We start from the raw sequence: 218,643 nt of genomic DNA on the forward strand, positions 1-218,643 counted from the left end.
TAAATTGCCCTTGTAAGGTATTATCATCTCTAACTGACAAACGAGGCACAGGAAGTCCAGTGACTTGCTCAAGGTCACTTTTGAACCCAGGTAGACTGGATTCTATTCCTTTGCTTTTTTTAATTTGCTATTTAAGTATATAACACACCATTAAAATTCACCCATTTTTAAGTTCGATGGATTTTTTTTTTTTTTTTTTTTGGTGAGGAAGATGGTCCCTGAGCTAACACCTGTTGCCAACCTTCCTTGCCTCTGCCAATAATCTTCCTTTACTTTATACATGGGATGCCGCTGCAGCATGGCTTGATGAGCGGTGCGTTGGTCTGCACCCGGAATCCGAACCTGTGAACTCCAGGCCGCTGAAGTGGAGCGCATGAACTTAACCACTACGCCACCGGGCCAGGCACTAAGCTCGAGGGATTCTAATAAATATACACAGCAGTGCAGTCATCACCTCTTCAGGTTTTTGGACACTTCCATTGCTCCCAAAAATTCCCTCTTGCCCCTCTGCAGCCAATTCCCACTAGGACTCGTGGTCCCAGGCCACTCACTGATCTGCTTTCTGTCGTAGTTTTGCCTTTTCTAGAATTCTACTAAAATGAAATCATACAGAACATAGCCTTTTGTGTCTGGCTTCCTAGCAGGATGCTTTTTGAGGAGAATCCATGATTGAGTCTTTCAACACAGTGAACAGTGTCTCTCTCCTTTACCGACGTCTCTAATTTCTCTGAGCAGTTTTTTAGTTCTCAGTGTACAGGTCTTGCAAAACCTTTTGTAAGACATTTCTATTTAGTATGCTATTGTGAATGAAATTTTTTTTTTGTGAGGAAGATCAGCCCTGAGCTAACATCCACGCTAATCCTCCTCTTTTTGCTGAGGAAGACCGGCTCTGAGCTAACATCTATTGCCAATCCTCCTCCTTTTATTCCCCCAAAGCCCCAGTAGACAGCTGTACGTCATAGTTGCACATCCTTCTAGTTGCTGTATGTGGGATGCGGACTCAGCATGGCCGGAGAAGCGGTGCGTCAGTGCACGCCCGGATATGAACCTGGGCCACCAGCAGCAGAGCACGCGCACTTAACCGCTAAGCCACGGGGCTGGTCCGTGAATGAATTTTTAAAGATTTAATTAAAGATGAATGTTGCTAACATAAACCCAATTGGTTTTTTATACTTATCTCCTATCCTAGGACTGCGAATAAAGTCTTCATCTTTTCTTGTCTGTACAGGTCTTTGCACTTATTAGCCTCCTAGGCAGGATGGGGTTCAATTACGGAAGGTGTAAAGCAACACTGGATTGTGAAGCAGGCTAGGGACCCCCAGAGGACGTCTGAGCAGTGGAAGGACACTGCTGGCACGCTGTTCACACAGTCTAGCTCAACTTCTCACCCCCTGGGCTGGGCATGTCTTCTTGGTGGTCCAGTCTGTACCATAAGGGCTATGGGTGACAGTTCCAAATACACAGTAAGGACCCTCCTGTTTGCCATAAACACTTTCCCAACGACTTGGGGAAGACGTGTTGTCAGATCATTTATACAGAGATCCTCAGTCCGTTGTCTCCCTCAAACACCTGCTGTTGATTTGAACAGAATCTTTAATATTCTTATTAGACACGGGAAACATAGAAAATTCCCCTTTATCTTTTTTGCCATTCAATTCCTACTTCTACCAGGTAATCTCACACTTCCTCCTAGCTGGGAACATCTTTCAGTAAGCAGCAAAAGAGCACAAAAGACAATCAACTTTGGAGTTAAACCTGAACTCAAACATGGACACCTCAATTTAAGTAATTCCTCTCATTCGTCCAAGGGAAGTAAGAACTTTGCCTCAGAAGATTTTAGGGGTTAAATGTGATGGCCTTTTACCAGCACTTCACACCTACTGAGCAGTAGGGGACCCACCTTTCACAGTATATAGAATGCTGAGGCCTCTCCCTGCCCTCCCATTAATCCCTGTCATGTTTCACATGTGGTCTCAGGCTCAGGATCTAAGTCCTTTAAAAATGACTTCATTTTAGGATTAGAAGACTGAAATAGCCATTACTGCCCCCAGCGGGGACCTTACCTATTCAACTGTTTATCTTGTAAGACCCATGCCCACCCTCTGCCACCAACTGTTATCTCCTGCTCACAGCTACCACCAACCACTGCTACGTCATCTTGCCTGAGGGTCAACGAAGAACCAAAATGAATAAGGCAAAATGATTTCAGGTAAGATAGCATAAAGTAGACTTGGTAAAGAATTGAGAGACATAAAGCCAAAGTATTAAGGGGCTATGTTTAGAGCATAAACTGTTTTACAAATACCATGGAAAAGCAGTTTGCACATGAAAACCCTAAAGTGAGAATGGTTGTCTATTAGAATACAAAACATGGATACAGGGAATGCATGTTGTCTGACATATCCACTCTCTTCTCATCTCCTAGAACATGCTCATGACTCCACACTTGCCACCTGTGTGTACTGTGGGAAAGGCACATTAAGACTTAGGGCAGTCAGTGTTAACATCTCCTGATGTTTTTACATTCTGGGGCCACCCTGCCATCTGTAATACCCCCTTCCCCAAAGAAGACGTTTTAACACAATTTTTTTTTTTTAAATTTCTATTTGTTACAACATTTTAAAGCAAAATGTGACTTGGGCACCACATTGCCATTCACAAAACTTGCTGAGTCATTTTCCAACAGCTTCACACACGCACAGGGCAGCTTATACTTGTGCTACTCTACACAATACTTTTCTTTGGAAAACAAGCCCTGTGGACAGTTACTCCCATCAAGTTCGTTCAGCTTAACATACTAATTTCTAGAGGACTGGTACATGCAATTGATAACTACTGGGGATGGAAGGTTTAAAAACTAGATCCTAGAAGATGCAAGTTGTTTTAACAAATGTTTTTCTTTTAAACATCAAAGTCTATCTCAGAACACTTCAGCGACAAAAGATTTGGTCTACTAAGGAAACTGCTTGATGAAGCTAAACACTTCAGACCACAAAGTTAACATTAGGTTACATATGTCTTACAACGAACATCACCTCAATGTGTTAAAATAAGCCAACGTGAAACTAGAAAAGAAAAACTAGCTCTGCTTTAGCGCCTAAAGTATCACAGTATCACACTCAGAAGTTGAAAGAAATCTTATCCCCTTAAGTAGTTACTGTCATGCCATAACACATTTTTTAAATGTTAACAAAAATAAAGAAAAAATCCTTGAAAATATATTATCAGAGAGAATGAAGACAAAGTACTGAACATGTGTACAAGTGATTCCTCAGGCAGAGCTTAGTCTACTTCCTCCATGCGTGACGTGTCATCATCTCCTTCCAGGGGCGGCATCTCTTCAGTTACAGCAGCAGCGCTGTCATCAGCAGTGGGGTCATCTTCATCAATACCTTTCAAGAAATAAAACCTTTGTTACTAGATTTCTTCAAAGCCAGCTAATTAGCCTAATACTGCTGGTTTATATTCACTTTCAAAGCTGAGCAATTACAGGGAAAGCAGATCTCAATTCCTTACTTTTTATGATGAGAAGGCCTATTTACCCCTTTAACACGTTTCCTAAATGACATAACCGAATCTTGTTCAAATAGCTGAGCACCCGTTTCAACAACCACGTTTAGGGTTCTTTTCCTGATAACATAGTATTATACAAGGCTTACCAAGACCCAGTTTGATCATCCTGTAGATCCTGTTAGCATGTGTCTGGGGATCCTCCAGGCTGAAGCCGGAAGACAGGAGTGCAGTTTCATAGAGCAGGATGACCAGATCCTTCACAGACTTGTCGTTCTTGTCAGCCTCTGCCTTCTGCCTTAAGGTCTCGATGATGGAATGGTCAGGGTTGATCTCCAGGTGTTTCTTCGCAGCCATGTAACCCATTGTCGAGTTGTCTCTTAGGGCTTGAGCCTTCATGATTCTTTCCATGTTTGCTGTCCAGCCATATGTACTTGTGACAATGCAGCATGGAGATGTCACCAGCCGGTTTGACACAACCACCTATAATCAAAGAATTAAGTGATAACTAGGCCTAAGAAGTTTCTAACTTTTCAGTTCCACCTAATCAACTTTATTATGAAATAAATCTAAAGAACCCAAGTATTCATGGATCAAAAATACTACTTGCAAATTTACGTATTCACAGTTTTCTTCCTGTACATTCTCCTACACTTTTCAGGTCTTTAACCATCTTACAAGCTATAGCCATTACTAAATGGAAAGGCTCAAGTTTTCTATTCCAGACCTTATGAGGAGAAAGGGACTGTGTATGATACATTTGGAAAAACATCTAACAGCTTCTAAGAAGAGTCAATCAGGAAATGTAGGTGAAAACATTGTTATTTACACACCTTTTCTACTTTTTTCTCCAAGATGTCCTTCATGATTTTGCAGAGGTTTTCAAACTTTGTTTTTTTCTCTTCCTGTTTCTTTTTCTCTTCTTCATCTTCTGGAAGTTCCAAGCCCTCTTTGGTGACTGACACTAAAGTCTTGCCCTCAAACTCCTTCAGCTGTTGCACGCAGTACTCATCAATAGGCTCGATCATATAGATCACCTCTAAGCCGTGCTTCCGAAGACGTTCCACGAAGGCCGAGTTAGCTACCTGGTCCTTGGTCTCACCTGAGAAAGTGGAAAATTACTTTTAGACCTTGGACAGAAATGGTTTCATTTCCTTTTATCTTTTCCTGTCTAGTCAGATCTAACCATAGAGATGGGCTAGCTCATGTTAACTATCTTGCCTTCATCAATACCTAACTTATATAGGTAGAATACACCCCCAAAGTTCCTACGAGGTTATAAAAAACCAAGATGTGATTGTACCATTTATTGTCCGTTACCTGTGATGTAATAGATGTGTTTCTGGTTTTCCTTCATTCTTGTGCAGTAGTCCTTGAGAGAAACCATCTCATCACCAGAAGCAGATGTGTAATACCTCAACAGCTCTGAAAGCTTTTTCCGGTTTTGAGAGTCTTCATGAATTCCAAGCTGAAAAATAAATTTTAGGAAGACATTTTCTGCGTTAAAAATCATTTGAAATTTGAGAAGCCTATCTGACTACAGCTACTAATGATCGAATGTGTTTATACCAACCTTAATATTTTTAGAGAACTGCTCGTAAAACTTTTTGTAGTTCTCTTTATCTTCTGCCAGTTCAGTGAAGAGTTCTAAGCATTTTTTGACCAAATTCTTTCTGATAACTTTCAAAATCTTGCTTTGTTGCAACATCTCACGGGAAATATTTAGAGGAAGATCCTCCGAGTCCACCACACCTCTAATGAAATCTGAAAAAATAAGGACCAAATGCACTCAATCATTCTAAGGACAAAAATTCACAAAGAAATACACCCCCAAAACCAAAGATAAGCCACTTTTCGTCCCACATGCTTATTATACTGAAGATCTGGAGTTGACAGAATAAAATTCTTTAACCAGTGACAGTGATCATTCCTTATACCCAACCATACTCACTCAGATATTCAGGGATTAGCTCCTCACAGTTGTCCATGATGAAGACTCTGCGAACATACAACTTAATGTTGTTCTTTTTCTTTCTGTTTTCAAACAGGTCAAAAGGAGCACGTCTTGGGACAAAAAGAAGGGCTCTGAATTCCAATTGTCCTTCAACTGAAAAATGCTGTAATAAAATACACACTAAATCAGCACACAGTGCAAGCAACTTTCACTCAAAGCTGCTTAACCTGACACACACACACCTTAATTACACAACATAAAGCACTTTCGGGGAGGGAATAGGGGCTGGGATGGAAAAGCTGCCAGCAACAGCCCTTAACGATTTCAGAGAAACAACTTGCAGAGGTAGACTAGCTTTGAAGCACTCAGCAGTGACTCACCTTCACTGCCAAGTGATCTTCCCAGTCATTGGTCAGGCTCTTATAGAATTCTCCATACTCTTCGTTAGTAATATCATCAGGATTTCTGGTCCAAATAGGTTTTGTTTTGTTCAGCTCTTCCTGATCAATGTACTTCTCCTTGATCTTCTTCTTCTTCTTCTTGTCACCATCTTTCTTTTCTTCTTCTTCTTCATCAGAGCCAACATCTTCTATTTCAGGCTTGTCTTCTGATTCCTTTTCTTCTTTTTCTTTTTCCTCCTCTTTGTCTTCCTTTTCTTCAGCCTCATCATCACTGACTTCTTTGTCTCGTTCCTTCTCCACCTTCAAAAAACACAAAATCACATCACCTCTGCATTCCAGAACTAAAAAAAGCGAAATGGAGTGGGCACGCTTATACCAAAGCCTAAATTAGTGAGCCAAGCTAGGAAACATTAAGAAGCCAAGAAACTCCTCATTAGTATCTGATGGATCTAACTTAACACCTCTGGGTACCTGGTACCTTGTGAGACTAAAAAGAATTCAGACTAATCCAGTAAACACACGTTTGGGTCTTTTCCTTATCAGCAAATCTAAGGAGTAAGGATTTCAGTTAAATCACTTATAGTTTTCTACATACAGGATACACACAAACTCACAAACAGTGTAATGGGGTAGCCAATAAACTGAGAATGCTTCTTCACAATCTCCTTTATTCTTCTTTCCTCTAAGTACTCTGTTTGGTCTTCTTTCAGATGCAGGATAACCTTTGTGCCACGACCCATTGGTTCGCCTGAAAAGGAGATAGAGAAATTGACTCAATTCCAATCTTAACAGCCAAACCAAGGAAACAAAGAGTACATACAATCAATTCAGCTCTGGACACCATACCTAACAATTTGTGAACAAGTCCAGGAGACGTGGTTTACCGTTACTATAGATAGGAAGAGTCCCAGACTAGTTAACTGCTTTGCCCACCATACAGAACCACAAGCTCACGCTACTACACCACCACATGCTCACCAGCTTGCCTCCTATTATACCAAGCAGATACAAGTTTTCACAAATTTCTCTGCATCCTCAGGGGTCCCACGCCTACAGCACCCCACCCTCCACGTGACTGGCTCACCCAGGAAATGCTTTATCAGGTGCCTACCTGTATCAGTCCTGACTGTGAACGATCCTCCCGCAGAAGACTCCCAGGCATACTGCTCATCATCGTTATGTTTGGTGATCACGGTCACCTTCTCAGCAACCAAATAGGCAGAATAAAACCCAACACCAAACTGGCCAATCATAGAGATGTCTGCACCAGCCTGCAAAGCTTCCATGAACGCTTTGGTCCCAGACTTGGCGATAGTACCAAGGTTATTGATCAAATCGGCCTTGGTCATTCCGATTCCGGTATCCACAATGGTGAGGGTTCGATCTTGCTTGTTCGGAATGAGATTTATGTGCAGCTCTTTCCCCGAGTCTAGTTTACTGGGATCCGTCAAGCTTTCATACCTGATTTTGTCCAAAGCCTATTACAAAACAGATCATTAAACACCGAGCCCCTAAATGGTGAAGTTAATACCGAAACCTCAAAACCCAGTTCTACGGTAATGAGACTTACATCTGATGAATTTGAAATAAGCTCCCTCAAAAATATCTCTTTATTCGAGTAGAAAGTGTTGATGATCAATGACATCAACTGGGCAATTTCCGCCTGAAAGGCGAACGTCTCCACCTCCTCCTCCTCCATCGGCTGGTCTTGGGTCTGGGTTTCCTCGGGCATCTGGAAAGGACACCGTGCCACGTTACACGCCGCAGGACGGCGACAGCGGCGCAAGCCTCACCCGCCTTCAGGTATTTTTAGAGCGCAATTGAGGAAAACTGAAAGCAGGAGGCCGGCCGACAAAGGATGACCTCATTTCGCGCTGCGATCACAGGAGCGTGCGCGCGCCTCGAGGCGGCCCGAGGCCGGGCGACTGGGCCGCAGCCGGGGGTCCCGGCCCCACCGCGAAGCCCCCGGTCCGCGGGCCGGCCGGAGGCGGCCTGGGCGAGCCGCCTTCCCGGGCGGGGAGGACGGCCCTCCGCCGCGGGAGGCGCCGCCCCCGGCAGCCCCTTCGCTCCTGCAGCGCGTCCGGGCGACCCGCGCCCGCTCCCGAGGCGGGAGGGTCGGGGCCGCCGCAGGCCTGAGGCCTCGGAAAGGAAACCACGGCCGCCCCCACGCCCGCGGGCCGGGGGGCTCCCAGGGCTGGAGCGAACCCCGCCACCCGCAGACTGCGCCCGCCTGCCCGTCCCCTGAACCCCATTTCCTCCCCGGAGACCCCCCAACCACCCCCTCACCTCGGCTAAAGGACCGTACGGGTTCCGCGACAACGCAGCACCAGGACGCAAGAGCAACTGGCGCGCCGCCCCCGCGCCTCCCTTATATAGAGGCGGGCCCGCCCAGCGCGCGGCGCCTTTTCCAGAAGCCTCCCGAACCTTCCGGAAGCACCCTCCCCAACCGCCGCCGCGGCCGCGCGCCTGCGCCTGCGCCCTGGCCGCCGCCCGCCCCTCTCCCGGGCGCGCGCGGACCCGCGCAGCAACGGCCTGAGCGCCCCTCCCCCAACGGCCGCCGCGCGCCGCCGCGCCCGCCTCAGTGCGCCTGCGCGGTCCGGAATTCTCGGGAAGGTCTCGCGCTTTCGGGGACCAGCCCTGTCCCCGTGCCGACAGCTCAATCCTGAGCCCGCGCTCCCAGCCCTGCGCGCTCCCGGACGTGCTGAACGGCACCCCTAGCGGTCCCTCGCCGTCGGCGCCGTGCAGGCCCGGGGAGTGTGGTCAGGGGCTGAGTGCCCCTGCTCGTGTTTTTATGAAATCCGCGCAAGTCAACTTTTAATTTTTAAAGAGTGTCCTGGTGCTGTGAAAGCTTCGGGTCCCCCAGCACGAGGGCCCGCCAGCGCAGTGTCAGGGGTCCAGTGCCAGCGACCAGGGCCCCGGGGCCAGGTTTAGGGCTTTGTGGCCCTGTTTAGGGGCTCGAGGCAGAGGTGAGGGGTCAGGTGCCGCATTAATACGTCTAGGGCAGTGATTAGAGAGGCTCAGGGCTACGTTTAGGAGTTGAGGGCCCGGGGTAGCGATTGGGGGGTCCAGAGCCGGGTTTAGGGGTACGGGTCCGCATCTGTTCGCCCTAGGCAGCGATTATGGGTTCCGAGGCCTGGAATTCGGGCAACAGGCCCCTGCGAGAGCCTCGATGTGCGGAGGCCCGGGACGCTTGGCCTGGTTAGCGGGTGCAGCGGTGCCCGTCCATGATGGGCTGTGAGAGGTGACCAGGGCATGCGCTTGGGGAGGCAAGGCCGATCCTTGGTTTCTGCCTTTATGAGATGGGAGCCCCCCCCCCCCCAACGGAAGTGGAAGTCACGTTTGGACAAGGGGAGCCGCCGGGACCTCGTGGGGCTCCAGGCAGCTGGTTCTGAGGCCGAGTGGGACAGGGAGCGAGGAGCGCCAGCTGGTACTTCTGAGGGTCCGCCCCCCGCCCCAAACACTGGCCACTGCCCAAATTGCGGGGCTGGTGCCGTCCTTACGCCTACACAGGAGGAAATGCTGAAATGGACACTTACACAATCGCAAATTCTCCAAACCCGTGCGCAGTCTGTTCAGTCTCTTGGGGATTTCTATCTACCTTCGGTTTGCCATAAAACTACATCCTTCACGTTTTGAGGGTCCCTTAGTCTGGAGTTCGGAGATTTGGTGAACAAATGCGTGTTCACCTAGCTACACCCGTCATGATTTTGTAAAGCCCATCTTTTTTACTTATTTTACGTAATATGAGATCTGTATATGAAGTATCTAATTCATGGGTTGGGTGATTAACTTGCCCCCAAAGCCACCTTCTAAATGGGAATTCTAAGTGTTTTGAACAATGCCAGACCAAGCTGTAAAAGTCTCAGAGGGACAGGGGTCCTTAGTCATCGCCCAGCTCAAGATCCAGGGTGTTTCCCGTTTGGAGAAACTAAGGCCCAGCGCGCAGAGCACCCCTGCCCCGCCCACGGCCTTTCCCTCGGAAACCCTCCGCCCTCCTCTGGCTCCTTTGTCTCTAGCTCCTCCCACCATTGGTCCTCCTCCTCCTCCTCCTCCTCCCCCTCCCCCCCGCTACACACCGAGCCTTCGGGAACAATCTGGAAGCTCCTTACGATGTAAACAGACTTGACTGAACGCTGCCTCCACTTCCTTGTCCCTGGGGAAACCCAGCTTTTCCAGGAACGGGGTTTTCAAACTGGGGCCTGAGACCCACTGGGAGTGTGTGAAATAACGTAGGGCGTCCTGACTACCGTTAAAATGGGAAAAATTGAATGGGAACTAGAAGCCACATGGTAAGGGTAGGTGAGGGTTGTTATGCATTTGTTGGGGCACGTAAAATGTGTTTCTGACTCCAGCTGTGTCCGGACGCCTCGGCGCGGGGGTTGGGAGGGGTTGGGGGGGTTGGGGGGCGGGCGGAGGAGGGGGAGGGGCAGTAGTGCTGTGGGTTCCTTGTGGCCACCATCAGCTGTTTAAGGTCTCCACCGCTGCGGGCGCCTCCACCCGTAGCCCACCAGCCACCCTCCTCTTTTCTAGACTTGGAGGCCTGACCCACTTTTTCCTTTCTATCCCACTTACGCCATTGCCCAGGAGGTTTAAGATTTCTTGTAGATGAGCCATTCAAAGCCCCAGCTGTGAAATTCTCGGTTTCTAAGGCCTTCACCTCCCCCCTCCTCCAGAGAACTTGCCCCAAGGCTACTCCTGGAACCTTTGTTTTCCAGGAAGCTCCGCCTACAATATCCCTCCCTTATTCCAAATCTTGTCCTCCCGCTCTCCCCTGCCCTGCCCGCCTCAGTTACTAAGTACAAGGACGTTTTTGGTCCCCCGTGACCTCTGGGTAACATTCCACACTAACCACCACTGCCCTCCTTGAGACCTCTGCCTTGGTTCCACCTCTGCCTTGGTTCCACCATCAGCATGCTGTGGTTTCCCTCCGGGCGCTGGCTGCTCCTCTCTCTCCTCCAGACTCGCCCCCTCTCCCTGGCCTGTTGCTGGAGCTCCTGGGAGAGTACCTATGTGCGGATGATGCACAGAAAAGCCCCAGCCAGGACTCTTCTAGCTCCAGACCTGGTTGCTGAGCTCACTTCCCCCACCTCTCTGGCCTTCTAGGGCTCACTAGCCAGGTGACTATCCCACGACCTTCTAGAACCCCAAACACCCCGTAGGGAATCTGACGTGAGCCCTGCCACTTCTGCTTCCTAAATACTTTATGAATCCATCCACTTCTCTCCATCCTCATATCCCCCCCCCCCCCCCCCGGGCCTTCACCCCTGCCCACACAACCATCAGCTCACCTGGAAGACCTCCATAGCCAGCTGACTGCTTCCTGAGTCTGCTCTGGTCTGCCTCCCGCCTGTTGCCAAGGGGCGCTGTGAGAACACAGATCTGACCCTGTCAGTCCCCTCCTCCACACACTCCTCAAACACTTGCTAACACCCCATCACTCCTAGGAGAAAAAGAGCTTCTTAACCAGGCCTGCCAGGCCCTGCAGGGTGCCCCTACCTACCCGTTCATCCTCGGGTCCCACCGTGCTCCCTGTCACTCTTCTTTGTACACCTCACACCGTGATCTACCGCCACAGGGCTGTGCAAATGCTGTTCCTTCGGCCTGGAACAGCATTCTCTCTCTTTTTCTCCTATTTAATGTCCTAGTGGACCCTCAGCTCACACATTTCCTCAGGGACCTCTTCCCACCTCCATTTCCCTTCCCACTTGGCCCGAGTGGATCCCTTGATATGAACAGGCTCTCAGGATGTGGGCATCTCTTCCTCTTGGCATGAACCACACCTGCTCATCCACATCATCGAGCCTTCCAAACCCTGCTCTCCTACCCCCAACTCTCTTCCTTTTCTACCCTGCCTCCTCAACTCTGTATTTCTAATATATCTCTAAGTCCTACAGATTTAGCTCCTAAATATTTGTTGAACTTGTCCCAAAGTGATCTTGCTGTCAGGGGAATCTGACAGTTTTCCTCCTGCATTTGAAATCTTTCAGTGTCCTCCCAGTAAGCTAGGATACAAGGCCCAGACTCTGGATCCAGGGCCTGGATTCAAATCCCAGCTCTGCCACTGCCTACCTGTGTGACCAGGCAAGTCACTTCTTCTCTCTGTGCCTCTGCTTCAGCATCTGTAAAATGGGTATGAAAATGTCTTCCTCATATGGTTATGAGGCTTAACTGAGCTCATTCTGTGTTTGGAACTGTCCCAGGTAACTGCTATATACATGTTTATTAAAGTAAACAGAAAACTTCCTCATTTGCCTTTTGATTTCTTCTTTGACCCATGGGTAATTTATAAGTGTGTTAGTTTCTAAATATTTGGAGGCCCTCCAGATATCTTTTTGTTATTGATTTCTAATATTTAATTGCATTGTGGTTAGAAAACATACTTTGCATGATTTTAGTCTTTTCATTTTTATTTTGTTTTATGGTTCAGAATATGGTCTATCTTGGTACATGTTCTGTATGCAAAATAATTATGCTGAGGGAAAGATGCCAGTAATTTATATAAAATTTTACAAAATGCAAACTAATTAATAGTGACAGAAGGCGATCAGGGGTTGCCTGTGGGAGGCAGGGCTGACAGGAGCGGGAGGAAGGGATTTCGAGGGGCACGAGGACACTGGGTGATGAGTGTGTTCGCTATCTCGAGTGCAGTGATGGTCTCACAGGTGTAAGTGTATGTTGAAACATAGCAAGTTGTACTTTAAACGTGTGCAGTTTATTGCATGTCAATTATACCTCGTAAAGCTGTTTTTAAAACAATTGATGTTTAGCAAAGACCTTGGAGAAATATTCAGAATCCAGTTATAACTATATAGGAAAATTAAGTGGTACATACTTTGGAAAGAGGCACAGTTGACTCGGAGGAGGATGGTGTGGGTTAAAGTAGAGATCTTCAGCTGGATTGTGAGTGTCAACCCTGCCACTCACTGGCTGTGTGACTTTGAGCAAGCTACTCAACCTCTCTGTGCTTCAGTCTTCTCATCTTCACAGTAGGGATGATCATAGTAAGGATGTGGGAGGATGCCGTGAACTAATCCCAGGGAAGCCTGTTGTGCCTGGCACACAGTGAGCTCTCAGTGGATGGACTCGCTGTTGTTCTCTTGATGGAGGATGGGAGATAGGGTGACCTGCGCTGGCAGCCATTGAACCACCGTGATGCTGTCCTGCACTTGTGCCCATCTGCTGGTCTTAGGCTCCCTGCTTGAGGGGGAAGGGGACGGCTGAGGGCAGGGCCCCAAAGGAAATGATGAACTCTGTGAGCGAGGGAAGGGGGAGTGACGTGTCCAGCCCTGCGTTTCTGGCCATGTGTGTGTTAGAGTTGGCCCGAAAGTGGATTTCCGCAGAGCAAACCAGTCTTCCCATTGACTAACTACAAAATTGGGGGTACTTAGATACCAAAATTGTTCTTCACCTGACAAATTTTAACCCATCCTTCGAGGCCCAGCTTGGGCAGTCACTCCTGGAAGTGCAGGATGGGGTTGGTCCCTTCCTCATCAGCTTGCCACACGCTATCACCAGAAGGGAGCACGATGAGCACTCCCTCCCCATCCTCTCCCACTGTTGTCAGCACTGAGTATGGCTGAAAAAAAGTTTGGCCATTTTGATAGGGGAAATGGTCTCTCATTGTTTAACGAGCACCATTCATTTAATGCTTATTGACTGAAAGCCCGTGTCCAGGCCCCAGGACCAGTGGGCACATAATCCAGCCACTGCCCTCATGGTGGAGACAGAGGTGAAGCCAATACCACACAAATACATGCATTTATAAACTGATGAGTGCTGGGAAGGTGTGGGGCACTACTTGAGTTAGGTCTCCTGGAGGCTTCTCTGAGAGCTGAGGTGGGTAGGTGTTGGCCGCTGGTGCCAGGGTGTGTGTGTGGGGAAGGGCATCTGGGAGAAGGAACAGTGTTTGCAAAGGTGAAATCTAGGAGGAAGACTAGGAGTCACTAGAGAAGAGTGAGCAGGTGGGGTAGGAGAAGAAGTGGAGGCTGGAAGACCCCTTCCGTGTGGTGGGGCACACAGAGCCCGCATGGTGGCCAGCAGAGCTGAAGCAAGCGGTAGGCAGATGCCAGACTGTGCAGTGCACTGGGCCAGGGGACTTGAAATGTGGCCCGAGGATCATAGGAGGCATTGGAAGCCTTCCCAGGAGCCAGGTCAGACCTGCATCCCCTCTGGCTGTGGAGTGGATGAAGGTCGGGGCCAGTGAGACCCGAGGAGTGCCTGCACCTGCAGAGCTGGTGGGTGGAGAGGGGGCAGGCTTGGGAGACACCAAGGAGAGCGAGATAACAGGCTGGGTGAGGTGAAGGAGCCCCACAGATCCTCTGTGGGTGGGGCTGTGGTCACCATGGGGCAGCAGGTGACTGGTTCAGTGTCACCTGTGTTGGGCCTAAACATCTGTGGGGCATCCAAGTAGATGGACGTCCAGTAAACAAGGTGCTGGGGATGTGGGCAAGGACGCAGCAGAGGGATGGATGGCGAGTAAGGGATAGATGGCACTTAGGCACAGGATGTCCCAAGGACAACAGCAGTCTCAGTACAGCCCAAGAGCTGGGAACTGACAGGGAACTGTGGACAGGAGGCTGTGCCTGCGAGGGGTGTCCAGTGTGGGGTGCCCGGGTCCAGTGTGCCATGGGGTGGGGGATGAGGGACTCGCTCACTGCCCCCTCCAGCCCTCCTTAGTCTCTCTTTTGTAGAAGCCCTGGTCTGTGTCTCCTGCACCTGCTCTGAGTCGGCGGTCAGTCATTTTCCCTTGAACTCACCTTCAAACCTTGTGAGTCATCTTTGACTCATCCCTCAGCCCCCACATTCTGACAGCTGCCAAGTCTGGTGAATTTTTCTTTTCAAATGTGCTCTCTCTCCGTGCTCAGGATCCCACCCTGATCCAGGCCTTTGCCCCCCAGGTCCTGGCCACCTTTAGCTGGCTCTCACTGGCTTTATCTGTCCTACGTTCTTGTTTCCATCTGCCCATCTCCCAGTGCAGAAACGCCCCGGATACCAGGCCAGCAGTCCCTCTCTAGTCATTCAAACCCCAGGGCCCAGCTGCCCAGCTCATTTCATCTCTGGGCCCCTCACTCCTCCGACCACTCACTCTGTGACGTCGACCCACATCCTCCCCATCTCCACGCCTGACCTCGGTGCTCTCAGACCTAGAATGCTAGCTGCAGACACCCACGCGTCACCCAGGCCTCGCTGGCCCTGCCCACAACGCCGCTGACTGTCTGAGGAGGAGGCACCATTGTCGGCCCTGACCATGTGACCTCTGCTATAGCAGAGAGATACATATGGAGGGAGGAAGAACAGATCATGAAAATGTGGTGGGGGTGGGGGGTGGTTGCACCGAGAATATGCTGCTGCATTGTTTTCTGGTTTTGTTCCAGCCTCCCTCCCCTATTCTCTCTGCCCCCTCCCCACCTCCTTGGGCAGCGGCAATGATCCCACTAAATGCACCTCAGGGCCCATCACCCTCAGATGAAACATCTTCACGGCACCCTTTCATCCATTCGCTGACCAAAGATTATTGAAGCAACTCAGGAACTTTACCATCTGGCCCTGATCTTCTCTCTCAGACCCTTCTCTGTCCACTCTCAGTTGTTCCCCAAACGCACCTGGAACCTCAGGGCAGTTCCTCCTCCTGGAACACCCTTCTCCTCTTCTCTAGGCTGACACTTGTCTACCAAGCTCAGCTCAGCTTGGAAATCACCTCTGGCCAAATTCTCTCTAGGTGCCTCCTTCACAGCTCTTAGCCCATGGGGCTGAATTGAAATTAGACTTTGTCTTTTTCATCTCTATCCCCTAAACCCAGCTCAAGACCAGGCACGTGGCAGGCGGCCACCTAGGAGCAGAATGAAGAACTGAGCAGTGTTTGAAGGCACCGGACGGGACCCTTCGGCCCAAAGGCAGTGAGTAACCTTTGGTGCCATCTACTGGCCAGTGGGTGGGTTGTGTTTGGGGCCTCCAACTGGAAATAGCTTTGATTAGGAATTTCATTTTTTCTTTATTTCTCATGAACTGGAGAATTAGGAAAGAGAGCATTATGTGAGATCCAGTGTAGATCACCATCATTAACATCTCACCCTGAAAATTTAGTGGCAAAGCTTCCAGCCTTTCATTGAGTAGGAATGAAACTGTAAGAGAACAGGAGGCAATTTTTTTAAATTAAAAAAATATATATATACATATATTTATATAATATACATTATATGTATAAAATTATATATAATAAATATATATACGTATTTCCCTGCTAAAACCTCACACACATGAAGAAAGATGGGAGGGTAAAAAAAGTGCAAAACTCGAATTGTCTGAGTCTTAAGAAGGAGAGTTAGGGGTGTGTCCAGCCCTTCCTGTTTCTCTCCTAAACTTCGCTGGGATCTTGTGGGACCTCAGGGTGGTGGCCATAAGCCGGGGCCGGTGGAGCCGGCTCTGCCCTCCCCACTCCCTTCTTTGTCTCTGCCAGCACAAGGGCAGAGGCCTTCAGGCTGAGACCCACCCAAATGTAGCCTCTTGTTCAGCCAGTGGAAGAACAGGCCCAGCTGGCCCCGACAGGTGCCCAGAGGAGCTTCGGTGCTCAGAAGCCCCGGAGATGGGGTGAGGGGGTCAGAAACTGAAACTGGAGGCAGGGTGATGAGCAGGAGCGATGTCCCTGGCCAGCCTAGGAGCGGACAGTTCCTTTCCATCTGCACTGAGCCAGGGATCACTTGTCTGTGTTAGGACTCTGCCCATGTGGCCAGGTGACCATGTGATGGACACCTTGGTCTGGCCACCTTGCCACAAATGGGGTTGTCATTTTGGCACTGACTCCGTGATAGGCTCTTGAGCTGGGCCCCCCAGGCCCTCACCCCTCTCCACCTCACCTCGAAACTCTGCAATAAAATCCTGCTAGTTCTCACCTCTGCGCCCATGCGACTGCTCCTGCCTTTCCCTTCTAGTCCCGCCTGGAAAACACCCACTCCTCTTTAAGAGCCAGATCAACATTACCCACTCCCTGCCATCCCAGGGAGAGGCGGTGTCTGCTTCTTTGTCCCTCTTTTGTTTCCTCTGTTGACTTTGGGGCTCGTCTCATCTCTTTAAGCCTCAGTTTCCTCATTTGGAAAATAGGGGTAAGGATAGTTGGACGAGGTTCCATTTGTCTTGATGTGGCTCTAAATTCTTGTACTCAAAGACAGATCAACTAGGGTAGAAGTGCATTATTAAATGGAACTGAGCAATAAGTGAGCTACTGGAAACTTCCACACTTTGCCAATACCCTGTACCTTCTCTGAAGTTGGGGCCAACAAGCATTGTGTAAATGTTTTACTTAAATGACTGTGTACCAATGAATATGTTGTGGCAAATCATAATGCTAAATTCGTAGTTCAAGTTGCTAATGGAAATAGAAAAAGCAATTTCAATTTCTAAGCTACTTCACAGTGTAGTATTCTGAGCAGCACTACAGCAGCAGACAACACGCTGCCTATAAATTCAGAACCCTTTCAACAATTTTGCATTTCATTTAAAAATACAGGATAAGTAAATCCGCCCAACGCTGCATTTCAGTCAACATTCAGTGTTGTTAAATCTTGCTAAAATCCAAATTAAAACAACTAGGGAATTAAACCCGACAAGTGTATGAAGGGGCTGGTGAGGAATAACGTTCTGTACAAATCTTGGGGTTTTTCTTACAGGTGAGGAGCTGGGCACTTCATGATGGCTGCTGTGCCCACCACCCAGCCATGGATCCCCAGCCTGTGCCTCAGTTCTCACCGGGGCCTTGGTGTTCCTGTTGTTCATGGTACCTCTTCTAATTTCTATTTTTTAAAAATCTATAAATAAAATGATTATTTTAAAATTCCCCCTTTAAAACAGAAGAGTTAGCGAGCTTCCCAACGTTTTTCTTTTTTGATGGAGGATTGCAGCAGGGAGGGGAGCAGGCTCACGGTGAATTCTCTCAGGATTCGGATCTATCATATATCGTATCACTATAAAGAGAGATGATAATGTTAGCAGCTGTGTACTGCCACCCTGCTTAATGTGAGTCAACACTACAAATAATGTTCAGGTGCTCTGTTTTACCACATATATGTGTGTGTGTGTGTGTGTGTGTGTCCTTAAATGATGGATGTGATTGAACTTAAATGGTTATCACACATATTCTGTGACATTTTTTTCTCAACACTATGTTTGTGAAATTTATTCTTAATTGACTTGTATAGCTGCAGTTTATTCCTCTTTCCCACTGTATTCTACTATATGACTGGACTATAATTTGCACATCTGTTCTGTTGGTAAACATTTGGGTTATTTCCACATTTTTGCTATTATAAACAATGCTACTGTGGATATTCTAGTAATGTTTCCTAGTTTCATTGGGTATTAAACTCTTCAATTTTAGCAGATATAGCCAAATTGTTTTTAAAATGATGTTATCAATCGATACTCCCAGCAGAGAATGAGTCTGTCTTGCTCCATGTTGTCACTAACACTTGGTATGACATATTAAATTTTTTTTCCAATCTGGTGGGTGTGCAGTATCTCATTGTAACTTTAATTTGCATTTCCTTGATTAGTAATCATATCTTCTCATGTTTTTACTGGCCACGGGTTGGAATCCCTGCTCCATGATTAGGCTCTGTGGCCTGGGGGAGGTTATTTAACTTCTGTGTGCCTCAGTTTCCTCACCTGTAAAGTTCCTCACTATAGAAGCTGACCAGACTCGGACACTGGGGGGGAGTGGGAATCCTCCAAGAAACTGCTGCGTCTTTCCTGCAAATCAGAAAAGTTCTGGGCTGGCTCCGTGGCTTAGGGGTTAAGTGTGTGCACTCCACTGCTGGCCGCCCGGGTTTGGATCCCGGGCGCGCACCGACACACCGCTTCTCCGGCCATGCTGAGGCCGCATCCCACATACAGCAACTAGAAGGATGTGCAGCTATGACATACAACTATCTACTGGGGCTTTGGGGGAAAAGATAAATAAATAAAATTATAAAAAAAAAAAGAAAGAAAAGTTCTGATCAGTATATTAGCACCTCCCTTTCTCATTCAGACTACCATGTGCTGGATGCTGCACTGGCTGGGGGCTGTGCATAGAGATGAGTAAGGAGAGGCCAGCTACTGCCTGTCCATCTGCTTCCCAGCATGCAAAATGAGGTGCCCTTGTCTCTCCTGGTGCTTTCTCCTCCCTCAGTTTTGTTCTGTGGCTGCATGAGATACACATGTATAATCTTTACTGCCATATGTGGGGCCCTGGAGGGAGTAGAGGTGAATACAAATGTCCCACCCACCGTGTCGAACCAGAGGCCAGGGGGACATTCCCAAGGCACCAAGTGTGATTGTCTCTCCACGGCTCACCCCTTTCCGTGGTTCATTTGACCTCAGGGTCAAGTCCAAACTCAGCACAGCCTGCCCGGGCCCTGCTTACATCACCTGCCCACCCCGCTCCTGCCACCACCACTGTTGCAAGATCCAGTCACTCCAAACTCCTCCCCCCACTCCCATCTGTGCTCTTTCTCGCTGTTGCTTACATTCTCCCCTGTGAGCAGGTGCTCAAGGTGAAGCTTGGGAGCCACCTCTTCTGGGAGCCCAGGGAGTTGACGTCTTTCTCCCACAGCACTTTTCATGCCTGCACTATAGCCCTGTATTGCAATTATGTCAGGTGCACTCCAGGCAGGGACCTGGTACCCTCTTGGGCATGGCTTGGCCCCATAGTGGGCCCTCAGGAGATGCTGGTGCAATGAAAGAACAGGCAGACAAGGGAGTGAACAGTAAAGATGACGACGTTGTTTGCCATTTTGTGACCCTCACCGAAGCTGGTTTGGATGGCTGGTTAACTTTAACTAGAAACATTTGGGATGGTGATTTTAAACCTTGGTCCACTTACCATTAGCAATAGAAACAATATAAACAATACTGATGGTTGCTGATCCTCGTAGAGCACTTCCCTGTGCTTAGCTCCAGCTGAAGCCCAATGACGCATTGACGCAGAATGCAGAAACCTGGAAGGGCTGTTTCCAGAGACAGACTGAAGCGGAGGATCCAGACACACGTCTGACACCCGGGGAACACTTGGGCCTTTTTTGGGTACGAGTGAACAAGTGCCCTACTGGCAACACACACACAATCTTCTGGACTCCCAGACCAAACACAATAGAGCCATGAAATCATCCGTCAGTAAAGGTGAGGCAGATCCCAGTGAGGGTGGTGCTAGGACTTCTCCAAGTGTTAGTAAGAAAAGTGTTCGAGCCCAAACAACAGCAACACCTGGAAGCCTACCTTGGGATTGTGGCCAGCAATCCCCCAGACACAAGCTGGCAGTAGAAAAAACGATACTGGCTTGAAGGAAAAGGGTGAGAGAAGCTTTGTGGGAGGGAACCCTCCTGTATTAGGTAGAAATACATTTAACACACAAGTACTGAGCACCTGCCATGTGCCAGACCCTGGATGCCATGTGCAGGACAGGATGAAGACGGACCTGCCCCAGAAGGACATGCCTGGCTTCCTTAGACTTTCCTGGTAACTGTCAAGTGGATTAAAATACGTGCTATCTTCTCTTCCTGCTTGGAGAGCCACCTCGGGAATCTGAATGAGGATCTGAAAGATGGACAGAGGCAGAGTAAAGGCAGCCGGGTGACTTCGAGGACGTTGTCGGCTCATCCTGGACCCCCATGTGACTAAGGAAGGTGGCACTTATGTTGCCCTGGGGCGCTCTCTCCTGGACTGCCCTAGAGGACCCACAGCAAAACCCAGAACTAGTGCTTATTCTTCCAGGCTCCGTGCAGAACTCGCTTCTGATGATGCAGGCGAGCTGAACTGAAGGGTCTAAAGTTCTGGTTGGGGCCGGCCCCGTGGCTTAGCGGTTAAGTGCGCGCGCTCCGATGCTGGTGGCCCGGGTTCAGATCTGGGCGCGCACCGACACACCGCTTCTCCGGCCATGCTGAGGCCGCGTCTCACATGCAGCAACTAGAAGGATGTGCAGCTATGACATACAACTATCTACTGGAGCTTTGGGGGGAAAAAATAAATAAATATTTAATAAATAAATAAATAAATAAAGTTCTGGTTGGGTTCCAGAGGGAGTGGCTCAGGGACAATCCCCCTTGAAGCCCCTTCGGAAGGCATCTCGCTGGAGCCTGGCAGGTTGGCTCTTTGTAGATGTGTGCAACGGATTTTCCTCCAGCCTGGAACTGGTGTTGGTTCTTCTCTGAGCACTGGATGGCATGGATAACTTGATTTTAGGAGCCAACTTGTAAGAAAAACAAGGCTGTTCGCTCACTGGAATCACATGAGGGCATGGCTGCTGAGGACCAGGGCATATGGGCACAGCAGTGGGCATGATTCCTGCACAGTTAGACAGCTGTGTGTGCGTGCGTGGACTTCAGTAAGGGAAATGCATCAATGATGTGAGTGCCCTGTGAATCACAAACTAATATACTCTGTTGAAGGGCCCTGGAACCAAAATACCTGGGCTCACATTGAGACTCTGTCACATACTAACCTTGTGAGAGTTTCTCCTCATCAGTCAAATGGGAATAATGATACTTCCTGCAATTATTTGGGGGATTAAATTAGATGAGGTATGGGAAAAAGCCTATACATAATAAGAGCTCAAGAAGTGGGAGTTGATTTTGAGTTGTTAATGTGCTGCATTTGGTTTGGTCTGAGATTCATCGTAGGCTCCGAAGCAGCACAATTACAAACAACCTCTTAGGAGGGACTATTGCTTCTCATCATGAAGGAAGTTGTTCCTGTGAACAAGCCTCTGTAACAAGGTGGGGTTTTCCTGAAAGGAACGAAAAGCCACCTGGATTAGGAAATGGAGCCGGGGGACGGCCCTGTGGTTTAGCGGTTAAGTACACGCGCTCTGCTGCTGGCGGCCCAGGTTCGGATCCTGGGCATACACCGACACACCCCTTGTCAGGCCATGCTGTGGCGGCGTCCCACATAAAGTGGAGGAAGATGGGAACAGATGTTAGCCCAGGGCGAGTCTTCTCAGCAAAAAAAAAAAGAGGAGGATTGGCATGGATGTTAGCTCAGGGCTGATCTTCCTCACACACACACACACACACACACACACACACACACACACACACAAACAAAACGGAAATAGAGCTGAGCACAGGGCTAGGAGAGGAAGGGATGGCCTCTGCTCTGGGGATCCGAGGAGGGAATCCTGGGCAAGGGCTGGCTCTTGGCACAGCAAGTGGCTGTGGGACACACCTTGGGGGAAAGGATGGCATGTGCCTGGGCCGAACGAGCTGTTCGTTGGGGCCCCAGGGAGATTATGTGGGGTGTGATTGGGCCCCAGACTGAGCATGGCCTGGTGGGGGTGTGGCCCTGCTGGAGTGGTGCTTTTGCCACCTCCTGAGGAATCACTGCTCACACAGAGCTGTGAGGACAGAGCCCTGCTTAGCAGCCCTAAACTGTTCTAGAGTCTGCAGCATGCTGTGTCCCACTTCTGCAACAGCTTTGGCAAATGGGCCCTCCCGCCCTCCACAGGCTGTGAGGGTTACAGCGATGGTGAGGCAGCGGAGGAAATGAGACCAGCAGGACAGCAGCCTGGAGGACAGTCACCCACCAGCGTGGTGGATGCTGCTGTTTCTGTCCTCCCAGCGTTCCTTCCTCCCTTGTTCTTCTTGGTGTCAGTACCTTTGTTCTTTTGCGTGCTCCTTATCCATCCTAACCTGTGACTCTGGCCATGGTGATTGGTTCAGGATAGGATCAGTCTGAAATCAGACCAATCAGAGTCCTTCCCTGGGCTTTTTCTTTTTCTTTTTGCAGGGGAAGATTTGCCTTAAGCTAACATTGTTGCCAATCTTCCTCCCTTTTTTTCCCCTTCCTTCCCCCCAACAAAACCCCAGTACATGGTTGTGTATAGTTGTAAGTTCTTCTGGTTCTTCTATGTGAGCCACCGCCACAGCATGGCTACTGACAGACGAGCGGTGTGGTTCCACACCCAGGAACTGAACCTGTGCCGGTGAAGCAGAGCGTGCTGAACTTTAACCACTAGGCCATCAGGGCTGGCTTGGGGTTTTTCTAACTAGAGTTGGTGGGAACTAGCTTACTTTCCTTTTCAGACTCAAGGTTATAAGGATATGAGCCTGGAGCTGTCGAGGCCGTAAGTCTGATGTCATGGGGACTGAAGCCATCAGGGAGAATCAGAAATGAGAGATGGACTGTGAGAAGCTTTCAAGATCCAGGCATGGAAGCCAAGCTCCTCCCCCTGTGCCTCCCATGGTTTGGCTCTGAGAGCCAATAATCCTTTCTTCATTTAGGCTACTGAGAGTTGGGTTCCTGTTACTTGTAACCAAAGGAGTTCTGACTGGCACACCATGTGAGTATCCTTCAGCATTCCCAGAAATTTGTTGTTGGGTAGGTGGGGGGAAGACTTCAAAAGAAAAATGAATTTCCTTTCTTAGGTAGAGTTCAGAGTGTCTTACAAATTGAAGAGATGGAGACTTATTTGCTAGTGAGGCAGGACTCCTGGGTCATATAAGAAAAGAACCTAATTAATGACTGTTAAATGCTATTTACATTCAGTGACAGACACTCCTAGTCGTCTGTTCAGTCATTTCCAACAGCCTCTCCCTTGACAGCTCCCACGATGAAGGCTGGAAAGCTGAACCAACACTATACTTGCTTTCCAGCCTCTAGGCAGTCAGAGGGGACCATGTGACCCAGTCCTGGCCAATAAGACATAAGCAGAAGTCTTACTGGGGTGGAGGGGTGTGGTTTCATGGTTTGATATTTTTTCTTTTATTATAAGTTGCCTCAAATAATTTTTGCAAGTTGGTGGAGATTAAAAATAATGAAAAAGCTAAATGGATTTTTTATCATAAAAACGTCTAGTTTCTTTTCTTTCTGGATAAAAATAAATATAAGAAAATATTTCAAACATTCTAAAATAATTTAGAAGGTAGATGAAAGAATAGAGAATGGGCATTGCTAAATGCCTGAAGTTCCTTCTAAGAGGTAAGAGATTTCATTCAACACACACTGATCTAGGTCTGGAGATTCAAGGATCCATACAACCCAGTTCCTGGTCTTGGGAGCTCACTACTGGGGAGACAGACACAAGAATAGGTAATTGTATACCATGACATAAGTGTAATGATAAAAATAGGCTCAGGGTGTTATGGGAACACAGTGACGGGCCAGAGAAGGCTTCCTGATGGCAAATGACACATGAGCTGCGTCTAAGGAAGAGCTGGGTCAGGGCGGAGGAAGGGCATGCCGGATGGAGGGGATGGCATGTGCAAAGGTGTAAAGGTTAGAAGCAGTGTGTCCAGAGCACAGCTAGGAGGTGTGGAGCTGTGCAGCAAGAGGACCTGTGGAAGAGGCAGGGCCAGATCTAGAAGGCCTGGGACTGCACATGGGAGCGTGGTCTCTATCCCACAGCAGACAGCAGGGAGCAGGGAAGGCCATTCGGAGATTTGTGCCCTAGGTAGGTCTTGGTGGCTTGGTGGAATTGGGATTTGACAGTAACAGCCTGGGCACAGGGAGATGATGAGAAAGCTGTTGCAAGGGTCCAGGTGGAGAAGGGGAGAGTTCTGTGAACTAGGTGCCTGGCATGTGAGTCATTTACATCACATCCCTGCACTGGTGTGGGCAGAGTCTGGCTTCTCCAGTTCCTTGTTCAGAAACAGACCTCCTGATCAATAGTAGTGTGACTGCCCACACTACTATTCAATTGCTCCTAGAAGTTTTCTGCTATTTTCATAGCAATGGATATAAAAATTAATGTTGGGGCCGGCACCGCGGCTTAGCGGTTAAGTGCACACGCTCTGCTGCTAGCAGCCTGGGTTTGGATCCCAGGTGTGCACTGATGCACTGCTTGTCTGGCCATGCTGAGGCGGCGTCCCACATACAGCAACTAGAAGGATGCGTAACTATGACACACAACTATCTACTGGGGCTTTGGAGAGAAAAGGGGAAAAAAAAGGAGGAGGATTGGCAATAGATGTTAGCTCAGGGCCGATCTTCCTCAGCAAAAAGAGGAGGATTGGCATGGATGCTAGTTCAGGGCTGACAAAAAAAAAAAAAAAATTAACGTTGATCAAAGTATTTCATCAGCTTTTGACTTTCAGGGAGCAGAAAAGAGCCACCACTTAAGCAAGAACCTTTTGTTCTGTCAGCTAATATCAAGTAGGGAGCTTCTTTAAAAAGAAATCCTGATTATACAATCATGAATAATCACGATGAAGATGAAAAGAGGGAAGCAGTAGTGGAGACCAACGTGTCAGTGTGAGCTCCCTGTCGAGCTAATTTTTTGAGAGACTGGACAAAATATAGACAAAGGAAAGCATAATCCGAGATGGCTCCTAGAAAATGACACAATCCTGAAAAACACTGTCAGGAAGACTGTGCTGTGGTTTGCCAAAAATCCTAAGGAAAACAAAAAAAAAAGGTCTTTAAAGTTATTCTTTGAGCAAGAACAAAGAAGGGATAGATCTGCTGCTCAGGGGACAGTACAAAGTAGAGAGATACTGAGAGAAGGCAGAAATACTCACCTTCACAGACAGAAGAGCTGCTGCCACATACAGTTGTTTAAGCACAGTACAGGCTGTTTCTCTGGATAAGCTCAGCCCTTAGGAGGGCCTGGGGTGGGGACTCTGGAAACTACAGTGATGCAGATGGGGCAGGGGAACAATCAGTCATGGTACACTCTCATATTTCCATGTGGAAGGACTTCAGCTTCAAAAACTATAAGGAATTCTTAACCTTTTGGAAGTATTAGTTTCCTGTGGCTGCTGTAACAAACGATCACAAACTGGGTGGCTTAAAACAAGAGCAATTTATTCTCTCACGGTTCTGGAGGCCAGGAGTCCAAGAACAAAGTGTTGGCAGGACCCTGCTCCCTCCAAAGACTCTAGAGGAGGCGTTGGCCTCTTCCAGCTTTTGGTGGCTCCAGGTGTTCCATGGCTTGTGGCTGCATCACCCCAATCTCTGCCTCCACCTTTACATGGCCGCCTCCTCTGTATCTGTGTATCTCTCCTCTGTGTGTCTCTTTAAGGAGAGTTGTCATTAGATTTAGGGTCCACCTGGCTAATCCAGGATGATCTCATCTTGAGATCTTTAATTATATTTGCAAAGATCCTTTTTCCATATAAGGTCACATTCACAGGTTTCAGGGATTAAGATGTGGCCATATTTTTGGGGGGCGACCATTCAACCCACTACAGGATCCTAAACCACTTTCAGAATAGGGTGAGAGCTAATGAATCCTGAATTGGGTTAAGTTCCTGGAAGCAGAGCCTGAGACAGGGGTTCTTGTACAAGTGACCTATGGAGGGAGTGCTCCAAGGAGAAAGGGAGTGAGGGAAGTGGGCCAGGGCAGGAGAGAAAAGCTAAGCAAGAAGTGGTCTCCACAGGAGATGAGCTCAGCCTGATCTTGTGAGATGCCCCGGAGCGTGAATTGCCCTAGAGAGTTGTTCCCACCTTGAGGCAAGGGGACAGCGATAGCTCCTCTGGCTAGGGGCTTCCTTTTGGCAAAGGAAAATTCATCCAAGAAGGGGGCAACTGTGAGTTATCAGCCAATACTCACAGCAGCCCTGGGGGCTGGGTTAAAGGGATCTGGTCAAGGTACCCACAATATCTATTGCAGACTCTCTAGAAAAATCACACACACACCTACACACACACACACACCATTCAATTTCAGGGACTTCACAGACCCTCAGAAGCCATGGAGTGCAGGTTAAGGACCCATGACTGCTAACCTAACACTTCTAGTCTCTCATCTCACTTTGCACCTTTTCCTCCTTTCTTAGAAGAAATGATTGGTGATGTTTGAGAGGACTGAGTACCCTCAAATGAATCCTCTTCTGATTGCCTACCTGCAGAGAGCATGCATCCTGGCCTGTTCTCTGCCCTAAGCAGGGGCCGCCATTGTCCCACCAGACAGGGTGGATGAAATAAATGAATTTAAAGAGAATCTGAATTCAAAGGGAAGTCCCTTTGGCCCCAGATGTATAACCCTTCTTTCTAATCAGCTTTTCAGTAGTAAAGCTAATAGCTTAATCTCCACCTATCCAAGTCTTGTGTCTCTCAAGTAGTTCTGAACTCAGGCAGGGAAGCAAGAGGATATTTACAAACCTCCTAAGACCCCAAAATCATCTCACAAAAGACAGTGCTGTTCAATGTATGATCTGTGAACTGGCTATCAATTCACAACCTCTTACCTAACTGCTTGCCCCAGGATATGACCAACACACTACTTCCTTCCTTGGTAAACTTGGTATAAAAAAAGAAGTCAGCTGAACTCAACAGCATGTGCAGTGATGGAGATGATATGCATTCAGGTGCAAGCTCACCTCCTTGCAGATCAGCACTTTGAGCAGCTGTTGACATAAGCTGGTTGACATAAGCAACTGTTGACAAACCTGGATGGTTGAACCCAGAGAGACTAATGAGATGTGTGGGAGCTATTTGAAGGGCTCTCATCTGGGAGGAGGAGGACAGGACAACGAGCATAAGTTAAAAAGAGGCAACATTTGACTCAAAATAACATAATAGGAACACAAATTATTAATGGGTAGGGGTTCAGAGCCTTCACCACTGCTGCTGTTAACCAGCTTGGATCCTGGAGGCCGGATCAGGGCAATGGAGAGGTATGTCTTGTGGAAGCAAGGGCTGCATTGGGAGGGACCTACAGCTGCTTGTGGGGAAGAAGAACAAACAGAGCAGAAAGAAGGGAAGCCGGTTGAAAGAGAGGTCTTGTGGGCTAGATCTGGGGGTGTGTTCTTGATTGGGAGTTGAGCAGGGGATTGGTGTGTTTTGGAGAGCAGCTGCCATCCATGGGGGAAGATATTAAGCTGAGGTGGATATACCATGAAGGGTCCATCACTTGCACCGGCTGCTTGGAGGGTCCTAGCAATGTGCTCAAGTTTTTGTAAATTTTGAAAAATTAAGATATTTCACCACTTAAATAGTTAAAAGACCGCTGTCTCTTTCTGCTCCATTTCCACTGTCACCCTTCTCTCCCTGTCAGATGGCTACATTTAGTTTGGGTTTAGTGAGCTGCATTGACGTGGTTCAGTTGCTTCTCTGTGTAGTTAAGGTGTTGCCAGTTTGCCCAGCAAGTCAAGGGTGCAGGGCCAGAGGTTTCAAGGAGATGTGAATGTGTCCTACTGTGCCTGGCGACAGAAGTATGTGAGAAGTGGGGGAGAAGCAAGGTTTGAAATACACGAAGCCAGGAATTAGCCAGTGGGAAATTCTTCCAGTTACCAGAGGTGTGAGATGTAAATGGGGATTCAGTTCTCATCAATGCCTAATCAAAACACAGGTCTTTTCTGTTAGGAATATACTCAATAATGCAGTGAACACAATTATAAACACATCCCATATTCTTTTCTTTCTTGCTAGGAATTACATGAAATAGACTTGATCAGATTCCTGTGTCCTATGCAAGAACTGGTAGCAATACTGCAAATAGCCAAGTACATCTGTGTGTGAAGTCATACATTTTCTATATCCCAGTCTACTGGAGTGCAAAGTTGTGTATCTGATGCATCTTATCCTGATGAAGTCTGGCATGCAGCACTGTCCCAGAAGCAGCAAAATAGCCTCAGAAACAAGTGTTCCTGTGACAAAGCTCCCACACATTTTCATCAGTAAGTTGACATATGAAGTATAAGAACAATTAGATTACAACAGTGTGGTGCAAACAACATAGCAGCTGAAACACATTCGAATTGTTATTTATGTCTTAATTTCAGATTAATTTTGTATATTCTTTCCAAATTATTGATCACACCAAAATTCAGTTATGATAAGGAGGTAACGTAGTGGAAGCAAAACACATAACGTGAAAGAAAGAAGATGGACAGAAAGTTTAAAACATTAAAAATTATCATTATATCATAATGGACACTAAAAATTCTTATTGTCAAAATCATGAAGGAAAAGAATCATAATAGCCAAGAAAAATAGATAATGAAACTTAGCACAGTAGATAAAGAAGTCTGTGGACTCAGGACACCTCCAGACAGGAAACCAAAAGCAGAAGAAAGATGAAATAAGAAAAGGCTGCATGTTCCACAGATGTACATGAAGGCCAGCTTCCTTTTGATGAATTTGATTTCAATAAATATCCTCATTTTTCATTATGGCCTGGTACAACGAGCAATCATATTTTTAAATTTGGCAATTATACTTTTTAATTTCCAAAAGCTCTTTCTTTATATCTAGGCTTTTGACCTAAGCAATTATGTGGTTGATGGTGCTGTCATTTATGGAGATGCAAAGGACTGGGGAAGAATAAGTTTAGGGGTAAAAATCAAGAGTTCTGTATTGTTTTACACCTGGAAAAGGAACTGGTAGCACTATTGAATTGTCCGATATTTATACACTTCTAGGTTCTCAAATAGTGCACTAGCTTTCCATGCCGTTCATTATCTTTTATACTTCTATTGTCTTAAAGCTATCTCTGGAGGACATGAGATGTGCTGCTTAGATCCTCTGTCAAGAAAGGACTAGCTGCCCAGATGCACGGAGTGTAGTGAGCTGGCAGGCTCCAGCTGTTATCTCCTTCAGGGTCCATCTCACCTTTCAAACTGACGTCATGCTCTTTTCAGGGCAGCTCCCAGCCAATGACTGACAGGGCATGGCAGCCAAGGGCACTGTATTTCCTCCTCAGTCCCTAGTCGTTGACTGAGCCAGATAGCAGTACCAGGGTCTAGCCATCTCCCCCTGATGCAAGACTCCTCTATCAAGCAATCTTCACTGTGGAGCTCCGTGTTGGGCTGGCAGAGACTCTGCCAGGTCTGCACTATCTTCTGATGGCGCCCTCTTTCCTTCACAGGTGTTATTTTTCAATAAACCTTTTGTACTCATAACTCCATCTCAGCATCTGCTTCCTGGAGAACCAACCTGTGACACTGTCTATTAAAGACCAAAATACGATCTCAGTTTTCAGCTCTGTGCCATGTATTAGTAAGATCAAAAGAAAGATTAACTTGGAGTAATTATTAGTCAGATATTGAGGCAATCATGCTGGGTAACAAACAATCACAGAAGCTCAGACGTATACAACAATAAGCATTTATTTCTTGCCCACATATATGAGAGTTAGCGGGGGCAGCTCTGCTTCAGGCTGCAGGTTGATGGAGGCAGCTCTGTTCCACACATCTTATCTGGGACCTGGGCTGAAGTTATCAGAGGGAAGCTCTTTTCATGGCAGATTACTGGAGTGTAAGAGAGCAAGCTTGTGCCCATGCACAAGCACATTTCGAGCCTCTGCTCACATCATGTTCGCCAGCACTGACCAAAGCAAGTCACATGGCCAAATCTGAAACAAAGGGGTAAAGAAAAACCTGACCAGCTTGAGGCCAGGGCAGAAGGTTTGGATGTATACAACTACAAGAGGCACCAATAATTCACCTACTGCCAATAATGGTTCTATCGAGTTGGTATAAGATGTGACATAACCATACATAGTCAGCTCATACTTCCAGGTTATAGATCCATTTTGTAAGACTGCTAATGCTTACTTGCAGGGTTTTCTCTGGGTTTAAGGCACATACAGGGATATCTGGATAACTGAAGATTTCTGGGGGAGTCCTGAAGATTATTCAGATTAAAACATTTTTGGGGGGCTGGCCCAGTGGCATAGTGGTTAAGTTCGTGCACTCTGCTTTGGCAGCCCAGGATTCGTAGGTTTGGATCCCAGGCACAGACCTACACACTCCTCATCAAGCCATGCTGTGGCAGTGTCCCACATACAAAATAGAGGAAGATTGGCACAGATGTTAGCTCAGGGACAATTTTCCTCATCCAAAAAAAAAAAAAAAAAGTTTTCTGGATGTGCAAAGGCAAAAATTTAATGCTCCTCTATTACCAATGTCATAAAAAGATTGAGAATGCTTCCTAGTTCACTGAAATCTGATTGACATTTTTGGTGGAATATATACTGTAAATCTGTATTGCTGTTGAGTAGCTGCTTCAGAATCTATATATTTAAACCACTTTATTGAGGTATGTTTGACACACAGAACACTGTACTTATTTAATGTATACAACTTGATGAGTTTGTTTCAGGATATTGATGAACATTTTTCTAACGGTAGGCTTGATCTACTGTCACTGTGAATGCAGACCTCTAAGCTCTCGTCTTCTAATGTTCCTGAATCTATATCTCCTGCACAGATTGTAAACTCCTTTCCTGAATCCTTGTTTTCCAAATTTATAGATTAGGATTATTAGCATATAGCAGAATCTTCAGAACTTGTTATTGCTTTCATAGTTCTTATCACAACCTAAAATTATTTTTAAATTAATTTTTTCAAAGTAATATATACATAGTTTAAAAATAATATTGTTCTAAAAAGCTTATAATGAAAAAGAGCAGTCCCCTACCTTACCTCCCCTTTCCTCTGCTCTGCTAAACACAAGCAACTACTTTCAACTCTTTTAGCAGGTTCCAAATAATAGGCCTATATAGCTATTTTAAAAATTACCAATAGAGGGGCCGGCCCTGTGGCTTAGCGGTTAAGTGTGCGCGCTCCGCTGCTGGCGGCCCGGGTTCGGATCCCGGGCGCGCACCGATGCACCACTTGTCCGGCCATGCTGAGGCCGCGTCCCACATACAGCAACTAGAAGGATGTGCAACTGTGACATACAACTATCTACTGGGGCTTTGGGGAAAAAAAGGAGGAGGATTGGCAATAGACGTTAGCTCAGAGCCAGTCTTCCTCAGCAAAAAGAGGAGGATTAGCATGGATGTTAGCTCAGGGCTGATCTTCCTCACACACACACAAAAAATTACCAATAGAGGGCCGGCCCCGTGGCTTAGCAGTTAAGTGCATGCGCTCTGCTATTGGCGGCCAGGGTTCAGATCCCAGGTGCGCGCTGACGCACCGCTTGTCCGGCCATGCTGAGGCGGCGTCCCATATACAGCAACTAGAAGGATGTGCAACTATGACATACAACTATCTACTGGGGCTTTCGGGAGAAAAAGAGGAAAAAAAAAGGAAGAAGATTGGCAATAGATATTAGCTCAGGGTCGGTCTTTCTCAGCAAAAGAGGAGGATTAGCATGGCAGTTAGCTCAGGGCTGATCTTCCTCACACACACACACAAAAATTACCAATAGATACTACTGACTTCCTGTTATGATAGATGAAGACTTAGCTCTTTTACCACCAACAATCCCTGCTTCTGCTTCCCATCCTCTCATTATAGTTTACAATAAATTTTTGTTAAATCAATAATCAGTGTTTACATTATTAAGGATATGTAAGAATTACTCAATGACAAGTCAAGAAGTGTACCATTACACGCTCCTCCCTTTTTAAAAATTTATTCTGTTAATAACTGCCTTGTATTTACATTTGCATAGTTTTTGTTTTATAAAAAATTTTCCTCAAGTCTCCAACAGATCCTTCAAATACCTATCAATATAATATTTTCAAAACACTTAAATGCAGTGGATCACCTGTTAAATTCCTGGAATCCTCCTTCCTGCAGCCCTGCATCCTTCTGCTCCAACCTAGGCCTGCTGCACATCCTGGGGATTCCTTTCACCAACTTTCCTCAGTTAGAATCCTTGTTTTCTAGATCCCATGTCTTCTTTCTTGGTTTAGCCCCTAGTTTTGAGAAGCACATTCTCTAGGGGGGACATGGCAAATACTGGCACAGGCAGGTGTGTCAGCTGGTACAGCTGCTCTGGAAAGTCATCTGGCAGTTCAGTCAAGTCAAGAATACATGAACCCTCTGACCCAGCAACCCTGCTCCTGAGCACATACCCCAGGGAAATGCTCACAGGGATCCATGAGAGGACACGTATGTGGATGTTCACTGTAATGCTGTTTGTGTATTTGTGTGCATAAAGCCTTCTGATTCCTGTAGATAATTTTATACCCTATCACTTCACTGAATTCTCTTAACAGCAGCTTTTCTGGTTGATTCTCTTGGGTTTTCTAAGTATTTGATCATATCATTAACAAATAGTAAGAGTTTTACTTCCTCTTTTCTAATATTTATACATCTAATTTCTTCCTCTTATCTGATTGCTTTGGTTAATACCTTCAGTACAATGTTAAACAGCAGTAGAGACAACTGATATTCTTGTTTGTCTTGACTTTAGTAGGGCTATGGGTATTACATTTCATTTATTTTGATTTTTATGACAACTGGATTTTTTACTTTTTTATTGAGGTATAACTTACATAAAGTATGAAAATCCTAAGTGTAGAGCTTGATAAAATTTACATATGTACACACCCAGATCAGAATACAGAATTTCCAGCACCCCAGAAAACTCTGTGTCTCCTCTCAATCAATCATTAACTCCCTCAAAGATAACTACTAGTCTGACGCCACTGATTAGTTTTGTCTGCTTTTGAATCTCATATAAATGGAATTATACAATATATACTTTTGTGTCTGGCTACTTCCACTTCACATTATGTCTGTGGGATTCATCCATGTTGTTGTGTGTAGCAATAGTTATTTTTCATTGCTATGCAGTATTCCAGAGAAATGTATGAATATACCACAATCTATTTAACTGTTCTACTGCTGATAGACATTTGTTTCCAGTTTTTGGCTATTATAAATGAAGCTATTAAGAACATTTTTGTATACATTTTTTTGATGAACATAGTATGCATTTCAGATATATACCTAGGAGTGGAATTGCTAGGTCATAGGGTTTATGTGTTTTAGTTCATATTTGTGCTTAGTTTTAGATATTGCAAAACCATTTTCCAAAGTGGTTGTACCAATTTACACTTTCAGTTGCTCCATTTTCTCACCAACACTCGGTTTTTCAGCACTTTTAATTTCAGCCATGCTGGTGGGAGTGCAAGAGTATTACTGTGCTTTTATTTTGTATTTCTCTGGTGACTGATGACATTGAGCACCTTTCCATATGATTATTGGCCATTTGAATGTTATCTTTTGTGAACTGTCTGTTCAAGTCTTTTGCCCATTTTAAAAACTGGGTTGTCTTTTTCTTGTTGATTTGCTCTGTGCATTTAAATTTTTCATAGATAATATAAAATTATACTTCAAAAAGTTTACATCAATTCACATTCCTTTCAAAACTTAGGAAGATGCTAGTTTTGCCACACACTCCCCAGTGTTGGATATTATCAACCTTTTTAATATTTGCCAATATGGCAAGGGTCAAATGCTATTTCATTATTACTGTATTTTTAACTTTCTTTTTAAAATTGTGGAATGATTCATACACACATATATACATACAAAAGAGTGTGTGTAAAATATATAGGTATGATTAAAAGAATAAAACCAGTACCAGTGTACCCATCACTCAGGTTAAGAAACAAAACATTACCAGATCTTAGAAGCTCCCTGTGTGCCTCTCCCTGAGGTAGCTACCTCTGTTCTTTGTGTTATCACTTTGTATTAGTTGCGGGGGAAGATGAAGTGCTGTAACAAAGATATTCGATTTTGCATTAAGAAATGAAGACGTTTTTCCTAGTCTGATACGAATAGTCCAGGTTGGTGGGGCAATTTCTTGCTCTACCTGGTCCTTTAGGGAAGCTTTTTCTTTCTATCTTTTTTGCTGAGGAAGATTCGCTCTGAGCTAACATCTGTTGCCAATCCTCCTCTTTCTTTGCTTGAGGAAGCTTAGCCCTGAGCGAGTATCTGTGCCAGTCTTCCTCTATTTTGTATGTGGGTCACCACCACAGCACAGCTGATGAGTGGTATAGGTCCGTGCCTGGGATCCGAACTTGCGAACCCGGGCCGCCAAAGCAGAGCACGCTGAACTTAACCACTAGGCCATGACGCTGGCCTCCGGGAACCTGATTTTTTACATCTGTTTTCCACTGTCACTAGGGCATTTCACTATCTGTGTGGCTGAAGCTGTGTCACTGGCACTTCTGGGTGCCAGCCAGCAGGAATGGGAAAGAAATGATGGAAAGGCACCCTACAGTCTTAGACCCAGACCCAGAAGAGGCACGTCACTTCTACTTAGGCCCCAAAGGTAAGACTTTAGTCACATGGCCATACTTCTCCTCAGGCGAAGGTGAGAAATGCAGTCCATCTGGACAGCCATGTGCCCAATTACAACTTGGTTACCACAGGAGAAGGGGAGAATGGGCTTTGGTAGACAAAACCCACCACACATTCCCTCGCTTTCCTTTGTGGTTTAACCATCTTGGTTTGTACCTCTCAATATCTTTTAGTAAGTAAAACAAAATAAAACAAAAACTAAATGACAAGCACATACCTAGCTGTGTAAGCAAAGGGCAATATTACCACTATCCGACTAAAGGTTTCCAGGAAAATATAAACTAAATAGAGGTTCTACATCATAGTCTGGCTTTAGCCTCCCCAGTTGTTTATAGGAGCCCCTTCCAGGTGAGATCAGTGGGCAACTGTGCAGAAAAGAGTTCACACAGCAGGCCCAAGACTGCTCTCCTTAGAAAGGCCTGCTTGCAAGGCTGGACCTTGGCTGCTTGGATTTCAGGAGGGCTCCCGCCATTTCCTAAATGATAAGAGTGGCCCTTTGTGCATAAACTGTGCAAACAATATGGTTTATGTTGAAACCTGCTTTCCTTCTGGGACTCTGGAAGTTTGATACATGCTAGGCAGAGGTGCCTACATGACCAGCCTAATAAAAACCCTGGGTGCTAAGTCTCTAAGGAGCTTTCTTGGTTGACACACTTCAGGTGTCGTCACAAATCCGATGCTGGAGGAATTAAGCATGTCCTGAGTGACTCCACTGGGAGAGGACTCCTGGCTCATGCCTGGTTTCCTCTAGACTTTGCCCAACGCCTTTTTCCTTTGCTGATTTTGCTTTGTGTCCTTTCACTGTAATAAAGCGAAGCCGTGAGTCCTCCCAGCAGATCACTGAACCTGGGGGTGGTCTTGGCAAACCTTACACAGCAAGGTTATGCAAGTAAGCTGGGAAACATACGAGTCAGCACTGGTGGAGCATCTGGCGGGACGACAGTGTGGCTCAGGTTCAGCATGTCTCTCAGGAATGGTGTCAAGATGAGGAGGATTTGCTGTATTTCCTGCTTCTTAGTGCATCTTGCCCTACCTCTGCTCTCAGGAGTAGGTCAGAGCAGAATGTTTTTATGGAGTGAAATGAACGCTCTCAGTTAATTCAGCTGGCAGGGGATGGAAGGGAGAGCAGGAAATTCATTAGTATGCGGTCCAGGCCAACTAACTGAAGATAAGAATCCGAGCAGGGATAACCAGGGCACTCTGCTCTGAGGCAAAATGGTATTACAGTGGCAGTGGGCATTAGTGACTGCTCCAATCTGAACTGGCTGCCCTTTACATCTGACGCAGAGCTATTATCCTGGGATCTCTTTTCACCATATTCCTAGGTGAATATTCCTAGGAGTTCCCTATGTCTCTGCCCCAGCATTAGATCCCCCATTTCCTGTATTGCTTGCCTTTTTTGGTTACTCTCTTATTTTGCTGGAGCACATCCTCTCATAGCTTCCTGAGAAACGATACATGGAGCATAAATTGTTTGAGACTTTACATGTCCAAAAATGTCTTTATTCTACCCCCATACTTGATTGATATTTTGCATGAGTTTACTTGTAGGCTGGAAGAAACTTTTCCTCAGAATTCTGAAAGTATTTCTTCGTTGTTCTCTTTCATTCAACAAATATTTATTGAGAACCAAATACATGCCTGGTACTCCCTCTAAACACTTGGGATACAGTGAACAACACAGACTAAGATACAGAGACAAAGTCAAAGAGTTTATATTCCAGCTTGTGTTCTGGCTTTTGGTGTAGGTGCTGACAGGTCTGAAGCCCTTCTGACTTCTGATCCTTTCTATGTGACATCTTCTCTCTCTGCAAGCTTGTAGGATCTTTTCATTTTTCCAAGCGTTCTAAAATTTCACAACGTTGTGCCTCGTATGGATTTATTTTTATCCATTTTGCTGGGTACTTAGTGGGCTCATTTCCCTTGTAAACTCATGTCCTTTAGTTCTGGACATTTTTCTTGACTATTTGTGGATGATTTCCTCCAGTGTTTGGATGTTGGAACTCTTAGAGTGGCCCTTTTTCTTATCTCTTTTTCTCCTATGATTCCTCTTTGTTTTGTTGCTCTTTCTGCGAGATTTTCTCGACTTTCTTTTCCAAACCTTCCAGTGTTTTTATTCCTGCTATCATGTTTTTAATATCCAAGAGATCTTTTTTTTTCCTAAGGTTTCTTACAAAAATGTCATCCTGTTTTTGTTTCATGGATGCAATATCTACTTATCTGAGAATATTGGCTTTTGTTTTAAAATTTTCATCTCTTTGCATAGCCTGTTTTCTCCAACATTGCTTTTTTTTCTGTTCATTTGTTTTGATCTCTAAAATTCACATTTAGCGGCTTTGCTCAGATGTGTGGATAAGCCTTTGTTGTCTGCTTATGATTAAGAGCCGGGAAGTAAAAACTGTTTGGAAGATCTGAGCACATGGTTTTTAGGACTTTTAGACTTTCGGGTTCCCTGTAGGGTAATCTGTATGGGCCATTTGTTGAGGAAATTCTTATGCCTATATCTTGGGAATTGTCAGATTCTCCAGAAAAGAATCTTCTAAAATTTCTGCAGGGAGAGTAAAGGTTGGTTGTCAGTATTCTGGGAGCCTAGTGGGGAGAAAAGGATGAGGATCCAAGCATTCAGGAATCACATGCTCACTTAATCCCCATTTTCAATATACTACTTGTGACCTTAATATGGCTTAGTGTCTCCTGTACTGAAACTCTGTTTTGCCTTTTCCAGAGAATAAACTTTCAGACTGCTGCTAGGATGAGGAATCTAGATTTGCAAGGATACACGTAGGATAAACTCCAAGAAGTGGGATTGCTAAAGATAAGAGTTTTAGATTTGTGTTAGTTATTGCCATATTATTCTCTATTGAACTTGTTACCAATTTGCACCACCATCAGCAATATATGAGAGTATCTGTTTCTTCAAATCTTGTAAGCAGTTAGCAAACTTTTTGACTTTGAAAAAAAGGCGGAAAATATTTTATCTATGCTATTTTAATTTACACTTTTCTTAAGTTTGAGATGGAGCATCTTTTCATGGTTGAAAGACATGTTTCCATTTTTTCCCTCTTAAGTGTTTGCTCACATCCTTGGCCCACTGGACTGCTAGTCTTTTTTTTAATTGATTTCAAGGAGATCTTTACTTTTTCCAGTTTCTTGATTTTGCTTATAGTGAGTAGTATATCAGAAAGGAAAACATTTTTTTTTAACCAAAGCAAACACTTGTATTTTCTATGCTGCAAAGGTGATTCAGAGACTTTATATAAAGGCAGGAGAGGGGCAGCTGGGCAGGGTGCATTCAGTGAGGCTTGGATGACACAGCGGCGGGAGCAGGGCCGGGGCCCCTCACCTCACAGGCAACCTGTTGGGACTTCTGCTTTCCCGACTGGACATGGCTGAAAGCTCGGGAGGGAGAACAAACAAGGCAACCACACCCTCCACTGTGTCCCCCCCTTCCCTAGGTGCTCAGTTAGTGGGGCTTTGGGCCTAGGCTGAGCTCTACCACATCTGAGTTTGGGGGTGTTAGAAACAGGGGAAGCAGAAGTAGAAGAAGATTGTCTGTGCTGAAATATATATTTTCTTGTTTATATTTTTCTTTTTTGTTTTGTTTTGGAGGGAGGGTTCCCTGCAAGGCCCCTTCTCAGGCTGGGGAGGGACCACAATGCCATCATAGTGGTTGGGACTACAGTGTCTACGGGTAGTGGGGGGAAAACATTTTTTAATGTGGTCAGATTTCTTCTATGGCTTCTGGGTCTTGTGTTGTATTGAGAAAGACCTTCTACATTCTGAGATTATTAAAAATGTCTCCCCTCATTGCTTCTATTATTTTTTCTTGTTTATACTTTCATTTTTCATCCATTTGGAATTTTTTTCCCCCAGATAGCTACCCAGGTGTCCAAATCCTATTTACTGAACATTCATCTTTTACTTACAGATTTTAAATAACATTTTTAAAAGCACATACAAAATTCTTATGTGTATTTGGGTTTACTTCTGGAATTCTTGTTCTGTTGATCTGTCTATTCATGTGCCTATGCTACACTGTTTTATTATAGTTTTGTCATATCTTTTAATATTTGATAGAGGTGATTCCCCATTTATTCTTTATTTTAGAATTTTCATGGCTCTTCTTGTTTTTTACTTTTTCCACTTAAAACTCTGAAATCATCTTGTCTAGCTTCTAAACATGGTTTGGAATTTAATGGAATCATATTAAATTTATAGATTAATTTAGGAAGAACTAATACCTTTACGATGTTGAGTCTTTCTAGTAAAGAACATGGTACACCTTTCTACTTGTGTAGTTGTTCTTCTGAACCCTTCTGTAGCATTTTAAAGTTTTTACCATAAAGATCTTGCAGTTATTATTAAGTATATTCCTACGTATTCTATCTTATTCATAGCTATTATAAATGGAGACTTCCACATATCTGCTAACTAGTTATGACTTGTCTACATAAAATACATTGATTTCTGCAGAGTAATTTTGTACCTAGTTATCTTTCTGAATTCTTATTGTCTGTAATAGTTTCTCTGTTCATTCTGTTGCATTTTCCACAATACCATTTGTAAATAATGACAATTTTACCTTTTTTTCCCAATCTGCATGTTTTTCATATCTAAAATTCACTTTTCTTAAGATATCCTGATTACGTATACCATCTGTATTGGTTTTGTAGGGCTGCTATAACAAGTACCACAAATTGGGTATCTTAAAACAACAGACATTTACTGTCTCACAGTTCTAAAAGCTAGAAGTCTGAATTCACGGTACAGGCAAGGCCATGTTCTCTCTGAAACCTGTAGGGGAGAATCCTTCCTTGCCTCTTCCTAGCTTCTGGCAGTGCGCTGCCTGGCAATCTGGGTGTTCTTGGCTCACAGCTGCAGCTCTTCAATCGCTGCCTTTACCTCACCTGGTGTTCTCCCCTCAGGGGTCTCTGTGTGTCCTTTTCTTCTTATAAGGACATCAGTCATACAGGATTAGGGCCCACCCTAATGATGTCATCTTAATTTGAGTACATTTGCAAAGATCATATTTTCAAACAGCATCAAATTCACAGGTAGTGGGGGTCAGAACTGTAATATATCTTTGGGGGAGGGGGGACACAAGTCAATCTATAATAGCATCGAAATGTTTTCCTCTTCTTTATGCATCTTGAAGACTAGAATTGATAGCAGGAATCCATGGAATTATTTTTTTGTTTTGAGGAAGTATCTATGAAACCCTTAAAGTTGTATGTAAAATTTGGTATGTGTATGCATTTGGGTTGGGGGCAGGGTTCAAAGCTTCCATGGGGTCTTCAAAGGGGTCTGTTAGCTCCTAAAAACTTAAGACTTGCTTATGCAGACCAAAAAGATAATAAGCATTACAGTGTTAAATCAAGTTCAAAAATAATTATAGGTCTATTAGCTTTATTAGACTATAGATGATAATGGAAATCATCTACATTAATGACTTTTGTTTGATTGCCATATATTTATATAGTGTATTACCATTTACAAAGAGCTTTTATATACATTTTGTCTCTTGAGGTGTTCACATACATAAGAGGTATATAATACTCTAATTTTAGGCACAAGAAAATAGATTCAGCGAGGTTACTTGCTAAGTGAAAAAGCAAGTAATGAAGTCAGTTCTCAAATTCAGGGATTAAAAAAACTCTATATGTATATATAAGTTTTACCTTTTCAGAAATGGGATCATATTATACATACTCATCTGCAACTTGTTGTTTTTCGCTTAATATATTTTGGACACCTTTCCATGTTAGTACTTATGGGTTTATGTATGTATTTCTTAAACAGCTGCAGTATATGGCATTTCCATAATTTATTTATCTAATTCCTTACTGATAGGTATGTATGTAACTTCCAATTTTTCACTATTAAGAACAATGCTTCAGTGAAAATTCTTATATAAACTTTGTACATTTGTGAGGGTAAATTCCTAGAATTGGAGTTATTGAGTCAAATCACATAGTTACAATAAATATTTTGACAGTGATTATCAAATTGCCCTCTAAATAATAGCAATTTACATTCCTACCAATGGGGAGTAAAAGTGCCTGTTTCTTAATACTTTTGCCAACACAAAACTCTATGGCAACATTATTACCAATTTTATATTGATAACTGATACTTTCCAATGTAATAGTAAAAAAATTTTGTTTTAATTTGCATTTCTTTCATTATTAGAAAAGTTGAGCATTGTGGAGTGGGGAAGTTCTTACTAGGCATAACAGGAAACTCAGAAGTCATAAACAAAAAATCTGATAAATGCAGCTTTTGTGAATTGCTTATGTCCTTTGCCTATTTTTTTCTACTGGGTTACTTTTCCTTTCTATTTGATTTCAAGTGTTTGAGGCTGGCCCGGTGGCATAGCAGTTAAGTCTGCGCGTTCTGCTTTGGCAGCCAGGTTTCACTGGTTCAGATCCTGGGCACGGACCTACTCACCCTGCATCAGGCCATGCAGAGGCAGCATCCCATACAGAAGAGCTACAACTCTACAACTATGATACACAACTATGCAGTGGGGCTTTGGGGAGAAAAAAGAAAAAAAAAAAGAGGACGATTGGCAACAGATGTTAGCACAGGGCCAATCTTCCTCAAAAAAAAAAAAAGTGTTTTTATTTTTAGGGATGTTATCCCCATGCCATATGTGTTACAAATATTTTTTCCAAGTTTATTGTCTTTTTAAATGGTGTTTTGTGCCATGCAAGATACAGAATAAAAATATCATATGGCTTCTTTGTTTTGAGCTATGTTTAGAAAAGCCTTCCCCATTTCAAGATTACAAATATATTTATTCAAATAGTTTCTGTCTGGACTCTCAGAGTTAATTTTTATATTTAAATCTTTATCCATCTGGAGTTTATTTTGGAATGAGGAGGGAAGTAGGAATTCATATTGACTTTATTACAAATGGCTAGGTAGTTGTTCCAATACCTATTATTAAATTAACCCTGCCATCTTTATCATATGCCCATTTTTATCGGGGTCTAATTCTGTACTCTACTGTATTCCACTGATGTTTTAATTAAAGAGTTTTTTTTTTTTTTTGTGAGGAAGATCAGCCCTGAGCTAATATCCATGCTAATACTCCTCTTTTTGCTGAGGGAGACCGGCTCTGAGCTAATATCTATTGCCAATCTTCCTCCTTTTTTTCCCCAAAAGCCCCAGTAGATAGTTGTATGTCATAGTTGCACATCCTTCTAGTTGCTGTATGTGGGACGCAGCCTCAGCATGGCCGGAGAATCGGTGCGTCGGTGCGCGCCCGGGATCCGAACCCGGGCTGCCAGTAGCAGAGAGCGTGCACTTAACCGCTAAGCCACGGGGCCGGCCCTAAAGAGGTTTTATAATACATATTAATATTTGGGAGGCAAGTACTCTCCCAACGTTACTCTTCTTTTTCAGAATTTTCCATAGTGATTCTTAAATATTTTTCTTCCAAATGAAATTTAGAATAATTTTGACAAATTCTAAAGAAAATTCTGTTGATTTAGATTTGGATTGCATTCAATTTATACATTGATTTAGAAAGAACTGGCATTTTTACAATGTTGGTTCTTCTTACCCAAGAACAAGGTGTTTTAATTATTTTAGTTTCTTCATAGTTTTATAGTATTCTTCAAGTAGTTTCTGCAAACCTTCTAAGTATATTCAGAGATACTGCGCAGCTCAACCCCAAGGGGCGCCATTTACACTGCAGTCAATGAGATTAAAGGCCCCTACTTCCCTGTGTGATGGGTACTAGCAACCATGAGTTTATTCCTACATCTTATTTGGTTATTGTGAGTGTGATATTTTCTTTTGTTATATTTAAATTAGTTACTATTTTGACACGAGAAAGTTACTGATGCTTGAATATTAATTTTATAACCTGCTACCCTATTATACTGTCTTATTGTTTCTTAAAGAGTTTTTCAGTTGATCCTCTTAGGTTTTCCAACTTATAGTCATAGATAAATAATGGTAATTTAATTTTGAACACTTACCTACTGCACTGGCTAGCACTTCCAACACAACATTAAACAATGAGATCATGAGTATAATTCATGTCATGTCTTTTGACTTTAAGTCTAGTGCTCTTTTTTTTGGGTACATATTCAATCCACTAAACAGTTACTAAGCACCAATTACCTATAAAGCATTGTTCTATATGAGAAAGGGTAATAAGAAAAATAACTTGTTCAATGTTCAAGTTCATAATCTTTTCTTATCCAAAAAACAGATCTAGAGCCACAATAAATATTCAGTTGAGAATTCTTATGCTGTTAAAACTTCTCCAGCAAATTCAATATTCTATCCTACTATATTGAAATGTGACCCTGAAGAAAGATTATTCTCCAAGGACAGGACAGTGTTTTGTTTTGTTTTTGTTTTTTGGGAAGAGGGGCGTGGACCGAGCTGCTAAGGCAGTGACTGAACAATGGGCATGCTAAATAGATATTTACCTGAAAGACAAATACATAAAATAAACAAGGGGCTGAACCCCCTTCCTCCCCCCAAAAAAAGCTAGAAGCAGAGCTATCTGAAAGCACAAGCGATGTGACCTACAGCAGAGTTTAACCTCAGGGGTGAGGTAGGAGAAAAAAAAGCATGAATGAGCATGTTCTCAAGCATGTGAACTGCAATCATGTGTAGCTAACAATCTAGTGAGATGAGACAGCAGTGGAATAAATGTCATAATAAAGTTAAGTATTAACACAAAGTGCGAAAAGTTAGAGAATGTTTCTTAAGGGAGGTGAGTCATTCATTTGGCAACTATATCCTGAGGGCCTATTGCATGTCAGGCCCCAATCTAGATACAAATGCTGAACAAAGGAGACCGGGTCCCTGTTCTCAAAAAGCTTCTCGTCTACTGGGGGAGGCGGATGCTATTCACATCAACATAAATATGTGTGGATATATATTATTAGAAACTGTGGTAAGTGCTATAGAAGAAATACCAATGCTGAGAAAATAATGAGGTGACGTAATGTAGATGTGGGGTGTCAGGGAAAGGCTCTCTGAGGAAGCAGAGGGATGAAGAGGCAGAGGGATGAAGAGGCAGAGTAAAGAGCATAGCAGGCTGAGACGATTTTCAGGTTAGGGTTAGAGGACGAGGCAGCCTTCGCTCCCTTCTGATGAACACAGGGGAAAGGGAGTCCAGCTCATGCAAAGGCATGGACCCGAGGGGTGACAGGTGTGAGGAACTACAAGCACTGTAGCTCAGTAAGGGAGCAGAAACGGAAACACCAGGGAGAAAAAGAAAAAAAAGACACAGATAAGAGGAAGATGGAAAAGGAGAAAACTAGAAATTGGGTATGTGTTGAGCATTCACTACGGGCTTCCCGATATACTGAGGATTCTTCTAATTCTGAAGAGTAACAAGGATGGTTCCTCCTCTCAGTAAACTCAGAGTCTAACTGGGTTGATAACAGCAACATTCTCCTTTTAAGATCATCTTTTAGAGAATCCTTCCTACCCTGTCTTAGACTAGATCTTCTTAATATTACAAACTGTACTTTTACTTTCCCAAACAGTAACTCCCAAAATGGATTTTTAAATTAACAAATGTATCTTATCTCCTGTCACAGCCTCCAACCACTACTTTACAGAAGCCTAGAGCTAGAAATCACTTGGCTTTACTGGCTGCTTCTCAACAGCCCAATAATGTTGATGAGGCTCTCTAGAGAGTAACTGAGAAGTACTTTTCGTTATGCATAAGCAGCACGTTAATTTCTTCTTTACATATAGCATACCAACTCTTTTTTTCAATCTCCTTTTCTCTCTTTCCTGTTTCAGGTTCTCAGATAGAAAAAGTTAGAAATTGTTATTGATGCTATTAAGCTTGAATGCCTTTGCTCTAGTCTCTAAGGAGATAAAACCCACGATGTTCACTGGGCTGCTTGGACAGGCTGTCATTGAACCTCTAACTGGAGGAGCTTAACAATGAAAAACAAAGCCAGCACAAGTCCTATCTACAAAAAGTGATGTCCTAATTTGGGTGCAGCTCTAAGAATACTCTAAGTAATAATTCAACTGGTTCTGTGTGAGTGACAGAATGTCACAGCCTTGTGATAATGGATTTTCTCATTTTCTTCTCATATTTTTTCCTTCATTACTATGGTTTGGAACCCACGTAGAGTCTAAGACAACTAAGACAGCACACATGGAGTTGTATTTATATGAGGAGGTAGCATATAGCTGTGAATCTTTTAAGGCTGAGAGCAGAGAGATGGGGCAGTAGGTAGAGGTTTTTTTTTTTTGTTTTTTTTTTTTTGCTGAGGAAGCTTTGCCCTGACCTAACATCTGTTGCCAATCTTCCTGTTTTTGCTTGAGGAAGATTGTTCGTGAGCTAACATCTGTGCCAATCATCCTCTATTTTGTGGGATGCTGCCACAGCATGGCTTGATGAGCACTGTGTAGGTCCGAGCCAGGGATCTGGGCCTGAGAACCCCAGGCCACGGAAGCGGAGCATGCGAACTTAACCACTACGCCACCAGGGTGGCCCGAGGTGTTTTGTTTTTAAGTGGAGAAAAGAGAGCAATTTTGTTGACACCAGTGCCTACTGTCAAACTCTCAGGCAGAACTGATCACTGTTTCTTGTCTACTGCTACTATTCCTTGCTCAGCATGTTTATACTGCATGGAAGGAGGCAGTGGAGGCCGTGCGGTGTGAGACTGTGCGCAGGAGACAGGGTAAATCGCTGCTGGAGCATGGCGTCCTAGACAAGACAGGAGGGACTTACTACAAGAGCATGGTGGAGAAATGAGTTTTGAAAAGAAGAGATACCTCTTCCTTTGATTCTAGAAGAAAAGAGTAATAATGGGTTCAGAGATAAAAATGCAGGTATAACTTGGAAATTGAGGGAGGTTCACGGCTTATGGCAGAGATTCCCAAACTTCTCAAGAGTCCTTAGCGTCTCAGTAGTAGGTCCAAACAACCTAATAAGTATTTATTCCTAATAATTTAGTAGCTGTTTGAAAAATAAATTGGGCACTGTATAGAGTTTGCTCTAGTTTTAACAATTGGATGAATTGAACAATGGATGAATACAATTCATCCATTTATAGCATGTAACTCAGTAGTTTTTAGTATATTCAGAACTGTGCAACTATCGCCACAATCAATATTAGAACACTTTCGTCACCCCAAAAAGAAATCCCATACCTATTAGCAGTCACTCCTCCTCTCCCATCTCTAGGCAACCACTAACCTACTTTCTGTCTCTATAGATCTGCCTGTTCTTGACATTTCACATACAATCACGCACTGCTTACCGACGGGGACACATTCTGAGAAATGCATCATTAGGCCATTTTGTCGTTGTATGAACATCTTATAGTGAACTTAAACTTCAGACCTGTGGGGTGACAGGTATGAGGAAATGCAAGCACTGTATCTCAGTGAAAAATAAACTGGGCACTGTATAGAGTTTGCCCAATTCTATAGCCTACTATAGAGGATATATAGGCTATAGAATGGTATAGCCTACTATACACCTAGGCTATATGGTAGTAATCTTACGAGACCACTGTCATATGTGGTTCGTCATTGACCAAAGCATGTTATTCAGCACATGAACGTAAATGGAATCATACAATATGCGGCCTTTTGTATCTGCCTTCTTTCACTTGGGATAATGTTTTCAAGGTTTATCCATGTTGTAGCATGCAACAGTACTTCATTCCTTTTTATGGAAGAATAATATTTGATCGTGTGGCTATACCACATTTTGTTTATCCATTCATCAGTTAATGGACATTTGGGTTGTTTCTACTTTTTGGCTATTATGAGTAATACTGCTATGAACATTTGTCTACAAGTTTTTGTGTGGACATGTTTTCACTTCTCTTGGGTATATACCTAAGAGTGGAATTGCTGAGTCATATGGCAGCCGTTTAAACTTTTGAGAAATGCCAGACTATTTTCCAAAGTGGCTACACGGTTTTACATTCCTACCAGCTGTATACGAGGGTTTGAATTTCTCCACATACACGCCACTTGTTATCATCTGTCTTTTTGATTATAGCCATCCTAGTGAGTGTGAAGTAGAATCTCATTGCGGTTTTGATTTGCATTTCTTTGATGACAATGATGTTGAGCATCTTTTCATGTGCTTATTGACTACTGGTATATCTTCTTTGGAGAAATGTCTATTCAGATCCTTTGCCCATTTCACAATTAGGTTGTTTCCTGAGTTGTAGGAGTTCTTTACATATTCCACATACAAGTACCTTATCAGATATATGATTTGCAAATATTTTCTCCCATTCTGTGGGTTGTCTTTTCTAGTTTTGAGTTTTAAAAAACTTTTCAATTTTAAAAAATACATGTTTTCTTTACTTGAATTGCTCTTCTTCCCCTTTTAGTAATATATAGTTTAAAAATGAGTATATTTTGTCATTTTACTCCAAGATGTTTCGGCAGATGAATGTAAATGGAATCATACAATAATGTGGCCTTTCATATCTGCCTTCTTTCACTTGGGATAATGTTTTCAAGGTTTATCCATGTTGTAGCATGCAATAGTACTTCATTCCTTTTTATGGATGAATAATATTCGATTGTGTGGCTATACCACATTTTGTTTATCCATTCATAGTTAGAAACCTGAATTTAAATTTTGTTTCTGCTAATTCCTAGCTCTAGGGTAGTAACTTGGACAAGTCATTCCATTACTCTGACTCTTAGTTTTCCATTTGTAAAAAGGGAATAATGGTACCTACTTTACAAGATTGTGCATGAAAATGAGAGCATGTATAAGCACTTAACATAATGCCCACATAGTAGGCTCTCACAAAATGTGCTGTATTTGAAGACCTTAAAAGATCTTTAAAAAGCACTTATATTTCAGGATACATGTGAAATATTAAGTATTGCATCCACTTAATAATGGTTATTTAAGAAAGAATAGGATGTTTTGTACAAGATCAATTTGTATCTAAAAACATCAAATTTAGCAATCCCGATGGTGCATCAGTTTTACCATTCTGCAAATTTGAGGCAGAAAGTTTAGGAATGCTGTATTAAGAATGCCATGTTATATGACATTTTCTGTCTTAAAAGGAAGCACTGAGTCATAATGTAATAGAATAAGCTCATCCAACAAGATAAATCTGAGAGATTGGTTACTTTACATAGTGAGTCAGTAAAGATTTCAAATGTGGTTCCTAAAGACACCTGTCTAGGCCTATTTCTCTTTACAGGGTCACTGCGGCAAACACTCATTCTCCTCAAAAGTTTTTTTAAAAAAACATGCTTTTCAGCCTCTTAATGGATTAATTTCTGAATGTGAAAAACAGTAAGTTTGGCCTAAAGTGAATACTCTAGATGTATTCAGTTGCAAAAAAATGGTAAGCTTTAAGTCATCCACAAATATTCCTCTCCTCTCCAATCTCCTAGATTGTCCCACTGTTCACACTCACTCCCTTGGTGTGGGTATACAGGCTTTAAATACCATCTATCAGCTAATCACTGCCAAATACACGTTAGCAGCTCAGATTTTTCTCCAGACTTGATTATTCAACTGCCTCCTGGACATTTCCTCTAAATGCCTAATAGACATCTCACATGTTCAAAACTGAACTGCTGATCTTCCTTTCAAAACCTGCTCCTCCCCAGCCTTCTCATCTCAGTTAATAGCATTTCCATCCTCCAGTTGCTTATGCCTACTTTGGAATCCTTTTTGACTCCTCCATTTCTCCCCCAAGTCACATCTGATCTGCTGGGAAATCCTATTGGCTTTACCTTCAGAATATATCTAGGATTCTCTCACCCCTCTCAGTCTCAACCACTACCACCCCTAGCCCCAGCCTCCATCGCCTCTGGCCTGGATTACCACACTTAGCCTCCAAAGTGGCCTCTCCCTGCCACTCTTGCTTCCCTTAGTCTACTCTCAAACTAGCAAACAAATGGACCCTGACACGGCTTCCCTGGTCACTCTGCTCCAGCCACACTGGCCATCTTGCTATTTCGTGAACACGCTAGGCACACTCCTGCCTTGAGGGCTCTGCCTTGGCTTTTTCCTCTGCTTGGTCAGCTCTTTCCCCACATCTTCCCATGGCCCACTCCCTCACCTCTTTCAAGTCTTTGCTGAAATGTCACCTTCTCAATGAGGCTCACCTTGACCACATTTTTTAAACTGCAAACTACTCAACACACGCCCAATCCCCCTTATCTTGCTCTACTTCTTTTCCCTAGCACAATCACTACAGTACACAATTGACTTATTTGTGTTTAGTGTTTATCCTCTGTCTTCTCTTTGCAAGAATATAAACTCCACGAGTGAGGGATTTTTGTTTACTGATGCATCCCAAAGGCTAGAACAGAATGGCACAGTGGGTATTCAAATAAATATCTGAAGACACAAAGAATTTTGTATCCTTGAGTGTGCATACAATCTGGTTGAAGGCAGAGTGCACAGACTAAAAGATAAGTATCAATACAAGATAATTAGCATATGCTGAAAAATACCAAAAGAAGATAACGCTTTTAGGATATTACACATGTCAAATTTTTCAGGGAAGTGCCACGGAAGTTTAGAGAGGTAATTTTTAAATTTGGGGGGAAGGTGGTCACAACTCTTTGAAAATCTGATGAAAGCTAGAGACTCCGATGGCCCCCTATATATATATATATATATATATATATATACATAAAATTATATAATAATATATATAAAAATATATAAAATATACACCAAATTTTGAATACAATTACAAGGAGTTCAAACACTCCCTGAAGCCAGCCATGAATCTTGTAAATCTTGAGAATCCTTGGTTTCAAGTATGGTTTTATCATCCAGGGCTTGGCAAAAAGGCTTGGTGAAGATGGGACTTAAACCAGTTCTTGAAGAACAGGCTATGAAGGAGAAAGGAGAGGAATGTCTTTTCAAGCAAGAGAAAGAGCTAAGGGTGAAGGCAGAACAGTTTGACTGGAATGGAGGATTTATGCAATACGTAAGAACAAGCCGAGAACTGCTTGGTGTATAACTTAAATAACATGGATACTGCAAGTCATTGAAAGTTTCTGGGCAAGAGAATGTGATGTCCAAAGCATTGTTTTAAGAAAATTAATTTGGTAGTGGTTTATAGGAGGAAAGTTGAGAAAAAAAGTGAAATTAATAAAATCATTCATGAAGCCATTATATAATGCTTCAAGTTCAAGAAATGGGAAGGGAACTGATAAGGTTTAGAGACTGATGAATTTGAGGTATGACTCCATTTAGAAAAGCCTGGTTTGAAACTGAAAATCAGAAATGAACTTTAGGTCAGGTCCAGTTATATAAATTTGGGTGCTATTTATTGAATCCTTGAGTGTGGGGGAAAAAAACTACAAGAGAAAAAGTATGAAGAATAGAGATTATTCAAAGACTTTGGATGGGACAAAGTGAACAGCCTATTATTACTGTGATCACAATAAACTACATTGAATTTGGGCCAGCCCCGTGGCTTAGCGGTTAGGTGCGCGCGCTCCGATGCTGGCGGCCCGGGGTTCGGATCCCAGGCGCGCACTGATGCACCGCTTCTCCGGCCATGCTGAGGCCCGTCCCACGTACAGCAACTAGATGGATGTGCAGCTATGACATACAACTATCTACTGGGGCTTTGGGGAAAAAAAATAAATAAATAAAATTAAAAAAAAAAAAAAAGATGTTTATGATTTAGACTCCTCTTACTTTAGAACGTACCTCCATCCAATTCTTTGCGACCCTCCAGCTATGATTTGAACTTAAAGGAACAGTTCATTCTTGGTGTAATGTCGGCTTTTTCCCCCCGGAATTCTATCAGAATGTTTCTGTCACTTTAGAAACTTTCTTATTCTAGTGCAACATGCCAAGAAACCCAGGTACGAAATGCTGATTGTTTAATCTTACTTCAACACGTGTGCCTGTCCTTACATATCCAGGCCTAGCACAGTATATGCATACAACTATGCCTAGTAAACGATTTCGCAGATTCCACTTAAGCCTTTGTTTTTAATCAATGGGCTCTAACTTTATTAAGAGCTCTTAAACTACTGAGTAAGAGAAATGAATCCTGCTTAGATTCAGTCTCTGGTTCCCAAAGCCATTCCGCGACCCGATCCTCCTCCTTTTCTCTAGACACGTGGTAAAGACAAACTTCAACAGAAGTGCCAACACAACCTACTTCCCTTAAAATTAGCCAACGCTCACTACAGACAGGTAACCAGATAGCTGACTTGCAAATACATATGCTGTGTGTGTATATATATATTCCTCTCCCCCTACCCCGCCTAAATAAAAGACGGTGAGTCGGAAAACTGAGGTTCTTCGGTACCTTCTCGGAAACTGACTGCGGGCGGTGCAGAGGGGCTTCTCGACCCGGGCATCCAGATGGTCGCGCTGGGAGGCCGAGGGGAGGTCCCGAGGGAGGGGAGCCGCCCCCTCCGGAAGGCAGAACACTGGGGTTTCTGCTCTCCGCTCACGGTACCCCACGTGCTGACCCCGAATGGAGTGGTGGCCGCCGCGGCTCCCTGCCTCTGCTCCTCAGCGTCCCAGGGTCCCTCAGGGCGGGGCCGGAGGCAGCTGAGGAGGCCGCCCGAGCTCACCTCAGCGTTCCCGACCGCAGCCCCGCCGCGGCTTCCCCTCACCCAGCGGTGGCGGAGGCTGCAGCACGGATAGCCTACCTCAGCAGTCGGGTGGACATCACCTGCGCCGCTACAGGTCTGCCCCGAGGCCGCGCCCGGGGGAGGAGCCTGCGGACGCACCTCCTCGCGGAGCGCGGCAGGTGAGCACGCGTGCGCAGTCGGGCCGTAAACAAGCCCGCCCCGTCCCCTCGGCCGGCCTCCGCGGGGCCGGCTCGCGGGTGGGAGGGGCCAGGAGGAAGCGGCGGGGGGAGAGCGAGAGCCCGGGACAGCGCCTGCGCGGTGGGCGTGATCCGGGCACTTAGGGCAGGATGAACGCTGCTTTCCAAGATGGCGACGGAGGGAGGAGGGAAGGAGATGAACGAGATTAAGACCCAATTCACCACCCGGGAAGGTCTGTACAAGCTGCTGCCGCACTCAGAGTACAGCCGGCCCAACCGGGTGCCCTTCAACTCGCAGGGATCCAACCCTGTCCGCGTCTCCTTCGTAAATCTCAACGACCAATCTGGCAACGGCGACCGCCTCTGCTTCAATGTGGGCCGGGAGCTCTACTTCTATATCTACAAGGGGGTCCGCAAGGTACCGACCCGGGCGTCGCCGGGGCCCGCCAGCGGCGTGGGCAGAGGCCGGGAGCAGGGCGGTGACAGCGGGGGCCAGGGTGACCGATAGAGGTGGCCGTCGCTCTTACTTTTGAGTGGGCCGGTAACTCCGCTGGGGTGCTCCTGAGGAAGGGGATTCAGGAGTGAGGAGGGTGGTGGCGGTGGTGTTTCGAAGGGGTGGGGGGCGGTGGGAAGGGGCCGTGGTGTGCGGGGTTCCGGCTGGGAGGCCCCAGAAGGGGCTGGCTGCCTCCCCTCCGGCAGGGTCCCTCAGGCTCTGACACGGCTGGAGCGGGCCTGCGAGTCCCCGGAAGAGGTGGGGTGGCCGTCGCGTCTGCTTAGACAGCCTCGCCTCCCGGGAGGGTTGGGAGTCTCGCTGTGGGTTAGAGAACAGGGGCGCGGGGCGGCTTGGGAAGGTCTGTAAGGCGGAACCGCGGCTGGGAAGCGGAGGACTTGAGACTAGGTCAGAAAGGACCTGCTCGGCACGCAGGGCTACTCCACCTGCTGCCGCACTGACACTTCCTAGGAGCCTCTCCTCCGATGTTAACACTTTCTATTTGCAAAAACATCCGAGGGAGGACGGCTGTCACTGTCTCTGCCCAGGGAACCTTCTCCTGAGAGATTGTTACAGAGGGTCATCTTGTCCCTTATAGTATGAGAAGGGCTGTCTACTACAGTTGGGAGGTCGAAATGATGTTTTCAATGAACTAAGCCGGTTCCGAGGGGTTCTCTGTGAGCGTGCCCAGATCAGTCTTGTCCAACAAGTCAGACTGTGTCCCAAACAGGGAGGGATATGCTTTAAAAGCTACTTTACAAGAACCATCCATCTTGGCGGGCGACTTAACAGCAATTCTGTGAAGCATGTAATCATCCTTTAAAAATCTCTCTTTAGAAGCAGCGATTTATTAGAGTTTTCTTTCATTGGCTACATAACTTTGTTCTCATTGAGAACTGCTTGCTTTTGAGATAAGTGGTCTTTGACTTGACTGTTGGAAGAGTGAGTACATTAAAACTCCACAGCACCTGGGCATGGGTTAAGGTGTTAACAGATTAACTTATAAATATTCGATTAGTGTGAAAATAAATTGTACATATCGAAGAGTGAACATTCTCTAGGATTTAATATATCCAGATCCAATAGGTTTTTGCTTGGTTACAAGAACTAAGGATGTGACAGTGGTATCTAAATGTAGCAAGTTGTCTCATTTATTCAAGGTGAATCTTTTTTGTTAGTGTTTATGAAGTGTGCTACTGTGTTTGAGGTATACTGTTACTGAAGGTAAATCGCCTGACTGACTTTTCTCTCTTATGGAATTCAGAAAGTATGAAGTAGTTAGTAGTCTAGGAGCTGAAGTTTTACTCCTTCTCCCAACTTGGTTACTGACTTGTTGGGTGACCTTGGCCGAGTTATTTAACTTCTATCTGCACCTCTTTGAAAAGAGACTGTTGTAGTCCACATGTTGTAATTTATAATATAATGACTGTAATGAACTTTAAAGTCCTGAAACACTCAGTAGATGTAAAATATAGTTAAAATAAGCATTAAAAGTAACTGTCAAAGAGGAAGCTGCTGTCTTGACATTGACACTAGGACTGAAAGGATTAGCTTTTTCTCTAGAAATAAGTTTAGAATGTTAAGTTATTAAAATTTATATAAAAATTTAAAAAGTGCTTAAAAACTAAATTTATTAGCAATTATTAGTGTAGGCATTACCTTTTTTAAAAAAAGGTTTGTTTTTTTGGGGGGGCCAGCCTGGTGGCACAAGTGGTTAAGTGCACGCAGTCTGCTGTGGCGGCGTGGGGTTCGCCGGTTCGGAACCCTGGGCGCGCACCGACGCACTGCTTGGCAAGCCATGCTGTGGTGGCATCCCATATAAAGTGGAGGAAGATGGGCACGGATGTTAGCCCAAGGCCAGTCTTCCTCAGCAAAAAAAAGAGGAGGATTGGCAGATGTTAGCTCAGGGCTAGTCCTCCTCACACACACACACAAAATAAATAATAATTTTATTTGTTTATTTATTTTTCCCCTAAAGCCCCAGTAGATAGTTGTATGTCATAGTTGCACATCCTTCTAGTTGCTGTATGTGAGACGCGGCCTCAGCATGGCCGGAGAAGCGGTGCGGCGGTGCACACCTGGATCCGAGCCCGGGCCGCCAGCAGCGGAGCGCGCGCACTTAACCATTAAGCCACGAGGCCAGCCCAATAAATAAATAATAAATTTAAAAGAAAAAAAAGTTTTTTTTGAAAGCATATTACTTCTGAAGCATTCTAGTGGCAAACCTTATCTGGATCTGGTAGCCCTGGTTTGCATCCTAAAAACAGATCTTTTGCCTGGAAGTATCATAATAGTGTTCTCCTTTAGTGGGATACTAGTCATTGAAGGGTAAAATCAGGAGAGCTTTTCAAAACTACACCAAGAAATTATTTTAAACAAGACAGAAACATGTAAATTTGCCTTTAGCTGCATGGTTTATTTGAGCACTTTAACTTTTTTGCTAAAATTTCATTTTCATGTGGTAATATCTTGTAAATACATTTGCATCATATGGTAGACATTTCAACTCTTCTAGCCATTGTAACTTTTACCAAGTTTTGTTTTCCATGAATGAGTTTGCATTTCTTTACTGTTATTTCTGAGTATAAGTGATTGTTTTTGTGACTCTTATTTTCTGATTTTAAAATAAAGCAAATAATTTTCTTAATCAAAAAACCAAAATTTACTTTTTGGGATTAGGAGTTATAAATCTATTTTTGACAGTTGGTCATTTTGACTATTGTTTTTTGTTTTTTCCATTTTTTCTTTGGGCCGTATAAAGTTTTACAACAATTATTTGGATCATTTAGGTCCTATTTGGATGAATACATTCAACTTAAATTTGCGTGTAAAATGAGTGGAAAATAGATCTGTTAAAAAACTTAAATCATGAACTGTGTGCTGTCATTCCTGAAAGGAAGTCCTGAGGGAATGGAGTGGATGAGGAGGTAGTCTAAAATCTAAGCTGAGGAGTGTAATCTTGGTCCTTTTAAAACATTTGCAGGTCAGTTTCTAGAGTTGGAAGGGACCTTAGAGTTTATGCAGTCTCCCTCCCTCAGAGAAAGCCAAGGCTGGAGAGGCTGTGCAAACCTATGTTACAATTTTTTCTCATGGTAAGGAAAATGACAAAACTGAATCTAAAGAACTGTATTAGTGAGAAGAGACTGGTCAAGCTTTTTGGTCACACAGATACCATGTACTACTGCAAGCACGTCAGAGTTTACCCCAGCCTTTAGTAATATATTATCTCATTGACTCTTGAGAGCAATCCTGTGAAGTAAATGAAGGCATCTTCTTTTCGCAGTCGAAGTTCGGAATGGGGTTTCTTGTGTGAGGAGATAGAGTTTTGTGAATTTATTTTGCTTAACTAAAGATAATATGAATGTTGGTTTAATACTGACACTAATCATTTCAACAAAGATTTGAGTGACTACCATGATAATAGTTATACTAGGCAAGGTGATGTGAGGTATCCAAAGATGAGTAAGACCCTGTGCCTCCCCCTGAAGAACTTTCAACTACTAGCTCTCAAACCTCTTTATAGCATGCTTTGTTTTCCTCTTTTTAATAAAGAGACTGGTTTAGGATAAAGATGTCAAAGGTAACTTGACTTATTGGATCAACCCTTTGATGTTATGGAAATCTGTTTTTACATAAATGTAAATTACCACCATTCATATCTCAGCTTAAACATTACTTCCTCAGCAAATCCTTCTTTGAATCCCCATGCTAGATCAGTTTTCCCTATTACATGTTCTCATAGCATCCTGTACTTTGTGTTTCTAGCACTTTTCTCAATTTGTAATTCTCTGGGTGATAATCTGACTGTCTCTTGTGTAAACAAAGCTCCCCTTGAATTGGGACCGTGTCTTTTCTGCTTTCTCTGTCTTCCTAGTGCCTAGCACAGTGTCTAGCATAGAGTAGGCCCTTACTGTTTATTTGTTCAGTGAATGACTGAATAAATCCATGTCCATCTATGTCATACTGTAAAAAAATCATTAGAAGCTGAAAAACATACTCAATTTTGGGCCCAAAAGTAACGGGTGTTTTTAGCAGCGCACATCTTTTTAAAGACATTTAAAATTATTGTTAGTAGGTACCAAAGTTAGCTTTCTAACAATTGGGAAATTGTGTAGCAAGAGACAATGAAGTAATGGAAAGTAACCAAATGGCACAGATTACTTTTGATCTACTTCTCTTAAACCATGTTACCTACCAGATCCATGTACTAACAAACAGCTTTTTAAAACTGTACTCAGAATTACTTAACCTTCAAGCTAAAGAACTTTACTTTTTTTTCCCCATCTTAAGATTCCAGGCCACAAACAGACTACACAGAGATGTTATTGAAGCGATTCATACAGTAGGTGGGAACTAGATTTACATGGCTCCCAAGGCCTTTTCAACTCTGAAGGTTGTATGATTCTGTGTCAATAATTTTTTTGTGTGTGTGTGAGGAAATTGGCCCTGAGCTAACATCTCTTGCCAATCTTCCTCTTTTTGTTTGAGGAAGATTGTCCCTGAGCTAACATCTATGCCAGTCTTCCTCCATTTTTGCACGTGGGATGCCACCATAGCATGGCTTGATCAGCGCAGTGTAGGGTCTGTGCCCGGGATCCAAACCTGTGAACCGTGGGCAGCCAAAGCAGATAACAGGAACCCAACCACTATGCCACCAAGCCTGCCTCGATAATTTTTTAATGAAAATAAATATATCTTTTTATTGGGAAGATGTCTTCATGTTTTGGACTTATTACCTACTTCTTGAATGGGAATTGGGAAGAGTAGGGTGTGTTGTGAAAGCAAGTTGAAAACACTGTGATTCTAGGTCTTTATGCTAGAAAAAGCTTTGTACTCACCATGCTGAGAGGAAGCTGGGGCCAGAAGAAGAGTCAGTTAATAACAGCTAAAATGATTTTAGAGCCAGAGTGATCCAGGAAAGTAATGGGTTGACTTGGGAGAGAATGAGCTTTCTGTATGGGAAATGTTCTCTTTGTCCAAGACTGTAGGACCACCTGTAGGTGACTGAGGGATTCATGCTTTATGTGGAAGGGTGAACTAGAGGCCCTTTAATGGTTTTTTCTCAGTATCTAGTTATAGATACTGGACTTCTCCCAGGGAAGGTCATGTTCACACCCTTCTCCCCATTTGTAATTTTCACACCTCTTTGTTCCCCATTTATAGTTTAGAAAAAGGCTTAGAAATCTAGAACTTTTTATATCAAATTTACTTTAAGAAATTTTGTACTTAATTTAGTAGGACACGTGGAATTGAGTGGAAACCTGTATTTTTTTCCGTTAAGGACTACTTAAGGACTTATGAAATATTGATAAAGATTTAGTTATTTAACTATAGAATCTTATATACTGAGGGGAAAGCATCTTAATTTATTACTTAAAGCAGACCTGAGAAACTTTCATATAATACCTTGGTTCTCTTGACCTTAAAGTGGAGAATGGTGATGAGATTTTGAAAGACTCCATGAGTGGATATGAGCAATGGTAAGAAACTCCCAGAATATGTCAGTGAAATCCATGAGATAGTCATGAATGTCATTCTCTCAGCAAATATTTATGGAGCATACCTACCAGATATGAGGTACTGTTCTAGATGCTTGGTGCAGACAAGGTGTCTGCCTTCAAGAAATTCGTCACCTGTATTTATCATCATTGAGTTATTCTAGTGACTTAATTTATTTAAGTATTTATTGTGATCTGGTAGGGAACTTGAGCAAGAATCAAAACATAGTGGATTTTTATCACTGACTAGTTTGGCTATATACCTACAGAACCTTGTTTTAAAAATAAATGTGAAGATTTTTGTAGTCTGGTATTTGATGTCTTAGAGAACAATTTTATTTATATTTCAGTGAGGCTAATTTGTACAGAAATATGAAATGTGGTTCTCTGGTTATTTAGGAGTAGGCATCAAAAATAGAAATAACTTTAATTGGTAGACATTCTCACTTTTAATTTTCAGGACATTTTAAATTATCTGAGAATATCAGTGACAAGTTACCTTATTCTCTGAACATTTGGCATCTATTTTTTATAATAGAATATAAGGTATGTCTTTTAAAAAAATAATCTTCATTCATCAAGTGTTTATTGCAGAAATGTACAAGGCACTGCTGTCTATTGTGGGTGATGTGAAGGTGAATAAGGAAGGACACACTCCTATTTGTAAGGAGCTTGTATTTTTGTACTGATAATTATAATAGAAAGTAGAAGGTGTGTGCTTTGCATATGGCATAAGCAATACAAGCATCAAGTGGAATTAAGGAGTAAAAGTGAAGTGGAGAATTGCTTCTCTGCCTAGTAGGAGAAGAATATTGAGCTGGATTTCAAATAGATGATTTGCTGCAAAATGTTGTGTACAGATCACATTTTTGTAAATTTTAAAACATGTAGCCTTATATTTCTAGTTTCAGAAATGCTTTATCTTCATTTCTGATTGAGCTTTAGTTGGCAATTGCTCTTACCTTTTAGCATTTTTCTCAATTTCACAGCTTCTCTGCCAGTTGGTAATTTGTAAATTGAGTAATGTTTTGCATTGTCAATTCTATTTTGTAATATGGATTTTTTTTTTAAAGTAGGGTATATTGTACTAAAAGCAGCCAAATCAATCTGTACTATATCTTGTTTTGTAGCAGTAGGAAAATGTACTTGAAACTATAGATTTTATAAGAAAGAAGCAGTCATTCATGAGGAAGGAATTTATGAGGTTTTTATGTTTTAAAAGTAAGAATAGGAATATTTTAACATATTCTCAAGTAACCACATTGTAGATTATCCTTGTGACCTGAAGCTGTTTTTCCTTTAGTTGGTTCACAGCCAGCTCACTGCTGTACTGTGCTTTTTTTTTCTGCTACAGCATAACTGGTACAGTGCTCATTCTCTACTTAGTTTGATCATCTTTTCAGAGGCTCTGTCTTATCTTAATGTTTCATTTAATAAATATTTGAGTGGTTTTGTGTGAAAAGCAGTGTACTAGACTATGGGAAATCAGAGAAGCATGAGATATGATCCCTGACCTTGAGAGGATTATCATCTAACCAGAGGCAAGATATTCACACACTCATTCATTCTATCAAGATTTATTGAGGGCCTGCTCTATATTGTTGTTGAGACAGAATCTCTGCCATCAAGGAGTTCACAGTTCAGTGGAATAATAAATGGCTTATTTATTCAACTAACATTTATTGGACCTGTAGGCCCAAAGACAAATAGGACATAGTCCCTAGCTAAAGTGCCTATAATCTAGTGGTGAGATGAACAAGTGAATAATGGTGAGATGTGCAGACTCACCTCTGCACGTGTGACACATCTAAAATGTGTCTGCTATTTTATTGTTGACTTTTGCCAGCTTTACTACTGTATGCCTTGGAGAGGGTCTTTTCCATGTTGATATATTTAGGAGATCTATTTATTTCATTCACTGGTATTTCCAGCTCCTTCCCCAGGTTTGGGAAGTTCTCAGATATTATTTCTTTGAACAAGTTCTCTCTGGGCCGGCCTCGTGGCTTAGTGGTTAAGTGCACGCACTTCGCTGCTGGCGGCCCGGGTTCGGATCCCGGGCGCACACTGACGCACCGCTTCTCCGGCCATGCTGAGGCCGCGTCCCACATACAGCAACTAGAAGCATGTGCAGCTATGACATACAACTATCTACTGGGGCTTTAAGGGAAAAAATAAATAAATAAAATTAAAAAAAAAAAAAAAGTTCTCTGCTCCTTTGTCCCTCTCTTCTCCCTCTGGAATACCTATAATCCTTATGTTGGATTTCCTAATTGAGTCCGATATTTCTTGGAGCGTTTCTTCATTTCTTTTTAGTTTTAGTTCTCTTTCCTCCTCCATCTGGAGCACTTCTGCATTGCTGTCCTCAATATTGCTAATTCTTTCCTCCATATTGTCAGCTCTGATGCTTAAGGCTTCCAGATTTGTCTTTATCTCCTCTATTGTGTTTTTCATCTCTAAGATTTCTGATTGGTTTTTTTTTTACAGTTTCACTCTCTTTTGTGAAGAAACTGCTGATTTCATTGAATTGTCTGTCTGTGTTTTCTTGTATTTCATTAAGCTTTTTTATGATGGCTATTTTGAATTCTCTGTCATTAAGGTTATACATTTCTGTGCTTTCCGGGTTGACTTCTGGGTGCTTGTCATTTTCCTTTTGGTCTGGAGATTTAATATATCTTTGCATGGTGCCTGTCGGTGTTGGCTTACTTTTCCTCATAGTGAAAATATATGGTCGCAGTTTCCTCTTGCTGCTGCTGGGTGGGGGTCAAGGGCTATGTATTCTGGCGTGCCTCAATTTGCAGGCACTGTTGTCGGCCCCTGGCTGATCTGAGGCGTGGCTGAGTGGAGGCTGCTGGGGGGGAAGCACGGGAACGGCTGGAGCGTGGGAACAGCTGAGACTGGAGCACAGCTAGGCCGAAGCAGCTGGGGCTTGGGTGCGGGTGGGTTGAAGCAGCTGCAGCTGAAGGGCCACTGGACCAAAGAAGCAGGGGCTGGAGCGCCGCTGGGCAGAAGAAGCTGGAACTGGAGTGCACTGGGCCAAAGAAGCTGGAACTGGAGTGCACTGGGCCAAAGAAGCTGGAACTGGAGTGGGCTGGGCCAAAGAAGCTGGAACTGGAGTGCGCTGAGCCAAAGAAGGAAGAGCTGGAGCGCCGCTGGACAGAAGAAGCTTGAACTGGAGTGTGCTGAGCCAAAGAAGGAAGAGCTGGAGCGCCGCTGGGCAGAAGAAGCTGGAACTGGAGTGCGCTGGGCTGAAGAAGGAAGAGCTGGAGCGCCACTGGGCCAAAGAAGCTGGAACTGGTGTGCGCTGAGCCGAATAAGCTGGAACTGGAGTGCGCTGGGCCAGAGAAGCTGGAACTGGAGTGCACTGGGTGGAAGAAGGAGGAGCTGGAGTGTGCTGGGCCAAAGAAGCTGGAACTGGAGTGCGGTGGGCTGCAGTTGCTGGCGCTAAGTCAGCTGGAGCCTGAGCACAGGCCAAGCCAAAGCTGCTGAAGCCAGGGGTTGGGGGGGACAGTCAAGCCGAAGGAGCTGGGGGCGGGGCATGGTCCAGCCGAAGGAGCTGGGACCGTGGCAGGGTGAAGGCGGGGAAGCGGGGGCCCTGGCTTGGTCCAGCCAGAGCAGCTGGGGCTGTGGCGTGGTGGGGCCTGAGCTGCCGCTGCCTCTGCCTCTCGTGCGGGGGCACAGGCTCGCCTTGGTGCTAGTCCGGCCCGGCACCTGGGGGCCGCTGCCTGTGGGGGTGGGGCGGTCATGCTGCCCCTGCTGGTGGGGCCTTAGCACCTGGGGGCTCCTGCCTCTGGGGAGGGGGCTGAGCTGAAGCGCCAGTCAGGTGGGCCGGGTGGGGGAGGGGCACTTACTTTCCCCTCCCCTATCTCAGAGGTTTCTCGCCTTGCTGTTGCTCTCTGCTGTCCTGAGGGGCTAGCTTGTTGCAACTGCCCTTGCAACAGTTCTGCTCCCTCCATAGGGGGATCCCCTCGGGCTGTGAGGGGTCTTGGAGAGTGCCGGTTTTCACGGTTTTCACGTGGCAAGCCACCCCTCCTCCTCCTCTGAGAGCTGTGTGGTCTCAGTCTCTGGGTCGCAGTCCTTGGGGAAGGAAAGGAGCTCCTCTTACCTCCTTCCATTTCCTTTGGGGATTCCAGCACCTCTGTCCTCGGGTGTACGGCTGCCTGGGTGCCTCAGACATCCCCTCTGTTGTGTGAATAGCTTCTGTTGGAATATGAATGTCCTTTTTGTTGTGTCATAGAGGGGGAGAGTTCAGTGGGGGAAGATCACTCCGCCATGATGCTGATGGTACTCTTGTGTCTGCTATTTTAGACAATATTCACTTATTAGGGCTTCTTAATCTGAATAGAATTTAGGGAGTATGTCAACTTATATGGGAAAAGATATTTTACATCTTTATTTTTACAATCTCTAACTGGATTTTGACATGTCCTGCAATGATGAATATTGGCAACAAATCACAGTAGTAACAGACCTGTGGCTATCACCAATGAAAATCACAGATGTTTGCATATCACATTATGGTTGTTGCAGCTAAATCAAATATCATTTACACCCATCACTACTTTGAAATTACAGTGGTTAGTGGATCTGCTACTAGAGTTTGTTATTCAATGTGAGATAAAGAGACTTTTAAAAATCCTAAATTTGTTTAATATAGTATAACTATTTTAGTATAACTGATCTCTTTTGTAATCTTTTGTATTTAAAAATATAGTCCATGGCACAGAAAGCGTAAGCACCCTGAATTAGGTAACTCTTGGCTTATCTTCTTTAGTGTCGTATGTGTGACTGAATGTAAGGAAGGTGACTAGTTTCTTCTGTCCTGTTAAGTGAAACTTTTAGTTCCATGAAGCGGTCTCTGTGGTACTTGTGGTGGTTTTTTATTCAGCAGTCGATTACCTAGAATTCTAAGTTGGCCATGCCCAATTCTTAGTTGGCCATGTGCTTCTTTTCTTTTTCTTCCTGGTCATTCTTTTGCCCTTGCTGCCCTAGCTAGAGGGAGGAATACAAGAACTACTCTGCAAGATTGACTTGGCCCATTAGGTTCAGATAGTATATGACTACAATGTAATGTTATCTCAATTACAGTGGGAACTCAGGCTTCAGCAAGGTGACATCTGAACTGAATTCTGATGGGTGAGTGGGCTGAAGGGGGAGAGGATTCTAAAGCAAGAGAACCAGAAGCCCAAGGCCTAAGGATGTGGCATTTGATGGCTCCGTCTGAGACTCGTGTGCTGCACTGTGAGGATTGAAGCTTCTGTAAGGTTTAGGAGAATAAGATTATCTTCTTTAGTGGTGATCATTTAAATGTTGGCTATATCCTAGCTTCCAGAACTCTTAGTATGATTTTTAAAAAGGTTTTTTTTAAATGTATTTTCTTTCTTTTGGTACTACTTGTGAGGTAATGTACTACATTAGTACATTATCCTCTTTTAGGACTCTTAGTGTATTATCCTCTTTCAGGACTCGGTCATCAGATTGAATCAACACCACCTCTCTCTGGGTGCTCATCACCTCCTCCATTTCTCAGTGATTTTAGCTCCTGCCTCACTGCAACTCTCTCCAGCATACTCTTGTCTTAAATGCTATGATTGATCATTATAACCCCCTTGCATACACTCTCAGTTCTAACCCTGGCTAAATCAAATCCTAGAGCAAACGTGTTGTTACTTCCTCCATTTTTAAAAAAGAAGGAAAAAAACCCTTCTGGCCCCGACCCACTCTCTATGGGTCCGTTGCCTGGGGCAGCTACTGCCCTATTTCTAGCAAAGTTCCTCTAGTTGTTGAAGATATCTGGACCCTCAAAGTGTGGTCTGCAGACCAGCACCTTCAGCGTTGTCACCTGGGAGCTTGTGCAGAAGTACAGAATTAGGCCCCACTCCAGACTTAAACAGAATCAAAATCTGCATTCTAAGAGGGTCCCCAGGTGATTCATGTGCTCACTAAAGTTAGAGAGGCATTGGTCTTCACTCGCTTTCTCTAATTCTTTGACTGACTCTTCAGACTTACTCCAGCCAAATTATTGTACCTTCTTGCCATCTATTTTAAGGGTGCAATTCAATGATTTTTAGTAAATTTATCAAGTTGCACAACTATTACCATAATCTAGTTTTAGAACATGAGGGATTGTTTTTAAATTTAATTTTGTGTAAGTTCCAGTTATGCTAGATGAATAAATTCTAGAGATCTGCTGTACGACATAGTGCCTATAGTTAACAATATGGTATTGTGCACCTCAAAATTTGTTAAGAAGGTAGATCTCACGTGAAGTGTTCTTACCACAAAAAGCAAAACAAAGGGACACAAGGAAACTCGGAGAGATGATGGATTTGTCTGTTACTTTGATTGTGGTGATGGTATCATGGGTGTTTGCATGTGTCCAAACTCATCAAACTGTACACATTTGATATGGGCAGTTCTTTTTTTTTGTTTTTGTGAGGGGGAGCCCTGAGCTAACATCCGATGCCAATCCTCCCCCCTTTTTTTTTTCTCGAGGGAAGATTGGCCCTGAGCTAACATCAGTGCTCATCTTCCTCTACTTTATGTAGGACGCCGCCCCAGCATGGCTTAACAAGCGGTGTGTGGGTGCGCGTCCGGGATCTGAACCTGCGAACCCCGGGCTGCGGAAGCAGAGCGCACACACTTAACCGCTGCGCCACCAGGCTGGCCCCTGTGCAGTTCTTTTATACCTCAATAAAGCTGTTAAAAATCAATTTAATTTTGTGTTTTACTTATGTAAAACTTGTACATGGTTCCAACATCAGAACTATAAAAGAGGGTTTTATATTCAGAGAGGTCTAGCTTCCATTTCTGTCCTCCCCCCTCAGTTCCCTTCCTCTCCCTATAATCATTTTATTTGTGTTTGACTCATCCTTTTGTTCTTATAAGAATAAGATGATATTGGAACAGAAATTTGAAGGATTTCAGGGAGCAGTGTATGGTATTTTGCATCTTGTTTTTTTCTGCTTAATGAGATATATTGGAGATCTTTCCATATTAGTAAATGGAGAGCTTCTTCACTTTTTCCTACAACTGCTTTATACTCTCTGCTGTGGATGTACCATAATTTATTTAACCAGATGACTTGATTGTTAATCTTTTTTTTATTACAAATAATGGTGCAGTGAAGAACTTTGCGTGTGTATTAATTTGTACAGAGGGAGGTTTATCTAGAACTATTTCCAGAGGAGGTGCTACTGTATCATATGGTAAATGCATATGTATTTTCGATAGATATCATCAAATCGCCCTTCAAAGGGAGGGGTTGTACTATTTTGTACTCCGATGAGAGCACCTGTTTCACCACAGCCTCGCCAACAGAGTGTGTTGTCAGACTTTTGCTTTTTTTTTTTTTTTTTTAAGATTTTATTTATTTATTTTTTCCCCCCAAAGCCCCAGTAGATAGTTGTGTGTCATAGCTGCACATCCTTCTAGTTGCTGTATGTGGGATGTGGCCTCAGCATGGCCAGAGAAGCAGCGCGTCGGTGCGAGCCCGGGATCCGAACCCGGGTCGCCAGCAGTGGAGCGCACTCACTTAACCACTAAGCCACGGGGCCGGCCCTCAGACTTTTGCTTTTGATCTGATAGGTGAGAAATTAGTTTTTTATTGTTTTTATTTATTTATTTATTTTTAATTGTTTTTCCCTTGTGATGAGTGAGGTTGAGCATCCTTCTATATAGTAAGAGCAAAATGTCTTTCTTTTTCTGTGAACTGTCTGTTTCATATCCCTTGCCCATTTTTCTTTTTTTAAAGAGGAGCTCTTTATGTAATAGGGAGATTAGTCCTCTGTCTGTGATACAAATTACAGATTTTTTTTCTTCCCAGTTTGTTCATCTGTCTTGTAACTTTGCTTAGGAGTGTGTGTGTGTTTTTGCCATGAAGAATTTTCGTATTTTTTGTAGTTAAATTTATAAATTTGTCAATTTTCATTTATACATTTTTATAAATAATTTTGAGCCACAGTTTTATTATTTGTATTAACCAGTTGCCATTCTCCAAGGTTTAAATAAGAGGGAAAAGATTTACGTTTTAGTATTTGAGAATTAGGTTTAACAAGTACTTTTCTGGAAGCAAGAGATAAACATTGGAATGTGCTGTAAAAGGAGCTAGTGGACAGTAATTCACTAGTGGTTTTTAGGATTTAGCATACCTTGACTATATTATAATGTTAGGGATGTTTTGGTTTGCAAGTAACAGGAAACCCCAACTCAAACTAGTTTAAACTTTAAAAGGGGATACATTGGCTTGTGTCATTGAAAGGTAAGGTGGGCTTCAGGCATGGTTTGATTAGGGTGCCAGCTCTGTTCTGCCAAGATTCTCTTGGTTCTGCTTTCCATCGTTTGTCAACCTGGCTTAGCTGGCAAAATGGTGGTAGAGGTTCTAGGCTTCACATTTCTGTACCACATGGACCAGAATGAGAGCCAGTATCCAGGATGATAATGAACAGCTCTTCTAGTTACTTTCTCAGAAGAATAAGGAAGATTGTTCCCAGAAGCCCCCAGCAAACCTTCTTCTTTGACTCATTGCCCCAAATTGGATTACCAGCGCATTCCAGTGGCCAAGGAAATATTATGCACTGGTTAATGTGAGTCTTGGCTAACCCACACCTTTAGCAAGGGGATTGGATTATACAATACCCTGTTTGTTCTGGAGCCCACTCTGGACCTGCAGTGTGAGTAGATACCAGGCAGGAGAATAGATCTATAGATAGATACTAGGTAGGCAGCCAAGACATGCACACTACACTGAGGGTCTTAGACTGGGCTAGGTATTGGGGACCCAGATTTAATAGACACAATTCTTTCCTCAAGAGAAGAGCTCGTGGTGAGATGAATCAGTAAAGCAGGAAATGTGTATTGGCACATTGAGCACGGCTTGGGCTGCATCCTACTCCTGCATGGTTTAGAAACTCCTCTTTCCTTTACTCTTGCTCTTTGACTACAGTGAATGTCCTCCCACCTTTTCACACAGTGTTGGAATTTTTTATTTGAATCTCTGTCTCCTCCACTAGCCTGTGAATCATGAGAGCAGAAACCGTCTTATTCATCCATATTTGTCACAAGGCCTGTACATAGTAGGCACATTGTGTTCAATTTTAAATAAATGAATTGCTTGAGATTATAGTCCTCTAAGGATTTACTTGAGTAAATTAGATAATCTTTCAGAATCCCTGTCACAAGCCAAGTATGGTGAGTGTTAGTTAGCAAAGCTTACAGAAGTAGGCTTGCCAGCCCCTTTTGCATTGGTTGAGAGGCTCTTAGAAATTAGTCACAACCTCAAATCTTGTGCTGTTAGAGTTCTTTGGGACTAACCCAGCAGGAGGCTGTCTAGTGTCTTGATTGCCTAGAGTGAGCTTTGTTTGGAAGCTACATCTTCCTTATCCTGGTGTCTTGGAAAAAAGTGCTCACACTCTCCCTTCCCGTCCCTTCTTATTTCTTTCTGCTTAATTATAGGAATTTTACAACTCCTTACATTGCTCTTTTTTTCCCTCTGGATTTTGGAATAGGTGTACATGTGGCTATGAAGATTGGGGGTAGTATTAGCTCAGCTAATTAAAAATGGTGGTTATGTTCAGGGCTTTCCTTGATGTAGCGGCAGTTTGCATTTCCTGGAGAGCTCAGAGAAAGGGTGCAGGAGGAGCTGGAAAGGCTTCGCAGATTCCTGACTGCTACATTGCAAAGTGCAGCGCTAGACTAGGCATAGGTCCATTTGCCATTCTTCCTGGTGTTTCTTTGGAGCCTCTCTCCTTAGACTCTTGCTGCCTTTCTCTTTCTTTCTCACATCTGTATTCTGACTTCCTGGCCACCTCTGCTCATTGAAGACTTGGGTACCTGCCTCACAGCCTTCCTTTCCACTCCAGTTGCTGCCATCATCATGGGTAGTTTCAAATCCACCACATGACCCATCAGGCACCTTGGCTCCTTGGTTTCTTGGCTTCCATGTTCACCCCCAGTGACCTTCTTTGGTCCACCTCTGGCATGCTCTCCCATAGTGACACTCTGGGTCTTGTCATCAGCTGAAACAGCTTCAGTTCCAAAATTACTAATTTGGATAGAAACAGTTGTCCTTCCGCTGCAATGTGACCTTGGTTCCCACTGCTCTAGTTTCTCCAGGATACTGGTTACTCAACTTCATGCTGCCAAATCCATTGTACACCATGCGGCACACAAGTTCCTTGACCTCTCAATAGCGTTTGACACAGTTGATCCTCTTCTCTTTATTGAAACACTCGTCGTCAGATGCTTTACTTTCTACCTTTCTGGCCCACGTCTTTCTGGCCACTCACTACTTCACCTCCTTTGCCAGTTCCCTGTCTTCTACCTAGTCTTTAACTGGATTTCCTTATGACAGCCCTATTCCCTTTGCTTTTCTCACTCCCATTGTAAGTCTCGCACTCTATCTGTATCTTTTGTTACTAAAATTGTTTGTTTATGCCTTTTCTCCCCCCAAGGGAAAAGTAATTATTGCAATAAATGAATCCAGTGGATATTCCCTTGAAAGCACGACTCTGTGTGTTAGGGCAATTAAAACTTATATTCCGTGTGCTCTAGCAGAGTTCCGTCTCTGTCGCTGTCAACTCTACATCTTCCTTCTTGAAAGTGACTTTTGCCAATTCCTTCTCCCGGTCTTGTTGTCTTTTGCTGTCTGGACCATGTGTCTGTGATCGTGGGTGTGGCCATCTGCTGGTTGAACTGTGGGTCCCCTCCTCTGCAGAGCTGTGAGCTGCTCCAGAGCTGCTGGGGCACTCAGGTTTCTGCCGCTCTTAGGCAGCTGCTGGGCTCAGTCACCAGCTTGAGCTTCACCCTCTCATTCATATTTTAATTTTTTCTTGAACAGACTTGCAAGAGTTTGCCAATTAAAATTTTATTTCAAAGAATCAGTTACTGTTTCTTTGTTTTCTGTTTTGGTAATATCTGTTGTTATCTTTATTTCCTTTCTGTTTTCTTTAGGTTCACTCTGTTCTTTTTTTAACTTTCTCAATTGAAAACATAGGTTTTTCAGCATTTCTTACTTTTTAATGATGTGCCCAAGGCTCTAGAATTCCCTCCAAGTATTGCTTTAACAGTCTCTCGTATGTTAGATATATGGTAATATCGTTGTCATTAAGATCTAAATATTTTATTTCCATTTTTAGTCCCTCTTTAACCCTTAAATTTCTAAGCAGGCATTTTTTAGTTTCTATTCGTGGTGTTTAATTTTGTTATTGATTAGCTTATTAGCATTGTATTGTGATAGAATGTTTTTTGATATCAGTTATTTGAAATGTTGATGAGATTTTTTCTTTGTGATCTAATTAAAATGTTCCATGTGGTTTGTGTGTGTGTGTGTGTGTGTGTGTGTGTGTGTGTGTGTGTGTGTGAGAGAGAGAGAGGAAGATCAGCCCTGAGCTAAAATCCATGCCAATCCTCTTTTTGCTGAGGAAGACTGGCCCTGAGCTAACATCTGTTGCCAATCCTCCTCCTTTTTTCCCCTTTTTCTCCCCAAAGCCCCGGTAGATAGTTGTATGTCATAGTTGCACATCCTTCTAGTTGCTGTATGTGGGATGCTGCCTCAGCATAGCTGGACAAGCAGCGCGTCGGTGCGCACCCGGGCCGCCAGCAGCGGAGCGCACACTCAACCGCTAAGCCACGGGGCCGGCCCCTCCATGTGTTTTTAAAAGAATGTAGATCCTCTGTCAGGCTCAGGGTGACATATCTCTGTGTGTCTGATCAAGTTTCTAATGCTGCTCACATTGTCCATATCTTTACAAGTTTTTTGACTGCCTTATTTGTCAATTTCTGATAGATGTATTAAATATCTCACTGTGATTCTGGACTCGTCAATTTCTCTTTGTCACTTTTTGCTTTATATTAAATTCACAATTGTTCATCTTTGTGGATTGTTCTTTGTGTTGGGATACTATACTCTTCATTATCTCTATTTTTGCCCTAAAGTCTATTTTCAGCATTGGAAAATCAATTTATTTTTGTTAGTATTTGCATGGAATGTCTTTCTGTCCCTTATTTTCAACTTATTTATGTAGTTTTGTTTTTAATGTGTCTTTTTGGTCCTCTTAAATGTTTTCTGTTTCGTTGGTATCCTGGACACTTCCCGGACACTTTCTTCTCTTCTACCTCTCTCCCTCCCTCCACCTATTTTCATTCTGTCAGGAATTCTACTTGATTTTATCTCCAAAGGAGATCTTGGATACATCTGCCTTTGTTTTCATTGCCCTCTCTCATCTCACCTGGGCCTTCTGACTTCTGCTTTGCTCTTGCTCCTAATTTATTTTCTGTACAGTAGCCAGAGTGATCTTTAAAGTTGTGAATCTGATTGTCACTCCAGGCTTAAAATCTTTCAGTGGTTCTGTTACATTTAGCATTAAAAGCAAAATTATTGACATGGTCTACTAGGCCTTGCATGAGCTGGCCCTTTGCTTACCTTATCATCTTCTCTTCTCTTTACTATGTCTTTCTGACTCACTGGCTTCCTTGTAATTCTTCTAACAAGCCTTACCCTTATTGCCACAGATTCTTCTTATGTGCTGGTTCTGTTGCCTGGAATGTACTTCTACTCCCCACCCCTTCACCTGTTTAATTTCTATTGCTTCAAATCTTAGCTCATATGTCATTTTTGTGCAAGCCTCTTACCCTGACCCCTAGACTAGATCAAGTCTCCTGTTATCCTCTACTGGGTCACTCTCTAGCACATGTCATGATAATAATAAAATTTGAATTTGAAATTTAGTGTCCTTCTTCTCCCTGCCCCATAAACTAGATTGCACTCACGAGGGCTGATTTTATCTAATTCATTGCTAAATTCCCTGTGTCTAGCTCAGTGCCTTTGATGCATTATAGGCACTCTGTAAATATTTGAATGAATGGGTAAATGTATGTGACTTTGTCATTTGTTTATTGACAATGGGTAGATTACTGTAGTAAGCATATTGTCTTATATGTAGTTGGTATTTGATTAAATGAATCAGTCTCTCTGAACTTTCTTGTCTGTTTTGTGAGATAATGTATTTAAAGAGCAGCAAGCTATGTGTACCCCATGTCTCTCTACCTTAATCCGCTCTTTCCCCTTCTCCCATACATACTTCTTACCTTAGCACTGGCAACAGGGAGAGTCTTGAAAGAAAGCTGAGAAATCTCTTCAGTTTAAAAGGTTTTCTTAGAAGGAAAGTCTGCTAATCATTCAGATCACTAATAAGTTTGCCCTGTAGGAATTTGTCCTTCATTGGCGACAGTAAAAGGGAAGATTTTTCCCCCTTAAAGTTAAAAGTAGGGTATGTTTATGGTGGAAAATTTGGAAAATTCAAGGAAGAAAAAAAAAATCCCGTATCGCACAGCTGTTAATATTTTGGTGTTTTTCTTGCCAATCCTTTTTTGGTGCTCAGTCATATATTTTAAGCATAATTTAGGTCCCTAGTACCTAATACTGTGCCTGGTGCAGTGTAGATGCTCGTTAAGTATTTAGAGAATGAACTCAGGTATGTGTTCTTTTCAACTTGAAAATCTTCTGCAGCTTCCTAATTTAGTGTATAGATAAGCATTGCTTTTTGTTGATGGTGTTCATAACCTATTTTAGAGTAGTTGAGCTTTATATGAAGGTGTGATTTTTTTTTTAATGAACCTATTAGATCATTGTGGAAAGTTGCATGGGCTGAATACTTTGGAGTCACCTGTGACTTCTTTCTTTTTCTCAGTCTACTTCTAATCCTTCAGTAAAGCCTGTTGGCTCTGTCTTAAAATATGTCTAGAATCTGATCACTTCCTACCTCCACCACTACCCCCTAGTTTAAGGGAGGATCATCTCTCACTTGGATTATTATGGTGGCTTCCAAATGGGCTCCCTGCCTCTACCCTTGTGTCTTACAGTCTCTGGTGGCAACCAGAGTGATCTTTTAAACAATATAGAGCAGATCGTATTTCTCCACTGCTTAAAACCTTCTAATGCTTTTCCGTATCAATTTTTTTTTTCTTTCTTTCTTTCTTTCTTTCTTTCTTTTCCCCCCAAAGCCCCAGTAAATAGTTTTATGTCATAGATGCACATCCTTCTAGTTGCTGTACATGGGACGCGACCTCAGCATGGCCGGAGAAGCCGTACGTTGGTGCGCGTCCGGGATCCAAACCCGGGCTGCCAGCAGCGGAGCGCACGCACTTAACCACCAAGCCATGGGGCCGGCCCTCTGTATCACTTTTAGAATAAGGTCTAAATTCCTTATTATGATCCAGTGCCTTCCCTCTCCCCAAACTCCCAGTGTGATTTGTTACCACACTTCCTCGTACTCTCTCCATCCTGTTCCTTGAAGAGGAGCCCACCGAGCACATTCCACCCTCAGAGCCACTGTGCGTGCTGTTCCTTCTGACTAGAATCCTTTCCCTGGGTTGCCACAGGGCTGGCTTCCTCACTTCATATCTCTGCTCAAATGTGATCCTTCAAAGAAGTTTTCTGTTACCCCTACCCAGCCAGGTACTACAATCACCCTTCCACCTCACCTCAACTCCCTTTTCCTAACTGATTTTTCTTCATAGTTCGTACCACTCTCTGATACTCATTTGATTACTTGTTTATTGGCTATATCTCTCCTAAAGTCTGCAAGAGAAAGGATTTCTCTGTCTTCATTGTTGAGACCCCAGTGCCTAAAACAGTGCTTGGCACATACAGTAGAACTCAATAAATATTGGTTGAGTGGATAGTGAGAGGAATTTGTTATCTCAAGTAACTTAGTGAGAAAATCTTCATTTAGGACATAGGTATTATGGTTTCTCATAGGCATATTTTATTTTTTAAATAGGTAATAAATTCACATGGTTCAAAGCTCAAAGGGCATGGAATGAAAAATCTCTCACACCCTGTCCGCTAGCAACCCTGTCCCCCTAGCCTTTCTGTTCCCCGCCTCAGAAGTAACCAGTAAAGTTCTTGTATATATTTCCAGAGGCGGCCTATGGTCCTACACACAAAATCACAGATATATTCCTCTCTCCTTTAAAAAAATGCAAATTTTGGGGCCGGCCTGGGGGCATAGCAGTTAAGTTTGTGTGCTCTGCTTCCGCTGCCTGGTGTTCACGGGTTCAGATCCTGGGCACGGACCGATGCACTGCTTATCAAGCCATGCTGTGGCAGGCATCCCACATATAAAGTAGAGGAAGATGGGCACAGATGTTAGCCCAGGACCAATCTTCCTCAGCAAAAAGAGGAGGATTGGCAACAGATGTTAGCTCAGGGCTAATCTTCATCACACACACATGCACACACACACGCATGCACACACACAATGCAAATTTTAACATCTATACTGTTTTGCACCTTGTTTTTTATAAAATTTATTTTGGAGATTATTCATTGTCAGGTGTAAAGAGCTTCTTTATTTTGTTAACAGCTGCACAACATCCCATTGTATGAATGTACCATAGTTCCCCCTTTGATGGACATTGCAGTTTCCAGTCCAGTCTTTAGCTGTTACAAACTATAATGCAATAAATAACCTTGTACATATATCATTTTGCCATGTCACTAGTATATCTGAGGAATAAATTCGTATGGGTGGAACTGCTGGGTCAAAGGACATGTGCGTTTGTAATATTGATAGACATAGTCAAATTGCCTTCTACGTGTTGTGCCCATATATACTTCTGGCACAGCATACTATTATTTGATCTTTGCCAATTTGACAGATGAATAATGGTGTAATACTGTAGTTTTGTGTTCTTGTACTATGAATTAAGCATCATTTCATATTTAAGAGCCATTTGTATTTTCTTTTCTGTGAGTTGTTTGTGTCCTTTACTCATTTTTCAACTAGGATTTTGGTCTTTTTAAAAATGAAAAAAAAATTTTTTTAAGTGACTTGGTAGGAGCTCTTTATGTGAATTAGCCCTTAATCTGTGAGTTGAGTTGCAGACATTTGGTTCCATTTGCCAGTTGACTTCAGATTTTGCTCATGGTGGTTTTTTCTAGGTAGAAAATTATTTTTTTCTATAGACAAACATATTAGTCTTTTCTCTTATGGCTGTGGGTTTTCGGTCATACTTAACCCTCCTAACTTTATTTTTAAAAATCCTCTTGGTTTCTTCTTGTACTTCTGAGGTTTTGTTGTTTACATTTGATATCTCTTTGATATGGCTGAGATTTATTCTAGTTATAAGATGTGAGATGGGGTTTCACTCCCCCCCTTTTTTGGGGAGGGGGAACAATCAGAATTTCTTGATCTTTTATGTCTTATATGGAAAATAATCTGTCAGCAGTTTTCTGCTGACTTCTGACCAGTGGGCCATGTCCTGTGTATTTTTCAGTATAAGTCGTGGTTATCTTTATCTTGCCACTGCTGACCTAAAAAGAATGATTGAAATACAACCTGTTGGTGAGCATTGTTTTGAAACAAATTTCGTAGAATTTTCAGTTGGTAAATAAAGATGGATAAGATTAGTAATAAAAGGTGCAATGATAGCTAATTAACATTGTGTACTACATTTAAAGAACATGTTTAGTACATTATATAAAACTAAAGAAATAAGAAATTTTCCTCTCATTTGAGTGACATGTTTGAGGTCTCGTAGCTCCCTTGATTGATGCCTGGTAATGCCAAATTAATAAAAAGAGTAGGGTTTAATGGGCTTGATTCTCATAAGCTATATTTCTTATATCTAGTAGACTCCCTTTGTGGGCCATCATCTTGCAGAATGAAAGTTCTGAAGGTCTTGGCTATAGTGATAGAGGGTGTTTTGGGGTCACCTGCATCAGGATCAGTGATGATCCTTCACTGGTTTTACTCTTTTCTTCCTGTTTTCATGCCACTTAGCCTGTCCTTACCTATTGTCCCATCTCTGCTTGCAGTTGCCCATTTTTGCCATGTGGCTGACTTGCCCGATATATGTAATCGTTCACTTGACTAAAACCATCAAATCCAAGCTGAGCCTAGTAAGCAAGTTAGCTTTCCAGTGGCCTCTTCAAAATCTCTCTGTCACCATTTCTCATGATGAGATTCTCCCACACAGATATTTAACTGGCCAAGCTGACACCTTGTTGCCCCTGCACACTTGTTTTGTCGGACTGTCTCAGTGTCTCAAGTGCCATCCCACATGCTTGCCTGTACCATTGCCTAAATATTTGACTACTTACATTTACAAAAACTGTCAGGCTCCCTTTCCTTCTCTCTTCCCTTACAGCAATGGTGCTCTTATGTGTGATCCTCAATGAGCAGCATCAGCATCTCCTCAGAAGTTGTGGAAATGCAGATTCTGGGGGCCCTACTCTTGACCAGCTGAATCAGAAACTCTGGGGGTGGGGCTCAGCAATCTGTGTTCAATTAACTGGCCAGGTGATTCTGATCTGCTAAAGTTTGAGAACTACTGCCTTATAGGATCTAATTCAGGGCTCTCCTCACAGTAAACACTCAGTAAAAGCTTACTGGCTATTTGTAGATTTTATTAATAGCCATTGATTAATTTGTATATCATCACAGCTGCCATTTATTCAACACCTACTGTGTGCTGGGCACTAAACTAGGTGTTTTCACATGCATTGTCTCATCCTTACAAACAGTTTGCAAAATAGGTAGTGGCATTTCCCACTTTATATATAGATGAGAAAGGGGAGGCTCTGAGGAATGGGGTAACTTGCCAAGGCTACGCAGCTGGTAAGTGGCAGCGTGAGATTTCATCGAGGTCTGTCAGACTCCAAAGCCTGTGTCCTTTCTAGTATACCACACTGCCTGTCATAGAAACCCTTGTTCCCAAAGAGGACATGTGGCTGTCATGTGGTCATATAACAAATGGTTGTAATACCCATATTTCTAGATTTCCCCCATCATATTCTTTTTTTTTTTTTTAATTTTATTTATTTTTTCCCCCAAAGCCCCAGTAGATAGTTGTATGTCATAGCTGCACTTCCTTCTAGTTGCTGTATGTGGGACACGGCCTCAGCATGGCCGGAGAAGCAGTGCGTCGGTGCGCGCCCGGGATCCGAACCTGGGCCGCCAGCAATGGAGCGCGTGCACTTAACTGCTAAGCCACGGGGCCGGCCCTCCCCCATCATATTCTTAACCCCATCTACTAAGCAGCAACATTTCAGCTTTTTTAAAAATAGAAACAGACTATTTTATTGCCTTTTCTTAATATTCATTTATTTACAGTATGTCAGAGAAGTGGAATGTAAAAAAGGCTTTGAGATCATAGTCTAACATTTTCACGCACCTAGTCATCACATTATATGTGCTGCTCAGTATTTTTGTCTCAGAAATTAACTTGTACTTTCATTGAGGTATAAATTGGTATACTAGACAGCTCTGACCTCTGAACTCATATTATTTTTACAACTTTAAAAAGTTATGCTACATTGAATTTAGTAAAATCTTAAGTGGTTGGAAAAAGTAATTTTGCTGGCTTTGCTTTTTAGTCCAACTGTGTTATGAAAGTGAAGTGAATAAGTATCAGCAGATTGAGCACTGCTTTGACCCAGGGGACAGTTGTCATCTCTGGTGATGGGAGAGGGCTTGTCCTTTAGGCTCTAGGGGCTTCTTCTTACCTCTTTGACCTTCCTCCCTTCTTACTTTCAACCCCCACCCCCACCCCCCACACACATTTATACACACATGCATTTTTGGACAGGCAACTAAATAGAAAAATATATTTATTTTTAAAATGCCTGTGAGGAATCAAATTCTTGTTTCCATGCTAACTTACTATATTTCTTGGCTTGAATACATTTAACAAGTATAAAATGATATTATTTACTTAGTAATGATAATAGCTAATACTTACATAGCACTTTGTGCTGGCAGTATTCTAATCATTTTACATATTTTAACTTCTTAATCCTCAAGCACTGTATATGGTAGGAACTATTTTATTATCCCCATTTGCCCGTTTTGTGGAAAGGCAAATAACTTGTCCAGACTCCCAGGGCTAGGTACTGCAGAACCCGAACTGCATCCTGGTTCCATGGTCTGTGCTCCTAACCACTCCTCAAAGTGAAATGTAGATTTTCAGTCAGCACTTTCTCTATAACATGTTGCTTTACACATTTGAAATGGTACACCATTCAGTGTTTTTGTTTTCCTGGGTTAGGACCTGTGTGGAGGATGGGATTGACGTGTGAGTTCACAAAGAGAAATAATTCAGGTCCTTTAAAAATGTTAAATAATTGAGTTGTTTGCCAGGGACTCAGGCATGAGAAGCGTATCGTGTGATGAAGGCAGGTGGCCTTCTGGAATAGGACAATGCTGGGCTCGAATACCGGCCTCACAGTGCCTTTCTCAGCATCGTCTTGCACTAGGACAGTCCCTGGCTGGTTCTCTGGGCTTTGCCATTCTCTTCCTCCTTCGGGTCCTTGAATGTGCCATGGTTTCTTGCTGCCCTGCATGCACCTATGTGGCTTGAGGTCCGAAAACTTGGTGAGAACAGTACTCGGACTTGCTGTGGACAACAATAAAATTTGGGGATGTTGCGTTATTGAGTGTCTCTTCAAATTTAATGACAAATCTACTTACAGTACTCTACTTGGAGGAGAGGTCAGAAGATCTTTCTACACCACCCTAAAGACTGCTTTTTGGTTGTAGCCAGGTGCTGCTTTTGGGACTTGCTGGTATTTGGAGTTTCAGCCTTTGTCGTAACCATATATACCTCCAAGCTGAGCTGCTGGCCTGCGTTTCTTAGCTTTCCATATCAGCGCAGCCTTGCTTAAAATTGCTGCCTGTTTCTGCTATCCTTCTTGTATTTGCATACAAAATTTGCAAACATTCTGCTGGCCAGAATTTTATTAGTGGGCATTTGGCTCTGGTGCAGAGGGAAGATTTTCCAGAAGGGAGTCAGCAGCTTTGGAAAGAGCTGTGGGAGTGAGCTTTGGCTTTAGTTGCTCAGGACACAGCCAGCATGAGAACTTTGAGTTATCAAGAGGCAAGCAACTCCCTTCTCCCTACTCAGTTCTCCCTACTCCCTTCTCAGCCTAGAGAAGGCTGGCATCAGTTAGAACATACCTGCGAACTTTGTGCCAACTAAATGAGTGTCATTTGGTTTATGCTAAGCTTAATGAGTTTTGCAGAGTTTTCTGTATTTCTTTACTCTATGTTATAAATAATATAATTTCAAGTTCTGACAACTAGTTATTGTCTGATGTGGAAGCAAGAAGACCACAGGTTAATGGAATGGGGCTTTAGGTTAGGTTACTCTAATGCTTTTCCTGAGTTTACTGGGTATATTGCACTTAGAGGGACTAAAACCAGAGCTCCACGTTTAGCTGCGATGTGAATTGATTGTACGATTTTAGGCAGTTTACCTCTTTGGTCTTAAGTTGTAGCATCTTGAGAGCAGATTTGACTTTTGTGTGTGTGTGTGTGTGAGGAAGACTGGCTCTGAGCTAACATCCATTGCCAATCCTCCTCTTTTCCTGAGGAAGATTAGCTTGGAGCTAATGTCTGTGCCCATCTTTCTGTGTTTTGTATATGGGATGCTGCCACAGCATGGCTTGACGAGTGGTGTGTAGGTCCATGCCCGGGATCCGAACCTGCAAACCCCAGGCCACCGAAGCGGAGCATGTGAACTTAACCACTGTGCCACCAGGCCGCCCCCAAATGTGACTTTTTTTAAAGCTCCTCTCCAACTCTGTCCTTTGATTCTATGAATGTAAGACTTATGTTACCTACATTCATATAAGACCATTGTATATAGAGATTTATTATAGAATTATTCACACTGGGAAATGAGTTGCTTTTTCAGTCCACTTCTTTGTGAATAGCTTTATATTTAACTTTTTAAGCTAGTAGTTGCAAGTTTTTAATTATGTATGTTTTATTACATGAGATAATGAATGATAAGTGCTTAGAGTGAAGCAAATGTGCAGTTGTTGCCAAATGTTAACTTTTGGATTATGGTTGATTTCAGCCTTCAGTGTGGATCTGCTTATTCAGTTCCAAGCTGGTTGGCCTGCTAACCTACATTTAAAATACAGTACTGTTCCCATTGAGACTACGAATACAATACTATCCCTCTTGAGCCTAATATTTTTATGTCAGGCCTCAAGATTTTAACTTTTAAGTGCTAAAATGTTACTGAATATAGAAAAACATTGCATTGTGTAACCCTTTTAGCTATTTCTTCTGGGTTGAGGATAATGTAGGATTGAGTTTTCCTAGAATCTCTAGAAAAGCATGTGATTGATGATAAATTCTCAGTTCAATTCTTGTGAGAAAGATGGGGATTCAATTTTAGATCTACATTAGAGGAAAATTGGAAGGTAAACTTGGAACAGATTAGATTTCCCAAAGAAGACTCTGGGAAAAGTTATCTCTGTTTGCCACTGTAGCAAATTAGGAGCACACAGTGAACACTTCTAACACTGTAGAACTATTTGAAGAGTGAAACAATAGAATCAGCCATGGCTTCCTTATCTGTCCCCTGAGTGGTTGGCTTCTTTAAAGAATTTTCCTGTCCTTTCTCATCTCATTGAGTGACATCACTGGTGCCACAGAAACATTAATAACAGACTCCAGCAGTCCTAATTGGTGTGAAACTTATAATTTGGCCAGTTTGAAATATATCACCACCTGTTGGTGATAGATCATCCTGCTCCTGCATTTACTTCATATAACAGTAAGCTTCCTTTTATGGTGAATTTTACTGTTCACAAGGCACTTATTTTTCTGTGACCCTGTGCTAGGCCGTGGCTAGCTTTTAAAGCTTTTAAACAACTAGGATAATTTTGAAATAGATTCAGTAGTTTTTTTTTTTTTATTTTGGTGAGGAAGATAGGCTCTGAGCTAACATCTGTTGCCAATCATCCTGTTTTTGCTTGAAGAAGATTGTCCCTGAGCTAACATCTGTGCTACTCTTCCTTTATTTTGTATGTGGGTCACCACCACAGCATGGCGTGACAAGTGGTGTAGGTCTGCACCCAGGATCCGAACCCGTCAACCCCGGGCTGCCTAAGTGGAGCGTGTGAACTTAACCACTATGCCACTGGGCTGGCCCCAGATTCAGTAGTTTTTCTGGCCTGTGTTTTTTTTCTTTTCCTGTTTAAAAAATTACACAACTAATGTATATAATTATTTACAGAAAGTAAAATTGTCATCTAAATACTACCCTCTCCTTTAACCACTTTTAATATTTTGGTGAATGTCTTTTCAAATTTTTTTCTTTGCAAATATATACATATAAATAAATATATGGCCCAAACAGAATCATATGTTTTTAATTATGGAAAATTTCCAACTTACACAAAAGTAGAGAGAATGGTATAATGAACTTCCAGATACCTGTCTCCCAGCTTCACCTTGTCAACATATGGCTAGTTTCATTTCGTCTATTATCTCACCCTTCTTGCATTATTTTAAAGCAAATCCTAAACGTCATATCTTTTCTCCTGTATTTTCTATGATACGTGAACTGTTTTGGGAAATAAAACCACATTTTCATAGATAAAATATTTACATTTGAACGTAATCTATTCTTTGACAGATTCATAAATATTCTTTACCATTGGTTTCTTGATTTATAAGGATCTTTTTATTAACTTTTTTGCTTTATTCTACAAGACATTCAAAATAACAATATACTCTTATTACTAACAATATGATTACATTATGAATACAGTAAGATTTTTTTATAATTCTTTTTTTTTTTTTTTTTTTTAATTTTTGTGTGTGAGCCCTGAGCTAACATCCACGCTAATCCTCCTCTTTTTGCTGAGGAAGACCGGCTCTGAGCTAACATCTGTTGCCAAGCCTCCTCCTTTTTTTCCCCCAAAGCCCCAGTAGACAGTTGTATGTCATAGTTGCAGATCCTTCTAGTTGCTGTATGTAGGACGCGGCCTCAGCATGGCCGGAGAAGCGGTGCATCGGTGTGCGCCCGGGATCCGAACCCGGGCTGCCAGTAGCGGAGCATGCGCACTTAACCACTAAGCCACGGGGCCGGCCCGATTTTTTTATAATTCTTTTTGTCTTTAGAATCCTATTTTTTTTATCGTTGCATTTTTCGCTTAATGAAAAAGAAGCATATAACATCCTTCTTTGCTAGTAAGTAAATAACTTCATTTTAAATGGCTACATGAGATATTGACCCATTTCCTTTCAGGAACACATAGGATGTTAATGTATTGTTATAAACAAAGCTGAGTTGACTGTCTTTGTACATGTGTTTGCTCATTAAAATTTTTTAAATTTCAGGATAGCATACAAAAAGGAATGTGTATAAGTGTAAAGCTCTATTAGTTTTTCACAAAGTAGGATCAACCCCAGATTAAGAAACAGCATTCCTGGCCACCCAGAGCCTCCCCTTGTGACTCCTTCCCCACACTCCTCAAGGGTTATCACTGTCCTCACGTCCAACATCACAGATTAGTTTTGCTTATTTTTAAACTTTATATAAATAGAATTATTTAGTATATGCTTCTTTCATACCTGGCATCTTTTACTCAAGATTATTTTTCGAGATTCAGCCATGTTTATTCTCAGTGCATGTGTTCCATGAGTAGTATTCCGTGTACAGCCTCAGCCTGCTGTGGATGGATGTCTGTGTGAGGCCAGTTTTTGGCTATTATAAATAGTTCACACACTTGAAAAGCATTTTGTAAGGATAAATTGCTAGGAGTTGAATTTGTGGTTAAAGAAAAGAAGGCTTTTGCTACATGTTGCCAAATTGCGCTACATAAATGTGCCAGTTTACACTCCTGCAGTAGTAGGTGAGGCCTGCCTCTCCACATTCCTGAATGTTCCAGTCTTACCGGTCCACATTTTGAAACTGGTCGCTATTGCGTTACAAGAGCTATACCAGTGCCTGATACATTTCAGGTGCCTAAAAATGCTTTTTTAACCTGGTAGGGAAAAAAACATCAGAAATATTTGAGTGGCTATTACTGAGGTGTCCTATAAGACAATTATGCCCTAAAAAATTTTATATTACTTGGGGAGATAAGATATGTGTGAAAAATGACTAACAGCACCAGTGCCAAGTGAGTAGTTCCAGGGATGCTATAAAACTTTAGATGAAGGAGAGATCAAAGCTTTTCCTCATAGTAGTGTTTAGGATGGGTCACCTCTCTTTTACTCTCACTGATTTGAGGCTACTTCTTCAGCTGAGGCTTGGCTGGATCAGAGACTATTTGAATTACAGAAGCCAAACCTAATATTTTGGCCACCTGTTTAGTGGCTGATCTCCCTTCATTGTGTAAGATAAGTTTCATGTTCTCTCGTTCTCTCTAGCTCTCTTGCTTCCTGTTTGAAAACACAGCAATATACTGGCTCCAAAATGCTGTTATTTGATGTAAAATTACTGGTACATATCAGTGTCATTTTTTGAAATTTCATATGTTACAGATTCAGTAGTTCATTGTTCCAACTGAACTTGGGTGATTGAAAATGTAGCCACAGCTTGATGTGGTTAAAAGCACAATTCTAAGCTCTATGCAACCTTGGGCAGATCACCACTCCTCCCTGGGCCTAGCTCTGTAGGATGGGAAATGAGGGCTGGAAAATTGCAGAACCTCCACATCATGGGATTTACGGCATTTCTCTCTTAGAATGGGAACTCCTCTGCAGATCACTGCTTATGTTACTCAGCAACATGAATCGGAAAATTTCAAAATCATCTGTTTGCTGTGCGAAACATAATAAGCTTGTAGATTGTCTAAATGTCGGGAAAACAATAGTATAGTAGTGGAGCAGCATCTAGGGACTACTCACTGCCTTGAATTTACTGGTATTCTCGCAACACTTTTAGAAGGTCATAGAATTCACTCCCCCACCCCTTTCAGGGGGAACTTTAAAAAAAATTATTTTCTAAGAATTTGAATGAGTATCTTTTGCAGAAATAAAAGCATCTTTCCTTTTCTTCTATTTGAGATATTGGTATTCCCTTAGGAAGAGAAGTGCATATTTCTATGCATATTTAACAAAAATAGATCATTTGAATATGTCAGCATTTTAATGTGATGAGATCTGGTGTTAGAATGTGTGCAAATTGAATTTATCTAATGTTTATTCATAGGTTTTCTTTAATGAAGAAATTAGTATTTCATTAGCCTAAGCGAAGTGCCATGACAGCCATTTGTAGCATTTTGAACTGTGATAAGAGGCTTAACCTAAACATGGAGTGCAACATAAGAAAATGAAGAGATGGTGGAGATGTTGCAGTTTAGCAGCTTATTACGTTCATTTTTAAAAAACTACCCCGAAGAAAGAGGAGTAGATTTTATATAGCTAACAGTTTTTAAGTGACAGGCTGCCTTGGGAAAAAATGACACATAACAGCAGAAGTTTGTTTTCAGCAGATATTTGACTGACAGTGCTGGGCTAGGGGAGAAGATGCTTCCCATAATCTCAGCCCTGCTTCCTCTGGACGGCCACCCCCACCCTGCCCAAAGCAGATCTCCAAAGGAGGAGCCTTCCCTGGCTCCTGTGAGAAGTCTTTGGTGAACAGCAAGCAGTTCCACAGATTGTTGCTGTGAAAATTTCATTGAACACATTTGACGCATTTTGTAACCATGCATCTCTTCCCATTTTGGAATGACATAAAGGTGGTACCCTTCGCAGTTTACGTCTCATTTATTTTCCTGTATTCTGATGATGTCTGGCTCATTGTCCTTCCCTTCTCCCTCCATCCATGGAGTTCCCTGCCCCGCTTCTCATGGCCTTGTTCCTGCCTTGCACGTGAGAGGAGGTCTGGAATGTGAGTGGTGGGTGCTCCTTCTGGGGTCAGAGCTCATCAGAAGCATGCTAGCAGGCAGCACGCCAGCAATTTGTTTTTAGTAAAGGGAATGGGTCTGGTGTGCCAGTGCAAGTGTGGGCATGTGCTAGTATGTCTGAGAATGAAGGAGGCATGGAAACTAAGGGAAGTTTCTATCTCATTTTGGAAAATTATATTGGAAGGAAAACATGCCCTGAACTCGGCTTCTCCTTTTGTCTTTCTTCAGGAGATTTAGGGCAGAAAGAAATATCAATTTGTTTCCTTATTTATATTTCTTTGAAGGTATAAATGAATGATGAGCCTGTATGGTAACCAACAGGTTCCCTTTTGTGCTCAGAAAGAGAAATGTGAGTTTAAGAGAGGGGAGCTAACTTTTCCCGAATACCTTTTAAGTGCCAGGTGTTATGCTTGGGACTTTAGTATATTACTCCATTTAATAAAACAGCCTTGAGAGATAAATGCGTTGAGAAGGTAGATCTATGGAATCTGGGCCAAACTGAGCGAGGCTGGACTATTTGGTTCCCACTTCAGCAAGCATAGGAACATGGAGTCACAGAGTGATAGAATTTTAGAACTAGGCGCTGCCTCAGATATTATCTTGTCAACTTCCCGTCATAGCGACATGGCTCGGTAGAAGAAACATAGGGGCTGGGATTTAGATGGCCTGGACTCTGCCACTTGCTTCCTCTTGACAACTTATTCTGTTTCCCTGTTTATAAGATGGGAGTGGCAATAGTACTTACGGCACAGGTTTGTACCAAGGGTTAAAAGAACTGATGCGCAAAGGTGCTTTGTCAACTGTAAAGTGATATACCAATATTTGCTAATGGAGATTGTTTTCTTTCACAGGTGGACACCCAAGAAGGCATTAGTTGTTACTTAGGATTTTGGTCAGCAAAAGGATTATATATTGGCTTTTATATTTGTCTGGCTGTGGGTCTCTTCTGGTTCCTATCACTCTACTTTTCTTTCCCTCCATTTTCAGAATTGTTTCATTTCTACAGTAGATATTTAATGATCCCTTCTATGTGCCAGGCCCTCTATTAGGTGTTGGGGAATAAGACAGATAAGTTTCTGTCCTTTTTGAACCACTGAAACTGTAAAATTGATTGATATTTTTTTTCTACTAGGATAAGTGATCCCAAACCTGACTTCTTAACACCCCGATACCTTTTTTTAAATGTGTTAGACTCTAAATACCATTGATGCCAATTATGCAGTTATTTTGGATGTAACTATTGGACTGAAGAAACTGAGAAAGATGGACTGTGTGGGCTTTTCACAAGATTAGCCTGGTTTTGTGTCTACTTCAAGGGCAGGTGGGTTGGACTATAGAATTGGCATCTGTGCAGTGCCTCACAGCTGATTGTTACCTGCACGTGAAGTGTGGGCAGTGAAGATGTTTGAAAATCACTGTTTGGTATTTTTGTCTTTAGAGCCAGGTTATTTTCCACTATGTTGAAGGAAATTTTGGTTAACTAGTACGTTGAACTTCATTATAAGGTGAATATATCTCAGCTCTGAGTGGTCAGAGTGTCATTTCATTCAAACCTGTACTTGGAAGGCTTCAGCGTTTCCCCAGGTTTCAACCAGGATGACCAGCTAGGTGTGGTCCAGACCCAGACTGTGTAATCCGTTGCAGGCAGTAGAAACCCCAAGCCTGAATAGGTTAAAAGTCTCCCCCAATAAAAACTGTGGAACAGTCTTTATAATGTGGTTTGTTTTGGATCCCAAGTCTTAAAATAGGACTTCATTGTTCCTCCTATTTCCAAATAGATGCTCCTTGGTGGCCCTGGGAAGTAATCTCTTGTTCAGTTTTGCCTCCTATTTTGGTTGTCTGAGATGTGGTCAAGAGGAATGATAATCGAAAGCACTACATTAGTTCTCTTCTGATTTTCAAATGGCGTAAAGGAGACCTTTGATGCTGCTGGGGCTGCTCCAGCTATTTTTGATTAATGCATTCAGGCCCTCAGTGACTCAGCAGCCTCCTGACTTTTTTGTTGTTTTTAAAAGGAGCTGGCCTTTCACAATATATGGAATACAGTTAGTATATTACAGCTAATAAATGTGGCACATAGTGATAGGTACTTGGTGAAGGTCAGGTGAAAGAATGCCTCCCAGGGGTGAGGTCAGGAGAAAGAGACATTTGTGCTGCTGGTGAGCAAATATTGGGGTTAGGGAAGGTATTTTAAGTGAAAGAAGGAATGTAAGGAAAGGCGAGAAGGTGTAAAGAGCACAGGCAGTGTGTGAACAGGGGCCTTGGGGTAATGTGTGTGAAGGGGAAGGGGGTGACAAGGCCCTTCTTAGGAAGGCCTGTGGGTGCCAAGCTAAGGAGTTCAGCCGTCGTTATACTGGGCGCAGAGCCGAGGAGGTTTTGAGTAGGTGAGTGACCCAAGGCTTCATGAAGATTAATCTGGCAAAATGTGTGTGAGGAATTGGATGTGGGTAGAAATGGGTGAAAGGACCCTGGTGCCAAGCCAAGGAGGCTGACCTAGGCTGGGTGGGGGACTGGGGAAGGACAGGCCAGATGAGGTCTCTGAAGTTGTCATTGGGTAGAGGGTGCCATGCGAGGAACCTGACTGAGGCAACAGGCTTAAAGCTTGGGAGAGGGTTGGGGCCGGCCGGGTGGCGCAAGCGGTTAAGCGCATGCGCTCCGCTGCAGCGGCCCAGGGTTTGCCGGTTCGGATCCCAGACGCACACCGACGCACTGCTTGTCAAGCCATGCTGTGACGGCGTCCCATATACAGTGGAGGAAAATGGGCACGGATGTTAGCTCAGGGCCGGTCTTCCTCAGCAAAAAGAGGAGGATTGGCAGGTGTTAGCTCAGGGCTGATCTTCCTCACACACACAAAAAAAAAAGCTTGGGAGAGGGCTTAAGTATGGGAGGAGCGGGCTTAGGAGGGAAGAGAGTGATTTCTGGTGTAGAGGGGGTGAGCTTCTGGTCTGGCTTGGGTGTTTGGCAGCTGTTAGATATGCCAGAAAAAGGACTCTTTTCTGGCAAGTTCTGTGGGAGTGGTTCTCTCTGAGGTGCTTCCTGGATGGGGAGGGAAAATGTGAAATTTAGGGAAAATAAAGCCCACCCTTATTACCCACAGTGCCCCCCATATATCATAATCTGATATGCATTTTTCAAAAGGTCTTTCTGAGATATTTTCCATATCACATCAAATGCTTCTGGGCACTCAGGAGTATCAAGTAGCAAGTTCCCATGAAGAGGGCTCGGCACAGGCCTGCAGGCCTTCTCTGAGTTCCTCTAATGGCTGTGACGGCGCCAGGGCCCTGAAGTACGAGCAGGCCCACTGAGCCCAGGAGTCCTTTCCCTTTGGTAGACTAGACCCTGCCAGGTTCAGGCCCCTCCTCCACACTCCTGTTGGCTCGGCAGCTGTCCCTTGCAGGCTTGGCGGGGACCTGGGGTGAGGGTGTGAGCTGGAACAGGAGGGTTTCTTTTCTTGTGTGGTGCTGGAAAGAAAAACATGACATTTTAAAGTTTGTACTTACTGATCAAGGATTTTGGTAACCAGCTCTGTTTCTGTGGTAGGAATTTTTAAACCATCATTTAAAATTTTTCTGTTGAGAATGAAACCCTGACAAATTACTTGTAATCAGTAATTCCTTATGCAGAAACTAATGAGCATAATGGTAAAATTTAGTCTTACCATTGAAAAAATTCAGAACAATGGCAGTTTCTTTCATTCAACGGATACTGAGCATTTGTGACATACTGGATAATCTACTGGAGCTGAATAACCAAATATGATCTAATTCTTAAAATTGGTGAGACTTTTTAATAAATTGGTTCTGCTATAAATTCATGTTTAAGAATTCAGCTAATTGGCAATAATTAGGATGCAGAAGCATTAAAAAAATCCCCAAGTATCTGTTACCCATCTATGCTGAGTCCAGTGAAAAACAAAAGCTGAAAGCTGAAAAACAAAAGCTAATTTTGTGGAACAATACAATGGTAACTGTTTAATAAAGAAGTTCTGCTCCTTAAAGGAGTTTTTATTATAATTGGTAACAGACATAAAGCAATACTGTAATCATATAAGTGACTAAATACTAAATTTTGTGGAACAAATTAATAAGTACTTGAGAATTGAGATAAAGGAGCCAGCCCATAGAATCCTGGTTGGGAAAATACTTACTGGAGATGGTGGGATTTGAACTGATGGGTATGATTCCTGGGAACAGGGGCAAAGGAGACTATCCCAACCAAGAGGGCGCCCTAATGAAGCCAGGAAAGAGGGGCTGTCTGCTTGCACCAAACTCAGGACGTGCAGTGTAGAGGGCAAGTGAAGGGTGGAGTGGCAAGACAGTGTGGAGTGATTGAGCACAGGCCCTTGACCCCTCAGTTCCTTCCCAGGCTCCTGGGCTATAAAATGTGGATAGTGTTAGTGCCGACTTTGAGGGGTGATGGAAATTAAATGAGATGATGGGTGTGAAGTTCCTGGTACATATAGAGTGTTTGATAGATGGAACTTGGTGTTGCTGTTAGGGAGGATGGATGGGGCCAAACCATGGAGGGCAGGATGGCTGTGTACATCGTCATGCTCTGATATGATGGAAATTAGGAAGCCACTGAAGCTTTTGACCACAGGCAGGATGTGACAGGAATGAATTAATAATGGTAGATACCATTTGAGTGCTTCTGTGTGCTCTATGCTTTATATCATTATCTGTGGGCCTCACCCTGCAGGGGAGCTAGTGGGGGGCTTTGTTCTCTGAGGCTGAGAGAGAGGAAACAAGCACCTTGCCTGAGGCCGTCTAGCTACCAAGGGGAAGACTAGGTTTGAACCTAGGCCTGACTGGCTCCAAAGTCTGGGCTCTTTCTCCTTCTACCAGACTGCCTCTACCTGGGAAGACATCTGTCAGGGACTGATGACCCCATGGGAAAGAGGAGTGGTTGGCTCAGGTAGTTATTACTGCTACTAAAAAGATGTGTGAGTTCAGAGTACATGTTGCTTCCCCCCTAAAAAAAAGGACGAGGAAGAGGAAATAGGACAACAACACATCAGTGGAAAAAGAGACAGAACCTGGTGATTGGCTGTAGAGGAAAGAGGACAAGATGAGTGGGAGATGACGATGCTGTTGGAAATGAAGGCAGGCACTGGTAGGCCTGACTTTTCCTCCATGTGGGAGTGGGCTCCAAAAAGCTCAGGCACCAATGTGGAGTCCATGGGTTTCTCAAAAGTATAATTTCTGATGGGCACACACCTAGCAGTCACTTCAGGCTTCACAGTAATTCTTGATTGGTGTAGGTGACATGTTGCCTGGCCGGACTTCTGCTGTTTTAGTCAGATCAGTGCTGTTGAAGGTTAGGGAGGCGGGAGTGGCCTTAGGTAAGTGAGATTCCAGTGTTCCTTGGCCTGGGTCTACTTTTGTGCCCTAGGACAATGCCTCTCCCACCAGTGGTAAAGGATCAATTTTTAAAATTTCCAGTTTATCTGGACTAATACTTTTGTAAAATAAAAAAAGAATTACTAGAAAAAGAAACTGAAAAAGACATACAGAATGCAAACTCTTATTTTTTATTAGATTCGACAGATCTAAAATTACTTTGTCAACTTGCTGTGAAAGTTTCTAAACACTTATTCTCAATTTCTGTACTTAATTTTGACTGCAGACTAGAAAACTGTTCATGGACTGGTACACTTTGAGAGCAGTGATCTAGGAAGAAATTTTGTTAAGCAAATTAGCAAACAGGATGTTTTTGGAATATTTACATGATTAAGAGTAAAAATAGTCTTTCAGTTGGCATTTAAAATACTTTAGATGTTTGTTCATGTATGATCTAATTGCAGATGATGTCTTTTCAGTAAAGTTCCATGTTGGGGGCTAGGGAGGTAAAATAAATATACCAAGAATTGAGGCTAATGCAGTTATTGTTAGGGATCCATAAGTTTAAACTAGTAGCAATACTTGGAAAAATAGGTGCTTTTACTTCCTCTGTTGTTTCTGAGAACCATTGTATATTGTTTTTCTCATTTAATTTGTGTTAGTGTGATTTCTCTGTTCATTTTGGCTTGCCTTGGAGTTGATTTTTATATTTTGGTGCACAATTTTAAGTATTCTATTTTAGGGGGAAGTTCCCTAAGCAAACATTTAAAAAAGTCTCTAGTTAATATGCTGATATAGACATCATGTAATAATTTGTTTATATTTCAAATTTGATTTTTGTCTCTAGCTGCCAGTGTATCTTATTTTATATTTTGAGCTGTTTTTTACTTTTGCTGATATCTTCCTTGCCCTGATTTGCTATGTTGTTCCCTTAGCCTAGAGTTCTCTTTCCCTACCTTGAGAGCCCAGCCCAGGAGCTGCCTCCCTCAGGCAGCCTGTCCTCCTGTGTCAGCACTCCCTGCTCCTTTCTCTGCCTTCTGCAGCTCTCTCTCCCACCTCTGCTGAGCTCACCTTCAGCCTGCCTCATTGAACAGCACTTACTCCTCTCCCCGCTGGCCCCTTTTCTCCCTCCTCCCAAGTCAGGAATTCCTTTTGTTTTGTATCATACTTCATATTACATTTTTCAAGGCTATTTCATGTATATATTCTCTTATTTCATCTTCCAGACAATCCTGTGAAGTTGGTAGAATGGAGATTCTCATCTCCCTTTTAACTGAGCTAAGGCTGGGAGAGTGTCGGCACGGCAGGCACCTTCATTCCTTTGCCCTGGGGCTCCCAGAATTAGTTGTACCACTCAGGTCCAGACTTCCAATGCTCAGGGTTTGAGTTTGCTCAAAGACACCTGTAATTTTGAGGTCCTCTTTTCTACTCAGTATTTATATTTGTTATTTAAAAATCAAACATTAGAATACTTGGTATACTGTCACAGGCCTCTTTGGAAGAAAGAAATCTTCAGAACCTAGTGCAAGGAGTGGTCAGTAGAACTAGAGCTGTGGGCCCCAGGGTGGCGCACAAGGCCGAAGTGGATTTTTTTTTTTTCTGTTCTTCTTCTTCTTCTTTTTTTTTTTGTGAGGAAGATTAGTCCTGAGCTAACATCTGTTGCCAATCCTCCTCTTTTTGCTGAGGAAGATTGGCCCTGGGCTAACATCCATGCCCATCTTCCTCTACTTTCTATGTGGGACACCTGCCACAGCATGGCTTGATGAGCAGTGCGTTAGGTCCATGCCTGGGATCCAAACCCTCCAACCCCAGGGCGCCGAAGCAGAGCACGCGAACCCAACCACCATGCCACCGGACCAGCCGCCCGAAGTGGATTTATTTATATTTTTGAGGAAGATTGGCCCTGCGCTAACATCTGTTGCCAATCTTCCTCTTTTTTTCTTTTTACCTACCCAAAGCCCCAGTACATAGTTGTGTATCGTAGTTGTAGAGTTGTAGCTCTTCTATGTGGGACACTGTCTCAGCATGGCTTGATGAATGGTGAGTAGGTCTGCACCCAGGATCTGAACCAGTGAACCTCGGTCCCCCAAAGTGGAATGTGCAAACTTAACCACTGCGCCACCACTGGGCTGGCCCCCGAAGTGGACGTTTTAAAGGATGTATTCAGGAATGTTAGTTGTGTCCATCTGTGATTTTCAAACACTTGTGGGTGTGCGTGGGTTTCCTTTATTTCAACAATAACAGCCCGGCATATTGGATTGCGCAGAACATTTCTCATGAAGAAAAGAATCCTGCCTTAAGAGGGGGAAGGCACTTTGAAAAATCACTTTTAGCCCAAGTCAGAAGTCATTTGCTTTTTGACTTTGAGGTGTGTGGGTGTGTGTTTTCTCCCCGTCCCCTTTATGGTCAGACAGACTTGAGTTCCAAATCCAGCCCTGCCACTTACTAGGTAGGTATGGTGACCTTGGCTGAGTTATTTAACTTCCCTAAACTTATTTTCTCATCTGTAAAATGAGAGAAATATTACCTACTTTGATGGATCATTATAAGGACAAAAGATGATGCATGTACCGCACTTTGAGTGTGAGCTCGATAAGTGAAAGTTACCTGAAAGCTAATGCAGAAGAGGGACTGTGACTCAGTAAGGGAGTGCCTGCTTATAATTGGCTGTAGCAGTGGTTCTCAGATCTGAGTGGGCATCATGATCAGCTGGAAGACTTTTTAAACTACAACTTGCTAGGCCTACCCCTGTAGTTTCCTGTTTTTGATCTGGGGTGGGCCTTGAGAATTTGCATTTCTGAGTTTCCAGGTGATGCTGCTGCTGCCACTGCTGGTCTGGGGACCACACTTTGAGAACCACTGGGCTACAGGTAACTCACCAATGAGCATTTAGGTGCTGTAAATATATTTGAAAGCTGAGCTTTTACATGGTTAGTTGCTCTGTTCGAAAATGCTTGGGATGCATTTTGCAAATACTGAATTTAGTATCTCAGGGTGTTTCCTCCTGCAGTCCAGGAGTCTTTGTTAAATATATTTGAAGAAGAATAATTTGCGAAAGTAACAGTTATAAACATATTATGGATAGTCTGACAGTATCAAATTGGCTAAGATATGTTAAAGTGCTTTTATAAAATGCTAAAAACTTGAAAAAATATTTTAAATACCTTTGTTTTTAAGATTGAACATCATAATGGAGTATAAAATAGTGTAACTTAGATTTCTCATCTCAATGTGCTGTTTACCGTATGTATTTTTCTCTTTCTCCTCCAGGCTGCTGACTTGAGTAAACCAATAGATAAAAGGATATACAAAGGAACACAGCCTACTTGTCATGACTTCAACCACCTAACAGCCACAGCAGAAAGTGTCTCTCTCCTAGTGGGCTTTTCCGCAGGCCAAGTCCAGCTTATAGACCCAATCAAAAAAGAAACTAGCAAACTATTTAATGAGGAAGTAAGTAGCACCCTGTCTTAGCTGTTAAGAATCCCTTTAAGAATTTATACGTTCTTACCAAGGGTAGTGGGCCTTATTTTACACTTCGAGCTAAGCCCATTTTTCATTCTCTCAGCTGTCCTACCCAGTAATACCCAAGTTTAAATGTGGTGAATTAACTTGTTGACTTTTACCTTTTCTTCCTTGGGGTAGCTGTTTTGTGCATTTTTTTATGGATCATGCTCAGGTGTCTCTAGCAGACACTTTAAAATTATAATGGAGATAGGGACAAGACTATAACTTGATATTTATAATTTAAATAAGAAAATATAGAATTCCAGACTTTGTTCACATCACCAGAAAATTTCATGTAAATCAAAGAACTTGCTAATATTTCCTTAGGTTCTTAAATTGTAGTTAAAGCTTTTGTGTGTGTGTTTGACAGGCGTTTGGCTAAGGAGTAATTCTCTTGCTCTTGAAAATATTTGCTGTAAAATCACCTTTGACATAGGTGGCACTTAAAATTGGATCACGTGACATAGCTTTTGCCAATGTTGTAGTATATACTGGGGTTTTCTAGTATCTTCAGTTTCATTCTGGAAGGAGCCTGAGATATCTGAACTATCTGTTCAAGAACATGTCAGAACTGTTAAACGTGACAGATAGCAGTGGCCAAATAGATTATATTTGTTAAAGCTCTTGGAGTAGCTTTTCAGCCCCAACTATTGCCATTACGTATCTGATATTATCCCTCCTCTGTTTCAGTATGACTTTCCAGAAACTGGAAGAGATGAGGTAGGCTTGCTGAGTTAGAAGCCCTGGGTTCCAGTCTCTACTTGTGCCCTCAACCCTGACGTGCCAGGGGTCTGGTCACATGGGATCCCCCTCAGGAGTGATGAGTGGTTTTGCATTGTTGCCTGGTTTCACTGTCATTAACTTGGAACAGAAGCTGGTTTTTAAGAAATAATTTTGTTTGGGGAAGAGTATTCAACTTGACAAATTGCAGTTAAAGTTCTGATTCTTTTGCAGTTGTTATGGTATATACTGTCCATGCATATCCAGTACCCACCCACGGTGCTCCTGTTTGACATTGCCAGTGGATTTGGTGAAATCTTTTGAACCATGCCATCGCCTCTTCTAGTTTCATCTGGGTTGACTGGAAAAAAACTTGTCACCTGGATTGACAAATTGTAGAGGAAAAGTATTTAATCCTATTTTCTGTTAGATTATTCTATTTACCTAGATATTTTATTACTGTCATCTGAGGAAGTGATTTCTAAGTAGCTGGATGATTTTTTTTTTTTTTTTTTTTTTTTGGTGAGGGAGTGTGGGGCCACAAAACCAGCCTCTCTTTGCTGTTACTAGAAATTGTGAATTTGGAGTCATTGTGGGGTTTTGTTTGAGTTTAGGTAGGGGCCGTGTCATTGAGGGGGAAGGGATTGTAACCGTGTAAAAGGCTGTTGGTAAACAGGATGGGGAGGTTGCTCTGGCTGAGGATGGCACAGAATGCCACTTAGAGAACAAGATGGCTTTGTGTGTGGTTGCTGGAGGAGAGCGGGAGTCAGAGACCACAGGTCCCTAGAGTCTCAGGGCCCTGAGAGTACCTCTGATACATCAGCCAGACCCATGCCTTACTCTGGACAACTGGGAGTTGCAGGCTAGAAAGCAGGTCCTCACTCTTAATGATTTAAGCATGAGTTATGTTATACTGTGTTTACATTCTATTTGAAAAATGGCTGTTCAGAATGCTAGGACTGTGTATGGTTTAATGCCAACTTGGCATTTGTAGCTTGAGGCTGAAATTGATTGCCCTTCACAGTAAGGAAATTCTTTGGCTGTATGGATTGCATTTTCATCAGAGTTTGGTCAGGATGTCTAAGCACAAGGCTCGTCAGAGGTTTGTTTCTCAAAGAGCACCAGGAATGGTAGTTGCAACACTTGTCATGCCATGCTTTGCACTGGTATGAGATTTAGCAGTTTCAGGGTGTTTTATATATTTCCTCTGCATGGGATGGTGGGCAGCTGTCCCATTTTACAGATGAGGAAACAGTCAAAGAGAAGGTAAGTGAATTGTCTAGATTAGGCAGCAAATTGATAATAGAGTTGGAGTTAGAAATTAATTCCGCAAGCTCTTACTGGTCATAGACTGTAAGCCCCACCATGTGTGGTTTCCAGATGTGTGGGCCCTTGTCTTCCCAGGAGCTCATAGTTTAGTAAGATGGACAGAGAGGGTACTGGGGCATGTGTTATCGTAGTGTTTTGTACAGAGTACCAAGGGATATGTGTTAACTGTATTCTTCAGTATGTATCAAATATCATTAAAAAAAAAAACAAAAGTTCAGTTCAGTGGAGGGAGTCCAAGAAGGCTTCCAGAAGGTAGCATTTGCTCTGGGTCTTGAAAGATGTGTAGGAGTTGGAGGAGGGTGAGAAAGGCCTTCAAAGCTGGAGGAAACAACTCGGTGTGTAGAAGAACATCAAGTAACCAGGTGTGGCCAAATCACGTGTGGGCCTTGGAGTGGCGGGAGTCAAAGCCAAACAGATAAATTGGAATCAGATTGTAAAAGCCCTTTCATGACATGCAAGAAATTTAGATCTGACACTGGAGGCTGTGGGGGAACCTTTGCACTCTTAATCAAGGGAGTGACAGGATCAAATGTGTTTTTTTAGAACTCTTGTCAGCACTTGTGGAAGGTGGATTTGGAATGAAGAAAGAGAGAGTGAAGGTAGCAAGAGCAGTGAGGAGGCTCTAGTAACTGTCCAGGTGAGAGCTGAGGGCTTAAAGTAGAGTTGTGGCCAATTTTTCATTCATTTGACAGACCTTGATTACCTACCATGTGCCCAGCACTGGGTCTCCGGTGGCAGATAACACTTGCCCTGCTGTTAGTTCTCTCAGAGAGGGGAGAGAGGTGTCAACAATAGCACACACACACGGCAAATGGTGACTTGTGATGTAAGAGGAGACAGGGAGCCGCAGAGAGAGAGACACGGAGGCCTGCTTTAAACGAGGAGGCAGAGAATGTCTCTCAGAGGAAGTGGTGTGCTTAAGCTGAGCTTCCCGTGAGCAGGAGGCCAACCAGGTAAGGAACTGGAGATAGAGCGTTCATGCAGAAGGGAGAGTGGGCGCAGGCCCTGGAGTAGGAAAGAACTTGGGACTAAGAGAACTGAGAGAGGACGGTGTACCTGGGGAGGGTGGTGTGAAGTGAGGGCATGAGGTTGGAGAGCAGTGCCACTCAGCGTCCTGCTCTGGTTTGCTTCTTCGTCTGAGATGTGGGATCCCATAGAAGGGAGTAAGAGCATGAGGTGGTCGGATTGGTGTTTTTGAAAATTACCCTGGCTGCTTCTTTGAGACTGAATTGCAGAGAGGTATGAACAAATCTTAGGTTTCTGGCTATTGCTTACTTCACTGGGTAAGACTGGGAAGGAGCAGGTGTTGGGTAATGGAGGGAAAGATCAGAGTTCTGTTCTGTACTTGTTAACTTTGAGGGGCCGGGTATGTGGTTGGATACATGGATCTGGAGCTCAAAACTAGAGGTAAAAATTTGGGAGTTGTCAGCATATAACGAGTAATCACATCCCTGAGATTAGATGGCAGGTCTGTGGAGAAAGTATATTAAGAACAAAGAAGAGTGCCTAGGACTAAGCCCTGATTGTACTCTGAGATTCTGGCCATCTTGTCACGTTGCCTCCAAAGGAACTCTTACAGCAGTCAGTTTATTGCTGTGAAGTTTACAGACTCACAGCCCAGTGGCTAAGAACACAGACCCTTGAGCCCAAATGCCGAGGGTTCAGACACCAGCTCTGCCACTTTCTGCTGGTGGGATGTGGGGCTGTGACTTCTCCTCTCCTCATCAGCTGGAAAATGAGTAAGCACAGGACCCACCTGAAAGTCTGCTAAGGATGTGATGTTTAGCAAAGCGCTGGAGAGCGAGCCCTGGTGAATGCTCAGTCAAGTTCCAGGCAGAGGGGAAACCCAGAGGGTTCTTTCACTGGGAGTTAGAAGGAAAGGCTGTTTGGGAGGTGAGATACAGCAGTTTTGAAGGAGAAACACCAATAATTGTCCAGGACAGGAGAGTAAGAGCAGGGCAACTCAGGCAGGGGATCAACATGTGAGGCTGAGGGTGGAACTGCTTATCACAGCTGTGATGCTCACCTGCCATCCTGTGATGTTCACCCTCCACCCGTCCCACGCATGCGACCGTGACCGCACCCTAGTATCGATTACTCTGGCCTTTGCCTCCTTTCTAAAGGTGCCTGGTACACGAAAATAGAGTAAAATGTTTGGATGGATGGGTGTATAGATGGAATGGAATTATAAATTCCAGAAGCCCACCTGAGATTAAAGACAGAGGAAAATTTCTATCTGGGAATCAAGTATATCTTAAAAGGTGATTTTTCCCCCATTAATTTAAAAAGTAAAGAAATTTAAAATGCTTGTTTATAGAAAAATTGGGACATACAGAAGTACAAAGAAGACCGCAAAACATTACCCATAAATCCCAGTGCTCACTGTTAACTTTACTGTCTTTGTAATTTTTAATTTTTTCAATGAAGCACAACTGTAAGATTCACAGTTTCCATTAGAGGTGCCAGCAACCTTCACCTCCCAGGCTGGCCCCCAATCCATTCAGTTCAGTTTGCAGAGGCACGCCTGCTCCCCAGGCCATCCCAGTCTCATTGGAGACCCTGGCTGCTGTACCCGTTCCAGCCAACGAGGAAGGAAAGTACCTGGTCTTTTCTAGCCCCCCTTGGGGAGTGATATCGTCAGATCCCCCGAGTTTTGCTTTCTCCAGTCTCGTAGAGTAGATTTTAAGTTTCTGTTTGTAGCATTCTGTATGTATTTTGCCCTTGAAAGTGTCTACTGGGCCTCTGTTGAGAGTATTTTGGCACATCCAATAATCTGCAGACCATGGAACCTACCTTCATCATGAGAGCTACCTGGAAAGGAGAGTCGCCCTGGTCAGCGTTCAGCCTGTGTGAAGCACCCCAAAGGGGTGAGGAGTTCACTTCTTATTACTAGTGGTTATGATGTACTGGGGAGGAGGAACTACAAAGGGACATTTCTATATGATGATGAACTCAGCCTGTTCATGTCTTTGTAAAAATTTAGGTTATTTCAGGGTTGTATCCACAGAATAGTAACTTCAAAGGATTTTCAAGTATGTTTTGATTATTGGGTAAGATGTAACATCTAAAAAGAACTTGTCATCTTGGCTTCTCTCATTATTGACATGTAATGAGACCCACTGTTCTTTACTTTCTCCTCTCTCATAGGGTTTGAGGCCAGGGCCAGCACACTGGGTAGGTCTAGTCTCCTTTTGGTCTTTAGATCAAATCTGACTGCAGGGCACATCAGAGGAGTGGGCTTGGCTCCTGGGCCCTGTTGCTAGCCCAGGGCTGTATCTTCTTTTTTATCACACCAGCTGCAGGCTCCTCCTGCGCCCAGTGCCCCCAGGACTTGGGGCGGAGAGCAAGGCCTAGCTTTGCAGTGTCCTGTCCAGTACTGTAACAAAAGAGTGGTTCTGTGCATTTTGTTAGTTTTGTTTTCATTGTTGCTTTTTTTAATCAAAGGAAGGAAATGAGCACATAATGATCTACTCCTTAAAGTTTTAACATTGATAAAAATGACATCTGATCCTCTTACATGGCTTTGAAATACCCTTTCCTTATCCTTCCTGAGGGAAGCAGCTCTCTCTAATGCGTTTACATAATCAAAGCCCTTAGTCGCCATTTTTGCTTGTGGCTGCATTATGGCTTTTCTAACAGCTGCTGTGGTTTTTGAATTGTTTGTTTAAACATTTTTGTTATAAATTAATATCTGCATTATTAAATGCATACCCACTCCCCCCAAAATAATTTTTTCCTGCTTCTCATGTTGATAGTAGTGAAAAAAAAGAAAATTAAAAAAACGAAATGATTTAGAAAGCTTCATTTTAGCAATGACGCTTTAATGTGGTTTCAGATTTATTTTTATTCTTGCTTCCTTTTAACTAGTTTAGTTAGAAAATCTTGTCTGTTAATGCCACTAATGACAGTAGTTTTGCTGTGTGCTTGATTTTCACTGAATTCATATTGGAAATGGAACAGTTTCTCGGGTGTTCAGCATGGGGAACGAGAGGGGCCCCGGTTGAGTACTGCGGAGAGGCATGGGTGTGGGATCCTACTTCAGGGTAGGTGTCTTGACATACAGAAATGGCATATTGATATCCAGATGTTTTTGGTTTTTACAAAAGTGACAATAAAAATGGGCCTTGGAGCATTTTGGAATTCGCCTTTCTTTAATGGAAAGCCCAGTGGCTGTGCCAGGCGACCTAATAGAGACTGCCTTAGCTGATGAATCTCCCCTGCTGCTTCCCTGCCCTCTTTCTCCCCCAACATCCCTGAGCACCTGCCCTGCTCTCCTCCTCCTTGCTCTAGGGGTTTGCTGGGAGTGGATTCACACTCCTCAACTCCTTCCCACCAGAGCGTCCTCACCTCTGCCTGTCACTGTTTCCCCTCATCTTTTCCTCTCCAGCGCTGGAGCAGGGGGCTTTCTTCTCCTTGATCTCTCCCCGTCCCTCTCCCTGATCCCCCAGACTTGCATCCCTGTGTTCTCCTAAGGAAGCCTTTCTGCTCCTGCTCCACTGGCCCTGTGCCCTGCCAGAAGCAGTCCCTCTCTCTGAGCCCCGCTTCATGGTCTGTAGAACAGAGCTGACCTCAGAGACCCTGTCACATGATGGAGAGAAATTATGATGCTGAGAGCTCTTGGCCTGTGGTGATCACTCACTCGGCATCAGCTCCTGCCTCTCCTCGTGGGACTTCTGGATTTTCTTCTCTGCTTTTCCTTCTGCTTTCCTGATTTTTGTCTAGCTCCCTATAAGTAGGCTTTTTCCAGAGTTTCACATGCTCCTCCTCTTCCTTGCTGCACCTTCTTCCTTGGAGATCTTAGGATGTCACAGATCTGCCTCTCACTGTTCACAGCTGACTTCCTTGTCTTCCCTGGTCATTTCCATTAGCTGCCTGCTAGATGAGGACGTTTGGATTTCTCCCCAGCACAGTCACCCCCCCCACTCTTTTCTATCACCACCTTCCCAGTCACTCAGGTTCAAAACCTAGGAGTCTCCACACACCCCTTCAGCACCCCCACCTCCTACTCTACCCAGCCTAATCCATTGTTAAGCAGTCCATCCTGCCATGTGCCACTGGTCAAGTTTAAGACCTTTTTGTTCATGGACAATTGTATAGCCTCCTAACTGGTTCCTTCCCATCCCCGCCCCATCTTCCATTCTGTACCTACTGCCGGGGGATTTCACAGTGTTCTGTCACTTCCCTTTTCAGAAATCTTTTGGTGCCCCCACTGTCTGCAGCAGCACTGCCAGTAGAAATATAGTGTGAGCCACAGAGGCAATTTGAATTTTCTAATAGCAATAGCCACATTAAATAAGCAAAAAATAGGCAAAATTAAGATATTTTATCTACTATATCCAAAATATTGCTTCAGCGTATTATCAATATAAAAATTATGAATGAGCAAGTTTCCATGATTTTTTGGGTCTTCAGAATCCAGTGTGTATTTTACACTCACTTCAGACCAATCACAGTTCAAGCGCTTGGGACTATGGGATTGGGCAGCGCAGGGTTTCAGTGTCACAGCCCAAGTCCCTTAGCCTGGGACTTCAGGGCTCTGAGTCCCAGCTCACGATTCCAGACCTAATTCCCTGCCCCTGCTCAGGTGCTGTGCGCGTCCCCAGATCTGCCCTGGCTGTTCTGTCCTGAGCCCTGGTTTGGCTGCCTCCCCGCCCCCCAGCATAAGTCCTTTCTGCCCCTGCCTCTCTCTCAACCTCCCTGCCCCAGTTCTACCCAAGAGCTCCTCACAGGGACAAGGGTTTTGCCAAGGGGATTTTTTCAACATTCTCAGCCAGATCAAGGCCCCATTGATAGTGGAATTGAGTTCAACAGGGACATCCCATTAGTTAACATTGAACTCTAAGATTCTTTACTTTTTTACTAGACATTTTCTGGGAAAAAAATATACCCTTATGGTGCAGAAACTGGGCTGCATTCTTTATAGTTATTGAATAAAATGTTCCAGGTATTTGTTTCTTAATTTGAAAGACAGGAGTAAAATGCTTTCTGTTCTCTTCCTTTTTGTTAAACCCAAACCAGCTAATAACCCAGAGCAGTTTAAATTCAATGATGCTCTCCTAACTACCCCATGAGTGTGCCTCCCACCCTGGCCTTGGGGTCTGAGGTTGGCTGGTGCCCTGTTACTGAGAGCCTGTGTGAGTGGCCCTGGCCCTGGTGGACGTTTGTTGGTGGCCCAGAAGACTGCAGCCCCCCTTTGGGGTCCAACGGACCTGCGTGGGCATTTCCTCTTGCCCCGTCTGTTCCATCGGCACTAGCCCCCTTCTGTTTCTCTAGGATGTCTAGGGCTTGGTGTGCTCCTGCCTCAGCTCTCTTGGTGGTTGTTTCCTCTTCGAGGACGCTCTCCCCACATCCTCTCGGCCTGCTGTCTGCTGCACCGCCAGAGAAAGAGGCTTTTATAGGCCCTTCTATTTGAGATTGAAATCACCACGTTCCCCTCCCTTGCAGCACTTGATCTTCTCTCCGTGGTTTGTTTTTTCTCCACAGGACTCATTACCATCAGACCTTTTAAATTTCACTATCTTCTCATCCCACTTGAATGTAAATTCCATACCTGAAGGGATGTATGTTTTAATCAGTGCTATGTCAGTGCCTGGCATGTGGTGTGCATTCAATAAAGAATGAGTGAATACATGAATGAGTGGGGAGTGGGTGAGTGAATGGGAGTTAGGCAAGTGTCTTGACCTCTCGGAGCCTCTGTTTCCTAGTGGGTGATATGGCAGTAATACCTACCTTCCTATGGGGAATCAAGCGCTCTTACATTGCTGATGGGAATATAAATTATCTCCTCCATGGGAGGTAATATGGCAATATCTATAAAAGTTATAAATGTATATACCTTTTGACCAAGCTATTCCACTAGGAATCTATCCTGTGAGATGTATTCATTCATGTGAAAGCCACCATATGTACAGGGTTATTCATTGCTACAGAAATGTCTATCAATGGGGCAGTTTTAGGAAAAACTACAGTATATCCATATAATTGAATATTCTGCAGCTTTAGAAAAGAATGAGGAAGCTGTCTTTGTACCAATACAGACAGATGTATAAGATGTGTTACCGAATGAGAGAACAGAGGTGCAAACAGTGCCTGGTGTGCTCTTTGGTATGAAGACAGGAGGGTGGATCAATTTGTACCCATATTTGCCTTGTCCATGAAGACACTCTGGGGAGATAAACAGGAGGCTAATAAGAGGGGTCTGGGGCTCTCAGGGGATCTGGGATGGAGGAAAGGGGTATGAGTAAGGCTTTCGACTTTTATATGAAGTATGAATGTATTACCTATTCAAAAAAATAAAAGCTTACCTTGCGGGGTTATTTTGAGGATTAAAGAGCATGTGTGCAGAGCCTCTTGCCCAGTGTCTGGCACGCAAAGGAGATCCTCAGATTGGAAGTTAGTACTGCTGTCCTGATGTACCTGCCACACACCCAGTTGTGGCTGAGACCTGGGTACCCCCAGATGAAGCATACATGTTCCCTACACTTGAGCACACGACCTGGTAGAGAAAACCGATGGTGTAGAACAAGTGAGAAACTCTTTCCACATTAGAGTTGGATCCGTGGTCCTTTTATTTTTGTGGTTTGCAGTTACTTAAACTGGTGTGCCCAGTTCACAGTGCTGGAGTGTGACTGTGGTGTCTACTTAGGTGCCCCAGAGTGGGCACAGAAGATGGCTCGAGTTTTTGTCTATAAGTTACATCCACGTGTCTGCCTACAGTAGTCTCAGTGCACTTTTTAAATCTGAAATAGTCTTTAAACATGTTTTGTCATCCCAGTAACATTTATTTTAGTAACGGTGCTATAATTATTTATCTTCATACCTCACAGTTGCAGAACAATACTATTTTTACTTGACAGTATTAAAAATTAGAGTTCTAATGGATTTATTTTTGTTGTATCTGTTTAAGCCAAAAATAAGATTTCTCCTAACCATAGTGCTAGAAGTTTTTATGTCTGTCCTTAAAGTTTTCCATACATGACGGAGTAACAGTGAAGTGATCTTGGAAGAACCGAGATTTGATTTGGTTGTGGTGAAATGTGAGGTGCAGGAGTTGAGAGCCAGAATGCTGGGATGAGGACAGTAGCCTGGCTCCTGGCCTGAGTTAGCTTTTGTAGCTGCCTGACAAGGCCACCAGTGGGGAGTGAGCCGGGGCGACCCTTAGACATTGGGTCAGCACACCAGTCGCATAGGTAGAATCAGGAGTGTGAGAATAGCCTGGGCCCAGTGGGTACAGCAAGGTCTGATGGGTGGGAGTAGGCCCCCCGAAAACAAAAGCCCTATCTGGCCTTGCAAGCTACCTCTGTAACCTCTTGTGGAAGAAACGGTGACGGTCTGATGGAAACCCTGCCCAAGTAGCACTGGGCTGTTACGTTGTTGGCGTTAGCGGAGGTCAGGTGCCTTTCAGAGGTAGGTCACCAGGTAGGAAGGGAAAGAGGCAGGGGAAGAAAATGTTAGCTGTGTCCCCAAGGCCAGCGTGCTGCGTGTCTATTAGTTTAAGAGGGCCAGCTGTGCCATCCTGTGGCTATGAAACTGTGGAGCAACGAGCAGTGACACCTGCTGCTGAGTAACCTTTGCCCAACCCACAGTCCCCAAGCCCCCAGGCCCTGCATGCTGTGCAGGGTCAGGTCCCCACTCCTCTGCGGCTGGAGTCATTCATTGGCCACCTACCTTCTGGGGTCTTAGTTTTCTGCAACAGCTTGCATGGTTCATTAATCTCTTCTTTGAAAAACTGAGTTTTTTCATTTTCTGTGATTCTCTGTAAAGATGCAGTGCACACAGCAGAGATACAGCAGCGCAAAGCGCGCTAGGCAGAAGGCAGCCTGTTTCTCGGCGAGGTTCGCATCAGTGTGCCCCAGTGCCCCTCTGAGGCTCGCGTCAGGGAATCTTAACCAGTTAGGTGAGATGGTAGCGTCTGACTCCCCCAGAGTCTGCCGGGCTCCTGAGGCCCCCGGTTACTGGGGGCTGGCAGTGGGGGTGTTGGGCAGTAGGAATTGCTAAGAAGAACTTGAGAGTCTTGGGAACTTCTGGATGGTTTCTGGTGATGTGATTTTGGGAGCATACAGCCTGGAGAGGGGCGCCCTTGTGGAAGCCGCTGTGCCCGTGAGCCCCATGGCAAGGTCTGCGAGCAGGGAAGCTTGCTTGCTGTGCCTTTGGGTGGTTTTATTTTGGCCTTTTGTTCTTTTGGTTTTAAAGGCAAGACTCCTGATCAGTGCCTGTTACAGAAACAGTTGGTCAGTGGACCAAAAATTAGCATGAGGTAGAGTGGCAGTGATTAGGCACATACCCCTGAATCAATTATCTGTTTCTTTTAAACACCACCTTGTTCCAAAGAAGATTTGGAAGCATTGTTTATGAAGATGCACACAGGACACGAATCTGAGTGAGGAGGTTTCAGTGAATCCAGGGCTGAGGTAGAGCCCGGGAAGTGTGTGGTGAAGTCCCGTGTGCTGTGGGCAGTGGCTGCACCTTGACTCCCCACCTTGGAGCAGCCAAAGCAGAGGAGTAGGTGTAGCCGGCACGAGACTTACAGTGACGATAAAATGCAGCGAAGCCGGGAGGCATAGCTCTCCTGGCTGTGAGGACTGCGAGATTTTCCTGTGGTCCTCACAGAGAGGATGCTGTGTGTAGGGACAGCGAATCACAGATTCAGACACTCCTAGTTTGAGAAATGAGAGGTGCTCGAGGGTTGCCTCTCTCACTGGTGTGTCCCAGTGCCGGGCACAGTGTCAGGCACATAGTGGGCTCTCAACAGTGTTTATTGAATGACTGACTTGCTCAGTGAAAGCCAGTGGCCTGACATCGAAGTGCAGTTCTAGGAAGTAATTCTACATGGGGCCAAAATGCTGGCTTGGCTAACCATGGGATAGGACATGGAGTGCCCGGCTGGACTCTTCCCTTCTCACTGAGAAGCAGACAAGTTTTCTTGCTGGAAAAGTAGACTTTTAAAACTTCTCCATTGTGATAACTTGTTCTCCTTTGTCTTCACAGAGACTAATAGACAAGTCACGAGTAACCTGTGTCAAATGGGTCCCCGGTTCGGAAAGCCTTTTTCTAGTAGCCCATTCGAGTGGGAACATGTACTTGTATAATGTGGAGCACACTTGTGGCACCACAGCCCCCCACTACCAGCTTCTGAAGCAGGGAGAGAGCTTTGCCGTGCACACTTGCAAGAGCAAATCCACGAGGAACCCTCTCCTTAAGTGGACGGTGGGCGAGGGGGCCCTCAACGAGTTTGCTTTCTCCCCAGATGGCAAGTTCTTGGCGTGCGTGAGCCAGGACGGGTTTCTGCGGGTGTTCAACTTTGACTCGGTGGAGCTGCATGGCACGATGAAAAGCTACTTTGGAGGCTTGCTGTGTGTGTGCTGGAGCCCGGACGGCAAGTACATTGTGACAGGTGGAGAGGACGACCTGGTGACAGTCTGGTCCTTTTTGGACTGCCGAGTGATAGCTAGAGGCCACGGGCACAAATCCTGGGTCAGTGTTGTGGCATTTGATCCCTATACCACTAGTGTAGAAGAAAGCGACCCTATGGAGTTTAGCGGCAGTGACGAGGACTTCCAAGACCTTCTTCATTTTGGTAGAGATCGAGCAAATAGTACACAGTCCAGGCTATCCAAACGGAACTCTACAGAGAGCCGCCCTGTCAGTGTCACGTATCGGTTTGGCTCGGTGGGCCAGGACACACAGCTCTGCTTATGGGACCTTACAGAAGACATCCTCTTCCCTCACCAACCCCTCTCAAGAGCAAGGACACACACAAATGTCATGAACGCCACGAGTCCTCCTGCGGGAAGCACTGGGAACAGTGTCACAACGCCTGGCAACTCTGCGCCCCCTCCTCTGCCACGGTCCAACAGCCTCCCACATTCCGCTGTCTCAAATGCCGGCAGCAAAAGCAGCGTCGCAGATGGGGCCATTGCTTCTGGGGTCAGCAAATTCGCAACACTCTCACTACATGACCGGAAGGACAGGCACCACGAGAAAGATCACAAGCGAAACCATAGCATGGGACACATTTCTAGCAAGAGCAGCGACAAACTGAACCTAGTTACTAAAACCAAAACGGACCCAGCTAAAACTTTGGGAACACCCCTGTGTCCTCGAATGGAAGACGTTCCCTTGTTAGAGCCGCTCATCTGTAAAAAGATAGCACATGAAAGACTGACTGTATTAATTTTTCTTGAAGACTGTATAGTCACTGCTTGTCAGGAGGGATTTATTTGCACATGGGGAAGGCCTGGTAAAGTGGTAAGTTTTAATCCTTAATGCTGCACCAGATCTAGAACTTGAATAGGTAGTGATTTTTTTTCTTGCGGGTGGGGCGGGGTGTACAATGAATGTGAATGACACTTCTTATTCTTAATGTAAATTGAAATGCATCAGAGCCATAATTTTGGATACTGCATGCCATGTAATTCTGAATCATTTGATAATTCACCTTAGAATATTTAAAAAAAATATAATCAAACTAATTGCCAGCCAAGTCAGTCACCCTCCTGGGAGTATATAGAGTCCCAAGGTTAGTGTTCCTGTATTAGACTATTTCAATTTTAGGAAAATCATGACAGTGGGGAAACAATGACTTTAAAATGCTAAAATTAAAATTTCTGCTTTAACTGGAATATTTTTGCTTAACTACTCAATTAGAATATTGTACACCTGATCAGAGTGTGTGTTCAGTATGGATGGGCCATTAATTGTCATTTATAGTCCAATTTTTTATCTTAATCATAAAATGTTTAGGAATCTATGAAATTTAACTTTAGGAACAAAGCGTTCAGCAGGGTTGATTGGTATTATTTTTACATTGTTCTGGCAATCCACAGAAAAAGAAGAGCCTTAATTTTTAAAACCCATTTTAGTCATTTTATGACAATTAAAATTGTTTAATAAACATCTTTTTTCAAAGAAGCAGTTTGTAGCACTTTGATTGAGATTCTGTGCACTAAATGAAATATCCCCGTTACTCAGAGCCTGGACAGTTAATTATGAACTGCAGGCTGAGGACGCCAACAGCAGTTGTCAGAAGTGCCTCTTGCCACATAAGCCAAGATCTTTTATGTCGGATGTGCTTTGCTTATGTTTTTTTCCAACAAGGGAAAGGAGGTTTTGTTTTCTTTTTTGTTTTTTGTTTCTTGGGTTTTTTTGGTCAAAAACGCACATTACTGTAGGCCCTGGGTAGACTCCTCCGCTTTGTTTTATAAAGACTGATGGGCTCCCCAGGGTTCAGAGCACCTCCTGACCTTCACTTGTTTGGGTTTTCATTTCCTGCCTAGAGGGGAAGCACAAGTGCAGGTGGCCCCCTTTCTTACCATTGGATGGCAGTCGTGATTCCAGGATCATTCTTGGGACACTGGTGCTGGCGTAGCCCTCGGGCTCTGTCCTCAGTGGCTCCCTCTCAGAGCACCTCACCCTGGGGCCCTGGTGGCCTGTGGCTGCTCAGGAGCCGCACTGTAGGGACTCCCTCTGTGTGGGGAGACCCGGATGCTGCCGTGGGAAACTGTAGTGTTTGATTCTAATTCCTCATGATCCTTATCAGCTGTGGGAGAAGGTTCACATTCCAGTTTTCACAATGGATGAGACGGTTCTTTGAGCTATATATTTTATGTCAAGATGATGATTATCTTATTTGTTAACTTATTTTGGTCGTTTAGATTTGTTTTTCTGTTTTGCACACCTTTGTAATTAAATATAGAGATATTGATAATTTATCCTGGTTTGAGTAGTGAATGCAATTCAGCAAAGTGAAGACCTGGAGACTTTCATTTCTCTGCAGCATAAGACTGGTTGATGGAGCAGCAGCTCTGGGTGCTCTTAATGCAGCCCTGCCAGGAAGGCCAGGCTGCTGCCCCAGGCCTGCTTCCCGCTTCTGCACCTGTCACGGCTGGATCCATTCACTCTGTACCCACCATGCTCCTTAATGTGAGTGGTTTCTGTTAGCTGTGATAGCAGTGGCAGTGTTCTACCATGTGAGAACCACGGTGGCCTTCCAGGTGCATCTTCCCCATTTATGCATCGCGGTCCATGGGAATGTTAATGTCCTGTTTACCTTTAAGATACGGTCCTTTCTTCCTAGATGTTAACTGATCTGAGGTAGCCAAGACAGCCATCCTTGTGGACTGTTTCAATGTTGGAGGCTAAATTGGGCTGTCAGATAGAGAGTTTAGTAACCAACACTCCATGTGTGTTTTTATGTACCTACATAGTTTTAGAAATTCAGTTTCAAATGCTTCTGAGGCATTGAGTATGCAGTTTCAAAATTCAGGACTTTGTACTTGGCCTAGGTCAAGAGTGGCTAATTCCAGGTAAGTAGCCTTTGTGGGGAAGCTTACCTGACCTTTCAGTCCTGAGTGTATTGCTCATTGCATTACTGGCAGGAAAGCCATGGATGCGCTCCCGTGGGGCCGACATTTGGTTGACTGGGCGCTTCCTGGTTCCTTCCACCCTTTAGCATCCTCAGCTGCACCAGCTGTGATAAAGGAGGGAGTGGTCAGGTGCACTGACAGGGTGACTTACCTAGGAGGCAGTCTGTTGGTGGAAAGGGGGGGGTGTGGGGGAGGCAAGATGAGGATATTGTTTCCTTAAAAAACAAGTTCTGAAATTGCTGATAGAAGCCTGTGGTCTCTCTCTCCTCTACCATCCCTACCCCTGCCCCCACCTCCAGTTTTAAAAACCATGGTCGTGTCACAGATTGGGATTTGGGGCTGGTCACAAATCTTGTTCTTCCAGGTTATGCTGGTGAGTGTATCCTTAATGTCTGTCTGGTACCCGGTCTGGGGCCCCCTTGCTGGGTGTCAGGTGCTGGGGAGGGGCTGCACGGCCCAGGCTGCTCCCCGTCCGCTCTGCCCTCTGACGCCTGCCCCCTTTCTTTGACAGCCAGCAGAGCACTTCTCCTGCAGTCAGGAGGACAGAATGCAAGGTATTCTCCAAGACCAGGACTAAAGTTGCCGGCAGCTTGAGAAGAGGGCACTGGAGAGGGGTGGATGGGTGGGCTCCTCCCCTCCTCCCTCGGATTTGCTTCTGACTAATGGCTCCTGCAGACCTGGGATGGGGAGGAGGTGGGGAGCCTCAGGGGGGTCCTGATCTCAGGTGTATAAGGCACAGTGCCACGATGCTCCCACAGTGGCCACTAAGGGAAATCTGGGGAGCGTTTTTGTAGTTTTCTCACCAAACTTTGAGCTTCCTCATTGAAATTTTTCAAAGTTATTCAGCTTAAACATTATCCTGAGCAAGAATATCTTTTCTAACCTAACTTCTGGAATAAAACAGCTGTTGGCAAGAGGAGGCTGTTACTACTCGGTCAGCACGACTTTTGCGTCGTGCGTGGAAGTGCATTGATGAAAAGCGCAGACAGAAGTCAAGTGCACACAGAGCAGCACTCGAGTTCCTCTCCCTCCCAGCGAGAGGCGCCGCGGCCTGCAGCCTGCATGCCGTGACAGACGCCCTCAGAGGGCACAAGCCAGGCAGTGGTGGTCCTCTCTGCTTACCCTGTTTTGGTTCGCCTCTTGTAAACCTTCCGGGAATTCCAGAAGCCAAGGTATTGCTGTGACTTTGGTGAGGCAGGCTTCTAAGCCCACCGCCACCCAGCCCCAGCCCTGCTCTGAGATCCTCCTCTTATTCAGGGACAGGGGAATTGAAAATACCCCGAGAGGGCTGGAGGAGAAGCCTTTGGAAAACCTTTCCTTCTTTTAAAAGCAAATTTGTAAGAGAGAGTAGGCAGACTCTTTAAAAATAACCAGTAACTGTGGGTTCTAAATTTACTTAAATAAATACTGGTAAAGAATCTTAATTTTGTCTTTTGTGCTGATTGAACCCTCCAGCGTTTTTGAAGTATCCTGTGAGCAGTTGGCTTGGGACTAAGGATAAATGCCTTATGGTAGAAAAATGGAGGAGTGGAGGAAAAACAGAAATAAGCTATAACAGTTATTGTCTCAGACATTCAGAAACTATGAAGAACAAAATGTGGTGAAACTTGACCAGTTTTTGTGGGCGTGTACACGTGTCCCAGGTGGGACTCAATATGCTGCTCCACTGTTTGGCTTAACACCCAAGTCCTAGTGGCAGATAGCCAGGCAGCCACTTCTCCTCGATTCCTCCACTTCCTGTGCCGCATCTTGACTGTTTAAGATATTGCCAAGGATTGAATTTGTGGTGAAGTTGGTGAAGCTGTTTTATCTGATGTCTGCACCTGTGTACAAGGTTCTCATCACCTCTTGCCTGGGAGGGAGATGTTTGATTTCTTTGTTGAGGAAGCTCAAAGTATGAGGGGGAAAAGCCACAGGGTTGCGGGGCTGGAGAAGGAATCCTCTGGAAAACCCAAATGCCACGTTTTCTGTATCTGACTGTCCGAGGAAGAACTAGAAGCAGAGTTCAACTGTGGATTTTCCAGGGAAGATGCACAGAGCGCAGCATCCCGTCTCATGCATGAGGGCTTGTCCCAGGGTGACCAGTTGATGGCCCCTTACACTGCCCCACGCATAGGTGCATGCGGCAAAGCAGTTGGCCTCTGACTGTCTGTTGTTCTGGGTGTGTCCTCTGTTGGGGTGTCCTTCCTCAGCAGGGAACCTCTGCATGCATGTGTAGGCCTGAAATGTAACCTGGAGATGCTCCCGTCCTGGGAACACAGCAGGGAACAGTGGGCAAGTCCCTCTCCTTGTCCGGAGCGTGCCCGTCACACAGGGCTGCTTGGGACCATCCTCTGTTCAGGTCTTCAAGGGGCTCAGCTCCACGACCCCAGTGATGGCCAATGAGAGCAGAGAGCAGTCTGGGGAAAGTGAAGTCCAGGGCTCGCAATTGAAAAGCATGTGTCTTTAGCTGTTCCCTTTGAAACCCAGACCCCAAGTTCAAACCTGTTGAAAATACCCTCCAGGAGAGGGAAACTGTCCCATTGGTATTGACTTTTTATTCATTGCTGCACCTGTTACATGAACTTTGTGTCATGGTTAAATTGCTGTCTCAGTTTAAAAGTATAAAAAAATTTTCTGCATTTTTTATTTCTGTATACCTAAGTTTATTAAAGATTGCTATGTTAGGTGACACTGTATAAAATTGTATGAATATTTACCTTTAGTGAAAATCAAAAGTAAAATTCATATGTATTTCCTTTTTTACATTTTCATCTAATTTCTTGACAACTTGAATAAATTTCAGAAGAGCCTTCCTAACATGAGATGTTGGTAAATTGAGTTCTTAACTATTGCAATAATTATTGAAGCTTTAATATCAGTATTGTTACTTTATAATTTTAAGGAAGTCATATTTCTGTTTTACTGCTTTGATTTTTAGTTGTTCCCTCCTCACTGTCACAGCCAGAGACTGACTACACACTTGATATTCTGAAGTACTTTGAGGTTGTCCTCTGTATACTGACATTAAATAAACATGTGTAAATGAACTGTAAATGTAGATAATTTTCAATAGTCATTTTCACATCTAAGCTTTAAAAAATCTCAATGAACCAAAAAAGAAAAGCTTTTAAATGCTGTAAAATTAAGGGCCTCGTTAATGTTTCTAGAACAAACAGCCACAGGAATTGCTACCTCTTATTACTGATTCTGAGTTTTTCATAATTAGAAACTTACTAAGTGAAATGTTTGTTCTGAGTATTAAAGGTATTGTTTTATGTGACCCTCATCCACTTTGGGGAAGGACTGTTGATTGACTTTTCAGCCGAGCTGTGTGAAGGTTGCGTTTACTGAGAGTGCTGACATTCTGAAGTGGTCCTGGGCTGCACGCTGCCTTTGGTGAGCACAGACTCAGTATCCTGGATGCTGGGCGTCCAGCATTCTGTTCAGCCACCCGCCAGCAGCTGGGAGAGTGGAGAAGAAGCTGGGAGGCTTCTATAGGAGCTCTTTTCCTGGGGAGAGTTGGTTTTTCTACTCAATCTTACACAGTTTGCTTGAGGCTTTGCAGTTGCTGTTGAGGTTGTCCTGCCTTAGATGCCAGGCCCTCGGGCTCCGGGGCAGAGAGGGCCGTGGGAGACAGTCCATGTAGAGTGGGAAGAATTAGTGATTTGTACTGTCCTGCACCTCCGCCCCTGAATGCTTTAAGGCAAGGATTGCAGGCCTAGACCTGAAAGTCCCCCCCAGAGGTTTTGAGGTAAAGGTGAGCTGGCCCACGACAGAGCCCCTTGTCAGGCTCTGGTGCTCCCACTTAACTGTCACATCCCTGCTGTTTCGTGAGACGTCTGGCCCTGTAGCTTGGGGCTGGCAAGACCTCTGGAAGCTCCCTCCTGGCTGCCTCTCCTCATGGTTGACGGCCTGCTGCTCAGCGATCTCTAGAGGGTGGTCTCTAGAATCTTCTTGACCATGCTGTCCTCCTGAGCCTCCAGTGCTGAAGTGTGTGTGATCTCGCCTTTGACTCTGAGCTGCCAAAGCAGAAGAGATGGTCAGATGTTCCGCCCTCAGAGTGACCTCCTCAGACCTACTGCCACAGGAGCAGTACATGCTTTTTCCTTAGTGTTGAGTTGATTTTAAGCCCTAAACACTACCAGGTTGACAGCAAGTTTAAAAAACACACACACAACATTTTCATCTTTTAAAAATAACTAGTCCAGGGGCCAGCCCCATAGCTTAGCAGTTAAGTGTGCGCGCTCCGCTACTGGCGGCCCCGGTTTGGACCCCGGGCGTGCACCGATGCACCGCTTCTCCAGCCATGCTGAGGCCGCGTCCCACGTACAGCAACTAGAGGGATGTGCAACTGTGACATACAACTATCTACTGGGGCTTTGGGGAAAAAAGGAGGAGGATTGGCAATAGATGTTAGCTCAGAGCAGGTCTTCCTCAGCAAAAAGAGGAGGATTAGCATGGATGTTAGCTCAGGGCTGATCTTCCTCACCAAAAAAAAATAAAATAACTAGTCCAGTCTTGGAAAATGGTTCAGTCCTCCATGTGTGGCTGGCTGTTGAAAGAAAGAATCGATTTTGGACCAATGGGTCTCTTGAAAGGGACGGAACATTTAGGGGCACTCAGCCCCCCCCCGCCCCCTTAATACCTGGTGGCCTCTAAACTAGCCTTTTGTTTTGGGTGGGGCTAGCACGGGTAAATCCTTGAAGTGATTCAAGCTGGAAAGGCTTTAGGAAGACATAAGAGGGTCCCTTCCTCCTGTCCCACAGAGCAGGAGGAGGATTTCAGAGCCACAGCCGGTCACCCAGAGAGGGCCTGAAGGTACAGGCAGGTGTTTCTTTCCATGCCTGGTTCTCAGAGCTTCCATGCCCTTACCTGTTTGTGCCCTAAGAAATCTTTTTCCTAGATATATGAAAAGAGCAGGATCATTTTCTCTGGGTGACTTTTCTCTTTAGAGACCAAGTTAGTGGCCTCGTTGGGGGAAATGAGCCACCTTCAGTGTGACCTGGCATTGGGCAGGTCGAGGCTAGCAAAGGGACATGGTCAGCTCCCCAGCAGGAGCCAAGGTCTTAGGCCCAGGACCTGGGGCAGGGAGGGGTGCACATGCTCAGGGAGTGGCCCCAGGGAAGCTCCTGTGGAGTGGGCACCCTCCCCTCCTGTAGGGACCGAGGCTGTGCTCCACCCACTTCCAAAACCTGCTCATTTAATCTGGGGACTTGGGCCTCACATGCCTTAGAATGAAATGGTGGCTGCTCTCTCCAGGGTTTCTTTGGTTCTTTTACGCGGTGCTCTCGGTAGTGTGAGTAATGGGATTCTGGTGGATGGGTTAAGGAGATGTGTCCATAGCTAGAAATGTTCCTGGAGGAAGGTAGCTTGGTGGTATTTCTCATCATTTTCGTAGCATCTCTAAAGGGGCATCACTTGACAAAAAATATTTACCTCTTCGTTTCTAACTGAGATGAGAGAATGCTGGGAGCACCTGGCACGGAGCCTGGAACTAGACCCTCAGGGGGTCACTGCTCTGGGGAAGGTGCTGGGAGCCAGAGGCCAAGCTTCCGGGGAGGCTGATTCGGTGACCTCTCCAGCATTCAGCCCTCGAAGCCCGCGCCAAGCTCCTCTCATGGCACTTTTGTACACGACCTCAAGAGAGAAGCTTTAGTCGGTCTCTCTGCAGTAAAACCTGTCCCTGGGGCCTGTGTGCATGTCGCTTTTGTTTGGGATGGGGAGGGCGACTTTGAGAGAGAGGAATGACCAGGCTTTAAGTAATGCCAGGGGGATGACTCGATCAATTCACAGGCAGCCCAAACTTGCTGATCTCATCCTACGACTACCCCCTCAAGGTTCTGAGGTCTCCAACATTTACAGGCGAGTCAGAGGTAGCTGGGGTCAGATGGAGAGGCCCGCCAGGACTTCAGGACAGGCCTTTCTCAGAAGTGGGGCTCTGTGACCCCCACAGTCTTTTCTTGCTGTCAGAGGCTACAATCTCAGTAGCACCCACCAGCACAGACACGTTCCTTTGTTGTAAATTGTTTTTTAACAAAAATATTATTTTGCCTGTACATTTCTTGTGAAACAAGGCTTAATTCCATTAGGTTAGTATTATAATCAAACCCAACTAAGAGCTGGAGTATTTTATCACTTAATTTTCAAATGAAATCTCTAGCAGGAATAAAATGGCAACTCTAGTTAGAATAGAACAACTTATTAAATATTAGATTCAAGATTTGTCACTATTCCTGTAACAGGCTTCCTCTCTGGGGGCGCTAATAAGACATTATGCGGATTCTCGGCGGGAGAAATCTTTTGCTTGATCAGTATTTGTAAAGCTCTTAATTGCCAGCTGTCCGGTGTCTGGTGGACAGACCAGCAGTGACCACACTGCTGTGGACGACTGGAAGCAGCAAGGTCATGTTGGGCATTCTCCATCCACCCGGGCCTGATCTTGGCTCACTCCTCCCCGTGAGAAGTAAGCAAGGAGGATGCAGTGAACAGCATGCCCGCCCTCAAGAGCAGGCCGAGTCGGGCAGCGGGGTCACTGTGTGTTTGACACGGATGGCAGGTAGGGGAGCAGATCCTCCACGATGAAAAGTGTGCCCCATACTGTGTTCTTATGTTAAGATGTCCAGCTGGGCTTCCTCTTAAGAGCAGTCTGGAGTCTTTGATGGAGGCCTGTAAGTGTGTCTTCTCCAACTTTCTCTTTCATCACGAAATAACCTTTAAAGCACAGGCTTATAGAAATAAAGTGATGTGTCACATTTAATTTTCTTTTGAATGGCAATGTTTTCTCCAGTGCCGCCTCCGTCCCTAATAGCAAAGCTATTCCATCTCCAAGAAGTGAACAAGTGTCAGGTCCACGTCCCACTGGCTGTAACAAGGCCCAACAGGGTCCTGGCCTGCGTGCTGGGTGCTGGACGGGTGCCAAGCTGATCCTGACCTGAGGCCCCTTGCCTGCCTACCCTGGGAGCATTAGTCCTGGGCCATCCTCTCTTCACCCACCGCTGACCTGTTAAGGCCTCACCACGTCTGCATGTTTCAGACCCTGCCTGACCCCCCACCCCAGGAACACCCCCAACCCACAAACCCACACCTGCATGTGCCAGGAGCTTGGGCCTACGGGCCCTCTCGGCAGGTGTGCTGGGTCAGTGCCAGAGAACTGGAGGTCAAGCCATCTGGTCCTTAATCCACTGTTCCATCCGCTTCTGTCTTTGCTTTGGTAGAGGGGCTCCTTGACTGAGCACCCCAGGCTCCTCTTGGGTTCTTCACCCATGGCCAGGCCTAACATCCCAGGCTGCTTCCCGGCTCAGTGCCCGAGGGTCAGGACCCGAGTGTGCATCCCAGGGGCATGTACTGCACAATGTCCCTTCTAAAGTAATTGTTCCCCAGGGTTGACACCAAAACCCTGTTAACCAGAACCCCTGGTTCCCTGGACATTTGGTGATTGAGGGTGTATGTGAGTATGGACTATGGATGCTGAAAGGAGGCAGTTTGAGGGTGGTTACTTGCTGAGATGACCTTCAAGATCTCTTTCGAACCTAAGCCTCATGGACAGTAGGACAGCGAGGGGGCCCAGGGGTTGTCCTAGTTGGCTCCCCGCTCCTGTCACAACTGAGATTAGGGCTTTAGCCAACAGAAACCGGAGAATGAGTGCATTTATTTTGTAAAGAAGGAGAGTTGGGGTCCTCCTGCGGCCCCTGAGGATTGGGTGGCTTTTCAGGCCTGGGGAGATGGTCAGCCAGTAGAGGCAGCATGTCCCTACTGACATCAGGACCCAGGAAACCAGTTCCCATGCCACTTCTGTGCCTCAGCACCCGCCCTCCCACAGGACTGCAAGGAAAGGGGCTGAGTCCTCCAGGGGTGTCACACACAGAATGGAAGAAACTCTAAGGCAGGGGAGGGCATGAGGTGGGATGGCCAGACCTGTGCTGTCCACCATGGCAGTCACGAGCCACCTGTGGCCACTGAACACTGGAAATGGGGCCGGTCCAAATTGAGATGTGCTACACAGCATACCTCAGAGGCTTCATACGAAAAAAGAATGTAAAATAGGTCAATTTTTACATTGATCACATGTTGTAATGATAATATGAGATATATCAGGGTAATAAAATATTAAAATTAATTTCACCTGGTTTTTAAATTGTTAAATGTGCTACTGGAATTTTAAATTTCATAGGTGGCTTGCTTAATCCTTGTATTGGACAACGCTGGTCTGGATCCCGCCTTCCCTGATGCGGGGGGCAGTGCCTTTCTTAGAGCATCCTTAGTGTTCATATAACTGCGGTCATCATTCTCTGAAGTGCTGCAAAGTGGGGAGGCAGACCCTGTGGGTTAAGAGAGAGGCCTCGTGAGGACGTGGCCTCTGCATCTTTGTCCCCAGCCTGGATTGCGGTTCTCCCTTTGCAGGGAAGAGCAGAGTCCTTTTCTCTTGGAGGAGAAGGGGGACCTCTTCACTTTGTAGATCTGACACTGTTCCTGGACATCCCATGGCTCGATTCGGAAACCACGTCTTTCAACTGCATCACCCGTAAACCTTCAGGCCTGTCTGACTGTGAAGGCAGAGCAGCCTCCCGTTCAAGGTTTCTTCACTCCAGACTGTCGAGGGCCTCACTGCAGCTCGGGGGAGGGCGGAGGCTGTTAGGAGGAAGGTCTCAGCAGTTCTCACTTGGCCATCGCTCGCTGCTTCATCCCCGAGGCAGTCAAACAGCTGTCCTCCCTCTGTGGGCCGGCGGGCCGAGGGGGGGCGTGCAGCGCTCAAGAGAGCGCTCCTCTCCCCAGGGCTGGGCGGCCAGAGCCGTCCCCTCCTGTCTGCTGTCTCGATTTCATCCCAACATCTGGGTGGGTTTGCGTGAGAAGCATGGAGCATGCTCTTCACCAGAGGAATCCAAACAGGGTTGTGTTCCTTTGCAGGAGTAACCCCTGGATCCGAGGAAAAGAGCTCCTATAGATTCTGAGCAGGGGTCAATTGCTACATCCCATTTGCCCTTTGCTTCCTGTTCTTGTCCAGATTAACAGATTTCAGTTTTAAGGTAAGAAACCGGAGATAAGATGACTTAGAGTGGGACAGCACGTTTCCCAGCTTCCTTCCAACAAGGTGTGGGCAAAGCTGAAGGTCAATTTCAGATTGTCACCCCTCATTGAATCCACACAAGTCGCGGCAGTGTTTGCTTAAATGCTTGTCATGTGTAAACAATACTAACCGATTGAAGCGCTTTTCAGGATAGCTTAAGAATAAGCTTGTGTTCATAGAACTGAAAATTTGTAGCTTTAATGTTGCACTATTGTAACCTTAACATTATTCTTAATAAATGAATGCCAAACTGTCATGTACAAACGTGCATCCCAATAATAAATGCAAAGGAATGTAAGTGCTCTTTGCCGGATAAGGGATCAAATATGCTCAGGTTAATCCGAGCTCACGCCTGCACTGCAGAAATCAGTGCGAGCCTCCCACCTCTCAGTAGGAGCCACTGGAAGGGACAGATACACCTCCTACTGGTGCAGGGAGCGGGTCAGCTCCAAAACCCCGTTCCAAGGCCGCTGCACCTGAGGAGCAGGCCTGGGCTTTGTTCTGGGCCCCCCCACGGCCCGGATCCTTCTTCTCCTATCTGCTGGACCCTGTTTGCTGGCGCTAAAGTGAGAGGGCTCTCCGTGGCCCTGACCTGCAGCCCTTGGGAAAGGCGTGAACGGCCCCCTGGGAGGTGCCCCTGCCTTTGGGCCAACCGCGTCCCGGAGAACCCAGGCCCCGAGAGACCACTTTCTCCCCCAGGCCAGCCCTGCCCAGAGTATTACACTCAAGCCAGGGGCTGAGTTCAGTGGATTCTGGTGTGTTAGGAACGTCATGCAATGATCTGGATAGGAATTAAATAGATGAAAATGGAGGATTTGGTAAAACACTGGCTTCCAAACTGACAGAAGTCTAATTTTGATCGTGGGAAACTGCTGGAAAAGGAGGAGTGACTGTGACTTTCTCCGCTGCCCAGGCTTTTGCTGGATTAATGTAAACTGCTTTGTTTGCAGGGTTTATTGTCATCCCAAAACCAGGCCAATTCTCCAGGTGGAACTGTAGTGTAGCGACCCCACTACTCGAAAATTCTCACCCCGACACGGTCTTGAGGGAGTGACGACAACGGAGCCACGAACTGCGCCTAAGCCATGAGCGCCAGACACCTCGGGAGGCCGGTGTCCCCCAGAGCCTGCACCAGGGTAACGTGGAGCAGGGGCTCGCTCGGCATGCCGGCCTCCGCAGCGCACCCAAAGAAGTTGTTTCCATTTTTAAATCATTCTTTTGGGGCTGCAGTAAAAAATAAGAAATGATATTTTCTTGCTTTTTACTCTAAAATTTAATGTAAAATCTCATATATATATATGTGTGTGTGTGTGTGTGTAAAGTATATACAGATATACCTAGTGTAAAATAAAATATTTCTTGAACAAGAAATCTCCTTAAATTTAACTGTTATAAATAGTACTTCATTCTGTTTGTTTTTGCACTGATTTTTTTATACCTTAGGTGGTCAGAAAACAACCTGGAATGCACTCACAAAGAAAGTTGTTACTTTCTGACTTAAATATGTAATTCAGGAAGACAGATGCTGCAATCATAGATTTTTAAAAATTGTTTGCACTTAAGATAGTTTAATGCTGTTAGAAAATTACTTTGAATATGGGTATAATGGCCCTCCAAGGTGTGGTGTGAAAATGCCCTTTTTAATCTGTTAACATTTATTTTAATACTATTGTTTCCAATGCAATCAATTCTGTATTATATGTATAAATGTAATCCTGCTATTGGGGGAAATGGTTACTTCACTAGTAATTTTCATCAATTAAGAGTGATAGTTCTAATTCACGAAGAAAATTAATATTAAAACCATCTTGAATATACCATTTATCTTCTGTTAAACTGGCTCAATTTTTAATGTAATTTTTTTGTTGAATTAAATGTTTAGTATGGAATTATTTTGTCCTTTTTACACCACATTCCTCTAAGCTCTCTCCAACAGTCACAGTCCAGTTTAAGAAAGACTGTTCAAGAACGTGGCTCATCTAGCAAGTTCTTGGGCTCTTCTTTGGCCCCTCTCACAGTCTCTCCTGTCTGCGGCCATCCAGCCTGGGCAGCCGCACATGTGTGCACAGACTGCGGTTTCAGTGAATCGTGTTTTCCTTACAGCTTCAAATCCACAAGTCCACCTTTTGTCATTGAAAGCCTATGACCCGGTCTCTACGGTGAGTTTGAAAGTGCTTTGTTAACCACACAGTGACATGAAATGGCTAATGAAATGACATGGAGTTTTTATTTGCTTGAAACCAGTTGGTGAGCAACTCTGAACATAGGTCATGCCCACACCTACTTGTAGACTACAGGTTACTAGAATCACAACAGTGGAAATCATATACAGTTGGATCCTTTGAAGGCACTTTTATTTGGTGAGCTCTAAACTATGAAGTGTCTGAAACACATTTCTCTAAGTGATCACATTAAGTCTGGGGCACGTCTAAGTGCTTTTAGGCTGGAAAAGATGAGTACCCACCTTTCCACTCGGAAGCGCCAGCTCCCTGCAGAGCCTCTTGATCACAGGGACATGCACTACGGTGTGAGCCTTCTGGAAAGGTGAATACTGCTCAATACTAAGACACTCGATTGTTTATGTGAAACAATCAGAATTTATCTATGATACTTTCAAAATGACTTTCAAAATTTTAATTTTGTGTTAAAGTATTAGCATATTTTAGATAGTTTGATATTTGGTATTTCTGTAATCTTAGTCAAAGCACTGGTTTCTAGGTGCTGTAAGTTACACAGACCCAACCCAGGGGTGTCCAAAAGACCTAGAAGGAAGCCACGAGTATTTCTGGAGATCAGAAAGGGCCGCCTTTGAAAATCAAGTCCAGAATTCTTAATTTTATTATCCTTCTGGGTTGTCTCCTTTTTCTATGTACTTCCTGTGTATTTGTAAGAAGTGGCACGTGGAAATCTGGTTGGCACCAGGACAACAATTGTGTGTATTAAAATTCAAGCACAGTTGGTCAGACATCATCGGGCTCTGGAATGTGGTTTGCAGTTGACCATCACTGTACTAAAGCTGCCAGATGTGTCCCAGTTTGCTGTCGATGCTTCTGTCCTAGGAACAAATCTTTCTTTTTATAGCTCGATTCCTAAGATCAGTCCCTGGCCCAGTAGTCCAAGATAACTTCCAAAATAAAATTGCCTTGTAACTGCACCCCCATCCCTGCCACCACCATGGACACGCAGCACTCAGCAGCCAGGCCAGCCTCCCTCACTCAGAAGCCGTGGAAGGAGGTGGAAGTTGGCTCGGCTCACCAGATACAATTTGAGTTTGCTTTTACTTCTTGCCGTGAGCTTTCTTACATGTTTGTAGTTGGTGAATGCATACTGCCCGTGTGGGGACAGGTCTGAGGGAAGCCAAGAGGAGGTAGGCAATCCAGGAAGTGGAGCCTAGCTCAGCTCTGGGCCCCTACAGCGAGCTTGCAGGCTGGCAGTGTGGCCTGACCAGAGAAAACACGCGGTGCGCCCAGGGGTGCCCTCACCACCGGGGGGCGGCAGAGCCCAGGTCACTTGGGTGGCGTTGCCTCTGCTTTTTCTATTCTGTGAGCAGGTTTCCAACATTAACACGCCATCAGAGTTGGAATTCTTCGACTGAGAGATCTGCCTACTGCCTCGGCCCAAACCACCACCCGGGCCCCATCTCAGCATGGGGAGCAGTCGGGCTCCCTGTGCTTCTGCCCCAGACGTCCTCTCTCTGGCTGAGCACAGGAGGGCATGGTGCCTGGGAGAGCAGGCGCCGGGCACTTGGCAGTTGCTCAGCAAACGTGGAATGAGCGAATTTGGGTGGTGGTGGAGGAGGTGGGAGACTTCGGCACCACTTCCCTTCTGGAGTTCTGTAGCCACAACTCAAGTGCTTCAGGAACCATTTTATAGCGCTGCCCGGGAAAGGCTTAAATGGCCTCGCTGCCTTTCTTCACAATCTTTCCAATTTGGAGTAGGCAGAGACCCCACCAGGGCTCTGGCAGCCGGCCAAGGCAGCCTCCCGTGCCCTCCACGCCCTGGCCAGCGCCTGCCTGTTGCTGGGCCCACAGGCAGGGTACAGAGTGAGTCAGGAGCAATTTCAGCTGCCCCACAACTGGCTCCCCTGCCCAGAGCAGGCAGTGGGGAGCTCCTAGCAATGCGGGTAGCCAACGGGTTTTCCTGCTCCAAACCTGCAGGAAAGTGGATTTGTCCTCGTGAAACTGATTGTGCAAGCCCCCCTGTGGGCCAGAGAACCACACTGCTCCTCCATGGAGACAGGCGTGCAGTGATTGGACCAGCTCTGCTCACTGCGGGGCTCGGGGGGCGGGCTGTGGTCTTTGGCTTGGCTGCCCAGCTGAGAGGCCCCACTCTGGCCGGGCTTGATGTACCAGGACCAACACTGCTTCAGAGCACTGTATGCCAGAGACCAACGTGAAACCAAAAGGGCCTCATTTGCTGGACAGGTCATGTCCCTCAAGGGCCCAGCCTACCCAAGAGAGCCCTCAGTCCTGCTGCCCTGCCACAGGCAGGGACCAGTTTGCTTTCTCAGAAAGGTATGCAGAAGAACTTGAAAGATTTTCCCTTCAAATTTTATAAAGGGGGTAACAGTTTTCCTAAATAAACAAATACTTCTCAGTCCTCTAACGCGCTAACTTAGAGCCAGTCCTCGAGGACAGCAGCATGCCCTCTGAGCCACCGCCTCTTTGCGGCTTGCTTCTCCAGCAGCCTCCCCGCGCTGGGCTCAGAGTGTGGGCTCACCCGCCCTGCGGGTCCCTCTTCAGGCTCATGCACCCCCTCCCATCTCCTCTGGCCATCTGTCTTGCTGGTCCTTCCTGCTGCTGGGCTGCAGCACCACCTGTGTCTGTGAAACTTTCAGCTCCCACGTGGCTGAGACCCCTCAGGTCCTCCGCAGAGGCAGAAGAGTGCCCTTCCTGCCCCTCGACACCACTGCCACAACGGGGCATCCTGGAAGACCCTGCTAGGGCCTCAAATGGGTTTAAAAGGAAGTTCTTTCCAACCCCTCCCCGTGTGCACCCAGCTCCGTCACCCTAAACCTCATTTATGGTCTCGAACCTGCCTTTCTGGGCTCTGCTCCCACGTGGCCCACACCCACAGCTTCTCCACCCCACGCTGCCTCCACGCTCACAGCCTCTCCCTCTACCCCGGGGCCTGTAAAATGCTGGCTCCAGCCTGCCCCTCCTTGTGGCTGCCACGTCTACCCTCCCACAGCCCAGCTGTCCTGTCACTCCTGGTTCTGCTTCACCACCTGTTGGGTGGGCTGGAGGTGGGGGCCACCGGAGAGTGGAAGGATGTCACAGATCTGTCTTAAAAGAGGAAACAAGAAGACTAAAAACTAACCTGGGGGGGCTGGCCCCCTGGCGTAGCGGTTAAGTGCGCGCACTCCACTGCTGGCGGCCCGGGTTCAGATCCCGGGCGCCCACTGACCCACTGCTTGTCAGGCCATGATGTGGCGGCATCCCACATAAAGTGGAGGAAGATGGGCACGGATGTTAGCTCAGGGCCAGTCTTCCTCACGAAAAATAAAGAAACAAATAAAATAAAAACTCTAAAAAAAAAAAAAAAAACTAATCTGGGAAATGTGTTTTTTAACATTGTAAGTTTGAGAAGATGAGAAAAAGAAGGAACACTCAAATATTAGGCTACACTCCAAGACAAAAAGGGGCTTAATAGGGTTTCTTTCCTTTGCCCAGCGGCCTGGCCCCTGCCCTGCACTGCACTCTCCAGCACCACTGCTTCTTTCAGCGTTCCCATCCCACCCCACAGGGAAACAGGCTTCTTTTTGTGCCCAACTTGTCATGGGTATCCCAGAAACAAAGCTCAGGGCGCCGGCGGGCTGTCAGGAAGCAGTGTGCTCTACTCACAGGAGAAGGCTGCATCTCAGGAGCCAACACGAAGCAGCTACCTGGAAGCCTGGCGCTCTGACCCGCCCTCGTGTTCGGCGCCACCTCGAGCAGCTGCAGCTCCCTGGGGGGCACCGAGCACAAGCCTGGGTTTATTCCTTAATGGTTTTTCAAGTGAAACAAAATTAAGCTGCACCAAAGTCTTCCCAACAAAATCAATTACCCTAATAAGCTCACAAAAGCTAAAATACAGGAATGGATAGTTGGGACACATGTTTAACTCAGAAAATATTAAAACGAAATACTGTAATGATAGCTTATTCTTTAATAAAAATCCAGGGTCTCCAAGAGCATGACCAGCAGCTGTAATGTGCTACAATGCTAGCAGTGATGTACTCAAGAAGGCACAACACACAGAGCCCGTGGTGAAACCAAGCCTAATTAATATATCATACAAATTATCATTTCTGTTTTGATTCATATAAAAATTACAAAATATTCCCTGCTCCAAATTCTTATGTTCTGAAAATAAAATAAAACTCTAGAATGAGGTGGTTTTACAAATGTATTAGATTGGAACATACAGTACAGCTGCTTTCGGGATGCAAATACCCACGGGCTGGCGGGCTCCAGGCCCAGGCGGGGCCGCTGGTCTGCGGGGCAGCACTCTTGGGGAAGCCAGGCCTCGCGAGGAAGGCAGCACCAGGTCTCTCCTTGGAGCCCTCCCGTGTCTCAGAGGCCATCAGCCAGGCCCAGGCTGGCCGCACCTGGTTTTACACTCCAAAACAGGCATGTGCTCCTCAGTACCCCCCAGCTTTCCTTTCTATCGTGGGCAGGCGATACTGTCTCAGGTTAGGCTTAATGTCCTTCTGTGGATCTGTCTGTTAAAGAAAATGACAGACATTCAGTGGCAGCCAGGATGGGGGCGAGCGCAGTGCACTAAGGGAAGCTAGGGAGATGGGCTACCTTCTGGTTTGTGCCGACACACTTCAGGGGCCTCAGCACCGGGACTCTCCCGTTGGCTCTGGGTCCGCATGCTGACTGCAGCGCCGGGCTGGAGTATGAGGACAGTTTGGTCACTCCTGAAAGTTTCAGCCTGGGCAGCTCCATCAGGTAGGCTGGTCCTTGTCTCTTGGGATGGTCCTCCTCTTGCCTCGTGGACTGTTTCTTGAAACAAAACATAGGTCAGTTGAACATCTGATGCTGTCCCCTTTATGGAAATTAGGAAAAACAAAAGAGGCTCTTTTGCCTACTACAATTTCTTGACCGTCAGGTGTGACCATATGGTGACTAGACAACACACACCATGTCCCAGCCACCCAAAAGCGAGGTGGCCACTCACTCGCTAGAGTCCCACAGTGGGAGGCAAAGCCTCCACACATCAGTCATGGGGCTGAGTCTTGCCCCTCGGTGCAGCCACTGCAGCCCCCCTGGCCTGACACTGGGGAGGCCTCTCGGTGACAGTGAGTGCAGCTCGCCAAGGCCAAGGCCACCTCCTGCTCTCACCCCCAGGGAGTCCGTTGGCAAACTACACCTTGAGGCCAAATCTGACCACCACCTGCTTTTGTGTGGCTAGTGAGCTAAGAATGGTTTTTACATTTTTTAATAGTTGAAAAAAACTTCATGGCACATGAAAATTATATTAAATTTAATTTCAGTGTCCACAGTTTTACTGAAACACAGCCCCACCATTGGTTTACGTATTGTTCACGGCACCACCGAGAAAAGAGTGGGCTTGCGACAGACTTTATGTGTTGCAAAGCCTAAATGGTGACAGATAGTGTGGGCCTCGCCCTGACAGCAGGGGGCCTTTGGTGGGTGTCAGCAGGAGTGAGACAGTCAGACACACATCTGACCCAGGGGGAAGGGAGGCTGAGCAGGGACAGCAATTAGGGGGCAAAATGAGGGAGGCTCAGGCCACGGGAGCAGGATGTCCAGAGTTTAGGCCCTGAGCAGCTAAAAGGGAGCTGCCTGCATCCCTGGAGGGAAGGTGTGGGGAGAAAAGCAAGTCTGGGGAGAAGATCAGGAGATTGGCTTCGAACAAGTTTGCCTTTTAAACATCCAAGTAGAGCCATCAACAGGTGGTGGACATAGGTGTATGGGTTTCTGGAAAGCAGCCTGGTTGCAGATATACCTGCATCCAAAGCTCCCAGCACGTGGTGACACGCAAATGTTGGGATGAATGAAAAATGAATGACAGGCGGGTGCAGTATCACAGAGTCGGGGGCCAGCCCAGAACTGTGAAACTGGTGGCACTGAGAAAACGGGGTCCACACAGTATGTGAGAAGAAAGGTGAAGATGTTGCAAAGTGAAGCTATTGTTTCTAAACCAAAAAGTGTGTGAAACAATCTCTGTGACTAGATGGATAGTCATCTGGGGCCTACTCTGCTCAGGGGGGATGGTGGCCGAGTGGAGAGGTCGTGGGCTGCCCAGAGCTTGTAGCTGGCTAGCCAGGTCATCTGCACCAGTGTTTATGGCTTCTCTGTGCCCCCACTAGGGTTGGTCTGAGAGCATAATGAGGTGATGCCTGCGAGGCGCTTTGGCACAGAACCTGGCCCCTGCGCACAGAAGAATCCTACCTCCCTCGTTCAGGCCTGCTCACATGGCATGGTGTCGTCGACCGTTAGCTAGTGGGGCAGAAAGGGCGGGAGCAACCAGAGCCAGGCTCCCTACGTCCTAACACACGGAGACATCATCTGACGTGGTGTCAGGCCTGCTTCCAGCTCACTGATTTCACTCAGTACCTGCTTTCTGCCCTCCTTTGAAATTTGCCAGTTGTTACTGAGTAGTTCCGGTGCCACAGGGTGCTCTGGAAAGAATGCTTTTCTGTGGTTGGCCAGAGCCTGCTTCTCAGTTGCCCTACGGGGAAGGAAGAGAGGAGGGAATGCCTCCACTGAGAACCCACACAGCACAACTGCTTGTGTGCTTTTTCTGTCTCCAAATTTGTCTATTACGTGCATTGTCACTGCCTCTTCTTTTCCACATGAACTATTAGGAGGATTTTTCCTTTTCTGTCTCAGCCTGACAGTCTGTGGGCCAGGAGCAGAGAGGGGTCTGTGAACTGTGGGCATCGCCCTGCCACAGGCTCGTACCCCTACCCAGTGACTCGAGGTTTGGGTCTGATGTCACCTCCATGGTCACATATGCAGGAGTGGACAGAGGTGTGGAATTAGACGCCCTCAGGGCAGGTACCATCCAACTCGCTCTCAAATCTTACAGCGAGGGGCCGGCCCAGTGGTGTAGTGGTTAAGTTTGCACGTTCCGCTTCGGGAGCCCAGGGTTTACGGGTTCAGATCCCAGGTGCAGACCTACGAACCGCTCATCAAGCCATGCTGTGGCGGGGTCCCATATATAAAGTAGAGGAAGATTGGCACAGATGTTAGCTCAGCGACAATCTTCCTCACCAAAAACAAACAAACAAAAACCTTACAGCGAGTTCACCCCATTTACACTGATGCATGCAGGCTCCTCTCCGGGTCTTAACAACTGAAGCCCTGGCATCAGCCACAAAGCAGCCACAAAGCTCCTGTTGTGGAGCTGCTAACAGCCTCCCTTTGGGAGGATATACCAGAAAAGAGCAAGGTGTCGGTTCCCAGAAGCACCAGCACTGTTCAGGATAGAAGGAGCTGTTCCCGGCCACCACGTGCCCCACCATGTGCCCCACGAGTCTCAGTAGCCAGCTTCTCCTGCCACACAGAAATCCACTGCAGAGCCTACCTTTGTTCTTGGAAGTAGGGATGCTGCAGAGCCTGGTGGGCAGTGATTCTCTCATCAGGATCATAGGCTACCATTGCGTGCAGGAGGGAGAGGCATTGTGGGGACAAGTTGGCTGTCAGTAGAGGTATTCCTGATCCCTTTTTAAAAGGAAAATCAAAACTCATAGCTCTCGACCTGTATTAAAAGCCCAATGATAATAAACAATCATGCCATTATTTAGAGCACTTGGCTGGTCCACATTCATGACACTACAGTTGTCCAAACCCATGGAACGTACAACACAAGAGTGGGCCCTCATAGACACTGTGATAATGACATGTCAGTGTAGGTTCATCGATCATAACAGTTGGGCCACTCTGGTTGATGGTGGAGAAGGCTGTGCCTGTGTGGGGCCAGGCAGTACATGGGAAACCTCTGTACTTTCCACTCTGTTTTGCTCTAAACCTAAAACTGCTCAAAAAATAGTCCATTTTTAAAAAAAGAGGAAGAGGTGGTGAAATCTGTTATGCTACAAATGTAAGAAAAATACTTTTCCTCGAAAAGACTAACAACACATTCCCACCTGAGAAGAATGAAATAGTTTAAAAAAAGAGAAAAAGAGGGGCCGGCCCAGTGGCGCAGTGGTTAAGTTTACGCGCTCTGCTTCAGCAGCCCGGGGTTCGCAGGTTCGGATCCTGGGTACGGACCTACACACTGCTCATCAAGCCATGCTGTGGTGGTGTCCCACATATAAAGTGGAGGAAGATGGGCACGGATGTTAGCTCAGGGCCAATCTTTCTCAGCAAAATGAGGAGGATTGGCAACAGATGTTAGCTGGGGGCTAATCTTCCTCACATACACAAAAAAGAAAAAATCCTAAAATAGTTGTCATCTCCTTATCTTCTTAGGGTCTAGGAGCTGCTAGGTGCTGCCCACCTGCCTCAGCCCAGGGGCCCTCCCTCAGAAGCTCCCAACTCCCCGGCCTCAGCTTCATCTCTGCCCAAACCAAGTCCTAATGAGTCCTGGTCTGGGTGTCAGTAGGGTCAGCAATCCTAGGTGATGGCTGCACAAAGTCCTCGCTGCGCAGAGCCTGTGCTTGGAGAACCTTTCTCACCCAGAGGCCTCTAAGTCCTGAGTAATATTCAGGGCACAAAACCTGACTGCCAGGCCCTCAGCAAGACTGTGAGAAGTCTTCTGTGATGCTTGAGGGAGAGCGCCCCTTGGTAGACCCCAGGAGTAACAGCTCTATCTGAGTAGCCACTGTGCTAGTGCCCCAACGAACGTGTAGCCACTTCAGTGGCAGCAGGGACCCAAGTGGACCGCAAGGGAGACAGAGGCGCAGCCCAGCCACACCCTCAGCTCACTCCCACCGCCAGCCCTGGCAGGGAGGCAAGTCCACATGGACTCCTGGGAGCACACCACACTTACTGTTTGAACTTGGTGAGGGTCTTCTCAGCAGGTGTGCCGATGACTTCATGGATTTTTGAGATCTGGTCCAGCTCATTGGCTCCAGGAAAGAGGGGTTGCAGACTGGAAGGGCATGACAAGGGGTGTGGTTAGGACAGGCCATGGCCCTCTTCATCCTGCCTGGTCTCCCTCAGCTGGGTGGCTCACTCACAGGGAAACTCGAGGAAACCATTCTTCCCCCCACAGAGTAATCCTTGAAGCTGATGGATTTCCATTCCCCCTTCTGCTTGGGCCTTTCAGTTTCTACTTCACCAGCAGGCACTAGGTGTCCTTCTAAGAGACAGAGCCACATTCCTCTATCTGTAACACCCTGGGATCTCTGCAGTGAAATGTAAACATTCACACCGAATGCCATCCATAACCTCCATGACAAGTCTCCTGACAGCCCAGGTGAGTTTTGTTGGCAAAAATTCAGGGCGGGGCAGATCAGGTTTTGTCAACAAATGAGTTCTAAAAATGCTCGTTTTTGGAGCTTTTATGAATTTTGGAATTGTAGATAAAAGATTTTAGACCTATATAAATAAATTGAATTCATATTACAAGCCACGAGGAAGAGTTTTAAAATATAGCACTGATGGTAAGACTAGTTTCTATTCAGGAAAATAGCAAAATCTTATGGCTACAAGAGAGAAGAGGAAAAGGTAGGTAAACAGCTCTGACATGGGGGAGGCGGGGACGGCAAAGACAGCAGGGTTTAATGGCGGATTCACAGAGGGCTGCGGCATTCTGATTAGATGCCACCAGCCATCATGTTCTTAACATTTAAGTCTTTTAACACTCTTCTAAATTAATTCAAAGGATTTTAGCACATGAGAAAGGATTGTTTGTTGGCTCTTTTAGCTTCAATGAAATCTCAGCTTTCCAAAAATAAGTCAATTATCAATATGAATGATCTAGCATCAAAACAAAGTGAGTCCTGAAGTGCACATATGTCTGTATTTATGAAGTGGTCAGTTGAGCAGGCAGGAGCAAAAGACCTGGGTCCCTGTGTATGCTGGGCAGTACTGTTCTGATGCCCATCACCCAGACATTAAATTCACCTACCTGTCCTTAATCATCCACTACGAGCAGGAAGGTGCTGCCCCAATCCCTCCTTGGGCTTCTTCAACACAACACTCTACTCACCTCTGAGTGGGACAAGCCCTCCTCCCTTCTTCCTGGTGGGAGGGTGGAGGGTGGAGGCCAAGGAGGAGGGTTAGAATTGGGGCTTTCTAGAGTCCAGCTGTGTCAGAAGGTGACTCATCCTCACACCTATGGCCAGAGTACCCTCCTTGGTATGAGTGTACCTCTCAGTGTAGGCCCTGGGGGACCACCTGCTCACACCTCCCCATGTTAGGCCCCACAAGGTAGGAGTAAGCACATTTCTACTGTGTTTCTGAACTGGGTAATCAATTATTTCACTGATGAAGCCAAATAAAGAGGCCCATCAAGCCAGAGCTGGGGTGTGCCGGTAGGAAAGAAGTAGCTGACAGTGTTCTGTTCTCCATGACAGGCAAACAAGGAAAAGTATTCCACAAAAGTAAAATGAAAGCCTAGTAAATTTTCTGTGAAGTTAAACAGTCAAACACCAGAATGACTGTAAAATCTGTATTGTACTTAGGCCATTTACATAGAGGTCCATTTGTACCAAGGGGAGTTCTCAGACATGAGGCTGGCCTCAGCTCTACCTGGTGATCTCATAGAACACGCAGCCAGCACTCCACAGGTCCATTTTGTAGGTGTAGAACCCATCGGTGAGGAGGCACTCTGGGGCCCGGTACCAGCGGGTAGAGATGTATTCTGTGTACGGCTGTTTGGAATAGACACTCCGGCAGGACCCGAAGTCCCCTAATTTCAGGACATCCTGCTGCAGGGGGCAGAAAAGCAGCGACGAATAACATCATATCAAACAGCTCTTGTAATACGAACTATTTCAAATACTTATTTATGCACTAACAAGAAAATTACTAGCATCTAAACTAGCTTGTAAAATACAAATTACTGGCTTTAAAAACACCTGAAAGTGCCTCTAACAGACGAGGAAGTGGTGTTTGTATTCATGGAGCAGGTTTACAAATATGCTGGCTATGTTCTACAAATATTTCCAGATGTCTATGGGTTTTGGAAATTTTGCATCACAGTGCGAGTCTACAAATGAATTAGACACTGTAGCCATACGCCCTATTACGCCTCATCTCCCGTCATTGTCCAGCTCTGCTGCAGCTTCATTCTCTACTCGGGGGCAGCTCAGGGCTGGCTCACATCACGTGGGCTCTTTGGAACAAGTCAGACAGACCAGGGAAACAGGTTTTGAGATATTTCTTCCATTTTCTTTAACCCTCACATTCACATAATAAAATACAGGCTGTTAATGAATTTGAAGCCTTGAGCACCTACAGGTACAGGATCATTAAACACAGCACATCTCTTAGCGAGATTACCAAGAAACTTCATTCGAATGGCCTTTTACCTCTGTTCCCATTACCTAATACATCACGTCAGGCTTTCAACAAAAATTATAAAGCATGTTAAAAGGCAAGAAAACACAGTTTGAAGAGACAAAGCAAGTATCAGAACCAGACTCAGATACGGCACAGACTGTAGAATTTTAGAATTATCAGATGGGGAATTTAAAATAACTATGATTAATCTGTTAACGGCTCTAATGGAAAAAGTAAACAACATGCAAGTTCAGATGAGAAATGAAAATAGAGAGATGAAAATTCTAACAAAGAATCAAAAGGAAACACTAGAAATAAAAACACTGTAACAGAAATAAAAAATGACTTTCATAGGCTCATCAATAGACTAAACACAGCCAAGGAAAGAATCAACGAGCTGGAAGATACACCACTAGGAACTTCTCAAACTGAAATGCAAAGAAAAAACTATGGCAAAAACAGAACATTAAGAACTGTGGGACAATTTCAAAAGATGTGGTGCACATACTACAACAGGGACAAATCTCAAAATGATGCTGAGTGAAAGAAGCCAGAGCAAAAAAGAGTACATACTATACAATTCCATCTATAGAAAACTCTAGAAAATGCAAACGAATTTATAATGATGTAAAGTCAGTCTTTGCCTGGGGACAAGGGATGGAGAGAGAGGGATTACCAAAGAGCATGAGGAAACTTTTGGGGGGAGATTTGTTTGTTAACCTGATTGTGACGATGGCTTCATGGGTATATACATATGCCAAAATTTGCCAAGCTTTACACTTTATTTTTTTATTTTTTGTGAGATCAGCCCTGTGCTAACATCTGCCAATCCTCTTTTTTTTTTTTTTTTTTTGCTGAGGAAGACTGGCCCTGGGCTAACATCCATGCCCATCTTCCTCCACTTTATATGGGATGCCGCCACAGCATGGCTTGCCAAGTAGTGCGTCAGTGTGCGCCCGGGACCCAAACCAGCGAACCCCAGGCTGCCGCAGCGGAGCGCGCGCACTTAAGCGCCAAGCTTTACACTTTAAATATGTATAAAGTGGCTTTGAAGCGAGACAGACCTGAGCTCAAATCCCACCTCTGCCACTTGCATATATTTAGAATGTTCAGAATGATAATTTGATTGGAGTTTACTTTTGCATATAGTATGAGAAGGGTACCTAAGATTATTTTCTCCCAGATGTACAAGTATGTTGATGGCATTTATTAAATAAATCATTTTTTCCAAATTGGGAGGAAAAAAAAATTATAACAAACATGGTATTCAGCTACCTGGGATTGAAATCGTAGCCAGAGAAAAGTTTTTATATTCTACCTTTGTTCTAATATCGATTTTTCACATAAAAGTTCTTACCTTTATTAGTATATTTTCTGGTTTTACATCTCTGTGAAATATTCCATTTCTGCATTCAATATAAAAGGAAAGACAGAATTAATGGTGTCTCATTCAAATTCTTTTACATTGTATTTTTAATAAATGTTAATACATTTTATTAATTTGAGAGCTGCCAAGTCTCCAAATGCATACCTGTGTATATGATCAAGGGATTTACATAACTGGTACATATAGCGCCTAATTTTTTTTTCTGATAATGGATGTCTTCTCCCTGCACAATCAAGGAAACAGCCAAATATGGTTACCAATGGTACATATCCCCTTTTTTGAAATCAGAAATAGAATCCATTTTTATTTAATGATATATGAAAATCTAACTTCCTCTGTGAAAAATAATCTGAAGTAGCTTCAGGAAATACAGAGTGTACCTAACAAAATATACTATTTAAAATTTTACATACTTGCACGATTCCACAGAGCGCATGCAGTCTGACTGCAGTCAGAACAGTATTGAGTAATAATCACAAGAGTAGCTTGGCCTGCTAAACCTCAACACAAGCCCCAGGGTGGGCCTTCTATGATACTCTCCTTCAAACTGTTGATTATGTCAGGAGTCACTTGTAAATCCAGTGTTTTCCTAGGCTTTCTGTCTAGATGGAGATTTCTATTTTAAAGGGAGATAGATCACAGTTCAACAGAAGTACCTTTTTTTAATCCAAGAAGGCCAACGAGTGCTTTGAATTTCACGGCCCATATTCTCTTCTCTGACAAAAGGAAGCAACCATTTGGCACCTGCTGATGCTGATGCAGCACTCTGCAGCAGTACCCAAGCTCCCTTGGCGCCTGTTCACACACCCTGCCATCTAGACCTTCCTTCCTGAGGCTTCTTACAATGTTCTAACACTGTTAATACACACTCCAGCATCACAGCTATCATTGTTTCAGAAGATGTCACATTTTACTTGATTTTAATCTCAAAAGTGTGTTTTTTTAAGTTATTAAGTTTTAAATCTGCAAAATAACCATTCTCACCTAACAATTCAGAAAACCACTTTCTCCTCCTCCCACATATTCCATTTGACATTTTTGGTCCTAAGTTTGCAATTTCTGTTGACAAATTTATTCTTTTTCTCAAATAACAAAACAAGAATGTTTATGTTAATATTAGAAAGGAATTTAAATTATAAAATGTCTAAGTGCAATGAACTTTTTCCATGCAATACTATAATCTCTATTCTGTTTCACAAAATTCATCATCAGTTTTCCAGTATTTAAATTAAAAGAATTAAAACTAAGACTTTGTCAGCTTTCCCTAACTTGAGGAATTCTGTAATTGTATTACATTACTATCTATATAAAAGTGAAAAGAAAGCAAAATTTCCATTCTCCGTCACATATGCTGCTAGATGAAGCTTCCTGAAGTTCAGCTCTCATCCTGAGATGGGTCTCACTGCCTAGTGAATTAGCTTGGCACTCAAGATCCCCTTCAGGAGATTCCCTCCCACCACAGAGGCTCTCAGGCTCCAGGAGCATCCAAATCCTCTGGGGGCTTGTGAAGGCACAGAATGTTCCCCCTCTCTCACCCCTGGGATATTTCTGGTTCAGCAAGTCTGTGGTGGGGCCCCCAAGTAGCCTTTCTAACAAGTTCCCAGAAGTGGCTGCCAGGCCTGGGTCCTCACTTTGAGAACTGCACCTCACCACATCCCTCCGTTTATCGAACGCTCCAGCCAAATTCACTAGCAGACGCTTCCGCATATGCCCCCAAAGCTCTCCTGCTTCATACTTGTATTTACGCTGTTCTGTTCCTAGAAGGACTCTTCCCAGCCATGTCCACACACCCAAATCTTACTTATAGCATAAGATTGAACTTGAACTCAGGAAAGGTAGAATCTTTTAGGAAAAATCTAATCCATCCAAACTTCATAATCACCTAGGGTTTTTAAAAAAAGTAGATTCCAAAGCCCAAACCCAGCCTTAGTGAATCACAAATCCGGACAGACAGGCCAGGAGTCTGCACTTCTCGGCTGCCTTCAGTCCCCAGTGTAAGAGCCCTTTTTGGGTGCCCGCCCTTTCTTTCTTCCTTGGTCCTCCCACCCATTCGTAGTCCTCGGGGTAAGGACACAGCTCTCTCCCCTCTCCCTCTGTGAGAAGCCCTGCCTGCATGAGGGGGCTACGGTGGAGTGGGGTACCTGCATGAACCATGTGGGACCACTGGTCTGAACAACCAGAGTCCACATCCTTGACAAGGAGAGGGCTGACTATATACTCTCCACAACAGTTTTTCTAAAACAAACTTTCCAGGCCTGAGACTGTATCTGGTTCCCACCAGATTCTTTTCAAACATTTTGCAATAGATAAATATAGTACAGTTAATAAACCACTCATAAGTTCCTCGTCTGTCCCTACTGAATGCGAGCCAACCTCAAACAGTATTTCCCTTGTCTGTTTTAGCTATCCCAACCAAGTTAATTTTTCCAAGTTAATTTTTGCCAAATAGTCTCATTAAGAAGATTCTAAAGAATGTCACATACAGTACTAGTAATGTAAAAAATTTTTAAGTGAACACAGTAATAAACTATGACACTGGTTGTCAGCACTAACTGAAGGAATATGGCTATCACTGTAGCCCACACTGTAACAGAATATCTAACACATTCCCTTCCCACAAGGGACCCCTGTCCCCAGGCCTGTGTCTGACCGTGCCCTGCAGTACCACGCGTGCACACACTTGCTGTTGGTATTTTACAAGGGAGAGCCTTGCATTATGGCACACTGTTCTGAGAGAGGTTAGAGATCTTGACCTGCAGAGGGTAGCAGGTGGGATGTTAGACTCAGTGAGATTGAGCCTGAGCCATCACTGGCACCCCTCTTCCACCAACCATGGCAAAATTCAGAGGCGGGGTCCTCCCAGTTCTGCTCTTTGAAGCTGGCTCATCTTAGGCAAGTGCTGTAACTTTTTTGAAATTTAATTTCCTCACCTCTAAAATGGAGTTGAGCACACAGGACTGGGAAGACCAAATGCAGTAATACAGAGCAAGCATACTACGAACTGTCAAGTAATAATAATAATAATAGTAGTAGTAGTAGTAGTAGTAGGACTCAGTGTTTATTGATGACTATGCAAGCCAGGCGCTGCTCTAAACACTATACATATTATTTTATTTAATCCTCTCAACAACTCTAAGAGTTAGACACTGATTATCCCCACTTTATAGACAAGGACTAAGGCTCAAAGAGCCTAAGCCGGACCTACCATCATTAGATAACACATGGCACTGTGCATACTCTGAGACAACATGTTGTTCTAGAATATGGGAGATTTGTGCTGTGTTGACATAGGCAAACTAGAACCGTGCTTCCCAGAAGCACTAGCATTACAACTAACAGGATGGTGTCACCGGCTTGGAAGAAAAATTCCAATGACAAATATGTTGCATCACTCACACGCTGAATGGCACAGAGACCGACAGTGTAAGGAAAGCAAAGACATTGGCCATCCCACATCAAAATGTTCCACGGAAGTATTAGGAATGCTGTAACAGATTTATTTCACTTCTACTTTCCTTTTTATATATGCACAAAAGCGACATGGGGGGAAACTGTCTAAATAGATCTAAAAGAGCTCTTTTAATAAGGATAGAACTAAAATTACTAAGTGATAAGAAAGCTATGTCTCAGAGCTGAATTGGCAATGTTTTCTTTTTTGTTGGGACGTAAAAAATGGTGCATCGTACAATCAGTGGGTTAGATCTGATGAAATATAAAAATACAACTGAATTAATCTGACAGAGTAATGTTATGCAAAACAGTTATCACGGTGCATGGTAATAAGGCATACCGCCTAAGCTATTCATGGAAATGACCTATAAAGCTACGTTTACAGTCAAACCAAGCTTGTTTTGCTTTTTCCTACTTGGTTCACTCCTCAATATCAAGGATTTATTTCAGGGTGCCTGCCCCACCCACAGCTTCTAAGGTGACAAGGCCAGCCCACTGGGCCTGGAACAGCCCGTGCTCTAGAAGGCAGCCAGTGAGTGGGATTTCTGGGCCTGGCCCATCTGCTGCCAATGGAGGGTCTCAGGATCTCGGTGGCCAAGTCTGCCATGAGAGGAGGAGGGTGACAGGCAGAGGAGCCAAGGGAGGAGACCATGTGGCTCTGAGGTGATCAGTGGCAGCCTTGGCAACCAGAACGTCCCTGGTTCCATTCCCAGGAGGCCTGACTGAGCTTTCAGCAAGAGATCTGTGGTTTTCCAACAAAATCGTTCCTTTGTATGTGAACTAGCTGAACAGCATGTGCTCCTTGCAATGAAAACAGTCTAACTGCGATGCTCAATATTTATGATGATATCTGGATGATATCAATATCATCCAGGCGGACAACTGACACCTGTACCACACAGGGGACAGTGCTGAGCACTCAGAGGACACCAGTGACGGGGCCGACAGGGCCCCGCTGTCAGATGACAGAGCCAACTCTAGGGGACAGAGTCGGACAAACAATAAAGAAGCAGATACACGTCAGGCCTTGTGCATGAGACAAAGAAACAGAAGGGAGATGTACCAGAGAACGGGAACATGAGGTGATGGAGCGACCGCTCCCAGGCGCCGAAGTGGGCACCGGCGAGGGTGAGGGCACAACGAACTAGCCATTCACAAAAGCAAATTAATTTAACTTGAAACAGTTAAAAAAGAGAGCAGAATCAGATACAACGTAGCAAAATAGTACATGCGTCTACAGTTAGGTTATAATCTTAACCAGTTTTTCCTTATAAAACTGCTGGTCTAAGAGGAGATGACAGAAATTAAGAGTAACTGTTTGGAAGCTTTTATGGCAATTCAACATTTCTGGTGACATCCAAGCACATAATCATTTTTCTGGTAATTAATTTTTATTGTATTTTACAAAAGTTCTGGTCCACAACAGATTAGGGGAAAAAATTGGTCTCTACTACAGATAGTTTTAGAAACACTGGTCCAAACACCAATCAAAAGACGTCTCTCCTCTGCTTTAAAAGCCACTGCTGGCTTCCCCCTGAACTTAGAATAACCCGTTCTTACCCTGGCCCTCCCAGCCCCGCTGGCCCTGCCTACCTCATTGCCTACAACTCTCCTCTGTGCACTCCAGCCACACTGGCCTCTTACCTCATGGTGGCCTCAAGGCCTTTGCACTAGCTGTCCCTCTGTCTGGAATACTGTCCCCAGCACTCTCTAACACAGTGGACTGTTTCAGTCACTCATAACACTTACCCCTGTCTGGAACTCTTGATCATTTCTTTACTTGTTTTTACTCTCTCTCTCTCTCCTCATCAGAGTGTGAGCTCCGCATGGGTGGGAACTCTGTCATGTCCCACTGTGTCCCCACCTCAGAAACAGCCCATGGCATGTAACAGGAAGTGAGACAGCTTCTCCTGCACTGTCTAACTCCACCACTCTTCCAGGTAAGCCTCTACTTTCCTAGCCCAGTCTTCTCTGCCTCATCTGACACTTACTGGACAAAGAGAAAATCATTTTCTCTAATGATTTCACGTTTATATAGTTTACAATAGACTATATACTCTTTGAATATCAAAAAATGCATCTTCTATGCTGCTTCTCTACCTTCACTAGACTTTGCACACTGCTGTCCATATAAGTAGACAACTCAATAAATCTTGTGTGATCATTCTCTCATTTAATTCTTATTTCTTAGTATTTAATAGTGCTACTTAATATTGTAATAATCTAAGAGAGTAGTAATTTAAGTCAAATGACTTGTTATTCTAGTAGCAAAAGCTTTAGCGATTGATTCAGTTTTCAGTAAGTCAATATCATCATCAACAAGAGCAATAATTAGTAAGTGCCTATTCATTTGAGGCACCAAGCTAGGGCCAGGAACAGAGATCCAGGGAAGCAACAGAGTGTAATGGCTAACCAGGGTTTCAGAGTCAGACTTGACTGTAAGTTCTGGGTCTGCTATTTATTAATAACTTTGAGTTACTACTTAATCCTTAAAGTCTTAATTTCCTCATTGGTAAAATGGAGATGATGATAACACAGCCAACCACATAGTGCTGTCTAGAGGCAGTATGTGTGGTGGCTAAGAACACACACTCTGGAACCAGGCTGTCTAAACTCAAACCCCAGTTCTACCACTAACTAGGTACATAACCTTGGAAAAGTTATTTATCTGTGCCTTGATTTCTTCATCTTTAAAATGGGGATGATAACAATATCTACCTGCTAGAGCTGTTGTGAGGGTAAAAAGAGTTAATTCTTATAAAGTGTTAAGAACAGTGCCTGGCATGTGATTAGCACTCATGAACTGCTAGCTATTATCATTATCACTGTATTTCATCAATTCTAAGGCAGACCTCCCCACACACACACACATTTTAACAACTCTGATATCAGGATGCATATTCCAATATTTAGTATCTTACAATCACTGTCAGCCATTTTCCCCATGTTTTAACATCTCTGAAACTAGATGCCCCTTACCACGGATAGCATCTTAAATTCAGGGCACTGAGCACAGCCCCTGGCCTATGGAAGACACTCAATATTTAGGTAATGAATGAATGTCCATTGATCTATAATATAACAGTCTGTTTTCTACAATCTCTCTCTGTAGACAGATACTTAAAGAAACGGATTCAACTTCTCCAATAATACAATTCCCCTACTACTGGAAATTAGAAAGATATTTATTTCTAAACAAAGCTTTCTCAAATGTCTAAGCACATAGGAACTTGCCAAAAATTATCCCCTCCTCTTGAGTTTTAAAATATCACAAGAAACAATCAGAATTCTAATATAAGACATATATCTTACACCAAGAGAACTGTTAGTAAATAAAGGAAGTAATTACATAGGTTCATTATAAAGTAAAATGTTGGCTTACTGATAAAAAGATTATTGTAAATGAACTAATCAAGTTTAGTGGTTGATTCTCTTGGTTGTATTTGATACCCTAACCTGATACTGTTAAATATATATACACAGAGAGGATCAAAGCGAAGAATCTACGTCAGACAGTATTTGAAAATGTAATCATAGAGAAACACCTCATTTATCTAGGCTGATGTTTAGTAAGTGAAATTTCCAGATAAACAAGGTTTACTCATGGAACACAAAACTCTTCTCTATTGTAATAATTTTAAACAGGAATCTTAAAAACATTTATTCACTTTCCTAACTTTCCTATCAGTGTTGACTGAAGTGGTATGGTTATGACAATCCATCATGTGGTTGTGCTTTCTCTAAACTACCTTGGGGAATCTGGAGGCTTGTGGCTATCTGCCTAGACTGCTCTCATTTGGCTTTTTATTGTTCTCATGTCTATGTTTTACATTTTCAGTCTCCTCCATTAAGAGACTGTCACCTATCACTTTCTCTTACTGCTGGTGTGCCAGGTTCTAGGAGCTTCTTCTAACTGCTCTATTTTGAATAGGTTTTAGACCAAGAAACCAAATAACTAAGTTTGTTAGAATTGTACTTAAAACAAAATTAAACAGATACCTGAGTGAGGGGTTTACTCATGAATAAATACACAAGGTTTGTAACTTATAAGAAATACTATATATACCCAGATATAAAGCAATCTCCTATTTTCCCAAAAAGATCCAAAAGTTTCACATCAACTTTTATGGATGTAGAAAAACGCGTCTACTTGTTCTATTTATTTTATCAGTAATTTACTAAAATATACATATTTTAAACCACATATATATATTAATTTGATATAATGCTTTTTTCTACTCTCCCACTTCATAAAAACAATTTTCTTTGAACTCTTCACATGCATCTTCAATATCAGTGTCTCCTTCATTGCAAGAATAGCTTCTTGATCTAACAGTTTTCCATAGCACATCATCTTCAGTTTGGCCTAAACCGTTTGAGATAATACAGCAGTTTTTAAATCATCTATAATGCTGAAACTAAAATTCTATTCCAAGCCATACGTAGTCACTCACATAACATTAAGGAGACATTTTTTTTTTTCATTTGTCCAATAGGCATAATGACATCTGTAAAATTAGCACTTCTTGAGCTGCTTTCTCAGTGATATTTACAAGACTCATTTGTCCTGACATCTAATACAACAGTGAGGTCAGATCCCCAGGGATATTTGCTAAATGTGGGCCAACCATCCGCCTCCTTTTCTCTATTTCCCTCAGGTGACCTCTGTAAGCCTCCAAAACCAGCCCTGAATGAGGTTGGCCCAGATGAATGTGCTTTCCTCAACAGTGCTTTGTTGTTCAAAAGAGAGGAAATGAATGAGCACCCTGTAACACAGGAGACTTTGTAAGGATCCAAATATAAGGAGGTTCCCTCTCATCTGAGGAATTATTTGGGGGGAAAGCCCTGCCTTATTTTGAGGCATAGAATAGAATGTCAAGCAACACCAGATCCCGGGAAAAGAGTGACCTTCAGAGGGGAACAGGCCTGGGTGCACAGCTCTCCTACAGGGACCCACAGTGAGGGAGGACTGAGTGGCCCCGCTGTCCTCTGTACCATTCTCTGTGCCATCCTCATCCACACGACCCAGCCAGCCTGAAGGCCTTGTGGCTTTACTTCTCATGTGCAGCTGTGTTCTGAGTAGATGAGATTGCCAGAAAAACAGCTCCCAAGAGAGAACTAGCCCAGTACTGTATATTTATATATAACTATGGTGACTAATTTATATATGCACTCTGGTAACTAATGATTTTGAGAACTAAGACAAAGTATATGTAAGCTACAAGCTTTAAAAGAAGATCTTAGATTAGTTTTCAAATTATTCTACATACCTCGGATTAGCTCATAAATATTCATATCCATAAGTTCACATATTAGTGCAAGAGAACCAGATTTTCTGTCACTGAAGAAGAAAGCAAGTTTTTAAAATGTTTTTTTCTTGTCTTAATCAGAAAATATAATCAAACATTTAATTCATTTGTAAACATTTCTGGTAAACATAAAGCACTCCCACATCAGACAAAGACCAAAGTATAACACTTAAAACAGAAGTTTTGATTTTAAATCAATATTTCAGGTAAAATTTAACTTAAAATAATAGTAAAACCCTACTTTAAGAAAAAATTCTAAAAGCCCCCATTTTTTAAAGACATGTCTTGAAAATATAAAATTAACTATCAGCAAAAAGAAGAAATGAAGTTGGGAGTTGGCTAAGCAAAATAATCAAAGAAAGAAGAATTTAATTGATGCTCTGTGACTGCAAATTTAGTTTTAATTTACCTATATTACTTCCATGTAATTGAGATACAATATAACGGGGGAGCAAAATTCAAAAACCAGCCTGGGGACAAAGGGAGAAAGACGAGTCAGGTCAGGCCTGTGCCATGTCTAGGCCTTGTGCAGAGAGGGAACAGAGGCCTCTGGCCAAGCCATCAGCTTCTCCTGAGCTCAAACAGCCCTTAAAGGGATCCCTGAGCCCCAGGCAGGGGAGCCCATGTCACCCCCAGATCCTGCTTGGGGTGCCTCTGGTGGGGCTGGAAGGGGTCCTCTCTGTCTCTCAGGGCTGTGAGGAGGCCCGTTTGCAATCCTGGAGAGAAGTGTTCTGTAAAGTGCACACCAAACCCACTGCACTCAGGCAGTGTTGTGACTATACCACGCAGACTGCAGTCTCTAGCCCCAGCCCAAAATGATGGCTCAGAACACTGCAGGCCGGGAGGCCACACAGCTACGACAAGACATTTTATTTTGAGTTTAAAGCTGTTCAATCCTCTAATGAAAGTCTACCGCACTTTGTCAGACTGTTGTTTCTTGGCTGGTTTTAAAGGCCAGGCTCCCTGGAGCACTACAGCGACGCTTCACTCCGCCATGCACCTTCTCAGAGCTCAGCGCCACTCTAGCCCACAGAAAGGCAGTTCCCAGAATCCCGTGGCTCGAGTCCCTGGTTCAGGGTCCAGAAGTGTAGTGCAGAGCTGCCAGCACCTGAGGACAAGGTGTGCTCTGCCTTCTTGATCAGTAGGTAAACGTTAAGGAAACTATTCTATAATTAGAAGAGAAATAAAAAATCCCCTGAAATTACATCAATTACAGTAAGAAAGGCTATATGAGACTGTGCAGAGATGGCAACTGGCAGGGATAAAGTAAATACAATCCCTGAAATATGAGAGCAGTACATTGCCAGGAGATCATAATTCACATTCAAAGCCCCCAATGCCCAGAGCCACCATCGTCTACACAGAAGCCTAACTGAGCTAAAGAAGAGGAGCCATTTGAATTACGTATGCTTTTATGATATGGATACACTTAAATGAAGACATTTCCACATCAGGAATCAGATACACATCTGTCCAAATAAATATGTGACTTAAGATAAAATAAAAATTATTATTCTCTGAGCCACAAAGCAAATATTTAAAATGTCTACTGTGATCTTCTTTCTTAAAAAGAGATTTAATCATTATCATCAATTTAGATAATTTTTAAAGCCCCAAATATACTTACAAAACCACTTCATGTAACGTAAGAATGTTTGGGTGTGGATTCAGGCGCCTCAGTGCTTGTATCTCTCGTAGATTGTTCACTTGCTCAATACTATTGTGTAGGTAAAAATAAATAACTAATTTGTAATTTAGGTCAACTTTAAAATTAGGGTTATTAAACCATTATTTATTATCCATGATCACAACTGAAAAACTCACAAATATGTCAAGCAAGTTAATCAGGTTTTATTTCTTCCATTAGCAGTTGAAGTTAAGCATACCTTGTTTCTGCGTTATCTTATAAAAATCAAGGTTTTATAGCTTTGGACATATATTCAAAATTTTCCCATCTAATCTCCCGAAAGAATAATTTGGTAGTTTCTTTTACAATTAATAAACATAGAAACAGATATCAAAATTTCCTATCAATCAGTTTATGGGAACTAACCAACTGAGCAATGTAAATACCATCTGAAAATAAGCATTTTTTGTTTGGTTTTTTTTTGCAGAGAAATATTTGCCCTGAACTAACATCTGTTGCCAATCTTCCTCTTTTTTTTTCTGTTATGTGAGCCACTGCCACAGCATGGCCACTGACAGACGAGTGGTGTAGGTCCGCACCCAAGAACTGAACCCAGGACGCCAAAGCAGAGCATGCCAAACTTAACCACTAGGCCACTAGGGCTGGCCCCAAAATAGGCATTTTATTTATTATTATTTTTTTTTTTTGGAAGGAAGATCGGCCCTGAGCTAACATCTGCCAATCCTCCTCTTTTTGCTGAGGAAGACTGGCCCTGGGCTAACACCCATGCCCATCTTCCTCCACTTTATATGGGACGCCACCACAGCATGGCTTGACAAGCGGTGTGTCGGTGCGCACGCAGGATCCGAATCGGTGAACCCTGGGCCACCGCAGCAGAGCACGTGCACTTAACCGCCTGCACCACCGGGCTGGCCCCAAAAACAGGCATTTTAAATTTCCATGAACAGACCCATCCTTCCTTCTTATCTTTAATGCAGGTTGTACATTTTTTCAATTTCATGCACCTAGTGAACGTGTTCTCTCAGCAGGTGTGTCTTACTGCAGGCTTTTCTTTACAAAGACTGCTCTGCCTGACACCATGCTCACATCCAAAATCACACCAGTACAAGTTTCACAGGGGCCGATGGCCTGAGACTGTCACCGCCCTCCAGACAGAGCCATACAAGAGACACAGCTCCCCAAGGATGGGCCTGTGGAGTCATACCCAATCAAACGACCCGATTCACCAGAGACTTCCATCTTAGAGGTTCTGAAAGGAACTAACTGTGGGAATATTCTTCTTTCTTTGAATTGGCAAAACTCTGTTCCACCAACTTTTAACATATGGTGTAAAGCTCAGCATTTTGTTTGGTCATTCAAAGAGTAGTGATAGCCAATAATATATTATTATTGTTTTAAATCAATGTGGCCAAATATTTTAAGCCTCTCTCATGCAAGCCAACAAACAGGAGCCTGATATATAAAAGCCTGAATAGTCTGAGTGTGAGGATATTTCTGACTAAAAGTTTTAGATCCCTTTTTCATTACTATCCCCTATTTCCTCCCTCACACCCAGGATGATATTCAAACTGTTAGCAACTTGTGTGCTATAGTCAACAATCAACTAGAAAAGACACAGCCTACAATGCTGGAGCAGGGTCGTAAAGGGGGCCTGTGTTGAACCAGGCACTAATGCTTTAGTTGCTGGGAAGAGGGGAGGTCTGGGGAGTGCTGGAAAAGGGGCCAGGTGCAGGGTGGCAGGCTGAGGGCAGCACTCAAGAGGCTCAGGATAGCAGCTATTTACCACCCAGAATATGAGTCTTTCACTATTCTTTTTTTAAATTATTTATTTATTTATTTTTCCCCCCCAAAAGCCCCAGTAGATAGTTGTATGTCATAGATGCACATCCTTCTAGTTGCTGTACGTGGGACGCGGCCACAGCATAGCCGGAGAAGCGGTGTGTTAGTGCGCGCCCGGGATCCGAACCCAGGCCACCAGCATCGGAGTACGCGCACTTAACCGCTAAGCCACGGGGCTGGCCCTCACTATTCTTATAACCATCACGGATGGCCATGCTGGTGCGTACAAGGACCAGATCACAACACTGTCTGTTCATTACGTTGGCTTAGTACCCACCCCACCACCTGCTCCTTATCAGCACCCTGGACCGCAGCATCAGGGCTTCCCCTACATGCCTCTAGAACAGTGCTTCCCAAAATATGTGCCACAGAACATCAGTTCTCTGGAAAATGCTTTATGGGGAATTTCATGTTCAAAAAGCTTGAGATAGGCCCACTCTATTTCCTTTTGGAGAGCCACAATTTACAGGTGATATTAAAAGATTTCAAAATCCCTACAAAATAAAGAGAACAGTTTACCTTTATTTAAACCAACATTTCCCAAACTTTTTGGCCCCAGGATCCTTTCTTACATACTACTGAATCACCATCACTTAGTACTAGGGCTCCAGAGAATACACCACTCCAGACCATCCTTTGAGTGACATAATAGAAATAGTTTTTTTACTTAGGAGAGGGGAGATGAATAAAGACACTGATAAGACAAAAAGAAGAAAAAAAGACCAAGTAAAACATTCTTTTGGGGGCACTTATGTAACGGATTATAGAGCATCTTTCAACTCTCTTCCCTGGGATCTGCATTGGAAGAGGCCAACAAGATTCTTCTTCATGGTCCCACACCATGAGAGGTCCCTAACTCAGGATCAGGCTGCTGAAGAACCCTCACCTCCACCTGGTGCCTGTCATGCCTTTGCCCGTGGCATGCCATAGGTCAGTGGTTCTCAACCAGGGGACTTTTCTCCCCAGGGGACATTTCACAATGCCTGGAGACATTTTTAGTTGTCACAAGTTGAGGAGGGGGTGATGCTGGCTTCCAGTGGTAGCAGCCAGGGATGATGTTTTAAATACCCTATAATGCACAGGACAGGCCCTACAACAAAGAATAATCTGGGCCCATATGTCAATAGAGCCAAGGTTGAGAAACACTGCTTTAGGTGCAAAGAGCAAGAAACCAATTGGAGCTAGCAATTCTAATTTTTGAACACCCTATCTGAAAAAACTTAGTTTTTAGAACTGGGTAGTCAACCAGCCACATCATTTAGACAAACAAATATTCACTTGTCTCATCTTCAATATGAAAACTGGTTATCGTACTCTGAAACATATTTTGATTATTGCAGATAGAATTATTTTACGTCTCCACGGGCATTCACTCAGAAATAATGAACTAATGCAAACACTAGAAAGGCGCATTTCTCTGGGTATGGCTAGCCATTGTTCAAATAACAGTGCTTACAAAAATTCAAATCAACTCTGTTCCTTCTTTTAAAATTCATGAAAAAAAAAATCTAAAAATCTGGAAGTAACCACTTTTCTTTGCCTTGGAGTTGCTTTAATTTTGTGGTTAGGTGACATTCAATTTATTTTTTTACTGTTCTGCTAGAAACAGAAAATATGGAACTGAACATAGAGGAATGTAGGCAGCCTCTGCTTCAAAAAGAACCAGATGCTATCTACCATAAATGGATTTTTTCCTACAATTGGAAAAAATTATAATTACCAGGACTAAGTCTTTAAAAAATAAAAAAAAAAGATTAATTATGAAATTTCAGCATTTCATTTTATTGGAAGGATTTTATGGAAAATAAGTTTATCTAACCAATCCAATCTATAGGAAGAAAGTCCTTCAGGTAAAGGGGAAAAAGAAGTGGTTATATTAATATTAGACAAAACAGATTTCAAAATAAGGATTTTCACTCAGATGAACAACGTGCTGGACCCAAAGATAAGTCTCAATAAATTTCAAAATACTGAAGACTTACAGAACATGTTCTATGACCACAATGGACTTAAATTAGAAATCACTAATAGTAAGCTATCTAGAAAAGCCCCAAGTATTTGCAAACTAAACAACACATCTGAATATAACCCAGGCGTAAAGAAAAAATCACAAAGGAAATTAGAAAACATTTCAAACCAAGTAATAAAGCAAGCACAACATTTCAAAATTTACAGGATGCAGGTAAAATAGTGCTTAAAAGGATATTTAATCCTCTAACCAAAGAAATGGTTAAAATCAGGGGCCAGCCCTGTGGCGCAAGCGGTTAAGTGCACGCGCTCTGCTGCAGCAGCCCGGGGTTCCCAGGTTCAGATTCCGGGCACACACCAACGCACCACTTGGCAATCCATGCTGTGATGGCACCCCATATAAAGTGGAGGAAGATGGGCATGCATGTTAGCCCAGGGCCAGTCTTCCTCAGCAAAAAAAAAAAGGAGGATTGGCAGATGTTAGCAGAGGGCTGATCTTCCTCACCAAAAAAAAAAAAGAAAGAAAGAAAGAAATGGTTAAAATCAATTGTCTAAGTTTTTACCTTAAGAAGGCAGAATAAGAAGAGCAAATTAAATCCAAAGCAAGTAGAAGAAAAGCAATAATAAAGAGCAGAAATCAATGAAATAGAAAACAGACAAACAATAGAGAAAATTAACAAACCCCAAAGTTCGTTCTTTGAAAAGATTAATAAAACGAATAAACCCCTAGTAAGACCAATGGAAAACAAAAGAGACAGAAAACACTAATATCCCCAACCAATATCAGGAATGAAAGAGGGGATATCACTATAGGTACATACTAAAAAGACAATAAGGGAATTTTATGAACAATTGCATGCCAATAAATATGACAATTTAGATTAAACAAATTCCTTGAAAAAGATAATTACCAAATCTGACAAAAAATAAAATTGAAAATCAAAACAGCCCTATGTTTATCAAATAAACTGAATTTGTGATAAAAGCCTCCTCGCAGGTCATGGAAGTGTTCTAAAATGGGGTTATGGTGATGGCTGCACAACTGTATAAATCTAAAACTCACTTACAATGGGTAGATTTTATGATATGTAAATTATATCTCAATAAAGCTTTAAAAATCACAGAAAAATCCAAATTATTTGGCATAGTTCTAAGGGATTGTTTAATATTCCATGACACGGATTTACGATGATGTTATCACCCATTCCACCCCTTTTGTTTTTTTTCCAGCTTTTTACCACTATGAATGATATCTGAAATAAACCTCATGTATGTGTGGAGGTGTGAACCCTTCCCACAAAGAAAACTTCTAGGCCCAGATGATTTCATTGGTGAATTATTTCAAACATTTAAGGGAGAAATACTCTTAACACATTTCACAAAAGAAGATACATGAATGGCCAATAAGCACATGAATAAGTATTAATCATCATCAGTCATCAGGGAAGTGGACACTGAAACCACAATGAGATAACACTACACACTCACCAGAATGGCTACAATTTAAGACTAACACCACCAAATGTTGGTGAGGATATGGAGCAACTGGAACTTTCATTCTTTGCTGGTGGGAATATAAAAAGGTACAATGATTTTGGAAAAAAGCTTGGCAGTTTATTCTTATAAAGTTAAACATATACCTACTCTTGACCTAACGATTCTATTTCTAGGTAACTACCTAAGAAAAATGAAAACATATATCCACAAGAAGTCTTGTACAAGAGTTTTATAGCAGCTTTATTCATGACAGCACCAAAGGGGAAACAACCCAAAAGTCCATCAACAGGAGAATGGATAAACAGATTGTGTTGTAGTCATAGATTGGAATGAATACTACTCAATAGTAAAAAGGTATAAACTACTGGTCCAACAGCGCGGATGAATCCCAAAGACTTTATGCTGAGCTAAAGGAGCTGGACAGAAGAGCACATACTGTAAGATTCCATTTAGGAATTTCTGGAAGAGGATAAAGGAAAAAAAAAACCCCAGAATATTGGCTGCCTGGGATGGGGGTGGAGAATTGACTGAAAAGGGAAATGAAGGAACTTTCTAGGGTGAGAGAAATGTTCTATATCTTTTTTTTTTAAATTAATTAATTAATTAATTTTCCCCCAAAGCCCCAGTAGATAGTTGTATGTCATAGCTGCACATCCTTCTAGTTGCTGTATGTGGGACGCAGCCTCAGCATGGCTGGAGAAGCAGTGCATTGGTGCGCGCCCGGGATCCGAACCTGGGCCACCAGTAGCGGAGCGCATGCACTTAACCGCTAAGCCACGGGGCCTGCCCAAAAATGTTCTGTATCTTGATTACATGGGAATATCTATTTGCCCAAATTATACAGTCAAGAAATGTGTATTTCAATGTATGCAAATTTTGCCTTAAAAAGAAAGAATTCTATAATAATAACCAAGTGGGGAAAGAGACTGGGTGGAGGTATAGATTAAATAAAAACCACAGGGTTGTTTATTGTGGCTGCTGGGTACCTGGGGCTCATTATGCTGTTCTGTTTACTTTGTACATGTTTGAAATTTCCTATAATTATATTCTTTTTAAGTAAAAGAGCTTCTAGAGTGACTCATGAATTTCTTGCATTTGTTTTTATTTATAACCTTTCAGGGAAGACTTCTTATTTTGGTAAAGTAATTTGAGGATCATTTAGTGATGTAACTTGAGAAAAATTGTGTACTAAGTCAAGACGGCTGCATTACATTCTGCAGCAGTGAAGAACGCTGGAAAGAACACAGGCTCTGGATCTTCACAGACTTGGGTACCACACTCAGCTCTATCCCTTGCCAGCCTGGTGACACTGGGCAGGTTAGGGAACTCATTTCTCTAAACCGCGGTTCCCCAAGCTGAAAGAAGGTAACGACAGCATCCTTCTCCTAGGGTTGCAATGAGGATTAAACGATACATGTACATAATTCATCTGGTACTGGGCATGGCACCAGATGCCTACTGAACAACTACTAAAATCTTCATTATTATTACTGCTATTATCTCACTTTAATTTTCAAAATAGTCTTCAAACCCTATTAACTTGCACTATCTGCTATTGGTAAGTTCATCTATCACTATGTGCCAGCACTGTGCTAAGTGCTTTACCTGCAGTATTTAACTTAACCCTGACAACCATCCTATGAGGTAGATACTGTGGTTATCTCCATTGTATGAATAAAGAAACGGAGGCACAGAGCAATTAAGGAATTGTCCAAGGTCACATAACTAGTTGAAGAGTTATTAGTTCTACCTTCAGAGTCTGAGCTAGTAACTCTATGCTGACTAAAATTAGCACATGTGTGTTAATCTTATTGCTTCAGGACACAAAGAGAGATTTTACAAGTATTAAGACTAAGGATTTTTTTTTTAAAGAGACTAATTCCATTTCTTTATAACTATTTCTATAAGAAGAATACAGAATACATTCATAGCAAAAAAACAGCCTCTTATTAATCATGTACTTCTGGTGAGTGTAAGTGGGAGGACATTCTGAAGATATACCAAGAAAGATATCAAAAGGACTTGGTCATGTGCAGGCCGTGGGCAAGATATCAAAAGGACTAGGCCATGTGCAGGCCGTGGGCAAGTAACTAACTTCATTATTCCCAAACTAAGGCTTTGAGCCGACTCTGGAGGAAATCAATCCTCAGGAGCTGAAAGTACCTTTCCTGATACAGTACTAATGAATTGGTTTATTTTACCTTACCTAGACTTCATATTAGCAAAGATGATTGCAAAAGCTATCAATTTCTATTTCAGTAAGAGCAGAAGGAAAGGAGCGGAAGTAAAACTTGGAGGAGGTAAGGGTCAGAGGCTCCAAATACCAACCTCTTTCTGCCTGCATGACTCAGTGTGATTCTCCTGTTTCCGCTTCTCGTTTCTCCTCCCACCCACACAACTGTGCAAGGTGACTCTGAGGATTCACTTAGACAATGATAAGTAGAGCAGAAATGGATTTTTAAAGGAACCTAAAATTATTCTTCAAGTGAATAAGATTAAATTGTTTAAAAATGATGATACTCCAGAACTCTAAAAGCTAGAAATATGTTCACAGTTAAAAAACAAAAACAAAACCAAAGAACAGCATTAAACTTGTGGATCAAGCATCAGTGACTAAACATCCAACAAATTAGCAACCTGATCCCTAGAGATGACAGCAAAAGCAGCTTTCTTTCTAGAAGAAACTAGAAAGTCATTTCTTCCTATAGATCAGAAATAATAGCAATACCTTTATCGGAAGAAGCTTATGAGCAATATGAGTCATTCCAGATCTCCTACGGCTGTTTTCTGTTTCAATTTGTTTTTTGTGTGTGTGTGAGAGGAAGATCAGCCCTGAGCTACATTTGCCAATTCTCCTCTTTTTGCTGAGGAAGACTGGCCCTGGGCTAACATCCGTGCCCATCTTCCTCCACTTTATATGGGATGCTGCCACAGCATGGCTTGCCAAGCGGTGCGTCAGTGCGCACCCGGGATCCAAACCGGCGGACCCCGGGCCACCACAGCAGAGCGTGCGCACTTAACCACTTGCGCCACTGGGCCAGCCCCTTGATTTGTTTTTTACTTTTTATTTTGAAATTATTTTAAACTAACAGAAGAGTTTCGAGGATAGTACAAAAAGTCCCCTTTACTCAGCTTCCCCTACTGTTAATATCTTACAGTCCCCTTCACTCAGCTTCCCCTAATGTTAATATCTTACATAACATTTATCAAACTAAAAATTAACATTGGTACAACTCTATTAACTAAACTAGACACTATTTGGATTTCCGCAGTTTTTCCACTTGTCTTTTTCTTTCTCAGGACCCAAAATAACACATTGCAATTAAGTTGTCATGTCCCCTTAGTCACCTCCACTCTGACAATTTCACAGTCTTTCTTTTCTTTGTTTTTCACTACCTTGATGGTTTTGAGGAGTACTGGGTAGGTATTTTGTAGAATGCCCCTCAATTTGGGCTCGTCTGATGTATTCTCATAATTAAACCGAGATTATGGATCTTTGGGAAAGAATACCACAGAGGTGACATGCCCTTCCCATCCCACTATATCAAAGAGTACATGATATCAATACGTCTTATTACTGATGGTGCTAATCTTAATCATTTAGTTAAGGTGGTATCTTCCAGGTTTCTCACTGTAAAGTTATTATCTTTCCTTTACTACTTTCTATTATTTAGAAGCAAGTCACTAAGTCCAGCCCACACTCAAAGGGAAGGAAATTAAGCCCCACCTCCTGGAGGAAGGAATATCAAAAAATTTGTGGACATAAGTTAAAACAACCACAGTAACTAATAAATATTTGCGGGGAGATCATTTGAGGCTGTGGAGAACTCCTGTTCTCTTTTAAGTTTCACCTACTAATTCTAGCATTCATTAGCTTATCTTGCCTAAAGAAATTACTGTGATATTCTGATGATGATTTTCTATTTCCCTCATTCCTTCTATATTTATTAATTGGAATTCTTCTATAGGGAAAAATTGTCCCCTCATCCCAATTTATTTATTCATTCATTTATTTATATCAGGATGCACTCATGGTTATTTGACTAGAGATAGATAGAAAGAGATGTGTAGTATATATGGGGTTAGTATATAAACACACAAGCTCTGTCTGCTAAGACGGCCTAGAGGCATTGACATTCCAGGAGCAATGAGCACACGTGGTGCCAAGATCTTGTTTTCTAAATACTCTCTCCAATAAAAGGAACCACTCCTTAGAGAATGGAAGATTCTAGGGGCAGGAAAAATACAAGATGACCCTAGAGAATCTTGTAGTGCCAACATGTAAAGAAGTGTTTAAAAAAGAAAAAATGAGGCATGTTAAAAGAACATAGAGCCAACCTGAAAGAGCTCCCATGGCCAGAGCTGGACCCATTATTAAATAAGTAATGACAGTATGGGATTATAATCTCTTATAGTTTTGAATATATGTATCAAGAGCAAATAAGAACTCACAAGAATAAACCCAAAGTCCAATTCCCCTTTGGTTTGGATTACATAGCCTAGCAGATACCTGTCAAAATTAAGCTCAAGACTCTATCGGTGACTCCATACATCAAACAGTCACAAAATACCACTAGCCCAGAGTAAGTGGACTTCCTGTGAAATAAAGCCAATATGTGAAATTGTGATTTACACAACAGAAATGAAATCCTGTTCGTAATCCCACCCACAAACTTTAAAAAAAAAAGGTAAAGCAATACTGGGAGTGACATCAGCATTATGGCGGAGTGAGCTTCCCCCACTGAACTCTCCTCCTCTAAAACACAATAAAAAGGACATTCATATTCCAACAGAAGCTATTCACACAACACAGGGGACGTCTGAGGCACCCAGGCAGCCGTACACCCAAGGACTGAGGTGCTAGAATCTCCAGAGTAAGTGGAAGGAGGCTCCAGCTGACTTGGTGCCAGCAACTTTGGCCCACCGCACTCCAGTTCCAGCTTCTTTGGCCCACCGCACTCCAGTTCCAGCTTCTTTGGCCCACCGCACTCCAGTCCCAGCTTCTTTGGCCCAGCGATGCTCCAGTTCCTCCTTCTTCGGCCCAGCACACTCCAGTTCCAGCGTCTTTGGCCCAGCGCACTCCAGTTAGAGCTTCTTTGGCCCAGCACACACAAGTTCCAGCTTCTTTGGCCCAGTGCACTCCAGTTCCGGCTTCTTTGGCCCAGCGGCGCTCCAGCTCTCCCTTCTTTGGCCCAGCGCACTCCAGTTCCAGCTTCTTCAGCCCAGCGGCGCTCCAGCTCCTCCTTCTTCGGCCCAGTGCACTCCAGTTCCAGCTTCTTTGGCCCAGCGGCGCTCCAGCTCCAGCTTCTCTGGCCCAGCAGCGCTCCAGCTCTTCCTTCTTCGGCCCAGCGCACTCCAGTTCCAGCTTCTTTGGCCCAGCAGCACTTCAGCTGCAGCTGCTCCAACCCACTCGCACCCGAGCCCCAGCTGCTTCGGCCTAGCTGTGCTCCAGCTCCAGCTGTTTCCATGCTTCCCCACCAGCAGCCTCCACTCAGCCACACTGCAGATCAGCCAGGGGCCAACAAGAGTGCCCACGGATTGAGGCAGGCCAGAATACACAGCCTTTGACCCCCACCCAGCAGCATCAAGAGGAAACTGAAACCATATATTTTCACTATGAGGAAAGGTAATCCAACACCAACAGGCAGCATGCAAAAATATATTAAATCTCCAGACCAAAAGGAAAATGACAAGCATCCAGAAGTCAACCCAGAAAGCACAGAAATGTATAACCTTAACGACAGAGAATTCAAAATAGTCATCATAAAAAAGCTTAATGAAATACAAGAAAACACAGACAATTCAGTGAAATCAGGAGTTTCTTCACAAAAGAGATTGAAACTATTAAAAAAACCCAATCAGAAATCTTAGAGATGAAAAACACAATAGAGGAGATAAAGACAAATCTGGAAGCCTTAAGCACCAGAGTTGACAATATGGAGGAAAGAATTAGCAATATTGAGGACAGCAATGCAGAAGTGTTCCAGATGGAGGAGGAAAGAGAATTAAGACTAAAAAGAAATGAAGAAACTCTCCGAGAAATATCCAACTCAATTAGGAAATCCAACATAAGGATTATAGATATTTCAGAGGGAGAAGAGAAGGAAAAAGGAGTAGAGAGGTTGTTCAAAGAAATAATATCTGAGAACTTCCCAAACCTGGGGAAGGAGCTGGAAATACCAGTGAATGAAATCAATAGATCTCCTAAACATATCAACACGAAAAGACCCTCTCCAAGGCATATAGTAGTAAAGCTGGCAAAAGTCAACGGCAAAGAAAAAATATTGAGAGCAGCTAGACAAAACAAAATAACATACAAAGGATTTCCTATCAGGCTCTCAGCCGATTTCTCGACAGAAACTTTAGAGGCTAGGAGAGAGTGGAACGATATATTCAAAATTCTAAAGGACAAAAACTTTCAGCCAAGAATACTCTATCCAGCAAAAATATCCTTCAGATATGATGGAGAAATAATAACTATCCCAGATAAACAAAAGCTTAGGGAGTTCATTGCCACAAGCCCTCCACTACAAGAAGTGCTCAAGAAGGCCCTCATCCCTGAGGAAAAAAAAGAGAGAGGGGATTCAAAGTTTTGAACGAGGAGGAAAATAAGTCGACAAAACCATAAAAATTGCAGTCCTCTATCAAAATAGATTAGCAAACACTTAATTATAAAACCAAAGATCAAGGGAGGGTAAGCACCAAACATAAATATAACCTCATCATGTTAAACACAAACTCACAACACAAGAAGGAACAAGATGTGACAACAATAACATAGAAGGGGAAGAGGAAAGGGATCAAATCGACTTAGTCTAAAGGAATAAGAGGCCATCAAAAAATGGACTATCACATGCACGAGATTTTTTATACAAACCTCATGGTAACCACTAACCAAATAATCAGAACAGAATCATACACAATAAAGAAAGAGAAAACTAAGAGAACCCCCATACAGAACTATCAAACTGCATTGGTAATCTGAAACACATGGGACAAGAAAGAAAAGAAATGCAAAAGAACCAGAAAAAGAGTGACAACAACAAGCCCCCATATATCAATAATTACCCCAAATGTAAATGGACTGAACTCTCCAATCAAAAGACAGAGAGTGGTGGGATGGATTAAAAAACAAGACCCAACAATATGCTGCCTCCAGGAAACACATCTCAGCTCTAAAGACAAACACAGGCTCAGAGTGAAAGGATGGAAGACAATACTCCAAGCTAATGGCAAACAAAAGAAAGCAGGTGTTGCCATACTTATAGCAGACAAAGTTGACTTCAAGATAAAACAGGTAATGAGAGACAAAGAGGGGCATTATATAATGATAAAAGGGACACTCCACCAAGAAGATATATCACTTTTAAATATATATTCATGCAATACAGGAGCACCAAGGTACATAAAGCAACTATTAACAAACCTAAAAGGAGATATTAACAACAACACAATAATAGTAGGGGATCTTAACACCCCACTCTCATCAATGGATAGATCATCCAGACAGAAAATAAATAAGGAAATAATAGAACTAAATGAAAAATTAGATGAGATGGACTTAATAGACATATACAGAGAACTCCATCCAAACACAGCAGATTATACATTCTTCTCAAGCGCACATGGAACATTCTCAACAATAGACCATATGTTGGGAAACAAGGCATGCTTATATAAATTTAAGAAGACTGAAATCATAACAAGCATCTTTTCAGACCATAATGCCATGAAGTTAGAAATCAACTACAAGGAAAAAACCGGGAAAGCGACAAAGCTGTGGAGACTCAACAACATGCTACTAAACCACCAATGGATCATTGATGAAATTAAAGGAGAAATCAAAGCAGATCTGGAGATAAATGAAAATGAAAATACACGGTACCAACTCATATGGGATGCAGCAAAAGCTGTCCTGAGAGGGAAACTCATAGCAATACAGGCCCACCTTAACAAACAAGAAAAAGCCCAAATAAGCAACTTCAAACTATGGCTAACAGAATTGGAAAAAGAGGAACAAACAAAGCCTAAAGTCAGCAGAAGGAGGGAAATAATAAAAATCAGAGCAGAAATAAATGAAATTGAAATTAAAAAAACAGTATAAAGGATCAATGAAACAAAGAGCTGGTTCTTTGAGAAGATAAACAAAATTGACAAACCCTTAGCCAGATTCACCAAGGAAAAAAGAGACAAGGATCAAATAAATAAAATTAGAAATGAAAAAGGAGAAATTACAACAGATACCAGAGAGATACAAAAGATTATAAGAGAATACTATGAAAAACTATATGCCAACAAATTGGACAATCTAGAAGAAATGGATAAATTCCTAGACTCATACAACCTCCCAAAACTGAATCAAGAAGAAATAGAGAACCTGAATAGACCAATCACAAGTAAAGAGATTGAAACAGTAATCAAAACCTTCCCAAAAAATAAAAGTCCAGGACCAGATGGCTTCTCTGGAAAATTTTACCAAATATTCAAAGAAGACTTAATACCTATCCTTCTCAAACTATTCCAAAAAATAGAGGAAGATGGAACACTTCCCAACACATTCTACGAGGCCAACATCACCCTGATACCAAAGCCAGGCAAAGACAATACTAAGAAGGAAAACTACAGACCAATATCCCTGATGAACATAGATGCAAAAATCTTCAACAAAATATTGGCAAACAGAATACAGCAATACATTAAAAAGATCATACACCATGATCAACTGGGATTTATACCAGGGACACAGGAATGGTTCAACATCCGCAAATCAATCAATGTGATACACCATATTAACAAAACAAGGAATAAAAACTATATGATCATCTCAATAGATGCAGACAAGGCTTTTGACAAGATCCAACATCCATTTATGATAAAAACTATCAACAAAATGGGTATAGAAGGAAAGTACCTTAACATAATAAAGGCCATATATGACAAACCCACAGCTGACATCATAATCAACGGGGAAAAACTGAAAGCCATCCCTCTGAAAACAGGGACTAGACAAGGGTGTCCACTCTCCCCACTCTTATTCAACACAGTACTGGAGATTCTGGCCAGAGCAATTAGGCAAAAAAAAAGGAATAAAAGGAATCCAAATAGGCAAGGAAGAAGTGAAACTCTCGCTGTTTGCAGATGACATGATCTTATATATAGAAAACCCTAAAGAATCCATTGGAAAACTATTAGAAATAATCAACAACTACAGCCAAGTGGCAGGGTACAAAATCAACTTACAGATATTATTCACTACAGGCAAGACATGGAAGCAACCCAAGTGTCCCTCGACTGATGAATGGATAAAGAAGATGCGGTATATATATACCATGGACTACTACTCAGCCATAAAGAAAGACAAAATCATCCCATTTGCAACAACATGGATGGACCTGGAGGGTATTATGTTAAGTGAAATAAGCCAGAAAGAGAAAGACAAACAGGGCATGATTTCACTCATATGTGGAAGATAAACCAACACACACACAGATAGAACTGTTTGGTGGTTACCAGGGGCTAGGGGGGTGGGGGTGGGTACAAGGGGTGGAGGGACGCACTTATATGGTGACTGATAAACAATAATGTACAACAAAAATTTCACAATAAAAAATATATATATGTTAAAAAAAAAAAAGGTAAAGCAATACTGATCCAGTGGTTTATTTTATTTTGCTTACTATGAATTTTTAAAAGAAAAATATGTTCTGGCCGGCCCCGTGGCTTGGTGGTTAAGTGCGCACGCTCCGCTACTGGCAGCCCGGGTTCAGATCCCGGGCGAGCACCAACGCACCGCTTCTCTGGACACGCTGGGGCTGCGTCCCACATGCAGCAACTAGAAGGATGTGCAGCTATGACATACAACTATCTACTGGGGCTTTGGGGGAAAATAAATAAATAAAATTATAAAAAAAAAATAGAAAAGAAAAATATGTTCTAATTAACCACTTTTTTTTTTTTTTTTGTGGAGGAAGATTCACCCTGAGCTAACATCTGTTGCCAGTCTTCCTCTATTTTGTATGTGCGTCGCTGCCACAGCATAGCCATGAGTGGTATAGGTCTGCGCCCAGGGAACCGAACTGGGCTGCTGAAGCAGGGCATGACGAACTTAACCACTACACCACCAGGGCTGGCCCTAATTAACCACTTTTATTTTTTTTATTTATTTATTTTTTTGTGAGGAAGATCAGCCCTGAGCTAACATCCATGCTAATCCTCCTCTTTTTGTTGAGGAAGACCGGCTCTGAGCTAACATCTATTGTCAATCCTCCTCCTTTTTTTTTTCCCCAAGGCCCCAGTAGATAGTTGTATGTCATAGTTGCACATCCTTCTGGTTGCTGTATGTGGGACGCGGCCTCAGCATGGGCGGACAAGCGGTGCATCGGTGCGCGCCCGGGATCCGAACCTGGGCCGCCAGCAGCGGAGCGCGTGCACTTAACCGCTAAGCCACAGGGCCGGCCCAAACCACTTTTAAAGTTAAGGCAAAGAGCATGAATTGTTTCTGAAATACAACAAATGATTACACATACAGTAATGAAGGCTACCATCTATTGAACATTTACCATGCGCCCTTCCTTGCTAGCTACTTTTTATTCATCCCCTCGTTTAGTCCTCAAGCACCTCACAACAAGGAAGCCAAGGCTCGGGTGCATGAGGTGTGCACTGTCAGTGTACTGGGGACCTGGTAGATGGTGGATTCCGGATGCATGTCACCACTAGGAAACCACGTCCCTTAGATAATGCTACATTCTCCTGAGGGACTGAGGTTACACAAAGGTACTTCTCCAGATAAAGTGAGTGTTCCTTGACCCTCAAAGGATTGCCCCTTAAAGCATTCTAATCTTCTCTGATGGAAATGTTTCTAAAAATGTGTTACAGATATCTCTACCTTCCTGAAGGCACATCTGTGACCAAATGTGATCTATCCTTGATGGCTGCTCATCAGAGTGACAATGCCTGTGCATTATTCTCACACAGCAACGATCACGGAAGTGCCTGAAGTCTGAAGGCTATTTGTCCAATCCACTTTTTATGTTCAGCTATTCCCCAACAACAGCTGGCAAGTCCTGGTGTCTATAAGTACATCTACCCCTGAACCTGAGTGTGGGACCTGAAAGGGATTCTGGTCCTCTCCTCAGGTGCAAATGCATCACATCCTGCTGCTCAAAGTCCTTTCTCAGCTACTCTGGGTTTCTGGTGGATTTCTCAAAGGTGGCTGGTTAAGGACGTCTGCTCTTTAGCTATGGGATAATCAGCACACTGTGCATCAAATTCTCTATCATTCAGTAGTTTAAAGGTAAAGATGGGGTGGGGGGAAAAGATAAACACAGAGAATACAGAATACACAGAGGAAGAAGGGACAGAACAGAGGAAGAGCAGAAGACCCAGTAACTGCAGAGTCTTGGCAGCAGCAGGTAAGTGATCATAAGCTTTCGGTGATGAAGAACAAGGCTTCTGGTTCAGTGAAATCTGGATTCAGGGGCCAGGCCGGTGGTGTAGTGGTTAAGTTATTAGCACACTCCGCTTTGGCAGCCCAGGATTCACAGGTTCGAATCCTGGGCACAGACCCGTGCACTACTCATCAAGCCATGCTGTGGTAGCATCCCACATACAAAATAGAGGATGGGCACAGATGTTAGCTCAGGGCCAATCTTCCTCACGGGGAGGAAAAAAAAGAAAAACTGGATTCAAATCTTGCTAGTGGCCTCGAGTGGCAACTGTCAAGTTATTTCACATCTCTAAGCACCTGTCCTCATGTGCAAAAGAGGAATGATTACAGTTACCCTGTGGGGATGTCATGAGGATGAAATTACTGTTCTCCATACTCTTTGACACAATTAACTGTCGTATACTCCTTTCTGATCTGAGAAACAATTTTTTCACACTAAGAGTTTGAAATCAAGGTTTAGATCCCAAAACACTTCAGAAGGCTCTGCATCAATGTGTGTGTAGGGGAATCTCATTTTTTAAAAATTTGCTTTAGATATTTAGAGATTTCAATTCTTTGATATTAAAAAAAAAAAGCTAAGCTTCAAAGCTCTTTATTGAAAAGTTTAACAGTTGTAATAAAGCCAGCATTTACTTCATTATTCTGATAGAGTTTCCTAAACACAGTTGGTTTTTGACTCTTTAGTGTGATATATGTTAAGAAGCTGCAAACTCCAAGACTTTAAGAGGCTGCTCTGAGAGAAAAAGCCACAGCAGTCCTCCAAGGGACTAATCCACAACTAGAGAATTCCCCTCTCCACAAACGGCAACTGATCACTCCCAGGGAATAACTTTCTCCAACCCTATTTGGAAATTATTTTTCAATACATTAATTGATTCACAATTAATTAAATCACAAAGACCTCTAATATATTCAGACTAACGTTTCATTTATAAAAGTCCAACATACACACAACTTTTAGGAACGTACAGACTGTTTAAATAGTGAGGTATACTTTCACAATTTAACTTTTTTGTGACCATTAATCATTGATATTACAGTAAACTTGGACATGAATAAAAACCAGTATGATAAACATAAAATTAGCCCATAATCCTCACTGCCCCCAAACATCTTACATATTATTACATGAATACAATTTTCCCACTAATATTAAGTTGCCCTTATTGATTTAAACCTGTACTGTATTTACTCTTAAATATGTCTCTGATTGCCTACCTTTCAAAGTGCTGTTTCATTTGTTTACACGCATAGTAGTTTCCATCTCTCAGGCTCTGCATCTTCATAACTTCAGAAAACGTTCCCTCTCCTATTTTGCCAATTGCTTTATAGTCTATAAATAAAAACAATTATAAAAATAAAATTTTATTTATAAATATATTTTGTACTCACTTTTTTAATACATATATTTTGTACTCACTTCCAGACAGCAAACTTTTTTATCTGTAAAACAATCCAACAGGAATATATTAAGGATTGTTTCTCCTTTTTTCTAAGGCTCAGTGTTCCCCTCATTTTAAGAGAAGTGGGGTTGTGTGTTGGCAACGAGCACCATTTCCTTCCAGGCTATGCTCACCCTCACATAGCAGGGAACCACATGACCCGAATCTTGGCCGGGATGCGAGGCTCAGCTACCCCACAAGATTTGGGAAGCAGAAGAGCAACGGAGGCCAGCTGGGACTGCTCCAGCAGGAGCAGCACTAGTACGGGCTCTGGCCCTTGGTCACATCGGCAGATGTGATGTTGCACCAGCAGCCTCGGAAGATTCTCCTGAAAATCACCCTCTGTGGTCCTATGGAAGGCCCAGCTGACCTGCAGCAGTTTCCTGCAGTTCTTGCATTTCTGGATTACCTGAAAGCTGACAGCAGCTTTTCCTGTCTTTGCGGCCACCACCATCATCTCCCCCAGCACAGATAATGGTTTCATAAGCCTCTAATTCACTATGTTAAATCCTCTCCTGCTTGAAATACCTAGAGTAGTTTCTGTTTTCCTGACCCAATCACGACAGATACAGAAATGAGTATCTTGAAGGGGGGTGTTGCTGGTAACAAAAACCTAAAAAATGCAGTCAGGTGACAGGCTGCAAAGCCTGGTGCATCATGACAAAAGACTGCCCATGATGAAAGGCTGCCTGCAGTAACTGCTACTTTTCACAGACCAAGTGTCTGCTGAGCCTGTTGGCCCAGGGAAGGTGGTGGGAAGAGTCAGAACAATGGAGTGTGCTGACTACTACTGATGCCTTAGCAAGATATTTCAAGACAAAAATGAGCTTGGGAGAGAAGTGCCACTTTTTAAGCAGAAATGGAAGGAATGAGAAAAGTCCAGAAAGCAAAAGTCTCACTGGGTTGGAAAAGCTTCTGCAGCACAAATAATAAGAGAATAAGACTGTAAGAAAACCTCGACAGAAAGCAGTCTGTGAGACTTCCGAGAAAAAGAAATGGCTCAGCCTTGCACCAAGATCATAGGAAGGCAGCTACTAAGCTAAAACGTCAATAGCTAAAAAGGCACTATGTTTTTAGAAGTGACAACGTTTTTTAGAAATGATAAGTTTAAAAATGAAAAAAGTCCTTATCTGTTAGCAAGAAATACTGAAGTATTTACAGGTGAAACAATACAATGTTTGGGATTTGCTTTAAAATACTCCTGTAATTCTCATTCACTACTGCTGAAAGTATAAAGTGGCACAGTCATTTTGGAGGGCAATTTGACACTATCTATCAAATCTTTAAGACATGCATACACTTTCACCCAGCAATTCCAAGTCTAGAAATTATCCTGTAAAAAATACTTGCTTAAGTATATATGACATGAGAATGTTAGCGCAACATTATTTAATAGGGAAAAACTAATAACCCAAATGCCCCCCAATAGGGAACTGGATAAATTAAGTATGGTTTATCCATATAATGGAATATGTTGAATATATTGAAAAGAATGACACAGATAGACAGATCCTTAAAAATAATCTCATTAAAGACAATACCCACACACACACACACACACACAATTAGTGGCTCCCTCTGAGGGATAGGTTACAGGTGTCTCTTTTTCCAAGTTAGATATTTTCCATAATGAGAGCACTATTTTATTAAAAAGCAACAATCAAGGGGCCGGCCCGGTGGCGCAAGCGGTTAAGTGCGCGCGCTCCGCTGCGGCGGCCCGGGGTTCACTGGTTCGCATCCCGGGCGCGCACCGACGCACTGCTTGGTAAGCCATGCTGTGGCGGCGTCCCATATAAAGTGGAGGAAGATAGGCACCGATGTTAGCCCAGGGCCGTCTTCCTCAGCAAAAAAAAGAGGAGGATTGGCGGATGTTAGCTCAGGGCTGATCTCCTCACAAAAAAAAAAAAAAAAAAGCAACAATCAAAACTAAAGACTCCAGAAAAAAAAAAAGTAGTGGGAAAAAATGGCAAAATGTTTACCACTGATGAAACTAGGTGATGGATACCTGAGGGTTCACTATATTATTTTCTCTACTCCTGACATGCTTGAAATTTTCCATAATAAAAATTTAAAATAAAAAAAACAAAAAACAAAACCTCCTAAGCATGATCCTCCATATTCACACCCCCCATTAAGAATAGCCAGAATAGAAATGACCCCTAGACCTTGGGAGCCATGAGATAAAGATGGTAGAAACCCACTGCAGAAAGACTCCCAACCAGGAACACCCACATAGGACTTTACATGAACAAGAAAAATACCTTTCTTGGGTAAAGCCCCTGAGATTTAGGGGTTTAGCCATTACGGCACCTAGCACGCATCACCCTAATTACTATACTTGATATATAAATACCATAATTTATAAAACAAATACAATGATAGACTTTTGAGAATTTGTATTTGCAAGACGTCACATAAAAAATCAGCTATTCAATAAATATTGTGACTTTAGTTACAAAAATTCAATTTACACAGAATTTTTCTTAACATGTTTATATTTGTCTGAAATTTTATCCTACTTGTAAGTTACTAAATTAGCCTGCTACTGTTTCATGGATGCTGGCAGAAGACAGCCTCCTGGGCCAGAGATAAAGGACTTGATTACTCATGGTACAGCAAGGTGCATGGGCATCAGCATATATGCATTTGTTCCCCTTGCCCCAAAGTGCCACGGGGGTGACAGAACAGGCCCAGATGACACCTGCACACGCAATGGACTGCTCTACAGGAGAAGAACCCAGGGCCAACGGCCTAGCACTTTTTGAATAAGCAGCCAACAAGATGGATAAAGCCTTGCCACCTGGCACACTCAGCAAGAACATGCAGGGAAACTCAGGGCCCATGGCAAACTGCCTCTCCCAACAGTTCATTACAGTGTTAATATATTAACCAGTTTTACTAATATAGGGTATTTGATATGGTATTATTCTTACTTATAAATATTCATATATAGGTAATATCAATTTTAATACCACTTTTCAATCTTACTCAAAATAATCCATTTCAGTGTACATTTTCAAGAATCTTAGCTTCAGGCCATGCAAAATGAGAAAATCTTATTTGTAATCACATATTTGTAGAAACTGGAAAAAACGCTTTTCCCCCAAACAGCATTTAACCATGCTGTTACCCTTCCAAATACCATATACCACTGCCACACTGTAGTAATTGCCACAGGAGGAAATAAGAACCTATAACTGCCATGCATAATGTAGATGCTCAACAATTCCTGAAGAGAATGATTGAAAAAATAATTCTTAAAGCTTCTCACACAAATTTATTTTCCAAAGATGATTTCTGTGGAGGAAGATAAAAAGCACTGAGAATGTGTAGTGGGTTGAATGGTGCCCCCCCCCCCCCGAAAGATATGTCCTTATCCTAACCCCCAGAACCTGTGAATGTGACCTTATTTGGAAATAAGGTCTTTGCAGGTGTAATTAAGATAAGGATCTTGAGGGCCAGCCCCGTGGCTTAGTGGTTAAGTGTGCGCGCTCCTCTGCCGGCGGCCCGGGTTCGGATCCCGGGTGCGCACCGACGCACCGCTCCTCCGGCCATGCTGAGGCCGCGTCCCACATACAGGAACTAGAAGGATGTGCAGCTATGACAGACAACTATCTACTGGGGCTTTGGAGGAAAAATAAATAAATAAAATCTCAAAAAAAAAAAGATAAGGATCTTGAAATGAGAACATCCTGGATTATCCAGGGGACCCTAAATCCAATGACAAGTGTCCTTATCAGAGACAGACAGAGAAAGTAGAATGGTGGTAGCCAGGGCTGGAGGGAAGGAGAAATGGCGAGTTGTTATTCAATAGGTACAGCGTTTCCATCATGCAAGATGAAAAAATTCTAGAAATCTGCTGTACAACAATGTGCACACAGTTAACAATACCGTATACTTAAAATTTTAAAAAGAGGGTAGGTCTCATGTCATGTGTTTTTTACCACAATAAAAAAAAAAGACACATACACACGGACATAGAAGAAGAGGCCACGTGAAGACAGAGATAGACATTGGAGTGATGCAGCCATAAGTCAAGGAATGCCTGAAGCCACTAGAAGCTGGAAGAGGCAGGAAGGATCCTCCCCTAGAGCCTTCAGAGGGAGCACAGTCCTGCTGACACCTTGATTTCAGACTTCTGGCCTCCAGCACTGTTAAAGAATAAATTTCTGTTGTATTAAGCCACCAAATTTGTGGTAATTTGTTGCAGGAGCCCTAGGAAACTAACACATAATGTAACTAATTTTTTTTTAATCTAAGGAAAACATTCACTAATTTTTTTCATTAAAAGAAAAAGGCTTTTTAAGCATCACAATATAGTCGTCGTCAATCAGAAAAGATTGATATATTTGACTACATAAAAACTTAAAACTCTAGCACCTCAAGAAATACCCTAAAAAATGGTTAACTAAATTATGAAAAAGCCATACAAAGGAATATTATATAGCAGATAAAAAAGAATAAGGAAGATCTTAGCTTCTGACAGGGAATAACCTTTCCAGATATACTATTAAATGAAAAACACAAATTAAAGAACAGTGTGTAAACTATGTTAATAACATTTGTAGGAAAAAAAAAGTATACACACAGTGTCAGGCAGCATAATGCCCCTCCACCCCTGCTGCCAAACAATGTTCATGTACTAATCCCTGGAACCTGTGACTATGTTAGGCTGCATGGCAAGAGGGAATTAAGACTGCAGAAGGAATTGCTAAGGTTACTGATAAGCAACCTTAAAATAAGGAGATGATCCTGGACTTATCAAGTGAGGCCAATGCAGTCACAGGGTTCTTCTAAGTGGTAGAGGGAAACAGAGAAGACAGAGTCAGGGGGATACTGGAAAATGACGCTGCTGGCTTTCAAGATGGAAGAAGCAGCTACAAGTCAAGGAATGCTATGAGTCAAGGAATTCGGGTGGTCTCTATATGCTGGAAAAGGCAGAGAAACAAATTCTCCCCTAGAGCCTCCAGAAGGAATGCAGCCCTGACAGCAACTTAATTTTAGCCCAGTGAGACTCACTTCAAACTTCTGACCTCCAGAACTCTAAGATAAGAAATTGTAGTTGTTTTAAGCCACTGAGTTAGTCATAATTTGTTACAGCAGCAATAAAAAACTAATACACGGGGTTGGCCCAGTGGCACGGTGGTTAAGTGCGTGTGCTCCGCTTCGGCGGCCCAGGGTTCTCAGGTTCAGATCCCAGATGCGCACCGACGCACCACTGTCAGGCCATGCTGTGGCGGCATCCCATATAAAGTAGAGGAAGATGAGTACAGATGTTAGCCCAGGGCCAATCTTCCTCAGCAAAAAAGAGGAGGATTGGCATTGGATGTTAGCTCAGGGCTGATCTTCCTCACAAAAAAAACAAAAAACAAAAAAACTACTACATACATTCACACATTTATGCTCACATATACAAAGAAGGAAGTAGAAGAAACACAAGAAAGTGCCAACAGTTGTTACCTCAGGAGAGGGGATATAGATGGGTGGGGAACAGGATAGAAGGGAGACTAATTTTTTAGTATATATCCATCTGTGCTTTTTATCTTTTTTTTTTTTTTTTTGGTGAGGAAGATTGTCCTTGAGCTAACATCCATGCCAATCTTCCTCTATTTTGTATATGGGACACCACCATAGCATGGCTTGATGAGCAGTGTGTAAGTCGGTGCCCAGGATCTGAACCTGCAAACCCTGGGCCGCTGAAGTGGAGTGCACAAAGTTAACCACTACGCCACTGGGTCGGCCCCCATCTGTGTTTTTTTGGTTACATTTTGTATATGTATTATTTACTTTTTAAAGTAATTAACTAAAAACAATTTAAGAGGTGAGGGATATTTTCCTCATGGTTCCTTTAAGGAAAATGGACTATGAAATTAAAAACTAAGTATTTATTTTTATATAATATCATCTTTTTTGTGTCTGTGTAAGGAAGACACATCCAATGCCAGTCCTCCTCTTTTTTGCTGAGGAAGACTGGCCCTGGGCTAACAATCCATGCCCATCTTCCTCTACTTTATATGGGATGCTGCCACAGCATGGCTTGACAAGCGGGGTGTCGGTGCATGCCCGGGATCCGAACCTGCGAACCCCGGGCCACTGAAGCAGAGCTTGCACACTTAACCGCTGCGCCACCAGGCCGGCCCCTATAATATCATCTGAAAGCGAATGGCAATCTAGGAAATAAAAACAATTTACAAGAAAATTAAAAATAACAAAAATATAAGATACCACTTCACACCCACTAGAATGGCTAGAATCAAAAAGATAGATAACAACAAGTGTTGGTGAGGATGCGGAGAAACTGGAACCCTTCCTTATACATCACTGGCAGAAATGTAAAGTGGTGCAGCCACTGTGGAAAACAGTTTAGCAGTTCTTCAAGATATTAAACGGAGTTACCTTATGACCCAGCAATTCCACTCCTAGGTGTATACCCAAGAGAAATAAAAACATATGTCCAAACAAAAAAAACCTGTACACAAATGTTCATAGAAGTATTATTCATAATAGCCATAGGTGGAAACAATCCAAATGTCCATCAGGTAATGAATGGATAAAGAAAATATGATATATCCATACAATGGAATATTATTCAGACATAGAAATGAATGACATTCTGACACAAGCTACACATGGATGAACCTTGAAAACATTATGCTAAGTAAAAGAAGCCAGGCACAAAGGGCCATTTATATGAAACATCCAAAATAGGCAAATCCACAGACACAGAAAGTAGATCAGTCTAGGGTTGGTGGGGTGTGGGTGAAACGGGGAATTACTGCTAATGGTACAGGTTTCTTCTTGGGATGATGAAGTGTTTTAACAGATGATGATAATGGTTGCAAAAAGTAAAAATACTTGAAATCACTGAACTGTATACTTTAAATGGGTGAACTTTACAGTATGTAAATTATATCTCAATAAAGCTATTAAAATGGACAAACAAATCTGTTGTGTTAGAAGTTAGAACAGCGGTTACCCTCGGGCGATGGGGTGACTGGAATGGGCCCAAGAGGATGTCTAGAATACCAGTACTGCTCTGTTTCTTGATCTGAGAGCAGGTTACATGGGCATGTTCACTTTATGAAAATTCACCAACTTGTACACTTACAATTTGTGCAGTTTTATGTATATATGTTATACTCCAATTTAAAAAAGTTGGAAAAAAAGTAAGCTATAGTTAGTATAAGCAGAAAATATGAGGGACAGAAAAGATATACAGTAAATAGTATACTCAGGGAAAGGCACAAACAAAAACAGACTGAGAGATCATATTAATGGCAGAAAACTCATGTCCACAAATTCCTACTGCTGAGGTCCAAAAGAACTGCTTTCAATATGGTTCTGGTTCCTAAGAGGCCCCCTTCTTCCTGTTCTGGAGTTTCCTGTTCTTAAGCTCATCCTTAATTGATTCTTATAGTACACCTCCAACTTGTGAAGTGTAATGAGACTTACTGGTCCTTACAACTGAAACAGACTAAAACAATTCTTTTGAATGAGAACCAAAGTTTAGCGGTCACTTATATTCCTTAACAGTCCCCCTAACAGGGAGATTAGATGTCTTTTCCCGTGGTTAGCTCCAGAGAGCCTCTTTCAGTTCCCTGAAACAGGTCTCCATCCTATTTTTCAGGTGGCTCCTTTATCCCAAATGAAAACCCTCTGGGAAGCACTGGCAGCCCCAACACTAATATTACTTGGTCCTGGCAACTTACAAGAGTTGGAGATAAAACACATTACACCAAGACAGAGAAAGAAAGAAACAGAGAACAACAGCAAAAACGAAGAATGTTTGGGGCAATGGGATATTATTACTTTAGTATTAAGACCATTCCATTCATACTTAAGGAAATCTGCATACTAAAAGCCAGTCTGCAGCAAAGACCGTGACAGAAGCGAAGTCTCGAGACTGGCCTGTGTTATGAGTGAGAAAAGGGTAGGCTATTATACCAGGAAGGGCTTTTCTGCCTATCATCAGCAAGGAAAACTATCCAAGGGTGCTCAATCTCTAGACCATTTTCCAAACTGAATTCCACAAAACACTTGTACGCCCCAAACCTGATGGGTATTCCACAAAAGAGAGTTCCGTGAGCAAAAATTGAGGAAATTCAGGGTTAAATACAGAGAAATGTGTTTGACGGCAGAATTCCTCAGTGCCCTTCCCTGAACATGTGGCAAGTCTCCAGGGCAGAGAGGAGCATACAGGCGGGGTGTGCGGTGTATAACTAGACATGTCTCTGAAGATTACCAGTTAACATCCCCAGGGCTTCTCTAGATCCCCAAAGTGAAGATCTTTAAACTAAGCTATTAGAATCCCTCTTACCCAAGTGTTTACTGAATAAAAAGCAATTTTTAAAAATCGTTCTAGGGCCAGCTCTGTGGCGTAGCGGTTAAATGCGCACGCTCTGCTACCGGCGGCCCGGGTTCAGATCCCAGGTGCGCACTGACGCACCGCTTGTCAAGCCATGCTGTGGCGGCGTCCCATATAAAGTAGAGGAAGATGGGCACAGATGTTAGCCCAGGGCCAGTCTTCCTCAGCAAAAAAGAAGAGGATTGGCATGGATGTTAGTTCAGGGCTGATCTTCCTCATAAAAAAAAAAAAAAATCCTTCTAGCTCCCAACAAGGCAGGGTTTCAAAACTATTCTGCCAGTTTTACAGTTCTTCCCACTTGCCTTCTAAGAGAAGCTGGCTGAAGTAAGACAGGGGCAGCCCCAACGGCGTCTACAGGACAGAGGTGTCAGATCCCTTCTGACAAAAACGGAAGCCATAACGTGTTTGACAACCACAGCTTAACTAAATCCCACAGCCTCTCTAACACAGGGAACCTGTCCATTAAGTCCTGGAACCAGACAAGATTCTTGGGTGTATCTCCCAAGAAGCGTCTTCAAAACAAACTGACCAAAATACAGGCCCAGCAATTCACCACTAATTTGTCCAGTTTGGAACCTTATAAAACAGTTTTGACAAATTTCTGGAGGAGCCTTCAAACTTGAAGCTTTATGGGAAAATGCAACCAGCCTGATCCTTTTACTGAGCAATAAATCCTTCCACTCTCAGGAAGACCCCATCCTGACCTACCTAACCTGACTCTTACTCGTCCAGAACAGTCAAGGAATAGCTGCTGCTTGCTAACACAACACCAAATCTTTCCCCTCTGCTGGACGGACCAGACTAGAACGCCCAGAAATTTCCCTACAAGGACATAGTCTATTATTGTACAGAAAAGAGTTCACACGGCAAGTCTAAGACTGTTATCCTTAGAAAGGTCTGCTTGCAAGGTTGGCCCTTGGCTGCCATCTGGGAACTTGAATTTCAGGAGACCTCCCACCTTCCCTAAATGATAAGAGTGGCTCATTGTGCCTAAACTGTTTGTGCAAGCAATGCGGTTTATGGTGAATCTGCTTTCCTTCTGGGAGTCTGGAATTTCTGTACATGCTGGGCAAAGGGTGCCTACATTATCAGCTCCCAATAAAAACCCTGGGCACTGAGTCTCTAATGAGCTTCCCTGATAGAAAACATTTCACATGTGTTGTCACAATTTGTTGCTGGAGGAATTAAGCGAGTCCTGTGTGACTCCACTGGGAGAGGACTCTTGGAAGCTTGTACCTTGTTTCCTCTAGACTTTGCCCCAGGTTCCTTTTTCCTTTGCTGATTTTTCTCTGTATTTTCTCACTGTAGGAAATCATAGCCATGAGTACAACTACATCCTGAGTCGAGAGTCCTCCTAGCAAATCGTGGAACCTAGGGGTGGTCTTGGGACACTCCCCCAATCCAATTTATGCTACACTTCAGCCTAAATTAATTAAACATCTCTGGTAGTATGACAAAATCATTGTGGATGTCAATAAAGATTTATTACCACCAGCTATGCATCAGGTATGGTGCCACACACTGCAGAAACAAAGATCAATAAAACATAACTCCTTGCCTTGAGAACTTAGAGTATGTTCCCATGCCCCTAATTTTAGGTCCTCTACCTATAAAAGAGAGGGAAGGAGAGCCGCATTCGTGTTTAGATGATATTAAAGGCTAAATTAATGAGTACATGCTGTACAATATTGAGTACATGGTGCTTCAGATTCTAAACTCCCAGGACCGACCTGGTAGGCCTTAAAGCAGATGTCTTTCCTTCTTCTGATGCAACTCTGTCCTCTGTTACAGAATTGCTCACGTTCCACTTTGCACCCCCTCCCCACAATGTCATAAGTCAGTCCCTTAAAGGCAGGTCTACAATCTGTTCTCTTTTGTGCCCTGTACATACTCAACAAATGATTCAAAGAGGAAATACCAAGTCACATGCCTCATAATCTAATATTCCTATAGTCCCCTGGACACACACTGCAGAGGGATCTTCACTGACAGCTGAATCACAAAATTACTACTATTGACTAATTGCCAACCAAGCCTTTTTCATTCATCTCCATCTTTAAATGTTGGGTATTTCCAATCACACTGAGAGAGATCTCTTGTCCCTTAGGTTACCTCCTTTCCCAGGTCAGACCATCCATATAAATGCAAAAGTGAATTAAAAGGATAAGAGGATAAAGTAGCCAGAAGGATGCTCCTTAAATTACCTCCTAAAAGTTTCATATCCCTCCAATCAAACTATCTTTTAGGACATGTTTTTCCTAACTACATGCCAAGAAATTATGATCAAGGTGAATTCAGCCTTAACCATGACCAGGTCCCAGGAAACGAAAAACAAAACCAAGTAGGTGACCATAGCTAACATTGTTGTGCGCTTACCACATGTCAGGCATCATTTTTTAAAACAAACTTTTAATTTTAAAATAGTTTTAGATTTACAGAAAAATCTGTGAAGATAGTATGGAGAATTTCCATATACCCCACATCTAGCTTCCCTTATTATTAACCTCTTAAATAGTATGGTACATTTGTCACAATTAATGAACCAATACTGATACATTATTATTAACTAAAGTCCATACTTTATTCAGATTTCCTTAGTTTTTACCTAATATCCTCTTTCAAGGGCACCACATTACAACTTGTCATCAGATCTTCTTAGGCTCCTCTTGGCTGTAACAGTTTCTCAGACTTTCCTTGTTTGGGTAACATTGACAGTTTTGATGAGCACTGGTCAGGTATTTTGTAAGATGTCCTTCTACTGGCATTTGTCTGCTATTTTCCTCATAATTAGACTCGGATTATGGGTTTTGGGGAAGAAGACCACAGTGCCATTTCTTTCTTTTTTTTTTAAGATTTTATTTATTTATTTATTTTTCCCCCCAAAGCTCCAGTAGATAGTTGTATACCATAGCTGCACATCCTTCTAGTTGCTGTATGTGGGACGCGGCCCCAGCATGGCCGGAGAAGGGGTGCATCGGTGCGTGCCTGGGATCCGAACCCGGGCCGCCAGCAGCGGAGTGCGCGCACTCAACCGCCAAGCCACGGGGCCGGCCCCACAGTGCCATTTCATCACATTATCTCAAGGGCACATACTATCAACGTGACTTGATAGCTGATGTTGACCTTGATCACCAGGCTGCGGTAGTGTCTGTCAGGTTTCTCCACCATAAAGTGACTCTTTCTTCCCCCGCTTTCGATGCTGTACTCTTTGGAAGAAGTCACTACACATATCCCACACTTAAACAGTGGGGACTAATGTCCCCCTCCTTGAGGGCAGATGTGAAATTCTTCTACAAGGGAAGTTTGTCTACTCTCTCCATTTATTTGTTCAATCATTTATATTTACATTATATTTATTCAGTCATCCATATTAGTAGGGACTCATGGATATTTATTTTATACTTTGGGATAATCCAATACTACTTTATTTTGTGGCTCAAACTGTTCCAGCTTTGACCGTTGCGAGCTCTTTCAGTTGGCTCCCCTTTGACATGCCCCCATAATAAGAGTTTTGTTTGGTTTTGAGTACTTTCTTACTTTCTGGAAGTACAAAATCTTGTATATTTCCTGTCTCAGTCCTAGGATCAGCCATTTCTCCAAGGAGCCCTGGTTCTTTTTATTAGAGAATGGTATTTATTAAACACCAAGATCTGAGCACTAGGCGTCAGGCACCATTTTTCACTTAATCATCTCAACAAACCCATGCAATAGGTATCCCATTAGCCCTATCTTACAAATGAGGAACTAAGGCACAGAGAGGCTAAGTAGCTTGCCCAAGGCCACATCAATAAGTGGCAGGGCAGGGCTTTAAACCCAAGGAGTCTGACTCCAGAAGTCATTTCCTGACCACATTGCCATTGCTGTCTGCTATGAACAGAACACCACCAAGGGGACGCAGATGAAGTCACACAAGCATACCTATAAGAGCACTTACCTTGGCAACAGATAATTTCCAAAATAACTAGCTCAGCTGACAAGGTCCATGAGAAAAGCAGAATTTGGGAACTGCATTGCCAGTGATACAGGGCCACCTTCTTTGGTACAAGGGACAGTGAAAGCATGAACTCCAACTGTGAGTGGCATAACCCTCATGAATAACCACTGGAGTCCTGCTTGGTCTCTCTTTATATGGTAACTTTCAAACCTTCTGATACAGTCAGTCCATCAGGCAATCCAGTCACTCAACACTCCTTGATGATGGCTATACTGAGCTGCAACCTGGTGCCTTTTACAACATTAGACAGTCGTTTAACAAAAAACTGGAAACGACTGGCTCCTAAAACTCACGTTAAAGCACATTCACTAGAATGGCTAAAGTTTAAAAGACTGAAAATATCAAGAGTTGACGAAGATGTGGAGTAAATGGATCTCTTGTATATGGATAATGGGAATGAAAAATGGTATAGCCACTTTAGAAAACAGTTGGGAAGTTTCTTTTTTTTTTTTGTGAGGAAGATCAGCCCTGAACTAACATCCGTGCTAATCCTCCTCTTTTTGCTGAGGAAGACCGACTCTGAGCTAACATCTATTGCCAATCCTCCTCCTTTTTTTTTCCCCAAAGCCCCAGTAGATAGTTGTGTTATAGTTGCACATCCTTCTAGTTGCTGTATGTAGGACGTGGCCTCAGCATGGCCGGACAAGCGGTGCGTCGGTGCGCACCCGGATCCGAACCTGGGCCGCCAGTAGCAGAGCGCGCGTACACTTAACCGCTAAGCCACGGGGCCAGCGTGGGAAGTTTCTTATAAAGTTAAATATACACTTACCATACAATCCAGCAATTCCACTCCTAGGAAATCTACCCTAGAGAAATGAAAACATGTGCCCACACAAAGACTTGTACATGAATGCTCACAGCAGCAGTATTCACAATAGCCAAAAAATGGAAACAATCCAAGTGTTCACTAATTGGTAAATGGATAAACAAATTGTGGTATATTCATACAATGGAATACCACTCAGCAATAAAACGGACTATCTACTGGGCTGGCCCCATGGTGTAGCGGTTAAGTGTTCGCACTCTGCTGCCGGTGGCCCGGGGTTCAGATCCCGGGTGCGCACCGAGGCACCGCTTGTCAGGCCATGCTGTGGTGGCGTCCCATATAAAGTGGAGGAAGATAGGCACAGATGTTAGCCCAGGGCCAGTCTTCTTCAGCTAAAAGAGGAGGATCGGCATGGATGTTAGCTCAGGGCTGATCTTCCTCACAAAAAAAAAAAAAAAAAAGGACCAAACTACTGACACATGGCACTACATGCATGAACCTCAAAAACATCATGCTAAACGAAAGAAGCCGGATTCAAAAGACCACATACATATATATACACATTACCACATTTCATTTATATGAAATTCTAGAAAAGGCAACATTTTAGCAATAGAAAGCATATCAATGATCCCTGGAGCCAGGAATAGGGGGAGGAGACTGACTGCAAAGGGGCATAAGGGAGCTTTTGGGGGTGATGGAAGGGTTCTATATCTTGATGGTGGAAGTGGAGACACTACTGTCTACATTTGCCAAAACTCATAAAACTACACACCTAAAACAGGTGAATGTTATTGTGTGCAAATTATTCCTCATTAAAGCTGTTAAAATTGGGAGATTTCACATTAAAAAATTCAAGTTAGAGGGGCCGGCCCCGTGGCTTAGCAGTGAAGTGTGCGCACTCCACTACTGGCGGCCCGGGTTTGGATCCTGGGCGCGCACCGACACAACGCTTGTCCGGCCATGCTGAGGTGGCATACCACATACAGCAACTAGCAGGAGGTGCAACTACAACATACAACTATCTACTGGGGCTTTGGGGAGAAAAAGGGGAAAAAAGGAGGAAGATTGGCAATAGCTGTTAGCTCAGGGCCGGTCTTCCTCAGCAAAAAGAGGAGGATTGGCACGGATGTTAGCTCAGGGCTGATCTTCCTCACAAAAAAGAAAAAATTCAAGTTAGAGCCTTACTCCACAATACACTTAAATATTGGTAAATACTGGTAAAAGTTTGAATGTAAAAGTCAAACTAAAAGAAAATGCATTCATATATTTACCAGCCCATCAGAAGGGGATGGCCTTTTAAGGCATAAGTTCAATGAAGTTATAAAGAAGGAAGATCCAGAGGTGAGCCTAGCCACACGTTTTAAGGTGTTTACATAAAAAACTTCACCAAAAAAATGTAAAGGCAAACTACAATCTGAGAAAATATTTGCAACAAATATGAGAACAGCTAACGTATTTAACTATAAAGACCACTTACAAATAAATAAATACCAGTATCTCTCAAAGAAAAAATGGACAAAAGGACATAAGATGATTCACTTAAGAGATAAAAATAGCTGATAAGAAAACCACTAATAGTCAAAAGAATACAAAGTTAAAAGAGTTGCACTTTTTTTTTTTTAAATAAGAGATTGTTCCGTCCATCAAACTGGCAAAGGTTTGCAACATATGTATTTCACATAGGAACAAAGTGAGGCAGTGGCCTTGTGCTGTGGTACAACCAATGGGGAAACCAATGTGGTGGTGCGTGGCAGGACCACCAAAAACATCCACTACCCTCCCTGGTGATAATGCACTTCCTGGGGAAAGGCAGGTATGGTAGACTCTCACTTTCTGCTTAATCATTTCTGTTTTCTGTGAATATTCTAATAAACATGAATTACTTGTTTAAGTAGGAAAAAAGATATTAGAAAGAAAAGAGTCCATATCCTTTGGCTCAGCAATTACACTTCCAGGTTTCTATTCCAAGGATACCAACAGATACAAACAAAATTTATAGACAAAGATGTTCACCACAGTACCAGAACACCAAGAATGCTAAAAACTTAAATATCCAATATCAAGAAAATGATCTAATAATTATGGAATAGCCATAAGCTGAAATATTATGTAGCCATTATAAATGATGCTTTCAAATAATATTTAACAATATATATAGGAAAACGTTCAGCCATAATTTAATGTTAAGTGAAAAAAGGATGGTAATGATCATACACATACATGTATAGGAAAAGACTGGATGTAAATATGTAAAATTTTTTAAAGTATCTATGACTGGGTGGGATTGATGGTGATTTTAATTTTCTTCATTATACTTTTCTATATTTTTCAATGTTCACAATGAATACATATTACTTTAAATGTGTGTGAGCATGGGTATTCCCAAGAACTTTAAGAAGCCCATGAACCTGTTGGCTAACTGCCAACAGAAACATAAGCTTAAAATGAACCATCTTAACATTACAGTAGCAGTCTAGGGAGAAAGACATAAAGCTCATGGGAGGGAAGAAGGCCAGGAACTGAAAGTCAGGCTGCAGACTAAGGAATTCAGATTTAAGAAGGGAGGAAGGCGAAATTTTATACAACAAATTCCAATTTGTGTTTCATCGAAGATAAATTAAGCTGACTGGCTTTAAAAAAAAAACAAAAACAAAAACTGTGCACTTTAAAGTGGTTCAAGTACAAACTCCAACGGTATGCCAACATTCCAGGTTGGCTCCAGACCATCATGACCAGCAAGCAATAAATGGAACCCACTGCCATGGAAGTGTCTGTGGTGGATAAAGGGTCACTTGTTTCCCCCATAGCTCTTTCAATAGACAGAAGGTCTGGGTATAAAACAAGGATGAAAGGCAGGGGAGAGAAAAAGAGAAACACTCCTATGAAAAAACACCTAGGAAAAGCATCTTCCTATTCTCTCCAACAGGATCTGGCATATTTTCACAGGCCTTTAAAGTTAGATGAGAAATATTAAGATGCACACAAAGCACAACACAAAGCTATGAAGGCTACAGAGCTGTGCTAGCAAAAAAAAAAAAAAAAAAAGAAATCCTGCCCCACATGAATAGGAATAGATATAATAAACAGTCACAAGAAAATAAAACCCACCAAGGCTCAAGGACAAAGAGGAATTAAAATAATACAGCTGCATGAAAAGGGTGGAAAAAGGAAGATAAATGAGATTGTTCATATTAAGATTCTATTGACTTTTATTAAACAAAGGCTTGTTTGTTTAAGTGGAATTTAAGCCTTATTAAACTCGTGAAAGCGGAAGTCAAATTCACTTTTTGTGAAAAGGGAAACTTTCATGCCCTAGTCCAAACATTTGTATTCAAGCATTGCTTCTAAAGATCTTTATCAAAACAGGTGATATGCATCAGAGCTATGGGGCTTAGTCTAGGGATGAAAAGAATTGGGGGAGGTTAATTACCTAATACAACTCTCAAGGACTAGAGTTGGAAAGAGGAGGATTCGGCTTCTAATTTCCACTCTGTTCAAGAGATTAAGAAATTCAAACCAAATTACTAAAACAAGGACAGGAACCTTCAATGAAGAGAGCTGTACCCAATTAATTATTTAGTGTAGTGAGGAAAATTGCGGCCTGAACTACCAAAACATCACAAAAACACAAAAGAACATAAAATTATTCATAAACTCAAAAAAATTTTAATTTAAATTGCACTCTTTAACCCAGTAAGTCCACTGCTAGGAATGTATACCACTGATAAACATGAAAAATGACTCAAATATCTATGTTCAAACATCTTCATTGAAGCATCATCCTAGCAAGTTACAGTACAACATATTTAATATAATCTCATTTAGTTTGGGGTATTTGTTTAAGGAACAAATACATATTCATACATACATATATATATAATACACATACGTACACACACATAGAAAATATGCACAGAAATTTATGGAAGTACATATAAGAAAATGTTCACAAGGATTAACTCTGCCAAGTAGGGGAGGGTCCTGAGACTAACTTAAAAACCTTTCACTAACTTAAAGATTTTATTTATTTATTTATTTTCCCCCGAAGCCCCAGTAGATAGTTGTCTGTCATAGCTGCACATCCTTCTAGTTGCTGTATGTGGGATGCGGCCTCAGCATGGCCAGAGAAGCAGTGCGTCGGTGCGCGCCCGGGGTTCCGAACCCGGGCCGCCAGCAGTGGAGCGCGCGCACTTAACCGCTAAGCCATGGGGCCGGCCCACCCTTTCACTAACTTAAAACCCTGTGATTTTATCACAAAGCCAATATTAATTTACTTAATTTTATTTTAATTTAAAGAGACAAAGTTCCTAGTGGATGCATCTATTTATGAAAACAGAAGGTGAATATGCACACTAGGAAGGAGAGAATGGAACAAGATTATTTGGGGTAACTTTCAACTTTGATTCTATAAAAATACTCAGATTTATGAGGGACAGAAAGCTTAAACCTCACTGCAATTACAACAGATAATTTAAAAAATACTCCCTGTGATATAACAGCAAAATATGACTGCCTTCAGAATATGCAAGTTTTTTCTTTTTTTATAGGTTTGTTTTTTTTTTTTGGTGAGGAAGATCAGCACTGAGCTAACATCTACCAATCCTCCCCTTTTTTGCTGAGGAAGACTGGCCCTAGGCTAACATCTGTGCTAACATCTACCAATCCTCCCCTTTTTTGCTGAGGAAGACTGGCCCTAGGCTAACATCTGTGCCCATCTTCCTCCACTTTATATGGGATGCCGCCACAGCATGGCCCGACAAGCAGTGCGTCTGTGCGCGCCCGGGATCCGAACCGGCGAACCCCGGGCTGCCGCAGCAGAGCGTGCGCACTTAACCGCTTGCGCCACTGGGCTGGCCCCTATAGGTATGTTTTGAATAATCCATTAAAAAGTTCAGACAGGAAAAAAAAATTGGTACTCTCACTAAATTCGATAAGGGTAAAATTTTTCAAAGTAAGGATCTAACTGATGTTTGTCATTCTTTCCTCTTTTACATCCCTGCCTTCCATCCACTGGGACAGCAAATAATAACTCACAATTTACCAAGTACCAGACACCATGCTATGAGCTTGACATAGATTATCTCATTTAATCCTTGAAACAAGCCTATAAAATAGGTATTATATGCCTGTTTAAAGATGAGTGTGGAAGATTTTATTTTCTAAAGATAGTAGCCCCTATATATCCCATCCCACATGCTCATCTTACTATGTGTCTTTGCCATTCCTCCATCAAGAAGTGGGATCTATGTTCTCTCTCCTCAAATCTGAGGGATGTGGAAGTGACACTACATTTCTGAGGCTAGATCAGAGAAGGTAATGCTGCTTCTGCCTCCTGCTCTTTGGATGTTCACCCTCAGAACCCAACTGCCATGCTGTGAGGAAGCCCAAGCCACGTGGAAACTACGTGTAGTGTCCTGGCTGCTAGCCCAAGCTAAGGTCCCCGTGGACAGCCAGCATCAATTGCCAGACCCCTGAGTGAGGAAACTTCTGAGATGACTCCAGCTCCAGCCACCACCTCACTGCAACTGCACAAGAGACTCCAAGCAAGACCCACCTAGTTGAGTCTAGGCAACCCACAGCACCACGAGAGAGTAAAATGATTGTTGTTATTTTAAGCAACTAAATTGGGGTGATTTGTTACACAGCAATAGAGAACCAGAATGATGAAGAAAACCAGCATAAGAACAGAAAGATCAGCCACAGGCTGCCATGTCTACATGGCTCCAAAGCTCATGCTCTTAACAACTACACTGTCTTACATCTTGCTCCCTACTACTGCAAATGATGCAAAACGAAAAGGAGAAGGTCAGGAACGACCCACAGAATAATCAATACATCCCTAAACACTTGAGCACTGCATAGAAAACAAATAAGAAAATACATCTAGAAAACCCTAAAATAAAGACCAACACGATAACCTAGCATTCCAGCCCCACTCTTTGACCCCAAGCTATGAGTCCAATTTCACCACTACTCACTTTTCCTGTTCATTCTACTTCCATGACTCTGTCTCTGTGACTGCCTGTTTGGGAACATTCTCTCAATGTTAAATATTTTTTAAGTATTTAACTAATGATCAGAACTTAAACCTGGGGAACAATAGGTTACACCAGTTCTCAAACTGGATTTAAAGGCAGAAGGGAGAATGAAGATGTACAACTAAACCAAGTAATTGAAAACTACCAAAATGGCCAACTAAAAGAACATATCAAATAATACCTACTATATTAAAAAAAAAATGTTTAAAAGATATAAATAGTAAAGTGCAAATGTTTATATATATAAATGTTTATATATATATAATGCTAACATTAGTGTTTAAAAAGGAGGGATACATATTTATATACACATATATATAAATGTATAGATACACGCTTCTACATACATCCATATATAGAGACACACAGGCAACTGGTAACACTGGTTGCCTCTAGGAGAGGGGCTCAAGGGTCTAAGAGGCAAAGGTGAATAAACGGAATGATCAACTGATCAAACCTAACTTCACCAAAACTGAGACATGCTGACATCGGGCACTCTGGATGGGACACACTGACAGGGACACAACATCACCTCTGATATATCCCTAACAAAAATATTTAAGCTAAACGTAATCATGAGGAAACAATCACAAATCCAAATTGAGGGACATTCTGCAAAACACGTGGCCTGGATTCTTGAAAAATGTTGTCATGAAAGACACAAAAGGCAGGACACTGTGCCAGATTAAAGGAGACCAAACAGATACGACAACAAAAATGAAACCTGTGAGTTTTGACTGGATCGTGGAAAAAACAAAACACCTATAAGGACATTATTGAGATAACTGGGAAAATGTGAAATACAGACTGCATATCGGATAACAGTATTGTATCAACACATTATTTGTACTGTGATTAGGTAGGAGAACGTCCTCGTTCTTAGTGAATACTGCTGAATTATTAGTGGTAAAATGTCATGATGTCTACAACTAACTCTCAAAAGGTTCAGGGAGAATAAATACACAATTTAGAGCGAGAGACAAAACGCCAGAGCGCAAGTGAGCAAGCACCCAAACAAAAGGGAAAATGGTACATCTAGGTGAGGGGTTTATAAATCTTCAATGAAATCGTCTTGCAACTTTTCTGTAGATTCAAAAAATTTGAAAATAAATAGTTGGGAAGGAACAAAGGAATATAGTAAAAAATATGCGTATTTAGTCCACACTATAAGTAAAAGTGGAAAGACTTTTGTAGACCCCATATTCTAACTACAGCTTTGGGTGCATTAAATTAAAAGAGAAACATGTCAACGGCATCCAACAAAAGAAAATAAGAATGCCTTGTAAAGGGTGGATGAGATGAATTAATTATTTTAAATATCTTTGTTACACAATTTATGCCACATACAATTACCAATTGACAATTAGGATACAATGCAAATTTAACATTATAACTACATCTAATTTAACCTTTTCACAGCAAAGGAGGTCGGTATTTTTCTGCAACTCTGGCTCACAACCACAAATGACAATTATATCTGTATAGTAATGTTAAAAAAAAAGCCCATTCTATTTGGTTGCACTTGGACTGTCCATAATCCACACATCCAAGCACAGGTAAATGTTTTACCGGTTACATTTTCTAGGATGACTACCTCATTTCCCAACTTCTCAATAACACTCTCATTTCACTAAAAGGTTGTTTCAAAATTCCTATACAGATAGTTCCGATAAAAACACTACCGCATGATGCAAATAAAATAAAATAAAATACACAGCCCAGCTTTCCTCTCAATTTTTCACTAAACCGATGTCACTAAAAGGCAGGAAGCCACACTGTAATCGCTCACTACATTACTGCCGAATGTTCAAGAAAAGAATCTCAGGTTCATTCTAGCACTCAAAAAAAAAAAAAAAAAAACTCACTCAACTCCCAAAACTCTAACACAACCTCGCACTAAAATGTGCCTCGGCAGGAGTCGCTCGACGCTGTGAGACCCCGCTGCCCCCACAGCAGCCTGGAGCCCCTCGAGCTGCCCCGGAGGCGCCGGCTTCCGACAGCCCAGGAAGGTTTGGGGTCTCCACCCGCGGCGCCTCCCCAGGCCCGCCGAGTGGCCGCAGAAGGGCGACGAGACCCAGTCTCTCAAGGCCCTCCCGGCCCCTCTGGCCACCCCCCACCCTAGCCCCTCTGGGCCCCGCCACTCGCCCTCGCGTCCCCGCCCCTCCCCGTCCCCACTCACTCTTCATCCTGGTTGCGGAGACAACTCCTTGCCGACACTGGACGGAAAAGAAGGGGGCAGGAAGAGTGGCCCCCTGGCTTCCACTCCTCTGAGGCAGGGTCCCCAACTAGGACCTCCGCGGTGGTCCCTCGGCGGAGAGCGTTAAGATCCGGCCGCCATATTGTATCCCTGTCACCTAAGCAACCGTCAGGCCCTGAACGCCCCGAGGCCGCCGTGTGCGTGTGCGCGTGCGCAAAACGCCCCGCCCGCGTCCACCAGCCTGCCGTGTGCGCGTGCGCAGTGCGTCCCGCCTCCTCAGTCTGGTTGCTAAGCAACCTCGCTCGTCGCTTTAAGCTACCAATTCGTGGTCTTTGAGCGTAGGCAACCTTCGCCGGGATCGCTATTCCCAGTCGTGCTATGAACTTAGCGATATGGGACCTAAAGCCTGGACGACGTCCTTGAGCTTTAACTAAGGTGGGGATGCACTAAATAATTGTCAATTGATACCTGTTCTTTGCAGTCTCATCCTACAATTGAGCATCTACTAACTAGTTTAGTAGGTATCTACTTTTGTAAGCTTTTCTTTTTAATTTAACAAACATTTATTGAGCTCCAGGCACTGTTACAAGCATTGAGGATATAGAGGAGAGCAGTGTGGACAGAGTCCCTGACTTCTTGAAACTTACATTCTACTGTAAGGTTGAAGGAATGAATATATGAATGAACTATGTGCAAATATGACAACTGAGAAAGACAGTGGCCTAGCCCTCAAGGAACTGACAATGCAATGAAAATAACAACCATCTATATGTTGGCATAGCATTTTACGAAGTTCATTGTCATTTATTCGCTTATTTCATGCCCACAACTCCATAAGGTTTTTTCCTATTAATTTTTGAAATTAAAGAAGGAAAATGTGTCTATTAAAAGAAGAAATCAAGGGCCGGCACCGTGGCCTAGTGGTTAAGTTTAGCCCACTCGGCTTCGCCAGCTGGGGTTTAGTTCCCAGGTGAGGACATACACCACTCGTTGGTGGCCATGCTGGGGCAGCAACCTACATACAAAATAGAGGAAGACTGGCACGGATGTTACTTCAGGGTAAATCTTCCTCAGGGGGAAAAAATATCAAAGCACAGAAGTATATAGAGTAAAATTTGAAATAATCCTTTCTAAGCATTTCCATCTTTCTCACTCCTCATCCTGGCCAGAATTAACCTCTGGCCACAATTTGGCAGCATCTTTTCCGAATTTCTGTGTATGAATTTGGACAGATTTTCCCCATAATTGAAAATCAGATATTCTTCCATAATTTGCTTTTTTTCACTTAATAAATCATAGTCATGTTTTAATATTAGCACATAATATTAGCACCTATGCTTTTTAACTGCTGCATAATGTTCCATGGTATGGATATACTCTCATTTTTTAACCATTTCCCTATTAACGTTTCCTATTTTTGCTATTACAAACAATACTTCAGAAAATACCCTTGTGCATATCTTTGAGCACACATGAAACTGTTTCTGTAGGAATTGATAAGTTAAAAGACATCTACAATTTGAATGTGGACTGATATTAAATCACTCCAAAAACACTGTACCGATACATACAGAGATCTATATTTGTATCTAATTCTCTTCTCCTCGCACCTCTGTGGACACAGAATATTATCTACTAAGATTAAGAAACCATTCAGGAAAAGACTGAAATATAACAACATGAAATTTTTAATTCCATTATGGTTCTCAGCTCCCTCTCTTGTCCTCCCTCCAGGACATGATTCATCGCTCCTCCTCTCACTGTAAGCTTCCTCCTTTCTAAGACCAGCACAGACCTCTTCCCTACGAATGAGCTCTTAACATTTCCAAAGCTGGCCTCGCCATCTTTCACCCCGACTACCGTCCTTGAATCCCATCCCAGCCAAAGGCAAAACCATCTGCCTGGGGGCATTCCACCCCTGACACTTCCTTCCTCCTCACCCCCAACCTACAGACCCCTCAGTTTCCTGCACACTCCTCCTCCTTTTTTCTACCCACCTCACCTCCAGCTGGTCCCAGCCTCCACCTTCCAGCCCCATGGGGACCAAGTCTCCACAGGTGCCTGTCGTTTACAGGACTAATCCAGATTTCTCGCCCCATATACAATCTCCCTCCACCTGAAATCTTCAGGCCCTAACCCTTCACTCACCCATCTTCCTGCCTTCCCCTCCTATCACACCTTTGTGCCCAAACTGGTTTTGGTTTAGAAGGTTATTTTTTCCTTCTCAAATAACGTTTTAAATATCTATATACAGATATATATATTATTCACATGATTCAAGATTCAAAAATAATAAAAACAGAATACAGCAAAGATCCTCTCTGCCACCCCCCTCCCCCCAGTTCCTCTCCCCATAGGGTAGGCAACCTATATTGTAAGAGATCTTTTATTTTTTTTCCTTTTTCTTACTCAAATGATAGCATAGTATGACTGTGTCCTGCATTTTGCAGTTTTCACTTAACGCTTTATCTTGGAGATTTTCCCTTACCCGTACACGAAGAGCTGCTTTGTCTTATTTGATGGCTGTTCTATTTCATAGTCATACCATCCCTTATTTCACTGGTCCCCTACTGATGGACTTCTAGGTTGTTTCTAAGAGTTGGATCTTTCAAACATTGCTGCAATGACCAACCCTGTAAATACATCATCTCCTATATGTTCACATGTACGCCGGGGAGAAATTCCTAAAGTGGAGCTGCTGAATCAAAGGGTATCTACTTTGATATTTTTTACTTCTTTTTTAAAAAATGAGTAAAAATTTACATAACATAGAATTAACCATTTTAAAGTGTGACATTTGATACATTCACAATGTTGTGCAACCATCACCTCTATCTAGTTCCAAAATATTTTTCTTTTTTTTTTTTTTTTTTTTGCTGAGGAAGAGTAGCCCTGAGCTAACACCTGTTGCCAATCTTCCTCTTTTTGCTTGAGGAAGATTAGCCCTGAGTTAACATCTGTGCCAGTCTTCCTTTATTTTGTATATGGGACACTGCCACAGCATGGCTTTGTGAGTGGTGGGTAGGTCTGCACCTGGGATCCAAACTCGTGAACCCCAGGCTGCCAAAGCAGAGCCTGTGAACTTAACCACTACGCCACCCGGCCAGCCCCCCCAGATATTTTCATCACCCCAAAAGGAAACCCCATACCCATTAAGCAATCTCAAAAACATGATGCTGAGTGAAAGAAACCAGACACTAAAGGCTGCATATTGTATGATTCCATTTATAGGAAATGTCCAGAATAAGCAAATCCATAGAGGCAGAAAGTAGATTATTTGTCAGGGGCTGGGGGAATAGGGGGTGATTGCTAACAGGTACAAGGTGTCTTTTTGTGGTGTTAAGAATGTTCTGGAATTAGATAGTTGTAATGGTTGCACAACTTTGTAAGTCTACTAAAAACCACTGAATTATATGTATTAAATGGTTAGAATGGTATGTTATGTGAATTTTATCTCAAAATAAATTGAATAAAAACAAAGTTTGGTTATTGCTGGTATTATTATTGTTGATGGTGCTGTCTTTGTTGGCTCTGAAAAGCCACATCTAATCTCTCCAGACCACTGAGATTTGATCTCTCCCTTCTTAACTCCTTGTGGTCTTTCCCCTTATTTTGGGACTTGTCTCTATGTCACATTTATCTTTCTCTGTCTCTTCCATTTTCCTTTCATCTACTCAGGTAGCTTCTAAGCTCTTTGGGCCACCCACTTGTCTTTTATCTTCCCTGGAGGAAGAGTGTGTTAGGATATTCGTGGAGTACCTGTTAAGTAGATGAACAGGTGAATGCACTTAGCAGGTGAGCCCCGGCCTCATTGTTTCTGATCGCCATGTGCTGATGGACTTTCTGCTCATCTCCACGGTGGACAAGTGGTTCTCGGTAGTGAAATCCTAAAGGAGACCAGGTAGGTCCAGATCCTGCAGAGGAGTTAGAGCAAGGCACCCCCTGGGGGTGGACACAGCCTTGGTGTGCTTACCCAGGTGAGCAGGGGCTGCAAGCCCTCACCTGCCCTCTGGCCCTGCATGCTGGTGCACAACCTGCACCTCGTACCTGGGGGCCCTGGGACAGGGGGAGGGGAAGGGCCTCCAGAATGGAAGATGAAAGGATGCTAACAAGGCACCTTAGCAGGAAGACAAAAAGGGAATTTGTGAGAGATTTTGCCTAGAGCAGTGGTTCTCAAACTTGAGCATCCATGGAAATCACCTGCCTTCAGGTGATTCTGGCTTGTTAAACCCAGATGGCAGGGCCCCACCCCAAAAGTTTCTGAGTCTGTAATTCTGGGGTGGAGCTCGAGAATTTGCGTCTCTAACATGATCCCAGGTGATGCTGCTGCACCAGTGACCATGTTTTGAGAACCACTGACTTAAATAATTCCTTATTCTTTCTTTAATTCTAAATAGACTAGGAAATGCTACTTCAAAAAGAAAAAGCAATTGCTGGGGAAGCTCTCTCCCTATAGTTGACACTCTCAAACACCACACAGAGGGGTCAGCCTTCTTGGGTTATGGTTGTGTGGCCTGGTCACCTGCTCCCCTGGACCACTCATGCCCTAAAGAACAAGAAGAAGAATTGACAGATGAGAAATAATAGGCTGTGAACTCCTCCAGGGAAGGGCCTCACCCTGAGCCCCTTGCCTGCCCAGCACACCCAGGGCCGGCAGCCAGGTGTATATTACATACCCAAAGGATGCTTGTGAAATGGACGCAGCTTAGAGCATCTTAGAGCTCCACTTTTAAAACTCTACATGAATACTACCTAATTATAGCCACTTGAATTTTTTGACTCATTCCAAACCTGTTCCTCTGACAGTTCATCCTGTATCCTGGCATTAGCTTTTCCCTATTTTCTAAAGTCAAGAGATTCAGCCATGAAGCTATGTTTAGCACACAATCAGTTTCCTTCTGAGCATCTTAATTAATGTTCAAACCAGGAAATAGGCAGAAGTTAGAAAGAAAAATCAGAGATGACAGAAATTTCAAACATGTTAACATTGGTAAGGTGGGTAAAATGCAAATCTATCTAAAGATATTAGAAATTAGAGTCATTTTAGAAAATGATAAACATATCTCAGACGAAACTAAGCTTGAAAAGGGACATGAAATAAGGGGGAGAAAGAACATTAGCCATTCGAATTAACATGAAGAATGGTAATTAACCAAGCATTATAAATGAGATCATGTCTATTGTGGTTGCAAAAATAAGAAAACTTCGGGCTAGAGAGATGTCGTGCACATCTCTGAGAAAAAGGCACTCAGAACAATAGATACTTTAAAAAGTGTAAGAAAAGTTTTCCTAAAAGGAGACTAGAAAAGATTAAAATTCAGTGCTCAAAGTGGTGGGGGAGAGAGAATGACGCCAGTGACCCCAGCCAAGTCACAGGACCACTGTTTTCTCATTTCTGTAAAATGGGATAAAAGCACCCACTCCAAAGGGTCTCAGTGAAGATGTAATGAGATGTCCATGGTGCACTATACAAACATTAGTGGATTTTCGCCCCCAGTCTAACACAGGCCTGGCATGGAGCAGATACTCAGTAAACATTGTTGACTAATCAAGAAGCATCATCAACTGTCACCTGCTGTCATTCCTTTCTGACAAGGGCCTGATTTTCAATGATTATTGAGCATCTAGGACAAACCTTAACCCTTGATGGGGAGGAATTAAACAGGCAGACTGACAGGTTGTAGAAGCCGTGTGACCTGCTGTTGGAGACCCAGAGAGGTGAAGGGCTTTGTCACTCGCTGGTGGCCACCCTGGGCTCGCACCGGAGTCTGCAGCTCCCTGTCCTTCAACAGCCCTCTCTTCCGTCTAAAAGAGACCTTTGTAAAAGCTTTGCAATTAACATACATGCTTTAAGAAGGACATTTTTAAAAACTTCCTGGAATTTACTGATTTCTTGTAGCAAATTAGAAGCAACATCTGAAAAATCCTTCTGTTTGTCTATTTTTCTTTTGTTTTATCTAACAGCTTTGACATAGTACATAATGTACAGTGAAGCATTTCATTTCTGGTTTCTCCCTGCTTTCTTTCCTTTTTTCCAGAATCAACTGGCAAGAATTCAGCTTCAATATTGAAAGTGTGTTGCTCTCCTCTTGTATGTGTGCACCAGGGCCCTGAATCAAAATAAAAAATGTAAAAAGAGGGTTGGAAAAATGTTTAAAGAAATTGTGCAGGAGCTAGACAAAAGATCGAGGCCTGGACCATAGAAGAGAGAAGAAAATTGGAGAATCAACCCAGCAGGTCTGACCTCTGAAGGATGGTGTTTCAGGAAAGGAAAGAAGAATATGGAGCGAAGTGTATCAAATCTCCTCAGAAACATGCTTCATCAGAAACATTGCCAGACCAAAAGGGCATGTTTCTGAATTGCAAAGGCCCACAGAATGGCCAACACAATGAATTTAACATTCATTCAACAAATATTTATTGAACACCTACTATGTGCCAGGCACTGTTCTGGGAACTTGGGATCCATGAGTGTGAAGCAGAGATCAGAGTGATCCTTCTACAAGTCAAGGAACACATGGGGCCGGCCCAGTGGCTCAGTGGTTAAGTGTGCATGCTCCACTGCTGGTGGCCTGGGTTCAGATCCCAGGCATGCACTGAGGCACCGCTTGTCAGCCCATGCTGTGGCAGTGTCCCATATAAAGTGGAGGAAGATGGGCACAGATGTTAGCCCAGGGCCAGTCTTCCTCAGCAAAAAGAGGAGGATTGGCATGGATGTTAGCTCAGGGCTGATCCTCCTCAAAAAAAAAAAAAAAAAAGAGCCAAGGAACACAAAGATTGCCAGCAAACCGCCAGAAGCTGGGAAGGAGGCATGGAACAGATTCTTCCTCAGAACTTGCAGAAGGAACCAACCATGAGGACACCTTGATCTCATACTTAGAGCCTCCAAAACTGTGAGAGAATAAATTTTTGTTGTCACCCAGTTTGTGGTACTTTATTATGGCAGCCCTAGGAAACGAATACAGTATGTCTTTATTTTCATACCAAAGGTTCCAATTTATAAACAATGACAAATTTTGTAAGTTGAGTTTAAAGCAAATGGACTATTTAAAATCCAAGGTAGCCACGTGCATAAGAGCGCCCCCTCAGACATTTAAAAACCCGAGTAATAATACTCTGTACCATTTAATTCTGATCATGTATGTTTGCGTTTTTTTAACTCAAAGAAAGAAAATTAGGACTTGTTTGTCTTGGGAGCACTGTAAGATGGAGTGAGAATCTGCGGGAGAAGTTTACAGGCGTTAGGAGAACAATCCTCTGCAAGCCCCCGCGCTCCATCAGCACCGATTCCGAGGAGCCCCGGCGTCCAGGTGAGGATCGGACTACGTAGGTCTCGGGTGCCCCCTAGCGTCTATGTTCAGTCACTGCGTCTCCCCCGGCGCGGGTCCCCGCCTTCGCCCAGCCTTGGTCTGGCGCGCCCGCCCACTCAGGAAACGTGGCTTCAACACCTGGCCTGTGCTAGATTTCTAAGGGATGATCAGTCAATTGAGCTTCCTTCGACAAACCTTGACCGACCACCTAGTATGTGCCAGTCACTGTTCTACGTGCTGGTAATGCAAAATAGCGATTATTGCCCTTCTGGAGTTCACGTTCTAGTGACGGGAGACAGACAAACGGAATAAGCAAGTATGGAGGAAATAAGGCCGGGAAACGCAGCGAGTCTGGGCGCGCTTTGCGATTGTTAAGTAGGGCGGTCAAGGAAGCCGCTCTGAATAAGTGACAATTAAGCAATTTAAGACCTAGAGGAGATGAGAGAGGGCGCCTTAGCAGTGTCTGGAGCAAGGGGGCCAGGAAGAGGGAACAGAAGCCTCAAGGCAGGAGCACGGCCTGGTGAGCAAGGACCAGGAAGGAGGGTTGTGGGGAGGTGGCCGGGAGAGTGGGGGAGAGGAGCAGGTTAGGTGGGGTCTTTCAAACAGCTCTTACTCTGGCTGTAGTGTTGCCAGACACAGTACAGGACACCCAGTTAAAGTTCAATTTCGGATAAACAACTAATACTGGTTTAGTATAAGTATGTCCCAAATATTGCATGGGACATACTTGTTCTAAATTATTTGCTAAATCTGGTAACCCTATCAGGGCTGGGCCAGAAGGGGAGAGTTTGAACAGAGTAATGACTTTATCTGACTTTGTTCTGAAATGTAAGATGATTTTGGAATTAGCTTGTTCATCCATCTGACTCCTATTTATGAAACACATACTATTCAGACAGTGTGCTAGGCTCTGGGCATTCAGCTGTAAGCAAAATGGACAGGATGCCTGACATCACGGGCAGTTCACGCCGCCCAGAGGGCTCTACCTCCTTTGGCCGACACTTATCCGCCCTTGTTCTTCAGAGCACAGTCAAGTGTCCCCGTGTCCAGGAACCTGCCCGACCCTCCTCCTCCAGCACGGTTAGATACACTGTGCACAGCACCTGAGCCTCTCACTTGTTCTAACACTTGTCTTTGCAAAACTGTGAACCCGGTGGAGGATAGGATTAGATCTGTTTGACTCACAGCTGATTCCCTGATTAATATGTTTTGACTGGCCGTTTGTCTAAACCTGATTCTCCAGCCTTCCTGGTGGTGGGGTGAGCTACCTAACATCCTTTCAATTAAATATACTCTGTTAAGATTAGCTACTTAGTGGCTAAGTGTGTGCGCTCCGCTACTGGCGGCAGGGGTTCGGATCTGGGCGTGCACCATCGCACCGCTTGTCCGGCCATGCTGAGGCGGCGTGCCACATACAGCAACTAGAAGGATGTGCAACTATGACCTACAACTATCTACTGGGGCTTTGGGGATAAAAAGGGGAAAAAAAAAGGAGGAGGATTGGCAATAGATGTTAGCTCAGGGCCAGTCTTCCTCAGCAAAAAGAGGAGGATTGGCATGGATGTTAGCTCAGGGCTGATGATCTTCCTCACACACACACACAGAAAGATTAGCCAGACTTGGCTTCTGTTGCTTGCAGGGAGCAGTTTTTTGGACTAGTCGGACCAGAGGAGTGGACAATGTGAAAAACTGGTGCTCCTTCCTTGTGCTCCTGGAGCACCTGCCACAGCAGCGCAGGTGGCCAGAGCCTCTCAGAGACCAAGAGGCCCCTGGGACATACAGGCGAACAAACATGTTTGAGTTTTGTCTTCCCAGCATTTTTTTTTCTCCTTTTTTGCATACAGACCCTATCCCTTTGGAGTAGGTACTGTCAATTTCCCATCCAGCAGTTATTTCATGATTTATTCATGTGTTAGTTAACAAGAGAGGGCAAAATGAAGACATTTTCCAGACATTTAAAAAGGGGGAGAGGGAGAAAACTCTGGCTTATCCACTTAATGAAACACCAAGGAACCATTTAAAATGACATGTGCAATTACTTAGGGATATGCTTATGAAAGAATATTAAGTACAAAAAGCAAGATAAATTACATTCTTTTTAACAAGGTTGCATCGAGTCCCAAATATATATTTTTAAATACACCTGTACAGTGAAAAAAAATTGACAAGAAGTATACCAAGACGCCACCGGCCGTTGTTATCGGGCGGTGGGGAATTCGGTGGTTTGATATTTTCTAAGCTTTATTTAGCCATATCAAAAGCTCTTGATACACGAAGTTTCCACGCTGCAAGGATTCTCTGAGATAAATAAAAATAGCATTGAGTTGCAATATTTGAAAACCGTTCTCCCGAGCTGAGCCTCCAGCGCGCAATTTGCATTCCTACGCCGCCGACTCAGCCTGGAGGCACTTGGCCCACTAGCAGCCCAGCGCAGGCTTAGAAACCTCGTGAGTGCAGCGGCGGCCCCTCCAGTCCGAGTGGCCGGTTAGCTCAGTTGGTTAGAGCGTGGTGCTAATAACGCCAAGGTCGCGGGTTCGATCCCCGTACGGGCCACAACTAAAAGTATGTTTTCCTTCTCCGGTTCCTGTTCCTATTTTGAAAAAGCCGGCCTTTCGAGGTCAGTAAGTCCCGTGCAGACAAGAGAGAGTCACAGAATCATTCCGGACTCGGCCTCGAAGTTGTCGCAGGTGGGGAAAGGGGGCAGGATCCCAAGCGGGTGCGGACCGTGACTCGTTACCTCAAGTCTCCGTGCGCTGCCGCCTGTAGGGTCTTCAGGATGCTCTCAGATGCCGCCACCGGTTGCTTTATAATGCAGAGCTTCTGAGGGCCCTCGCTGGAGGGCCTCCAGTTTTCATGGAGTTCTTGGAGTTGAAAATGCAGGCTTGGAATTAATTCATTCCACGAATATTTATGGAGAGCCTACTGCATGCCCGGCACCATCTAGGCAGGGAGCAAAACAGTAAATGAGAGACACAAATTCCAACCTGCATGAAGGCAATGACCAGCCAATGACTGCCACGTTTTTCAGTGAGGCATTCTGGTTATGGAAGCATCTGGAAAGCTTCTCTCGCTACTTTTTGCTTTTCAGAGAAATCTTAGGCTTCACATTTTTTTCCTTTTGGTTCTGCAGTTTGCAGCCAAAGGGCAGCTGAATGAATTTTTCACTCATGGTTCTAGTCTCTAGTTGTGATCAGGCATGTTTAGTTTAACAAAAGTCAGCTTTTTAGGGTCCATGACATTTTATGTCAGGATCCAGCCAGGGCTTCAGCCATGTTTGAAAAATCTCCAACGAGAACATCTACTAAACCATTCATTCTTTTCTCAAATATGTGTTAAGCTCTGACTTAAATAAGTTACATCTGGAGTCCACAGACCACAGGGGTAAAGCCTTTCGCAAGTGTGAGCGTGTAGTAAAAGTGCTCACTCACTAAATGCCGGCCATGGGACCGTTGTTACTATGAACAGTAAGTTAGAACCTGGGGCTGTGGACACCTAGAATAGACATCTGTACATGTGTTGCATTTGTCCACGCAAAATAACTAATAACCATTCTATAGATAAGGGAGTTTATCTGAGCCAGGGTGAGGATTATAACCCAGGAAGGCAGTTTCCACAAAGGAAGAAAGTGTTCAGGAGGAATGTGGTTTTCAGTATATTCTTTTTTTTTTTTGGTGAGGAAGATTGGCCCTCAGCTAACATCTGTGTCCATCCTCCTCTATTTTGTATGTGGGTTGCAGCCACAGCATGGCTTGATGAGCAGGGTAGGTCTGCGCTGGGGATCTGAACCCGAGAACCTGGGCCACCAAAGCTGAGCGCAAGAATTTAACCACTACACCACCTGGCCGGCCCCTCAGTATATTCTTATACCATTTTAGAACAAAGAACATACGTTAAACATACCCAGGATACATATTCATCAAAGTTTCAAAGAGGTATTCAGTTGCAAATTAGCGGGTCAATATGACCCTGGTGTTGGGAAAGGGACTAATAGGGGCGTTACCTGTAGGATGTTACAGATTTTGGTATAGGAGGGGAAGTATGCATTCCTATCTTAAGAGAGTGTATTCTTTGAGATAATGTTTAACACATTCTTTACTTTAATGGTTAAAGCAGATGTACAATGAATGTTCGATAGGCCGTTAAGTCAGGCTTCTTTAGTTCAAGCCTAATCCATTTTGAACCAGAATAGTTACTCCCTGTACCTCAATATGTGAAAATCTCTTGTCATGTGTCACACCTTGGATGTATGTGTCGGGTACCTTGTTAGATGCAGGGAACCAGCAGAGGAGGAGCCTGCTGAGATTGCTGCCCTCAGAGTGCACACTTTCCTGAACAAGGGGTTGAAGGGGTCCAGAATATGCCTCTGTGGCATACAAATTATTTTGAGCAGAAGGCATTTGAGTTCCTGAAAAGTTTTATCTGCCTAAAAGCAGAGCCTTGCAAAAAGACTCATAAGAATCCAATTCATAATTCCCCCTGGGGAGCAATCAGGGAAGATTGACTCTTATCACTAGAGAGAAGTTGGCACCACACCTAAACAGGCATTGTCATAAAAACTATTGTATCTCCCATCTACTACAGGTAAGGGCCTATTTATCTTTCCTAAAAGTCATTTGTTTTCTGGTAAGTGCCCTTCTCTCCTTCCCTTCCCCTACTAAGATAGTATATAAACCCCACATTCTAACCACCTCTTTGAGTCACATTTTTCTGTGAACTCTTGTAGGTACGTTAATAAAAATATATGATTAAATTTTGTCTTTTCTCTTGTTAATCTGTCTTTCGTCAGTTTAATTTGCAGGCACCAAAGACTGAACATAAGGGAGTAGAGGAAAAGTTTTTCTTCCCTGACAGGCTCAAAAAGATGATAAGATGGTGTTCTAGGTGAGGAGGGCAGTTCTTGGCTTAGGGATCAGAGAAGACCTTTCTGATATCTGAGGATGGGAGGATGAGAAGGGCTCTCTTGCAAAAGCTTAACAAAAAAAAAAAAAAAAAAGGAAAGAAAGAAAAAGGATTAAGCAATTGAAACAAATTCCACAGATCTGATCTCCCCTCTGGCGTGCACTCTGCGCTGGGGCCTGTCCTGAGCACTGCATGTGTAAAATTTCATCCCGACTCTCAAGGTGAGCCCAGTCCGGGTGAGTGGGTAGGGAGGGGGGATCGACCTGGGAGCAATTTGGGGGTTGGGGAGCACACTTGTTAAAAATGCACCCTGTGAATCCCCTCCTAGGTCTATTAAATCGGAAGGTCTGGAGGTGGGGCCCAGGAATCTACGTCCTGAAAGGATCCTCAGGGGACTCTGATGCACGTGACGTTGAGAATATTTGGATAGTGTGATGTCAGGTTAGGGGCTCTGGAACCCCCAAGACCTCCGCCTGGGAGATCCTGGACAGCTCCTGGAGGAGGTGACATCTCAAAGTTAAACACGTCCATGACAAGCAACAAGAAAAAAAGGCCGGTTCTCCCGGCTGGCGGATTCTGTCCCGGGCGAAGTGGCGGCGGGTGGGGCCACTCCAGGCCCCGCCCACCGACCTGCTCCGTCAGGTGCGGTCGCCTTCCGAGGTGTCTTGGCCTGCGGGGCACTCGTAGCCGACCCTTTCCCAGGTGACGCACATTCGAGCCGCCGTCGCTCGGCGGCACGGGTTCGAGTCCCCGCTTCGGCCGCCATGGCGGACGCGGAGCCGGAGGCTGAGGACGGCAGCGAGGGCGGTGGCGGCGGCCGGGCTCCCCCGGGCCAAATCGGCAGCGCCGCGCGCGTGGCCCCGCTGGGCCCCGAGCAGCTGCGGCGGGTCCTGGAGCAGGTGACGAAGGCGCAGCCGCCCGCCGAGCCGCCGCCGCCCTTCGTGCTGCAGGACGCGGCGCGGCGGCTGCGGGACGCGGCCCAGCAGGCCGCCCTGCAACGGGGCCCCGGCGCCGAGCCCCCGCGCCCGCCGCGCCTGCTGCCGCCCCAGGTGAGGCGCCGGGAGGGGTGTGGGGAAACCGAGACCCCGAGGGGGCCGAGGCCTCGCTGCGGGCAGGCCGGGGCCACGCCCCGCTTCACCTCTTCGGCCTTAGAGCTGCCTGGCGGGAGAGGCCAGGATCCACCAGCGTTAAAACTCAGGGCGTCTCCACACTTAGCTCCATAGGGACGGCCGGACACCCTCACCTGTCACCGCCCCGGCGTTTTCAGCTCCTCCGACACGCCGCGTTTTAGGAGCCTTTCCCACGCTGGGCCCTCTGCCTGGGACGCCCTCATGCCTTCTCTGCTTTCACAGGCCTGCTCAGCGCTCCTCCATGCCGCCTAGCTCCCCTTACATTCCCTTGTCCGTTCATTCCGCATTTATTAGGTACTTACAGTATTCCAGGCACTGCCTTAGGTGCAGGAGGTGCAACCTTGAACACAGTCGATGAAGAAGAACATAAGGCAGGTTCTGCGAGTGACTAGGGGGCCCCTTTAGAGTGAGTAGTCCTTAGGCTTGACACTGGAGCTGAAACCTGAATGGATTAAAAGGACCTGGCGTAGAGAACTTTTCAGGTGGAAGGTGCTGCAAGCGCAACGGCCCAGACTCGGGACAGAATTAAGTACATTATAGTAGTTTGAGGCTGAACTTACCACCCTGAGTGGTGGTGCCTGTATTGGTAACCCCAGTGCCCAGCACAGTGCCTGACACACACTCAATGAATGAAATATGTGAAAGCACTTTGTATACTACAAAACATCCTTTCTCAGTGGCGTTATCTCCCAGGTCACACAGTGCTTGGCTGCTAGGGAAGTTGGAACTAGAACATGGTCGTCCAAGCCCAGAGGGTCCAGACCTGAAGCCAGAGGTCCTTCACATCCCATTTCAGCACTGGGGCTGTAAATGACATGCTTCTCCAAAATTGCCATAGAGATGCTTCTTCCATTAGAAGAAATAGGTAGAGAATAGAATCAACAATCTTCAGTGTGTTTTTGTTTTTGTTTTTTTAACTCAGTGATTTTGGCTGCTTAGAGTTGCACCCAGTTGGTCATCAAGACTGGAGAGTTGTCTTGCTAAAGTTTGAGAAGACGAGTATGATTCTGCCCAAACACCATACTTCCTAGAGATGTGACCTTGGGTAACTCAACCTCTCTGGGCTTTGGTTTCCTTGTTTGCAGGAGGGATGGCTTGTTGGATGAGCTTTCTGGCTCATACTCTGCTGAAGAAACAAATGCCTCCCACATAAGCCGTGCACAACCGTGCACCTCACAAGTCTGTGAAGTCGGGAGAGTGGTGGTAGCTGCTGTTTGCTGAGCCTCTACTCCATGCCCAGCGTTGTGCTGGGCTGCTCAGTTCTCAGCAGCCACACGAAAGTGTTTGTGTCAGCATTTTACAGATGAGGAGCAAGCGTGGTAAGGTTGAGTCATTTTCCCCAGGGTCCTCCAGGTGTGGTTGCACTCCAGGGCCTGTTGAATGTTGCCCCAGCTTTTTGGGTTTGTTGTGGCAACTTAGGAGAGTCCAAAAATAACATTTTCCCAAACTTAATCAGAGTTAGGCAGCATGATTGTATTCTGTAGCTAATCTAATTGAGATGATATAAATTCTGCCTGCATTCACAATAATGTAATTTTGCAGTCTCTTCAGCTAATACTTTTTGAACCCCAGCTGTGCCATGGAGGCCATAGAGGTAAACCAGATGGGTACCTTGCTCCTAAGGAGGTTATGATCTAGCCAAGGAGGTAAAACATGACTCAGATAACTTCTAATCAAGGTCGGAAAACTAGCGATACAAATAAAGAGCTAAAGGCATTTAGAGAAAGGGAGAGGTTATTTCTGGCTGAGGGGATCAGAAACGACTTTGTGAAAGATGTGGCATCTGAACTAGATTTGGAAGGGTGGGTCAGAGTTGAAAATACAGAAGAAGGGAGGCAGTTTTGGGGTGGGGTGGGGTGTGCATTTGGAGAACCCAGGCCTGGTTCTCTGTGAGGAGTGGTGTGGATCAGAAGACACAGACCAAGTGGACATACTCTCCCATGGGTCAGATTTTGGCTCCTGTTTCTCCCTATTCTCCCTGCTCCTGCCCCAAAGAAACATTTCCAGTCTCTTCCAACATGCCTTGCCCTTTTTCATGCATCCGTGTATTCACACGTGTTTTCCTTAAACCTCGTATACCTTTTCCACCTGGCAAAAATTCTACTCAGCTTTCAAGGCCCCCCACAGAGGTCACCTCTTCTAGGAAGCCTGCCACCCTTGGGCTGTCTGTGCTTCCTGTCTCTCTTATTGCACCTGTTGCACCATGATGTCATTGTTTTCCTGTCTGCATTCCTTAGGGAACCTGGTCTGCCTTCAGAATCATCAGTGGAGCTTTTGAAAGTATAGATTTGGGGGCAGGAGATCCTGATTCAGCAGGTCTGCAGGTGACTGAGGCATGGCAGGGGAAACCTCCCTCCTCCTGAGGGCTGAGGCTAGGACTTGGCTTACATTTATGCACTGGCACCTGGAGATACTTAGTAAAAGTTCGCTGAGTGAAAAAAACATATAAGAAAGTATCGAGTATAGTGCTTACATGGTAAACTAGTCTGGATAGCAGATTGAAAAATTAGACCAGGGCCAACCCCAGTGGCCCAGTGGTTAAGTTCCGAGTGCTGTGCTTCAGCGGCCCAGGTTCGGTTCCCAGGCACGGATCTATGCTACTCGTCAGTGGCCATGCTGTTGTGGTGGCTCACATACAGAATAGAGGAAGATTGTCAACAGATGTTAGCTCAGGGTGAATCTTCCTCAGGAAAAAAATAGAAATTAGACCAGTATTGCCACTGTGGTAATCCTAGAACAATAGGATTTGGTGTGTATGTGTGTGTGTGTAATAGCATTATCTGGAAATATCCTAAGAGCTTAGAGAAACATTCTTTTTTTTTTTTTTGTGAGGAAGATCAGCCCTGAGCTAACATCCATGCTAATCCTCCTTTTTTTTGCTGAGGAAGACGGGCTCTGAGCTAACATCTATTACCAATCCTCCTCCTTTGTTTTTTTTTTTTTCCCCCAAAGCCCCAGTAGACAGTTGTATGTCATAGTTGCACATCCTTCTAGTTGCTGTATGTGGGACGCGGCCTCAGCATGGCTGGAGAAGCGGTGCGTCGGTGCACGCCCGGATCCCAACCTGGGCCGCCAGTAGCGGAGCGCGCGCACTTAACCGCTAAGCCACGGGGTCGGCCCTAGAGAACCATTCTAAGTGACTGGTAGTAAAATGAAACGAATACAATTCTTAAAACATATGCAAAGTATATCTAGTTGTCATTTGATTCACAAGTAGCCCAGGAATTGGCAACTTGCGGGACACTGGCACCAGCCCTGTACACTTCCTCATAAACCAATGTGTTGAATTGTCTCTGCTGTTTGTGGAGGGTATATAACATACATACAGACTCCATACACATACATACAGACTCCAGCTTGATTTCAGTGAGGGTTTGCATTCTGTCCTGGGTGACATTTTTATTGACCTGCCACTTGGTAGACGGTTGAGTCCGAAGACAGCCTGTTGGTGGCGCCAAGTCAGTGGTTCTCAACTGGGGGCGATTTTGGCAATGTCTGGAGACATTTTTGATTGTCACAACTTGGGGGGTGCTGCTGGCATCTGGTGGGTAGACACAGGGATGCTGCTCAGCATCCTACAGTGCACACGACAGCTGCCACAATGAAGAATTGCTAATCCGAAATGTCACTTGTGCTGAGGTTGAGAAAGCCTGCTCTGGATGATGAAGTTTGTCTCTTTTCTTTGGAGAAAGATGCTCGTTATTTCTGCTCTGTGAGGACAAGAACCTTGTCCGTCCCCTGAGCCCATGACAGCTGTATCCCTGATGCCTATGACATTGTCTCTGGCACATGGTCACTGCTCAGTAGCTATTTGTGGAACATTGTTGACAGCAGCCCTCCTGTTTGATAGGTGCTTTGCTGCTACAGATGGTCTTTGAACCTCCGAGACGTACATCTTGGTGCCTATGCCCATATTTCTTATGGAATCCAAGAAGTGGAATTGCTAGGTCAAAAAGCACAGGCATTTAAAATTTTGTTAGATGTTAAAAAAAAAGGTGGTTGAAGATGTGCAGCCTTTAGATATGTGCCCTGGAGAAACACATGTATACACACACATCCATGCAGGTTCAGAGCAGACCATAAGAGCATAGGGTTGGAGACTTCCACCTGTCCATCAACAGGAGAATGTTGTTCTCATACTGCAGAGAAAATGAACCCCCGAGAGCTACACACCTCAAAATGGATGAATGTCACAAGCAAGATAGGGAGTCAAGAAACCTGAAAAAGCCCCACCAAGTTGCAGGGGATGATATGCACTCACATAACGGTTAAAAACATGTCAAAACCGCACTACATATTTTTAGGGATATCTACGTATGTAATATAAAAAATGCAAGAGAACGATAAACAGCACATTCAGGATAGGGTGAAGAAAAGTGCATATAGATTGGGAGAAAGCTGAGGGCTTCACCTGGACTGGTAGCGCTTGTCTTAAGGTGGGTGGTAGGGACCTAGGTTACCTTGTTCTTTATGGCTTTTTTGGTTTCCAGAATTTTATTAAAAACTTTTTTAAAAATGGGTCCACATATTGAATTGAGTCTAATTTAGAGTACTAGGAACTCCCAAGTAAATATATATGTGGTAAAAACTATAAAGAAGGATATTTCTTCTTTTTATTTTATTTTTTTTTGTGAGGAAGATTATCCCTGAGCTAACATCCGTTGCCAGTCCTCTTTTTGCTAAGGAGGATTGGCCCTGGGCTAACATCCGTGCCCATCTTCCTCTACTTTATATGGGACGCTGCCACAGCATGGCTTGACAAGCGGTGCGTTGGTCCACACCCAGGATCTGAACCTGCGAACCACGGGCTGCCAAAGCAGAGCACACACACTTAACCACTACGTCACCAGGCCAGCCCCAAAGAAGGATATTTCTTAATGGGTCATGAGATCAATTTAGTGGATTATGACTAGTATTTTTTCAAAAGTGGTATAGAAGAGATATTACCAGAAGGTTTTTATGTAGGAATGAATGGTAAGTAGTTTCATGAACTTTTTATTTTATTTATATATGCAGGTATTTCCACACGCACATATGGATGTGATGTAAAATATATCACTGTGGTCTGGTCAGAAAGGTTGAGAAACACCACTGTAAACAGTACAGAACATTATATTGACTTTTTTATATGTAAGATGTATTTTATAAATCAGAAAAAGAATTTTGATAGTGGATTTAAGATGAGAGTGAGGGCCAGCCCCGTGGCTTAGTGGTTAAGAGCGTGCGCTGCTACTGGCGGCCCAGGTTCGGAACCCCGGGCACGCACCAACGCACTGCTTCTCCGGCCATGCTGAGGCCACGTCCCACATACAGCAACTAGAAGGATGTGCAACTATGACATACAACTATCTACTGGGGCTTTGGGGGAAAAAAAAAAGGAGGAGGATTGGCAATAGATGTTAGCTCAGAGCCCGTCTTCCTCAGCAAAAAGAGGAGGATTAACATGGATGTTAGCTCAGGGCTGATCTTCCCCACCAAAAAAAAAAAAAAATATGATGAGAGTGAAATTGCAGAAATGTTAATAAGCATAATACTTCTTTTCTCTTTCTGTATTTAAGCAATTGGAAGCCATTTGTGTCAAGGTAATATCTGGAGACACAAAAGGTCAGGAAAGGCCTATGCCCCCACTGGCCACTATCCAGCCTAAGGCAGCCAGGCTGAGCCAGCCGCCCAGGAGGCACTCCAGCATGTTGGGGCTCAGCGTCGCCAGCCCTCAGCTGCTCAGGGCACAGCCCCTCCTGAGCACCGGGCCACAGCCGTGTTTCCTGAGTCACTCACCTCAGCCTCCTCTTCAGGTGTTTGTACAGAGACCACTGCCCGCCCTCCGACCAGTCCCTGCGAAGAGAGTCACAGCCCCCGAGGCTCCGAGTAGACAGGGCACCACGTTGGCGCCTTTGTCAGCCTCTGACCTACCAGCAATAGCGTCTGTTTCCACCAGTTCAGCAGACTTTTTTATTTCCAACTTGCATACAAAACACACTGAGAAACTAAAAAAATCTTTAAAAGTGAAAACACGTTCTGGACGGATATCTCGACCTCCCAAGTATAAAGCTAAAGATTATAAATTCATAAAAACAGAGGATTTGGCTGACGGTCACCCATCAGATTCTGACGATTATTCAGAACTGAGCGTGGAAGAGGATGAAGACCAGAGGGAAAAGCAGGCGCTCTTTGACTTGTCGAGCTGCTCTCTGAGGCCCAAAACTTTTAAGTGTCAGACTTGTGAAAAGTCATACATAGGAAAGGGAGGACTAGCCCGGCATTTTAAACTCAATCCTGGCCACGGCCAGCTGGAACCTGAGATGTTGCTGTCTGAGAAAGCCAATGGGAGCATGATCCGCGGCCGCGAGGAGAGCAGGGCCGTTGGCCTGCCGTCCCCGGAGCTGTCCACGCCAGCTCTTCTAAGTGAGGAAGGGGCCTGGTCAGCACGGGGTGGCCTGCAGGTAACGTTTCTGTCTGGTGACGGTGTCCTTATTCCTGCCCATCATCCTTAAATTAATCCTTAATTAATAGGTGTCTGATGGGGGTTCAGGCGAAGGCTCAGGCAGAACCAAAATCATCATAGTGGGGGATCCGAGCCCCCCACACCCCCGTGGTCTGCATCACTGCCAGATGAGCCAGGAGATGTGTGTCTTCTGTCTGGTGTGGAATGCTTTACTGAGCGTGTTCAGTGGCAGCCGCCAGTTCTTTAGGTCTGGTCAGTAAAACTAATCGCAGAGCACTTGGCTGACGCTGCTGTAACAGCGGGTCTTGGTAAGAGTCTAAACTGGGGGCAGCAGTCCACAGGGGTGCTTCCTGGAGTGTCACCTGTAACAGACTGCTTGGCATGTTCTCTCCCCGTTTGCCCCTTCCAAAGCTTGCAATCAGACAAAGCAGATATAAGTCACTGTGAGTTTGCATCACCATGTCAAAATTTATTTACTGAAATTTCAAGTTACAGAATGTGCGGTGCGCATTTGTGTGCCGTGTACAATAGTCAGTTGTTTTAAGAACAGCAGCTAGATGACTTTAACCAATGCAGGCCCCGTGGTCACCCTTGTCACACTTTGCTTCAGCCTCCCTTCTTCCTTCTCCTTTAACTTGCGTTGGCTGTTATTTGTTTCTGTGCTTCCGACTAGGTAATTATATTTATATTAATTTGTAGTTTTTCAAATGTTAAATAGAGAAACCAGCATTGGAATCCATGTGACTATCTGATGGGAGTGTGTGACTTTAGTCACTTGGAAGGTGTTGAAAATGAGTGTCTGCTCTGGCCGCCTCATTCCCTGCAGTGGAACAGGGGTTCCTGAAGGCGGGGTGAGGCTGGCAGCTGTTTCGGCTTACAGATCTGCTCCTTGGGACCTGAACAGACACTGTCTGGGCCCAGGAGATCTGTACCGAGGGCTAGTGGTAGAACCGTGGGACAGCTCTGTGTTAGGTTTCAAAAATATCTTGCCCTGTAGCATTAGCTTCAATAATAATAGCAGTAACACCGTTTATTGCATGCATGCTTTGGGCAGGAGCCTCACATAAATTTTCTCAATCTTATGAGAGCCCTGAAAAGCAGGTGCAAGAGTTTCTACTTGAGATGAGGCACGTGGGGCTCAGAAAGGATGATGAGCATCCCCGTCGAGGCCCGTCTAGGACTCTGTCCAGGGTGGGAATTAGACCCAGGTCTTCTGACTTCAAAGCCCACACTCTAGACCTCTTTTATGAGGTTCTATGCCTCTCATGGCTGGTAAAACCCCAACTTTTGAGAAACCTCTCTACTTAAGTTGTAGTAGGACCGGGGTGACATGTAGTTTATCATCCAAACCAGGACATTTTGAGAGTGAAAGGGGCATTATTAATAATTCCAAGGGACAACAGGCACACTTGGGACTGTCTCAGGATGACCAGGCTAACTGGCACTTTCTACTTTCTTCAATAATGAAATCCTACACCACAGCAAAGGCGACTTCTAGATATTTGACTTCCTGAATACAGGCACCCGGCCTTGGGAGTGGTGGCTGTCCAGATTGCCTGTGAGGCCATGGGTTCCTGGAGCTGGCTCCCTCCAGCTGCAGGGGTAGAGAGGAATATGCAGATCTGTGTCTCTCCCCTCCTGTCCCGAGTCTGCTTTGGAGGGCCATGTGGTACTTAAAGCCACAGACAGACCTGGCATTCCTCTTGAAGCTTCCATTGTAATGAAGATTTGGAGGGAAAGTTCTTTTAAGAATTAAGAGGACATACTTTGTGCTAGTTTTCCTTGTATTAGTTCATTTAACCTTCCAACAGTCCTGGGAGATTGTTATTATTGTTTTATTATTATTATTCCTATTTTATTATTATTATTCCTCTTTTCAGAGGAGGGAATTGGCAGGGAATGAGGAAATAGCTAGACAGTGCCAGATCCAGAATTCTCTTAAAAAAGCCACGCAGGGCCGGCTAGGTGGCCTAGTGGTGAAGTTTACACTCTCTGCTTCGGCGGCCTAGGGTCGGATCCCGAGCGCAGACTGATGCGCCACTTGTCAGGCCATGCTGTGGCGGCGTCCCATATAAAGTGGAGGAAGATGGGCATGGATGTTAGCCCAGGGCCAGTCTTCCTCAGCAAAAAGAGGAGGATTGGCAACAGACGTTAGCTCAGGGCCGATCTTCCTCACACACACACAAAAAAGCCATGCAAATACATGGAGACAGAAAGTAGGTTAGTGGCTTCTAGGGTCTGGTGGGAGGGAGGAATGAGTGATGCTAATGGGTGCGGGGTTTCTTTTTGGGGTGATGAAAATGTTCTGGAATTAGATAGTGGTGATGGTTACACAACTTTGTGAATATACTACTAAAATCTACTGAATTGTGTATTTTCAAAGAGTGAATTTTATGGTATTTGAAATATATCCAATAAAAAAATAATAAAACTTTTCAGAAGTCATGGGAAAGTTATGAATTAACAAAATTCAGTTCAATTTTTAATATGAGAGTGATGTCAGAGAAATTTCTTGTTTCATTTTGGGCAGCACCCCAGGATTATGGTTTGTCAGCCCAGATTTACTAACTATTATTCATCTGGTGTCTTAAAGGGGTACTTTGTTGGGAAAATTTAAGATGCATTGATTATGGCTAATGTGTCTTGATTATGCAAAGAAGAATAATTTAGCAAGTTCCTTGCTTTTGACTTGAAATTTTTCTGCCTTAGGGTTTTTAGCAAGTTCCTTGCTTTTGACTTGAAATTTTTCTGCCTTAGGGTTTTCATTAGGATGTATAAAGCATAATTATTTTATTTTCATTTTGGGTATGCAACTCTATCTGGAATGGTCAGTCTGTAGAAGTTGAAGAAGCGTTGGTGTCTGAACTAGAAAATGGAAGTTATTCAGCCCTTTCGGGATCAGAGAGACATCCAGGTCCTAGAAAAAGTGGCTGCTGCATCACCCCTGCGGAGTCCAGCACAGCTGTCGCCGAGCAGAGCAGAGCAGCTCACCTGCACACAGGCGCTGGTGCAGCAGGTGCGCCGAGCACAGCAAGGAGCAGAGCCAGGCTTAAGGAGGTGCGTCGCTCTTAGAACCCTGTTCTTGAAACCTGTTTCTTTGGCCTGGGATGTGGCAATTCACTATTAGGTTTCTGAACCTAAAAATAAAATACCCAGATGAACTGAACAGTTCACCTGAAATGAAATGGGCTGAAGTATATAATAAATTCAAGGATAGTATTATCTGAAATAATTCCTAGGTTTACCTGTTTGAAATGACCAGAGGGCCTTAAATATAGCAGAGCTGCTTGCCTTCATAAGCTTTGGAATAATTATAACGTGTGTTTTCATGGAAGCAGTTTAGAAAACAACAGAAATGGTTTTCTATTTTTTTGTAAAAAGTTTCAAGGTACAAAAGCATGTTTCAGGTTTTGAACCCTGGAGTCTCCTTTCCAGTCATTGAAAATAGGCATAGTAAATTTCATGGGATTGACTTAGAAAAATGGAATCCTAAATTTATCCAAATTATCTTTGGCTAGGATGTATTTATTTTCCTGGTAATAGCCGGAAGAATAACTTAAAGAAAAGAAATGGAAAATAGCAAGAGACAGCACAAGAAAAGTTAGTGAGAACTGGTCCCAGAAAGAGTGGCCGTCAGGGGGCCCACGGCCTCCAAACTCCTACACACACAAGGGGAAGGAGTGGTTTTCAGAGAGGAGGTCGGTTTCCTAGAAAGCTTCATGGGGTTACATCTTCTAGCGGGAAATTTAAACCTTGATATGAATTAGCTTTACTCCCATTGGGGCTTATTAATTAATCCTGGGTGACTAGTTTTTAGGTGTAGGAGGTAAGGTAGTCCTTGACTTGATTCATTCATTAACATTCAAAATAGCCACCATCTATTGAGCACTTTCTGCATGGCAACTCAGCCACACTAACCCCTGTGCCTTTGTGCTAAGTTCCGGGTATTCCTCATTTCATTGATTCCATAATAATTATTATCTCAACTTAATAGATGAGGAACCTGAAACTCAGAGAGGATATATAACTTGCACAAGGTCACTCCACCACAGACAGGTGGCAGATCCAGAATTCGAATTTAGGATGTTTGGTGTTTAATAAGTAGGAGCATGTAATAGGGTATCTGAGATCAGTGAGGCCCAGTTGGCTCTTTGCGTTGGCGACTCTAACATGATGATACCGTCACCTTGATTTACAGTGCCACATCTGTCACACACGGAATTGAGGACTACTCTACTCTTAGACATGAGAATCCTCCCAGAAATGGGCATTAATTTACACATTAACTGGATGCCCATCAAGTATCAGGCCCTGTCCCGGGTGTGGAGGGGACAGTGTGCACGTCATAGACGTGGCCCCCGCTCTGGGGGAAGATGACAGCCAAACCAGTTGGCAACAGAACTGCCAGGCGGGCATGAGTGTGAAGCCGAGAACTGAGGGACGCCCTGCCTGCTGTTGTGAGGCACGTCCAGAACTTAGGGCAGGTCGTGTGAGATGATACCCCACAGTCCAGCCTCCCATGTCTCCTCCCTTTTTCTCTGAGGGCTTTTGAAAATCATAATTAAACATTTTTTTCTTGCAAATGAGAAGGTTTCCCTTTTTCTTTTCTGACTGTTTTATGACCGTCTGCGGCTCTCCTCTGAACCGCCTTCCAGTCTTTTGCAGCTCCTAATTGATTGCTCTTCCAAAGCCCTGAGCTCATGACCTCTCTGAGCCACCATCTTCTCCCTGACCTCATAAGACTTGCTGTTTCTGAGCCTTCTCAGCTTCCCCCTCACGTTAATTGCCTCCCTGGGTGACCTCAACCATCCTTCTGGCTTCTCAAACCACCTTACTCTACTGACGCCCATGTCTGTACTTCCTGTTCAGACCTCTGCTGAGTTCAGAGCTCTGACTTCAAACATCCCCACCTGGGTGTCCTGTAAACCCCTTGGCTTCCACGTCCTAGCAGAGCCCACAAGCTGGCTTCCGGTCCCACCCCTACCTTGTCAAGGGTCTGCCTGGCTGCTCAGCTGGGAACCCAGAGGTACCCATGACTCCTCTTTCCCCTTCACTCACCCCTCCCCGTGTTGAGGACTGTGCCCTCCCTGCATCTCTCCCTCCCCACACACCCACCCATCCCTGTTGTACTTGGGTGCTCTTCTGTCTTCTCCTGCCTGTACTTTTGCGGTAGTCTCCTGACTACAGGCTGACTCGGATTTGTCTACATTTTCGTCTCTGGCACTAGTTGGTGAGCCCTGGAGAGTAGGGAATGCATTTCCCCATTGCTGTGTCCTTATCCAGGGCCTGGTACCCACCATGCACTCAGTGCTGTCACGAGGGAGTCAAACTGAGAATCTGGAATTGCTCGTAGTACTTTGCTAGTGGGTGAACAAGAGAGATTTAATACAGCAAAACATGTATAGCTTAGAGCTGCTTAATCACTTGGATTTTTGGAACTTTCTATCTTTTATGTTCTTTTTTGCATCAACTTGGCTACTGGGAAATTCTTGTGGGGCTTTCAAAGATGTCAAATGCTTTCTTCTGGTAGTTTCTCCACCAGTGTGACCGGGAGGATCTAGTGGAGTTGGCTCTGCCTCAGCTGGCTCAGGTTGTGACCGTGTATGAATTTCTTCTGATGAAGGTGAGTTGTCTTAGTGTTTCTAAACCAGCGAGGGGTGATCTGAAGTTGTTTAGAAAGGCATCCTTCATAGTTATTTTAGAGAGTCAGGTCGTTTCACTCCTCCAGTACACAAAGCCTGCTGGTCCTGCCGGGGTGCCTGGCAGAGGGGACGATGCCTGCATGGCCAGGGCTCTCAGGCAGGCTGCTCAGGGACTCCCTTGACTGTTTTAATTTAACTTTGTGTGGGAGGCTCAAAAGTGGTAACAGCAAACTGCAGCCAGCCCACAGCCCTCGTCGCCTTTCTCCCCGGCACCCACCTGTCCTCCTCCACTCTGGGCTCTGCTCCCTGATGAGCCCATCTGACGATGCAGCCTGGGCCGCCTGTGCCCACACTTCCAGGAGGTACCAGCACGACTGCCCGGAAGAGTGAAGGCCTGGCCCTCCTCCCGCCTGCAGGTCTGAAAACACGCCCGTCCTCAGGGCCTTTCTGCCTTTCTGACCTGCTCTCCCGTCCTCTGATGGCTGTCACCCTGGGGGTGGTTTGTTTTCTGGGCACACGTAGGCTCTAACTGGGGAGAGAAGAAAACACCTGCCATTGACAGGCTGCTGTGGGCTGGAGGAACTTGTATCCTTCCCTCCTTTAAGTATCTTTCTGTGTTTTCTATATTATTGCCTCAGGTTCAGACATTTTTGTCATCTTTATCTTTACCCAGGTTGACACAGGTCATCTAGCAAAGCCTTTTTTCCCAGCCGTCTATAAGGAATTTGAAGAGTTGCATAAAATGGTTAAGAAAATGTGTCAAGATTACCTCCGTAGTTCTGGTCCATGTTCTCAGGAGCCCCTGGAAATAAACAATGATAAGGTAACAATCTCACATGGGAAAAAGTTTTGCTCTTAGAGTTAGCAAAAAGGAGGAGGTCCATTTAAAAAGGAGAATGTTTTTAGTAGTGACATCTTCATAGTCAACTTCTTTTTACCTCTTTTTCTCATCAAGTGAAAAATGTTTTTCTTAATATAAAAGTGATAAATGCTTGTTTCAGGAAACTCAGAAATATAGGTAAGCTAAAAGAACATTAAAAACATCAAAATCAGGGCTGGCCCCGTGGTGTAGCAGTTAAGTGCGCTCGCTCTGCTGCTGGGGGCCCGGGTTCAGATCCCGGGCGCGCACCAATGCACTGCTTGTCAGACCGTGCTGTGGCGGCGTCCCACATAAAGTGGAGGAAGATGGGCACGGATGTTAGCCCAGGGCCAGTCTTCCTCAGCAAAAAGAGGAGGATTGGCATGGATGTTAGCTCAGGGCTGACCTTCCTCACACACACACACAAAAAACCCACCAAAATCCTCCCATTCACTGATGATCACAGTTAATCCCACAGTTAATATGGTGTGTTGTTTTCTTATTGCAAGTTTTTGGGGATGGGTTACACAGGGATCAGTAGTTATTGTTTGTGGTTGTTTTGACAGAATTCTCATTTCAATGTCATTGTCATCATCAAATTGCCTTTAGTAGCTATATTGGGTTCTTGATAAAAATATGTTTTGAGCTGATGTGGTTTTACTTGTTTTGGATAAAACCCTTTGCTGGGCATAGTGTACACCATATGGTCAGATCATTCAGGGGCCTCGCACTGTGCCCAGCCCAGAGCCTCGGCTCCTCATCCCCACTGCCTGTGGGTGAGCACCTTATTGACTCTGGCCAAGTCCCTGCACTCCCTGGGTCTCAGCCACCTCCTCTGTGAAAGGGGAGCACTGAATTAATGGTCCTCTCTGGCTCCCACAATGCCATGGTTTTAAATAGTGTCTTGTTTATTAAGAAAATTACTCATACAACAATGAAGAATACTTAGGCCATGTTGCCTTTGACTGCTCTTAACATTTTATTAAAGTGATGATGGATCTGGCTATCTGTTATTAGAAGGATTAGCATTTTATAGAGTATGTTACTTCTGTAGCAAGAAGTCTTGATCTACCCTGTAATATAATACATGGGATTTTTTGTTCTTGTTTTTTGGGGGTTTTTTTTGGTCATCATCATTAGTTTTATCCAAATTCAATATTTAATATAACCTAATAAACTTTTATATTTTATTTTCTTAAATTATATATATATATATAAATATAATGGATTTTTTGCTGAGCCTCATATAGATGCCCCAGTTGGCAGTAGGCATCTGTACGTTTTTTAAACTGTAAATTAAACAAGTGTGGGTATCATCATGTCACGAAGCAGACTAGACTCACACGAACACTGCACGCCCATTGGCACCCATCTTTGTAGGCAGCTCAGGCTGTGCCGCAGCCTCTTAAGAGCAAGGACAGTGGCTCAGTTTGCAAGAGACACTGTCAGGTTGGTAGGCACCAAACTTGCCTACCCCCATTCTCTACTCTACCCTCGCTCTGCTGCCCTTCCTTCCTTGCCCCCCGCCCTCATGCTCTTCATGATGTCCTGTATAAATGGTGATAGCTGTCAGTTATGACTTGTACGTCTGGTGCTTTACACAGGCCTTGCGTATGAAATCTAATCTGATCTTCACAAAATCCCTTCAAGGCAGCTGTGGTCTCCCTTACATGATAAGGAAGCTGAGGCTCGGGAGACAGATGGCTGCCAAGGTCACCCAGGCCATGAGCAGAGAAGCCGGTGTCCCACTGGCTCTCAGCCTCCCAAACCCACACCCTTTCCACCAACTGGGAAAGGAGATCTGGTTCTGGAATAGGCAGGATTATTTTCCTGAAGGTACCAGTGAAAATTCAAAAGAGGAGGAATGATGGGCAAGAAAGTTACCTTGGTATCAGTCTAACAATAGTAAGTGTGTGATGGCACTAAAGAGAGTGTTATAAACTTTTTTTAAAAACCTGTTTAATGTCTTCTTCTAAACTGTGCTAACAGAGAATATTCTGGTTCTGATAATAATCCATTTTATCGTCAGCTATTCCATCTAACTTTATGCAAGTACTTATCTTCATTTTCCTCATTGTTTAGATGGCCCCTCACTGTACAAAGGGATTTCATAGATTCATTCAGTCCTTTAATTCTTTTTTTTTTTTTTAAGATTTTTTTTGGTGAGGAAGATTAGCCCTGAGCTAATATCTGTTGCCAATCCTCCTCTTTTTGCTGAGGAAGATTGTCCCTGAGCTAACATCTATGCCACTCTTCTTCTACTTTATATTTGGGATGCTGCCGCAGCATGGCATGATGAGCGGTACATAGGTCCGCACCTGGGATCTGAACCCATGAGCCCCAGCCCCGAAGCAGAGTGCACAAACTTAACCATTATGCCATCGGGCTGGCCCCAAGTCCTTTAATTCTTATGTGTTGACATGCTTCTACTCATGTGTGTGTTTTTTTTCTTTTTTTTTTTTTTGTGAGGAAGATCAGCCCTGAGCTAACATCTATTGCCAATCCTCCTCCTTTGTTTTTTCCCCAAAGCCCCAGTAGATAGTTGTATGTCATAGTTGCACATCCTTCTAGTTGCTGCATGTGGGACGCGGCCTCAGCATGGCCGGACAAGCGGTGCGTCGGTGCACGCCCGGGATCCAAACCTGGGCCGCCAGTAGTGGAGCGCGCACACTCAACCGCTAAGCCATGGGGCCGGCCCCATGTGTGTGTTTTGAGTGAAGCTTCTCTCTATTGGCCCCTTTCTTCTCAGGTTGCTGAGTCGTTAGGAATCACAGAAGAATTCCTGAAGAAAAAAGAAAAACACACAGATTGCATTCCAGCCAAGTGCATCAGCCGAGAGAGAGAAGGGGAGGTGCTAGAGGAAGCTAGCCAACAGAAGAGGGAAAATGAGGTGGGCATGGTTTGAAGGAGGTGCCAGGTTACTGTCTGTTCAATGTTGAATTATTGTGGTTTGACTTCTTCAACTCACAACACTGTTCTCCAGGAAGAAGAGGTACAAGTTTGCCTATTTCTTCCTAGTCTTAGCTGATTGGGTCTTCTCTTCGTAGAGCGTAGAAGAGGGGCCAGCCTCAGTGAAAAGGACCAGAAGAGAATCTCTGCCCCAGGACACCAGTGAGTACTTTGCCGACAGCGGAGGCCAGCAGAAGCCAGTCTTGTGTGCTCCAGCTGCCAGTGAGGGTAAAAAGTTCTTCGTGGTGTGTGCCCTGTGGCTCAGAGGCCTGCTTTTCGGGGTTGGGTGTCCCTGTGGCCACATTTAAGAGAACCCTCTGGTTTCTCAAGATTTTTATCCCAACCTCCCAATGTTCTATCATTCCATGTTTATTCCCTTTGAGTCTTGAGGTCTTTGAGGTTTTCTCGGGTCCCTTATTGAAATGAAGAGCTTCGTGCTGGTGAATGGATTGCTCCCAGGACGGTCCCCAGAAGTCGAGCAGATCTGAGAGCAGGAACAGGTCCCAAGAACACACCATGTCTATGGCTTGGCTTTCATGAGACTTGGCTCTAAGTGCCAGCTGAGATACAAGATTTGAAAACAAGACATATTCTGGCTTTTATTCTGGCTCTAGCAGGAACCTGTCACCTAGACACTGAACATGTGACATACCGAGAATAATTACACAACTTTCTCAAATCTTATCAGGGCCACCTGATACCCTGCCTAATCATAAAGTCTCCAGTTTAAGGAGGCATTCTCCATTTTAGAACATATTACTTAATTCTGCTATAGGGGGAGGCAGATTTAGACATTGAGAACAAGGAAAACTCTCTGGCATTGTTTGGAACACAGCTCCCCTTGCCTAACTAGTCTGTATTTCCTCTTTTAGCTTTATACCTACTTGGAAGGTACCAAGTAGCAAGGAGTTTTTTTCAGTTTTTTTTGGCAAGAAAATTAATTGGACTATCTTGTTTTGGATAGTGAGTACAGTGAAAGGCCATAACACAGCACACGTATGACTACCCGTTCTTCCAAACTGTTTAGGTTTTGCCCCTCAAGTAAATGGGAATGCCTCGCACCGTTCTGAAGACAGCCATGTGATGCCGGTTTCTAACAACCATGGAAGCATAGCCCATGCAGGCCAGCAGCTGAAAGCATTTGCTGACTTAGAAGCCAGGAGTGGGTCTGCAGACCCTGCTCTCTTGTGTCGGGATGTCAGTGCGCCGGGTCTTTATACTCAGTTAGGAGAGCCCAGGATGCTGACCCAGGAACAGGTGGCAGCATTCCCCGAAGAGAATGTTCAGGAACACTCTTTAGACCAGGACGCTGGGGACAGCCTGAGGAGTCAGGGTTGCTGCAGCACCTTACTATCCGCTGGAGGAGGGGAACCCCTGCTGCCCACCAGATCTGGAAAAGCAGAGGTGGGAAACCTCTGTGAGATGCCTGACTCCCACCTGAAGAGCCAACGGTCCAGCCCTGGTGAGGTCCTGCTTACAGAAGTTGCAGCCCCTCCACTGGAGAAAGTTTTGTCCATGGACATTGTGCCAGTAGACTGTGCCTACAGCACTGTATCCGAGCTAGGGACTCAGGCCAGCCAGGACGGATCGCTGTCTACTGTAGGGGGTCTCAGAAGCCATGTGGGGGCCTTGGATCAGTTCCCCTGCGGGACCAAGGTGCACACTGACCGGAGAGAACTGGAGAGCATTGTTGCCGTCGGTGAAGCCATGGCTTTTGAAATTACCAACGGGTGCCATGAGTTGTTGCCTCAGGAACAGGAGCAGATATTTATTCAGACTCCTGATGGACTTATTTTGTCCCATTCAGGTTCCATAGTGTCTGGGGTGGAGAACATTGTCATAGTGACTGATGCAGAGGGGCCTGCCCTGCAGACAGGCCCACTGGAAGGGGTTCCTTTAGAAACCGTGGAGGCAGAGCCATCACAGTGAAGTGGAGTCAGAACCACAGTCCTAGAGTTGTATGTATTTTATCCAGAGAAGGTCTATTTCAAGTAATGTATATTTTTCTAATGTGAATACTGACACAAATGAACATTTTATTTATAAAGAATAATGTCTTTCTACCTCACTGTCTACCTTTTTCTATATCTTAGTCTTGGTAATAATGGCAGATATGGTACCTGATAATGAATTCCTCTGATACAGCTAACGCTTAGAAGCTTTTGATGACCATCACAGTTAATACCACTACACCATTATCTGATTGTCTGCCCTGCTCCCCAAAACTATGCCCCCTTCTCTCCTCGGTGATATGCTGCTTTTTCACCATATCTGGGTTCAATAAAATAAATAAATAGATAGATAGACAGATATGCTAGCCATTCTGGGCAGCACTTTGTTGGGAAGTAGGAAAGAAAATGGTTTCTACATGCATTTTTTGGATGAGGGAAATGAGGCATGAATAGGTCCTTGGCGAGGTTAGAGCCCCAGTCCTTTGATGGCCCACTTATAAGGTCACTTATCAAGTTCCCTTCTTTTGAATGTTTTCCTTGGCTCTGTTATAAGGAAGGAGAGGGAGAACCATTTGTCTACACTCAGGTGAGAACATCAGAAGGGTGTAGCTCTCCTCTCCCTGCACTGGCAGAGACTGTCAGGAGAGACCCTGAGCATGCAGAGCTGGGATCATGGGCTGCCCCCCACTGTGGTGCTGTGCTCCTTCTGGGGCTTGCTGTGGAGGGCTGGGCTTTATTCTCGGGGACCAGCATTTCGTATAGCCCTTTCAGTGACTGGAGGCATTTTCCTATCCTCTCACTTGATCTCAAAGCAGGTTCAATAGGAACAGAAGGGCAGGTGTCCTAGCAGGACGGAACGGCCAGCATTGAGCAAGCCACAGCTTCTAGGAGAGTTGGGTTCGAGGGTCATGGTGTGGTGCATCCTGTGGACTCAGGGGCACTTCTCGGGAGTTCAGAGTGAGTCCCATTCTTGAATCCTGGATTGTGGACAGAGCTTCCTGTCTGAGGATCGTTCATAACCCCCATTGGGCAACTAACACAACAAGCTGGGTCAAATCTGACCACGGTCTAGACTGAGGCCCTGTTAAATACGCATTTATTTTCTGTTTATAGGACATTACTCTTTTGAATATCCCAACATATCTTAATTTCACCACTGTGTATGTGCTACTGTAAATGGATAGTGAATTTAACTGATGGAATAAAAATGTACCCTCATCTACTGTACATGGTTGAAAACACAGGTGGCTCTGATAGCAGTACACTCATTACTTCGACACGTGCTTGTTAAGGGCCTGCTGGGTGCCAGGCATGGAATTGACAGCAGCAGTCAGGACTGACGGCCTGTGCTTGGGGAGCCTGTGCTGTATCTACCAAGACAGTGTTCACAGGGTCCCCAAAGAGAGACAGATTTATAGCACAGCTTCTATATCACAGCAGTACATTGACAGGCATAACCTTATTACATAAAAAACAAATGGCGGGGCCGGCCCCGTGGCTTAGCGGTTGGGTGCACGCGCTCTGCTGCTGGCGGCCCGGGGTTCGGATCCCGGGCGCGCACCGACGCACAGCTTCTCCGGCCATGCTGAGGCTGCGTCCCAAATACAGCAACTAGAAGAATGTGCAGCTATGACATACAACTATCTACTGGGGCTTTGGGGGGAAAATAAATAAATAAATCTTTAAAAAAAAAAATGGCAATTTCCTTTTCTCATCAAGAACTTTCTTTTGGATACATAGTATTTGTGATACTCAGATTAAGAGCAGGAGTGAAGAGGCATCAGCACAGACCTGGGGACAAATGCCACCCGAGTGACTCCCACAGGATGGCCAGGGTAGGCCTTGAGCGAGGACATGTGCTTGCAGCATTTATCACCGTACCAGGCACCTAGTCCATGTTCAACCATTGTTAACTCCCTTTTTCCTGTGTTCCCTGGAGAGCACGGGGGGCCCTGCACTGCATCCCCTTGTCAGGCTCCCGAGGCACCAGGTTCATCCTTGTCCGCCTTATTTATTTTATTTCCTTTTCTGGGGAAGATTCGCCCTGAGCTAACATCTGTGCCAATCTTCCTCTATTTTGTATGTGGGTCACCACCACAGCATGGCTGATGCGTGGTGTAGGTCTGTGCCTGGGAACCCGCGAACCCAGGCCACCAAAGTGGAGCACGCCAAACTTAATGGCTACGCCACGGGGCTGGCCCCCACACATTTTTAAGATAAATTTTTATTTTCATCTAGGGAATAATATGCACATAGTTAAGAATGTCAAATGCTTGGGCCGGCCCCGTGGCTTAGCGGTTAAGTGCGCGCGCTCCGCTGCTGGCGGCCCAGGTTCGGATCCCGGGATCGCACGACGCGCCGCTTCTCCGGCCACGCTGAGGCCGCGTCCCACATGCAGCAACTAGAAGGATGTGCAGCTATGACAGACAACTATCTACTGGGGCGTTGGGGGAAAAATAAATAAATAAAATCTTTAAAAAAAAAAAAAAAAGAATGTCAAATGCTACTGAAGGGCCTCTGATGAGCAATAGCAGGCCCGACCTCAGCCCTCAGCTCCCCTCAGCCGAGGCCATCACTTTCTCCTTCCTTTTTAGTTATTTAGCTCCATGTGTCTGAATCATGTCCATCTTGCTACTTTCTTAACTTCTTCATATTAGATGTTATCCATGGACCAACTATTGTGAGACATGGCTCACATGCCTCCCCGCTCCCCACTTCTCGTGTCCTTCTATCTCCAGTTGGTATTAAGTCCGTGTTCAATGCGTACACTGAAGTGTAAATTTGTCATTGCTGAGCCTTGTGGTGTACTATGATGACATTTTCTTTCTTGTAAGCTTTTTTTTTTCCCTAGAGATAATTGCCTTGGTTTTTTTCATTTGCTTAGCAGTTTTCTTTCTTTTTTTGCTATTTGGTTTTTATTTTCAACAGAATTATATGTGCATATAAAGTGTCAGTTCTCTAAGACTTATTTTTTAAAAAAGAAAGCAGCCCCTCCTCTTCCTCTTTTTTTTTGTTGATTTGGTACACTTACATATTGCCATATGATTGCCACATAGTGTTAGCTAACACCTCCATCATAGCACATAATTACCATTTCTTTTCTCCCCATCTTCTTCTTGAGGTGACTGCCCTCAGGTCTTTTAGCTGTCTCTCTTGGCATTTCAGTCTACATCACTAAATGACAAGCTTCTACTGTCACTTCTTGATGTTTCAGTTTAGGCATTATTTACTGACTCGTGGAAGATGAACACATCCTATGCCACCCCCACTGCCATCACTGCTGCTCACCGCACACTTCCCAACCTTCCATTTACTAGGCTATCCGCTGGCTGCTTCAATAGAGAGAGCAGGTTTGACCGTGAGTTAAACAAGATGGAATTTTATTTCTCTCTTGTCTTAGTCCATTCAGGCTGCTATAATAAAATACCATAGACTGGGTATCTCATAAACAACAGGAATTTATTACTCACGGTTCTGGAGGCTGGAAGTCAGAGATGACGGTGTCAGCATGGTTGGGTGAGGGCTCTCTTTCTGGTTCATAGCCGGCACCTTCTCGCTATGTCTTCACATAGTGGAAGGGGCTAGGGATCTTTCCAGAGCCTCTTATATAAGACACTAACCCCATTCACTCCATATTCATGATTGTAGCACTCCCAAAGCCCCTACCTACTAACACCATCACCTTTGGGACTTAGGATTTCAACATATGAATTTGGGAGGGACATACTCAGACCATGGCATCTCTCAAGTAAAAATGTGAGCTGGTAGGCATTCAGGAAGTTGAGTGACTTGGCTCCAGAAGTGGTTTAGACTCAGGTTGCTTCCTCACCCCTAGCGTGGCCCTCTTCCCAGAGGCCTTAGAAGGCTCACCACCCTCATGTGTCTGCTCCATTCCCTAGGAGGTAAGGAGCAGGAAGAACACACACAACTTTTAAGGGCCATGATCTGGAAGTTGCACACATGGCCTCTGCTCATGTCTCATTTGTTGTGTGGCCACACCTAGCTGCAGAGAAGGTTCTGAAACCTAAACTAGTAGCCATGTGCTAACTAAAACTTAAATGAAGGGGCTGGCCTGGTGGCATAGTGGTTAAGTTCGTGTACTCTGCTTGGGTTGCCCAGGGTTCACGGGTTCGAATCCCAGGCACGGACCTACACACTGCTCGTCAGGCCGTGCTGTGGCAGCATCCCACATATTAAATAGAGGAAGATTTGCACAGATGTTAGCTCAGCGACAATCTTCCTCAAGCTAAAAGAAGAAAATTGGCAACAGATGTTAGCTCAGGGCCAATCTTCCTCACCAAAAAAAGAAACTTAAATGAAGCAAAGAATCAATACTGTAGGACAACCAGTGGTCTCTGCCAAACCCCTTCTCCCAGAATGGTTAAAATTGTTGTGGGTCAGTCTGGAGAAGCGGTGGTAATCAAAAACCTCAGCAGCTTAAAACAACAACGGTGTATGTGTTTCTTGCTCACACATGTCACTCATAGGTTGGTGGGAGGGCTCGGTCTCCTCATGGCCAGGTGGGGGACCCAGCGGGGGCAGCCACATCTCAAACACTGCTGGTGGCCATGCCAGAGGGAGAGAACTCCGGAAGAGGTCAAACCCACAATGAAATGTACTTCAGTGGCTGGAACTAGCCACGTGGTCTCACTCAACAAGGGAACCCGAAGTGCAGGCTTTCCATGGGCCAGGAAGGCAGGACTCCAAGAATATTTGGTGAATAGCATGAATGGCTAATCAACTGTTGGGTCACATTTTTTATGACATGCAAATATTGTTCACAGCTGAGCTGTGTGTGGTACATGGTGATTACTTTCATGCTTTTGTATAAGCTTTTGTGTTTCCTGGAATTATATACTGATATTTTCATTAAATGTACTAATCATGATTCATCGTGAAACCTTTCTATAATTCCGTTCTGTTTTTGTGGATTTCTATCTTTTATATTCCTTTACTGTCTATCTGGCAAGATTTTTGGAGGCAGAGGAGATAATTATGTGATCAATCCACTATCTTTAGAAATCCGATATCAGTTCTCTGACAACTTCATTGTGCCTATTCAGATAGAAATTTAGAAATATCTAAGTTCCAGATAGAATGGAAGAGATCTCTTCCACTGATTTGATACCTCTTCTGTTCTATGAGAGATCTCTGGGCTAATGCCACTGGATAACTTGTTCATGACTTAGCTCTTTTTCTTCTGTTTGTCCTGGGCAGTATGGATTCTTTCCATTAGTTCTCCTGGGCAATGTGGGTGCCCAGGGGATGGGGCATCAAGAACACATGAAATGTCCTAGAAAGGCCTAGAAACCCTTCAGTGTCTCCTCTGAAGAGCATTTATTCTTTTAGTAACCCGCAAACATAAAACTGACTGCCGATGGACCTCATGCCTCTGGGGGCCCTATCTTGCCCCTCTGCCTCTGCAGCTCATGACGACAATCTGCTTCCTAAACAAGCAGGGGAGCATGTAGCAGGACAACATTTCTGCCAAATGCTAACCATGCGGTTTCCAGACTGCAAGACATCTGATGGGCTACTTTTATGATGGTTAGATTTTAATAAATACTGAAAAGGCGGAGGAGAGAGAAATTCTAAGAAATGTTGCTTGTAAATGCTTTTGACGTCAACTTGCACAGTGCGATATCCTAACATTCTCTCAAAATACATTCCTGTCATATATAAAGTCTTTTATTTTTGGAATATTTTCTTTCTTTCTCTGGAAAGTACTTGTTTCTGGGACGCTAGAACTTCAGTTTCATGAGGCTACATCCCGTATCACAGAACATGCAGTTTCTTAGATTCTGTTTCTAGGGAGCAATGGCGGAACTGATCCCCCCCAATATTTGGTTGCAAATATTGCCAAACTATAGGATTTATGCTAGAACAATGACATGGAAGATACTTCACTTGGCCTGTCACATCCTCAGCATGCAAATAGAGGCAATTTTTTTTTTTTTTTTTGAGGAAGACCAGCCCTGAGCTAACATCTGTTGTCAATCCTCCTCTTTTTGCTGAAGAAGATTGGCCCTGGGCTAACATCCGTGCCCATCTTCCTCTACTTTATATGGGATGCTGCCACAGCATGGCCCAACAAGCAGTGTGTTGGTCCGTGCCCGGGATCCGAACCTGTGAACCCCGGGCCACAGCAGCGGACCACGCGCACTTAACCGCTATGCCACTGGGCCAGCCC

At 43.9% G+C, this 218,643-nt stretch overlaps 4 protein-coding genes and 1 non-coding gene across 18 annotated transcripts; 3 read left to right on the forward strand and 2 right to left on the reverse strand.

Annotated features, from left to right (window-relative positions):
* Positions 1-2,257: 2,257 nt before the first annotated feature.
* HSP90AA1 (heat shock protein 90 alpha family class A member 1) lies at positions 2,258-8,245 on the reverse strand. The gene is made up of 11 exons (XM_058567725.1): positions 8,152-8,245; positions 7,436-7,597; positions 6,977-7,343; positions 6,480-6,613; positions 5,845-6,165; positions 5,462-5,627; positions 5,084-5,274; positions 4,831-4,978; positions 4,344-4,612; positions 3,660-3,993; positions 2,258-3,392 (listed from the first exon to the last, which is right to left on the reverse strand). Exons 2-11 carry the CDS (start codon positions 7,595-7,597, stop codon positions 3,283-3,285), a joined length of 2,202 nt encoding a protein of 733 aa, XP_058423708.1. The 5' UTR covers positions 8,152-8,245; the 3' UTR covers positions 2,258-3,282.
* Positions 8,246-51,692: 43,447 nt separating this feature from the next.
* On the forward strand, positions 51,693-118,358 carry WDR20 (WD repeat domain 20). Of its 8 annotated transcripts, XR_009223767.1 has the most exons (5): positions 51,704-51,983; positions 91,817-91,999; positions 104,090-105,349; positions 116,353-116,471; positions 117,463-118,358. XR_009223767.1 is itself a non-coding variant. In XM_058567727.1 (4 exons), the coding sequence occupies exons 1-4, from the start codon at positions 51,735-51,737 to the stop codon at positions 117,514-117,516; spliced, it is 1,746 nt and encodes a 581-aa protein (XP_058423710.1). In that variant the 5' UTR covers positions 51,703-51,734; the 3' UTR covers positions 117,517-118,356. The 8 variants fall into 8 exon arrangements, 7 of the variants coding, with proteins under 7 accessions (XP_058423716.1, XP_058423715.1, XP_058423712.1 ...); XM_058567727.1 differs by lacking the exon at positions 116,353-116,471 and having other exon boundaries at positions 51,703-51,983; positions 117,463-118,356; XM_058567726.1 differs by lacking the exons at positions 116,353-116,471; positions 117,463-118,358 and adding an exon at positions 107,978-108,884 and having other exon boundaries at positions 51,703-51,983.
* Positions 118,359-122,636: 4,278 nt separating this feature from the next.
* On the reverse strand, positions 122,637-181,389 carry MOK (MOK protein kinase). Of its 4 annotated transcripts, XM_058567734.1 has the most exons (12): positions 181,250-181,389; positions 159,681-159,795; positions 141,692-141,781; positions 140,026-140,096; positions 131,450-131,528; positions 131,276-131,324; positions 129,166-129,344; positions 127,460-127,561; positions 126,053-126,226; positions 125,080-125,194; positions 123,301-123,501; positions 122,637-123,215 (listed from the first exon to the last, which is right to left on the reverse strand). In XM_058567734.1, the coding sequence occupies exons 1-12, from the start codon at positions 181,254-181,256 to the stop codon at positions 123,135-123,137; spliced, it is 1,263 nt and encodes a 420-aa protein (XP_058423717.1). In that variant the 5' UTR covers positions 181,257-181,389; the 3' UTR covers positions 122,637-123,134. The 4 variants fall into 4 exon arrangements, with proteins under 4 accessions (XP_058423717.1, XP_058423718.1, XP_058423719.1 ...); XM_058567735.1 differs by lacking the exon at positions 141,692-141,781; XM_058567736.1 differs by lacking the exons at positions 131,450-131,528; positions 140,026-140,096; positions 141,692-141,781.
* A 9,667-nt stretch (positions 181,390-191,056) lies between these two features.
* On the forward strand, positions 191,057-191,130 carry TRNAI-AAU (transfer RNA isoleucine (anticodon AAU)). Its single transcript has one exon. It is a non-coding gene; the product is annotated as a tRNA-Ile (tRNA).
* A 2,970-nt stretch (positions 191,131-194,100) lies between these two features.
* On the forward strand, positions 194,101-213,671 carry ZNF839 (zinc finger protein 839). Of its 4 annotated transcripts, none has more exons than XM_058567739.1 (8): positions 194,101-194,525; positions 200,165-201,049; positions 203,884-204,108; positions 206,582-206,674; positions 207,367-207,516; positions 210,302-210,442; positions 210,600-210,729; positions 211,529-213,671. In XM_058567739.1, exons 1-8 carry the CDS (start codon positions 194,241-194,243, stop codon positions 212,428-212,430), a joined length of 2,811 nt encoding a protein of 936 aa, XP_058423722.1. In that variant the 5' UTR covers positions 194,101-194,240; the 3' UTR covers positions 212,431-213,671. The 4 variants fall into 4 exon arrangements, with proteins under 4 accessions (XP_058423722.1, XP_058423723.1, XP_058423724.1 ...); XM_058567740.1 differs by having other exon boundaries at positions 194,102-194,525; positions 210,600-210,663; XM_058567741.1 differs by having other exon boundaries at positions 194,102-194,525; positions 200,402-201,049.
* The last annotated feature ends 4,972 nt before the right edge of the window (positions 213,672-218,643 follow it).

The sequence above is a fragment of the Diceros bicornis genome, chromosome 24 (assembly GCF_020826845.1).
Source record: "Diceros bicornis minor isolate mBicDic1 chromosome 24, mDicBic1.mat.cur, whole genome shotgun sequence".
Lineage (NCBI taxonomy): Eukaryota > Metazoa > Chordata > Mammalia > Perissodactyla > Rhinocerotidae > Diceros > Diceros bicornis.

Excerpts from the sequence above, each read along its gene's own strand:
- HSP90AA1 (XM_058567725.1), bottom strand. The coding sequence starts at position 7,597 with ATGCCCGAGGAAACCCAGACCCAAGACCAGCCGATGGAGGAGGAGGAG. Across the intron at positions 7,344-7,435 it reads TTATTTCAAATTCATCAGAT|GCTTTGGACAAAATCAGGTA; the intron begins GTAAGTCTCATT and ends GTTTTGTAATAG. Across the intron at positions 6,166-6,479 it reads GCTACCCCATTACACTGTTT|GTGGAGAAGGAACGAGACAA; the intron begins GTGAGTTTGTGT and ends TGTTTTTTGAAG.
- WDR20 (XM_058567726.1), top strand. The coding sequence starts at position 51,735 with ATGGCGACGGAGGGAGGAGGGAAGGAGATGAACGAGATTAAGACCCAA. Across the intron at positions 51,984-91,816 it reads TCTACAAGGGGGTCCGCAAG|GCTGCTGACTTGAGTAAACC; the intron begins GTACCGACCCGG and ends TTTCTCCTCCAG. Across the intron at positions 92,000-104,089 it reads GCAAACTATTTAATGAGGAA|AGACTAATAGACAAGTCACG; the intron begins GTAAGTAGCACC and ends TTGTCTTCACAG.
- MOK (XM_058567734.1), bottom strand. Across the intron at positions 126,227-127,459 it reads ACCCTCACCAAGTTCAAACA|GTCGAGAGCTATGAGTTTTG; the intron begins GTAAGTGTGGTG and ends CTTTTAATACAG. Across the intron at positions 125,195-126,052 it reads CCCTACTTCCAAGAACAAAG|GGCAACTGAGAAGCAGGCTC; the intron begins GTAGGCTCTGCA and ends CCTTCCCCGTAG.
- ZNF839 (XM_058567739.1), top strand. The coding sequence starts at position 194,241 with ATGGCGGACGCGGAGCCGGAGGCTGAGGACGGCAGCGAGGGCGGTGGC. Across the intron at positions 210,443-210,599 it reads AACAGAAGAGGGAAAATGAG|AGCGTAGAAGAGGGGCCAGC; the intron begins GTGGGCATGGTT and ends TTCTCTTCGTAG. Across the intron at positions 210,730-211,528 it reads TGCTCCAGCTGCCAGTGAGG|GTTTTGCCCCTCAAGTAAAT; the intron begins GTAAAAAGTTCT and ends CAAACTGTTTAG.